Source organism: Pleurodeles waltl, chromosome 3_1 (assembly GCF_031143425.1).
Source record: "Pleurodeles waltl isolate 20211129_DDA chromosome 3_1, aPleWal1.hap1.20221129, whole genome shotgun sequence".
Classification (NCBI taxonomy): Eukaryota; Metazoa; Chordata; class Amphibia; order Caudata; family Salamandridae; genus Pleurodeles; species Pleurodeles waltl.
In genome coordinates, this window is record NC_090440.1 from 588,941,655 (window position 1) to 589,230,012 (window position 288,358).

Sequence of the window (288,358 nt, forward strand, 5' to 3'; positions counted from 1 at the left end):
AACAAGCCTTGCTAGCTGCAAATCATGCGGTTAGCGTTTTTGGACGCTGCTGTGGCCCTGGAAGGATCAGGAGGTCGCAAATTGGACCAGGAGAGAGAGGGGACATATAGCAAGACAAAGAGCCCTCTCAGCAGCAGGTAGCACCTGGAGAAGTGCCAGAAACAGGCACTACAAGGATGCGTGAAACGGTGCTCACCCAAAGTTACACAAAGGAGTCCCACGTCGCCGGAGACCAACTTAGAAAGTCGTGCAATGCAGGTTAGAGTGCCGTGGACCGAGGCTTGGCTGTGCACGAAGGATTTCCGCCGGAAGTGCACAGGGGCCGGAGTAGCTGCAAAAGTAGCGGTTCCCAGCAATGCAGCCCAGCGAGGTGAGGCAAGGACTTACCTCCTCCAAACTTGGACTGAAGAGTCACTGGACTGTGGGGGCCACTTGGACAGAGTTGCTGGATTCGAGGGACCTCGCTCGTCATGCTGAGAGGGGACCCAAGGGACCGGTAATGCAGCTTTTTGGTGCCTGCGGTTGCAGGGGGAAGATTCCGTCGACCCACGGGAGATTTCTTCGGAGCTTCTGGTGCAGAGAGGAGGCAGACTACCCCCACAGCATGCACAGACAGGAAAACAGTCGAGAAGGCGTCAGGATCAGCGTTACAGAGTTGCAGTAGTCGTCTTTGCTACTTTGTTGCAGGTTTGCAGGCTTCCAGCGCGGTCAGCAGTCGATTCCTTATCAGAAGGTGAAGAGAGAGATGCAGAGGAACTCGGCTGAGCTCTTGCATTCGTTATCTAAAGTTTCCCCAGAGACAGAGACCCTAAATAGCCAGAAAAGAGGGTTTGGCTACCTAGGAGAGAGGATAGGCTAGCAACACCTGAAGGAGCCTATCACAAGGAGTCTCTGACGTCACCTGGTGGCACTGGCCACTCAGAGCAGTCCAGTGTGCCAGCAGCACCTCTGTTTCCAAGATGGCAGAGGTCTGGAACACACTGGAGGAGCTCTGGACACCTCCCAGGGGAGGTGCAGGTCAGGGGAGTGGTCACTCCCCTTTCCTTTGTCCAGTTTCGCGCCTGAGCAGGGCTAAGGGGTCCCCTGAACCGGTGTAGACTGGCTTATGCAGAATTGGGCACATCTGTGCCCAACAAAGCATTTCCAGAGGCTGGGGGAGGCTACTCCTCCCCTGCCTTCACACCATTTTCCAAAGGGAGAGGGTGTCACACCCTCTCTCAGAGGAAGTTCTTTGTTCTGCCATCCTGGGCCAGGCCTGGCTGGACCCCAGGAGGGCAGATGCCTGTCTGAGGGGTTGGCAGCAGCAGCAGCTGCAGTGAAACCCCAGGAAGGGCAGTTTGGCAGTACCAGGGTCTGTGCTACAGACCACTGGGATCATGGGATTGTGCCAACTATGCCAGGATGGCATAGAGGGGGCAATTCCATGATCATAGACATGTTACATGGCCATATTCGGAGTTACCATTGTGAAGCTACATATAGGTAGTGACCTATATGTAGTGCACGCGTGTAATGGTGTCCCCGCACTCACAAAGTTCAGGGAATTGGTTCTGAACAATGTGGGGGCACCTTGGCTAGTGCCAGGGTGCCCTCACACTAAGTAACTTTGCACCTAACCTTTACCAGGTAAAGGTTAGACATATAGGTGACTTATAAGTTACTTAAGTGCAGTGTAAAATGGCTGTGAAATAACGTGGACGTTATTTCACTCAGGCTGCAGTGGCAGGCCTGTGTAAGAATTGTCAGAGCTCCCTATGGGTGGCAAAAGAAATGCTGCAGCCCATAGGGATCTCCTGGAGCCCCAATACCCTGGGTACCTCAGTACCATATACTAGGGAATTATAAGGGTGTTCCAGTAAGCCAATGTAAATTGGTAAAAATGGTCACTAGCCTGTTAGTGACAATTTGGACAGAAATGAGAGAGCATAACCACTGAGGTTCTGATTAGCAGAGCCTCAGTGAGACAGTTAGTCACTACACAGGTAACACATTCAGGCACAGTTATGAGCACTGGGGCCCTGGGTTACCAGGGTCCCAGTGACACATACAACTAAAACAACATATATACAGTGAAAAATGGGGGTAACATGCCAGGCAAGATGGTACTTTCCTACACAACCCCCCCCAAACGAAGGACAATAAGACTAGCCATGACCTGATGAGTCTTCATTGTCTAAGTGGAAATATCTGGAGAGTCCATCTGCATTGGAGTGGCTACTCCCAGGTCTATGTTCCACTGTATAGACATTCCCTGTAGGGATATGGACCACCTCAACAATTTAGGATTTTCACCTTTCATTTGTTTTAGCCAAAGTAGAGGTTTGTGGTCTGTCTGAACAATGAAGTGAGTGCCAAACAGGTATGGCCTCAACTTCTTCAGAGCCCAGATCACAGCAAAGGCCTCCCTCTCAATGGCAGACCAACGCTTTTCTCTAGGGGTCAACCTCCTACTAATAAAAGCAACAGGTTGATCCTGGCCCTCAGAATTAAGTTGTGATAGGACTGCCCCTACTCCTAATTCAGATGCATCAGTTTGGACATAGAATTTTTTAGAGTAACAAGGGCTTTTCAGGACAGGTGCAGAGCACATGGCCTGCTTCAGCTCCTTAAAAGCTTTCTGACAGTTAGCTGTCCACAATACCTTTTTAGGCATCTTTTTGGATGTGAGGTCATTAAGAGGGGCTGCAATGGAGCCATAGTTCTTAATGAACCTCCTGTAATACCCAGTGAGGCCTAGGAAGGCTCTCACCTGAGTCTGAGTGGTAGGGGAATCCAATCAATAATTGTTTGGATTTTCCCCTGAAGTGGTGCAATCTGTTCCCCACCAACAAGGTGTCCCAGATAAACCACCTTACCCTGCCCTATCTGGCACTTTGAAGCCTTGATAGTGAGGCCTGCCTTCTGCAGGGCCTCCAAAACTTTCCATAGGTGGACCAGGTGATCATCCCAGCTGGAGCTAAAGACAGCTATATCGTCCAAATATGCTGCACTGAAAGCTTCCAGCCCTTGCAGGACTGTGTTCACCAACCTCTGAAAAGTGGCAGGTGCATTTTTCAAACCAAAAGGCATTACAGTAAACTGGTAATGTCCTCCAATGGTTGAAAATGCAGTCTTAGGTTTAGCATCTTCTGACAATTTGATCTGCCAATACCCTGCAGTCAAATCAAAAGTGCTTAGATACTTGGCAGATGCCAGTGTATCTATGAGCTCATCTGCCCTGGGTATAGGGTGAGCATCAGTTTTGGTTACCAAGTTGAGACCTCTATAGTCTACACAAAACCGCATTTCCTTCTTTCCATCTTTGGAATGGGGTTTTGGTACAAGTACCACAGGAGAAGCCCATGGACTTTCAGAGTGCTCAACCACTCCTAGTTCTAACATTTTCTGGACCTCTTGCTTTATGCAGTCCCTGACATGGTCAGGTTGCCTATAGATCTTACTTTTGACAGGTAAACTGTCTCCAGTATCTATAGTGTGCTCACACCAAGAAGTGGTACCTGGCACAGTAGAGAAGAGTTCAGAGAATTGATCTAGGAGATTTATGCAATGGTCTTTCTGCTCAGCAGTAAGACAATCAGCCAAAACTACACCCTCCACAAGAGCATCTTGTTCTGTGGAAGAGAAGAGATCAGGTAGAGGATCACTGTCTTCTTCCTGTCCCTCATCAGTTGCCATGAGCAGGGTGAGATCAGCCCTGTCATAGTAGGGTTTCAGGCGGTTGACATGGAGCACCCTAAGGGGACTCCTGGCAGTGCCTAAGTCAACTAAATAGGTGACTTCTCCCTTCTTTTCAACAATTGTGTGGGGTCCACTCCATTTATCTTGGAGTGCTCTTGGGGCCACAGGCTCCAAGACCCACACTTTCTGCCCTGGTTGGTACTGAACCAAAACAGCCTTCTGATCATGCCATTGCTTCTGGAGCTCTTGGCTGGCCTGAAGGTTTTTACTGGCCTTTTTCATGTACTCAGCCATTCTTGATCTGAGGCCAAGTACATAATCCACAATATCCTGCTTAGGAGCTTTTAAAGGTTGTTCCCAACCCTCCTTTACAAGTGTGAGTGGACCCCTAACAGGGTGTCCAAAAAGAAGTTCAAAGGGGCTGAAGCCCACTCCTTTCTGGGGTACCTCCCTGTAGGCAAAAAGGAGGCATGGTAGAAGGATATCCCATCTCCTGCGGAGTTTTTCAGGGAGACCCATAATCATGCCTTTGAGAGTTTTATTAAACCAGTCCATTTGTTTGTGGATGATAGGGTGTTGTGAACTTGTACGTTACACCACACTCCTTCCACATGGCCTTTAAGTATGCAGACATGAAATTGCTTCCCCTGTCTGATACTACTTCCTTTGGGAAGCCCACCCTGGAAAATATTCCCAGGAGAGCCTTTGCCACTGCAGGTGCTGTAGTGGTCCTTAAAGGAATAGCTTCAGGATATCTTGTGGCATGGTCCACTACCACCAAGATAAACCTATTGCCTGAAGCAGTAGGAGGGTCAAGGGGGCCAACTATGTCAACCCTTACCCTTTCAAAGGGAACCCCAACCACAGGCAGTGGGATAAGGGGTGCCTTTGGGGTGCCACCTGTCTTGCCATTGGCTTGACAGGTTTCACAGGACTTACAAAATTCCTTTGTGTCCTCAGACATTCTAGGCCAATGAAACAGGGGAACAAGCCTGTCCCAAGTTTTCATTTGTCCTAGATGCCCAGCTAGGGGAATGTCATGTGCCAGGGTTAGGAGGAACTTTCTGTACTCCTGAGGAATCACTAATCTCCTGGCAGCTCCAGGTTTAGGATGCTTATGCTCAGTGTACAAGAGGTTGTCCTCGCAGTAAACTCTGTGAGAGTCACTGACATCCCCATTAGCCTGTTTGACAGCTTGCTGTCTGAGACCCTCTAATGTGGGACAGGTTTGCTGTGCCACACTCAGCTCCTCCCTGGCAGGCCCCCCTTCACCCAAAAGCTCAGCAGTGTCTGCTTGAAGCTCCTCTGGTGTAGGTTCTGCACAGGGAGGGAATTCTTCTTCCTCAGAAGTTGAATCCAATGTAGAGGGAGGGATAGTAGGAAGTGGTTTGCTTCTACTAGCCCTAGTTTTAGGGAGTACTTGGTCCATTGTTCCAGGATCTAAGCTTCCCTGTCCTTTTTGCTTTTTGGCCTGAGCCCTCGTCAAAGCAAAAATATGCCCTGGGATGCCCAGCATTGCTGCATGGGCCTCCAACTCCACATCTGACCAAGCTGATGTCTCCAAATAATTTCCTAGTAGACAGTCTACAGGTAAATCTGTGGCTACCACAACTTTCTTTGGACCAGTAACCCCCCCCCCCCAGTTGAGATTAACAACAGCCATGGGGTGGCTAAGTGTGTTGTTGTGAGCATTGGTTACTTGGTACTGGTGACCAAGTAGGTGTTGTTCAGGGTGGACCAGTTTCTCTATGACCATAGTCACACTGGCTCCAGTGTCCCTGTAGGCCTGAACCTCAACACCATTTATTAGGGGTAGCTGCCTGTACTTATCCATATTAAGGGGACAAGCAGCTAAGGTGGCTAAATCAATAGCCCCCTCAGAGACTAACACAGCATCTGTGGCCTCCCTAACAAGGCCAACCCCAACTAAGTTACCAATAGTGAGCCCAGCTACTCCCTTGGATTGGCTATTAGTAGGTTTGCTCCCACCACCACTGCTATTAGTAGGGACACTAGGGGTAGCAGTAGGGGTTGTAGTGGTAGGAGCATTGGTGCTTTTCTTTGGACAACTGGGATCTGTTGTCCAATGGCCTTTTATTTTACATAAATAGCACCATGGTTTCTTTTCCTTGTTCTGATTAAAAGAGGATTTGGGCCCACCACCCCCACCAGAGTGTTTTTGTGGGCCTGATGAAGACTCATTTTTAGATTTGTCCCCACCCTTGTCAGAAGACTTACCATCCTTCTTTTTGTTGCCATCTTTGTCACCCCCTGTATGAACTTTTCTGTTCACCCTTGTTCTGACCCATTTGTCTGCCTTCTTTCCCAATTCTTGGGGAGAGGTCAGATCAGAGTCCACCAAGTACTGGTGCAACAAATCAGACACACAATTATTAAGAATATGCTCTCTCAGGATCAAGTTATACAGGCTGTCATAATCAGTAACTTTACTGCCATGTAACCACCCCTCCAAGGCCTTCACTGAATGGTCAATGAAATCAACCCAGTCTTGTGAAGACTCCTTTTTGGTCTCTCTGAACTTTATCCTGTATTGTTCAGTGGTTAAGCCATAACCATCCAGGAGTGCATTCTTAAGAACTTGGAAATTATTAGCATCATTTTCTTTCACAGTAAGGAGCCTATCCCTACCTTTTCCACTAAATGATAGCCATAGGATAGCAGCCCACTGCCTTTGAGGGACATCCTGTACAACACAGGCCCTCTCAAGTGCAGCAAACCACTTGTTAATGTCATCCCCCTCCTTATAAGGGGGAACTATCTTGTGCTGATTCCTGGAATCATGCTCTTTTACAGGATGACTATGGGGAATACTGCTGCTGCCACCATGGGTATCTAAACCCAACTTCTGTCTTTCCTTCTCTAGTTCAAAAGACTGTCTATCCAAATCCAGCTGTTGCTTTTTAAGATTCAGTCTGGTTTGTTCCACCCTCAACTTATTGATTTCCCTCTCTAACATTCTGTCATCAGGGTTGGTGGGAGGGACATTCCTAGATACAGAGGTATGATGGGAATGAACAGAAGGAGACCTGTCCCTTACAGACGCCACCCTAACAGCTTGGCTAACAGAAACATTACTACCTGTATGGTGAGAATAAATGCTTTTGCTATGATGTGAGACAACACTATTTGTATGGTGTGGTTCATCATCATTACCAACTATGCTAGACTGTCTAGTAATGGGCAGGCTAGGAAGTTTCTTTCCTGAATCTTTTCCTGGGGGAGTCCCTGAATCAGATTGGGAACTATTAGGTACTTTTTCAACAGATGGGGCACCTATAGCCTTATCTTGTTCTCTAAGCATGTTAAGTAACAGTTCCAAAGAAGGATTCTTCCCTACACTCAAACCTCTCTCTATGCAGAGACTCCTTGCTCCATTCCAGCTAAGGTGATCATATGCAAGTTTGGACAGATCAACATTTTGGCCTGTGCCAGACATTTTTAGAGAGAGTTAAAGTGATAGAAAAAGAGAAAAAAGTTTTCAGAACTTTTTAGAAAGACAGAAAAAAAAAACTTTTAAAACTTTTAAGAACTTTTTGAAAGTTTAGAAGTACTTTTCAGCACTTAGATCAGAGTGAAAAGAGGAAATGCAAAACTTTTTGGCTATGTGTATATACACTGACCTTGTTTTGTATATTTTTCTCTTATGAAAAGTACAATGACAAGAGTGGTAAGTAGTTTCAAAGCACTTAACCCACCGCTGCACAACCAATGTAGGAGGCTGGACTGGCTTGTAGTGAGTACCAAGTTGGCCCTTGCACCAGGCCCAGTTTGAAAAAAAGCTCCATAGTGGGACCGACCCGCCGCGGCATCTCTAGCCGGCTTGCCTCAACCGCGACCCTGCCTGACTTGCAGGTTCGTCCCGGTGAAGAAAATCTCCAAAAAAGAGACTAAGTCCAAACGTAGGAAGTTGACCGGGACCTCCCAGCCAGCGTAATCGAGGAGGGCTCCAAGGAAGTCGGATCAAGTTCCAGGTTTTCCCCGGTTGAAGGATTTTCATCTAAAAAAAAATGACTAAGTCCGAAGGTAAAAATCTCCACTGAGGGCTCCCGCGACACGTATCTGTAGGAGGCTGGACTGGCTTGTAGTGAGTACCAAGGGGTACTTGCACCTTGCACCAGGCCCAGTTATCCCTTATTAGTGTATAGGGTGTCTAGCAGCTTAGGCTGATAGATAATGGTAGCTTAGCAGAGCAGCTTAGGCTGAACTAGGAGACGTGTGAAGCTACTACAGTACCACTTAGTGTCATATGCACAATATCATAAGAAAACACAATACACAGTTATACTAAAAATAAAGGTACTTTATTTTTATGACAATATGCCAAAGTATCTCAGAGTGTACCCTCAGTGAGAGGATAGGAAATATACACAAGATATATATACACAATAGCAAAAATATGCAGTATAGTCTTAGAAAACAGTGCAAACAATGTATAGTTACAATAGGATGCAATGGGGAAACATAGGGATAGGGGCAACACAAACCATGTACTCCAAAAGTGGAATGCGAACCACGAATGGACCCCAAACCTATGTGACCTTGTAGAGGGTCGCTGGGACTATTAGAAAATAGTGAGAGTTAGAAAAATAACCCTCCCCAAGACCCTGAAAAGTGAGTGCAAAGTGCACTAAAGTTCCCCTAAGGACAAAGAAGTCGTGTTAGAGGAATAATGCAGGAAAGACACAAACCAACAATGCAACAACTGTGGATTTCCAATCTAGGGTACCTGTGGAACAAGGGGACCAAGTCCAAAAGTCACAAGCAAGTCGGAGATGGGCAGATGCCCAGGAAATGCCAGTTGCGGGTGCAAAGAAGCTTCTACTGGACAGAAGAAGCTGCGGTTTCTGCAGGAACAAAAAGGGCTAGAGACTTCCCCTTTGGTGGACGGATCTCTCTTGCCGTGGCGAGTCGTGCAGAAGTGTTTTCCCGCCGAAAGAATGCCAACAAGCCTTGCTAGCTGCAAATCGTGCAGTTAGCGTTTTTGGATGCTGCTGTGGTCCTGGAGGGACCAGGAGGTCGCAAATTGGACCAGAAGAGAGAGGGGACGTCGAGCAAGACAAGGAACCCTCTCAACAGCAGGTAGCACCCGGAGAAGTGCCAGAAACAGGCACTACGAGGATGCGTGAAACGGTGCTCACCCAAAGTTACACAAAGGAGTCCCACGTCGCCGGAGACCAACTTCGAAAGTCGTGCAATGCAGGTTAGAGTGCCGTGGACCCAGGCTTGGCTGTGCATGAAGGATTTCCACCGGAAGTGCACAGGGGCCGGAGTAGCTGCAAAAGTCGCGGTTCCCAGCAATGCAGCCCAGCGAGGTGAGGCAAGGACTTACCTCCACCAAACTTGGACTGAAGAGTCACTGGACTGTGGGGGCCACTTGGACAGAGTTGCTGGATTCGAGGGACCTCGCTCGTCGTGCTGAGAGGGGACCCAAGGGACCGGTAATGCAGCTTTTTGGTGCCTGCGGTTGCAGGGGGAAGATTCCGTCGACCCACGGGAGATTTCTTCGGAGCTTCTGGTGCAGAGAGGAGGCAGACTACCCCCACAGCATGCACAGACAGGAAAACAGTCGAGAAGGCGGCAGGATCAGCGTTACAGAGTTGCAGTAGTCGTCTTTGCTACTTTGTTGCAGGTTTGCAGGCTTCCAGCGCGGTCAGCAGTCGATTCCTTATCAGAAGGTGAAGAGAGAGATGCAGAGGAACTCGGCTGAGCTCTTGCATTCGTTATCTAAAGTTTCCCCAGAGACAGAGACCCTAAATAGCCAGAAAAGAGGGTTTGGCTACCTAGGAGAGAGGATAGGCTAGCAACACCTGAAGGAGCCTATCACAAGGAGTCTCTGACGTCACCTGGTGGCACTGGCCACTCAGAGCAGTCCAGTGTGCCAGCAGCACCTCTGTTTCCAAGATGGCAGAGGTCTGGAGCACACTGGAGGAGCTCTGGACACCTCCCAGGGGAGGTGCAGGTCAGGGGAGTGGTCACTCCCCTTTCCTTTGTCCAGTTTCGCGCAAGAGCAGGGCTAAGGGGTCCCCTGAACCGGTGTAGACAGGCTTATGCAGAATTGGGCACATCTGTGCCCAACAAAGCATTTCCAGAGGCTGGGGGAGGCTACTCCTCCCCTGCATTCACACCATTTTCCAAAGGGAGAGGGTGTCACACCCTCTCTCAGAGGAAGTTCTTTGTTCTGCCATCCTGGGCCAGGCCTGGCTGGACCCCAGGAGGGCAGATGCCTGTCTGAGGGGTTGGCAGCAGCAGCAGCTGTAGTGAAACCCGATGAAGGGCAGTTTGGCAGTACCAGGGTCTGTGCTACAGACCACTGGGATCATGGGATTGTGCCAACTATGCCAGGATGGCATAGAGGGGGCAATTCCATGATCATAGACATGTTACATGGCCATATTCGGAGTTACCATTGTGAAGCTACATATAGGTAGTGACCTATATGTAGTGCATGCGTGTAATGGTGTCCCCGCACTCACAAAGTTCAGGGAATTGGTTCTGAACAATGTGGGGGCACCTTGGCTAGTGCCAGGGTGCCCTCACACTAAGTAACTTTGCACCTAACCTTTACCAGGTAAAGGTTAGACATATAGGTGACTTATAAGTTACTTAAGTGCAGTGTAAAATTGCTGTGAAATAACGTGGACGTTATTTCACTCAGGCTGCAGTGGCAGGCCTGTGTAAGAATTGTCAGAGCTCCCTATGGGTGGCAAAAGAAATGCTGCAGCCCATAGGGATCTCCTGGAACCCCAATACCCTGGGTACCTCAGTACCATATACTAGGGAATTATAAGGGTGTTCCAGTAAGCCAATGTAAATTGGTAAAAATGGTCACTAGCCTGTGAGTGACAATTTGGACAGAAATGAGAGAGCATAACCACTGAGGTTCTGATTAGCAGAGCCTCAGTGAGACAGTTAGTCACTACACAGGTAACACATTCAGGCACACTTATGAGCACTGGGGCCCTGGGTTACCAGGGTCCCAGTGACACATACAACTAAAACAACATATATACAGTGAAAAATGGGGGTAACATGCCAGGCAAGATGGTACTTTCCTACAGTATCCGAAGAAGAGTTCCTGGAGGCCGGATTGGACTGGCAGGTTCGTCAAGCTGAAGAAAATCTTCAGAAAAAGGACTAAGTCCTCAGGTAAACTTTTGACCGAGGCCTCCCGCGGGCTGTAGCCGAGCTGGGCTCCATCACGGTTGGCCTTAAACTTTGACTTTGCCCCGGTCGAAGTGCGACCAGATGACCAGATTGCCGCTTTTTGTTTCTAGGCGTTAGAAAACAATACTTCTTTAAAAATTCATATCTCTGGTTTCCCTTATCCGATTTTATTCATTTTTGTGTCATTTTAAAGATCAAAATATAATCTATTGTTATAAATTGGTTTCGGACTTTTAAACTGTTTCCTGTGTTTTATTTAATTACTGTTTTGTGATATTTGAATGCTTTACACTCTGTCTCCTAAGTCAAGCCTTGTCGTTCATTGTCAAGCTACCAAGGGTTGAGCTGGGTTTAATTTACTGAGACCTAACTGGACCTAAGTGGAGGTTAGTGGCCTATTGCTAAGTGTAGGTACCTACCTGCCCTTAACAATAACCCATTTTCCAACAGTTAGTTGTAGGGTTGATCTGTACTCAGCTAAAAAATTATTGATTATGCTAATTTGAATTGACCAATGGTTGTTAAATCAAAACAAAAACATATTTCTGTATTTCAGATATTCTTGTTGATGATATGTGTTATTCTTCTTGAATGCTTAGTTTTGGTAATGTTGGTTTGCCTGAACCTATTTTGTCACCTTGGGCAACCCTTGACCATTATGTATCTTTGTAATCTGATATTGCGAATAGTCTACATGACATTGAGTTTGTGCTTGCAATATATCCCTTAACTTTATTTCTGACTGGAGTTTCACTTTTGTGGCTACATTGGTCATGGTGTTTAATTTAATTGGGATTGGGAATTGAAATTTTGTTGATGGTTCTACCACACCACTTACTAGGTCCAAAGATTAATCAATCTCGAAGAGCATTGATTTCTGCAAAGGATTAAAATGCTACAACACAGGATAGTCAAGAGAGCCTATAGCTATATAGCAGATTATTGAGGGGGCAGAAGAAAGAGACAGTGGCAATACAACCATACATGTAAACAGACCAGATTCAGACAGGAGACTACTGATGTTTTTAAGAATAAGCCCAAAAGGGCATTGTTGTATCTGTCTCCTGCCTGAAAGTTCATCTTTTTAAATGTAAGTCAATGGGGACAATCAATTCCCAATGACTCTTTTTCAAAATCTCCCTCTTACCAAGTTTCAAATGTTGGCAAATATGGTACATTAGGCAGCAGGAGAAATGGGCTAGTGACATGGACTTTATAACAGAGGGCAGGAGGGAGACAGTCAGGGGCACCAAACTGGCCTAACAGGCCAGCTGTCAGGGGTTGCAGCAGCACAGTACACCATACAGGGCAAGTGAGATGGCAGTGCAGCACAAAACACAACAGACCATAGAAAGCAATAGGGATGGCAAAGGGCCATGCACATGGATATCAGAGAGCACAGGGGAAGTGCCAAGGTCAGTAAGCTGACCACACTGGACAGACAGGATGGACAGTTGCAGCATATCGGACTCTGAAGGGCAGGAGGGAGGGGGCAGGGCACGACAATGGACCAGACAAGGCAGGAGGTTGGGAAAGGGGCCTGCACATGTCACAGGAGCAGCAAGCTGACCATGGAGGGCAGCCAGGATGGGCACTGGAAGCACAACTCAAGTTGAAGGCAACAATGAGACTATGATGACATACACACAGACAACTGATGGAAGGTGGGAGGGATAGTGGCAGTGCAACGGCCATGGTGGGCAAGAGAGAGTGGATGGGGTCATGCACAAAGGACCATGGAGGACAGAAGGGAGGGTGTAGGTGCATCAATCGCAGACAGGCAGGGTAAAGGTGGCAGGGACAGGCACCAGCCATCTGACCATGTTTGGCAGGTGAGAGGGGCAGTGGCAGCTCAACAGAACCCCCTGAGTAGATAGGAGGAGCAGTGGCATGTCTATGGCACATTGTGGGCAAAAAGGAGGGAGCAGAGGCATGCACACAGACATCGGAGGGCAAGGGAAGGAGAGTAGGGGCAGCAAACAAACCCAGAGGCTATGCATAAGGGCAATGATAGGGCATAGAATTGGGCAACAAAGGGCAGCAGAAGTGGGCAGGGACATCAAGCTAAATGGAGGGCAGTCACAGCACATCAGACCAGGCAGGGCAGGAGGGCCAGGGCTAGTGCATGGACTTGAACAACAGATGGTAGGGAGAAGGTGGATAGGGCAGCAAGCTAACATTTCAGGGCAGGTGGGAAGGGCAGTGGCAGAACAATGGTCACACAAGGCTGTAATGAGGGAGCCGGGTCATGAACTTGGCCAATGGATGGTAAGGAGGAGTGTGGCCGGAGCATCAAGCTTGGGTGGGGGCAGCAGAATGCCAGGCCACGCCCTGAATCCAACCCTCAGCAACATGGATTGGGATGGCCATTTTACTTAACGTTAAATAATACCTAGAAATTCACTGCAAAAAAACAAAGGTAACAGGGAAGTTATAGCTAGTAAACAGAATAAAAAAAACTTAGGTGCTCACTAAAAAAACAAAGGTTGCAGGGTGTTATAGTAATGTTCAGATTTTACATGCACAAAACCATAGAAATTTTGCGGTTAGAGTTATTTTAAGTAACTATAACTCGTGCTCTAAGGTAACCGTAACTGGAGCCTTCGCCATAGACTTAGCTTAAATATACTTATCTTCATGGTAAAGGCTAAGGGCTAGATTTATGCTGGCCTTGCGTCGTTCCAACACCACTTTAGCATCATATTTTCTTATGCTAATGTGGTGCTCGAAAGTGAAAAACTGCAGCGTCATATTTTCAAAGTAGTGTCATGTTTGCATTGCGCCACCTTGTAATTCCTTGCGCCACATTATGCCTGCCAGGCATAATGTATGCAAGGAGGGCGTTACAGCACTAAGGGGAGGGCATAAAAATGGTGCAAAGGAATCTATAAGATTCCTTTGCACCATTTTTATCTGCATTTTTTAAAACCTGCTAAGTGCAGGAGTTAAACAGAGGCTCCCATTGATTACAATGGGCCTTTGAGTGCTTTGAAGGATTTCCGTTATAATTTTTTACGCTAATCCTGCAAAGCACTAGACTAGCATAAACAATTATGACATTAGTCACCCTAACTACCGCCATGGTGCGCCGTATTGTAAAAACGTCGTCACCATAGTGGCATTAGAGGGGCGCTAAGGGGCGCATGAAAAGTGGCGCTGCACTTGGTGCAGTGCCACTTTTCATAAATCTGCCCCTAAAGGCTTTTCGTTGTAAGGTCAATGAAGGGTAAAGGTATTGCGTGGTAAATGTAGCGTTGTAAAGACTGTCTCCCCTGAAAGTAGCTCAAAGGCAAGCACTTCTGATAAACTGGCACATGGTGTACTTTTGTCTGAAGTCATCAGTATTGTAACACTAATATTTGTTATAAGCTGAAGATGATTTTCTTTGATTAGAACTAGCTCTTATGGAAACGGTTGGAGACCAAGAATGGCAATTACCATCCTAACGATGACTCCCTTTTTGGTCTTTTACCCATAGTTTGGATGGTCTCAGTCCATGAATTTAAAGCTGTGAAATATGAATGAAGTGAAAACGTACTGCTGCATTTTCGAAGAAAATCATAGTCACGCAAGTTAAGCATCATACCACATTAGAAAAAATGAGTCATCATGCTGCAGCTGCTATTTTATTCATTTTTTCACTTGCCTGAAGAAAATTATTTTTTAAGCAAAATATTACAGTATGACATTACAGCAAAAATGAGGAGGCAAGTTTTCTGAGTGGAACTTAATATCGACATCATGTAAACATTAACCGTTTTCTTAGTATTGATCGCATTCATTCAAATATCTCTGTAAAAAGAGTTATCCTTTGAAAACAGAACTGTCTGTACATTGGTGTTGTATTTATTCATGGTTGATTTGTTTCCTCTGAGGACGACGGGGAAGGTAGATTATCAAATGCACCTGCGTCTGTAGGGAAAAACGAAGGAAACATATTATACACAAAAAACGTTAAACGGAAACATTCACTATAACCGAAATACCCATAATGTACGCTTTTCTGTAGTAGTATAGTTATTTCATATGCATAGAGAATCACAGAGAAGTCTAAATAGTGTTTTTAAAGTTCAAAATATTATGCATGTCATAAAATCACCGACTTTTCCGTTTGGCTAACGATGCCTTGTTTAAAATCTAAATTGCAGTCTTTACTTCCTGGTGAGCCAAAAATAACAGTGTGCAAAATATCAAAAATGTACACATGTATTAAAAAATCTGTGATTCACCCACTGATACCGATTCACGCACTCCACATACCACGTACTACAAAGGGCCTTTCACAAACCGTCAGCCAGATACCTCTGCTGTCCCCTCCCCGGTCTTTCCTGTGAGGAGATCTCGCCTGATAGCCTAGATCTCTGCACACATAGTAAACTAATTTATAGTAAACGTGGAAAGGACCATGAGAGTGGTAAAAAACACGGGGAATAATTATTCAAAAATGGTTGTGGTTTATGGAAATTTTACAGAGGCGTTTGGGATGAGCTTGGTAGTACAAAATACACATCCACAAAAGAGTAAAAACATAGGAATTCGCAAAATACACTTTTTCCATACTAACCTCAAAATAAGTTTAAATGTATTCCAGCCCAGTTTTGACGTAAATCAAGCATCGCACACAGCCTACTACTGCTGGTGTAAGACACTCCATCTAAATCACTGGTGGGAGGAAATGGATATAATGCCCTATAGGAATTATTTAGCATGTAATGTAATATATGTATATATAAAAATACAATTCTAGAAAAACCTTTAGCAATTCAGTTCATTAAGGAGATAAGCCCATAAAACATGTGTGTCCTGTTTTTAGTTTTTATATTTTGATAGGTCCTCTCAGCTGCTACCGATAGGCCTATTAAACAGTTGTTATACAAAGGGATCTCTATTTCCACCTACCATTCAGAGTTCCGTTTTCAATGTGAATCTGAAACATCCTCTAGAACTGAGGATCTCGATTATTTTAGGATTAAATGGTTCAATTTAACATAAATCTTAGACACCGAAATTGATATAACCATGTTGGCAATGATGACCTGGGGTCTAATTTGGGTCTGGCAGATCGTCCAATGGTCAGCTAGGGTGTCAGGTAGGGTGGGAGAGCTCATTGCTTCCACCACCTTGCTGGCACACCATTTGCCATATTTAAAAATCACTGCCTGCTTGGTGGGGATCTCTATGCTATTTAGAAAGCTTCCACAATGGAGGCTTCCTTCACAGCCTTGAAAGTTTTCAGAGTGGGCGTGACGTTTAAAGTACCCTCTCAGCAATCGTTGTTGCTAAGAGAACACAAATTCCCAATTTAGCATATGAAGCAAATGGAATCGAATGTTAATAAATGCAATTGTGACACTATTAGTGTGCTTTATTCACCTTATTTTGCTCTTAAGCACTTAGGCGTGCTGGAGTGTGTCTTTTAAAATTAATATTAATTACGTAATCTTGCAAATATATTGTGTGATAAAGCTGCATAGAAAATGTGTTAACATTGAAAATAATGCACGCGTTGAGATGTGCCCACGGGGAGTAGCTACCAATGTATACGAAGACTAATGAAAAGCTTATTAATCCTGAATTTATTCTGCAATAATGTTTTGAATTTGTATTAGTATACCATAATTAGAGTTATATGTTAAGCGTTTTTGCTTTATTAAATTAGAGGACCTTAGCTTAGCGAGGGTTTGGGCCTAGCTGTCTGACCTCATATTGAATAAAATTTTTCTAACGTGTAAATGCGCTGTTTCCTGAAGGACACAAAGCTGTATTTTTCCAGGGGCTATATGCGTGTAGCCGTAGTAAATTCTTTCTCATGATAACCGGTTTGCTCAAGGTGACATTCTTACTGGATGCAACAGTGTAATTCGCAACAGGTGCAAGGTTAACCGTACTAGGAGAAGACAATGAAGACACAGACTGGAGCATAAAAGTGCAACATTTTCTACCTGACATTCCAACCGTGAAGACGTCAATAACATGGCCCAATCCGCGACATGGGAACTGCAAACGAGGGAAAATTCTAGTAAGGTGCTTACCGAATTATTGGATAGAGATAACGATGCACCAAACTTTATCCAATGAGGAATTAGGGAACAATTAGACGGTTTTGATTTAACAGTGTAACCCAAGGGAAACATATTCTATTTTTCTTTTCCACTTTGACGGGGACACTTGCCGTTTCCTTTGCCATAAGACTTATGTCATTTGCCATTTTCAGGACACTTCAAACCCATACTTTAGAGTTAAATTGTCCTGTCACTTCAAATTATCCTCTACCCCATTCTTGTCTGATATTAACTTCTCCTCCATCTGAGGGAAGCAATTCGTTTTCTGAACTATGCTATCTTGAGATTTTACCCCGTCCTATCTCTGCCGATGGTGAATCGACTGATGTCCTGAGGACGAAGACTGGCGCTATTTGTTGATCTGTTGGATTGGTAACTATCCGATGCAAAATTTGTGATTGTCCGTTTGCCTTTTCTTTCTAGGTACCAACTGCTATTTTGATAGAGGCCTTAATTTAGATGTTTTCCAAATTTGTGTTTACTAAAGTGTTTTGCATGAGGCCCAACATGCTAATGCTAATTAGTGGTTAGTTAAGGCGTTCACAATTATCCTATGCAAATAGACAAATGACTGAGTTCTTGCTTTGTTGAATCAATGTACTAATGAGACTTTGCTGAGTTGATTCATATTAATGATATACCTAAATATTGAATGAATATATTCTACGCATTGATTAATTTGTGCTCAAATTGCTAATTAATATTGTTTCTGATGTGGTTTATTGATATTGAGATTAAGAGACATGATATTATATTGTTACTAATAGGGAAATAAATATCCTAACACAATTAAACTGGTGTGGTTCTTCATGACTGAAAGGTCATGGTGTGTTCAATTATTAATTCTTATTAATTGTCTATTGATTAGTGATTGTTATTATTGATTGCATATTGATCTATCAATTGATTATGACAAGAAAATATTTTGTACTGGGAAGTCCCCAAACGTGGTCCAAAGGTTTGTCGACCTAAGAGCGTCTCCTTGTAAGTTTACTTATTAGGGCTCCGGACGCCCTAACACCTGCCATAGATGTTATTCTTCCCTGCCATAGACAACTTGGGGTGAAGGGTTCAGCCCACAGACAGAGATGACACTGAATAATAGTGCAATGTGAATGGTGTGTATGGGACATGATGCCTGTGTGACCACTGGGACATTTACTAGTGCCGGAAATGCGTATGTTCTGCTTTTCATGACAGCCTTCGCAGCCATAAGTAGGCCTCAATAAAATATGTTTAAAAAATAACCTCCAAATACATTTATGAAGGACAGTTAATTCATGTAACAAATATTCCAGCTCAACTGGCTCTGAAGCCTCCAGACAAGTATTGGTTTGTTTGCAGTATGCACTATTTAAATTGTTTAATTCACTTTCCCTTTCAAATACTCACTTTAGCCAATAAATCACTCTAGTAGTAGTGTGAATGTCTCACAAATGTCAGGACCACCGGAATTATGCAGCAGGGGAGGACCAAAACCATGGGGAGAACAATGCTGACTAAATTATGTGGAATGAAAAGGCAAATTAGGCACAGTAACTCATTTTGTGCTAGTATTAATTATTATTTTATCATTGTTAGGTACACTGTTTGGGAAAAGGTTTCACCTCATTAGTACCAGTTTAATATCCAAATACAGCAATATTCAACAAAAAGTTTACCAGTCAATCTTTGTGAATGGTCTTCCACAGCACTGCAGAATGGGTGGCTGTGTTTGTGGTAATTGTTGATCAGTTTGAGCTACAACCATTTTTTGTTAATGCAGCAGATGACTGATTATGTGGTGAATGTGGAAAGTCTATAATTATGCTGAAAATGCCTGTGCTGGCAAAATTTATTAATTCTTGTGGCCCTGACAAATGTACAGTGAACTTAATTAGGCATGAGAATGCAGTTGTCCAGGAGTGACTACGTAACACCTAACAATATGAAATGTGCCTAATATCATGACACTTAGGGCCATGCAATTCTCATGCAAAGCAGCGTAGCAGCTAAAAATGCTGCAATGCATTGCGTGAGAAGGAGAGAACAGGAGACAGCCATATCTACAGGGATTTGGTCCTTTGCTCCCCTCTCTTCAGTGCCATAGCAGCATTTTGCTGCTGAGTGTCTTAAACACACGTTTGCACTATAGTGCAAGGGTGTGTGTGTGAAAGGTTCCCTTCCAGTACAAAATACTATCCCTAGACAACTTCTAAAACTTTTCCTATCGTGTACGTGTGCTGTACAGTGCAGCAGATATGCAAAGTCGGAAAAGAAAGGAGAAATGAAAATGTTTCTCCTTTTAACACTGCTTTCAAACGGCCTTATTTTTTGGTAGATAGGGTTTTGCGTCAAAAAACAATAGTGTTTGTAGGTGAATGCTGATAAATGCCCACTTCACATTATTTTGCTTTACTTTTAGGCAATTTTCAGGGCAAGACAAGTGTTGCCCTGGAAATTAAATAACAAAAAAAACATTTCTGCTGGTTTTCGTCAGTTTTGGTAAATCTGTTCCCATTTATTGCACAAAACCAGAGGCTACCAGCTATGCACAGTAAGTCAACAGAGATGGTTATGTAGATCAGTGCATATATCTACCTGTCATAGAAAACTGTGCAGAACAGTCAAATCACATAATCAGACATTTGCAAGGTCAACTAAGCCCTCATGCCTTTGAAGTGTGTAAGAGTCCCACTGAATTGGGTAATACAATCTTTTTCAGCGCTTTCGAAGTTCAGTGAATAAGTATTCTATAAACAGTGCTTTAAATGGAAATAAATAAGTGCAGGTAATCACCAAATGTAATAGGATTGGGTGTGGGGCTGGAGAGGCTACAAAGTGAACATTTGGTATCAAGAAGGTCTTGGTGTGTATGATGAAGGAGACATTTATGTAATCTTTAGAGTAGTCGTGTTGCCCTTACATACACAAAAGAACACATTTGCTCATTTGGAAATATGCAGATTGCGTCTGTACATTTAGCACATTAAAGCCACTTAGCCAGATCAAAATGAAATTTTGCATTTCCTAAGTAGCAACTCCATAGAGATCGCTATTTAGGAAGTGCAAAATGATATGTATGAATTTACTGATGTGCTAATAGGAATTCTTACAAAGTAGGGCTAAAATTAGGAAATCGCAATTAGGAAAGCCCACAGCATTTGCTCCAATGGGCCAGTTTAGCGTTTCCCAACTAGTAATTTCCTATTAGGAAATCGCTATTTGGGAAAGGCAAAACCAAGAATGGCTATAGGCTCTAGGCAATAGGCCCCGGTAATGCACCCCACAAATATTGGTGCACATGTAGAGCACACATATGCCCTAGAGGCATTTGTCTACTCTATTGCACTTTAAAAAAAAGCATTGTTGGGAGATTTTGAAATTGAACATGGTTAGCATTGACTTGGAGTCGATGGTAATTGCATTTCCTATATAGCCAATTTGCATTTCGGAAATGCTTTGTACATTTGCTTTGGAAATCGCAAATAGGAAATCCCTAATTGTGATTTCCTGTTTGGCAATCTCAAAATGTGGTTTCTGCTGGGTAGAAATCACATTTTTTGATTCCATAAAGGCCCTTGTACATCTCAAAAGGCCCTTTAGCATTTCTTAACAACCCAAAATAATGATTCAGACTATTAAGAAATGTTAAATGGCTTTGTACATCTGGCCCACTGTATGGTGATGTAGAGGCAGGCATACTAAACAGTACACTACTAATGCATTCAGGGGAAGCTACCGGTAACATCAGGCCATACGTCACCTTAGAGTGTGTTTAACAAGCTACACTGAGACAAAGAAGGCCTCATTCCAAAAACAAAAATACATCACCCTGTCAAGGAACAAAATAAAATTGTCACTTCCACTGCAATACATCCAAGCACACCACTCATCACAAAAACCCACTAACCGTGCTAGTATGGTTATGGTTTGGTGTTCAAGCACAAGATATGATCCTGGAGGAGACATTCATGGAGGCAAACTACAACTGGCAAACAGTAAGCAAGGGAATAGGCAGCACACTGAGAATGACCGTAGCGTGATATGGTCCCTTAAAAGAATGTGAAGGAAGAAAGCAAGAAAACACTTTCTGGGCTAATACTGACAGAAGGTGCTGAATTCGGAAAATTCAATGTGGCACCTAGATAGGAATCTGGAGGTATCAGGGTCATGAAACCCTTATCTACTGCCAAATGTGGCATAAATGGGGTGGGCTCGTACCAGAGGATGGCAAAATGGGCTTGAGCGCGTAGATAATACAATTCCATGTTTGGTGCCTTAAGCCCTCCTTTAGAGAAGGGGAGTGTAAAAATATCCCATTGAATGCAAGGCTGTTTGCCTGCCCATGCTAATTGTATCATCTGCACACAGAGAACATGAGAAAGAAGGGGCCCGGTGGTAACAGAATGTTTAAAAACAGGTATGAAAATGTAGGTAATATAATCATTTACATAAGCCCAGTTTGCCCTGCCTGGGATAGAGGCAATGAAATCCATCTACTAATCAGTAATTGCTGTAGTGCTTCACCATAATTCGCCCTCAGTGTTTCCTCCTTATTTCTACCTATTGCCAGCTCCAGATATTTAAAGTCCGTTGAGTACTACTGTACTGGGTAACAAGGGATGAAGGGTCGTGCAGTAGGAGTCAGTGGGAAAATATGGGATTTCCACCAGTTAATCTGTACACCTGATAGCTCTCTAAATCAACCAAACTCTCTCAATATCCCATTTAGGCTGTCTTATGGATTTTTGAGAAAAAGGATGATGTCATCACCATATAGCGACACAAGTGTATGTCTAGGTATCCAATAGAATATTCGAGGTGCCATTGGTGTAATTTAGCAGCCAGGGGCTCCACTGCCAGAGCAAACGAGAGCTGCGAGAGTGGGCAGCCCTGTCTCATGCCTCTGGATATATATAGCGGAGCAGACACCAGACCATTAACCCACACTCTTGCCTCTGGTTGAGAGTATAATAGGGCCACCCATGACAAGTAGGAATGGGTAATCGCCGGAGTATAGTCACTAAGAAGTGCCATTCTATGGAGTCAAATGCTTTGGTGGCATCAAGAAAGACTGCCACCACAGCTAGATTTAGGTCAATATCCTGCATTTAAGCAAATAATGCTCTCAAATTGTGCAATGTAAATCTCCCTGGAATAAAACCAGATTGATCAGGTCTCACAAGAACTGGCATGAGCAGCGATAGTCTATTGGCCAGAATTTTAGCCAATATTTTAACATCTCAATTAATCAGCAATAAAGGTCTATATGAATTGCACTCATCAGGGGCCTTGCCGGGTTCAGCTAGAGCCAGAATCATAGCTTAACGCAGTGGCCTCTTGATAGAAAGAACATTTTTAAGATTGGCAATAACAGTTCTGCATATGTTTTGTAAAAGTTAGCCGGAAGGCCATCTGGACTTGGGGCTTTTCCTGATTGAAGCTGCATGATCGTCTCTTGCGTTTCATCACCTGTGATGCACTCAGCGAGAAATTGCTGCTGAGCATCACTTATCCAACTCAATGCTACATCACCTAAAAATCCATTTATGTCCACCTGTGTCAACCTACGAGTGCTATAGAATTGTGCAAAGATGTGGAGTATGCTTGGCGTATTTCTTCATATGTGACCCTTCGTGTCCTTAGTTCTAGAATCTCATTAGCCAAGGGCAGTTTACTGGCCATGATAGCCAGAGTGTGACCTAGTTGTTCCCCTTTACCATACAATCAGGCCCTGGCATGTTTGCCATCACATAAGTATTCTCTTTCAGCTACATCCTGAAATTCCAACAGAGTTGTGCGAATTTTGTGGGGCACAGTAGGGTCACCAGTGGTACTCTAGAGATGCTTGAGTTTTTTAAGTTCTCATTTGAGTTTATTCATACTGAAGAGCAGTGCACATAGTACCCCACAGCTCTTCGCTATGCAGAACCCTCATATTGTGATATTCAGTGCTTCCCACACAGTATCTATCGATAGGACAGAGCCTGCATTGCACTCCAAAAATTCGGCAATCTCTTGTCACAGTTCCTCATTGAAAAGTAAATTTTTAAGTCTCAAAGACAAAAGTCACTGTGAAGTTCTATCAAGGACCTTAGTAGGCAAGTTAAGTACTGTTATAACTGGGGATTGGTCTGAGTAGGTTCTTGCAAGATGGAATTCTTCAAGTATCCAGCTACCCATACCCCTGGAAATAAGCCAATAATCTATTCTTGACCAAGTATTATGTACTTCAGAGAAATAGGTGCCTTCCCTGGTGCTGGAATGAACCTATCTCCAGGCATCTATTAAACTGTTTTCTTTCATGATGTCAGTGATGTGTCTGGCTGCTGCACTTCATGTTGTATGGCGACTGGGTGATCGGTCTATCTCAGCATTTAAAGTTATGATAAAATCTCCACCCCATAGTACTAATCTTGGTCTAATGTCCGCAATTAGTCCCCATAGTCTATCAAAGAAGGCATGGTTATCTACATTGGGGCCAAAGTAATTTGCAATAATGATGGCATGGGAGTGTAATCTGCCCCACATAATTGAGTACCTACCCTGATGACCGTTTATAAATCCTTGTGGTACATACGGCACCCCCTTACGCACTAGTGTTATAGTGCCTCTTGCATAGGAGGAATATTGTCTGTGGGATGCCCAGCGAGTTGCAAATGTTGCGCTTGTGGTTGCTGAAAAGTGGGTTTCTTATAAAAGCGCAATGTGTATATTGCGTCTGTTTAAGTATGCCAAAATGTGTCTACGCTTGTGCGGGTCACCCTGTCCTCTGACATTTCGAGTGATAGATCTGCACCTGACATATATGATTTGTGTACACCCAGTATTTTGGGACCGATCAGGGATGATCATTAAGTATGTGATCTATATCATGCTTGTATAAATATCTCAGAATTATATACTTTGTGTTCATTGCGACCATTGCAAAGAATATTGTGCACTTCGTAACAAGCATCCCACCTCCCACACTGGGGGCCTAAGTCTGCTAGGAAATTACAACCCTCTCAAACACTAGTGAACTGCCCTACATGACAGGTTGGCAACCATTGCCCGTAAGTAGTGTGTGACGTAGCATTGACATTTGGGGATACCGAGTCAGAGCAATGATGTACCACTCCAAATCCACAAGTAAGGCATTCACCAGCAGCCAAACAATAATCTTCTGGGGTTGCTCCAGGAGCCAAGCGGGTTCCCCCTTGATCTCACAAGGGTGTCTGTAGATTCTGAAAGAATGTTAACGCTCTCATAACAATTGCATAAAAAGAGAATATATCAATTGAACTGTATAGTGCTCAATCATTTATATAAGACCAAAGTGAGCTGCTTGGGATGGTAGGTTAAGACAACATCTTGTTGTAACAGTGAAGCGCAGTGTAAGAAATCAGTCTCAGGTATTGCACTGCTGCCTGGCAGAGCAGCTGTTAGACCACAGCGATTTTTTTGGAGCTTCTTGGACCGCGATGGTAAAGTCCGGATAGATAGAAATGGTATTTCCACTGAATTTCAATATTTTCTTTTCTATCGCCAGTCTGAGAGCCATGTCGCGTTCTTCATAATTCAGAATGTTGGCTATTATTAGGCTGGAGCACCCAAGGGGGAGGAGAGTCATTCATGAGCAATGAGTTCTCTCCACAATAGACACTTTAGAGAAGGTGTCTGCGGCAAATAGCATGGTTAGGAGTCTCTCTATATAGTCTCCTATCCTGCCTGTATTGGCATTTTCAGGCACTCCTAAGATGTGCAAATTGTGTGCCTTAAGTTCTTTGTTTTTTCCCACATTTACTCTCAAAATCTTCTCCATATCAAGGAGTTGCTGCCCACAGGAATTCACAGTGTCCTCCATGTTAGATAGGTGCTGCTCCACTTCTTGGAATAGCCTGTCATGTTTTTTGAGCTTGTGGGTTTTGGAGTTGATTCTTGTGATCATTGTGTACATTTTTGCCTCTATGGACGTTAAGCTTTCTTTCATTGCTAGTAAGAGTGTTTTCATGTCAGCTTCGCCATGAGAATGCTCTATTGGCCCATCGTTATCTGTAGAAGGTTCAGGCCATCACTTGGCATCTTCGCAGAGCAACGTGAGTCAAAAAGGAGTTTGGTTTGGCTGCCGTCTGTCCTGCCCATGTTGCTTTAGATATGTGGCAAGGTCAGGGAGTGAGGGTTGACACGCAATCAAGGCCTCTGTGTGCAGGTATGCGTAGCAGTCGGCTGACACATAAATCAGGTCAATCAAACCCCTCAGTGCAGTCCAGTTTGCAGTCGCGGCTGGGAAAAGTGGCGGGGCGGGGCGAGGCGGGGTCGAGCAAAACACAAAAAATAAATGTAAAAAATATTAAACTTACCTTAAGGTCGCCACTCTGCCATCGCTACACTCCAGGCACAGGCTCCCAGCATGCCCTGCGCCAATCATGAGGCTGCTCAGAGCAGCATTATGATTGGCTGGAGAGCCTTGGTTGCGCACTCCAATGCAGACTGGGAGCCTGGGCTTGCTCTCTCCAACCCAGCAACACATTGCCGGTTTGGAGAGTGCTGTTGTGCGCATGTGTGTTTGGCCAGCCTGAGACAGCCGGGCAAAAATACATGCGCACTGAGGGAAGTGCTCTCTGCACTCCCCTCACTGCTCATCACCCCATAGCCCAGCCCCTTTAAAAATAGAATGATAATAAACGCAGTTTATTATCATTTTAATTCTAAAGGTTTGCAGCTCCTGCCGCTGCTGGTGGGGGGATTGTGGGGGTGGGAGGAGTGGTGAAGGGCGACGCCCCTGCGTAGTTTGTGTGCTCATAATGTAGCAGGTGTTCATATGGCTGTAGCTGGCGATTATTTATTTTCCCTTATGTTTAAACACTGTAAAGAGAGAGTTTGGCTAATTATGTTAATCATTGCCCTGAGGCACCTTCACTTCCTGTAAGCGATCGGAGTTTCAGTTAGGTTACCGTTTCTCATGTATATTTTATGTATAACAGTCCTTTCCAGTCCCGCCACGCCCCACAGCCCCGCACCGGGGGGCCATGAGCAGACTGGACTATCCTAGAAGTAAAAGTATACCTCACGCAGTGTTCAGTTTAAGGAATTGATAATGTGGAATCCCCTGTGGCATTGATCTCTCCAAGCAATAGGAATCACCAGCAGTGGCGTGCTTATTGTATCACTCCTGCGTTACTTATTGCTGCAATATGTGTCAGGTGTCGTGCCTGTCCAGTAGAATTAGCGCACACAGGCCCCACGGTACACGCCCCACCATCTGCCGGTTATGATGGTGTAGTCCTTCTGTATTGCAAACTTGTCCACCATTAGTTAGACCACCAGCGCTCTGCATGGGCAGTCGTAATGTCACTAATAGCGTGTTTATGTCTCATTGCTGATTGTGGGCCTCTCACTGTATTTTGCTGATTCCATTTAGTGCACAGCAGCCCGCGCGTCTCTCGAGCGGTCTCATTTGATCCATTCTCACAGTCGCTGCCCAGGAGACTCCCTTTTTGCCTGCAATGCGCACATACAGTCCAATGTGCTCCTAGCCCGCACAGTCCTAGCCCTGAACTTACTACTGCAGTGGGGTCAGATCTCTTCTTCAGGTCAGAGATCTTCAGAAATGGGTGAAAATGCTACCATGAGAGTGTCTCTCATGTGGCAATTCAAGATGTAGGACCTTATTGTAAAATTTAACACAGCAAGACCCCTACGGAAAATAGTCATAGCTCCTGCCTGCCAGATCTACAGTTCTAACGCTTCAATTTGAGTTGGAAGAAAGGCTGTTTAACAACTGACTGAGCCTTTGGCGGCACTGCTGGCGGTCAATCAATGGCAGCACCCAACCGCGAAAGGGCCACAACCTTTGATGTATCAGGAGGTCAGCCCTATTTAGGTTACTTTTTTCAATGAAGATTTTGGGCCTGATTTAGAGTTTGGCAGGCAGGTTACTATGTCACAAACATGACAGATATCCCATCCACCACATTACGATTACCATAGGATATAATAAGATTGTAATACTGCAGGCAGGATATCCGTCACATTTGTGATGGAGTGACCCCAAACTCTAAATCAGGCCCTTTGTCTGTTTGGCTGACATGGACAGGGATAATTGGCCTTGCAGTTTTGTGTCTCAGAAAAAACAAAGGAAATGCTGGAGTGGACTGCCCATCATAGATCTCTGCCTAATGTAGCTTTCCTATGTCGAACCAATCATTTATGTAAGAAATGAACTCAAGCCGCCTGTTGGACCTGGCCCTTTTGGTGGGCTCATCCCCTCATTTTTAGCCTTCTTCCGCCTATTTTTTCTGACCTCCTGCTGTTGTCTCTAGGACTCTGAGCATTTTACCACTGCTGATCAGTGCTAGAGTGCAGGTGCTCTCCCTTCTAAAGTTGGTATGATTGGCTTATACCTAATTGGCATATTTAATTTACCTGTAAGACCCTTGCTCAGTGGTATCTCTATACCCAGGGCCTGTGAATTAAATGTTACTAGTGGACTTGCAGCACTGCTTGCACCACCCACTTGCAGCCTTTCAAACCTGTTTTAGGCCTGCTAGCGCAGGGCCTGCATGCACAGTTTTCTGCCACAGGGACCTGCAATCTAAATTTACTTGCAAAGGCCAGAACTCCCCTTTTACTACATATAAGCCACCCCTAAGGTAGGCCCTAGCTAGCCCTATGGGCAGGGTGCTATGTATGTAGAAGGAAGGAAAAGTGGCAAGTAGCGTGGTCTGTCCTAATAGTGACAAACAGCCTATTTGGTTTCTCACTGCTGTGAGTGCTGCCTTCTCATAGGATTGCATTGGAAATGCCTTGCCTTATGTCTAGGGGGTATTGTTTGATTTATGAGGGGTAGCGTAGGCATGTTTAGTATAGTTCTAATGGTAATAAGAAATGCTGCTTACTGGTGTGAGTGGATTTTTTTATTACTGTTACAAGAAATGCCACTTCTAAAAAGTGAGCATTTCTCTGTGATTATGACTCTGATGTTTTGCAGCTTGACTCCAATCCACGTCTGGGCAGAGTGACAGTTAGGCTTTGCGCATAGTTTTCAGACAGCCTGTACACAGGGAGGGTGGAGGTATCACAGAGGTGCATCTGCATTTTGAATAGTCTTTGTGGGCTGAGAAAAGAGGGAGGTGGGGCACACATGCATCTGTAAAGGCTGTGTTCCCTGGCCTCACACAAAAAGGTAATTTACCCACAACTGATGTTTGGAGCCTGTCCTGGAGGAGAGAGGGGGCACTCGCAGAACCAGTTGTAACTGGTTGGAACCTCCTCTCCCCTTCTTTGTTAAACGTTTGCAAAACTGACTATAAGTACAGGGGATTTTTCCCCACAATTGGGAGACATTTTGGAAGTGAAACTGACTTGTAACTGGACTCAGAATGCTGCTGGAGGGACTCCCCAGAAGCCGCCTTGGACTGCTTCTGCTGTGCTGACCTGTGACCTGCCTGGTCACTTGGATGATCTGCCAACAGCCTGCAACCCTTTGTGCTGGCCTGCTGCTGGGCCCTACAGCTCTGTGCTCCACCTGCTGTTGTCCCCCAGGGGCTAGGTGCTGTGGCCCCTGACCCCTGCCATCATCTGATAAAGCCCAGGAGGAGCAATTCGTTTGAGCACCTCGAAGTGCCTTAGAATCGCTTTCCTATTGATTTATCTTGCACTCTGGAAGCGCGGCATGGTGCCAGTAATTGCCCCCTGCGCTCATCAAGCGCTTTGCTGATGTCCGCATTACCGCTGCGAAACGGGCGTTATCTAGTTGAAGCGTGCAGGAGATGCACTGCCCATGGAACCCCCGGGGCACCACTTAAGCGAAAACAGGAGTGAGCGCACTCCTGGCGTGCCCCTAGGGTGAAGCATGCTCCGAGGACCACCCCAGGGGCACAGGCAGGCATCCACTTTAGTGCCTGATGACTGATGTAGCCAAGGAAGGCTGCAGCTGACTCATGCACCAGGCCCGGTGCGGGCGAGTCAGCCCTGTGTTGGATTGGGAGGGGGAGGAAGCCTCATCACTTTACACATTGCCTCTGGGATAAGCCTGACTGCTTGTGTCAAGCTACCAAGGGGTGAGCAGTGGGTGGGTTCTGCCTGGCTTAGGTGCATACCCCAGCCAACCAGAAACCCAATTTCTAACACCACACCTCTGGTGGTGAACTTTAATTAGGATGGGGAATGTGTTGCAAGGTATGCGGAAGCAGAGTGTCCATTGCTCCTTTGGCCTCAAGGACCTCCTGCTGGGGTTTAATGACTTCCTTAGTCCATTAGTTTTCTACAGTAGTTTGTGGCACAGAAAACACAAAATATTGCAGTTCCTCTGTGTCATTCTAAATCTCAGCTTCTGTGATTGTGTTTGTCAAGGTCTTTTTCAGTTGTCGCTTTCACTGAATATTTGTTTGATTCATCTCATCAATAATGACCACGGTTTGGGGTCCTCTGATCTGAATACTCAGTAGATATAATATTTTAACTTAGGCAGAGGCTTAGGGTAAACTTCTTTAGCTCTGCCACCTCAAGAAATGATCTAGATTACATGTGTTCAAACCCTGTTAGGTTAAACTCTACACCAAAAGGGAAATATTGGTGGTAGGAGTGGCCCTGTGACTTATTAATAATATCACAGATGGTCTTCCAGGAAATCTACGACATCTGCAGAAATGTCACCAAGCAGCCTCTCAACCTCTAACGAGTTTTAAATGCTCCAACTACGTTACAAAAGACTGTCTATTTGCAAAGTTTATTACACACAATGCTGGAATTTGAAAACAGTTACTCCAGGAAACCATATATTGGGGGTCAGGGTGTGACAGAGAAAAGGGAGTGGAGTCACGAGGAGTGGAGCTTAAAAATTAGACTCTAACAGTCAATTTGTTACTTCAAGTTCATACATTGCAAGCCTTCTAATATAACACAATGTTCTATAGGAACTGAACGCAAACTATTAATCATGTGTTTAGATCCTTAATGTGTTTTTTTCTCAATCTGTTATTCTAAGATAGGAGAGAAGAGCTCTTCTTGGCATTATTACAGACTTGTTAGTAAAGGCAACTTCAATCACTGTTCTACATTTTATATCCTCACTTTGTCTTTCTCTTCACCCTTCCACTAAATATATAGGCCCTCATTATGACACTGATGATAAATCCTACTTACCGCCATGCTGACGGCCAACTTACCACCGCAATGGCAGATATTCGTTCAGCATATTAGGACACACACACCAATCTTACGGAATTCAGCCACATACACAAATCCGCCAGACCAAAGGTCAGTGATAAAGTGACGGTTCCAAAACCCATACTGTTACGCCAACAAAACAACACCCATCACATTATGACCCACGATTCACCACGGCGGACATTCAAAGGCGGTAAACCATTGGCGGTACATACCACCGCTCTCAGAATAGACACCCACATACAAAACCACACTACATTGGCCAATACGAAAAATACACAACTGACAACCATGCACACACCACCCATCCTCACCCACAGCACTATAAAACATACACCCACATTACCCACAGCCTTTTACAAACAACAATTACTGCCAGGAGACTGAGAAGAAGATCACAGAGACAACTAGACACACACACCACATACAGCCATACATCCCTCACGCACTCCACATCACACACCCCACCGCATTACTCAACACACCCTCACCAACACACATCACACAACACCTATGGCACCACAAAGGCACCCCCGTTTCACTGAGGAGGAGTTAAGGCTCATGGTGGAGGAAGTTGTCAGGATAAAGCCACAGCTCTTTGGAGCACAGGTACAGCAGATATCTATAGCAAGGAAGATGGCGCTATGGTGGAGAATCGTGGACAGGGTCAATGGCGTGGGACAGCACCCAAGAACAAGGGACGACATCAGGAAAAGGTGGAACGACCTACGGGGAAAGGTTCGTTCCATAGCAGCAAGACACCAGCTCGCTATACAAAGGACTGGCAGTGGACCCCTACCTCCTCCCCCACAGCTCACAGCATGGGAGGAGCAGGTACTGGCAATACTGCATCCTGAGAAACTCGCTGGAGTAGCCGGAGGACTGGACACTGGTAAGTCAACATTTACCACTTATCACCCCCCATATCTGCAAGCCATAACACACCCTCACTCCCATCACTCCACACCATCCCACACACTGCACCTACACATATGACTAACCACAATGCCCAGCCCTGCATGCCATACCAATGCATGGACACCCATCACTAAAGTATATATAGCACAGGAAAACTAACATAACCACAATACACCACCATACACAAGCAAAAGCTGGCAGTGCAACAACAACCATCGAAGGGAAGCTACAGAAGTACAAATGTCATACACTTGAAGCATAATACATCATTTACATCCCCACAGGTACCCTAGCCAATGTCAGTGAAGAGGAGGTGCCACCACTATCCAGTCCCCCAACAGAAGAGGCTCCCAGTGATGACAGTAACTCTGGACTTCTGGATCTGGAGGTCCTACCTGGCCCATCAGGGACCACTGGACAGCCGGTCACCCAAGCCCACTCATAGACCACCACAGATCCTACCTCATCAGGAACCAACGCCACAGCACCCACCCAGCGTACCCACACCTCTGTCCCCAGGACACGTCAAACAGCAGTGTGCCCACCTGTACAGGAACCCCAGGCCACACCTTGCCCACAAGACAGTCAGTGGCAGTGGGCACACCGTTCAGGGGACAGGGGCACAGGCCAACAGGGACACTGGGAGGACTGCTGTCCACCAGAGGGGGGACAGGAGCAGGAAACCGAATCTCCAAAAGGCACTCTGAGATCCTGGGAGCCTACAAACATTCCCAGGACACGATGGGCCAGATCCTTGACAACGTGCAGGAGAACAGGTGGCTGCAGGAGGGACAGTATCAGGGGATCAGGGAGGACTTTCAGGCCATTAACATCACCCTGATCTCTATTGCAGGGGTGCTGGCAGACATGGCCAACATCATGAGGGAGGCAACAGCACACCAGTGGGCCCCTACCACTAGCCAGTCAACTGAACAGCCCTCCACTTCCGCAGCCACTAGTGGCCAGGAGGCCCCGCCACAGGACCCACAGGCCACCAGCACCCCTCCCTTTGGAGGAGGTGAACCACCCCGCAAAGTTCCCTGCAAACCCAGACAGAAGCCAGAGACACTTGCCAAGACCACCACCAGGACATGAGACTCTCCTGATTGTCCACCTTGTGTCCCACTCAGTCACCTTGTCCACCATGAACTGCCATTGCTCCCCCTCCTATGTCCACATGGACACTGCACCTGTGCTACAAACAGACTGGGACAATACCCTGGACTTTCCTCCATCATCACCCCGTTCCATTGCACTTTCCCCTCAATTTTGTAGCACTACAATAAACACCCCTTGGATAAAACTTGACTAGTAGTATTTCATGTTTTGCAAATTTGTATTGATTCAAACAGCTACATCCACTGCAAATGAACTGTACATAGTGAGAACATAGAATGAATGACCTGTTGCTGGATGTTGTGATCACATCACAACATTGTTGTCATATCACCAACATCTGTAAAATGATAATCCATAGGTGACAGTAAGTAGAGGAAACAAGTGGGTAATGCCAGCATGCCAATGCCACACAGAATACAATAGTCATAGAAATGTGAAGTTTCACTGTCTCACCTGTGTGTCATTGGAAGTACTGACGGATCACTAATATTTTGTTGTCCACATCCTCATCCTGTGCCTTCTCATCCTCACTGTCCTCAGGGTCCACTGCTGCCACCGGGGCATCTCAAGTCTCCTCCTCCTGCTGCAGAAAAGGTACATGACATCTGAGGGCCAGATTGTGCAACATGCAGCATGCCACTACTATCTGGCAGACCTTTTTGGATGAGTAGCACAGGGATCCACCTGTCAGATGAAGGCACCTGAACCTGGCCTTCAGAAGGCCGAAGGTCCCCTCAATTATCCTTCTGGTTCGCCCATGTGCCTCATTATAACATTCTTAGGCCCTTGTCCTGGCATTCCTCACAGGGGTCAGCAGCCACAATAGGTTTGGGTAGCCAAAGTCACCTGCAAGTATTGAGGGACAACATTTAGCCTATTTGGCTAACAGTAGAGGCATAAACCAACATACACTGGGTGGGACCAAGACTCACCTAGAAGCCACACCCTGTGCCTCTGTAGTTGGGACATCACATTTGAGATCCTGCTATTCCTCAGGACAAAGACATCATGCACCGGCCCTGGATATTTAGCATTGACGTGGGAGATGTACTGGTCCGTCAGGCACACCATCTGCCTATCTGCACATTCATGGAGTGGAAGCTCTTATGATTCCTGAGCACCTGTTCATTCTGCCGGGGGGGGACAAACGCAATATGTGTACCGTCAATCACCCCCATAATATTGGGGATGTGTCCCACTGCATAAAATCCGACCTTTACAGTGGCCAAATCTTCCACTTTGGGGGAAAGCAATGTAGCTGCACATGTGTTTTACCAAGGCGGACAAGACTCTTGCCAGCACGATTGAGAACACTGGCTGTGACATTCCTGCTGCCAAGACCACTGTCAATTGGAAAGAACCTGTTGCCAGGAAATGGAGCACTGATAGAACCTGCACAAGAGGTGGAATCCCAGTGGGATGACGGATAGCTGAGATCAGGTCAGGCTCCAACTGGGCACACAGCTCTGTGATTGTGGCCCTGTCCAGTCTAAAGGTGACTATTATGTGCCTGTCCTCCAGTGTAGCTACGTCCACCAGGGGTCTGTACACAGGGGTATATCTCCATCTCCTATTCATCCATAGCAGTATGAATCTAAGGGACACAAGAGTGAGTAGGCTGTCACAATTTGAACAACTATACCACAACAGCAGTCCACATCGTGCAATCATGTTTTGGGACAATGTAATTTAAAAGTATGTGCCTATTTATCCTGTGATGCAGAAATTATCGATAGGCCTGTTCACCCACCCTGAAATTGCTACTGCCTGTCCTGTGTGGAGAGACAGGTGGAAGTGAGGTAATTTCCCCGACGCTATGCACTGTGGCATAGGTGGTCGTGAGCCACCGTGCAATTCCTCATTGGATTATTTTGGGCCGTATGGGGTACAGTGGCCAATAGGGATGTACGCCGGTGTTGACAGTGTACACCGCCGCGGACGTGACCGCCATTTTCTATCACAATCCTCACTTGTTTCCTGAACTTCCACAGGAGAAGACCCACACTGCATGTGCTGCTGTGACCTGTGTCTGGAACCTACCATGGCCTGTGTGACTGGGGAAAGAGCCCCAGCCTTCACTTCGGAGGAATTAGAGTGACTGGTGGATGGGGTCCTACCCGAGTATGGACTGCTGTATGGGCCTCCAGACCAACAAGTGGGTACACTGTGGGCACTATGTATGTAGCATGAATGCATGGAGATGTGTGTGAAGGCATTGTGTAAGGGTGGGAGGGTGGTGGGGGGATTGTCTGTTGGCGGTGTACATGTTGTGAGCTGGCCTATTGGTGTTGCAATGGTGATGGGATCGGGTATGGAGGGCCATGTGTGTGACAGGCTGTACTGTTTTTTTAATGGAGTTCTCCTGTATGTATTACCTCTGCAGGTCAGCACACATCAAAAGAAGGGATTATTGTGTGCCATCGCCAAGGACGTGCAGACCCTGGGGGGTCTATGGAAGGCGGAGCACCCACTGTCAAAAACGGTAGGAGGTACTGAGATGCTGGGCATGGAAGACCGCAGAAGCCCAGCTGGGGATGGCCTCCCAATGAGGAAGGGGTGCCCGTCGGACCCTGACCCCCCTGATGGCCTGCATACTGGCAGACATCCCTGAGCTGATGGGCGCTTGAGGGAATCACAGCAGCCACAAGGGGGTGAGTACAGCGGGTATCATTACAACTTATGGCTGGCGGGGTGGTATCCGGGTGGTGGTTGTGTGTTAGTGGTTGACCCTAAGGCCAGGCCAGACATAGCAGTGTAGGTCTGCAGAAGGGTAATAGTTGCCTGGCAAATACAGGTAACCTAGCTTGTTAATATTCACTTTTAGGCTGGGCTGCGTGGGTCCCAGGTGTGCTGTAGTTGGCCATGTGTGCTCCTGCTCATGCCTTGGTGACTAGCCATTTCATTGGTAGTGCAATGCATAGTGCGTAGGCCTGTTCCCTGTGTGTGAGGGTGCTGTGTACACCAACGGTGGTGCTGGTGCAGCCATTGACCCAGTGTATCCTTTGTCTCTCTCCCCCCTTCCTTGTTTTGTCATCCTGTCCTTGTGTGCATTAGCGTCATCTGGCAGAGGAGCAGAGGCACTGGCAACAGAGTGGAGCTGCATCCCAAAGTACCCTGGTGGCAGAGTCCACAGACGCTGAGGGAACAAGTGGGATGGAGGACGAGGGGAGCACCACGGCGGAGACTGGAGGGGACAACACAGACTCTGATACCTCCTCTGATGGGAGCTCCCTGGTGGTTGTGGACACCTCTGTGACCACCCCATCTGCAGGTGCAGCCACCACTCCCATACCAGCACCGCCCTCCCAGTAGCCCCTCAGAGAGTTGCCATTGTTCACCCACGAGGGTGGGCATCTCCTTCTCCCCAGGCACCTCAGGCCCTGCCACAGTGAGTCATGCTGCCCTGAGTGAGGAGGCTATTGACCTCCTGAGATCCATCTCTGTAGGGCAATCAACCATTGTGAATGCCATACAGGGGCTGGCATCCCAGATGCAGCAATGCAATGTATTCCTGGAGAGCATTCATGGTGGTTTGGCAGCCCAACGGACATCGATGAAGGCTCTGGCCTTCTCTCTGATGGCAGCCATTGTCCCTGTTTCTACCATCCCCCCTCCAACTTCCACTTCCCAGTCCCATTCTCCTCAACCCTAACCCATCCCAAGCACACAGACAGATGAGCATGAACACAAGGCAACACACAAGAGTGGCACAGGCAAACACAAGCACCATACTTCATCCCACAGACACTCACACAAACACCATACTGTTGCAGACACAACAACATACACAGCCTCCACTGTTTCCCCCTCCTCCTCCTCCAACTCCCTCCCAGGCACGTCCCCACTCACACCTGCATGCACTACATCTACATCTACTATCAGCATCATCACACCAAATAGAACACACACTACACTGGCAGACACCTCTACAACATCCATGCGCACGTCCTCTGTGTCCTCTTCCACCGTGTCTGTCCCCCCTCCTAAAGGACACAAACGCAGCCACTCAGACACCCAACAGCCATCCACATCACATCAGCATTCAGCCCATGCATCTGCACCCAACTCCAGCAGACACATACCTCCAACAACCAATCCCCCATCCTCCACTTCCATTACTCCTCCTTCCTCCCACCCTAATGTCCATAAAAAGCTTTTCCTTGCCCAACTTGACCTCTTCCCTACCCCTCCCCCATCCTCCATGTATTGGCAGGGTTCCAAGGACACAGCCCAGCACCTCAGCCAAACAGCCCACGGGACAGTGGTAGCACCACCTACTCATGCTGGTAAGGATACCAGACCTACGACACTGAGAGGGAAAGAGCCAGCATCACCAGGGATGAAAGGGAAGAGTCCTACACCAGCTCTGAGGAAGGGGAAGGGGCCTGCACCAGCTGTGAGGAAGGGGAAGGAGCCAGCACCAGCTGTGAGGTAGGGGAAGGAGCCTGCACCAGCTGTGAAGAAGGGGAAGGAGCCTGCACCACCGGGTAGAGGGGAAGAGCCCATCCACCCCTGCCTGGAAGGGTAAGGGATCCTGACCCACGAACAGGAGGAGACGAGGCACTCTACGCCAGCGAAAGCTGTCAGGCAAACATCGCCACCACTACCAGCTGTCACGGGCCCCCACCGCCAGCTGTGGATGTGCAGCCATCAGTGAGTGCAGGGGCTGCCTATAAGCCTCCTCCAACAATGACCACCATGCAGCCATAAGCGAGTGCAGGGACTGCCCAGGTGCCTCCTCCAACCACCACCACAGTGCAGCCATCACTGCCGGTGGACGCCATGTACTCCACCCTCCAGGGACTACTGTGCAGGCTGCCCCCTCCAAAACCAGTGGGCGTCACCCACTTGAGAGACTGTGGCCTTGCACTCCCCAGGACAAAGCAATGATCATGTTGCCCCCTCCAGAACCAGTGGGCAAGTCACCCACTTGAGAGACTGTGGCCTTGCCCTCCCCAGGACAAAGCAATGGGCATGTTACCCCCTCCAGAACCAGTGGGAAAGTCACCCACTAGAGAGACTGCGCCCTTGCACTCCCCATGACAAAGCAATGGGCAGGTTGCCCCCTCCAGAACCAGTGGGCAAGTCACCCACTTGAGAGACTGTGGCCTTGAATTCCCCAGGGCAAAGCAACTAGCATGTTGCCCCCTCCAGAACCAGTGGGCTTGTTCCTGCATCCGGCTGAGGTGCTCCCCCTCCCCCTGAGGTGCCTGCCTATTTGCTAACTGATGCCCCTGCAATGTAGTATCACTGGACTGGGACTTTGAACATTGGACTGGGCAGTGTCAACTGTTTCATAGACAAATTGAATTATTAATTTTGATGTTGATCTGATTACAATCACTTTCATCAATTCCTGTTGTCCTTGCATTATTCTACTGTTTTTCAGGGACAAATTGATTTTCGTGTGCAGCTGGTTGTGTGTATGGTGTGTGTGTGTCGGGTGTGTGTGTGTGTCACTCTTGTTTTCCTCCCACCATCCCATGTGTGCTAGGTGGCTGTACTCGTCTTCGTCCGCGTTGGTGTTCCAGGTGGAGCATAACATAGAAGATCATCTGGAAAACATGCAATTCGGGTTCCATGGCAGCGTGGTTCTTCCCTGTGTCTCCAGTGTTGAGTCCTTTCACTTCGGAGCTCTGTTTCTGCCAGGCTTTTGTTGGCATTGGTACCACCCCGGAAAAAGTGAAGGTTTAGTGTGTCTTAATATGGTGGGCAGTACTTTGTCTTCCACCTGGCTGCTGGCGACTACCACCGTGGTTGCTGTTGTTTCCGCCTTGGCGGTTGAGGTGGTACATTGGCTGTCTATGGGAGTTATCACCGCCATGGTCATAATTTGGCGGTACATACAGCCAGCCTATTGGCAGTATTACTGCAACTTTATCACCCACCTCCAGGGTTGTAATGAAGGTCATAATGTCTTCAAATATGGGTGATATGTGATTCCTACACCGTATAACCCTCATTAACTTAAGTAACATTTCCTTACACTGATTTACATAATTATATGATTTATTGTGTCTCTGTGTGTGATGTAAAGCCCCCTGACACCTTACACTGGGAAACGTAGTGTTATAAAAGGACTAAATAAAAAATAAATTAGTAGGTGCAATTTAAATCATTAATAGTTTAATTACTCATACACACAGAGGAAACTTGTATTCCTCCAGTATGTTGGACATGGGCCTTTTTCCCTGAAATGTTTTGCTTTTTTTTCTCAGTCTTTTGCTGACTCTCTGTGTGTGGCCTTAAGACTCTGGGCACTTTCCTGCTGTACTGTAAGGGGAAAGTGCATGCGCGCTTCCTGCTCATGCCAGGAAGTTGGGCGTATGTGATTGGTTGAGGTGCCACACCCATGCGTGCCCTGTAAAAAGGTACTCCACATACCTGGGGCAGGTACAGCACTGGCCACTAGTGGGACTTTGAACTAGGTATGCCACCCACCAGAGTTTCCTGACCTACATGTATAAGGCCTGGTATTGCCAGCTGTGGAGGCGCAGGGGCACTTACACATAGGTTGGCCTTTTCATTTCAAACTTCATTTCTCTGGGGGCTGGGGGAAAACACATCTGTACATTCCAAAGAGACAGCTATAAAAGTTGCACACCAAAACGACAGACCTCAGCCATCAGAGGGCCTGGCTGGATAGACTGGAGGGAGAGGTTTTGACCTTGGCCTCTGGGAGCCAGATCATGGCACCACTACAGGATAGACTGGAGGGAGAGGTCTTGACCTTGGCCTCTGGGAGCCAGATCATGGCACCACTACAGATAAGGATCCACATTCCAGGGGAACCCTTTGAACCACCCTCAACTTTAAAGGCCCAAATCTCTATAATTAGGAGAGGCACACTTTAGCAATTCAAAGATACACTCGCAATTGTGCAGGATGGAGTACTCGTACTGTGTAGTGCACACTGCCAGGTTATGCTCCACCTGTGCTTTGCAGACTGGGGCTTGCCCCAGAAGGCCGGTGTGGAAACCCTTGAGTGAAATTCCGAAGAGGGAACCATAACCACTATTTGCATATTGTTGCCTGCTCAGCCAATCCCTCCTTTTTCCCCCTTATCTTTGCCCCCGGATTTTGTTGAATGGTAACCACAGGCTGTGAGCTGCCTAGTATGTGGTTGGCATTGACGTTTACCAGTGTGGTCTCTGTCGTGGAGCTATTTTAAAACTGCCATTGTTCTCTGGATATATACATTGCTATGGCGATTTTAGATTGAACTAGATTGATGTTTGGGTGAGTCTTGTACTGACAACGCAGTAGCACCGCATTTGGGCGTGGGGAGGGAAAGTATTTGTTTTCTCATGTGTACATGCTGTTGATTTCATGTTAACGCTGTTTGGCCTCAAACTATTAGTGATATTTTTGAATGTGATTTATGCCCAGTTTACATGATGTTCATGTACTGGTAATTCATGTGTGTAGTGAATATAAACTTGATTTACATACACCTTGTGTAAAGTCTTGTTTGTGATGCTCGGTGTACTTATTGTGTGGCCGTGCTGTGCTGATGCTTTACACATTGCTTCTGTGATAGGCCTGACTGCCTTGTGCAAAGCTGCCCAAGGGTGAGCGCAGGTTATACAGTAATTGTAAGCATCCACCCCTGATTGGAGTGGTACGTTCTGCCTGGCTATGGCCTTGTCTCAGCCAACCAGAACATGGCGCCTCCAACACAGTGCATGTACATCTCTTACATGGGGGGTTGAACTAAGTCAAAAACTTCCCCAGTTTCGGATTCTCTAAAGTACTTGTGAAGTAATAAGCTATGTGCCTTTCTTTCCTTCCACTAAGTTTCCATCTAGGTGTTAGGCTCCAAAAGAGCTGATGGTCCTTTAAATCAGGCCTCCAGATAGAAGGGAAAATAAGAAAGCCCCCTTGCAGGCTGCAGGTTGCTGCACGGAGAGGAATGCTGGAAATTGTATTACAAGGTAATCAGGCTCATATTATACATTTCTTCTTTCTGCTTTTAATTACAGCCATTAAGAGGAATCCAATAACCATAATGCAGGAAGTGATGTAACAAAATGAATGTATGGAAGAGCCTTTGAACACCGCCTACACATCTTTGCTAACTGACTGCCAAGGTAAGTGCCATTCATGTTTGTTACAAACATTTGCTGTATTTTATTTCTTCTTTGCCTAAGAGCTGCTTTTTATATGGTATTGTCTCTTTGCTGGGTGCACTTTCGTTTGCACATTGACGCCCCATTAGCAAGTTCAGTTTCTCTTTTGTTTAACTCCGAATGCATTAAATCTCCAATAGCAAGTTCAGTTTCTCTTTTGTTTGACTTGGTAGGGGAGAGTTAATCCCTTTATTGTTCCCTTCACTCTCGGGTAGAGATCAGCTCCCACCGAGCAAGTGTACCCTCTGTTTTGATTGTTAACATTCTAGCTTCTCCTTCACTCGGCAGGCATTGTCTTTTTTCCTTGACCTCGGATTATATTTTAGTTTTATGAGCAAAAAATATTTTGCAAATGTAAATAGGTTTTGTTTTATTTGTGTTTCTCAATATTAACAACAAAAAGGGAAATACAAGGAAGGGGATTTGTTCCCCGATAGACATTTGTATAAATAAGTGTACATAAAAAAGAGAGACAAAAGAGAAAAGAATGAGGACTAAAAAGAGATGGTCTTCAAAGAAAACCAAATGGATAATGAAAATCCCTCAGAAAAGGTTTTTTTTAAACAAAACCATTACGACGTTTTGGACTCTTTAGACTCTCAATCCGTCTCTAAAGAGGCCACCGGCTCTTTCAAGGCAGTGGCCGATGATATTGGACAACCAGTGGTTACAGCCATTTCTTCTTCTCTTTCTAACCCTGGGGGAAGAAACATGCCAGAAGTAAACACTGTGGTAAGATTGCCTGAAGCACTCCTGGTGTTTGCTGTTCTGTTACACTGGGAGAGGCCTATATTTGTCCAAACTGGACAGATCCTCTTTTCGAATCCGGCTTTGAAAAGAACATATGCCATGTCGTAAGATCATGTTAGTGATGACATGTTTTATATCGATGAAGATTGCTTGCCTCCACCTACAAAGGCTAAAGCTGAACAGCAAAACATATTTTTTGATGTTGACGGGAATGTTCTCTTTGATCCAGGGTTAATACAACACCCAAACACGCCAGAATGCTTACTCACTCCCTTCTTTGATAAATATGTTAGAGCCCATATCACATCCCCTATAGACATGGCGATTAGATTGAAACTGAATGCCCAAGTTTCACAGTCCCTGGAAAAGCCTCTGTGACTCTTGCGGTGGACCCAAAAAGCAACTTACATAGCTAAAAAGGGTAAGAGCCCTGCAAGGGGTGTTCATAAGGCATGGTTTTCATGCCAAGATAAAATGCTTGATGTACTTGGGCGAGTAGTCAAAATTATGTGCATAGTGGAGGAAGCTAAGGCATCAAGTGAAGCCTTAGACCCTGTTATTTCTAATTGGGCACAAAGAGCAGCTTGCCTGCTGGGAAACCCTAACGGAGGACTCTTTTTCAAGAAAAGAAAAATCCTTATCCTTAACTAGGGTATCTGGCAGAGTCAGAAACAGGAGGTTCATCTCAGGGCACTCTGTTTGGTAATAAATACATCGAGAAAATCAACAAATTTGTTCAAACATTGCATCACTAGACAAAACACATGCTTCTCTTATGAATGTTTTTGGGTACGTTTTTCCCAGGGCTGATTGCTTCCTGCGCCAATTCACTGGCCATACACGGTACTACAGGCCCTATCTGTACCAACAAGTATGTTTTACAAGGTAACCATCATCCACAAGTGGAGGACAGAAGGACACTTTGGTCCATTCTGTTGACAGAGGAGAATAAAACACAAGTGAAACCCACCTAATTTCCCCTGGTGAACGTTGAAAGGATGTGCTCTGTTCCTCCTCAAATGGAAACATATTTTACAGGCTCACTGGTTTTTAGAGAGAGTAGGGATTCAGGATAGGCTTTATTGTGACCCCACATCAGAACAGAAGACCACATCTCATGTATGTTTGCCAGGATGGTGGTGCACATCTGATATATATAGAGGTGAAAGATCTCCTACAGAAAGGAACAATAAATAGAAAGATGCTCTCTCCATCCCAAAGGGTTCATAAGCAATGTTTTGGTAGTTTAAAAGAAAAACAAAAAATTCAGGTGATAAATTTGAAGGAGCTAAATCATGTTTTTACTTACAGATACATGAAAATGACGACTATACAGGTGCTAAGGGATATTCCTTTGGGACTAGATGAGATTAGATCTCAAAGATGCCTATCTAATAGTCCCCATTTGGCAACACCAGAGAAAATACAGTTTCTTTTGAAAGACCAGGCTTGGTCCTTCATCAGCCCTGTGATGCTTTACAAAAATCAGAAAGCTAATTGTGGTGTGATCCTCTATTTAAATATTATCTTTGTGTCAGAACGTGCTCCTGCTAATATAACCAGTACATGAGGCAGTGGATCTGATTCCAGAGTTAGCGTTTATCGTAATCAGGGAAAAGTCAGATTTAAAGGGTTAAACAAAGCATGGACTTATAGGTTTTTCAGAAGTCTTAGTCTCAGAAGAGAGTGTAATTCGACTCCCACCATCGAAGATGAAAGCCATCAAGAAGGAACTAAGAAACACTTTAATTCATTCTCCTATATCACTCAGATGCTGGTGAGGATAGTGGGGCTGGTATCATCCTCTTCAGCCCATTTCTCTGGGGCTCCTCCATTACAGAGTTATACAGAGGTTGAAAATAAAATATTTAGGATTGCGACTAAGTTACTATCACCTACACCCACTCAACAGTGAGGCAAAGAGCTGGAGGGGTGACTAGATTGTGTAGAGGCTTTAGAATCAGAAGCAAGTCAGATTTGCTGGGGAGCAAGGTGTGGTACAACTTGGACTGGGGAAGATGGTCAGAGAAGGATTCCAGACTGCAGTTCAACTGTTTAGGGATTCTCATAGGCTACTTTGCCATCCAAAGTTTGAGAAAAAAGAAAGAGCAAAATATGCAATACTCTTACGGACGGGCAATGTAATAGAAGCAAAGGACATCAACAAGTTAGGGGTCACAAAGTCAAAACCCCTGATAAAGGCAAAGAGCATTGTGGGACTACTGCCTGCATCACAGAGTGTTAGTAGCAAAGTATTTGCTAAGTCACCTCAAAGTAGTAGCAGAATGGTATTCGAAAAGGCTACAGACTCCAGTGACCATGTTCAGTCATCTTCAAGGGATATGGGGTTCCTTGTAACAGATCTCTTCGCTTCCAGACTTACAAGACAGTTATACAGATATTTCAGTTAGGGACTGGATCTGGAAGCATAGGCTATGGATGTCTTTCTTCAGGACTGGTCGCAGAGGGCCCACTACACTATCCCCCTTCTGCATGATCTGAAGGTGCTTAGCCCACATTCACAAGCAGTCGGCAAGGGCAATAGTAAAATCTCTGCTCTTTTGTGAGACCAGCCTTGGTGCCCACCTCTATTACAGATACCTGTGAAATGTTCAACCTGTCTTCCTCTGTTTCTTCAGATGCTAATTAACGTGTTAGGCTGTTACCCTGCACTAGCAACTCACTGCACTTTCCAGCTGGTGACGTAGAGCCTTTTGGGGCAGACGCAGGTACACATGAACTTTCAGAATCGAAGATGGGCTATATCAGGGTGCCTTTGTCAATGGTACCGGCAAATCTTATAAATCATCCAGGGAGTGTGTTGTAGCTGTTGCTTGGAAAGGGGTAATGATCCAGTTTCAGCAGTTGTGGTGGCGCTGCTCAAATTTCTGGAGCTGTGGCAGCCGATAATAAGTTGCATAGGACTATTAATGGAGTTAGGACAAGTACATCAGCAAATCATGATAGAGTGGGCGGCAGAGCATCCATTAGTATGTAAGCTAATAAAGGGAATAAGATATGCAAACCAATCCAAGCCTAAGTATGTGGTATGTTAACAAGGTGCTGGAAATGTTTGAATCATGGAAGATAATGAACATTTAGCAACTAAGCTTCTGTCTGCTCAATAGAGGATGCTCATATGCCTTGTATCTTTTAGGAGGGTCAACAGTGATGGCCGACAAATATTCTCTTTCTAAGTTTTCCACTCCATCCTAAATTATGTGTGGTAAGATGTCTCAAAAGATACCTGAAGGTAACAAAGAATCTTAGCTCACCGGGGTCTAAACTCCTGATTACCTTGCTGAGAACCTTTGCTCTTGTATTAGCTACATCTCTGAGTATGTGTTAAATTTATCATTTTTTTAGTGGGGTAGGCACTGACCAGTTTGCAGGCCAGTTCGCAAAAGGAAGAGATGGCTTCTAAGCCTTTGTGGGAAGATAACAGATTGGCCCATTGGCCTAGGACTTCAACGTTCAAATCGTTTTACTGTAAGCCAATTCAACATGCGGCCGTGCCTTGTTCTTAAAGCTTTAAACATGCTCAACATGTACCAGGTTGGCTTCTGTGAAATTGTAGGTTCTCCTAACTTTCCTTGAAGGAGACTACAGATAATTTTTAAGTAAGCGCTAACTGTGAACTGCATTTACCAGGATGCAAAGGGGTGATCTGTGCTGGGATGTGAGGCAGTGTGCTCCCAACCCCCTTTCCTGTTTAAAAGGCTCCCTTGAGCCAGTGAGCTGACAAGCTTTGGAGATGCACCTGTGTGCCTCTGAGTGGTACTTGACCTGAGAGGATTTTGGCAGCATTTCCAGCAACCTCAGATTAATTTTTATTGTTCTCTACTCTTTACTGATGAAGGGCTAAACCCAGAAACACATGCCTAGAGATATACAGCAATGTCTGCACCAACTTTGGTGAAAAACTACAGATAATTTTCAGGTAAGCGCTAACTGTGAACTGCATTCACCAGGATGTAAAGGGGCAATCTGTGCTGGGATGTGAGGCAGTGTGCTCCCAACCTCCATTCTTTGAAGGAGAATCCTGATTGTTTAAAGACAGAGAGGCAATATTATCCCACCACTATGTTCCCACCCTAATCTTTTTTTCTGTGTCTCTAGTGCCTTCAACAACCCAGACCTCGAGCTGATATCTTCTACCTGGATCTTATTTTTTTATTATGTTTTGGACCTTTGCTCCTTTTCGTGTTGCTGAGACTCATGCATGGTTTATAACAAGATGGACATCATGAAAGGGGGCGGAGCCAGTGTTCAGAGGCATTTGTACACCTTTATTTGATGTCACTCCCTAAACCAGAATGGTGTTCTATGGTTATTTTTCTTTAACTGGCTGTGAAAGAAAGGAAAAATGAAAAATATTCGCTGCCTTGTCTTTAATACAATGAAGACTCTCCTTGACGGAATGTTAGGAGAAAATTCAATTGCCTCCCGGTGTCAGAAAAACAACACCAGAACAAACTCAGCTTTTCCGTGAGTCAGCCAGATCACAAACTTTCTAACACTAATTGCACAGGAGCACTATATAATCAATATACCATGCTGGTCTCAGCTTATTTTCCTATCTGCTATGCCGCCAGTATATCCATCCTCATGTTGCTTTTGATATGTGGGGCAGAGACGTTACAAAATTTGGGGACAGTGCCAGGTTGAAACAACATGCACTCTGATTGGCCAAACCATCTTAGCAATTGAAACAAACCTCCAGAGCAGCACGATGGTAGCGTATGTATTGGGTACAAATTCCGATGCCTTTGTGCTGGTTGGCCAGCTAGAAAGCGATAGAAATCTCTGCAGATTGCTCTGCTGAATGGAGCACTATTTTGGTAAGGTAAGTCGGTTTTGTTGCAGTTTGGATATACCATGTGCACACGTAGCTTAGCTCAGATTCATGCCAAACAACACTAATACCAATGTGGAGCAAAGAGCAAAATGTACCTTTGGCCAAGAGACATTTTAGAACCAATAGAAAGGAGACATTATTAGACATTTTTATGTAAAATAATGGCACCTGACAACGCATTCAATGGATGAGGTTTTCTACATTTCTCCACTGATTCTGCAATTTCTCAGGAGGATAATTACAGAACACAAACTGATCACACACACCGCTTGTGACAACTATTATCCCCCTCTCTCCAATATTCTTAATAATGATCACTCAGGGGGCTAAGGGCCTGATTTAAATCTCGGTAGAAGGATATCTCATCTGTTGTATTACGATTCTTATAGGATATAATGGCCTAAGATGGATATAAGGGCCTGACTTAGAACTTGGCAGATTCGTGTTACTCCGTCACATTTGTGACAGAGTAACCCCATCAGCTAAACTGTAAATCAGGCCCAAAGGGACTGATTTAGAACTTGGTGGATGGAATACTCTGTCACAAATGTAATGGATATCCTGTCTGCCAGATTATTATCCCCATAGGGTATAAAGGCATCATAATATGGCGGAGTAAAGACATCATAATATGGCAGATAGGATAGCCGCCACATTTGTGACAGACTATTCCCCACTGCCAAGTTCTAAATTAGGCCCTAAGTGTACTCTGTGCACAGACATAGAGGCATTCCTATCACTCAACAAAGACAAAAGCGTCCAATATTGTTTTAAACACACAAAGACCAATGATTCAGGTGATATGCCTTAGCCATTTAATAGTTTCTTTCCTTCACTGGAGAAAGATAATATATTTTCCTAAAATGTAGAGCTCCTTGAACCACTCTTTAGATACAATGTCGTTTCTTTACATGCTGTCACACTTGAGGTTCAGGTAAAGCTTTAACAGATATTGTCCATGTAATGGCAACTGATTAGAAATTTGGGCGACTAAATGAATAGATACATTGGGCGAAAGGAGAGGATAAAAACACTTCAGTTTTTCATGCTGTTCAGCCATAAGCCTACACTCTCATGGAAATGTTGGGAACATTGGTAGCTTACTTAAATCTTTAATTCTCTCTGCTGAAAATGTCAAAGATAATTTGGTGGATAGAGAAAACTAGAAATTGAGTGAAATAAAAGCTTGTGACCAAAATGGTTTGGGGACGAATGTGGCAAAAGAAGGAACTCTTGCTGTTATCTCTAACTTACCAAAGAACAACAGGGAAAGCTGACGAAAAAAGAAAAATGCATATTATGGGAGGATAAAAACCGGTCATCTTTTAAATAGCTATTCACAGTTTTTGTTTCCACAAAAACGAGATCTCCCTCAGTAGAGCTCTTAGTGATACGCCTTGCTGGAAAGCATAGGGTAGCAGATGTATAATTAAGAGTCAAATCAAGTATAATCAAGTGTAAAAAATTCTTCTGGAGTTCAGGAATCATAGGCAAATATATTTTTGACAAATTTAGACCCAGTAAGACAGTGAAGAATATTAATTGCATCTCCTTGTGACAAAATATGTCACTTGAACCTTTTGGGAGGTGTGCTGTTCTAGTGTTCAGCAGCGCATCAGCTGCACCTGACGTCACACGCATCCGGAGGCCGGGCAACGTTCCAGGTATAATTGAGATGACGTCCAGAGGAGGCGATAAGTAATCTTGTGTCCCGAGTCTTTGTGATGCACTGCAGCCACTGGGGCCTGGCCCAGCACAGGACAGCAGTCGCCCTGATGTAACAAGGGGAACTGATCAACTAGCTGTGATATAGTAAAAGGGCGCAGAAGTATGTTTAATCACACCCCTGGACACCTTGAACATAGCTTGACATAGCTAGCTGGCTCATTAGGTACTTTGCTGTAATACTCTGGAAACAATTAGTGGCTCGTCTGAGAGAAAGCCGTCTGGCAGATATTCCTTAACCATCAGTTCTTGGAATATTAGTGGAACTCAGATATCATACTGATCTGCTGAGGCACATTTATTTCCACTGGTATTATATGTTTACAATAAACTCAGGTAACTAGTTTTAGTGATTTTTCTTATCTCAGTAAGTAAATTTCAAAAGAAAGGTCACTCACCTGAGGGTTCTCCATTAATACCTTTAATTACCTTAATTATAGTCCTCTACACTTGGATATCGATGTTTGTTATTTATGTGGTAAAACTGGAACTCTTTTCTATGAATAGTCGAGATAAAGAGTTTTTTAGGTCTGGCCTAAAGACAGCTTAGTTGTCTGCCAGCCTCATGATTTTTAAAAAACAAACACAAAAAAAAGAACATAGTGAAAATGGGTCTTAGGTCAGCCTTCTTAAGCAAATGGTCTGCTTGGATGTCATTGAAGAGTTGGGCCAGCATACAGTTAACATACATAGAGTACTCAACGGCTCAGTCCTTATTTGCCAATGCCTCTGCTGGATGAGGGTTTTTTTCTTTTTATCACCCCTTAACACTGTCATTCGGGTGCACCAAGGATGGTGAGTGATGGCAATTTTCCTACTCGCTTTCCTTCCTTGAGAAGGGACTATATTGACAAACAAGCCCATCCCATCTTCCCCTTTTTCATTACAAGTTCCAAAGGCAGCTGTGGCACAGTCCTTCTTTGGTAGCACAACCAGGATCTGGAACTCATTACGCCAAGACACTGAAATCAACTATTGGCACAAGCATCTACATTATCTCAACGTTTTCATGGCTTTATATACCTAATGTAAATTCAGTTTTATGTAATGATCTACCACTTTGTAGTCTCAACCTCTGTAATTATTTAGTTGTATTTGTTCATCTTAACCCAATCTGTAACTTCCATGTAACAAGCTGTTTCTCTTCTAATGTGCTGTAGAACCTTTGGGTAAACTCTGAGCTTTAGAAATATACATAAATAAATAAACTAACCCCTACCCCAAAGATTCTTCTTCCCTGTTCTCAGGAGTCGCAAGTTCTCAGTAGTTGACAGTGCACATCAGCAATGGGCAGATCTTCTGCAAGCATTGCTTTTTTTCTGATCACGGAGCTGCACATAGTTCACCAGTGATTGTTCGGTACAGTGACTGTTATTTTTGCATGTGCATTAAAACACACTTCTCAGTCCTGTATACAAAATGTGTTTTCTATTTTGTCTTTTATGGAGGAGAGTCCCACATGCCAAAGTCACTTCCTCACTGTCACCCTGCTGAAGCAGGAATAGAGCTGAACACTTGTTTGCTCTGGCCCACTCTGCAAGGGCATCCCCAAACATTTTGCCTTCTACTCTTGATACTTTGCTGAGTGCTTTTTTTGTTGGTCTTAGGACTTTGTGCACATTACCACTGCTAACCAGTGCTAAAGTGCTCATGCTTACTCCCCTGAACATGGCTTGATTGGTTTACACCAGATTGGTATATTTCATTTACTTCTAAGTCCCTTGTAGAGTGGTATATCATGTATCCTGGGTCTGTTAATCAAAAGCTACCAGTGGGACTGCAACACATGTTCCAGGACAGCAGCCTTAATACAGTTTTAAACTGCCATGTCAATGTAGCATTTAAACCCCCTTGCCAAGCCTAAAACTCCCCTTTTACTATATAAGTCACTCCTAAAATAGGCCCTATGTAGCCCATAGGGCAGGGTGCTTTGTAATTAAAAGGTCAAACATGTACTTTTAAGTTGTATATGTCCTGGTAGTGAAAAACCCCAAATTAAGTTTTCACTACTGTGAGACCTACCCCTCCCATATAACACCCTTTGGGATTCTTTATTCCATTTAATAAGCTGCACGTTCCAATTGAGAGCAGGTAGCTCTGCAAGTTTGGTCTCTATGGAAGTGCAATGATAAATCCTCTTTAAAATCTGATCTTTCATTACAATTTTGAAAATGCCACTGTTAGAAAGTTGACATTTTCCTGCCCTTTGCCATTTGTGCCTGCAGCCTGTCTTGAGTCACATTACTGGGTGTTGCTGACAGACTTTATGGATTCTTCCCAGACAGTCAGACAATAGACAGGTTAAGTGTGTTTCAGTGGACCACACGCTGGCAGGATGGATAGCCGGAGCTGATGACAGCCCCACTTACAAGTGAATAGCCTGTGCTCTGCCTTCACATAAAGGGCCTAACTACCCTACATTGTCACTGCAGCCATCTTGGAGCCAGAGCAGGAAAGTCAGGAAATTCCATGCACTTCAAAGGACCTTTCCAAAGCTTCTCCAGCCATCCAGAAGAATGCACCATGGTATAACAATTGGACCATCAGACTCGCTCTTCAGTTCCTTACTGGGCCTGTGGAAGGACTCTGAGGACTGCCTATGCTGTGACCTACTGTGCAGTCTGCCAGACTGCTGTTGTACCTGGAAGGACTACTTTGCTGCCTGGAGCCTTTCTTGAACCTTCAGAGGCCAGCCTTGCTTTTGAGTCCTATATTTTCTCCTGCAAGCAGGACTACCTTGAATGAGTCCAAGGGCTAGTTTACTGGCCTCCTGCACAGACAAACAGGGATATAAAAGGCTCCCACCATCTTCAACCTGGACCGAGCCTTAGGGAGATCTGAACCCCCAGGAGATGCCCCACTAGTCCTAGACCCCTGGTTGTGGTGCGGCAGGTTCCTAGTAGGCCATTTCCCAAAACTGACAACTTAAAATCTGCTCTGAGAACCAGGAGGAGACAGGGATTAACCTGCTTGTGTATCTGCCCGAGGTGCATCGCTGGTCGGATTGACATCACAGCTTCTCCCACTATGTTCTTCTCCGCAGCAGCCAATCTGTTTCAGGGGTCCTTCGCCAAAGGGGTATCCGAACTCATGGAACCTTCTTTGGCTACACCCCTCTGCTTCGTCCCACTGGCGATTTTCAACTTCCAATTCAGTGACTGAGTCCGAACGTGGAAATCTTAACCATGACTATGACCCAAGGCCATATGACAACTCTCCCTCCTCGGACAACTACTGCAGCACTGCGGAACTTCAGCTTCTCAGCACTTTTTCTTGGAATTTTTTCTAAGTTAGAAGGTAAGCACTGGCCAGGCCCAATCCACTTCTTGTACCCAAAGTGTGCTCCATCGCAGTTGGGCATATTTTTCGATTTTGACCCAGTCTCGCACGACTAGGTGCCCATGGTTGGGGCTTTGATCTTCTAGGAGCTGGTTTTTAATAAAAACTTTACAACTCATAATTATGGTTCTACTGGTTGGAGTTTTGTCATTTTAGTGTCAAATACTTTACTAAAATTTACTCTATATTACTAAATTGGTTTGGGATTTTCCTAGTGTTGTGCTTTCACTTTATGACTGTATGTGTGCTGCCTAAATACTTTACACCTTGCCTCTAAGTTTAGCCTGACTTCTTTTTGTGCCTTTTTGTACTCAGGGGTAAGCACAGGTTTTTTGTTGTTCAACCTGCAAGGTTTTCTAGCTCACACCCCCACCAACCAAAAACCCAATTTCTCACAGTACTGAAGAGATATCTAAGTCACAGTCCAGTGTTGGGCCCCAAACGGCTGTACTTGCATCGTTGCACAAGCAAGCCTTCGTTATTATGTTAAAACAGCATCCTTCTTAATATGGTGACACTGAACTGCATGCTCTTTATTCATTTTTTGCAATTTTATGTAAAGTGAACCTGGCTCGAGGGCATTAGCGCACTTTCTATGAGCGCCAGAAAATCTTACACTTTTTCTTACTCACGTTTGGAGATCAAGTGAATTACCCAGAATCACAGGATGTTGATCAGGGCCTGGACTTAAACCTGGTTCTCCAGATGCAAACTCTGTAGCTCTAGCATGAAGACCACATTTTCTTCTCTTTGATGCCTGAACTGGTTTTGGCTTCTTGTGAAGACTATTTTTACCTGTATCTGCTGTGGGCCTCCGCAGTGTCTACTAAACATAACTGATATGAAGATGACTGTGAATGTTTGGGTGGCATTTAAAATACTGGGCTTTGTAACATTACATTTACTGACAAGCCCGACATTAATATAAAAACAGTGAAGTAGAAACTGAGTGTTTCTGGAGCGTGAGCATTCTCATCTTCTCAGCATTTGGTATTGTAAGTACGCACATCTCCTGCATAGTATTTTTTGCTTTCATTGTGCAGGCCCTGGCAGTAAAATGAAACGAGGATGTGTTTTTAGCCGTTTTTTAATTGTTTAAATAATATTGAAAGAAGAGCCTTTCTCCTTTATTTATAGACCATCCTTACAGATAAAGGTTTTATCTTTGCATTATAGGCGAGCCTAACATTAAAAACATTCATTCAGATAGATGTCCTGTTTTGTGAAAATACAGTTTTGTTAAATAGTAGGTAGTGGGATTTGCCTGTTAAGTTTGAAAAGTCCGGTTTCTCTTTAAAACAAGAAGGAAGCACTTTGAGAGATTTAAGGGTTCAGAGCCAGATGTACGACGCAATCACCTTTGGTGACTGCAAAATAGCATTGTTGGATGTATCATCCCCATTTTGCGAGTCGGTATCCTGTTACCGACTCGCAGAACAGAGATTGTGACTTGCAATTAGGAAGGGGCATTCCAAAGGCGTTCCTTCCTAATTGCGACTGTATGATTGTTTTGTTACCATGAATGCGGTCACAAAACAATCACAGTGACTACCAATTTCAAATTATTGGTAACCCATTCACAAAAGGGAAGAAGTCCCTAAGGGACAAGTGTTTTGACCTTCTCCGATTGGGTACTTGTTTTTTAAGTGTTTCTTGTGCCGCTCTCATGTCTGTACTCTCTCAGATAGTGTTTTCTCCTTAATTGTAAATAGATTTTCATTATTGGGGTTGTTTTGTTCCTTGATGGCTCTTGCTCTAGCATTGCACTACTTCCCATTTCCAAAGTTTTCTTTTTCTATTTACCTTTCATTACGGTTGAAATCGGAGTGACCTCTTCCCATTCATCTCCTTTTATCCACTGAGGGACTAATCTGACTCTCCTTTTTCAATTCCTTTCCTTTCTTTTGTTATTTTCATCTATTTCTGTCTTCTCCTTTCTATTACCTCAGCCCTATAAATAGGATTTAGTAAATGATTATCCATTTTATTGCCTATTTCTACCATGTTCTTGTGCTTTTATCATACACTTTTTCAGGTTTAATTGTTTATTGCATATCAGCTTTATATCACTATATTTATGCATTATCCTTCATTTAATTTCTTACAGTGTTAGGTGTTTTTGTAACCCAGTTAAGATGCAAGGATTCCCACTCATTATGTGATTTAAATATCATATTGCTCTTTTACAACAAAATCACTTATCAGATAAAGACATCCAGTCACTAAAACACCAGGTTGGTCAATCTTTCTGATCCCCAGCCAGGATTAATAAAAACAGGGTTATACTTTTATTTCATAAATCCTTCTCAGGCACTGAAGAACGCCAAGAAAATGGTGATGAATGCCTATGGTTACTAATGAACCAAAAAATTATTGAGTGCCTCAGAGGCGGTCCCTCTGCTCTGGTGAAAGTGTCGCCCTGCTGCTGAAAGCAGAAAAAATATAGTGATGATAAAAGTATTTTATTATCACTTTATTTTTCCCCTTAATTAGGGCAGGGTTAGGCCAGCCACCCCCATGTCAACAGGGAGGAGGAGTGGTATGTGCACTTCTATATGTGTATGTCAATTTGGCCGGTCGTCTGAGCCTGGTCAAACTGACTTGCGCACTTAGAACTCTCCGCCCAGCTGTGTTGCACAGCCGGGTGGAGACCAAGCGCAGTCTCCCACTCCCTTCCTGAGGGGCATTTCCGCTGGTTACAGCATGAGAGAAGTGTCCGGATTGGGTGGGCAGGGGAGGAAAAAGACAAGGAGAACTGAGGAAGAAGGTATGTTTTTTTTTTTTTTTTTTTTATTGGGTCCCTCTCCCCAACTCCCCACTCTGTGTGCTGCCCCCCACTTCCCACCTCTTCCTGGCAGCAGCCACTACTGGACAGCCTACTCTCTATATTCATTGTATATGGTCCTAATGGGGTTGATTTGGATTTCTGGAAAAAAAAATCTTTGACGCTAATGTCCAGTCCCAAAGCAACCCTTGTGGTTGGAGGACTGCGACTGCAAGAAACTTATGGACCCCTTATAAACAGACATTCCACATCAAGATATATCCCTAACAAAACACAGATAAAACATTTAGGCATTCACTTTCTTCAAGTGGTTTAGTTGCTACATGGCGTATTTATAATCCCCACTTTACAGATTACACTTTTATTCGCCTGTTAGTCAATCTAGATCCATGATAGATTATATCCTTTTCGGTCACAATATGCTGGGACCTTTATAATGATTAAATACATGCTGTTTGTATCTCCGATCCCGCTCTGGTTATTGTAGATCTAGTTTGGTTCTTGAAAACAAGTGATCAAGCAGATGGAAATTCAATAACTAATTATTGAAAGATAAACATTTTTTTGATGAATTTGAGCAATCTTTAATTCCACAATAATAATGTTCAACAAGATTCTTCCTTTGACACAGTGTGGGGTGCCTTCAAAGTGACTGTCAGGGGTTTTGTTACCAGTTTTGTACTGGGCAAAAATGTAGAACACCTCTTCTCAATTGTTTGTTAAAATTACGTAAAGACTTAGAACATGAATATTTTTCTCCTGCTCAAAATAACACTCTAGGCCATTTGACTCAAGCTTAACTCAAATGTAATAAAAATCAGTGCAAGTGGTACCCTACTAAAGGTTAAAGCACGATATTACGGTGTTCCTAATAAAGCTGGTATAATGTGAGCTAATTATTTAAAAACTAAAAAAGAAAAGGTAAAAATTTATAAAATCCTGGTTGAGAACGGTAAAAAACTCTATAAAGACTTTGAGATGGTTGGCTGTTTCTCAGATTGTTATAAGCAACTAAATATTCCTGAGATTGCCTCACCTGACACCAAATTAGATGAATTTTTAACTTTTGCGCACAAGTGCTAAGAACAGAAAGGCAGCTCTTTCTCCCCTAGAGATAAAAGATATCAATGTCTCTGAAATATTTGCAGCCATTAATAACATGCCCCCTGACAAAGCACTTGATGGTTCAGAGTCTACTTTTGTTCCTGTTTCTCCCACATTTTAGTACTGAGATAGTTCTCACTCTTTACATTCTTTCTTTTATTAAATGGTGCACCTGGTTCTTTTCTTGAAGCCATGTTATGTTTGATCCCTAAGAAAGACCAAAACTCATCTTCTTGTAAAAAATTATAGACCCATTTCTGTAATTGACACTAAATGTAAAATTATTGTGAACATCTTCACCTTCAAAATCAATCAATTCATCCCAAATTTAATAGGCCTACAATAGACTAACTTTGTTAAAAGCAGATACATTACTGATTGGTCTACAACCTTTCTCAATATCATACATGCTCCATCACACAGTTCCTTACCAATCGCTATGGCAGTTACACTTGCTGCTGAAAAAAGCTCTTTTGAATGAGTGGACTGGAGTTGTACGAAGGAGGGCTTTACAATGGCAGGGATCTGACCTTAATACCTTGAAATATATTAGCCTGCTTTATTGAACACCAAAAACACCTCTTTGTTAATGACCTGCAATCAGCAAACGTTGATTTGAAAAGCAGTACAATATTGTCCTCTTTTATTTTACTCTTCATCTTAGCTACAGAGCCTCTTTTAGAGCATCTATTTTTTTGTTGGTTAAAAAAATAAAGACTCAGAGTTAAATAAGTTCATAGCTTATCCAGATATTATTATTCACATCAAATACTGACATAACTGTTCCAACATTTTTTCACTTATTATAGGACTGCTCCCATGTGTCAGGTTTCAAAGTAAATATTGATATATCGGAAGTCATGGCAGTTAGTACATTTTTTTTAAGGACCTGTTTAAAACCTCTGGTTTTACATGGGATTGAAAATGTATGAAATTTCTAGGTGTCAAATATCCTAATTTAATTAAAGGTACCATTTCAATCAACCTTGACCACGTTAAACACAAACATCTTTCACTAACTGAAAGATAGCCTCCGTTATTTCTCTTTTGGTGGGGCAGATTAGACACTAAAATGATCCTGTTATCTATTATTAATTTTTTGTTTGTCAATGCTTCCTGTGAAAATTCCTCAGAATGTTTTTAAATCAATTGGAAAGAAATAAAGAAAAATTTTAGGGAAGGGTAAAAGGATTGGGATACATTTATAGATATATGTTCCATTTAGCTTGCCATGGCGTTATATATTTTCCTGGTAGGCTCCTCCAATGTGTCGAAAATGGTGGATCTTCTCATTGTTTTACACATAATTATTGCAAATTGGAAAGGTACCACGCAGATCCCTTTTGCTAGATTGTGGAATACAACATGTCATAATCACAGATTAGGCTCAGCATATTTGTCTTTTGATTGAAAGAGAATTGCATCTAAGGCCATTCAGCTCCTTTCCATGCAACGATATAACCAGGCTTCTAAAGGAGATGTAGTCTTTGATCCACCTTGATGATTTGGTATTATATTGCTTATAATGCATTATTTTTATATATTTTATTGGTTGTTAAATCTGTTTTATCTATTACGTAATGTAATGTAATACCTAATGTAAGACTCCAGCTTCTTGCTCTACTCTTTTTCTCTCCTTCCTTCCGCTGTTTTATTCTAAAAACTGTGAAAATGCCTTATATTTTGCTATTTGCAATCTATATTAGTAGTTTGCAATTTATTGCTACCAGGGTCCCCATTATGAGTTTGGAGGACGAAAAACTCCATCTGCCAAACTCCCAACAGGGTGGCCACCGCCTACACGGTGACCTCCCCGTCAGTGCTTTTATACGTTTCCTTCTAGGTCGGTCGGTGGAAACCTAAGTTTCCACCTGCTGGCCTAGTGGGAAACAGGCTACAGCATTGTCTCCGGCTCCTAATCGAGCCAACGGCAATGCTGTTGCTTGCAGGGTGCACATTGGGAGGGTGCGGGCCAGGGAGGCCCCACATTGCATATGCCAAGTGCATGAGCAGTGCAGGGTTCCCCCTGAATCTGTTCTCCGTCAGTCTTTTCATGGCTGTTCTACCGCAATGAAACCGCTGGCAGAGAATGTGGTCGTAATCCCCAGGGCAGTGCTGTTTGCTGCGCTGCCCTGGTGGATTATGGTCACCGCCAGACTGTGAGGATCCAAGATCCTGGTGGAGCTGTTGGCTCTTTATAAAATTTCTTGTGTGCCAGTTCTCCTATGGTTGTATTTTCTTTTTAACTCTTGATTCAATAAAGCCTTCTTAAATTAAAACAAGGGTTAAAAAAAATGGCTCCGCTATCTCAAGGCATTCCCTCAGCCTCTTCTGAAGCAGCTGCTGATTAGCGGGAGGCTGTCCAGGTTCATCAACTTGTTTTTGCTGATAGGAATCCCAATCAGCCACAAAAGTTGAACAATGTTTGTTTTTGTTTTTAGGGTTGAGTCTGCGTTTGCGTATCGCAGCGAGACGCTTTAGTTATTAGAAAAGGGCTCGGAGCCCTGTCGACGTCACGTCAGTGTGTTTCATTGGTTTGTGGGCTTGCCTAGTAAAATCTGCTTGCTTTCATTAGTGGAAGGCATACACACCTCATGCCTTTTCCGGTGGTTAGCCCTCCTCGAGCGCAGCGACCAAGTACAGAAAACATGCGAGGCTCGCTGTTTTCTGTCAGATCGTGGACTACTTTTTCTCTATTTTCCTAGCGCAATTTCACTTGGAAGAAGTTGAGCGCTTTACACAGTTAATTTCACTTTTTCGGGTTACGTACATAAAAGCACTTTTGCCGATAGATGAAAAGTCGGGTTAGAAGTTTACAACGCGATCAGCTTCAACATGAGCAAACGCGAGACCCATTGCATTGCAAATGCTTGTTCTTCTTCTTCTGGCTGCACCTTCGACCGGTAATTGCCAAAAGGGAAATTAGCCACAGATATTACCCGCAGTTGAATCCAATAACGTTTACGTAAACAATAAGTGTATATGGGATAATATCATGTTAGATTATGTGTGCTGGGGTTAGGAACAGATCTTATATGAAACAGTAGAAACTTTGCCTTCCATGGTACTGCTGTGAGCTCCCACATATGGCCACGACTGGCAGATGCCTGGAAGAGGTTTCCGGACGAAACACAGAAGATAATTCCCACAAGAAACGAATCACAATTTAACTTCATGAACCATGGGGTCACTTTAGCACAGTTGTGATTTTATACAGTTTGCCCCCAGTATCTCTGACCTACAAACTACATTCTGTAGAGGACCGAACACGGGAATAATAGTTTGCATGTTTAAAGAGGGCGTTGAAATAGACATGCTTTGCATACATTCACTCTGAAAAGTTGATAAAATCCACATGCAACAAAAACCTTTAAAACAGAATTATCTTACCTTTGAGATGCAAGTAGGTTAAAAATTCAATCACTGTACGTACTACATTGTCGTCCGTTAATGTTCGCACCAGGTTACCTAGGAAACCAAAATGTTTTATTTTCAATGTCAAGACAATATTAACGTGTTGATAACCATATACATAATAAATGATTGTTGATTAACAATGTTACTACGGCTAGCTCGTTCATAGGTTAAACCCGCATTAAATTTACTCTCTAGAGAATCTTTGCAAAAAACACGATTTGACAGTTTATTAGCTAACGTAAAGGTGGGACGGAATGCACAATAGTATATTATGCCATTAGGTTTTTCAAATGAACAATTGTAAATTTACAGGTCGAGGATAGAAAAACTGGAAAACCCAGACCATATCCTAAAATGTAATATGTCCAATTCCTATAACAGTGGAATAATGCTATTATGTTTATGAAAGTCTGAATTTATATGAATTTGTCCCATATTAGAGCAGTAACTACAATTTCAAAGAACAGGGAAAGCATAATCAGACATTTTCTATGGCAATACACTGCATGCATTCTGCAACCAAGTAGCGACAGGCTTGTACCTAAGGCAGTCGGTTTGCGAGTGAGCGGAGAAGGCTCATAGCTCTGCTTAGTGTCCCATTTCGACTTACAGCACTATTCAATATACCATCACAGAAGGCTCCCAGCTCTGCTTAGTGTCCCATTTCGGCTGTTAGCCCTACTCAGAATACCAAGCCATACTTGTCACATAAGCCTCATAGCTCTGCTAAGTGTCCCACTCGATATTCATCACCGAAGGCTCATATTCCTGCTCAATGTCCTATTCCATACCCATTACAGAAGGCTCATAGCCCTGCTCAATGTCCTATTCTATTCTCATTGCAGAAGGGTCATATCCCAGCTCAACATCCCATTGCATACTCATTACAGAAGGCTCATAGCCCTGCTCAATGTCCTATTCTATTCTCATTGCAGAAGGGTCATATCCCAGCTCAACATCCCATTGCATACTCATTACAGAAGGCTCATAGCCCTGTTGAATGTCCCCATTCTGCTCTTATCCAATCCTGACTTCCATTCCATACCTATTACAGAAGGCTCATAGCCCTGCTCAATATCCCCTTTCAGCTCATATCCCATCTAAAAGTCCCATTACATAATCATCGGAGAAGGCTCATGTCCTTCTTAATGTCCCATTCCATACTCATCACAGAAGGCTTAAAGCCCTGCTCAATATCCCCTTCCAGCTCATATCCCATCTATATGTCCCATTACATCGTCATTGGAGAAGGCACATATCCCTGCCTAATGTCTCATTACATACTCATCACGTAATGCCCATAGCCCTGCTCAATGTCCCCCTTTTACTCATATCCCTTAATAATTTCACATTTCAATCTCTTCCTAGAAGGCTCATATCCTGTTGCACGTCCCATTTCACACTCAGCACAGAAGGCTGATAGTCCTGCTCAATGTCCCATGTCTCTCTCAGCACAGAAGGCACATAGCAGGCTTCAGAGGTGCAACCGATAGTGGCACATCTAAAGAAATCCCATCCAAGAGGGAGAGGCACCAACAATAGGGGGAGGCACATAGCAGAGGAGTTTTAAATCCCCTGTGTCCAGTCGTTTCCCTTATTGCAACGTATGGTTAAGGACCAAGGTAATGTACACTTCCAAGCCCTTGTGCCTCTCCAGCATGTTACCCATCCCACAACATGCTATGCCATGGAAATGTAATGAGATTGTATTTTAATTGCTTCTGAATAGAGTGATTGAGCTTTTTTTGACTGACTTGTTCAGGGTGACAATAATAGCCTCTTTGGGTCAGCTGGTACGTGAATGATCTCCGACCAGATTAGCTCTTAATTTGGACAAGGTCTGCTGCCTATTTCAGAGAGCACAGAAGGCTCCTAGCCCTGTTGCACGTTCCATTTCACAGAACAAAGAATGCTGTTCACACTCAGCACAGAAAACTGACAGCCCTGCTCGATGTCCCATTCCACAATCAGCATCGAATGCTCATCACCCTGTTGCACGTCCAATTTCACACACAGCAAAGAAGGCTAATAGCGCTGCTCACCATCCCATTTTACATTCAGTCAGAATCGCTCAGAGCGGTGCTCAACCTTCAGTGACAGAGTCAGAGCAAAAGGCTCACAGGATCTGCTGTACGTCCCATTCCAGAGACAACAGGAGGCTCATGGCCCTGCTGCATGTTCCTTTTCACGCGCAGCACAGGAGGCTGTCAGCCCTGCTCAGTGTCCCATTTCACATTCAGCACAGAAGACTTATCGCCCTGCTGCACATCCTTATCGCATTCAGCAAAGAAGGCTGATAGCCCTGATCAATGTCTCATTTCACAAACAGCACCGAATGCTCAGAGCAGTACTCAACGTTCACTGACACATTCAGAGCAAAAGACTGATAGCCCTGCTGTGCGTCCCTTTTCAGAGACCACAAAAGGTGCATAGCCCTGTGCACATCCCCTTTCACACACAGCACAGAATTCTGATAGCCCTGCTCAATGCCCCATCTCACACACAGCACAGAAGGCTCAGAGCCACGCTCAATGTCCTGTGACAGTCAGAGCAGAAGGCTCATATCGCACTGTGTGTCCCACTTCATACTCAGCACAGAAGGCTGGTAGCCCGACCGGATGTCCCATTTCAGAGTGCACGGAAGGCGCATAGCCCTGCTCAATGTCCCATTTCACACTCAGCACAGAAGGCTCATAGGCCGGCTGTACGTCCCATTTCAGAGAGCACAGACGGCTCATAGATTTGATGATGTCCCATTCTATACTCATCATAGAAGGTTCGTATCCCTGCTCAATGTCCCATTTCATACTCCGCTTAGAAGGCTCACAGCCTAGCTTAATCCCCCATTCCAGAGAGAGTAGAGAAGACTAGTACCCCTGCCCAATCCTCCATTTCACAGTCAACGGAGGATATTCATAGGCCAATTTCAGAAAGCACAGAAGGCTAATGGCCTTGCTTAATATCTTATTTCAAACTCAACACAGAAGGATCTTAGCCCTTCTCAGTGCCCAGTTTCAGATTCACCAGAGAAAGTTTGTGCCTCTGGTGCGCCTCTGAAGGCTTATAGGCCTGATGAACAACCCATTTTGAACTCAGTACAGAAGGCTCATAGTACTATTCTACCTCCGTTTTCAGAATCAGTGCATAAAGCTCAAGTTCTGCTTACCATTTACTTGAGTGGCAATTACGTGCACTCCTATGAATGTGCAGATATTTACACTCTGCCTGACAATTTAGGAGTGAGCCAGTGTACATAGGTGCCAGGGTTCTTTTGCCCCCACCACGTGTGCCACCTTGCAGGTTTTCCTTCTATTGCATATATGTTCCTGGAACTTCTTGGCCATTTAGCTGTAAATCTTCTTAGAGGTGGATCAGGTCACACCACACCCTTCCACAAAGTGTGTTGGAGGAATTTGTCAAACTGCCCCTTGAAATAAAGCAACCATTTGCTGCACTTCTATTTTCTCCTTTTTTCTAGAACTCACGAAAACTCAATACAGATAAGTCTCAGCCCTGCACAACATCTTCCACTGGGCCAGTGGTTCCCCCATATCATTCTATTCCTAACTTCCAGCTCCCATTTCGTGTGTGATAATGCCTTCTATTGAATGAACATCTGAGGATATGTATGATGTTTCCTTTCCCTTGCCTGCCCTCCTTCAACGTGTATTGATTGGTCTGGCTTTGTCAGTGGACAAGGCGTGCTTTTGAAATTGAACTGTGTTGTTGTGTTTGTGCAATAAGATAACATGCATGCATCTTAGTTCTGTCTTGAATAGACACTCCCATCACCTCCTGGTCATTTATCTATTGGAAGCTTTAGCACAATGTATAAACATGATTCATTTTTTGCAACCACGTGTAATTGAGACCCCCCTATTCCACGAATCCCTTATAAAGCCAGAATGCGGTTAATGTCTACACATTTGTAGGCAGCTGTTGTGTCACTGAACGAGTATTGATAAGGAAGCTGCATTCAAGCAAAGTCGCTCTTTTCAATGATCTTTCTCATTATCCTCTTCCGCAATGATACAAATTGGAAGAACATTCAAACAAATGTTGTCCTAATCCAATAATTGCAAGGACATTACTTAGCTCTTTAGAGCAGTGCGTTGTGTGCTGCTGCATGGAACTGGTAAGAGTGTAAAATCTTACAAAGGTCCTACAGAGGAATTTTAAGGCATGGGCAAAGTGGGCATTTTCCCTGGGCCAAGTCCTTCCAAGGGATTCACTGGGAAAGTGAATGTTCTCTTTATTTGAACTCTGTCTATTCTGTCCATTTATCTAGCTAAACCTCTCTGCCTACCTCTACCTCTGACTTTGTCCCTCCCTACCCAGTGTCATTCTTTTTAAATGACACATTTCATTGCTGTAAATTATATACCAAACACCATTTTGTGTATCTTAGACAGGAATTCGATATACAGCTATACTAACTGGCGGCCCTCACAAGGCAGCACCTGCAGCCTGTGCGGCACTTGTTTAAGTCAGGGCACATCACAGCACGTTGTGAGCATGCCACCTAAATCATAGGAACGCCCGAGGATGGGCTGGAGAAGCGGAAGTTAAAGCTCATTACTTTTCTATTCTCTGTATTTCTAGAAACAGCTAAGTTGTGGATGCCAGCATTGTTCTGGTAAATAGGTTATTTTAGCAAGCTGGCTTTCCAAGGAGTGTTAATGTTAGCCCATTAGCAGAAGTGTCTGGCATTTGCATCTGAAAGGCTACACCTGCCCTCTCACCCAATAGGCTGCTTAACCTGCGAATGCCTACAAGAAAAATAGGCAAAAAGCCAGAAACTACATCTTATTTTCAGTCGGGGCTCATAGTGTCAGAGGGGGCGGGGCGGTGCACAGGGTAGGAAAATTGTTAACATAAAAAAAAAAAAAAAACTTACCTGGGTCGCCGCCTGGGGAACCACGCTGCTCCTCTGTCTCTGCTACCGGCTGCAGGCACAGGCTCCCAGCCTGCCCTGCGGCCAAACTTGACGCTGTTCAAAGCAGCGTCAGGATTGTCTGGGAGTGCCCAGCCAGGGTGCTTCCAGGCAGACTGGGAGCCTGTGCAGGCTTTCTTCAGCCCAGCAAAGTTGCTAGGCTGGAGAGAGCCCTGTGAGCATGTGTTTGGCCACCTGTCTCGGACAGGCCAAACACACATGCGCTCTGAAGGGAGTGCACAGAGCACTCCCCTCTGCTCGTCACAGCCTGTGGCCCGCCCCTTTCACAAGGAAGGGACAATAAACACAGTTTATAATCCCTTCCTTGTGAAAGGATTTGCAGCGGTTGCTGCTGGTGGGGGGGAGGGGGGCGACGCTCCTCCGTCCTCATGGAGTAGCTGCCCCTACTTAGTTTATATTGTCCAACACTGCGCTTTGGCACTACGACATACGTATCACTATCTATTTGTATTTTCCCCCAACATGTTTTGTGAGGCTTGTAGTTTTGCTTTTAAGAGTTTAGTTATGGATCAAACTACCCATGCAAAGTGTTGTTGGCTAAACGCGACATAAATGTTATACATAACATGGAGCCACTTGCCAGCTATCTTTTAACATTTTACAAAGTCCCGTACTCCATTTTAAAGAACTGCATGTATCACAAGTAAAAACAAAGGTAAACTCAGCTCACGTATGCATTGGCAGCATGATTTTTTTTATTATGTAGAGAGATAAGTTGTATACCGAGCTTCACAAACAATTGAGTTACACAGCAGAAAGAACGTCACATGATTCTCTCTTACATACTGGACAGGTGAAACTTTGCTAAGGCACTAATGAGTTGAGTGAGAGGCATTGAAGGACTGCCGCACAACTAAAGTAAACAGAAATAAACATACAGAAAGAACAGAACTAATTCATGAGATAGAATTACAGTACATTCATATACATATATAGGATGCTATATGCTCACCGACCTAATGTGGTATGCTTTAATTAGTGGTTTCCATATCTTGCACTGGGAAGCATTCAAGATTACTAGTGTCCAATAGTTGTACAGTCTCCCAGTTATGTGTTCGGTTCTATCACTTATGTACTGCATTTGTTGAAATTAAAATTTATATGTGAGCGAGCTAGAAATGTTTTTTTTTACTGAGGTCTGCCTATTACACGATTAAAAACAGGAGGGCTGAGCAACAGACCCTACTTCCCGTTTCCATCAACATGTTTGTGGTACTTCAACATTGCCCCTTGGGACATTATCTCCAGGAACACAGTATATCACATTAACTATTGTGAACCATCCCCTGCATCATAGGGGATATTAGCCGGCCTCTGATGGGGTAGGGACGATGGGGCAGGGTCACAACAGGCTATTGGTGTGATTATCAGTATGAAGCATGTTTCCCTCAGATGACTCACTGTAATCAGCCTACACTATGAAACAGCGCATGCACATGCTGTCAAGTCACACTTGCAATTGACTGGGTGTGGCCGTGGGAGTGCATAGGCCTTGAGACAGGCACAATATGTCCAACACCAAAGTGTCTTCTGCCTTTCTGCAAGCACCAATAGGGCTGTGATAGCCATGACCATCGGGTCCCTTCATTCTACCCATCCCCATCTGTGTTGCATAATGTTTGGAAAAGTAGTGCAGTCGAGGTTTAAGGGAACAGCTATCAGTTCAGACCTCCTGCTCTTCTGCAAAAGTTGGTGATTGCCACTTTATTTATAGCTGAGGTAGGAACTTTTACATACAATGCGTATTTTGGATTGTTTCATTTTAGCACCTAGATTGTACCACTGGTCTGAGCAGCCTTTATTAAAATTAGTGAACCCCACTCTTTCTGCTTTGACAATTTTATTATTCACTCAAGAAGAGATTCAGTTGGCTTGTTTCCTCCTGAATAATACTTTTATTTTTATAGCTGGAACAACATATGGCCTAAACAAGAGATATTGTTGTACTGTATGCAACACAAACTTCTTCAAGGTGCTCTTAAATGTGGTGATCATGGAAAAGGAGGCACAGTGGAAAACATAATTGCCTAGGGTTATGCTGTTTGGTCAAGCTTGGAACCTGGGATTGAAACTAGGTTTCCTGATTAGACATTGTACAATTCAGATCCTCAATGGATATCACATTCCTTCTACCCTGATGAAAACTCTACAAGTGACTAAAAAGGAAAGTTAGTTGCCTTATGCCTGCTATCCAAGGTCTTTACTGTTGTCATAAATGGAGCAAAATTATGGTCTATTGAAGCACATACCAGAGAGGTACAGCACATGTCCTGAACTAAATTATTTCAAGTTGCTCTCAAATGTGATGATCACTGAAAAGGAATCGGAGGGAAGAAAATTGCCCTGTGTCACATGGTTTAGTCATACTGGGAATCTGTGATTGAAAACAGGTTCTCTGGGTCACGCCCCCACAACTAGGTTTGCTCTGGGTCAAAGAAAATATTCTGACTGGTCTAGGAATGTCATGCTAAGACATGCAAATTATCTTTTGGTATCTTTGTTTTATAAGATATGGCAACAACATTGGAAACGCCCCTCTTCATTCAACAGCGACACCTTGGGCAGAAAAAGCGCAAGCATCCCTAATTCAGAGGACAGGTTCCGCTAGGGTAGCATCAGCACAAGTAGGTACCAATAGGGCAATAGCAGTGCACTATTTAGTTCCTCACAAAATGGGGACTGCATGGCAATAACCACCTCTCACATAAGGTAAAAAGTGCAATCCTCCATCCCTCAAAACAGATCCATCATCTCAGAGTTGTGAAAGTTTTCATTGCTCACAATACTTGAACCGCTAAGGTATGAGTGACATGAAGGATACATACAAATATTTCAAACAGGTATATAACTTACTGACAGGAATGTATAGATGGGTGGGTGAATATATGAATTCTGATAATACTCTCATCTGGGTAATATACCATGTCAGCACACAGAGATCGAGCTGCTGTCACGCTAAGACCTGCTTTAATTGATTCTTTGATTTTACACATATTGAGAAATTTAGGCAACCTAGTAGGTCATTGTTATTTGGAACTGCCTCGCCATAGTCTAAGTAACTACTCTCTATACAGGCACACCTGTTCTAAAAGGTTTTGCATGCACATGCATCAGGGTGTGTGCAATCCCAGTCTCGGTGCTGCACCTGTTCAAAATGCTGGGGGCCGCCAGTGAACATACCTAGTATCATTTTTTGGGTTCCCTGGAAAGACATTGCCCATCTGTTTTTGCTTGACACTGTTTTCTGAAAATGTAACCTATAATTTAGTGGTGTTGACACAATAGAGACATGAATTAGCAGGACATGTTTATTAAACTTCAAAGTTGCTCTGAACTGGGCCCCCAAAGTATGTTGTGGCCACAATCATTAACATGATATGGCACAACACTAGTCGTGTCAATAGGAACAACTTCAGTGCCTTTTGTAATACTAAAAGAAGCAGCTGAAACAGTGCCAGTATGCTTGGTTTTTGGTTTCCTTGAGAATGTGTTTCACTGCATGGTTTCTAGGGGCCTCGATGCCTGACAGGACATAAGAGAGTGAGGGTTGTTATGACAGTTGAGCCTGACTGAAGTAGTTTGCAGAAATATAGGTTGTTGCTGTGTGGTCCTGCCACTTGCTCAAGTTGTGTGGTGCTTTCATTGCTTTGGTAGGTAGATGGCACTCCAACACTATGTACATAAGCCAAACTGAAAAAAATAATCTGGTGGGTGTAGTGAGGTCTTTTTTTAGGGTCGAGCTTGCAAGAGCATGCACTAGCACATGCGTCTCATTTGTGAGCCTCTGTTGTTAACTAAAAAGGTCTTGGAGCCCACACGTTGCTTACCATTTGTTGGCTTGCATGGCCCTCCTCTTTAAAGCCTCGTAATTCATCACCGCAGGCCAAGTATCATTTCCATTTTTATCTGGAGAAAGGGCCAAGCACTGATTGATTCAACTTAATCACATTGCTCCCGACGTGATTGAGGTACTTCTTACTTCTAAGGACCTGCATACAGAAGGCCCGTGACTAGCAAAAACGGGTCCAGCAGGACAAACAAAATTGCAAAGTTTTATTCTCTATAGTTAATTCTGTTATTTTGCCAATACTTTTTTCTCACTTTGCACTGATGTTTTGTTTTTGCTCCTGGGCAGTGTTCTCAAAAGATGACAATTATCTTGTTCTAAATATTGCACAGCAACATGGGGCACATTTACAATGCCCCTGTGGCACAATAACGCTGCTGAACCATTACGTTTCTGACACTCTGGCGGCACAGTGCGCCCACACATATTCACAAGGCCACGTAAAGCCACCTTGTCTGGCTTTTCATGGCCTTGTAAATATGGCCCCCTTTCACGCATTCTCCACGTGAAAGGGGCATTCCATGGGTGTTGCTGTTGGTGTTCCCACGCAACACCCATGGAATCTGATGCATTCCCAGATTTATAAGTTTTTGGAAACCTGGGAATGTGTCAAATTCCTACGCCACTCCGGAGGTGGCGTAAAAGTGGCGCAACAAGAAGAAATACCTTAACTTCTCTTCGTTTTTGGCTCTTTCTAGGTGTGCTGCATTGTGTGATTATATGCAGGAAGGTGTCCCTTTGTGCACATAAACAATCATCCCTGCAATGCATGATCGCTTGCATTGGCACTAGGCAGCCAATTATGCACCAGCAAGTACAGGGATGCATCCATGCATTTTCCTAATGGCGCAGCCAGCTCGCGGCGCCACACTGCATCATTGGCTTCTGAATATGGGCCATAGTTTCTTTCTAAAGTGTTCTTTTCAAAATTGTACTTTAACACATAATTGTGAAGTACACCACAATTCACCCCACTCCAATCAAATCTACCCGTCTCCATTAAATGCCAACCCACCCCACTTCACCCAATGCCAAATCACCTCACTCAATCCAATCCACCCCACTCAATCCAATTGACCCCATACCAATCCAGTCCACCCCACTCCAATCCCCCTCAATCCAATCCTCCCAACCCACCTAACTCCAATCTACCCCACTTTCCCCACTCCAATCTAAAATAATCTGCCCCACTCCAATCCGAAACAATCTGTCCCACTGCAATGCAAAACAATCTGCCCTGCTCCAATCTGCCCCTCTCTAGTCCAAAACAATCAGCCCCACTCCAAACCCAAACAATCTGCCCCACTCCAAATTGCCCCATGCCAATCCAAAACAATCTGCCTCACTCCAATCTGCTCCACTCCAATCCGCAACAATCTGTCCCACTGCAATGCAAAACAATCTGCCCTGCTCCAATCTGCCCCTCTCTAGTCCAAAACAATCAGCCCCACTCCAATCCCAAACAATCTGCCCCACTCCAAATTGCCCCATGCCAATCCAAAACAATCTGCCTCACTCCAATCTGCTCCACTCCAGTCTATCCTACCCCAGTCTAAAGCAATATGCCCCACTCCAATCCAAAACAATCTGCCCCACCCCAATCCAAAACAATCTGCCCTACTGCAATCTGCCCCATGCCAATCCAAAACAATCTGCCTCACTCCAATCTAAAGCAATCTGCCCTACTCCAATCTTCACCACTCCAATCTAAAATAGTCTGCTCCAGTCCAAAACAATCCACCACACTCAAATCTGCTCCACTCTAATTCGGAACAATCTGCTTCACTCCAATCCAAAACAATCTGACCAGCTCCAGACCCAAACAATTTGCCCCACTCCATTGAGCCCTACTCCAGTCCAAAGCAATCTGTCCCACTCCCATCCAAAACAATCTAGACAACTCCCATCCAAAACAATCTGCCCTACTCCAAACCTAAATATTCTGCCCCACTCCAATCCAAAACAATCTGACCCACTCCAAATCTAAAAACAAATCTGTCCCACTCCAATCCAAAACAATTTACCTCGCTCCTGTCTGCCGCACTCAATCCACAACAATCTCCCCACTTCAATCTGCCCACTCCAATCTAACAGTACATCTCTCTCCAATCTGGCCCATGCCAATCCAAAACAATCTGCCCCACTCCAATCTAAAGCAATCTGCCCCAATCAATCTAAAATAATCTGCTCTATTCCACTCTGCCCCACTGTAATCCCAACAATCTACCCCACTCCAATCAGCTTCACTCCAATCCAGAACAATCTGCCCTACTCCAGTCTTTTCCACTTCAATCCAAAACAGTCTACCTTGCTCCAAACCAAAACAATCTGCCCGCTTCAATCTGCCCCACTCCAATCCAAAAAAAATGACGCACTCCAGTTATCCCACTCCAATCCCATCAATCCTCCCCACTCCAATCTACCCACTCTAATCTAAAACAATCTGCCTCACTCCATTCTGCCCCACTCCAATCCATCCCAATTCACCCCATACCAGTTCAACCCACACCAGTCCAACCCAGCCCAATCCAATCTACTCCACTCCAGTCCAATCCACCTAATACCAGTCCAAGCCACCCCAGCCCAATCCACCCCAACCCTATCCCATTCCACCCCATTCCAATCCAGTCTACCCACTGCAGTCCAATTCCAGTTGAATCTACTGCACTCCAATTCACTCCAGTCCACCCCATCTAATTCACGCCATTCAATACAATTCATCCCACTCCAATTCCAACCACCCCACCGCAATGCAATCCACCCCACTCCAATCCACTGCACCCCATTCCAAACCACACTAATCAACCACACCCCAATTAACCCTACCCCACTCTAATCCAGTCCACCCCACCCCAATCCAATCAACCCAATCCACCAACCCAACGCACCCCATTGCAATCCAGCCCACCCCATTTCAAACCACCTCACTCTAATCCAATCCATCCTATCCAGTCCCCCCACTCCAGTCTACTCCACTCCAATCCAATCCACTCCAATTCACCCCACTCTACTCCAGTCCAATCCACCCCATCACAATCCAGTCCAGCCTATCACAGTTGTCCACCCCACTTCAATCTAATCCATCCAACCCACCCTGTCAAGTCTAATCAAATCCAGCCCAATCCACCCTCTCTAATCCACACCACTCTAGTTCATGCCACCCCACTCTAGTTCAGTCCAACTCACTGTAGTTAAATCCATCCCACTACAATCCAATGAATCCAAACCATTAACCCCACTCCAATCCAATGAACCACACTCCAATCCAATCCACCCCACTCCAGTCCATCCCACCCCACTCCACTTCACCCCACTCTAATATAATCCACCCCACCCCAAATTAATCCACCCCAACCCAATCCAACCCACCTCACCCCAGTCCTATCACTCAAATTCAGTCCACCCACCCATTCCAATGTAGTCAACCCCATTCCAATCCAGCCCACTCCAATCCACCCCATCCAATCCACCTCACCCTATTTCAATCCACTCCAATCCACTCTACTCCACCCAATCCAGTTCACCAGACTACCTCAAACCACTCCAACCCACTCCACCCTACTTCCCTCTACGACACTCTAGTCCCCAATCCACTCTACAACACTCTACTCCAACAAATCCACCCTGCAACACTACTCCTCCACTCCATGAATCTCCACGCTGCTAACTTTGAGCTATGCTAAACAGCAGTCACACTGGAGTACAACATGGCAAAAACACATTGCCAAGCCAATAGCTCTTGTATAAGCTTTGTCATTGCATCTTTTAACTGCTAGGCCTGCTGGGGAGCTGTTAAACTGTGTGTGTGTTATTTTTGTAATGAAGGGTTTGGGTTCAGAGATTTACCTTACATACGTCCGCTCAGTAAGAAAGTGTAGAAGGTTTTTGCTACTGTCCAAGCTTCGTAGTGGCAAGACATTACAACCTCATCCATTTAGTTTTTCCAGTGTGAGGCTTTCTTGCAAGAAGACTTACGAGTGTCTCATTGAAGCCCCGCCCTGCCTTTTGGAGATTTTGGTTCTAGTTTCTTATTGTAACCCAACACTCATAAATGAAGCCCTATTTTTTTGGGGGGGTTTAGTTCAGGTTTGTCATTGAAGCCCAGCACTTTGCAATGAAGCCCAGTCTTTTGGAGTTTTTGGCTCAAATTTCTCATTGAAGCCCTTCGCTCAGGAATTAAGTCTGGTGTTTTGGTGGTTTGGAAGTTTCAGTCCCTGACCTGAGGGACTAGTTATAAATCCTTTTAACTACAGGTAGGTATTGGCCATCCAGTATAGGATGTACAACCTCAAACACTCCCCATGCAAATCTTTTAAAGTCAACCTAAATCTTAAGCCAGAGACTATATAGAATTTTCTCTGATTCAACATCTGCCAATCTATATCAAGCAAAGTAGAACAGTTATGCCCATAACCCCAAAGCATTCAGTGCACTCCAAAACAATGATGGTCTATTACTACTTTAGTGGCCTCATTCCACAATCTCTGTTATTTCTGTAGAGAGTACCAGGGCCAGAGCTAATGATACCAGTTGATATGAATCCGTGAGATAATGGGGATTACAACTTTTTCCCCAGGAACAGGGATTAACATGTGGACCTGGTAATGCTGAGTCTGACACTGAATGTTTTCCCTCCTTTCAGGAGAAATAATGGGCACAAACCTTCAAACATTCACCAGCTGCTTGAATCAGGTGGTAAATATTGCAGAGGTGTTTCTTTCTTAGCTATGGATGTGGTCTGGGGTGGGGGGACAGCGTTGTGGCAGACAGCCTTTCACTTCAGCTGGATAAGGGCCTTTTTTTCCCTCCTCCCCAACTGAAGTATCAGGGCATGAGGGTACCAGAGGCCTTAGCTGCCAGCAACCCCCACAGTTCCTTAGAGGTCTCAAGGTCCGTTGTCTTCAGGACCAGAATACAGTATCTGAAGTCTGAAGACACAATCCAGCCCCAGATGCACCCAAAAACTTGTAGTTACCCACAGCTGATGGAAAATGGATTATTGGTAAGGGCAGGTAAGTACCTATACTTAGCAATAGACCACTAACAACCCCTAGGTCGAGTCAGGTGTCAATAAATTAATCCCCGCTCAAACCTTGGTAGCTTGGCAATGTGCGACAAAGCTTAACTTAGGAGACAAGTGTGCAATGCATTTAAAAATCACAAAACAGTAAATAAGTAAAACACAAAGCACAATAAAACCCCAACACCAATTTATAAAAATACATTGTATTTTTATCTTTAAAATGACACGAAAATGATTAAAATCATATATGGGAACTGGAGGTATGAATTTTTAAAGAATTAATGCTTTTTAGCGCATAGAAGCAACTAGTGCTCAAAGGGTTGAAAAAGGTCACGCTGGAAAGGAACAAAGTCCAGAGTTCAGGCCACCCACGAGGTAACACTGTCACATTTACTTTCAGAAGTGTTACTTGATTCAGGAAAGTGGTCCACAGCACCAGCCAGGGGTTCATGCACCTCTCTAACTTATGGAGTTGCTTCAAACGTCTCCAAACTTCTGGATCTTCTTCCAGAGGTCCTTTTTGGGACATTGAAGTGTCCACAACTTGATCCAAGGTTCCAGAAGCTCTGAGTTTCTCCTTGGGAGTTGGGACTACAATTCCCAAAATGCAACTGGTCAGAATCCTCAAATGACCACTGGACACTGGTCAACTGGGCTCTGCTTGCAGGACTTAATGTAGTGGACTCTGGGCAACTCCTTTGTACCTGTAGCAAACAGGGAGTCACTTCTTGAAGATGTAGAAGACAGGCAACGTCCTTTTAGTGGTAAAGTCCAAGTGTGCAGCTGGTGCAGTCCTTCAGAGTGCAGTGTCCAATTGCAGGTCAGGAGTGCAGCAGGGCAGTCCTTCTTCTTCTGATGTTGTTCCTTGTAGGGATCTGAGGTGTGGGTGCAGCTCTGCCTATTGTATCCTTGCTCCTGGGGTGGAAAGCAGGGGGGGCTCTTGACCAATTACATGCAGGCCCCCCACCCTCTTGGAAGACCACTTCCTGGGAAGTGTGGCAAAAATCAATCCCAAGGAGCAACATTCCTTCAAAATCAAAAAGGCACATTCTGAATTTTGGAGGTTAGGTCTGGCTGAGTCCACCCACTGGTGTGGCCAAGTTCCCTTAACACATCCCTCTCCAGCCCTATCCTAATCTAATCAGAGGGGGGCACCTGGTTGTCTGGGGTTGCATGAAATGTGGGAGGTCCTGAGCTACTCCAAATGTCCTTCCCTCCTTCTTCTGAAGACCAGTTTGGCTGCGCTCCCTCCATCCTGTTTCACCATCTGCTGAGGCAGACCTCCTCCCCAAGTACTTCCTTTATGTTCAGTCTAGGCCAATTCACACCTCATCAAAGTACCCTGGTCAGGCGGCAAGAGGCTTGCCAATCAGAGAAAGGTACTATAGAGCTGAAGTTGGCAACTTTCATGTAGACTTTAAAACTCTTTACCTGAACTAGTTATCTTAAGTTCAACATTGGCAAGTTGTGGGATTTATTATAATAATTAATTTGATGCTAAGCTCAAGATATCTGTCTCTTATGGGGATTAAAATAAAGGCACCCTATTTTAGCCTATGGAGGCCATTCACTACAGTGAGGGAAAAATGAATTTGGCTATTTTACCTCACCAGGGCTTATAAACATTTTTTTATAAGGTCCCTGCTTATGGTTACATGGCACCCAACCGTAGGAACACTTAGGGCACACCTTAGGGGTGATTTGTATGTAAAAATAAGGTATCTTAAGACTTTTGAAGTACCTTTAATTACAAAGTCGAATTTGCATATAACTTTAGTTTAAAAGCAGTCAGCAAGGCAGGCATGCCTTTCAAATAACGCTACACTGGGCACCTCGGCAGTGCACCTATGGGTGCACCACATATGCTGAGGGTACCTAAACCTTCATGCTCTATCACATACTAGGGACTCACATGTAGGATGATACTGCTAATTATAATTAGCCTAATTTGCATACTCATTCTACACAGAGCACAGGCCCTGGGACTGGTTAGCAGTACCCAGGGCACCATTGGAGTCAGGAAAACAGTAGCAAAAAGTGAAAAATGGGGGCAAAAAGTTAGGGAGCCTCTACAATCAGCCCGGTTTTCTCACACAAGCAGTATACCAATTCAGGCAACGGGCAAAGAGGGTCTAATTCTTTTGATCATTGCCTTTTCTGGAATTTACACCAAATCTTTGGAAGGAGTTTACATATCCATGCTGAGATAACTAAGTCTAGTGGCCAGTGCAGAGAGATGGAAGTCTCCGCTTGCCTTTTGTAAATTTTGCATGTACTGGCAGAGTTACTCATATGAGCCTTTGAACATGTGAAACACAGTTTACTGCCTTCCTCATCCTTGAGTATCGCCATCGTCTTCAAAGACTCCATCAGCGTCACCACCTCCACCGAAGACACCCCTCTCGCTGCTGAACATCTGCATTTTCAGATTCGCACCGACCCCAGGACCACCCTCAGAGGATCCCTCGTCTACCGTCCCCCCGGACCGCGCGCCCCTTTCAGCGACTCCATTGGCGACTTCATCTCCCCGCACGCCGTCGCCTCGCCGGACTACATCCTCCTAGGCGACCTCAACTTCCATCTGGAACAAAACAACGACCCCAACACCACCGCCCTGCTCGACAACCTCGCCAACCTCGGCCTCAAGCAACTGGTGAACACCGCCACCCACATCGCCGGACACACGCTTGACCCTATCTTCTCCGCCGGCAAACACGTCTTCTTTAGCCACACCTCCACTCTACACTGGACCGACCACAGCTGTATCCATTTCACATTCCGACGCGAGACCCGCCACCTCCGCACTCAACCCATCCCTCGTCGACAGTGGAACAAAATCCCCAAAGAGCAACTCTTCTCAGCACTCGCCGTCAACCAACCCACCCTCACCACCGACCCCAACGACGCAGCCCTCAGCCTCTCGAACTGGATCTCCAACTGCGCAGACAACCTTGCTCCCCTCAGACGCACGCATCAACAGGCCATCACCAAAAAACCTCTCTGGTTCTCTGACACCCTCAAAGAATCGAAGAAAACTTGTTGCGCCCTCGAGAAGGCCCGGCGCAAGGACCACACCGCCGACAACATGACCGCCCTCAAAAACGCAACCCGCGAACACCACCACCTGATCCGCGCTGCCAAATGGAACTTTTTTACCGACAGACTGGACAAAAACAGCCACAACAGCAGAGAACTTTTTAGCATCGTCAAAGAGTTCTCCAACCCCAACGCCAACGCCGTCAAACGCTCACAAGACTTGTGCAACTCCCTCGCCATCTTCTTCCATCGCAAGATCTGCGACCTCCACGACAGCTTCGGACACCAGACCCAACCAAGCATCACCGAACCCACACCCCCGACCATCACCCTCAACGACTGGACCCACATCAACACTGAAGAAACAAAAACCACCATGAACTCTATCCACTCCGGTGCCCCATCGGACCCTTGCCCTCACTTCATCTTCAATAAAGCCGACGACATCATCGCCCGCACCTCCAGGCCATCATCAACTCCTCGTTTTCTTCTGCTACCTTCCCCTAATGCTGGAAACACACCAAAGTCAACGCCCTACTAAAGAAACCTACGGCTGACCCGAGCGACCTGAAAAACTTCTGCCCCATCTCGCTCCTCCCCTTCCCCGCCAAGGTAATAGAGAAGACCGTCAACAAACAGCTGACCACCTTCCTGGAAGACAACAACCTGCTCGACCCTTCACAAACCGGATTCCGAACCAACCACAGCACTGAAACCGCCCTCATCTCAGTCACAGACGACATCAGAACCCTGATGGACAACGGTGAGACAGTCACCCTCATCCTCCTCGACCTCTCGGCTGCCTTCGACACCGTCTGTCACCGCACCCTAATTACCCGCCTCCACTCCACCGGGATCCAAGGCCAGGCCCTGGACTGGATCGTCTCCTTCCTCTCAAACCGATCTCAAAGAGTTTACCTCCCACCGTTTCGCTCAGACCCCACCGAGATCATCTGCGGCGTACCTCAAGGCTCATCGCTCAGCCCGACACTCTTCAATGTCTACATGAGCCCCCTCGCGACATCGTACGCAAGCACGACATCATCATCACCTCCTACGCCGACGACACCCAACTTATACTCTCCCTCACCAAGGACCCCGCCAGCGCCAAGACCAACCTACAAGAGGGCATGAAGGACGTTGCAGATTGGATGAGGCTCAGCCGCCTAAAGCTGAAAACGGCCGCTTGGGACGACTCCTGGTGGCCCACAGCCCTTGGCACCGCACCGACCCCCACAGACGACGCCCGCAACCTCGGCTTCATCTTGGACCCTCTTCTCACCATGTCCAAGCAAGTCAATGCCGTGTCCTCCGCCTGCTTCCTCACCCTCCGCATGCTCCGCAAGATCTTCCGCTGGATCCCCGCCAACACTAGAAAAACCGTGACCCACGCCCTCGTCACGAGCCGCCTGGACTACGGCAACACCCTCTATGCTGGGACCACCGCCAAACTCCAAAAACACCTGCAAAGTATTCAAAACGCCTTGGCCCGCCTCATCCTCGACGTACCCCGCAACAGCCACATCTCCGCACACCTGAGACACCTGCATTGGCTCCCAGTCAGCAAAAGGATCACCTTCCGACTTCTCACCCACGCACACAAAGCCCTCCACAACAAGGGACCGGATTACCTCAACCGTCGACTCAGCTTCTACGCCCCCACCCGTCTCCTCCGTTCCTCTGGCCTCGCGCTCGCTGCCGTCCCTCGCATCCGCCGCTCCACGGCGGGTGGGAGGTCCTTCTCCTTCCTGGCAGCCAAGACCTGGAACACCCTCCCCGCCAGCCTCAGGACCACCCAGGACCACTCCGCATTCCGGAGACTCCTCAAAACCTGGCTTTTCGAGCAGCAGTAACCCCCCCTTCCCCCTAGCGCCTTGAGACCCGCACGGGTGAGTAGCGCGCTTTATAAATGTTAATGATTTGATTTGATTTGATCCTTAATTACCTCATCCTACCTGTTGTCCAAACACCTTGTGGACTGGAAAGTTGAACAAACCCCTCCTCCAGGTGCAATCTTTTGCTTGTTGCTGGGCAACCACTTGGCTGGGTCTGCAAGTGAGTCTAAGAGAGTTATGTTACTTTGTCACCATCCTTTACAACCCCTTTGTTAGACCTGACATGCCTTAGGGTGGTCACCCTTAACTTTTTGCCTGCCTCCCTCCACTTTTTGGACCCTGTTTTGCTGGCTTTTAGACTCTGCGCACTTTACCACTGCTAATCAGTGCTAAAGTGCATATGCTCTCTCCCTTTTTTTAAACCTGGTATCTTTGGATCATACCTGATTGGACTATTTAATTTACTTATAAGTCCCTAGTAATGTGCACTATATGTGCCTAGGGCCTGTAGATTAAATGTTACTAGTGGACCTGCAGCACTGGTTGTGCCACCCACTTAAGTAGCCCCCTTAACCTTGTCTCAGGCTTGCCATTGTAAGGCCTGTGTGTGCAGTTTCACTGCCACTTCGACTTGGCATTTAAAAGTACTTGCCAAGCCTAGAACTCCCCTTTTTCTACATATAAGTCACCCCTAATGTGTGCCCTAGGTAACCCCTAGAGCAGGGTGCTGTGTAGGTAAAAGGCAGGGCATGTACCTGTGTAGTTATATGTCCTGGTAGTGTAAAACTCCTAAATTCGTTTTTACACTACTGTGAGGCCTGCTCCCTTCATAGGCTAACATTGGGGCTGCCCTCATACATTGTTGAAGTGGCAGCTGCTGATCTGAAAGGAGCAGAAAGGTCATATTTAGTATGGCCAGAATGGTAATACAAAATCCTGCTGACTGATGAAGTCGGATTTAATATTACTATTCTAGAAATGCCACTTTTAGAAAGTGAGCATTTCTTTGCACGTAAATGTTTCTGTGCCTTACAATCCACGTCTGGCTGGGCTTGGTTGACAGCTCCCTGTGCATTCACTCAGACACACCCCAAACACAGGGTACTCAGCCTCACTTGCATACATCTGCATTTTGAATGGATCTTCCTGGGCTGGGAGGGTGGAGGGCCTGCTCTCACACAAAGGACTGCCACACCCCCTACTGGGACCCTGGCAGACAGGGTCGAACTGAAAGGGGACCTGGTGCACTTCTTAGCCACTCTTTGAAGTCTCCCCCACTTCAAAGGCACATTTGGGTATAAAACAGGGCCTCTGCCCTACCTCATCAGACACTTGCTGGAGAAGAAACCTGAACCAGAAGCTACATCCTGCCAAGAAGAACTGCCTGGCTGCTCAAAGGACTCACCTGTCTGCTTTCTACAAAGGACTGCTGCCTTCCTGTTGGCCTGCTGCCTTGCTGAACTCTTGTCTGGCTGTGAAAGTGCTCTCCAAGGGCTTGGATAGAGCTTGCCTCCTGTTCCCTGAAGTCTCAGGACCAAAAAGACTTCTCTTTTTCACTTGGACGCTCCGGGCGTCGAAATTTTTGACGCGCAGCTAGTTCCGTGGCGAGAAAAAAGCCGCACACCGACGCTGATCGACGCAACGCCTTTGGGACGACCGGAACTTCCACACACGGCTTCGCAAGGACAACGCCGCCCGACCTCCAGAAGAGAAATCGACGCGACGCCTGCCGTGAGAACGAAATTTCAACACGCAGCCCCGCAGAATGACGCGCAGCCGGAAAACAAGCATGAAAATCCACGCACAGACCTGGGACATCTGGTAATCCACGCGATCCACAGAAAGAGACTGTCCGCGCGCCGGAAAACGACGCACGACTTCCCCGCATGGAAAATAACGACGCAAGTCCGTGTGTGCTAGGGAGAAATCGACGCACACACCATTTTTCCACGTATCTCTTCTTCTGTGGACCTCTGAGGAGATTTTCCACTCCAAACCAGGTACCTTGTGCTTGAAAGAGACTTTGGCGGTCATTCCAACCGCCGCCCGCCATGCGGTTACCGCCGAATGACCGATCCGCGGTCAAAAGACCGCGGCGGCCATTCCGGCTTTCCCGCTGGGCCGGCGGGTGACCGCCAAAAGGCCGCCCGCCGGCCCAGCGGGAAAACCCCCTCAACAATGAAGCCGGCTCCGAATGGAGCCGGCGGAGTTGTAGGGGTGCGACGGGTGCAGTGGCACCCGTCGCGATTTTCACTGTCTGCATAGCAGGGGCCCCACGACACCCGTTCCCGCCATCCTGTTCCTGACGGTAAAAACCACCAGAAACAGGGTGGCGGGAAGGGGGTCGGAATCCTCATGGCGGCGCTGCTTGGAGGATTCCCTGGGCCAGGGGAAAACCGGCGGGAAACCGCCGGTTCCCCTTTTCTGACCGCGGCTTTACCGCCGCGTTCAGAATCGCCCGGGAAGCACCGCCAGCCTGTTGGCGGTGCTTCCGCTGCCCTCCGCCCTGGCGGTCATCGACCGCCAGGGTCGGAATGACCCCCTTTGTTTGCTTTTTAAAGACTTAAGACACTTCATATCACTTTTCAGTGATATCTCTACAAATTCACATTGCAACTTTATTCGTTTTGACCTACAATTATCCTGATAAATATTATATATTTTTCTAAACACTGTGTGGTGTATTTTTGTGGTGCTATATGGTGGTATTGTATGATTTATTGCACAAATACTTTACACATTGCCATCTAAGTTAAGCCTGACTGCTCGTGCCAAGCTACCAGAGGGTGGGCACAGGCTAATTTTGGATTGTGTGTGACTTACCCTGACTAGAGTGAGGGTTCTTGTTTGGACAGAGAGTAACCTGATTGCCAACCATAAACCCCATTTCTAACACCCTTCCACCAGGGCATCTCAGCCAGACGTCAAGGTTAAGGGCAGAGAGGACAAGGGCAATTGCCTGTTTAGGCCTGCTTGCTCCGGGTCAGGCCAAGGGCAAGAAATGCTAACCAATATGCAAATTAACAAACTCCACCATATCCCATCCGCAGCCACAAACATACACAGATACTCATCACAAATACATGCTAGTCATAGTCATTCACACCAAACAAACCTAACTCACACTTCTTTCACTCACCAAACACTACACAACTCCACAAAACAATTGTATACACCCTGCTACCTTGACATCCACACATGGACACCTTTACTCACACACAAACCACAACTTTGCACTAAATCACTACCAAACCCACACCTCAACAATACACTGCTAACCCACCATGTGCATATCCTTAATCACCTCAAACACCCTTTCCCTTTTCAAACAAATATCACCCCTACCCTCTACTTATGCCTTACACAGCCCATTCCATCTCTATCACCCCTTCAACCAACCCTCTCTCGTACCATTAATCCACAACACCTCTTTTCTTTTTCCACACAAAACACACAACTACCCACTCCCTACAATCCACTCCATCACAAAGACCTACAAAATCTAATACCAACTCTCATAAATCCCAGATACACACTACTCCAACACACATCCCTGCTCCCTTTCCCCTTCAAAATCAACTCCCCATCAGTTCTTTCCAGAAAAACCCTGCAACTGAACTCAGTACACCAATATCACACATCACTACTGTAGGAGGCTGGACTGGCTTGTAGTGGGAACCAAGGGGTACTTACACCTTGCACCAGGCCCAGGTATCCCTTATTAGTGTAGAGGGGTGTCTAGCAGCTTAGGCTGATAGAAAAGGTAGCTTAGCAGAGCAGCTTAGGCTGAACTAGGAGACGAGTGAAGCTCCTACAGTACCACTAGTGTCATATACACAATATCATAAGAAAACACAATACACAGATATACTAAAAATAAAGGTACTTTATTTTTATGACAATATGCCAAAGTATCTCAGTGAGTACCCTCAGTATGAGAATAGTAAATTACACAAGATATATGTACACAATACCAAAATATGCAGTAATAGCAATAGAAAACAGTGCAAACAATGTATAGTCACAATAGAATGCAATGGGGGCACATAGGGGTAGGGGCAACACAAACCATATATTGTAGAAGTGGAATGCGAACCACGAATGGACCCCAAACCTATGTGACCTTGTAGAGGGTCACTGGGACTGTAAGAAAACAGTCAGGGTTATTAAAATAGCCCACCCCAAGACCCTGAAAAGTGGGTGCAAAGTGCACCTAAGTTCCCCAAAGAGCACAGAAGTCGTGATAGGGGAATTCTGCAAGGAAGACCAACACCAGCAATGCAATAACGATGGATTTCCTGACGAGAGTACCTGTGGACAAGGGGACCAAGTCCAAAAGTCACGATCAAGTCGGGAGTGGGCAGATGCCTAGGAAATGCCAGCCGTGGGTGCAAAGAAGCTGCCACCGGATGGTAGAAGCTGTGGATTCTGCAAGAACGACAAGGGCTAGAAACTTCCCCTTTGGAGGATGGATGTCCCACGTCGTGAAGAGTCGAGCAGGGGTGTTTCCGTGCAGAAAGACCACAAACAAGTCTTGCTAGCTGCAAGGGTTGCGGTTAGGGTTTTTGGATGCTTCTGTGGCCCAGGAGGGATCAGGATGTCGCCAATTGCGTGAGGGGACAGAGGGGGTATCCAGCAAGACAAGGAGCCCTCTCAGAAGCAAGCAGCACCCGCAGAAGTGCCAGAACAGGCACTACGAAGTGGAGTGAACCGGAGCTCACCCGAAATCACAAAAGAGGGTCCCACGACGCCGGAGGACAACTCAGGAGGTCGTGCACTGCAGGTTAGAGTGCTGGGGAACCAGGCTTGGCTGTGCACAAAAGAAATCCTGGAAGAGTGCACAGGAACCGGAGTATCTGCAAAACAGGCAGTTCCCAGCAATGCAGTCTAGCGTGGGGAGGTAAGGACTTACCTCCACCAAACTTGGACTGAAGAGTCACTGGACTATGGGAGTCACTTGGACAGAGTTGCTGAGCTCAAAGGACCTCGCTCGTCATGCTGAGAGGAGACCCAGAGGACTAGTGATGCAGTTCTTTGGTGCCTGCGGTTGCAGGGGGAAGATTCCGTCGACCCACGGGAGATTTCTTCTGAGCTTCTAGTGCAGAGAGGAGGCAGACTACCCCCACAGCATTCACCACCAGGAAAACAGTCGAGAAGGCGGCAGGATCAGCGTTACAAGGTCGCAGTAGTCGTCTTTGCTACTTTGTTGCAGTTTTGCAGGCTTCCAGCGCGGTCAGCAGTCGATTCCTTGGCAGAAGGTGAAGAGAGAGATGCAGAGGAACTCTGATGAGCTCTTGCATTCGTTATCTAAAGAATTCCCCAAAGCAGAGACCCTAAATAGCCAGAAATGGAGGTTTGGCTACCTAGGAGAGAGGATAGGCTAGCAACACCTGAAGGAGCCTATCAGAAGGAGTCTCTGAGGTCACCTGCTGGCACTGGCAACTCAGAGCAGTCCAGTGTGCCAGCAGCACCTCTGTTTCCAAGATGGCAGAGGTCTGGAGCACACTGGAGGACCTCTGGGCACCTCCCAGGGGAGATGCAGGTCAGGGGAGTGGTCACTCCCCTTTCCTTTGTCCAGTTTCACGCCAGAGCAGGGCTGAGGGATCCCTGAACCGGTGTAGACTGGCTTATGCAGAGATGGGCACCATCTGTACCCATCAAAGCATTTCCAGAGGCTGGGGGAGGCTACTCCTCCCCAGCCCTGACACCTTTTTCCAAAGGGAGAGGGTGTAACACCCTCTCTCTGAGGAAGTCCTTTGTTCTGCCTTCCTGGGCCAAGCCTGGCTGGACCCCAGGAGGGCAGAAACCTGTCTGAGGGGTTGGCAGCAGCAGCTGCAGTGAAGCCCCGGGAAAGGTAGTTTGGCAGCACCCGGGTCTGAGCTAGAGACTCGGGGGATCATGGAATTGTCTCCCCAATGCCATAATGGCATTGGGGTGACAATTCCATGATCTTAGACATGTTACATGGCCATGTTCGGAGTTACCATTGTGACGCTATACATATGTCGTGACATATGTATAGTGCACGCGTGTTATGGTGTCCCCGCACTCACAAAGTCCGGGGAATTTGCCCTGAACCATGTGGGAGCACCTTGGCTAGTGCCAGGGTGCTCACACACTAAGTAACTTAGCACCCAACCTTTACCAGGTAAAGGTTAGACATATAGGTGACTTATAAGTTACTTAAGTGCAGTGGTAAATGGCTGTGAAATAACGTGGACGTTATTTCACTCAGGCTGCAAAGACAGGCCTGTGTAAGAATTGTCAGATCTCCCCATGGTGGCACAAGAAATGCTGCAGCCCATAGGGATCTCCTGGAACCCCAATACCCTGGGTACCTCAGTACCATATACTAGGGAATTATAAGGGTGTTCCAGTATGCCAATGTAAATTGGTGAAATTGGTCACTAGCCTGTTAGTGACAATTTGGAAAGAAAATGAGAGAGCATAACCACTGAGGTTCTGGATAGCAGAGCCTCAGTGAGACAGTCATAACACAGGTAACACATACAGAGCACACGTATGAGCACTAGGGCCCTGACTGGCAGGGTCCCGGTGACACATACAACTAAAACAGCATATATACAGTGAAATATGGGGGTAACATGCCAGACAAGATGGTACTTTCCTACAACTACTCTACAAAAACAAAATATAAAATACACACAAGCATATCAAAATCTCATTCACAGACAATAAACTACTACACTCCCTCACAAAATACAAACACATACCCACTCTGATCATCATGCCAACACAAATAATACACATCCTAACCTACATCTACCACACAATTTTCAATCAATAAAAACACCAAAACAAAGTCTGCTAACAAACAATGCTCACACACCTGCATTTCATAGATTGCACAATTTAAAGCCTTAATGCATGACGCTTATGATCCATCTCCAATTCTAACTGATACACATTCCACCCTTAACATATGCAAAAGACAGACAGCACACAACTCTTCATAATGCCACATCTTATTGTCTATTACACAACAAGACTACACTATAAAATCAAACTCCACAGTACATCACTTCCCTCTCGACCATTGTCATCACCACCCCCACACACAGACCCAACAAAATGCCTTCTGTACATGTTGGGTAAGGGTAACGATATAAACAAACAAGACTATTACTGTAATGCTATTAACGATAGTGCGTCTACTACAAATTCAAAGGACAATGCTCACTCTTTCAGTAAACAGTCATACCATCCCAAAAACACTGCCTACTAATAAATGTTTGATCCCTTTCTTAGAGCAAGTACCATATCTTTGACCTACTTACAGACACACAACTTTACTTATTCTTCATAGCCAAATCATGGTTGGGGAATGACATGTCCAGTACTTCCATGCTATCAAACCATCACAAAAAATTGCATAGGCAAAAGAGGAGGCAGACTAGCTGTTATATTTAAGGCAATGATCGATCTCTTCAAACTTGAGGATGTTTTCATACAAGGATGTGAAGACTGTTTGCCAGATGCAACCCTATAACAACTTTCTCCTGTAACTTCCTCCTTCTTTACAGACCACCACCTAGCAATGGAACATTCCCAGGCAGATTTCTAGGCACAGTTACAAACCTTCTCACACTATATTGAAACCCATGCATTATTGGAGATCATCCCCAAACGCACACATCGCTGGACACATCCTAAATGTCATTTTTGCCAATCCAGACCTAATTATCTCCCAACAGATTACTTCAGTCATTTGGTTAGACTACCACCTGGTAGCCTTTCAGTACAAGACACCACAGCTGCCCACCACTCCTAAGCCCTCATAACCTGCAACTACATATGAGCCTTGGAACAAGCTGAATTTTGAGGACTTAGAAACACAACTAACATTCATCACAGACCTGGCCACAATAAATTCAGTTACAAAAATTGATACCACTAAAATCAACAAAACATAACAAAAGAAAACAAGCCCATTGAATGAATGGCGAACTAAAATAGATAACACAACAAAATGCAAAGCTTCACCACACCTGGCTCAAAACAAACAACACTCGATACAAACTAGCCTACATAAACATAACAGAATGTAGAAGTCAACTTGAAAACAAACTACTATTCAAGTAGAATTCACCGTTCAAAATAATTTCAAAAACCTAAATTCACAGAAGGAAGGCATCCAGTTTCTCAAGAATTTTGATGACAAACTGGTAGATCATTAGCCAACCAATGCAGACATGTTGGACCACCAATGCAAACCACCAGTACCAACCCAATTCCAAAAATCCCCTCTAAGGGTAGATTAACACAGCCTCTCCATTCTGTCAAAAAACTATCAGTAAAAGAAGTTCTTGGTCTTGCCAATGTGAGCAGACCAACTGCTTGCCCCTTAGACCCTTGTCCACCACACATTTTCAAGAATATCCTTTTAGCAGCATCTGCCACCAAATACATTAGAGCACTCATCAATAATTCCTTAACAACATGATTGTTTTCAAGAATGCTCAAAAAGGCATATATATACTTATTATTTTAGGAAACAAACCTGGAACCTCAAGACCCTAACAAACTATAGACCTACTTCAAATGGACCATTCCTTTGCAAAATGATAGAAAGTGGAACCTTCTCCCAGATGTCACAGTTCATTGAAGAGAACTCCATACTTTATGACTTCCAAAAGAGGCAACAAATCTGTCCTAATCACCATCTGGGATGACCTTTAGAGAATAGTAGACCACAATGGGGTAGCTGCATTGCTTCTCTTGGACCTTCCAGCTGCTTTCAACTCACTTGATCATGACGCTCTAATCCTAAAACTCCACTAATCCAGCATAGAGGGTACAGCTCTCGACTGGATTACATTCTTCATACAAAATGGAACAAATGTCATTGATACTCCTTCTTTCCTATCCGAACCCTGTATTTTAAAAACAGGAGTTCCTCAAGGCTCTATCGTTTAACATATGCTTTTCAACATCTACATGAAGTCAGAACTGGCAATTATAAATGATTTATAGCTCATCTGATATAACGAAGGTGATGACACAAAAATACTTCTGAAACTGGAAATCCCCAAAGACCTTGGAAACTCCAAACTCTTCACTTGCCTCCGAACCGTTGTCAGTGGATAACATGGAGCCAACTCAAACTGAATGGGTCCAAAACTGAAATAGTTACCTGTGGCAACGGGAAAATGATGATCTACTGTTATAATATTGGAACCTGTAAGGCTATTTTGAGCCTAGGTTCAGAGGAAGAATTTAGGGGGTCATTATGACCCCGGCAGTCGGTGTAAATGTGGTGGAAGTACCGTCTACAGGCTGGCGGTACATACTGCCACATTATGACATTGGCGGGTTGGCTTCTGCCTACCCGCCAATGTCATAATCACACCGACTGCCATGACAGTGGCAGCCGCCGGGTCTGAGATAACAATCTCCAACCCGGCGGCTGCTACAGTACCCGCAGCAGCATTTTAACCCTGCCTACCACCATGGTTTTCTTGGTGTTCGTAACGCCACGAAAACCATGGTGGTAGGCCCTACCAGTGACAGGGAATTCCTTCCCTGTCACTGGTAAGAGGCCCACCCACCCCTCCTAACACTCCCCAGACAACCCCCACCCCCTTACCCCCTTCCAATCCTCTCCCATACACACACACTCGCAGGCACACACCACGCATTCACACACTCACTCACACAGGCATACATGCATTTATACATGCATGCATCCATTCATTCACGCACACATCCGTAAACACATTCACACTGACACACAGACATGCATTCACATTTCCATTCATACACGCATTCTCACACATGCAAACACACCCAAACAACACTACATACACATTCGCATTCAGGCACACACTTAAACATTCATGCACACAACCCCCCCCACACACACACACAACACCTGCCACCCCCTCCCCTGTCGGAAACACGACTTACCTGCATACAGGGGATCTTCTGGCAATGGACGGGACTGTGCACTGCTACCGCCAGCTGCACCCGCCAGCAGAACACTGCCAGGCCGTATTTGACATAATACGACTGGAGGTGGTCTACTGGCATGGCGCTGCTGGTGGTAGCTGCGTCACATTAACACCATCCGCCAGCATGGTCACAGATGGATTTCCACCCTTCTTGTGGCGGAAATCCAGCTGTGGTCATATTTTGGCAGACGGATGTTAGCTGCGGCAACAGTCTTTTGGTAGCCGTCGCTGTGGGGGTGGGTGGCATTTACTGCCATTCTCAAAATGAAGGCCTTGGTCTTTCAATCAACATTTTATATATATATATATATAAATATTATATATAATATAATATTATTATTTAGATATGTATATTTATGTATAGATGTATGTATATGTGTGTGTATATGCATGTATATGCATGTATTTGTATGTGTGCATATATATGTATGCATCTACATGTACTTATGTATGTATATATGTGGATATATATAATTATTTATATATTGTTCACTATATATATGTGTGTATTTACAACCACTAAACAACTGGTTTTCTAAATGATCAACCAGATTATTTATTATTTCTCATTGCTACCTAGGAAGCACTGGCTTAGATCTTTCTACGAAGGCACCATTGTTCATTACATTACATTGTATTGTATACTCTTAGTCTCACCTGATGATCTGGGACCACCACCTAAAGTAAAGGGGTAAGAAACATCAGAATTACCATGGGCTCCAGGTTATCAAGGAATGCCCAAGTAGATAAGATTGCAGGATCAAGCACTATTACTATGAAAACTGTGTGACACATCTTCCTCCACCTAGGATTTCCACATATGGTCAAATCCACTGTCTCTCTTATACTATCTAACTTGATTATGCTAATGGCCTTTACTATGAAAAGACTACAAAGAATTAAGAACTCTACAACCATACTACTCTTATATGTACAGCCACAAGTGAAAATCTCCCCTGCCTCGAGAGTCCTACATTGGCAACCTTCAAGCTCCTTTATATCACCCACAGAAAATACATGTCAAAGGACCAACTTTCATCAGGAGAAAATCTCCCAATAGATACAACATTGGCACCCTGCTTCGAAATCCCCACAAGCAAGACAAGAAACATGGGTAGAACATCCTTCTCTGGCCAAGCAGCCAAGTTATGGAATTCATTATCCCCAAACATGAGATCCACAGACAACCCATCTCACCTTCAGAAAATTACTCTAGAGATGGCTCTTTCTACATGACTGCCAACACAAAATGTGCAGCAATAGTTCACACAACAAAACAAATCTTTGTCCATATTCTATATATCCAAATGTAGTTGTATGCGTATCAATGTACATAACTATTCACTTTTGTACAGTAAACATGTGTTAAGGAGTGTCCAAAAGTGTGGTTCTCCCTATGACAATTCGTGCCTTGGTAAGTAATTATGAAATAATGAAGATACCTCTAAGTATGTAACAATATATTTTAAAGATCTAAAAAAGAATGTAACAACATATTTTAAAGAGTTACTAAACAATTAAAGCATACTATCTATAATTATGCACCTCAGACATGTGCATGTTTGACCATTCATATATTATTACATATAAATACACATGGGTATGGATACACAGGGATCAATTCAAAGTACTTAGAATATTACTAATTGTAGTGCATATATGTGTATAAATAAATATATATAATTATATTAATAATGCATATGTGTTTAGATGTGTGCTTTTCTCTGTGCATACATTAAATGTTTGTGTGTGTGTGTGTGTATATATATATATATACATATATATATATGTGTGTGTGTATATATATATATATATATATATATATATATATATATATGGAGGAACTAAAAGAATTCCTCCTCAACCAACCAACATCTCAGAAAAGAGTCATTGCTCACTCTAATTACTATCCCCCCACCACTGCCCGCACTCCATCTTCTATGTCCATGTGAAATGTTCCTGTATAATTTTTCTTTGAACATGTTCTTTTGATTGCCTGTACTGTTGTAAAGTCCTCTGATATCATTGGGTCCTGCCAGAGCTATAGAAATCTCTCTAAATAAAATAAAATATATATATTAGTCTAAATCACCAAAAACTCTCATCTGTGACACAGTAACCTTTCACAAGCCACTTAGAGGTCATAGATGATGGGAGCACACTCTGGTTCATTTCACCATTTTATTTTCTTATGTGCTCAACAAGTTTTCATGCCATGGCGACGCGTTTTGGCCGTAGCCTTTGACCCTTCCCTGAAAATAGACTAAGTGCAAATGCAGTTTAAAAAAATGGGGAGGCACATCGTGTAGGAAAGTACCATCTTGCCTGGCATGTTACCCCCATTTTTCACTGTATATATGTTGTTTTAGTTGTATGTGTCACTGGGACCCTGTTCACCAGGGCCCCAGTGCTCATAAGTGTGCCTGAATGTGTTACCTGTGTAGTAACTAACTGTCTCACTGAGGCTCTGCTAACCAGAACCTCAGTGTTTATGCTCTCTCATTTCTTTCCAAATTGTCACTAACAGGCTAGTGACCAATTTTACCAATTTACATTGGCTTTCTGGAACACCCTTATAATTCCCTAGTATATGGTACTGAGGTACCCAGGGTATTGGGGTTCCAGGAGATCCCTATGGGCTGCAGCATTTCTTTTGCCACCCATAGGGAGCTCTGACAATTCTTACACAGGCCTGCTACTGCAGCCTGAGTGAAATAACGTCGACGTTATTTCACAGCCATTTTACACTGCATTTAAGTAACTTATAAGTCACCTATATGTCTAACCTTTACCTGGTAAAGGTTAGGTGCAAAGTTACTTAGTGTGAGGGCACCCTGGCACTAGCCAAGGTGCCCCAGGTGCCCCCACATTGTTCAGGGCCAATTCCCCGGACTTTGTGAGTGCGGGGACACCATTACACGCGTGCACTACATATAGGTCACTACCTATATGTAGCTTCACAATGGTAACTCCGAATATGGCCATGTAACATGTCTATGATCATGGAATTGCCCCCTCTATGCCAAATCCCATGATCGCAGTGGTCTGTAGCACAGACCCTGGTACTGCCAAACTGCCTTTCCTGGGGTTTCACTGCAGCTGCTGCTGCTGCCAACCCCTCAGACAGGCATCTGCCCTCCTGGGGTCCAGCCAGGCCTGGCCCAGGATGGCAGAACAAAGAACTTCCTCTGAGAGAGGGTGTTACACCCTCTCCCTTTGGAAAATGGTGTGAAGGCAGGGGAGGAGTAGCCTCCCCCAGCCTCTGGAAATGCTTTCTTGGGCACAGATGTGCCCAATTCTGCATAAGCCAGTCTACACCGGTTCAGGGGACTCCTTAGCCCTGCTCTGGCGCGAAACTGGACAAAGGAAAGGGGAGTGACCACTCCCCTGACCTGCACCTCCCCTGGGAGGTGTCCAGTGCTCCTCCAGTGTGCTCCAGACCTCTGCCATCTTGGAAACAGAGGTGCTGCTGGCACACTGGACTGCTCTGAGTGGCCAGTGCCACCAGGTGACGTCAGAGACTCCTTCTGATAGGCTCCTTCAGGTGTTGCTAGCCTATCCTCTCTCCTAGGTAGCCAAACCCTCTTTTCTGGCTATTAAGGGTCTCTGTCTCTGGGGAAACTTTAGATAACGAATGCAAGAGCTCATCCGAGTTCCTCTGCATCTCTCTCTTCACCTTCTGCCAAGGAATCGACTGCTGACCGCGCTGGAAGCCTGCAAAACTGCAACATAGTAGCAACGACGACTACTGCAACTCTGTAACGCTGATCCTGCCGCCTTCTCGACTGTTTTCCTGGTGGTGCATGCTGTGGGGGTAGTCTGCCTCCTCTCTGCACTAGAAGCTCCGAAGAAATCTCCCGTGGGTCGACGGAATCTTCCCCCTGCAACCGCAGGCACCAAAAAGCTGCATTACCAGTCCCTTGGGTCTCCTCTCAGCACGACGAGCGAGGTCCCTCGAATCCATCAACTCTGTCCAAGTGACTCCCACAGTCCAGTGACTCTTCAGTCCAAGTTTGGTGGAGGTAAGTCCTTGCCTCACCTCGCTAGACTGCATTGCTGGGAACCGCAACTTTTGCAGCTACTCCGGCCCCTGTGCACTTTCGGCGGAAATCCTTTGTGCACAGCCAAGCCTGGGTCCACGGCACTCTAACCTGCATTGCACGACTTTCTAAGTTGGTCTCCGGCGATGTGGGACTCCTTTGTGTAACTTCGGGTGAGCACCGTTTCACACATCTTTGTAGTGCCTGTTTCTGGCACTTCTGCAGATGCTACCTGCTACTAAGAGGGCTCCTTGTCTTGCTCGACGTCCCCTCTACCTTCTGGTCCAATTTGCGACCTCCTGGTCCCTCCTGGGCTACAGCAGTATCCAAAAACGCTAACCGCACGATTTGCAACTAGAAAGGCTTGTTGGCGTTCTTTCGGCAGGAAAACACTTTTGCACAACTCTCCACGGCGAGAGGGATCCGTCCACCAAAGGGGAAGTCTCTAGCCCTTTTTGTTCCTGCAGAAACCTCAGCTTCTTCTGTCCAGTAGAAGCTTCTTTGCACCCACAGCTGGCATTTCCTGGGCATATGCCCATCTCCGACTAGCTTGTGACTTTTGGACTTGGTCCCCTTGTTCCACAGGTACCCTAGACTGGAAATCCATCATTGTTGCATTGTTGGTTTGTGTCTTTCCTGCATTATTCCTCTATCACGACTTCTTTGTCCTTGGGGGAACTTTAGTGCACTTTGCACTCACTTTTCAGGGTCTTGGGGAGGGTTATTTTTCTAACTCTCACTATTTTCTAATAGTCCCAGCGACCCTCTACAAGGTCACATAGGTTTGGGGTCCATTCGTGGTTCGCATTCCACTTTTGGAGTATATGGTTTGTGTTGCCCCTATCCCTATGTGTCCCCATTGCATCCTATTGTAACTATACATTGTTTGCACTGTTTTCTAAGACTATACTGCATATTTTTGGTATTGTGTATATATATCTTGTGTATATTTCCTATCCTCTCACTGAGGGTACACTCTGAGATACTTTGGCATATTTTCATAAAAATAAAGTACCTTTATTTTTAATATAACTGTGTGTTGTGTTTTCTTATGATATTGTTCATATGACACTAAGTGGTACTGTAGGAGCTTCACTCGTCTCCTAGTTCAGCCTAAGCTGCTCTGCTAAGCTACCATTATCTATCAGCCTATGCTGCTAGACACCCTATACACTAATAAGGGATAACTGGGCCTAGTGCAAGGTGCAAGTACCCCTTGGTACTCACTACAAGCCAGTCCAGCCTCCTACATTGGTTGTGCAGCGGTGGGATAAGTGCTTTGAGACTACTTACCACTCTTGTCATTGTACTTTTCATAAGAGAAAAATATACAAAACAAGTTCAGTGTATATACACATAACCAAAAAGTTTTGCATTTCGTCTTTTCACTCTTTTCTAAGTGCTGAAAAGTACTTCTAACTTTCTAAAAAGTTCTTAAAAGTTTAAAAAGTTTTTTTTCTCTGTCTTTCTAAAAAGCTCTGACAAACTTTTTATCCTTTTCTATCACTTTAACTCTTTCTAAAAATGTCTGGCACAGGCCAAAATGTTGATCTGTCCAAACTTGCATATGACCACCTTAGCTGGAAAGGAGCAAGGAGTCTCTTTGTAGAAAGAGGTTTGAGTGTAGGGAAGAATCCTTCCTTGGAATTGTTACTTAACATGCTTAGAGAACAAGATAAGGCTATAGGTGCCCCATCTGTTGAAAAAGTAGGCAATGGTTCCCAATCTGATCCAGGGACTCCCCCAGGAAAAGATTCAGGAAAGAAACTTCCAAGCCTGCCCATTACTAGACAGTCTAGCATAGTTGGTACTGATGTTGAGTCACACCATACAGATAGTGTTGTCTCACATCATAGCAAAAGCATTCATTCTCATCACAGTAGAAATGATGTTTCTGTTAGCCAAGCTGTTAGGGTGCCCTCTGTAAGGGACAGGTCTCCTTCTGTCCATTCTCATCATACTTCTGTTTCAAGACATATCCCTCCCACCCACCCTGATGACAGATTGTTAGAAAGGGAGCTCAATAGATTGAGAGTGGAACAAACCAGACTGAAGCTCAAGAAGCAACAGCTGGATTTGGATAGACAGACTTTAGAAGTAGAGAAGGAGAGACAGAAACTGGGTTTAGAAACCCATGGTGGCAGCAGCAGTATTCCCCATAGTCATCCTGCAAAAGAGCATGATTCCAGGAATCTGCATAAGATAGTTCCCCCTTATAAGGAGGGGGATGACATTAACAAGTGGTTTGTTGCACTTGAGAGGGCCTGTGTTGTACAGGATGTCCCTCAAAGGCAGTGGGCTGCTATCCTATGGCTATCATTTAGTGGAAAAGGTAGGGATAGGCTCCTTACTGTGAAAGAAAGTGATGCCAATAATTTTACAGTTCTTAAGAATGCACTCCTGGATGGTTATGGCTTAACCACTGAACAATACAGGATAAAGTTCAGAGAGACCAAAAAGGAGTCTTCACAAGACTGGGTTGATTTCATTGACCATTCAGTGAAGGCCTTGGCGGGGTGGTTACATGGCAGTAAAGTTACTGTATAACTTGATCCTGAGAGAGCATATTCTTAATAATTGTGTGTCTGATTTGTTGCACCAGTACTTGGTGGACTCTGATCTGACCTCTCCCCAAGAATTGGGAAAGAAGGCAGACAAATGGGTCAGAACAAGGGTGAACAGAAAAGTTCATACAGGGGGTGACAAAGATGGCAACAAAAAGAAGGATGGTAAGTCTTCTGACAAGGGTGGGGACAAATCTAAAAATGAGTCTTCATCAGGCCCACAAAAACACTCTGGTGGGGGTGGTGGGCCCAAATCCTCTTTTAATCAAAACAAAGAAAAGAAACCATGGTGCTATTTATGTAAAGTAAAAGGCCATTGGACAACAGATCCCAGTTGTCCGAAGAAAAGCACCAAGCCTCCTACCACTACAACCCCTACTGCTACACCTAGTGTCCCTACTAATAGCAGTGGTGGTGGGAGCAAACCTACTAATAGCCAATCCAAGGGAGTAGCTGGGCTCACTATTGGTAACTTAGTTGGGGTTGGTCTGGTTAGGGAGACCACAGAGGCTATATTAGTCTCTGAGGGGGCTATTGATTTAGCCACCTTAGTTGCTTGTCCCCTTAATATGGATAAGTATAAGCAGCTACCCCTAATAAATGGTGTTGAGGTTCAGGCCTACAGGGACACTGGTGCCAGTGTGACTATGGTCATAGAGAAACTGGTCCACCCTGAACAACACCTACTTGGTCACCAGTACCAAGTAACCGATGCTCACAACAACACACTTAGCCACCCCATGGCTGTTGTTAATCTCAACTGAGGGGGGGTTACTGGTCCAAAGCAAGTTGTGGTAGCCACAGATTTACCTGTAGACTGTCTACTAGGAAATGATTTGGAGACATCAGCTTGGTCAGATGTGGAGTTGGAGGACCATGCAGCAAGGGCTCAGGCCAAAAAGCAAAAAGGACAGGGAAGCTTGGATCCTGGAACAATGGACCAAGTGCTCTCTAAAGCTAGGGCTAGTAGAAGCAAACCACTTCCTACTATCCCTCCCTCTACAGTGGATTCAACTTCTGAGGAAGAAGAATTCCCTCCCTGTGCAGAACCTACACCAGAGGAGCTTGAAGCAGATACTGCTGAGCTTTTGGGTGAAGGGGGGCCTGCAAGCGAGGAGCTGAGTGTGGCACAGCAAACCTGTCCCACATTAGAGGGTCTAAGACAGCAAGCTGTCAAACAGGCTAATGGGGATGTCAGTGACTCTCACAGAGTTTACTGGGAGGACAACCTCTTGTACACTGAGGCAAGGGATCCTAAACCTGGAGCTGCCAGGAGATTAGTGATTCCTCAGGAGTACAGAAAGTTCCTCCTAACTCTTGCCCACGACATTCCCTTAGCTGGGCGTCTAGGACAAATGAAAACTTGGGACAGACTGGTTCCCTTGTTTCATTGGCCTAGAATGTCTGAGGACACAAAAGATTTTTGTTAGTCCTGTGAAACCTGTCAAGCCAGTGGCAAGACAGGTGGCACTCCAAAGGCACCCCTTATTCCACTGCCTGTGGTTGGGGTTCCCTTTGAAAGGGTAGGGGTTGACATAGTTGGCCCCCTTGACCCTCCTACTGCTTCAGGCAATAGGTTTATCTTGGTGGTAGTGGACCATGCCACAAGATATCCTGAAGCAATTCCTTTAAGGACCACTACAGCACCTGCAGTGGCAAAGGCCCTCCTAGGAATATTTTCTAGGGTGGGCTTCCCAAAGGAAGTAGTATCAGACAGGGGAAGCAATTTAATGTCTGCATACTTAAAGGCCATGTGGAAGGAGTGTGGTGTAACTTACAAGTTCACTACACCCTATCATCCACAAACAAATGGACTGGTGGAGAGATTTAACAAAACTCTCAAAGGCATGATTATGGGTCTCCCTGAAAAACTCTGCAGGAGATGGGATATCCTGTTACCATGATTCCTTTTTGCCTACAGGGAGATACCCCAGAAAGGAGTGGGCCTCAGCCCCTTTGAACTCCTCTTTGGTCACCCTGTTAGGGGTCCACTAACACTTGTCAAGGAGGGTTGGGAACAACCTTTAAAAGCTCCAAAGAAAGATATTGTGGATTATGTACTTGGCCTCAGATCAAGAATGGCTGAGTATATGAAAAAGGCCAGTAAAAACCTTCAGGCCAGCCAAGAGCTCCAGAAGCAATGGCATGATCAGAAGGCTGTTTTGGTTCAGTACAAACCAGGGCAGAAAGTGTGGGTCTTGGAGCCTGTGGCCCCAAGAGCACTCCAAGATAAATGGAGTGGTCCCCACACAATTGTTGAGAAAAAGGGTGAAGTCACCTATTTAGTTGACTTAGGCACTGCAAGGAGTCCCCTTAGGGTACTCCATGTAAACTGCCTGAAACCCTACTATGACAGGGCTGATCTCACCCTGCTCATGGCAACTGATGAGGGACAGGAAGAAGACAGTGATCCTCTACCTGATCTCTTCTCTTCCACAGAACAAGATGCTCTTGTGGAAGGTGTAGTTTTGGCTGATTGTCTTACTGCTGAGCAGAAAGACCATTGCATAAATCTCCTAGATCAATTCTCTGAACTCTTCTCTACTGTGCCAGGTACCACTTCTTGGTGTGAGTACACTATAGACACTGGAGACAGTTTACCTGTCAAAAGTAAGATCTATAGGCAGCCTGACCATGTCAGGGACTGCATAAAGCAAGAGGTGCAGAAAATGCTAGAACTAGGAGTGGTTGAGCACTCTGAAAGTCCATGGGCCTCTCCTGTGGTACTTGTACCAAAACCCCATTCCAAAGATGGAAAGAAGGAAATGCGGTTTTGTGTAGACTATAGAGGTCTCAACCTGGTAACCAAAACTGATGCTCACCCTATACCCAGGGCAGATGAGCTCATAGATACACTGGCAAGTGCCAAGTATCTAAGCACTTTTGATTTGACTGCAGGGTATTGGCAGATCAAATTATCAGAAGATGCTAAACCTAAAACTGCATTTTCAACCATTGGAGGAAATTACCAGTTCACTGTAATGCCTTTTGGTTTGAAAAATGCACCTGCCACTTTTCAAAGGTTGGTGAACACAGTCCTGCAAGGGCTGGAGGCTTTCAGTGCAGCATATTTGGACGATATAGCTGTCTTTAGCTCCAGCTGGGATGATCACCTGGTCCACCTATGGAAAGTTTTGGAGGCCCTGCAAAAGGCAGGCCTCACTATCAAGGCTTCAAAGTGCCAGATAGGGCAGGGTAAGGTGGTTTATCTGGGACACCTTGTTGGTGGGGAACAGATTGCATCACTGTGAGAAAGTAGCCTCTTTCTAGCCTTGTTACCCCCACTTTTGGCCTGTTTGTGAGTGTATGTCAGGGTGTTTTCACTGTCTCACTGGGATCCTGCTAGCCAGGGCCCAGTGCTCATAGTGAAAACCCTATGATTTCAGTATGTTTGTTATGTGTCACTGGGACCCTGCTAGTCAGGACCCCAGTGCTCATAAGTTTGTGGCCTATATGTATGTGTTCCCTGTGTAGTGCCTAACTGTCTCACTGAGGCTCTGCTAACCAGAACCTCAGTGGTTATGCTCTCTCATTTCTTTCAAAATTGTCACTAACAGGCTAGTGACCAATTTTACCAATTTACATTGGCTTACTGGAACACCCTTATAATTCCCTAGTATATGGTACTGAGGTACCCAGGGTATTGGGGTTCCAGGAGATCCCCATGGGCTGCAGCATTTCTTTTGCCACCCATAGGGAGCTCTGACAATTCTTACACAGGCCTGCCACTGCAGCCTGAGTGAAATAACGTCCACGTTATTTCACAGCCATTTTACACTGCACTTAAGTAACTTATATGTCACCTATATGTCTAACCTTTACCTGGTAAAGGTTAGGTGCAAAGTTACTTAGTGTGAGGGCACCCTGGCACTAGCCAAGGTGCCCCCACATTGTTCAGAGTCAATTCCCTGAACTTTGTGAGTGCGGGGACACCATTACACGCGTGCACTACATATAGGTCACTACCTATATGTGGCTTCACAATGGTAACTCCGAATATGGCCATGTAACATGTCTATGATCATGGAATTGCCCCCTCTATGCCATCCTGGCATAGTTGGCACAATCCCATGATCCCAGTGGTCTGTAGCACAGACCCTGGTACTGCCAAACTGCCCTTCCTGGGGTTTCACTGCAGCTGCTGCTGCCAACCCCTCAGACAGGCATCTGCCCTCCTGGGGTCCAGCCAGGCCTGGCCCAGGATGGCAGAACAAAGAACTTCCTCTGAGAGAGGGTGTGACACCCTCTCCCTTTGGAAAATGGTGTGAAGGCAGGGGAGGAGTAGCCTCCCCCAGCCTCTGGAAATGCTTTGTTGGGCACAGATGTGCCCAATTCTGCATAAGCCAGTCTACACCGGTTCAGGGACCCCTTAGCCCCTGCTCTGGCGCGAAACTGGACAAAGGAAAGGGGAGTGACCACTCCCCTGACCTGCACCTCCCCTGGGAGGTGTCCAGAGCTCCTCCAGTGTGCTCCAGACCTCTGCCATCTTGGAAACAGAGGTGCTGCTGGCACACTGGACTGCTCTAAGTGGCCAGTGCCACCAGGTGACGTCAGAGACTCCTTGTGATAGGCTCCTTCAGGTGTTGCTAGCCTATCCTCTCTCCTAGGTAGCCAAACCCTCTTTTCTGGCTATTAAGGGTCTCTGTCTCTGGGGAAACTTTAGATAACGAATGCAAGAGCTCATCCGAGTTCCTCTGCATCTCTCTCTTCATCTTCTGATAAGGAATCGACTGCTGACCGCGCTGGAAGCCTGCAAACCTGCAACATAGTAGCAAAGACGACTACTGCAACTCTGTAACGCTGATCCTGCCGCCTTCTCGACTGTTTTCCTGCTTGTGCATGCTGTGGGGGTAGTCTGCCTCCTCTCTGCACCGGAAGCTCCGAAGAAATCTCCCGTGGGTCGACGGAATCTTCCCCCTGCAACCGCAGGCACCAAAAAGCTGCATTACCAGTCCCTTGGGTCTCCTCTCAGCACGACGAGCGAGGACCCTCGAATCCAGCAACTCTGTCCAAGTGACCCCCACAGTCCAGTGACTCTTCAGTCCAAGTTTGGTGGAGGTAAGTCCTTGCCTCACCTCGCTGGGCTGCATTGCTGGGAACCGCGACTTTGCAGCTACTCCGGCCCCTGTGCACTTCCGGCGGAAATCCTCCATGCACAGCCAAGCCTGGGTCCACGGCACTCTAACCTGCATTGCACGACTTTCTAAGTTGGTCTCCGGCGACGTGGGACTCCTTTGTGCAACTTCGGCGAGCACCGTTTCACGCATCCTTGTAGTGCCTGTTTCTGGCACTTCTCCGGGTGCTACCGGCTTTAGAGAGGGCTCCTTGTCTTGCTCGACGTCCCCTCTCTCGGCTGGTCCAATTTGCGACCTCCTGGTCCCTCCTGGGCCTCAGCAGCGTGCAAAAACACTGACCGCACGATTTGCAGCTAGCAAGGCTTTTTGGTGTTCTTTCGGCGGTAAAACACTTATGCACGACTCTCCACGGCGAGAGGGATTTGTCCACCAAAGGGGAAGTCTCTAGCCATTTTCGTTCCTGCAGAAACCTCAGCTTCTTCCGTCCAGTAGAAGCTTCTTTGCACCCGCAGCTGGCATTTCCTGGGCATTTGCCCATCTCCGACTTGCTTGTGACTTTTGGACTTGGTCCCCTTGTTCCACAGGTACCCTAGATTGGAAATCCACAGTTGTTGCATTGCTGGTTTGTGTCTTTCCTGCATTATTCCTCTAACACGACTTCTTTGTCCTTAGGGGAACTTTAGTGCATTTTGCACTCACTTTTCAGGGTCTTGGGGAGGGTTATTTTTCTAACTCTCACTATTTTCTAATAGTCTCAGCGACCCTCTACAAGGTCACATAGGTTTGGGGTCCATTCGTGGTTCGCATTCCACTTTTGGAGTATATGGTTTGTGTTGCCCCTATCCCTATGTTTCCCCATTGCATCCTATTGTAACTATACATTGTTTGCACTGTTTTCTAAGACTATACTGCATATTTTTGCTATTGTGTATATATATCTTGTGTATATTTCCTATCCTCTCACTGAGGGTACACTCTAAGATACTTTGGCATATTCTCATAAAAATAAAGTACCTTTATTTTTAGTATAACTGTGTATTGTGTTTTCTTATGATATTGTGCATATGACACTAAGTGGTACTGTAGTAGCTTCACACGTCTCCTAGTTCAGCCTAAGCTGCTCTGCTAAGCTACCATTATCTATCAGCCTAAGCTGCTAGACACCCTATACACTAATAAGGGATAACTGGGCCTGGTGCAAGGTGCAAGTACCCCTTGGTACTCACTACAAGACAGCCCAGCCTCCTACATTGGTTGTGCAGTGGTGGGATAAGTGCTTTGAGACTACTTACCACTCTTGTCATTGTACTTTTCATAAGAGAAAAATATACAAAACAAGGTCAGTGTATACACACAGAGCCAAAAAGTTTTGCATTTCCTCTTTTCACTCTTTTCTAAGTGCTGAAAAGTACTTCTAACTTTCTAAAAAGTTGTAAAAAGTTTAAAAAGGTTTTTTTTTCTGTCTTTCTAAAAGCTCTGACTAACTTTTTATCTTTTACTATCACTTTAACTCTCTCTAAAAATGTCTGGCACAGGCCAAAATGTTGATCTGTCCAAACTTGCATATGACAACCTTAGCTGGAAAAGAGCAAGGAGTCTCTGTATAGAGAGAGGTTTGAGTGTAGGGAAGAATCCTTCCTTGGAACTGTTACTTAACATGCTTAGAGAACAGGATAAGGCCATAGGTGCCTCATCTGTTGAAAAAGTACCTAATAGTTCCCAATCTGATTCAGGGACTCCCCCAGGAAAAGATTCAGGAAAGAAACTTCCTAGCCTGCCCATTACTAGACAGTCTAGAATAGTTGGTAATGATGATGAGCCACACCATACAAATAGTGTTGTCTCACATCATAGCAAAAGCATTTATTCTCACCATACTGGTAGTGATGTTTCTGTTAGCCAAGCTGTTAGGGTGGCTTCTGTAAGGGACAGGTCTCCTTCCGTCCATTCTCACCATACTTCTGTTTCAAGGCATGTCCCTCCCACCCACCCTGATGACAGATTGTTAGAAAGGGAGCTCAATAGATTGAGAGTGGAACAAACCAGACTGAAGCTTAAAAAGCAACAGCTGGATTTGGATAGACAGTCTTTAGAATTAGAGAAGGAAAGACAGAAGTTGGGTTTAGAAACCCATGGTGGCAGCAGCAGTATTCCCCATAGTCATCCTGCAAAAGAGCATGATTCCAGGAATCTGCATAAGATAGTTCCCCCTTATAAGGAGGGGGATGACATTAACAAGTGGTTTGCTGCACTTGAGAGGGCCTGTGTTGTACAGGATGTCCCTCAAAGGCAGTGGGCTGCTATCCTATGGCTATCATTTAGTGGAAAAGGTAGGGATAGGCTCCTTACTGTGAAAGAAAGTGATGCCAATAATTTTACAGTTCTTAAGAATGCACTCCTGGATGGTTATGGCTTAACCACTGAACAATACAGGATAAAGTTCAGAGAGACCAAAAAGGAGTCTTCACAAGACTGGGTTGATTTCATTGACCATTCAGTGAAGGCCTTGGAGGGGTGGTTACATGGCAGTAAAGTTACTGATTATGAAAGCCTGTATAACACAATCCTGAGAGAGCATATACTTAATAATTGTGTGTCTGATTTGTTGCACCAGTACCTGGTAGACTCTGATCTGACCTCTCCCCAAGAATTGGGAAAGAAGGCAGACAAATGGGTCAGAACAAGGGTGAACAGAAAAGTTCATACAGGGGGTGACAAAGATGGCAATAAGAAGAAAGATGGTGACAAATCTCAAGATAAGCATGGGGATAAGGGTAAAACCAAAGATCCCACTTCAAATCTTAAACACTCTTCAGAGGGTGGGGATAAAACAAATTCTTCCTCTTCTTCCCAACCTGCACACATTAAAAAGCCTTGGTGCTTTGTGTGTAAAAACAGAGGCCATAAGCCAGGGGATAAGTCCTGTCCAGGTAAACCCCCTGAGCCTACCACCACTAATACATCAAGCTCTAGTGCCCCTAGCAGTAGTGGTACTAGTGGTGGGACTGCTGGCAACAGTCAAGTTAAGGGTGTAGTTGGGTTCACTTTTGGGTCCATAGTAGAAACTGGGGTAGTCAGTCCCAAGACAGTTTCTGTCACACCTAGTGGCATTGGCCTTGCCACACTGGCTGCTTGTCCCCTTACAATGGATAAGTACAGGCAGACAGTTTCAATAAATGGTGTTGAGGCCTTGGCCTACAGGGACACAGGTGCCAGTATCACTTTGGTGACTGAAAACCTAGTGCACCCTGATCAACACATCATTGGACAACAGTATAAGATTATTGATGTCCATAACTCCACTAAGTTTCTTCCCTTAGCTATAATTCAGTTTAGTTGGGGTGGAGTTACTGGCCCTAAGCAGGTGGTGGTATCACCTAGCTTACCTGTAGACTGTCTCTTAGGTAATGACCTAGAGGCCTCAGGTTGGGCTGATGTAGAGTTGTATGCCCATGCAGCCATGCTGGGCATCCCTGAGGAATTGTTCCCTCTCATTTCTACTGAAATGAAAAAGCAAAGGAGAGAAGGCCTGAAAACTCAGGATCCCTCTCCATCAACAGGTAAAAAGGGTATCACAGTATCCCCTAACCACCCTACCATTCAGGATACCATTCCTGTGGTGGGAGAAACCTCTCCTGGGGTGGCACCTGTTCCAAGGGAATCATCAGCTGGCAAAGCTGGACTCCCTGAGGTAGAAGTACCTCTCTGTGGGATAACTAACATTGGTGACAAAAAGAGCACCATTTTAGTTAACATGGAGCATCCCTCCAACCCTCCCAGAGAAACTTTAGTGCAGAAACCCTGCACTGCCTCACAACACTTAGGACAGCATCCCTGCCCTAGTGTGGAGCTCATAGGACAGCATCCCTGCCCTGCTCCAACTAAAGAGAAACAGCATCCCTGTTCTCTCTTCCAGCCATATGGACAAAGTTTTTGCCCAGCTATGGCTTTATTGAGACAGCATCCCTGTCTGGCATTTCCATCATTACAAATAGGTTCAGTGGACAATTCCCACTGCTCTAAACTAAAACTTACTGATAGAAACTCTGAAAATACATCTTCACATTGTTGCTTAGCTAAAAAACTTCAAACAGGGTGGTTTACATCCCCACAGGGAAGTAACCATATAGTGGATGATAAAGGGAGTAACCAGTCTATTGCAGAGCTACTCTCTACTTATCACCACTTAGACAATAAAGTCTCAACTGGCCAAGGTTAGCCTTATTGTCCTTCGTTTGGGGGGGGGGTTGTGTGAGAAAGTAGCCTCTTTCTAGCCTTGTTACCCCCACTTTTGGCCTGTTTGTGAGTGTATGTCAGGGTGTTTTCACTGTCTCACTGGGATCCTGCTAGCCAGGGCCCAGTGCTCATAGTGAAAACCCTATGTTTTCAGTATGTTTGTTATGTGTCACTGGGACCCTGCTAGTCAGGACCCCAGTGCTCATAAGTTTGTGGCCTATATGTATGTGTTCCCTGTGTAGTGCTTAACTGTCTCACTGAGGCTCTGCTAACCAGAACCTCAGTGGTTATGTTCTCTCATTTCTTTCAAAATTGTCACTAACAGGCTAGTGACCAATTTTACCAATTTACATTGGCTTACTGGAACACCCTTATAATTCCCTAGTATATGGTACTGAGGTACCCAGGGTATTGGGGTTCCAGGAGATCCCTATGGGCTTCAGCATTTCTTTTGCCACCCATAGGGAGCTCTGACAATTCTTACACAGGCCTGCCACTGCAGCCTGAGTGAAATAACGTCCACGTTATTTCACAGCCATTTTACACTGCACTTAAGTAACTTGTAAGTCACCTATATGTCTAACCTTTACCTGGTAAAGGTTAGGTGCAAAGTTACTTAGTGTGAGGGCACCCTGGCACTAGCCAAGGTGCCCCCACATTGTTCAGAGTCAATTCCCTGAACTTTGTGAGTGCGGGGACACCATTACACGCGTGCACTACATATAGGTCACTACCTATATGTGGCTTCACAATGGTAACTCCGAATATGGCCATGTAACATGTCTATGATCATGGAATTGCCCCCTCTATGCCATCCTGGCATAGTTGGCACAATCCCATGATCCCAGTGGTCTGTAGCACAGACCCTGGTACTGCCAAACTGCCCTTCCTGGGGTTTCACTGCAGCTGCTGCTGCCAACCCCTCAGACAGGCATCTGCCCTCCTGGGGTCCAGCCAGGCCTGGCCCAGGATGGCAGAACAAAGAACTTCCTCTGAGAGAGGGTGTGACACCCTCTCCCTTTGGAAAATGGTGTGAAGGCAGGGGAGGAGTAGCCTCCCCCAGCCTCTGGAAATGCTTTGTTGGGCACAGATGTGCCCAATTCTGCATAAGCCAGTCTACACCGGTTCAGGGACCCCTTAGCCCCTGCTCTGGCGCGAAACTGGACAAAGGAAAGGGGAGTGACCACTCCCCTGACCTGCACCTCCCCTGGGAGGTGTCCAGAGCTCCTCCAGTGTGCTCCAGACCTCTGCCATCTTGGAAACAGAGGTGCTGCTGGCACACTGGACTGCTCTGAGTGGCCAGTGCCACCAGGTGACGTCAGAGACTCCTTGTGATAGGCTCCTTCAGGTGTTGCTAGCCTTTCCTCTCTCCTAGGTAGCCAAACCCTCTTTTCTGGCTATTTAGGGTCTCTGTCTCTGGGGAAACTTTAGATAACGAATGCAAGAGCTCATCCGAGTTCCTCTGCATCTCTCTCTTCACCTTCTGATAAGGAATCGACTGCTGACCGCGCTGGAAGCCTGCAAACCTGCAACATAGTAGCAAAGACGACTACTGCAACTCTGTAACGCTGATCCTGCCGCCTTCTCGACTGTTTTCCTGCTTGTGCATGCTGTGGGGGTAGTCTGCCTCCTCTCTGCACCGGAAGCTTCGAAGAAATCTCCCGTGGGTTGACGGAATCTTCCCCCTGCAACCGCAGGCACCAAAAAGCTGCATTACAGGTCCCTTGGGTCTCCTCTCAGCACGACGAGCGAGGACCCTCGAATCCAGCAACTCTGTCCAAGTGACCCCCACAGTCCAGTGACTCTTCAGTCCAAGTTTGGTGGAGGTAAGTCCTTGCCTCACCTCGCTGGGCTGCATTGCTGGGAACCGCGACTTTGCAGCTACTCCGGCCCCTGTGCACTTCCGGCGGAAATCCTCCGTGCACAGCCAAGCCTGGGTCCACTGCACTCTAACCTGCATTGCACGACTTTCTAAGTTGGTCTCCGGCGACGTGGGACTCCTTTGTGCAACTTCGGCGAGCACCATTTCACGCATCCTTGTAGTGCCTGTTTCTGGCACTTCTCCGGGTGCTACTGGCTTCGGAGAGGGCTCCTTGTCTTGCTCGACGTCCCCTCTCTCGGCTGGTCCAATTTGCGACCTCCTGGTCCCTCCTGGGCCTCAGCAGCCTCCAAAAACGATAACCGCATGATTTGCAGCTAGCAAGGCTTGTTGGCGTTTTTTCGGCGGGAAAACACTTCTGCACGATTTTCCACGGCGAGTGGGATCCGTCCAACAAAGGGGAAGTCTCTAGCCCTTTTTGTTCCTGCAGAAACCTCAGCTTCTTCCGTCCAGTAGAAGCATCTTTGCACCCGCAGCTGGCATTTCCTGGGCATTTGCCCATCTCCGACTTGCTTGTGACTTTTGGACTTGGTCCCCTTGTTCCAGAGGTACCCTAGATTGGAAATCCACAGTTGTTGCATTGCTGGTTAGTGTCTTTCCTGCATTATTCCTCTAACACGACTTCTTTGTCCTTAGGGGAACTTTAGTGCACTTTGCACTCACTTTTCAGGGTCTTGGGGAGGGTTATTTTTCTAACTCTCACTATTTTCTAATAGTCCCAGCGACCCTCTAAAAGGTCACATAGGTTTGGGGTCCATTCGTGGTTCGCATTCCACTTTTGGAGTATATGGTTTGTGTTGCCCCTATCCCTATGTTTCCCCATTGCATCCTATTGTAACTATACATTGTTTTCACTGTTTTCTAAGACTATACTGCATATTTTTGCTATTGTGTATATATATCTTGTGTATATTTCCTATCCTCTCACTGAGGGTACACTCTAAGATACTGTGGCATATTGTCATAAAAATAAAGTACCTTTATTTTTAGTATAACTGTGTATTGTGTTTTCTTATGATATTGTGCATATGACACTAAGTGGTACTGTAGTAGCTTCACACGTCTCCTAGTTCAGCCTAAGCTGCTCTGCTAAGCTGCCATTATCTATCAGCCTAAGCTGCTAGACACCCTATACACTAATAAGGGATAACTGGGCCTGGTGCAAGGTGCAAGTACCCCTTGGTACTCACTACAAGCCAGCCCAGCCTCCTACAACCACTTCAGGGGAAAATCCAAACAATTATTGATTGGATTCCCCCTACCACTCAGACTCAGGTGAGAGCCTTCCTAGGCCTCACTGGGTATTACAGGAGGTTCATTAAGAACTATGGCTCCATTGCAGCCCCTCTTAATGACCTCACATCCAAGAAAATGCCTAAAAAGGTATTATGGACAGCAAACTGTCAGAAAGCTTTTGAGGAGCTGAAGCAGGCCATGTGCTCTGCACCTGTCCTGAAAAGCCCTTGTTACTCTAAAAAATTATATGTCCAAACTGATGCATCTGAATTAGGTGTAGGGGCAGTCCTATCACAACTTAATTCTGAGGGCCAGGATCAACCTGTTGCTTTTATTAGTAGGAGGTTGACCCCTAGAGAAAAGTGTTGGTCTGCCATAGAGAGGGAGGCCTTTGCTGTGGTCTGGGCTCTGAAGAAGTTGAGGCCATACCTGTTTGGCACTCACTTCATTGTTCAGACAGACCACAAACCTCTACTTTGGCTAAAACAAATGAAAGGTGAAAACCCTAAATTGCTGAGGTGGTCCATATCCCTACAGGGAATGGACTATACAGTGGAACATAGACCTGGGAGTAGCCACTCCAATGCAGATGGACTCTCCAGATATTTCCACTTAGACAATGAAGACTCATCAGGTCATGGCTAGTCTTATTGTCCTTCGTTTGGGGGGGGGGTTGTGTAGGAAAGTACCATCTTGCCTGGCATGTTACCCCCATTTTTCACTATATATATGTTGTTTTAGTTGTATGTGTCACTGGGACCCTGTTCACCAGGGCCCCAGTGCTCATAAGTGTGCCTGAATGTGTTACCTGTGTAGTGCCTAACTGTCTCACTGAGGCTCTGCTAACCAGAACCTCAGTGGTTATGCTCTCTCATTTCTTTCAAAATTGTCACTAACAGGCTAGTGACCAATTTTACCAATTTACATTGGCTTACTGGAACACCCTTATAATTCCCTAGTATATGGTACTGAGGTACCCAGGGTATTGGGGTTCCAGGAGATCCCTATGGGCTGCAGCATTTCTTTTGCCACCCATAGGGAGCTCTGACAATTCTTCCACAGGCCTGCCACTGCAGCCTGAGTGAAATAACGTCCACGTTATTTCACAGCCATTTTACACTGCACTTAAGTAACTTATAAGTCACCTATATGTCTAACCTTTACCTGGTAAAGGTTAGGTGCAAAGTTACTTAGTGTGAGGGCACCCTGGCACTAGCCAAGGTGCCCCCACATTGTTCAGAGTCAATTCCCTGAACTTTGTGAGTGCGGGGACACCATTACACGTGTGCACTACATATAGGTCACTACCTATATGTGGCTTCACAATGGTAACTCCGAATATGGCCATGTAACATGTCTATGATCATGGAATTGCCCCCTCTATGCCATCCTGGCATAGTTGGCACAATCCCATGATCGCAGTGGTCTGTAGCACAGACCCTGGTACTGCCAAACTGCCCTTCCTGGGGTTTCACTGCAGCTGCTGCTGCCAACCCCTCAGACAGGCATCTGCCCTCCTGGGGTCCAGCCAGGCTTTTCCCAGGATGGCAGAACAAAGAACTTCCTCTGAGAGAGGGTGTGACACCCTCTCCCTTTGGAAAATGGTGTGAAGGCAGGGGAGGAGTAGCCTTCCCCAGCCTCTGGAAATGCTTTGATGGGCACAGATGGTGCCCATCTCTGCATAAGCCAGTCTACACCGGTTCAGGGATCCCCCAGCCCTGCTATGGCGCGAAACTGGACAAAGGAAAGGGGAGTGACCACTCCCCTGACCTGCACCTCCCAGAGGAGGTGCCCATAGCTCCTCCAGTGTGTCCCAGACCTCTGCCATCTTGGAAACAGAGGTGTTTGTGGCACACTGGACTACTCTGAGTGGCCAGTGCCAACAGGTGACGTCAGAGGCTCCTTCTGATAGACTCTTACCTCTCTTGGTTGCCAATCCTCCTTCCTAGGTAGCCAAACCTCCTTTTTCTGGCTATTTAGGGTCTCTGCTTTGGGGATCTCACCAGATAACGAATGCAAGAGCTCACCAGAGTTCCTCTGCATCTCCCTCTTCAACTTATGCCAAAGGATCGACCGCTGACTGCTCAGGACGCCTGCAAAACCGCAACAAAGTAGCAAGACGACTACTAGCAACCTTGTATCGCTTCATCCTGCCGGCTTTCTCGACTGTTTCTAGGTGGTGCATGCCCTGGGGCTAGCCTCCCTCCTTTCTGCACCAGGCACTCTGAAGAAATCTCCTGTGGGTCGACGGAATCTTCCCCCTGCAACCGCAGGCAACAAAAGACTGCATCACCGGTTCTCTGGGTCCCCTCTCAGCATGATTAGCGGGGTCCCTGGACCTCAGCAACTCTGTCCAAGTGACTCCCACAGTCCAGTGACTCTTCAGTCCAAGTTTGGTGGAGGTAAGTCCTTGCCTCCCCACACTAGACTGCATTGCTGGGTACCGCATGATTTGCAGCTGCTCCGGCTCCTGTGCACTCTTCCAGGATTGCCTTCATGCACAGCCAAGCCTGGGTCCCGACACTCTAAACTGCAGTGCACAACCTTCTGAGTTGTCCTCCGGCGTCGTGGGACTCCCTTTTGTGACTTCGGGTGGACTTCGGTTCACTTTTCTTCTAAGTGCCTGTTCAGATACTTCTGCGGGTGCTGCTTGCTTCTGTGAGGGCTCCCTGAGTTGCTGGGCGCACCCCCTGTCTCTTCATCCAAGTGGCGACATCCTGGTCCCTCCTGGGCCGCAGCAGCATCCAAAAACCCTAACCGCGACCCTTGCAGCTAGCAAGGCTTGTTTGCGGTCTTCCTGCATGGGAACACCTCTGAAAGCTTCTTCACAACGTGGGACATCCATCCTCCAAAGGGGAAGTTCCTAGTCCTCTTTGTTCTTGCAGAACACCAAGCTTCTTCCAACAGGTGGCAGCTTCCTTGCACCCTCAGCTGGCATTTCCTGGGCTCATGCCCACTTGCAACTCTTGGACTTGGTCCCCTTGTCTTACAGGTACTCAGGTCCGGAAATCCACTGTTGTTGCATTGCTGGTGTTTGTTCTTCCTGCAGAATCCCCCTATCACGACTTCTGTGCTCTCTGGGGGTTGTAGGTGCACTTTACACCTACCTATCAGGGTCTTGGGGTGGGCTATTTTTCTAACCCTCACTTTTTTCTTACAGTCCCAGCGACCCTCTACAAGTTCACATAGGTTTGGGGTCCATTCGTGGCTCGCATTCCACTTTTGGAGTGTATGGTTTGTGTTGCCCCTATACCTATGTGCTCCTATTGCAATCTACTGTAACTTTACATTGCTTGCATTACTTCCTTTTGCTATTATCTGCATAATTTTGGTTTGTGTACATATATCTTGTGTATATAACTTATCCTCATACTGAGGTTACTCACTGAGATACTTTTGGCATATTGTCATAAAAATAAAGTACCTTTATTTTTAGTTTATCTCTGTTTTGTGTTTTCTTATGGTATTGCGCATATGATACCAGTGGTATAGTAGGAGCTTTACATGTCTCCTAGTTCAGCCTAAGCTGCTTTGCCATAGCTACCTTCTATCAGTCTAAGCTGCTAGAAACACCTCTTCTACACTAATAAGGGATAACTGGACGTGGCACAAGGCGTAAGTACCTCTGGTACCCACTACAAGCCATGCCAGCCTCCTACACTACCTACATATTATTTACCACACCTGCATTCCAGAACATATGGAGTATCACAGTTAATCCATTGATTGATCTTAAAACTTCTCCCATTCTGTGATTTAAACATGTGAATGTTGTGTGCGAGTTGAAATGCCTTGCATTTATGATAGCGCCAAAACCTTTTTGCTGACGTTGCAGCCAATTTGTTGTCTCTTTACTTGTGCATCTTTTCAAGAAGCTACTTGTCACATACTGTCCCAGTGATCTAGTTTTCTGATAAGTTATCATGGGGTAATTGGGTAATATCTTTTACGTTAGTATACAGTGTAAGGATCTTCCATTATTGTTGCAACACGTGTTTCACTGAATCACTTGAGGCATCACACTCCATAATGTACCTGTTGGAAAATGGATTATTGTTAAGGGCAGGTAAGTATGTACACTTAGTAATAGGCTACTAACCTCCACTTAGGTCCAGTTAGGTCTCAATCAATTGAACCCAGCTCCACCCTTGGTAGCTTGGCAATGAGCGACAAGGCTTAACTTAGGAGGCAAATGTGTAAAGCATTTAAAAATCCCAAAACAGTAAATAAGTAAACACAAAACACAATAAAAAGCCAAAACCAATCTATGGAAATGGATTATGTTTGTATCTTTAAAATGACACCAAAACTATCAAAATCAGATAAGTGGAACCACAGATATGTATTTTTAAAGAATTAATGCTTTTGAGCACATAGAAGCATCTAGTGCTCAGAGTTAAAAAGGTCACACTGGAAAGGAATAAAGTCCAGAGTTCAGGCCACCCACAAGGTAACACTGTCACACTTACTTTCAGAAGTGTTACTTGATTCAGGAAAGTGGTTCATTGTACCAGCCAAGGGTTCAGAGACTCTGGTTTGCCTCTTGGGCTCTGGGACTACAACTCCCACAATGCACCTCTTCAATTTATGGAGTTGCTCCAAACATCTCTAAACTTCTGGATCTTCTTCCAGAGGTCCTTTTTGGGTCCTTGAAGTGTCCACAACTTGATCCAAGGTTCCAGAAGCTCTGAGTTGCTTCTTGGGAGGTGGGACTACAATTCCCAGAATGCCCCAGGTCAGAATCCTCAAATGGTCACTGGACACAGGTCAGCTGGGCTCTGCTTGCAGGACTTGATGCAGGGGACTCTGGGCAGATCCTTTGTACCTGTAGCAAACAGGGAGTCCCTTCTTGAAGCAGTAGAAGACAGGCAAAGTCCTTTTAGTGGTAAAGCCCAAGTGTGCAACTGGTGCAGTCCTTCAGAGTACTGTGTCCAGGTGCAGGTCAGGGTCCAGCTGGACAGTCCTTTTTCTTCTAATGTTCTTTCTTGTTGGCATCTGGTAGGGAACTGAGGTGTGGGTCCAGCTCTGCCAGTTTTATCCTTGCTCCTTGGTGAAAAACAGGGGGGGGAGTTCAGGTTCGCCAATCAGACGCAGGGTCCTTCCTCCTGTGATGATCACTTCCTGGGAAGTGTGGCAAAAATCATTCCCAGGGAGCGCCATTCTTCAAAAATCCATCATGGCTGAAACTGATTTTTGGAGGTTACATCTGTCTGAGCCCACCTACTGGTGTGACTAAACATCCCCTCTCCTGCCTTCTCCTAATTTAATCAAGATGGAACCTAATTGTAGGGGGTTGCAGGATGCAAAGGAGGTGCTGGGCTACCCAGAATGTCCTTCCCTGCCTTTGAAGACCAGTTTGGCAGCTCTAACCCTTCCTGCTTCCCCATCTGCTGAGGAGAGTTCTTTTCCCCCATGCACATCTCTTTGTGGTCAGTCCAGGCCTCTTCACACCTCATCAAGGCAGCCTGGCCAGGCTTCCAGAGGCTGGCCGAACAGAGCACTTCAGGGCTGAAGTTGGCAACTTTTTAGGTAGAGTTTAAAACTCTTTACCTGAACAAGTTATATTAAATCCAACAATTGTAAGTTGTAGGATTTATTATAACAAATAATTTGATACCAAACGTGAAGTATCTTACACTTAAGTGGACTTTATAAATTAAAATAAAGTCTTCCCACTCTAGCCTATGGAGGCAATTCTCTACAATGACAGATTTGGCTGTTTTACCTCACCAGGGCTTTTAAAACTATGTTTATAAGTCCCAGCTTATAGCTACATGGCACTCAACCCTAGGGGCACATACGGCACACCTTAGGGGTGACTCATATGTAAAAATAGGGTAGTTTAAGACTTTGGAAGTACTTTTAATTCCAAAGTCGAGTTTGAATATAACATTAATTTAAAAGCAGCCAGCAAGGCAGGCCAGCCTTTAAAATGACACTGGGCACCTCAGCAGGGCACCTATGGGTGCACTACCTATGCTGAGGTCCCTAAACCTACATGCCCTACCATATACTAGGGACTAATAGGTAGGTTGACATAGCCGATTTTAATTAGCCTAATTTGTATACTCGTTTTACACAGAGCACAGGCCCTGAGACTGGTTAGCAGTATCCAGGGCACTATCAGTGTCAGGAAAACACCAACAAGTGAAAAATGGGGGCAACTTGCTCAATCGTACAACTCGCTCCTACCCATCCTGAATCGCCCTTCCAACATCCAGGTCATCACTGGCCTAGGTCGACATCACATACAGCCTTCTTCACCCAGACCCCCAGCTCACCTCGTCAACATCCCCCTGAACCCTCCCATGCCTGACCCCAAAATCTATCAGCATACAAACTGCATGCTCATTAACTGAAGATCAGCAGTCAAACATGCTACGGATCTTGCTGATGCCATCCTAAATCATAACATTGACATTGCCTTCGTCACAGAAACCTGGCTGACTGAACTCTCACAACCGATCATGGACATCCTTTTCCCTCCCGGCTACTCGATTTCAGCAAAGATAGAAAAGACCCTCTGGGGGGAGGCATTGCCATCATTAACAAAAATGACATAGTAATAGAGTTAAAACACTCATTCAACTATAGCTCCTGTGAACACCTTAATGCCTCCATAAAGACAGGTGACAATTCCAAGGTGACCTTCCACCTTCTCTACCACCCCCCTGGCAACACCCTACCTTTTGCTGACCACCTAGTTGACCTAATAACGCAATGCTCCCTATCCTGCCCCAACTCCATCATCTTGGGTGACCTCAACCTCCACTCGAATGACAAGAACAATGCTCTCATCCAAGCCCTAAATGACCTTCTTCACAGCAAAAACCTTTCCCAACATTGCAAGAGCCGAACCCACATCAGAGGAGCTACACTAGACGCGACATTATCCCATTCCATCTTAACTATACCCCCCAACAAACTACCCAATCCCAAAAGACATTTAAATGGAAAAGGAACATCAGCCAAATCCGTTTATCTACTCTTGAAGAAACAATTTCCTCCCTACTACCACCCCCTGCGACCAACCTCTCAACCACGGAGTTAACCACCTATTACAACTCGACTATAACTACCATACTTGATCAATTAGCCCCTTTAAAACTGAAAAGAGTGAGAAACACACCATCCAGAGCATTGTTCAACAATCTCAATTTAGAAAGGAGAGAACTGAGAGCAGCCGAAAGACTCTTCCCCCACCCACCTGGAGCAATTCAGAAGAGTATGGAGGAGCTACAAAAAACACATACCCAATGAAAAAATGCTCTAGACAGAGCCAAAAACCGACCTAAGGAACTCTTCAACATCATCAAACAACAAACTACTAAATCTCCCCTAAACCCCCTACCTGCAACCATAGACACCTGTGTCAATTTTGCTAATTTCTTCAACGAGAAAATCACTGAGATTGAGCTTTCCCTAGTACTAGATACCCCTCCTATCACAGAGCCTCCCCCCCCCCCACTAACAATCTGATCCCTGTCCCATCCCTGTCTGACAAACCACCCCTCAAAACTGAATTCTATCTCCCCAACCAGATTCAGCTATCGACCCCTGCCAGCTGGATACCCTTACACCCCCTCCTGACATCGGACATCTCCAAACTCAACAGCTCCCTTCAAACCGGCGTGATTCCTGACCAGGCCAAATCACTCCGATTCTAAATAAATCAGGAGCTGACCCTAACATCCTCCATAACTACAGACCAGTCTCCAACCTTCCCTTCCTTGCCAAAACTCTAGAGAAATGTGTTCCCCAACAACTAACCTATCACATTGACAACAACAACCTCCTCAACCCTCTACAATCAGGTTTCCGAAAAGGTTGTAGCACAGAATCAGCCATCCTCAACATAGTAGATGACCTCCGCAACTCCCTTGACTACGACCAATGCTGCCTTCTTATTCTTCTAGACCTAACAGCAGCCTTCGACACTGTCGACCATAAGCTTCTTTTGGACTCTCTCCAGAAGAGACTCGCCATTGAAGGTACAGTCCTCGGCTGGTTTTCCTCTTTTCTACAAAACCGAACGCAACAAGTAAAAATACTCAACTCGACTTCGCCCCCCTCATTAATCACCAGAGGAGTCCCCCAAGGATCTGTCGTCTCTCCCACACTCTTTAACATCTACATGGACCCTCTTACCACCATTCTCGCTCAAGCCAATATCTGTACACATCAGGGCAGTGCGCACTCTACGGGCAACTAAAATGCAAAAACCCAGTCTTTATGCAAGAGCATAATTCACACATTGTGTTTATTTGCAGTTTGTTAACCTTTTGCATTGCAGAGTTTTACCTTGAAACCACTATTAATGGTGTTTGCAAAATAATGTTCATTTGCAAAGTATTGCTGCAGGCTTACAGAGTGTATCAGGGTGTGGTCCCTTTCTAGGACCTTCTAGAAGCTTTCCCTGCAGCATGACTGTGTGTGGTTTGTGGGCTGGGCCAGACTCTATATAAGGGAGCCATCCCAACTCCATGTGCTCACTATTCAGAGGTCCTGGTGCAGAGCAGCAGAATTTCCTGAGCTCCTGTTCTGGAGGCCTACCTTGATCTTCCAGGCCTTTGCCCTTCATTGCATTGGTGATCCTTGATCAGGGCGGTAAGACGGAGGTCGGGCTGCGCCCCAATCCCGTTTTCGAAGGCATTCAAGTTTTTGGGCCTAGTTTTCATGTTAGAAGAATTTTCCTTGTGCGTGTGAATGTGCTCTTGGTTTCATGGCATTTACATGGTGGTATTCGAATTGGCAAGACACGCGATTCATTCCTTGCATTTAACTCTTGATATTCATTATGTGCAACCATTTCCTGGCATTTGCATGGTGGCATTCAAATCGATAAGACGCGCAATTCATTCCTTGCATTTAACTCTTGATATTCATTGTGCGCAACCATTTCTTGGCATTTGCATGGTGACATTCGAATCGGCAAGACACGCGATTCATTTACCGCGTTTTCCAGGGAATGTTTGGATTGCCTTTTGTCTTCACGTAATGAGGCAGTGTTTGTTCTGAGACATTGTTCTAGAAGGTTCATGTATTCCTAGACAGTATGTAACAACTCATGAAAAGTCCATATGAAACATTGTATTAACCATTCTTGGTTCCTTTCCAGGTACCTAGATTTCTTGAGGCCTAGTTAGAGTCTAGTGCTAGGCCATTCATGTTCCTTTAGTCTGAGTGTTACGTCATGTTCCGAGTATCATTGAACTCTAGATTCAACAGAGTGTTATTTCATGTTCCGAGTATCACTGAACTCTAGATTCAACAGAGTGTTATTTCATGTTCCGAGTATCACTGAACTCTAGATTCAACAGAGTGTTATTTCATGTTCCGAGTATCATTGAACTCTAGATTCAACAGAGTGTTATTTCATGTTCCGAGTATCATTGAACTCTAGATTTAACAGAGTGTTATTATTTCATGTTCCGAGTATCACTGAACTCTAGATTGAACAGAGTGTTATTTCATGTTCCAAATATCATTGAACCCTAGATTTCAACAGAGAGTTTTTATGAACCTCACTGCGATTATATCTTGATATTGTGTTGTTTAACCTTTGCTTTCTACAGGTCTTCTTCCCAGCTGTTCCCTTCCTAATTCCCTTTTCCCCACTTGGACTCTCTTAGGCTCTGTGATACTTCTATCAGAGTTTTGGAGCTGTCTTGTGGTGGACATGTTGGGAATGTGCGCAGACCCCGAGGATCTGGTCTCCCTGACAATATCCCCTTCCATCTCTATGCTGACAACACGCAACTTTATATGGAAATATCCTCTTTAGAAGATATCCACCAAGAAGTCCACTGTTGTCTATCCCATAACCATCTCAAACTAAACCTTGATAAGACGGAAATACTCCTCCTTTCGAAATTGAACCAGCTCCCTCAGTTGCAAGAATGGCTAAAGTCCATCAACGCTCTCAAATGTATTCTCACCCCTTCAAGCACGGTCAGGTCACTGGGAATCACTCTGGACTCCAACCTGAATATGCAGGACCACATCAAGAAGAACGCTAATGATGTTTCCCACAGCCTTCAACTTCTGAACAAAATCAAATACTTCATTCCCCATGATGATCTCAAACAGGCCACACAAGCACTGGTACTTTCGAGACTAGATTATGGGATCTCCAGCCTTACTGGCATGGCCAAATCCCAACTTGCCCCTATGAGGTCCACTCTTCACACAGCTGCCAGACTGGTGACAGGAATGAAGAAATATGACCACATCTCCCCGGCCTTGAAGAGTCTGATATGGCTCCCAATTGAGGCCCGTTGCTCGTTCCGTACTGCCTGCCAAACACACAAAGCCCTTCACACTTGGAAACCAGAATACCTCGCAAAAAAACTCTTGAAAGCAGGTCAAACAAGACCACTAAGAAGCTCACTACTTCCTCCTCCTCCTGCCAAAAACTAGGAGGCAAAAAATGTAGACATGCTCCTTCTCAAACAACGTACAGAGAATCTGGAACCTCATACCTATTCACATCAGATCTAACCCTTCCCATCTTATCTTCAAGAAGCTACTCAAAGAATGCCTCCTCAACCAACCTACACCCCAAAAAGAATCTCTCACCCCACCACTGCCGGATCGCTATCTTCCTGTCCTTGAGAACCCCACTGTATAACCGGTCTGCAATGGGATCCTTCTGCTTTTCTTGTGTTTTTAATGTGTTTATTATCTATACTGTTGTAAAGCGCTCTGATACCCTTGGGGTCTTGCCAGCGCTATAGAAAACTTTCTAAATAAAAAAAATTTAAATATATATATCTATATATATATATATATATATTTATATATATAAATGTTGTGCTCTGGAGTAGATGTCCTGCTGGCTACTTTTCTCAATTAACTATAATTTGTGCTCTAAAGTAACTATGACTTGTGTACTCGACATGCACTGCTATTTGCATCCCATATTACATCACTCATGACATGCTCAATGAAATTATTGATAACATCAATGCTACACCTGAAATGATATTCTTGATAAAAACACTGCATGACGGGGGCACAAGACATCGTTTTAGGTGTGAAGATCTCCGGACCTACTGTGGAGTCTCTACAGTTGTAAACATACTATTAACTTGTAGTTTTTGAATACCAAAAAAAGTACATTTACACAAAGTGTAAGTTTATATACCTTTGTCAATTAGGCCCTATGAGTCTGATGGGTGGGTCACTGGCCTGCCAGGTCAGCACCCCTGGCCAAGGACTGCTGGTCACTTAGGTGGGGATCTCAGTATTTGCATTGTAGCCATCGCTGCAACAGCTCCATTAATGCTACTGATTTATTGCCAAATGGGTGCATTAATTAATGGATATACTCAGCAAAGATTTTTTTTCTAATGAGAAGATCACAAAGTTGGAGCTTTGGAGTGTTTTTTCTTTTTTTAAACGAAAACAATCTACCCGAGGCTTTGGTAGTTTTCTTCCTGCTTGTGAGGGACATTATGATTTTGTGTGCTAGGTGTAAACCCAGTGCTGGCCACTGACATTTTTACCTAACTATAACATCTCTTTAACTTTTGTTAACTTTTAGGTAAGTAGATATATGGATAAACATTTAAGTTGATGAGTGTATGTTTATGGGTTTATTTTTCAACAATAAAATCTATGTGTTTGCATATGATTATATGAAATCTATGTATAAGTGCTGAACTACCAAAAATGTTGGGGAAGCAGGCCTATGTTTTTATGTGCTGTATTCTCCGCCCTGATTGTGCAGACTCCGCAGTTGTAAACTTTCTATTAACTTGTAGTTTGTGAATACTAAAGAACATAAACTTACACAAAGGTGTTTACGATTGCCTTTGTGAATTCGGCCCTAAATGAGGGGTTTGTGTTCAGAAAACAGAAAACAGCAGCTTGATACTGATAGTTTTCTCCTTGCGGTGGTCAGGCATTGTCCATTCTCCAAATCCATGACTGTCACGCCTCCCATGGTGGCCCCAGGTTCAGAATAAAAATGATTGTGGCCCCACCCTGGTGAAGACTATTGTATCCTGGCAGCTGTGAGGCAGAAGGACATCAAGGTAAAGGGTTAATGCTAGTGAAGCTGTGGCTTCAATGGCTTAAATACACTGTTTCCCCTTACTCTAAATAGAGTGGGGGAACTGCCAATTTTATGGTACAGAAGCAAGCTCAGACAGACTCCAAATGACCGCCTTAGTACTTATGTACAGTCTCTCTGAGTAGTTAGGTCATTGGTTGAGGGGCGTGTGAAACCTCTTCAAACTGCCTCAACAATCCCATCAGGGAGAACCACTAAATTCAGTCAATTAACCTGTGATTAATCCTCTGGTAGCTTGGCATAAAGGCAGTCACACTTAGCTTAGAGGCAATGAGTAAAGTATTTATGCAGCATGTTAGACTTTTCATCCTTGGCGTGGTCTCCCTTAACTTTTTACCTCTGTTCCCCAGGTTGTTGATGTGTGCTGGACTCTGATTTTGCTGTTTTTGTTACTCTGGGCACTTTGCCGCAGCTAACCAGTGCTAAAGTTCAAGTGCTCCTTTACAAAATGCGTATGTAATTGGCTTATCCATGATTGGCATATTTGGTTTACTAGTAAGTCCCTAGTAAAGTGCACTAGAGGTGCCAGGGCCTGTAAGTCAAATGCTACTAGTGGGCCTGCAGCACTGGTTGTGCCACCCACATAAGTAGCTCTGTAATCATGTCTCAGACCTGCCATTGCAGTGTCTGTGTGTGCAGTTTTATCTGTAAATTCGACTTGGCAAGTATACCCACTTGCCAGGCCTAAACCTTCCCTTTTCTTACCTGTCAGATACCTCGAAGGTAGGCCCTAGGTAGCCCCAAGGGCAGGGTGCAGTGTATGGTTAAGGTAGGACATATATTAATGTGTTTTATATGTCCTGACAGTGAAATATTGCTAAATTCGTTTTTCACAGTTGCAAAGCCTGTCCCTCTGATAGGTTAACATGGGGGCTACCTTTAAATCTGATTAAAGTGGAGATTCCCTTTGGGAGCGGATGGACATGTGGAGTTTGGGGTCTCTGAGCTCACAATTTAAAAATACATCTTTTAGTAAAGTTGATTTTAAGATTGCGTGTTTGAAAATGCCACTTTTAGAAAGTGAGCATTTTCTTGTTTATACCATTTCTGTGACTCTGCTTGTTTGTGGATTCCCTGTCTGGGTCAGTTTGACAGTTGGGCTGGTTGCACCTCACACTAGACAGTGACACAAAGGGAGCTGGTGTGTAGCCTGCATATCCTGATGAGCCATCTGTGCTAGGAGAGAGAGGGGGAGTGGTCACTCACACATGAAAGGGCTGTGCCTGCCCTCACACAATGCAGTCTCCAACTCCCTGGTGAGTGTCTGGGGCCTGGCCTGGGCAAGGCAGGATTTCACATTCCAAAGAGACTTTACTTTGAAGTAGGCCTACGTCAAAGGAGAATTTGGGTATAAGAAGGGCACCCAAAACCACAGACTTTAGAACACTTCTGGAAACAAGAGGAACCTCTGCCTGGAGAAGAGCTAAAGAGCTGAGGAGAAGTGCTGCCCTGTCTGTGACTGCTTTGTGGAGCTATCCTGCAGTTGCTGCTTCTGCCAGAGTAAGAGGGCAAAGACTGGACTTTTTGTGCCTTCCATCTTGTGAAGAAATCTCCAAAGGCTTGATTTAGAGCTTGCCTCCTGTTGTTTGAAGTCTCCGGGACAGCAAAGACTTCTCTCTGCCAGCACCTGGAGTCTGTGGACAGACTCCTGCTCTGACAAGTGGTGCCCTATCCAGTCCCTGGGCACTTGAAAGGAAATCTGGTGGAAATCCAAGGAAATCGACTTCGGATGACTTCGGACCGACACCGCTGCTGAATCCGTTGACGCCACCTGCAACCGATTCCGTGATCTTCACTGGAATGCAACGACCTTCGCAGGCCTGACGCCGCTGCAGCCCTGCTGAAGTCCATGACTCCGTGGAAGTCACTGCACCACGTCGAGACTGACGCCGCTCGAAGTGCGCAGATTCAATGTTCGGCACAGACGCCACGATCCCCGACTTCGCGCATTGGCTTGTTTTCACTCTTCACCAAAGGTACTGTACTTGGGGGTCTACACAACTCTGTGTCCGGCGCTGCTGGTGTCAGCTTGTTGGGAATGACTCTGTCACGATGCCATGTTAACACCTCATCAAAGCATTTTGTGTTTCTAAGTGCTATTTTTGAGTTTAATCTTTAAAAATTCATAACTTGACTTGTGTGTGTCAGATTTTTGTCGTTTTGGTCTTGTTTTGTTTAGATACATATTTCATATTTTTCTAAGCTGGTGTTGTGTCATTTTATAGTGTTTTCATTAAGTTACTGTGTGTGCTGGTACAAATACTTTACACCTAGCACTCTGAAGTTAAGCCTACTGCTCTGCCAAGCTACTAAGGGGGTAAGCAGGGGATAGCTGAGGGTGATTCTCTTTTACCCTGACTAGAGTGAGAGTCCTTGCTTGAACAGGGGGTAACCTGACTGTCAACCAAAGACCCCATTTCTAACACATCACACATACAACAGTAATGTGAAAACACAACATAGGCAAAACATTTTAGGAACTTGTGTGACACCAAAATGACAATAATTCACTTAGAAGATACGCAGTTTTAAAGGTTTCATAGAAATCACGAGCTAAGAAGCAAAAAAACGCCCACTACAGTTATCTGGTCTGGTAGACCAAGTCCAAGTCACAAGTTCAGACCAGTTGCAATGGAGCGAAGGCTGAATAAAGGACTGAGTTACGTTTGCTGACAAAATACTTTGAGGCTTGGGCATCCAGATGCGAAGTACTTTGGTTGAGCAGTGCGGGCTGCGGCTGAGGGTTCGTCGATGAGAAGCTGTGATGTGAAGCCGGGTGTCAAATGTGTCATGCAGTAGGAGAATATTTTAAGCCATCAACAAGAACTTGTGATGCAATGTCCTTTGTCATTGTCGAGGACTCCACTGAGGCTGTGAAAACTTGCGCTGCAATGTGTAGGTGCTGAGGATGAGTTGAATTGCACTAGGCTGTGTCAGCATTGTGCTGTGTTGGTGCCAAAGGAACCGCCGGGGCTTGCAACGATTTGTGCTGTGATGTGTTAGAGCTGAAGATGAGATAGGTCAAGGTGGACTAGTGCTCAAGTCAAGCTGTGTTGTACTGTCTTGAGATGCACTAGAGTTGCATCGACATTGAATGAGCTTATTATGTCCCTGGGGCTTGAGCATGGGGCCAGCCTACTGACCCCTGAATATTTATTTTTAGTCCTGGGTCCCCACAGCCAATCTGAGTTCAGCAGGGTAGCTCACTGCAGCAGAAGGCTGCTTAGGCAGCACAGCAAGCTTGGGTAGCAGCAGCTAGGCCGTCCTTCTTGCTGCTAGAGACCGCAAGTCCAGGAGGGATCTGAAGAGTTGGGTCTAAGGGTCCAATTTTTATACCTGGTGCCTTCTTTGAAGTGGGAGTTTCTGGAGTTTTCTCCTACAGAGGTTCGTGGTCTTTTCTGCCTCCCTGCCCTGGTCCCAGACTGTCTGGGGGCACCATATGCTAGTGTAAAGTCCTTTGGGTGTAAGTTGAACCTGTGCACAGTCAGATGGCCTATCCTGCCAACACTCAGACCCTTGTTTGTGATACTGTCTAGGAGAAATACACAAAAAAAAATACACCTAGCCATGTGACTCAGGAACAGGCTGCAGGCACCCAATAGTTAGGACAGAAAGATACCAACTTTCTGAAAGTGGCATTTTCAAAATTGTGACTTAAAATCCAACTTTATTATTAGAGTGGGTTTTAAAATTACGACTACTTGGAAACCAAACATGACTTTCCTACATGTTCCCAATCAAAAGATAGCAATTAATGATGTAATAAGGTAACCCAATGTATTTCCATGGGGAGGTAGGCCTCACAGTAGTAGAAAATAAAGTTAGAAGATTTTCACTATCAGAACATGAAAATGTTCAAAGTACATGTCCATCTCTTTAAATACACTACATCCTGCCCTCTGGGCTGTGTTGGGCTTACCCCAGGGGGGCCTTATATGTATTAAAAAGGACAACTTGGGCCTGACAAAATGCTTATTTTGCCAGGTTCGAATGGCAATTTAAAACTGCACACACAGAATGCGATGGCAGGCATGAAGCATGTCCAAATGGCTACTTAAGTGGGTGCACATAAAGTGCTGCAGGTCCTCAAGCAGCATTTATATTACCAGCCCTGGTACTTGGTATACCACTTTACTAGGGACTTATAAGTAAATTAGGTACACCATTCAGGTGTGAGCCAGTGTTACCGTGTTTTAGGGAGTGAGTACAAGCACTTCAGCACTGGTTAGCAGTGGTGAAGTACACAGAGTGCTAAGGCCACAAACAAAGAATTCACCAAAAATGGGAGTATGAAGGCAAAAAATTTGAGGGAAGACCAGCAAAGATTGACAGGCCTAGCATGTCTATGTCCCTCTCTTGTAAAAGGTTGTTCCTTTTCTAGTCAGTAACTCAGGGTAGATGAACCAGAATCCAGGATGTGTACTAAAACTTCCTGGCCACACCTTTGATACATCTGTCCTTAGAAAATAGAAAAGAATGTAATAGCAGTATAAAAAAGCTAAAACTTTCTACTGGCTGGTGTACAATTATTTCTTAGAAGACCTGCTCTGAGATGGTTTCAATGTTGATGGTTACAAACATGAACATTATTTCATGAATAAATGAATTAATTTGGTGTGTGCTGCAACAAATTGAAATGAATTACCAAATGTGCATATTTCTTGTGTTGCACTTTATTGTAGTAGTGATGAGTTGTTTTGTACTATTGTGTTTTTTGTGCTGTTTTAATCACTTGTAATGTTGTGTTGGGCAGCGATTGTTGTGTTGCATTCAGTATCGACTGTTCTGTTGCGATGTGCTCTGTTATGCAGTGTGTTGGTATTTGATTTGACTTATGACATTGTGCTGTGTTAGTTGCTTGCATTAGGTCTGCTACTCTTCTGGTCAAAAGCAAGCCTTTCCTTTCATGTTCTGGTGACAACCATTTACCAAGGCGGTGAAATACTGCTGTTCAACTTTTTAATACACCATTCATCTCGCAACTGTGGCAGAAAACTGTCTTAAAAGATCACTTCCAAGGCTCTCTTCTGCCCGCATTATGAGTGGCACGTAATTCTGATTGGAGCGGAGACAACAAGTCCCACCCCATCAGAATTTCTAGATTTTCACTTTCATCCAGAGTTTTTGGCCTTGAACTAAGCTAAAAATCAGGTCCAGAATTTATTGTGCAATGAACGTTAACTTTTTATATTCCTGTTCCGACAATTAAATACCTGGATTGGAACCCTGCATCTAGAAAGTCAGAAAGCAATGCATTAATCAACTGTGGGGAGCACACATCTGTGGCAAAGTGGGAACAATTAATATCAAAGCAGCTATAAATCTACTTGGAGGGAGATTTAATTTGAAGATACTAGATGTTTCCCAGTGTCAGAGGACTGAAAGTTATGGCAATCTAAAAAAGCAAATTTTCAGTAAGAAAGGCCCCGACTCCAAGTGGGTATTGTGTTTCACATTTGGATGGCCTGACCACAAGATAGCCAGTTTAAGTCTTATGAGAATGTGGCTTTTGTTATTGATCTTTCAAGACTTTGGGGTGGCAAGGCACTGCTGGTCACATCCAAACCTCTCTTTGTGGTGGAACGCACAGATACTCAAAATGCATATGATAACCAGACTGAACTATGTGTTCACCATGATTCCTCTCCCCATCACTGAACGCCTGATAAAAGCACTCAAGAAAATCCTGAAAACATTCCTCTGGGGAGGCTGGAAACCACGACCGAAATTTGGGAAACTGCACACAACTATAGAGAAGGAAGGCATACGACTGTTGTTAGTGGTTAGTTTCGCCAATCGCACCCCTCAGGTACGTCATGCACTTTACATATGATACACCCAGATGGGCGCAGTTAGAGACACCCTTTTAAGGGTGCAACAGTGGTGTTACAGGGAACCAGGACAACCAGATCAAATCACACCACTTCGCTACCACTGCCTGCATATGGCGTACAGCCTACAAACTGCTAAAGTTGCACCCTGCCATATATGCACAAACTCCTCCATGGGGCAATGCTTCATTACTGATAGGGGGCAAGGAACCAAGTTGGAGAACATTTGGGTCTAATCATATCCATAAAAAATCTGTAAAAGATAATACATCTTTTGCAGATGCCTAAACCAGATGCAAATTTTGGGGCCACCAACACTTATTGTGTTGCCTGAGACTAGCTTTGGGTTCCCCCCTCTGGATTTGCAAACCTCATTGCTGATGGAATAACTCCAGAAAGTGGGCACCCCAAAAAGAGTACTATCAGGTCTGCACCAGATATTGATAGATCAACAATAATCCACCCCAACATCACTTTCTCTGTGGGAGTGATGGACATATAAATTACACATCACGTACCTGGAGGAAGACTGCGCAGACCTTTCAGAAACACCTATGACAAGCACCTCAGGAAGGTATGACTTAAATTCAGCTATTTCAAGGTGCTCCATAGGTGGCACTGGACACCTCTAAGATTCCGTAAATGTACCATACTATGAGCTCCAACATGCTGGACGTGTGGCTCACCAGAAAGAGCACTGTCCACCTGCTTTGGGATTGCCCCACACAGACGATTTACTGGTCCTCTGTCACAAATGCACTCCAAAGGGCAATACTTCTCAGGGAGCCCTGAGAGTACACACAGCCCTCACCCATGACTTTGCCCAATGCCCAGCGATCACCAACCAACAATCCAGATGGCCAGCCATAGCACTAACAATGGCCACATTCTACATCTGGAGACTCTGGCGACTGACCGCATGCCCAATGCCTGACATGTGGCTTCAGGAAACGTACAAATTGGCCGCTGACCACAGGATAATAGCCAGACTGCAAGTTGACTTTTATAAATTCCAGGAAACTTGGAGAGACTTTTTCTTGGACATTTGACCCGTTTCTTTCCCTGTCTGACCCCCTGACCTCTACCCATGGACTAAGCACCTTGGCTGGAAGGCTCAGTCAGGGGCGTAGCTTAGCCAATAAATTGGGTGGGGTAAGCGTCAGATTTTACAACAATTATGCTGGAATATAATAGTAAACTACATTACATGACAGGCAGAGCGCAGAAGAGGGGCTAAAGGGGCAATGGACAGGGAGATGAATGCGGGTTGGTAGGGGTACGAAGAGAGCAAAAATGCGCTATTGTGTAAAATAACCAACATTTTTGATGATTTTTAAAATAGAGGGAGAGAGTGTGTGCTTTTTTCTGTCTGTGTGCGTGTAAAGATGTCTGAAGTTCGACAGACAACTCACCATGCCAGACTGAAAGCAAATCTACCCAACTCTTTAATAGACAATATATTTATTGGAGTGGGTGTAACACCTTAAACACTCCATTGAAGCTACGCCCCTGGGCTCAATGACCTCACTCCTGCTCATAATAGTGAGCCGATCCCCAGCTCTTCTCTTGGGTAAAGCTTTATCTGTGATCAAGTCTGAGCACACTCCAAGTGAACTGCTGGTGCACTCCTCCTGTTCGCCACACAACAAGAAGATCCTGTGAAGTATTCTTTTAGAAAAGTAATGGAAATAGCCGTGGCAAGAAGACCTAAAAATACACATCCCTATAGAATAAAACACTAGACTCAGTCTGATGCTAGAATAGCTTTTAGCTACGGCTTTATCTGCTCACAAGTGCATTCAGTGTTAACTAATGCAGTTTAACCTTTTCATGCAGTATACCATGATGATGAAACTAGTCGTATTTTAAAAACATATTTCAATGCTGTTAAGTGAATAACATTTACATTTTCTTCTATACATACTGTTTACTTATAACTTGCAATCTGATATATTATTCTTTGGAAAGATGTAGGGTATTGTGCGTTCCAGTCCCTTGCCTTATGGATCTACAATTGCATATTTTTCAGGAGCGGCACCACATTCAGTGGAGGACCCAATAGAAGATGGCTAATCACATTAGTGATTTCTGTAGCCCAGGGCTCCTCTGATAAGGGCATAGATTTGGGGCAGCAAACATGATCCACCAGTGGGAGCGGAAGCCCTCCTGGCTCACCAAGTGGTGTCCCTGGCAGCAATGTGGTCCAGAGGCAGAGGAATCATTCATAGTCATTTTCTGCCCCACCCCAGTTACGAATAGAGACTCATTCCATTAGATGATGTATTAATAATAATGCAATGTACAAATGCATGTACTTATGAGTTTTTGATAGAGCTAAATAAACGCCAAGTTACTTAGCGCAACGTCAAGACTATTTCCTACAGTGTCAGAGAACAACCATTCTGAAATTCTTTTTTACAATAAAACACTCAGGACAAAGAACGCCAGAGTCAATTTACCAGGATCGGAAATGTTGGTCGTCCCTACATTTTAATCTGATTTACCACTACGTAGGTGGTCGGGGGGAACAGTTCAGGACTGGATGCTATCTGGTTTTATGGAGGAACAAATGTTGGCACAGACTAACACTATTTCACAATACAAATCCCATAATGAGCAAAACAAACCGGCGACGTTTTTTGTGCAATCTCTGGGAAACGAGGAGGTGGTTTAGCTACGTTGTCCATCATCCTCGGACTGGCCATTTTCCCAAGTGGACAAAATAACGAGAGGCTAGTGGCCCTGGAAGCTATTTACAGGTCCTGGGGAACATTTTCAGCCCTAAGAGACCACAGAATCAAACAGCGATCATTAAAATAGTGCAGCACTGCCTTGCTTGTTGTTATCAGCACAGCAGCTTTTACTTGCACGTGCTTTGTAACAACAACTATTTTATAGGGCCAAAAGGAAGAGGTTAGAGACAAGGACTCGGGCCTTAATGGCGGGTGGTGCTCTTGGAACAGGGCCTGAGAGCAAGGCTCCCAACTTATGGTGGTATTTTTTTTTTAAATACATGTTAAGGGCTAGAGTGACAACAATTTCCAGGGCAGAGGCTACTAAGTTCCCTGAGGCTCTTGCATTCCATGGTATACCACCAATGTGGATGTCTTAGTACATTGGCATTCATACTTATCTGATGCAATACTCAGCTGGAGTTGACCTGCTCTTTAGAAAGTATAGTTACTCCACCGTGACATGGAAAATCATACACTCAATTTATTTATCCATATGTAATTTAATTTATTAATGATCTGAAATGAGTGAAACACGTGTCGGTTGTTCTCGCTAGAAGGTACAAAATCAGTCGCCACTCTGGCTGTGAAAAAATAAATAGTTGATAAAAAATAAATGAAACAATTTCTGGTATGAAGTAGGAAATTACGTTTCTTGGAAAGCAACCACATATGAATGGATGTTTCTGCGGAGATGCCATGATGCTAGCAAACTAATCCGGATGGCTACTTCAATTAGCCTCTTCCTCCACTTGCGCGTATTTAATGCAACTTGGCTGGAGACACTTGTGGATGCAGGCGCTGCAATGGAGAATGTCAGCTTTCATTGCTGGATCTCTGGCGTCTTGACAGGCCCTGAATTTAACATCCTGGAACTCACACGAGCGCATGGACCTGATTTAGTTAGCAAGAGGCCTGGCTCCAGGATTCTGTATCTGGTGGAACCAGGCATTATTATACGTGACGTGGAGAGCAAACGGCACTGTCACCTGGTATGAACCCTTTAAGATGCTTGGAACCATTCTGTGCTCGGCATGTTCGCCTTACGGAAGTATATTGAAAATAATATAAAATGCACCGAAAATAAAGCTGCGTTTTCGAAAAAAATCTCATGAGGAATAGTTTCCGTTCTACTTATTGTGCAGAAAGTCATTCATCTGAACCAGTGGATAAAGCAGCACACTGTGAAGGAAAATGCGGTAGGGCGACTAACATAATATGAGTAGAATAAGCAGAAATCGCAGTAAAAAGAACACACGAGGCCAGTGAATGTGGCATCCCGAGGAGTAATTGAAGATGGGAGGCCTGAAAAGAAGGCAAAGTGACCAGGAAATGAGAGAAGGTGACCAGAGAACGCACAGCATCCCACATATATTGGCTGGGTGACAAGTAAATGAGTCAGATTGAGGAGCGAATAGAGCAGGGTGACCCGTTAATGGAATCAGGACAGTGAGTGACTCGTGAATAAGGTAGGAAGACAAGTCAAAGGACAGAGTGGCCAATGACTAAGGCAGAGGAATGTCTGTATGCACTGAAGAGCATACACCTGACAGTAATCCTCATTGTTTAATATGTGAAAACTCAAGTAAATAATTATTACCTCCAGATCCGAGGTCCACTGCACAAGTGCATTACGGGCAAATATGAGACTTGCAGTAATAGTGGATCACCAATAGATCCAACCCTCACTGTGTAGCTGCATTGCTGACAGACCTGAGTGTAGTTTCATAAGTGCGTCACCTGCAGAATCGAGTATCATTGAAGAGTGTTGTATGAGGCTGGCCCTCTATGTAGTGTGCAAAATCGAGTACACCATGCAGAGGGTCCGGGCAACCACACACTGGTTTCCAGTGGTAAAAATTAGACCACCTAATGCTCCAATTTTTAAGGTAGCTAGTCGAGCAGTTAGGCTCATCCAGGAGATGTGCTAAGTATTTGCTGTACTCACAAATCCGATCATGCACCCCACACACTCAATGAATAACTCAAGACCAGATTTTATTAAAAAAATACTTCAGACTTTTAAATACATTTTAAGACCAAGATCTTTATAATACGTTAAGTACTTTTCAAGTTATAGTTTTTCAAAATTTTGGCAAAGTTAGTCTTTCTGTTCGTAATTACGCACCATTGGATTCAATGCAGTCACCGTTAAAAATGCTTTAAAAATCACACAGTCGGGTTACCAGTCTCTTCTCTTGCAGGGTGGCCAGAGTGGTCGGTGGGCAACTTATACCAACTGGAGAGTCTCAGGTGGCTCCCAGTACCAGAGGGAGCAGTGTTGGAGAGGTTCTTGGCACAGGGCTACCTGGAGGGGCCACTTAGAAAAGGAGCTGGTTTGCAGATTTAAAGATGGTGCCTTGGGGTCCCCTTGGGCTGTTGAGGTCGCAAGCGGTTGGGGAGCCGGAGCACACAGCAGATCTCACGATGCAAGGCTCAGGGCAGCCAGGTGCAGGGCGAGTTGGAGATCCAGGAGCTGTGGGCAACAGAGTCCTTTCGAGCTGGAGGTAAGTCTCTTTGAGAGCTTCTTACAAGAGCATCTTCTGATCTTTTTTCAGCTCTGAGGGAACTGTTTTTTTGGTTGTCCGACATCAGCTGACCAGTACCCAGGTTTTTGGTATAACTCAGCCACTGGAGAGCACAGTACCACCAAACTTGGTACACTTGTAGGTCACATCCTGGTAGTCGCTGGTGTGTTGTCGGATTTGGCTATGACTTTTGGTTTCAGATATATCAGCCGTTAAGTGAAGTGACCCTCACCAGTTTGTTGGTTCTTGCTTGGTTTTTGAGTGGTGGCTACACTCAGAAGGGATATCTGGGGTGATTCTTGAAGCCTGTAGACCCCCTGGGATTCTTGATGTCTGTCCAGTTTCTCCTCAGCTGTGATTTTCGGGTCCTAGGTGCATCAGGCAGGGTTTGGCGCCTTTTCTCGTGCAGCAGGTCCACAGTTCTCTTGCTTTGGTGCTGGTTTTCTTTGTCTTTTTCAAGCTCTTTCAAATCTGATTTCTTGGTCTAGGGGAGCCCATTAAATGCTGAATTTAGTGGGCGTTTTAGGGGGAACCTGGTAGTGTCCAATGGGACACTTACCCTTCGGTGGCTATACCCACTACAGTGACCACTTCCTGTGGGAGGGGTCACTTCCCTAAGCCTTATTGGCTACTTTCCTGCCATCCAACATGGAGGAAAATGAAATGAAGGGTCCACTTCACCTGCAAGCCCCTAGGTGTGGTGCATGCTCAGTAAGGCCACTCCTCCTACCCTTTGTGTGGTTTCCCACTTTTGCTCCCTCCAAAAGTGGGGGTAAACAAAGGGAGAAGCCATCTGCTGCTAGCAGCAAGCCTGGAGGTTCGAGTTTCAAGGGTGGTATCCCTTTGAAGCTCATTTCCAGGGCAGTGCACATTCCTGAGGGAGGGGGTGTTAGCTCCTCCACCCAGGATGGGCATTGTTTCACAAACCAGAGAGACAGGGCTCTCCGCCAGGGTTTGTATATTGGCTGCCTGGATGTGGCAGGCTTGCTGGAACCAGTCAGCAACCATGCCAGGTTAGGTAGTTTTTGCAGGGGGCACCTCTAAGGTGACTCCTAGGTACATATTATAATAAATCCAGTACTGGTACCAGTTTGGGTTTTTCATTCTGAGTTGTTTGATACCAAACAACCTAGGGTTCAGAGTAGCCATTATGTAGCTGGGAAACTCCTATTGACCAGTGTCCAGCACATATATTAAAATGGGGGCTCTGTTCACTCACTATGTCCCAGGTTTGGCAGGGACACAGTGGGGGCATATTGCTCATGTAATTTTGTCCTCACATATAGTATGGTGCACCCTGCCTTAGGGCTGGAAGGCCTGCTAGTGGGATGACTTACCCATAACATATGCAGTGTAGGGTGGACAGGGTCTACAGGGAGTGTGCCATGTTGTCTTTTTATTTTAGGTTTGCACCAGGACACTCAGCCTGCTATGGCAGTGCTGGGTGCATCTGGATGCATGGCCCTTGAGGGTGTCACAATCAGTGCTGCTCCCCGTAGGGGCCTACCCATAGTACCCCATGCCCTAGGTACCTAAGTATCTTTTACTAGTGGCTCATAGTGGTAGCTAATGGTTTATCGAATTAATTTTACTATGTTTTAGGAAAAGAACACTGGCACTGGGAATCTGGTTAGCAGGATCCCAGTGCACTCCAGTCCAAGTTGCATTCAGAAACCAGCCAGAAAGTGTTGGGGGGCACTGCAACAAGATGTCAGTTTCTCACATGTCAGCTACATCCTGAGGTTTGCTGCACTTTCATGTCAACTGCAGATCTGAGGTACGGAGTACAAGCACATGCCATGCAGAAATGAAGCTTAATGATCAATTCAATTGCCTGCAGATCTGAGAGTAGCTCTGCAGGTAGATCATTTAGAGATTTGAAGATTATTGCAACAGTACAGACTGGCAGAGGGGAGCTTCTACACACTGGCAGAGTGTAGCTTCACTGGTGTGCCTCAACTATAGATTTCAAGATTATTCCAAAATTACATCACTGACAGGTCTGAGGATAGCCTCGCTTGTGAATACCTACAGATTTGAAGATTATTCTGAAAGTATATCACTGACATACCTGAGGGTAGGTTACATGTGTAACATCTACAGATTTCAAGATTATTTCAAAAATACATTACTGGCCGACCTGAGGTTACCTTCACAGGTGTAACAGATATAGATTTGAAGATTATCCCAAAAGTGCCAACTAACAGATCTAATGGTCACTTCACTGGCGTCTCAACTACAGCTTTGAAGATCATTCCAAAAGTACATAACTAGCATATATCAAGGTGGCTACTCTGGTGCATCACGTAGAGAATTGAAGTGCATTCAAAAAGTATGTCACTGGCAGATCTGAGGGTGGCTTTTCTGGTGCATCACCTACAGATTTGAAGATTATTCTAAAAGTACATCACTGACAGATCTGAAGGTAGCGAACACGTGTATCCAGAGACATTATAAGCATGGATAAAGTTGTCTCTGGCTAAGGGCCCCACCTTTCTAGTGGCCCTGTGTAGGAGGCTGGACTGGCTTGTAGTGAGTACCAAGGGGTACTTGCACCTTGCACCAGGCCCAGTTATCCCTTATTAGTGTATGGGGTGTCTAGCAGCATAGGCTGATCGATAATGGTAGCTTAGCAGAGCAGCTTAGGCTGAACTAGGAGATGAGTGAAGCTCCTACAGTACCACTAGTGTCATATGCACAATATTATAAGAAAACACAATACACAGATATACTAAAAATAAAGGTACTTTATTTTTATGACAATATGCCAAAGTATCTCAGAGTGTACCCTCAGTATGAGGATAGCAAATATACACAAGATATATGTACACAATACCAAAATATGCAGTAATAGTATTAGAAAACAGTGCAAACAATGTATAGTTACAATAGGATGCAATGGGGACACATAGGGATAGGGGCAACACAAACCATATACTCCAAAAGTGGAATGCGAACCACGAATGGACCCCAAACCTATGTGACCTTGTAGAGGGTCGCTGGGACCATTAGAAAATAGTAAGGGTTAGAAAAATAGCCCACCCCAAGACCCTGAAAAGTGAGTGCAAAGTGCACTAAAGTTCCCCAAAGGACATAGAAGTCGTGATAGGGGAATTCTGCAGGAAAGACACAAACCAGCAATGCAACAACGCTGGATTTCCAGTCGAGGGTACCTGTGGAACAAGGGGACCAAGTCCAAAAGTCACAAGCAAGTCGGAGATGGGCAGATGCCCAGGAAATGCCAGCTGTGGGTGCAAAGAAGCTGCTACTGGACAGTAGAAGCTGAAGGTTCTTCAGGAACGACAAAGGCTAGAGACTTCCCCTTTGGAGGATGGATCCCTGTAGGAGGCTGGACTGGCTTGTAGTGAGTACCTAGGGGTACTTGCACCTTGCACCAGGCCCAGTTATCCCTTATTAGTGTATAGGGTGTCTAGCAGCTTAGGCTGATGGATAATGGTAGCTTAGCAGAGCAGCTTAGGCTGAACTAGGAGACGTGTGAAGCTATTACAGAACCACTTAGGGGGTTATTCTAACTTTGGAGGAGTGATAATCCGTCCCAAAAGTGACGGTAAAGTGACGGATATACCACCAGCCGTATTACGAGTTCCATAGGATATAATGGACTCGTAATACGGCTGGTGGTAAATCCGTCACTTTTCCGTCACTTTTGGGACGGATTAACACCTCCTCCAAAGTTAGAATAACCCCCTTAGTGTCATATGCACAATATCATAAGAAAACACAATACACAGTTATACTAAAAATAAAGGTACTTTATTTTTATGACAATATGCCAAAGTATCTCAGAGTGTACCCTCAGTGAGAGGATAGGAAATATACACAAGATATATATACACAATACCAGAAATATGCAGTATAGTCTTAGAAAACAGTGCAAACAATGTATAGTTACAATAGGATGCAATGGGGACACATAGGGATAGGGGCAACACAAACCATATACTCCAAAAGTGGAATGCGAACCACGAATGGACCCCAAACCTATGTGACTTTGTAGAGGGTCGCTGGGACTATTAGAAAATAGTGAGGGTTAGAAAAATAGCCCACCCCAAGACCCTGAAAAGTGAGTGCAAAGTGCACTAAAGTTCCCCAAAGGACAAAGAAGTCGTGATAGGGGAATAAGGCAGGAAAGACACAAACCACCAATGCAACAACGCTGGATTTCCAATCTGGGGTACCTGTGGAACAAGGGGACCAAGTCCAAAAGTCACAAGCACGTCGGAAATGGGCAGATGCCCAGGAAATGCCAGCTGCGGGTGCAAAGAAGCTTCGACTGGACTGAAGAAGCTGCGGTTTCTGCAAGAACGCAAAGGGATAGAGACTTCCCCTTTGGAGGACGGATCCCTCTCGCATTGTAGAGTCGTGCAGAAGTGTTTTCCCGCCGAAAAAAAACGCCAACAAGCCTTGCTAGCTGCAAATCATGCAGTTAGCGTTTTTGGACGCTGCTGTGGCCCGGGAGGGACCAGGAGGTCGCAAATTAGACCAGGGGGTAGAGGGGACGTCGAGCAAGACAAAGAGCCCTCTTAGCAGCAGGTAGCACCCGGAGAAGTGCCAGAAACAGGCACTACGAGGATGCGTGAAACGGTGCTCACCCGAAGTGGCACCAAGGAGTCCCACGTCGCCGGAGACCAACTTAGAAAGTCGTGCAATGCAGGTTAGAGTGCCGTGGACCCAGGCTGGACTGTGCACAAAGGATTTCCGCCGGAAGTGCACAGGGGCCAGAGTAGCTGCAAAAGTCGCGGTTCCCAGCAATGCAGTCCAGCGAGGTGAGGCAAGGACTTACCTCCACCAAACTTGGACTGAAGAGTCACTGGACTGTGGGAGCCACTTGGACAGAGTTGCTGGATTCGAGGGACCTCGCTCGTTGTGCTGAGAGGAGACCCAAGGGACCGGTAATTCAGCTTTTTGGTGCCTGCGGTTGCAGGGGGAAGATTCCGTCGACCCACGGGAGATTTCTTCGGAGCTTCTAGTGCAGAGAGGAGGCAGACTACCCCCACAGCATGCACCACCAGGAAAACAGTCGAGAAGGCGGCAGGATCAGCGTTACAGAGTTGCAGTAGTCGTCTTTGCTACTATGTTGCAGTTTTGCAGGCTTCCAGCGCGGTCAGCAGTCGATTCCTTGGCAGAAGGTGAAGACAGAGATGCAGAGGAACTCGGATGAGCTCTTGCATTCGTTATCTAAGGAATCCCAAGAGACAGAGACCCTAAATAGCCAGAAAAGAGGGTTTGGCTATCTAGGAGAGAGGATAGGCTAGCAACACCTGAAGGAGCCTATCACAAGGAGTCTCTGACGTCACCTGGTGGCACTGGCCACTCAGAGCAGTCCAGTGTGCCAGCAGCACCTCTGTTTCCAAGATGGCAGAGGTCTGGAGCACACTGGAGGAGCTCTGGGCACCTCCCAGGGGAGGTACAGGTCAGGGGAGTGGTCACTCCCCTTTCCTTTGTCCAGTTTCGCGCCAGAGCAGGGCTAAGGGGTCCCCTGAACCGGTGTAGACTGGCTTATGCAGAATTGGGCACATCTGTGCCCAAGAAAGCATTTCCAGAGGCTGGGGGAGGCTACTCCTCCCCTGCCTTCACACCATTTTCCAAAGGGAGAGGGTGTAACACCCTCTCTCAGAGGAAGTCCTTTGTTCTGCCATCCTGGGCCAGGCCTGGCTGGACCCCAGGAGGGCAGATGCCTGTCTGAGGGGTTGGCAGCAGCAGCAGCTGCAGTGAAACCCCGGGAAAGGCAGTTTGGCAGTACCAGGGTCTGTGCTACAGACCACTGGGATAATGGGATTGTGCCAACTATGCCAGGATGGCATAGAGGGGGCAATTCCATGATCATAGACATGTTACATGGCCATATTCGGAGTTACCATTGTGAAGCTACATATAGGTAGTGACCTATATGTAGTGCACGCGTGTAATGGTGTCCCCGCACTCACAAAGTCCGGGGAATTGGCCCTGAACAATGTGGGGGCACCTTGGCTAGTGCCAGGGTGCCCTCACACTAAGTAACTTAGCACCCAACCTTTACCAGGTAAAGTTTAGACATATAGGTGACTTATAAGTTACTTAAGTGCAGTGTAAAATGGCTGTGAAATAACGTGGACGTTATTTCACTCAGGCTGCAGTGGCAGGCCTGTGTAAGAATTGTCAGAGCTCCCTATGGGTGGCAAAAGAAATGCTGCAGCCCATAGGGATCTCCTGGAACCCCAATACCCTGGGTACCTCAGTACCATATACTAGGGAATTATAAGGGTGTTCCAGTAAGCCAAGGTAAATTGGTAAAATTGATCACTAGCCTGTTAGTGACAATTTGGAAAGAAATGAGAGAGCATAACCACTGAGGTTCTGATTAGCAGAGCCTCAGTGAGACAGTTAGTCACTGCACAGGTAACACATTCAGGCACACTTATGAGCACTGGGGCCCTGGGTTCCCAGGGTCCCAGTGACACATACAACTAAAACAACATATATACAGTGAAAAATGGGGGTAACATGCCAGGCAAGATGTTACTTTCCTACACAACCCCCCCCCAAACGAAGGACAATAAGACTAGCCATGACCTGATGAGTCTTCATTGTCTAAGTGGAAATATCTGGAGAGTCCATCTGCATTGGAGTGGCTACTCCCAGGTCTATGTTCCACTGTATAGTCCATTCCGTGTAGGGATATGAACCACCTCAATAATTTAGGATTTTCACCTTTCATTTGTTTTAGCCAAAGTAGAGGTTTGTGGTCTGTCTGAACAATGAAGTGAGTGCCAAACAGGTATGGCCTCAACTTCTTCAGAGCCCAGACCACAGCAAAGGCCTCCCTCTCTATGGCAGACCAACGCTTTTCTCTAGGGGTCAACCTCCTACTAATAAAAGCAACAGGTTGATCCTGGCCCTCAGAATTAAGTTGTGATAGGACTGCCCCTACTCCTAATTCAGATGCATCAGTTTGGACATAGAATTTTTTAGAGTAACAAGGGCTTTTCAGGACAGGTGCAGAGCACATAGCCTGCTTCAGCTCCTCAAAAGCTTTCTGACAGTTTGCTGTCCATAATACCTTTTTAGGCATTTTCTTGGATGTGAGGTCATTAAGAGGGGCTGCAATGGAGCCATAGTTCTTAATGAACCTCCTGTAATACCCAGTGAGGCCTAGGAAGGCTCTCACCTGAGTCTGAGTGGTAGGGGGAATCCAATCAATAATTGTTTGGATTTTCCCCTGAAGTGGTGCAATCTGTTCCCCACCAACAAGGTGTCCCAGATAAACCACCTTCCCCTGCCCTATCTGGCACTTTGAAGCCTTGATAGTGAGGCCTGCCTTTTGCAGGGCCTCCAAAACTTTCCATAGGTGGACCAGGTGATCATCCCAGCTGGAGCTAAAGACAGCTATATCGTCCAAATATGCTGCACTGAAAGCTTCCAGCCCTTGCAGGACTGTGTTCACCAACCTTTGAAAAGTGGCAGGTGCATTTTTCAAACCAAAAGGCATTACAGTAAACTGGTAATGTCCTCCAATGGTTGAAAATGCAGTTTTAGGTTTAGCATCTTCTGACAATTTGATCTGCCAATACCCTGCAGTCAAATCAAAAGTGCTTAGATACTTGGCAGATGCCAGTGTATCTATGAGCTCATCTGCCCTGGGTATAGGGTGAGCATCAGTTTTGGTTACCAAGTTGAGACCTCTATAGTCTACACAAAACCGCATTTCCTTCTTTCCATCTTTGGAATGGGGTTTTGGTACAAGTACCACAGGAGAAGCCCATGGACTTTCAGAGTGCTCAACCACTCCTAGTTCTAACATTTTCTGGACCTCTTGCTTTATGCAGTCCCTGACATGGTCAGGCTGCCTATAGATCTTACTTTTGACAGGTAAACTGTCTCCAGTATCTATAGTGTGCTCACACCAAGAAGTGGTACCTGGCACAGTAGAGAAGAGTTCTGAGAATTGATCTAGGAGATTTATGCAATGGTCTTTCTGCTCAGCAGTAAGACAATCAGCCAAAACTACACCTTCCACAAGAGCATCTTGTTCTGTGGAAGAGAAGAGATCAGGTAGAGGATCCCTGTCTTCTTCCTGTCCCTCATCAGTTGCCATGAGCAGGGTGAGATCAGCCCTGTCATAGTAGGGTTTTAGGCGGTTGACATGGAGCACCCTAAGGGGACTCCTGGCAGTGCCTAAGTCAACTAAATAGGTGACTTCTCCCTTCTTTTCAACAATTGTGTGGGGTCCACTCCATTTATCTTGGAGTGCTCTTGGGGCCACAGGCTCCAAGACCCACACTTTCTGCCCTGGTTGGTACTGAACCAAAACAGCCTTCTGATCATGCCATTGCTTCTGGAGCTCTTGGCTGGCCTGAAGGTTTTTGCTGGCCTTTTTCATGTACTCAGCCATCCTTGATCTGAGGCCAAGTACATAATCCACAATATCCTGCTTAGGAGCTTTTAAAGGTTGTTCCCAACCCTCCTTTACAAGTGTGAGTGGACCTCTAACAGGGTGTCCAAAAAGAAGTTCAAAGGGGCTGAAGCCCACTCCTTTCTGGGGTACCTCCCTGTAGGCAAAAAGGAGGCATGGTAAGAGGATATCCCATCTCCTGCGGAGTTTTTCAGGGAGACCCATAATCATGCCTTTGAGAGTTTTATTAAATCTCTCCACCAGTCCATTTGTTTGTGGATGATAGGGTGTAGTGAACTTGTAAGTCACACCACACTCCTTCCACATGGCCTTTAAGTATGCAGACATGAAATTGCTTCCCCTGTCTGATACTACTTCCTTTGGGAAGCCCACCCTAGAAAATATTCCTAGGAGGGCCTTTGCCACTGCAGGTGCTGTAGTGGTCCTTAAAGGAATTGCTTCAGGATATCTTGTGGCATGGTCCACTACCACCAAGATAAACCTATTGCCTGAAGCAGTAGGAGGGTCAAGGGGGCCAACTATGTCAACCCCTACCCTTTCAAAGGGTACCCCAACCACAGGCAGTGGAATAAGGGGTGCCTTTGGAGTGCCACCTGTCTTGCCACTGGCTTGACAGGTTTCACAGGACTTACAAAAATCTTTTGTGTCCTCAGACATCCTAGGCCAATGAAACAAGGGAACCACTCTGTCCCAAGTTTTCATTTGTCCCAGGTGCCCAGCTAGGGGAATGTCGTGTGCAAGAGTTAGGAGGAACTTTCTGTACTCCTGAGGGATCACTAATCTCCTGGCAGTTCCAGGTTTAGGATCCCTTGCCTCAGTGTACAAGAGGTTGTCCTCCCAGTAAACTCTGTGAGAGCCACTGACATCCCCATTAGCTTGTTTGACAGCTTGCTGTCTTAGACCCTCTAATGTGGGACAGGTTTGCTGTGCCACACTCAGCTCCTCCCTGGCAGGCCCCCCTTCACCCAAAAGCTCAGCAGCGTCTGCTTGAAGCTCCTCTGGTGTAGGTTCTGCACAGGGAGGGAATTCTTCTTCCTCAGAAGTAGAATCCACTGTAGAGGGAGGGATAGTAGGAAGTGGTTTGCTTCTACTAGCCCTAGCTTTAGGGAGCACTTGGTCCATTGTTCCAGGATCCAAGCTTCCCTGTCCTTTTTGCTTTTTGGCCTGAGCCCTTGTCAAAGCAAAAATATGCCCTGGGATGCCCAACATTGCTGCATGGGCCTCCAACTCCACATCTGACCAAGCTGATGTCTCCAAATCATTTCCTAGAAGACAGTCTACAGGTAAATCTGTGGCTACCACAACTTTCTTTGGACTAGTAACCCCCCCCCCCAGTTGAGATTTACAACAGCCATGGGGTGGCTAAGTGTGTTGTTGTGAGCATTGGTTACTTGGTACTGGTGACCAAGTAGGTGTTGTTCAGGGTGGACCAGTTTCTCTATGACCATAGTCACACTGGCTCCAGTGTCCCTGTAGGCCTGAACCTCAACACCATTTATTAGGGGTAGCTGCTTGTACTTATCCATATTAAGGGGACAAGCAACTAAGGTGGCTAAATCAATAGCCCCCTCAGAGACTAACACAGCCTCTGTGGCCTCCCTAACTAGGCCAACCCCAACTAAGTTACCAATAGTGAGCCCAGCTACTCCCTTGGATTGGCTATTAGTAGGTTTGCTCCCACCACCACTGCTATTAGTAGGGACACTAGGTGTAGCAGTAGGGGTTGTAGTGGTAGGAGGCTTGGTGCTTTTCTTTGGACAACTGGGATCTGTTGTCCAATGGCCTTTTATTTTACATAAATAGCACCATGGTTTCTTTTCCTTGTTTTGATTAGAAGAGGATTTGGGCCCACCACCCCCACCAGAGTGTTTTTGTGGGCCTGATGAAGACTCATTTTTAGATTTGTCCCCACCCTTGTCAGAGGACTTACCATCCTTCTTCTTGTTGCCATCTTTGTCACCCCCTGTATGAACTTTTCTGTTCACCCTTGTTCTGACCCATTTGTCTGCCTTCTTTCCCAATTCTTGGGAAGAGGTCAGATCAGAGTCCACCAAGTACTGGTGCAACAAATCAGACACACAATTATTAAGAATATGCTCTCTCAGGATCAAGTTATACAGGCTGTCATAATCAGTAACTTTACTGCCATGTAACCACCCCTCCAAGGCCTTCACTGAATGGTCAATGAAATCAACCCAGTCTTGTGAAGACTCCTTTTTGGTCTCTCTGAACTTTATCCTGTATTGTTCAGTGGTTAAGCCATAACCATCCAAGAGTGCATTCTTAAGAACTTTGTAATCATTAGCTTCATTTTCTTTTACAGTAAGGAGCCTATCCCTACCTTTTCCACTAAATGATAGCCATAGGATAGCAGCCCACTGCCTTTGAGGGACATCCTGTACAACACAGGCCCTCTCAAGTGCAGCAAACCACTTGTTAATGTCATCCCCCTCCTTGTAAGGGGGAACTATCTTATGCAGATTCCTGGAATCATGCTCTTTTGCAGGATGACTATGGGGAATACTGCTGCTGCCACCATGGGTTTCTAAACCCAGTTTCTGTCTCTCCTTCTCTACTTCTAAAGTCTGTCTATCCAAATCCAGCTGATGCTTCTTGAGCTTCAGTCTGGTTTGTTCCACTCTCAATCTATTGAGTTCCCTTTCTAACAGTCTGTCATCAGGGTGGGTGGGAGGGACATGCCTTGAAACAGAAGTATGGTGAGAATGGACAGAAGGAGACCTGTCCCTTATAGAGGGCACCCTAACAGCTTGGCTAACAGTATAATGTGAAAGCACACCATCAGTATGGTGTGATTCAACCTCTGTACCAACTATGCTAGACTGTCTAGTAATGGGCAGGCTGAGAAGTTTATTTCCTGAATCTTTTCCTGGGGGAGTCCCTGGATCAGATTGGGAACCATTAGCTACTTTTTCAACAGATGGGGCACTTTTAGCCTTATCTTGTTCTCTAAGCGTGTTAAGTAACAATTCCAAGGAAGGATTCTTCCCTACACTAAAACCTCTCTCTATACAGAGACTCCTTGCTCCTTTCCAGCTAAGGTGGTCATATGCAATCTTAGACAGGTCAACATTTTGGCCTGTGCCAGACATTTTTAGAGAGAGTTAAAGTGATTGAAAAAGAGAAAAAAGTTTGTCAGAGCTTTTAGAAAGACAGAGAAAAAAAACTTTTTAAACTTTTTTGAACTTTTTAGAAAGTTAGAAGTACTTTTCAGCACTTAGAAAAGAGTGAAAAGAGGAAATGCAAAACATTTTGGCAATGTGTATATACACTGAACTTGTTTTGTATATTTTTCTCTTATGAAAAGTACAATGACAAGAGTGGTAAGTAGTATCAAAGCACTTATCCCACCACTGCACAACCAATGTAGGAGGCTGGACTGGCTTGTAGTGAGTACCTAGGGGTACTTGCACCTTGCACCAGGCCCAGGTATCCCTTATTAGTGTATAGGGTGTCTAGCAGCTTAGGCTGATAGATAATGGTAGCTTAGCAGAGCAGCTTAGGCTGAACTAGGAGACGTGTGAAGCTACTACAGAACCACTTAGTTTCATATGCACAATATCATAAGAAAACACAATACACAGTTATACTAAAAATAAAGGTACTTTATTTTTATGACAATATGCCAAAGTATCTCAGAGTGTACCCTCAGTGAGAGGATAGGAAATATACACAAGATATATATACACAATACCAGAAATATGCAGTATAGTCTTAGAAAATAGTGCAAACAATGTATAGTTACAATAGGATGCAATGGGGACACATAGGGATAGGGGCAACACAAACCATATACTCCAAAAGTGGAATGCGAACCACGAATGGACCCCAAACCTATGTGACCTTGTAGAGGGTCGCTGGGACTATTAGAAAATAGTGAGGGTTAGAAAAATAGCCCACCCCAAGACCCTGAAAAGTGAGTGCAAAGTGCACTAAAGTTCCCCAAAGGACAAAGAAGTCGTGATAGGGGAATAAGGCAGGCAAGACACAAACCACCAATGCAACAACGCTGGATTTCCAATCTGGGGTACCTGTGGAACAAGGGGACCAAGTCCAAAAGTCAACAAGCAAGTCGGAGATGGGCAGATGCCCAGGAAATGCCAGCTGCGGGTGCAAAGAAGATTCGACTGGACTGAAGAAGCTGCGGTTTCTGCAGGAACGCAAAGGGCTAGAGACTTCCCCTTTGGAGGACGGATCCCTCTCGCCTTGTAGAGTCGTGCAGAAGTGTTTTCCCGCCGAAAAAAACCCACCAACAAGCCTTGCTAGCTGCAAATCATTCGGTTAGCGTTTTTGGACGCTGCTGTGGCCCGGGAGGGACCAGGAGGTCGCAAATTAGACCAGGGGGTAGAGGGGACATCGAGCAAGACAAGGAGCCCTCTTAGCAGCAGGTAGCCCCCAGAGAAGTGCCAGAAACAGGCACTACGAGGATGCGTGAAACGGTGCTCACCCGAAGTCGCACCAAGGAGTCCCACGTCGCCGGAGACCAACTTAGAAAGTCGTGCAATGCAGGTTAGAGTGCCGTGGACCCAGGCTGGACTGTGCACAAAGGATTTCTGCCGGAAGTGCACAGGGGCCGGAGTAGCTGCAAAAGTCGCGGTTCCCAGCAATGCAGTCCAGCGAGGTGAGGCAAGGACTTACCTCCACCAAACTTGGACTGAAGAGTCACTGGACTGTGCGAGCCACTAGGACAGAGTTGCTGGATTCGAGGGACCTCGCTCGTCGTGCTGAGAGGAGACCCAAGGGACCGGTAATGCAGCTTTTTGGTGCCTGCGGTTGCAGGGGGAAGATTCCGTCGACCCACGGGAGATTTCTTCGGAGCTTCTAGTGCAGAGAGGAGGCAGACTACCCCCACAGCATGCACCACCAGGAAAACAGTCGAGAAGGCAGCAGGATCAGCGTTACAGAGTTGCAGTAGTCGTCTTTGCTACTATGTTGCAGTTTTGCAGGCTTCCAGCACGGTCAGCAGTCGATTCCTTGGCAGAAGGTGAAGAGAGAGATGCAGAGGAACTCGGATGAGCTCTTGCATTCGTTATCTAAGGAATCCCAAGAGACAGAGACCCTAAATAGCCAGAAAAGAGGGTTTGGCTACCTAGGAGAGAGGATAGGCTAGCAACACCTGAAGGAGCCTATCACAAGGAGTCTCTGACATCACCTGGTGGCACTGGCCACTCAGAGCAGTCCAGTGTGCCAGCAGCACCTCTGTTTCCAAGATGGCAGAGGTCTGGAGCACACTGGAGGAGCTCTGGGCACCTCCCAGGGGAGGTACAGGTCAGGGGAGTGGTCACTCCCCTTTCCTTTGTCCAGTTTTGCGCCAGAGCAGGGCTAAGGGGTCCCCTGAACCGGTGTAGACTGGCTTATGCAGAATTGGGCACCATGTGTGCCCAAGAAAGCATTTCCAGAGGCTGGGGGAGGCTACTCCTCCCCTGCCTTCACACCATTTTCCAAAGGGAGAGGGTGTAACACCCTCTCTCAGAAGAAGTCCTTTGTTCTGCCATCCTGGGCCAAGCGTGGCTGGACCCCAGGAGGGCAGAAACCTGTCTGAGGGGTTGGCAGCAGCTGCAGTGAAACCCCGGGAAAGGCAGATTGGCAGTACCAGGGTCTGTGCTACAGACCACTGGGATCATGGGATTGTGCCAACTATGCCAGGATGGCATAGAGGGGGCAATTCCATCATCATAGACATGTTACATGGCCATATTCGGAGTTACCATTGTGAAGCTACATATAGGTAGTGACCTATATGTAGTGCACGCGTGTAATGGTGTCCCCGCACTCACAAAGTCCGGGGAATTGGCCCTGAACAATGTGGGGGCACCTTGGCTAGTGCCAGGGTGCCCTCACACCAAGTAACTTTGCACCTAACCTTTACCAGGTAAAGGTTAGACATATAGGTGACTTATAAGTTACTTAAGTGCAGTGTAAAATGGCTGTGAAATAACGTGGACGTTATTTCACTCAGGCTGCAGTGGCAGCCCTGTGTAACAATTGCCAGAGCTCTCTATGGGTGGCAAAAGAAATGCTGCAGCCCATAAGGATCTCCTGGAACCCCAATACCCTGGGTACCTCAGTACCATATACTAGGGAATTATAAGGGTGTTCCAGTATGCCAATGTAAATTGGTAAAATTTGTCACTAGCCTGTTAGTGACAAGTTGTATAGACAGAGCATAACCACTGAGGTTCTGGTTAGCAGAGCCTCAGTGAGACAGTTAGGCATCACACAGGGAACACATACCTATAGGCCACAAACTTATGAGCACTGGGGTCCTGGCAAGCAGGGTCCCAGTGACACATAACAAACATACTGAAAACATAGGGTTTTCACTATGAGCACTGGGCCCTGGCTAGCAGGATCCCAGTGAGACAGTGAAAACACCCTGACATACACTCACAAACAGGCCAAAAGTGGGGGTAACAAGGCTAGAAAGAGGCTACTTTCTTACACCCTGGACCATAATACAAAAATGATGGAGCCCCTGCACAATATGAGAAAAGGACTTCCATGTTGCCAGTATCTCATAAATATTCAAAGGCTTTGCACTGAATGGGGAGCCCCTGAAGGGCTGAGGTCCCCCTAACGGTATAGGGGCAACAAAGAGGGTTGTCAAGGATGAGGGCATAGTTGCTGAGGGCTTGAGAGAGCTGAAAATGGATAATAATTTCAGAGTTGTTCCGAGCAAGAGGCCCTGAAATGAGGTTTGGCCCGGCTCCCCAAAATTCTTAAGATGTCTCTGCGTGCATCACCTACAGATTTGAAGATTATTCTAAAAGTACATAATCAACAGCTTCACTGGTGCCTCAGCTACAGAGTTGAAGATTATCACAAAAGTATATTACTGGCAGATCTGAGGTTAGATTTACTGGTGCCACAACTACAGATATGAGAATCTTAGCACATATCAGTTATCAAAAAACTTGCTGCCCAAGGAATAGACTTCAGATCTGGGGACGATGGGAAGCTTCTTGGAATGTCACTATCGAGAACCTTGACTCAATGCTTTTGGAAGAGTGGGAGAGTTAAACTGAACATCATAATTGTATCTGTACCATTCACTTAGTAAAGCCATAGATGGGTATCTAACTCCTTGTTTTGTAAGTATGTTACAATTCAGGTATTTGAAATGAAATATCTTGCTTCTTAGTGCTGAATAAATGGTTTAATTCTTCCTACGAATATTATTGCACATAAGGTTATTTGAAGGGAAGCGAATAGCTTCGTGGCACTTAACTGTTCCACTTCACTACCACATAAATCGGAACCCTAAGACTTTATTGTGGTGCCAGAAATTTGCTTCAGAGAGTCCTTTGACTGTTTGTACAAGAGGTACTGTATTTTGAAAAAAAACAGTTATGGGTTAATTATGGTTCAGCAAACACAAACCTCAAATTCTATCAGTTAATGCTCAATACTAATGTAACTCACACAGCCTATCAAGCTTTGTGCATCCCTTTCACAATGGACATGGAAAAAAGCTGACTAGCAAATGCAAGTGCATGACTCATAGCATGAGTGATGGTGTTTTGTAATGCTTTCTATAACTTACGATTTCAAGGCTTTTTTGGGTTTGTTTGTTATCCATGAACCAAACTAACCTTTCTAGGATTTTGTATGATGCACTGCATTCACTTGCCATGTACCTCTTCCGGGCTGCCAAAGGCATTTGGCCATCTGCATTGGGGTTTGCCCAGGGCCTGGTCCCTGCATCCCATTTCCCAGCAGAGAGACAACAACCTCAGGAGTTTGGACGCCGGACCAAAAGGCTACGTCCCATGCCTAACATCAATGTGCAACTAACCCCTGCTGGGCAAGGCTTTCCATTATGCACAGCAGAGATTGGCTGCAGGGCCTGCCACTCAGCAGTAATTGCACCCAAACCTCCATAGAGAAAGGGCTTGACCCTTTGTTTTTATTGTCATGTTAATTTTGTTTTTGTTTTTTGGAGGTTTGCGGACCCTGAAGCTGGAATTTGAGTACGCCAAAGGGTTTCCAATTTTGTGAACTCAGTCTAGGGATGATGTGAGAAAAAGCTCACTTGTCCAATATCTTTTATATATTTTGTTTTTTACTTGGATTCTCAAACTGTACCAGAACTCAGGTTGGAGGCCATTTTGAACACTCTGGGCCCTCAGTCCGTCCTCAAACCCTGGTTTGGACAGTTTGAGAACTCTGGGTTCACAAACTTGGTCATCTGATTCACGAGCCCCTTGTTAAAGAAGATTAAAAAAAAAAAAAAATCACAAGGGGGTTCCTTTGAGCCCTGCACATGACCCTGCAACTAGGCACATACTCCCCATGCCCTTTATGGCTCTTTACCTTTTTTTGGGATACAATATAATGTCAACCACAAGAAAACACATTTTCTTGCAGTCAGCCGATCAGAGACTTCAGGTTTCTGGACCCAGGTTTAGGTCTACGGACCTAAAGTGGACGATTGGAATACAAGAACACTTGTTTAATCACATATAGTTGTATTTTTCCAATTTGGGTCTTTAAACTGTCCTCAAATTATAGAGCATAGGGGTAATGATGGAACCTCATCAAAGAACAATAATAGTCCTTGTCAGAATGTACCCTCAAAGTAGCTAAATTAGAAGGAGTTCAAATCTCTGGCAACTAATGGACAAAGAAGGCAGACGTAACTTAGGGCTGTGTGTAAAGTATTTATGAGGTACCAAAACAGTAACACAGTGGAAACACGAAGCAACAATAGTTCCAAACTGAACTAAAACAAAAATAGGAAAATAGAGTAAAATGTAAGAAACAAAGTGACATCAAAACAACAAACATCCTCTAAGTAAAAATAGCACCAAAATGCATAATGCACAAATTATAGTCTATGGAAGCAGTAGACCAGAACATAGGCATGTTTTCAGGCTGACTGTGAGGTAGCCCAGGTTAGATACACAAAGTGGATTGGTGCCAGTGAACGTGCGGAAGTCCAACAGTTTGAAAAAGTTTCTAAGCCCCACTACAGAAATGGACTTTGTCACTTTTTATAAGACAACTGTTGAGATTTCTTCTATGTACCACTGCAAAATGGGATTTTGTCACTTTTTGAGAAGAAAAACCTTTCTCAAGTGGGAAGCTGCTGAAACTGTGGCTGCTGCCATGGAACTGAAGGCTGCATACCTGAAGTTGGTTGGTCCTGCTTGTGCTTTGGAGTTCGAGAGATTTTTAACTGAAATCTTTCTAAGACCCAATGCAGAATGGGATTCGGTCTTTTTTTACGAGGTGCAGAAATCTTTGATTGGGAAAAGATAAAATAGAATCCAATGCTGTGGAACTGCCGGTTGGACACTTTTTAGAGCTGGTCCCACTGAAAATCTGTAAGAAAAGTTTTCAAAAGATTCTAAACTTTCCTCTGGTGCCAAACAACCACTGGAGTACATTTCTAAGGCCCACAAGACCTCAGGGTGTCAGGAGAGGCCTTCAGGCAAGTCCAGTCCAGGTACAAATGCCATTGGTCAGCTGGGAACTTCAGGGGAAAGGCCTCTTGCAGCTTTGTTGTGTTCCTGTTGCGTGACAGGAAGCCAGTCAGTTGACCCTTGGAGTCCATTTCTTTGTCCTTCAGGGCTCCTCACAAGTCCCAAACAAAATCTCCCATTCTCTTTGCATCATCTGCAGATACAGAAAGTGTTCTAAGGAGGGTGACTTCAGGTGTCACACGTATGTCTGTCACCAGCTAGTGGTTGGGTGTGACTCCAGGCTCCTCCCTGATCAATGGGGTAAGAGTTCCCACAGACAACTCTACCTATCTTCAAGGCAGTTCCTGTTTACCCTACAGCAAACAATCCCACAGTGCACCTTATTCCCAAAATTCAAGTGGGAAACCATGTTCCCCTTGTGCAGAGATGTGCTCAGTGTAATAAGTAGACCCCTCCTCTATAGTCACTAAAAACTGGTTCTTGGTGTAGCTTTCATCCCACTGTGTTTAGTGCCAGCCCGACTAGGGAAACAGAGGTTGGGATCTTTCTAGGTGTCACCTGACATTTTTCTTGACAGAGTAATTTGAAATTAATTAAGTTCCTGAGCCCACCCCAAATAGTCTTTATTCTCAGGGAAGAAAACACCTAGCCAATCCCAGGCCATTGTCCCTGCTCTGAGACCAGATTTACAACCTGATTATGGTCAAGTACTTTATTGACAGCTGCAGGAGAGCTAATGTAAATAGGCCTCCAGGCACTTCAGGCAGGGAAAAGGCAACTTTAACTTTCTAGGAGTTACTCTTCCGAAATATTTATTAAAAATCCAACTTCATCATCGAATTGAGCTTTTAATACATTTTTAAAAGAGTAGCTGAAATGATCCCAAACCTGAATTACAGTGTTAGTATTTTAATTTGTACTCTGATTTTCTACGGCTGCCACCATTTATAGGTATATAGGTAAGTAGTGTGAATGAAACAAACATTTTACCAAAAAGTTAATAATTGAAATATCATTTCTTATAAACTACGTACAAGTGAGCTAATCTCAAATGTAGCACACACACTTTACCATGGGGAGGCTGAATCTGGGACAAGTTGGTATGCCCATAATGAGGAGGCTAAATCTGGGAGCAGTTGGTCCAGCCATTTATGAGGAGCCCTTTTTAATGAGAATAGTGGTGGGAGTTGAATTTTGGAAAAGATAGGACGGATTAAATAAATGGATCTTAGTTTTCTTACTGGTCCTCCTGGGATCACCTTTGATAAACTTAGTCTCCCCTTTTGCACTGTCAACTATATTTGAATCTGAGATTGTTCAAGTTTCTCTTTGGGACAAGGTAACATAAGAATGCACTCATCCTTTCGTTATTAGCTGCTGGAGCGGTTGTCTGCACCAAATGCAAATGTTTGAAAGACACTTATCTTGTATTTTAAGGCTGCTCATATGACCTATGACTGTAATGGTACATTTTTAATGTAATAATGCTTTGGAAGCCACCTCACTTGGAAATTTACTAATGTTTATGCTATTATTGATTGTGATGGTTTTAAATACCCATACAATAAACGTATTATTTATATTATTATTATTATTAGTAGTAGTAGTGGTAGTAGTAGTAGCTGTAGTAATAGTAGTAGTATCACTCATGCATGAAAAAACATGGTTATTATTAAAATATGAGGAAAGTACTTGAAAAAGCTTACTTGCTGGAATCAGCATGGGCTCACAAGAGAGAAAAAGGAGAGGAATGTATATTTATATAATTGTTACTTATCAGTTGCATACTAATTGATTTGGAGGGGCAGGTGTTCAGTCAGAATCCCTCCATTCAACTCCAGAATGAAGCACAGGTTTTACTTTTATTTTAATTGAACCTATTTTTTTATTTCTAAAAATGCTCACAGAAACGTTTAATCATGCTTCTACAAATTACCTACTTTTATCCTCAGGGAATTCTCAAATAACCTAATAATAAATTAGTGAACTACAACTAGAGAAGTGGCAGGAAACCGAGCAGAGATGACAGAGAAGCAGACCAATTCTTCCTTGTTTGATAATGACATACTAGATATGTGTGTGAGAGTTGACAGGGAGCGAAGGGGTATTATTTATAAAATAATTTCCTGATATTACACTGAACACACCCTTTCCAAATGTGCTGGATGAGTTTTGAAAGGAGTCTAAAGCAAACATCAATGTAGGAACAACATTAAGTGGAGTGTTAATATACAGACATTACTCAATTTTTTTCTCCCAGCATAAAGGGGTGAACAGAAGAAAAAGGAAAGTCCCAAGACATTGGAGGCATGAAGCAACTACCCTAATTCCACCAAAACTAAAATATAGCAGTAGGGGAAGCAAGACTTTAGAACAAGTGTTGACTGCTACCAGTAGTCTGAAATGTCCTTGTAATGAGAGATATTAAAGAATGGGAAAACCACTGTGTGAAAAACTGGGTTGTTAGTTGACTGGGATGTGAGCCGTGGTCAAGCAGCAAAACTACTGCTTGTCAAAGTGAGGCAAAGCCAACCCTAAATTAACCTATGCTCAGCCCTCTGGTAGCTTGCCACAGAGTAGTCAAGCTTAGCTTAGAGGTAATGTGTAAAGTATCTGTGCAACACTTCAAACATCACTGGCCTGAAAATGAAGATAGATGAGACAGACTAGGCAATATTCAAGAGGCATGGCCAACCATCATGGCTGAGCGGAGGTAAACTGCTCGAGCCCCAATGCATGCAAGCCGCAAGTTGAAGCAGCAGGAGCCCTGGTCTGGTTCTCTTGCCCCATATGCCATGCTTTGTAGGCTGCGAGGCTCGTTAAATGGCGGGAGATCCCAGAGGTTCACTGGAGGTTGATATTCTTGGAGGCCTTACAAGGGAGTGGCCATTCCTGAAGTTGCAACCTACTTGGCAGGGAGCAGCAATATGAGCATGTAGCCTGACTGCGGGACCGACATGAATCAACATACGAATAGAAGCCTCAGTCTGCTGTCCTAGCAAAAGAACGAACAAAAATTTCAGCTAGTGTAGGAGGCTGGACTGGCTTGTAGTGGGTACCAAGGGGTACTTAGACTTTGCACCAGGCCCAGGTATCCCTTATTAGTGTAGAGGGGTGTCTAGCAGCTAAGGCTGATAGAAAAGGTAGCTTAGCAGAGCAGCTTAGGCTGAACTAGGAGACGAGTGAAGCTCGTACAGTACCACTAGTGTCATATGCACAATATCATAAGAAAACACAATACACAGATGTACTAAAAATAAAGGTACTTTATTTTTATGACAATATGCCAAAGTATCTCAGTGAGTACCCTCAGTATGAGGATAGCAAATATACACAAGATATATGTACACAAGACCAAAATATGCAGTAATAGCAATAGAAAACAGTGCAAACAATGTATAGTCACAATAGAATGCAATGGGGGCACATAGGGATAGGGGCAACACAAACCATATACTCTAGAAGTGGAATGCGAACCACGAATGGACCCCAAATCTATGTGACCTTGTAGAGGGTCGCTTGGACTGTAAGAAAACAGTGAGGGTTAGACAAATAGCCCACCACAAGACCCTGAAAAGTGGGTGCAAAGTGCACCTAAGTTCCCCAGAGAGCACAGAAGTCGTGATAGGGAAATTCTGCAAGGAAGACCAACACCAGCAATGCAACAATGATGGATTTCCTGACGAGAGTACCTGTGGAACAAGGGGACCAAGTCCAAGAGTCACGATCAAGTCGGGAGTGGGCAGATGCCCAGGAAATGCCAGCTGTGGGTGCAAAGAAGCTGCCACCGGATGGTAGAAACTGTGGATTCTGCAAGAACGACAGGGGCTAGAAACCTCCCCTTTGGAGGATGGATGTCCCACATCGTGAAGAGCCTTGCAGAGGTGTTTCCATGCAGAAAGACCGCAAACAAGCCTTGCTAGCTGCAAAGGTCGCAGTTAGGGTTTTTGGATGCTGCTGTGGCCCAGGAGGGACCAGGATGTCGCCAATTGCGTGAGGAGACAGAGGGGGCATCTAGCAAGACAAAGAGCCCACTCAGAAGCAAGCAGCACCCGCAGAAGTGCCGGCACAAGCACTACGCGGTGGAGTGAACCGGAGCTCACCCGATGTCACAAAGGAAGGTCCCACGACGCCGGAGGACAACTCAGGAGGTCGTGCACTGCAGGTTAGAGTGCTGGGGACCCAGGCTTGGCTGTGCGCAAAGGAAATCCTGGAAGACTGCACAGGACCCGGAGCAGCTGCAAATCACACGGTACCCAGCAATGCAGTCTAGCGTGAGGAGGCAAGAACTTACCTCCACCAAACGTGGACTGAAGAGTCACTGGACTGTGGGAGTCACTTGGACAGAGTTGCTGAGTTCAAGGGATCTCGCTCATCGTGCTGAGAGAAGACCCAGAGGACCAGTGAAGCAGTCTTTTGGTGCCTGCGGTTGCAGGGGGAAGATTCCGTCGACCCACAGGAGATTTCTTCGGAGCTTCTAGTGCAGAGAGGAGACAGACTACCCCCACAGCATGCACCACCAGGAAAACAGTCGAGAAGGCGGCCAGATTAGCGTTACAAGGTCGCAGTAGTCGTCTTTGCTACTTTGTTGCAGTTTTGCAGGCTTCCAGAGCAGTCAGCGGTCGATTCCTTAGCAGAAGGTGAAGAGAGAGATGCAGAGGAACTCTGATGAGCTCTTACATTCGTTATCTAAAGAATTCACCCAAAGCAGAGACCCTAAATAGCCAGAAAAGGAGGTTTGGCTACTTAGGAAGGAGGATAGGCTAGCAACACAGGTAAGAGCCTATCAGAAGGAGTCTCTGATGTCACCTGCTGGCACTGGCCACTCAGAGCAGTCCAGTGTGCCAGCAGCACCTCTGTTTCCAAGATGGCAGAGGTCTGGAGCACAGTGGAGGAGCTCTGGGCGACTCCCAGGGGAGGTGCAGGTCAGGGGAGTGGTCACTCCCCTTTCCTTTGTCCAGTTTTGCTCAGAGCAGGGCTGGGGGATCCCTGAACCAGTGTAGACTGGCTTACGCAGACATGGGCACCATCTGTGCCCATGAAAGCATTTCCAGAGGTTGGGGGAGGCTACTCCTCCACAGCCCTAACACCTTTTTCCAAAGGGAGAGGGTGTAACACCCTCTATCTGAGGAAGTCCTTTGTTCTGCCTTCCTGGGCCAAGCCTAGCTGGACCCCACAAGGGCAGAAACCTGTCTGAGGGGTTGGCAGCAGCAGCTGCAGTGAAACCCTGGGAAAGGTAGTTTGGCAATACCCGGGTCTGAGCTAGAGACTCGGGGGATCATGGAATTGCCTCCCCAATGCCAGAATGGCATTGGGGTGACAAATCCATGATCTTAGACATGTTACATGGCCATGTTCGGAGTTACCATTGTGACACTATACATATGTCGTGACATATGTATAGTGCACGCGTGTAATGGTGTCCCCGCACTCACAAAGTCCGGGGAATTTGCCCTGAACAATATGGGGGCACTTTGGCTAGTGCCAGGGTGCCCACACACTAAGTAACTTAGCACCCAACCTTTACCAGGTAAAGGTTAGACATATAGGTGACTTATAAGTTACTTAAGTGCAGTGGTAAATGGCTGTGAAATAACGTGGACGTTATTTCACTCAGGCTGCAAGGGCAGGCCTGTGTAAGAATTGTCAGAGCTCCCTATGGGTGGCAAAAGAAATGCTGCAGCCCATAGGGATCTCCTGGAACCCCAATACCCTGGGTACCTCAGTACCATATACTGGTGAATTATAAGGGTGTTCCGGTATGCCAATGTAAATTGGTGAAATTGGTCACTAGCCTGTTAGTGACAATTTGGAAAGAAATGAGAGAGCATAACCACTGAGGTTCTGGATAGCAGAGCCTCAGTGAGACAGTTAGTCATAACACAGGTAACACATACAGGGCACACTTATGAGCACTGGGGTCCTGGCTGGCAGGGTCCCAGTGACACATACAACTAAAAGAACATATATACAGTGAAATATGGGGGTAACATGCCAGGCAAGATGGTACTTTCCTACACCTAGCATCTGGCCCTGATGATTCCTCAGAAGGGCATTGAATAGAGAGCTTCATTAAGCAGGCCCCAAGCCCAATGCCAGTCCAGCATGGCACTGCTTATATCAGACTGTTTTGAACTGGGTCAACCTTAGAGGTTGTTACTTTTAGTAATTTACTGAAGGAAGCTTTGTTTCACTTCTCTCTCTGAGTTCCCATCTCAAGCCTTTGACTATAGCCTACATGCCTTTAAAAAAGACACAGCTGTCTAGAGTGTTCAGATAATTCCAACTGTCAGAGTCTAGGGAAGCACACTATGTTTCTGCTAAAAATGACACAATGGCATTGACCAAGGAAAATCTCTTGTCTTCGCTGCAAGATTTTTTTAAAGATTTGAGAGAGGAATTAAAAGCAGACCTAACTACCTTGCTAGACACTCTTCACTCCGACCATAAAAAAAATCTTTGAACACTGAGACAAGATATAGACTCTGTGAGCGCACACACTCTTAATTTGGAGAATAAATGTCAGACTCTGGAACAGCATGTGTGTAGGAAGCTGGCCTGGTGTGTGGTGAGCACCTATGGTGTTATCACCTTATACCAGTTCCAGGTATCCCCTATTAGTGAAGTGTACGCAGTGTCAAGGAAGCCAGGGCTTCCTAGAGGTAGCTGTGGATGAGCAGCCAAGACTTATCTAGGAGACATGAAAAGCTTATGCAATACCACTACAGTCACAAAGTACTTACACACATGAAAGAACCACACAGTGTTACAAAATAAAGGTACTTTACTATAGTAACACAAATATTAGAATACTGATTATGCACTCCCCCAACTGGAGGTAAGTAAACACACTATTATATACACATTAGAATCAGTAAATAGCATAGAAACCAATAGGCATTGGTAAAAGCAATAGCTAATAGTGAGGGCCCTAGGGGAGGGACAAACCCTATACTAAAAAAGTGGAATGTGAAAGGTAGTCCCCCACCCAAGGAAGTGGATTCAGTAGAGGGGAGCTGGAGGAACTAGGAACCCCAAGAGGTGAGTACCAGAGTGACCCCCAGCAACCGGCAGAGCAGAGGTAGGTACCTATTTTTCCCCCAAACCACCAGGAGGATTTTGGGAAAGCATTATGCAAGACCCAACCACTGGTAGAACCCAAAGGTTGATCCTGAAAGAAGAGGACCTGCAGAAGAAAGGGACCATGTTCAGTTCAAGTTGGAGTGCCCGGTTGTGGCAGGATTCACCAACCACCATTCTGTGGATGCAGGACCAGGTCGACGGTGGATTATGAAGGTCAGCAGTGCAGCACAGAAGCTGAAGAGTAGTTCCAGAAGTGAAGCAAGTGATGTCCCACATCGGTGGTCGAGATGCAGTTGGTTAGTGGGGCTGGAAAATCAAACAAGCCTTGGAAAATGCAAGAGTCAGATAAGACGTTTTGCAAGGCTTAAGAGGACCAACAAGGTCTAGGGGACTCAACCCAAGGAGGGGAGTCCAAGATGACCCTCAGCAGTTGGAAGAGTCACAAGAAAAGGAAGCAGCCCCACAGGAAACCCACTGGCAGCAGGCACAGGGGTCGCAGTGAGGCCCACTCAACACATCTGAAGAGTGCCCCACGTCGCTGGAGCAGCAGGCAGGAGACTGTGCTTTGCAGTAAGGAGTGCTGGGGTCTGGGTCTACATGACTCCTGAAGGTCCCTTGGAGGAGGAACAAACAAGCCTTGGTAGTTGCAAGAGTAATGATGCACAGGGGTACTGTCCTGCAAGGAGAGACAAGGGCTTACCATCTCTCAAGTTAGACAGTTGATTGAGAGGACAAAGGGGACCACTCCAGATTACCACCTTGGATGCACAGCTGTGGAAATGTTGCAGTTGCTGGAATGAGTCAGAGAAACAATGTTGCAGAGTCATTGCTGAAGTTGCAGACTGTTGGATCCTGGAGAGTCCAGTTGCAGTCCCAGTGGCCAGAAGATGAAGTAAACAATGCAGAGGAGTCCTGCTGGAAACTTGCTTGTCGAATCTGAGGCCCCACCCATGACAAAGACCCTAAATGGCCCAGGAAGGGGGTTTGGTCACCTAGCAGGGTGACCACCTATCAGGAGGGGGCTGTGACATCACCTACCACTCAGATGCTACCAGGGTCCTCTGCCCACCTTGGATTCAAGTTGGCAGAACTGAGTGGCCACCTGGAGGAGCTCTGGGCATCACCCCTGGGGTGGTGGTGGACAGGGGAGTGGTCACTTCCCTTTCCTTTGTCCATATTTGCAGCAGAGCAAGGAAAGGGGTCCCTGGACTGGTGCATACCAGTTTATACAAGGAGGGCACCAAATCTGCCCTTCAAAACCTACTGGAGGGTTTGGGAGGCTACTCCTCCCACGTCATGTAACATCTATTTCCAAGGGAGAGGGCGTTACCTCCCTCTCCCGCAGGAAATCCTTTGTTCTGCCAGAACTGGTCAAGTAGCAGGAGGGCAGAAACCTGTCTGAGAGGTGGTAGCATTGCTGCCTGCCTGAAAAACTCTAGAAGACTAGTAGGAGCAATGTTGGGGGTCATCTAAGGAGCCCCCTAAATGCATGGAATCATACAACCAATACTGGCAAAAATGTTGGTGTATGATTCAGACATGTTTGATACTAAACATGCCCTGGTTCGGAGTTACTATTAGGTAGATGGACACAGGTAGTGACCTATGTCCAGTACACGGGTAAAATGGCTTCCCCGCGCTTACAAAGTCCAGTGTAATGGAGCTGGAGTTCTTAGGGGCACCTTAGGCAGGGGTGCACTCACACTATGGTACCTGCACCCTTCCCTCTGTGCCACGCAGGTTGCAATGACAGGCCTGCAGACATATTTTGCATGGCTCCCATTGGTGGCAAAATACACGCTGCAGCCCATGGGGAACCCCTGGTGCCCCAATGCCTTGGGTACCTAAGTACCATATACTAGGGACTTGCATGGGGGCATCAATATGCCAATTATAGGGTATGCAAAGTCCTAAGCAACCAAATTTAGAGGGATAGAGCACAATCACTTTTCACTTTCCCAGTGAAAATAGTCAAAACACACTTACAGCAGGCAAAAAGTAGAGGTAATCAAGCCAAAAAGAGGGCACTTTCCTACAATGTGGGCCAAATAAAGGGCTTAACTAAACAACTTCAGAACCACTTACAGGTTACGATCCTCAAATGTGAAGACGTGGAGACCTGCTCCCAAAGGAACAATATCCATCTACAGAATCTGGAAGAAGGAGTGGAGTGGCCAGAACTGTAGGCATTTTTGGTAGGCATGCTTTCTGAGCTCCTGGGGGACAAGGAGACCAAGGTTAAGCTGTAGCAGGTCCTCCAAGTAGGACCTCCACAAACTGGGGAAGGCAAACAACCCCTAGGTGTATTAGCAAAGTTACACTCCATTAAAGTGAAGGAAGCTATCCTGTAGGCCTCGAGAAAGGTGGAGTCGGTCTAATTCCAGAGTGCGTCATGCTACGTGTTTCAAAATATTGCACCGGCCATGTTGGCCTGAAGACTTCAATTTCGCCCAGTCACTGACCAACTGTTCAATGAACACATCAAATATAGGTGGACTTATACCCTTGGCCTTGCCTTTGAATATCAAAATAAGACACATCACTTCACGGATATATTTAAGGGGGCGAAGCTTCTAGGTATACCATCTCCAGACTGTGGAGCCTCTGAAGAACACAAAGAGCAATCATCCACAAATTCATTGAAAGGAGCAGATAGAGGACCATGGCTCTTGCAGAGGTGAATGAAATGGCACAGAAAATGTGAGGGGTTGACATGAACATGTTGTTCTGCTCACCAAATCTTTCTACGGGGGCTCTGACCCTGGTGTCATTTGACTATAGAGCTTATTGGATCACCCCACATGATGAAACTCTTCTTTAAACTGGTATTCATAATTTTGTTACAACTTTCATTGGCTCTTTCCGGGAACAGTAGACTGCCAATTGGTGAACTCTGTACCTGTATTAGAGACTTCTTTCACACAAAAGATCCCCAAAATACTAACCTGTCCAATACCTGGGCCACACTTAGGGCCTTTATTAGGGGGAAATGCATCACACTCCTATCTGCTTTAAAAAGCAGAAAACCAGAAAAGGTTCATGCTGGAAGCGGGACTACAACTAGCAGAAAGGGCCTACAAGGACTCTCCCTCTTTATCACAACAATATAGGTCACCTCACTTAGTGGAACACTAAACGCAATTTACAGGAACATGGTTGAGTATACTCTGGTACGTCTTAAATATGGAACATATGACTAGGGAAACCAGGTGGGAGCCCCATTAGCACAAACACTATGGGTTAAACATGAAAAAGAATACGTCAGCCACATCAAGTTAAATGATGGAGTGGTAGCAACAGCGGAGACTGATATGCTTTTAGGGATTTCTATACATCCTTATGTACGGCGGAGCCATCCAAGATACAACAGCACACCCAGTACCTTTCCAATATAAACCTTCCCCAGGTGACCAAAGATCAAGATGAGATTTTGGGTAGTCCGATCATGGAGGATGAGGTCCAGTCAGCAATTTCCACCCTAAACTCCACAATTCACCCGGCCCAATGGCTTTATGGTCCAATTCTATAAAACTTTCAGTTCTAATCTGGTACCCTATTGGACAACACTGTTCAATCATATGGCTACCTCTTGCAGGGTTATATGATCTGTGAGCGAGGCACTAATCTTGGTTCTTCCAAAATCAGGGAAAGATCCCCATTATTGCACCTCATACAGAAATATAGGTCTATTGAATTTGGATGACAAATGACATACTATGTTCTTAGCAACATGACTAATAGAAATTCTGCTGGATCTAATTCATCCAGAGCAGTCAGGATTTATCAAGGGAAGACAAACTCATGGTATTCTGAGGAGGGTGATCCACTTGGTTGAAAAAGCAACTAAAAAACACATACTGGCGGTGCTCTTGGCTCTAGATACCAAAAATGCTTTTGACTGGGTAGAGTGGTTCTCCCTTTTCCACACACTCCATCGGTTCAGTCTGTGTGAACAATTTATCGCCATGGTCCAGGCTAATTATGCTAACAGGCTTTCATATGTGCTAGTCACCGTAGTGGGCTCTGACTTCTTCAGAGTGGAACAGGGTACCTGACAGGGATGCCCCCTCTCACCTCTTTTATTCACCCTTAGTATAGAACCTCCTGCTGCAAATGTTAGAGAGAAGGAATTAATTCATGGTCTTCCCTTTGGGTCTGTAAATCATTAAATCTCACTATTTGCAGATTATGGCCCTCATTACGAGCCTGGTAGTCTTAAAACCACCAGACTCGCGGTGGAGATCGGACCGCCGCAGTTGTGGCGGTCCGACCTCCACATTACGACCACGGCAGAGCCGCTACGGTCTGACCGCCAACAATGCCAGGTTGCTGCCAGTTGCCACCCTGGAAGTTTAGGCTGTTGTAATCCACCAGCGTGGTGCTGCATGCAGAGATGCACTGGGAATTACGACTCCCCAAAGCGCCAGCCTTTTCATGGCGGTTGGAAAACCCCATCGTATTTTCCATTGCTTGACTTACAGGTAGTGGAAAGTGTGACGGGTACTGCTGCACCCGCCCCATCATCACATTGCCGCCGGCATCAATGTTGCGGCCCTCTTTTCCCCTGGGCTGATGGGTGGAAACAGCAGCCCAGTGGGAAACTTGTAATAGGGCCGGCAGTGTGGTGGCCTTACTGGCAGTCAGATGGCGGTACGGGTTTGGCAGGCAGCCTCCGCCGCCTGCCAAACTCATAATGAGGGCCTGTGTCCTGCTGTTCTTAATGAGGCCCTCAAATTCACTGAACACTTCACAGCAGGAACTAGCACTTTTTGAAAGGTTTGCCGGTTACCACATTACCACATTAACCTACTGTACATAAATCCTTTCACCTGAACCTAACTCTCCCAAGATCTCTGACTTATAAAAGGCTAAATTCCCTCACTCCTTCAAAAAACTTAAAGCCAATCTCAAAAGATGGGCTCCCATCTACTTATCACGGATTGGTCATATCCATGCAATTAAAATTACTGGTTTACTGCATTTCCTATATCTATTTCAGGGATGCCCAATCGAAATAGACCAAGAGGTTTTTTTTTCAATGCTACACTCACTGGTGACCCGCTGTAATTGGCAGGATCGTATAGCTAATCTCCCATATAAATTGCTGCAGTTACCTAAAGAGGCAGGCGGGTTAGCTCTTCCTGACTTTATCTGTTACCATAAGGCAGCACAGCTAAGAATGATATCCAAATGGTTCTTAAGGGAATCATATAAACACTGGATCCACATGGAACGGGCAGTGTCGGGCCACTGCATCTGGGATGTCCTATGGAAGCTGAAAGCAGACCGGCCTCTTAATCCTTATATTAGTACACCTACAAAAATGACCCTTAATTTCTGGTATGAAGTGAACCAGTCAGCTAAATGTGATATATTCCCTTCCCCATTCGCCCGTATTCATTTTAATCCTATCTTTACCCCTGCACTTACACCGGGTCCATTAAATCCATGGAGGGAGCGAGGGAGGGTATCTTAATATTTCGGATCTGTTTCATGGATGGGACATTCTTACCTTCGAAAACTGCCAATGTCATTTTGGCTTATCAAATTTCTGAAAGGTATCAATATACTCAAGTGAAACATTGAGTACTTCACCAGAAGTATTAGAGGCAGCCACTAGGGACCTATCTCCAATTGAAAAATGTGTCCACTGATGAGCTAAAGGCAAGATTTCTTTCCTTTATTCCCTTTTATTGGGGGGCTTGTTTTTTGTTGAGCAATTGTTAAGATTCAATTGGGTGGATCATTTGATGAAAGCACTTTCATTACAACAGTTGTTTACAAGGGGAATATCATTATTCTGTTTGTAATTCTAGCTCTCGGAGGTTTGCGTTGACAGCCTCGTTGTGTTTCAATATCTTTATATAATGATGTGCTCTATGGAGATAACTAAATAAAGAAAGTTTGACACAGAATGGGTAAAATTCATCAAATCAAATACTATTTGCTGCTTCTAGGAAGCTTGAGCTCTGGATGAGTTTACTGTGGATGGGTTCACAGCGGTATTGATGAAAACCACAAGTGAAACAAAAGCGTGACTAAGAGGTGGTCTCATTATTGGGATTTCCACTTCACTGAATACAGACAGCCAAGTGTTCACCCAAATAATAAGAACATTCCAATGCTGGTGATTTCTTGCGAATGTTGGGTGTTAACCATATTGAACGTTTAGTTATTGCCAGGCCTGCAATCAGACTTTCATAAGCAATTGAATGAGCTGGAGAAGTACATTGATATTCCTCATCAAAATATATCACCACCTTCATGCTTCAACCATTCACAAGCAAAGCAGCATGGCATTCTGGTTTGTGGGGATTTTAACAGCAAACCTGATGATATAGTGGCCAATTTAGATGTGTTGCACAATCACGTTATCTGCAAACCATCCTTCCCACCTTTTCTAACCTACCGCTCAAGGAGAGGTGCCCCCTTACATCCCTTGGGCTTACAAATGATCTTTATCCTCTAAACGGTTCTGTGCCCTTAGATTTGCCAGCTCACCACGCCTTCCAATCAGATGGTCATACAAGCTTGATCAGGTGGTCATGTAAGCCTGATAGATTATGTTTTAATCAATGACTACAACTTCGTAATAGAGCATCAAGTTGAGAGTGAGCACTACCCGTACATAGCTTGTTTAAATGTTCCTGCATGGAATTAATCGAACACTACTTGTTTACCCAAACTTAGGAAAAGCGCACTACAATTAACAGCAAATTGGAAGTTCATTGCATGGCATAAGTACAGTGGCACAGAATTGCACCCTGCCAGAGCCCAAAACCTCCCGCAAAAATCATTCAGGGAGAGAACATGCAAGGAATTTAGTAACCTAAAAGACCCAGAGATTATTCTCAAATTCAAGACTTTCATTAATTTGTCTTGGAGGCACAGTGGTCCACAACTTGACAGTGGAAGTAGGAACACTGGTAATTGTAACTTCTTGCATATAGAATGGTTTGACAAAAAGTGCGGCAAACTGAAATCTGCACAAGCATCTCATTAACTCCAAAAAAGCCAAGTCCAAGTAAAGGCTTTGAAGGCACTCATGGAAGCAAGAACTCCAGGCACTTCTAGGAGTTAGTTCGGTGGAGATCAGGAGGTACCCCAAGACAGTTGGAAAATATTATTATGCCTTTTTCCTGGTACAACCATTTTTCTACACTAAGGGGGTCGGCCGCCGTCCCATGGGCCCCATTACGAGATCCCCGCTGGGTAAGCGGGCGGAAACACTGTTTCTGTCAGCTGGCCCAGTGGGGAACAGCCCACAACATTAATACCAGCAACGGCAATGTTGTGATGCGTAAGGTTCAACAGCACCTGTTGCGCTTAAAAGAAGGACAGGGCTGCCCATGTGGGCCGCTGCACTGCCCATGCCAAGTCCATGGGGCCCCCTGCACCCTGTCTCAGCCAGCTTTACATAGTGGTGCAACCAAATGTAAAAGCTGGTGGAGAGGGGGGGTCGTAATCCCCAGGGTGGGGCTGCATGTAGCGCTGCCCTGGCAGATTAGGACCGCCAGCACCGCTAGTCCCTCCAGTTGAGAGAAACTGGTGGTGCTGGCAGTCTTACCGTGACCCAATCGCCACTGTCATAATGTGTCGGTCGTAATTAGAGCCTATACAGTCTTTCAAGTCAGAAACACCCTAGTATTGTGCGGTTAACACTGGGGAAGGAAAGACACCAGAAAAACAACTGACCTATGGAGGAGACTCGAAGCACTTCACTTTATTGATGTCAGAAGGCAAAACAACAAATAAGGAATTTTCTGAGAATGAAGTTTGATTGGCAATTCTCAGCCTGAAACAAAACAAGGCCCCAAGTCCTGATCGGATTCTTGTGGATAGGTATAGATCAAATCTTACTTCTTGGGTAACTATTCTGACTGCAGATAACAAGGTGGTTTAATTCCAGGAGAAGGCACCAGCATCCTGGAAATCTGCAATAATTGTTTCCAAAGACAAGATAGGTCCCTGAAACAACCCCTCTAATTACTGACCAAACTCTCTGCTCGAAACAGCATGGATAATACATGCTAAACTTTTGCATACCTGGCTAGATGACTGGCTAAGTAATGTAATGAAATGTATTGTGTAGATTTATATAGCAAAGTGATAATGAGATCATTAATGCTTCACAAACAGGCTTCCAGGAAAGACAAGGAACAATCAATCAAGCAATGTGATTAATTAATATCTGTCTGAAATAGACGTGCATCAAAAGTTCACAAACTATACCTGATTTTAATGGACTCAAAAAAGCTTTTGACATTGTAAGCTGTGACCTACTTTAGCAAACTTTATTAGTTCAGGTCTGTCCAACAAAATTAGTGTCACCTATTAAGGAAAAATACAGCACTAACACCTCATCAGTCATGTATGGTCCAAAGGGCGAAGTCAGCAAAAGCTTTAGAATAAACATTGGGGTCGGGCAAGGATGCGTATTGCCCCAGCCTTGTTTAATATTGTCATCAATGATGTTCAAAAGTACCTGGCGACCTTAAATCTTGGTGTACTGACTTGTGGTAGCCACAGAATGCCAATTCTGCTTTTTGCAGACAACGTTGTTCTCCTGTCTCAAACAGAATTAACCATGGACAAGCTCCTGTATGCATTCAAAAACTATTGCAACAATAAGGTACTCTGAATTAATACTGTGAAAACAAAATACATGATTATAAAAGGAGTACTAACCTGAGGAACTCTTTCAAAATGTATGGAACACGCTTGGATCGTGTTGATCACTACGATTACTTGAGAGTAAAGTTTGACTCTAAGTTAGCTTGGTCTGCCCAACTACTTAAGAGTGAGGCGACACTGAGTCAATATGCTAACGGGGTACTCTGTTTTGCCAGACATCAGGGGAGCAGACTGGTTGCCCCTGCCTTTAAGCCCATAGTACGCAAGCCCTTGATACAGGCCTATATGAGGCTGAGCTATGGGGCTATAAAAATGTGAAAGGGTTTGCTAAGGCCAAGAACCACTTCCTCTGTCACCTTCTTTTGCTTGGTCCTGAGACTTTTGTGGATGCATTAAGGTACAAGCTGGAAATTAAATCTATTGAGCTGCAGGCAGCACTATGTCCCATCCTATACCGGGTAAGGATATGGACAAAACCTCAGTTGGAACCCTACTTGAACATTTTGCGAGAGGTTTGGATGCAAGCCAAACAAGTCAAATTACCCTGGTTTAGGACCTTGGCTAGCACCCTACAAACCATAGGATGTGTTGACTGCTGGTCTGAACTGGGAAAAATGCTGAAAGACACTGGGCAGGATGCAAAGGAAAGGTTCTGGCAATATGTCTATAAATCTATTAGGACAAAAGTTAGAGCAGCTTTGGTCACTCAAGCCCTTTCCTATTTTTGAACCATATTTGGAAAAATGGAACCCACATTTAAAAACTCATTGTACATTAATTTTAGACTAGGTATTTTGCCATTGAAGCAATACACTAGGTCATGGCATAAGAGCAGGGGTAGCTCACCTATTTGTGGATGTGAATGTGGGGGGGAGTAGAGTCTATAATGCAATTTGTGCTATTTTGCAATTTTATGTTTGAAACCAGAAGAGAATACCTCTTTCCACTTTGTATAAAGCCCCTGCCACAATATATATGCCTGGAGCGTAGCTAAGCAGTTGCATTAGTCAGGCTACTTGGGAGCCTAGTATATACTATTGACAGTCCCACAACCATTGTTATTCATCTGCAGCAAGAGGTGGGCACATTTGATTGACTTGATTAACTTTGATTGTTTTATATGTATGTTGTTTTGGACATTTGTAACAACCCTGTAGCATTTGACCATTGTAAAATGTTTTTTATTAATGAGTCCTACTTGACACTGCCAACATCCTGCACTCTGTACACTCTAAATCTCACACAAACCCTGTCCACACCACATGTTCAACCTCTGGAAAAGAACCAACATTAGTAAGTTCACTGACATTTTCAACTTGTCAATTACCTCAGCAACCTACCCAGATGACTGGAAACATGTTAAAATTAAACCCCTCCTCAAGAAACCTTCTGCCAACTCCAGCGAGTTCAACAATTAATTACCTTTCCATCATATTTTTGACGCCAAAGTGACACAAACCTACAAAATGAGCCAACATTTTGGAAGTGCACACTGCTTTTGTTTAGTAAAATGATGCAAAGGCAGCACTAACTTTACATAGATCGGGCCCAAATTTCCTCATCATCTCTGTCTATTTCGAGCCATACATCACCAGTAACTTGGACATGTCATTAGGAGAATTGGATGCTGTTGTTTGCCATAAGGGGTCAGAGCTGATAGGTACACATGCAAGCCTGATCAATATGACTGTCACCTGCACTGTGAACATCACATCTACCTACAAATTAGGTATTTCTCTCCCCCTGAGCCTAAGGGGGGATTGGCCATGCTATACATCATCTCAATAGTCCTGGTCATCCACCAAGGCCTGACCACTCATACATGGAGTCAAGGAGTGGACCATATGTTAGGAGGGCTGCCAACTAGGAAGCTGTTATCCGTAGGTCAATCACATCTACATTCACCAATATCTTTACTCCCCTTTCCTGACAAAGTACTCCAAAAAGCCATCATCCAACATTTCAAGGAATATCTAGAGAACTCACGACCTACATGACCCCGTTAGCCAACATCATCGGAAAACAGGTTCTCCAGTGCAGGGGGATAGGACAGGAATGAACTTTCACATTGGCGTAGGACAGCGCAGCAAGAAGAAGATGGAGTAATTTTCGCACCCTTGAATTTCCTTTTGGGAATTCCAAGAAGTTGAACGTGTTGGACTCAATAGAATGCTATGCAAACATAAGAACGTTATTTTTTCGAAACTGCATCAGTTTTTGTCTGTGAGATAGTTCTAAATAGCCTTCTCTTCTATAGTTTAGTTACCTGAAAGGTGAGGTACCCCCACTACTGAACTTCACTATAGCGCATGCCCCTTGATAGCAGACCTTATGCCCACCCGGAAATAATTTTCTCGAGCCCACAGATACAGGCAATAAAATGGATTATATCACTACTGGGTAAGATGTTAACAATAACTGTTGGCTGGTAACCACTGAAGCCTTTAAATCATTGTGAAATTTTGCAGTAGTCGTATGCATCCACATCGTTGCCAATATCTTTCCGTTGCATATTTCCAGAAAACGCTGCGTTGTCCCATAAGAGTCCTACAAACGTTCTATGGAGCATGACATATTTAGCAAAGAGAATTTACAATCCCCATATGTTTTAAGGAGCCCATGTTTAATCCAGGTTGACGCAGTTGATAGCAGATTTAAGGTGAGTGATTGCTGAAACAGGTGCATTTTCGGACCCCTACACATTTATCGGCTTTAAATATAGGTTTAGGAACAGTATGAAAAGAGTCTGAGTCTCCTGTGATCCCACAGTGAACGCCAGAAATTACGCAATTAGCTTCTTCCCAAGGGTGCAGCTGTGTTAAGACGTTCCGAAATAATGTTGCAGTGATGTCAATCAATGAGAATGACGTTAACACTTCAAATATAGATTGATGTTAACACTTCAAATATAGCGTCGACTTGCTATTGTTAAATATTGATACAATGGTTGTCCATCTACTGAATTAGGTGATTATGCCAAAAGCACAAATCCCATTGTTCCCCTTCGTCAAGGGTGGACTCCTCAAGTCACCACAATATCTGAAAGGTTCTCCAGAGACTCAGACCTTGTTTGAGGTCCTTTTTTTTATTTGCACATTGAGGGCTTGTCACACCGACATTTCCCAGCTCAGCTCTGGGAGAACAATCAATCAATCAGATCATCAAGTATGTCATTAGTAAGAGAAGTGAAGTTACATGATGTGTGTCATCCCAGAGACATCTTAAGAATTTCTCGGGGTCCTGGGCCAAACATATTTTGGGGGGCCGTCTTTGCAACAGTTTTGAATTTATGAGCCAATTTCAGCTATTTCATGCTCTTTGGCCAGGTCACTGACAGTGCACAGGTACACAGGTCCAAATGTTAAATGTGTTTCCATCTAAGAATCAGGGACAGTGACGTGGCTTTTCAACATTGTATTACAGCAGCAACTCACTAATATTATTACAAATAACCTTTGTTTCCAACTCCCGTTTCTCATATTTGAGGTCCTGTTTTGATCTAAACGCACATTCTTATGGGTGGTCCATGTTGTTGAAAACATAAACAACATTTCAGTGCAAAATGTCTGTAACACATCACCAACTGCAAAAAAATATTAAAGGAAAACGTTCTTTATAACAATCTATATGAGTCATCAGGGCAAAACTCTCTGCAGGACAGAGATGGCTCTCTCGGGTGGTCCCATAAAAGAGTAGGGCACTGGGCCAGAGTCCACTTGCCCATCCCTTAAAACGTCTCTGCGTCACATAAATGGTGAGAAGTTTGCCTCTCAAATATATGAAAAAAATGAAGTTTTATAATCAAATCTGTATGATACCTTTAGATCAGGTCCACTGGAATTATGTGGCAAGGGAGGACAAATTATGCAGGGTTGACAACTATCTGGCCATAAAAGGCAAATTATGTAGTGTAATGTACCACATTTTGTAACACTATTACTTCTTTATTTTGTCATTTGACACATGTTAACGCTGTCTGGGCGAAGGTTTAATCTCCTTAGTACCAGTTTAACACATAAACATAGCAATTAGCAGAAAAATAACTATTTATCCTTTGCAAGGGGCCTTACACTGTGCAGCAATATGTGTTAATGCATTCTAAGTATCCGTTGGGATCCTTTTGAGTCAGAAACGTTTTTCTTTTTGCAAAATCTCCCGTTTGTAAAGAAGACGATGTATTATGTGGCAAATGCGGCAGATCTATACATATACGGAAAACGTTGCAGCCGCAAATCGCGTGATTCCATTTGTTCTGCCATAGACGTAGTATTCAGATGTCTGTTTTTTTTAGTTTTTTTTTTAGATAAGATTCATTTATCCGTTTATTTATTTACTTACTTGTTTTTTTAATTTATTTTTGCGCTGGCTTTAAGCGCGACCAATAATCTATTGATCAGAGCAGCTGCACATCAAGGTGGAATCATTTAGCAGGGAGAAGTGCAGACGTTTAACATACAGGATCTGACTGCGGAATGGAGATTGTGCTGTGAGGAGATGGGCGAGGTGCAATCAGAGGGCTAAGTCTGCACTTAAGAGCAACATATTTTGGTGCCAGCCTTTCAGCACGCAGAGAAGCGCAGGTTGTGCATAAACATGAGGTCATGCACTAGTTGTTCCTTCGAAGGGTCCCACACCCCCTCCCCACAGCACAGTAAAAAAGGCAGACCTTAAACGGGCTTCTTTCAATGGCCTAGCATTTTCTTACAAATTATGTTTTTTCAACTATGGGCACACGGGCAGCAGCTGCTCATGTTCCCTTAAGTGAACAATCCTTGTTTTGACTCAAATGGTCGAGCATTAAAGCAGCCAAGCTCGTGTACGTGACCCATGAAGGCACTGTGCTTCCATGTCAGGCTGGTGCTCCAAGTGTGTCGCAGATGGGCACTAAAATAACGCACTCCGGTACCAGAGACGCATCCAGGGTATGACGACAAAGCCGCAGGTCCGGGAAAACAGGTCCTGCGCTTTACGCGTTCCTTCCGCAGCACTATTCCCAGAATGTGACCCGCAGTGAGTATATAACTGGGGATTCTTGGCTGAGGTACACTACTTATGCAAAGGACAGCATTTTAGTACAGGTTGGGACTGCTGGTTGTGCAGAGTGCCACCGAAGCAAATGTACACACTCGCTTCGTTACTGAGGGCCTCTTGCTGACATAAAATAAAATAACCACAGCGAATCTGTAAAACATGGCATTCACGCAATGTCATTGTCACCTAACATGGGCAAGCGAGGTGCTGGTCTCTAAGGGTAGAGTTTGGTGGTCACGTTGACAGAGGAATGGTGCACTGGAAGCGTGCGCTTGCTTCGCCTCCCGTTGTAAAGGACCTGGAGAAAGTGCGAAGCTGTACGATATGGTTCCGCAGAAGAGTCACAAACAGCAGAGATAATGACTGGGCTGCTTGAGGCAGATAAGTTCCACAGAATATGAGTCACTGGAAATAATATATTTGCTAATGAGTAGATGTCATGCACCATTTGAAAGGCCTCATCAGATCTTGTCCTTGGAATGGATGTCAATAAACCATGGGATGCAATTGAGAGCTGAGTAAGATGTTTTTCTAAATGACTGGGGCTGGAATAGGTGTCAAACATTAATTACAAGAGATGGGTGATGGAAGGCCTGTAAGTAGCTCACACAATACGTGAGTGGTGTAAAGATGGCATTACCCATGTTGGCAATAGGAGTTTTGAGCGGAATAATGCCTTTGGAAGTGAAGGGTGCTTCAGCCTCATGATTGGCCACCATAAAATCCCCGCCACTCAAGTAGTTCTGTAAGGTCTGCAGTCATTGCCAGTCCATGAAAATGAGATGATTGAAGCAATTATAGCTGCCTATCTTATCCGCTCCTGCCATTTTATATAATTTAATGATCGATTCATAAACTATGGCTGTACTCATATGTTCAATCATATGGCATTAATAAATAGGCAAATCTATAAATCTGTAGGTGATTTAATGATGGGTTCGTAAGCTATGGCTGTCCACATATGGGATTATGGAACAGGTGAATCTCAATAAATCTATAGGTAATTTAATTATGGATTGGTAAACTAAGGCTGTCCATATATGGGATAATCACATAGGCTTATCTCTGTAAATCCGTCACATAGTAGTGCATTCATATTTTCTACTACGTATTTAAGAGCATCACACAGTTTGCTTTCTTGGCATCAATCTGCACATAGAGGTACTGTACGATCCCTCCCAACACCTGATGTTATTGAACACCTCAAAAAGGACATCCTGTCAGCACTTCATAGATGATTAACATTGGTAATACAATATAGTGTACAAGACAAAATAGGAATACTAGCAACATTGCTCGTCAGTACGTTTGGGTTTACTGCTATTTAAAGGAGGGTTTGGTTTAGTGTTTTGAAAGGACTGCATGTTATGAAGGGTGACACATTTTATTGGTCTACAAAAGAAGCGCATAGACAGTCTAGCAAACAATTCTTCAGTAACCTATAAACAGTTTCGCTTACTCCAAGGGACCCGAGGTGAGTCGAAAGTTTTTCTGTGTACCCCTTTGTACTTTCAATTAATTGACTTCTAGATAAGATGACTCTCTGAAAGAGGAGATGGACTTAGGTGACAGACCTGGATATCTACCTAAAGTGTTGTATCAAAGTAGAGATCTCCTTGCCCGTGCCTTACCTGACTTTACATCATCTTCGGGCTGCACTTCCCGCTTTCCAGCAAGTCCATGTTTGTCGTTGAAGGATCTGTGGTTGTCTACTGCATCTGTTTAATGCAACGCACACCAGAGGCATTAATTCACTTTCCCTGTTCAAATCTTGTTACTTTAATGCTATCACTGTGTCAGGTTCATTTACGGGCTTGAATTATGTTTCTAAATTGGATTGTGGTGATCTACGAACATACTGATGGACCTTTGTTTTAAATATGATGGTTCATAAATGAAAAAGAGAATAAATGTATTTAAAAACAGATGAAATAAAGGCGTAAGTCATGGGAACTGGGTGAACTTAGACTACATCTACGTAATGGTGATTTTGATGTGTGAGTTCAGTATTAGGGTGATTCTGCTTTTTTCACGAAGTGTACTTGCCATTCAAGGTAAAAAATAGACTGCTGTTATGTGAAATAACCTCCAAAAGCTATCTTACATTCCCCTGGTGTCTCTTCTCTCCCCCTTGCAATGGGAATGTCCTTTATCAGTAAAAGTTGATCAACTCGACCTGAAACAAAGGATGATTCCTATTACACAGTTTAGAGAACCGCCAGTGCCCAGTATAGTACAGCACACCCATTCCAGTACAGCTCTCAACACACATTAAGGGGGGAAGTGTTCTGTACAGCGACATTTTGACTTCAATGTCTATAAAGTGGACTTACATATGTCTACAGAACACAAGAAATGACCCCGCCAAGAAAAAGTCTGGATATTAGAATGAAGTTTGATGCCCTTTCAGTGAAAGCTGAGTAGACCAGTTGCTGGTAAATGCCAACTGCCCCATACGTTCAATCATGTTTTATTAAAACAATCTTTCTCAATAAATGAAATGTTCTAATAGCATCTCAGCTCTTCCATTTTTCTGGTCATTAGCTGCCACTCTCCATATTATAGAACAGGTCTCTGGTGGAGAGAAGGCAATAATAACTGGTTGCGGGATAAGTGCTGTCTTCTGCTCTATATTTTGTTATACTGGTACAGCGTTCTGTCTAGTCTTATATAATTTTACTTCTTACATTTTAAGAATACGTCTTTCGCTATATTAGACCATTTCAAGGGCTTGGAAAGAAAGCTTAAATATGTATGGTCCTTAAATGTCATATGGACAAAAATCCACACTTCGCCGAGTTGCATCAGGAACTCAAGGATAGTGTACATTCATAGCATGAACACATAGCTTATGATCATGAACCTACATAAGATGTATCACTCTCCATTTCAACCTAGCAGTGTATTTATTGTCAGTTTTAGTGGTGAGATCTTTTGTCAGGCGACACTGTGTAAGTGTTGGTCAAAACCCTAAGGTACAGTATAAAGATTTAGGTGCCACTGAACGCAGGAATTTGCATTCATTTAACATTTTGAAAATAATGAACATGATTAATGTAGCCAGCTGCTATGATTTTCAGGAATATTATTTGTACAGCAAGAAAATATCTATAAGTAGACTTTGAGGGCTGAGAAAAAAAAGAAATATGTTAGTGTACATTTTATTGATTTCAATGCCCATACTGACTAATTTTAAAAGGTTCGCTTCTTTGAATAGAGTGAGTGTATCAGTTAGTTATGGTTTGTGTGGTCACTGTATTTTAAGTTTTGGTTGTAATATGTGCACACCAGTGACTGGTTACACACCCTAAAAGTGTTGATATACCTTACATCCTAGTTACAGAAAGATTCTCTTTCAGACTCATGTGCTTTTTAAAAACTCATGATATATCCTAATCTTCAAAAAAAGATTGACCACAAGGAAAGGAATCGTCACTTTCACACCACAAATTGAGTATTCTTTTTTTCAGTTTAATAACTGTTCCTATTACCCAACTCGACGTGAGACGTATGCAGGTACAAATGGGTACTCGATGTTCTACTGCTAAAATGCCATCACAGGGCTCTTCTGACACAATAAACCATTCAGCCAGGTCTTTGTTTTAATATCACATTTGACTTCCCAATGCTTGCACATTTTGTAATATGAGAAATAACATAATTCCTTTGACTCAGTTGTAGGGAAAACAATTCAGATCTTGTTTTGGCATTTGTGATAAAAAATACACACTGCACATCTAAACTGGAATCCGGTTTGGCATTTGACAAGTTCTGTCTCTGAGGGACTGAACCACCAATTATAATTAAAATATTTAATGGGCAGACACACGCAGTGTATGGACTCTGCTTATCTGCTTCATCAAGTTTGCTCTCCCTTCAGGAGGAAAGTACCCTCTAAGCATGTGAGGTTCACATGCATAGCAAATACGAATCATCAGAGTGGGCGATGTACTATTCCACTTAGGAGGAGAAACCTTTAATGGAGTAACGTTATGTAAAGGAGTCTGCTTTCATTACGATGGGTATAAACATGGCCTGTCTCACCACCTGTAAATTTCAGTTACATTTTGGCGTCATTGGACGACTGGGTACAAGTGAGACTGGTGAGGGGCAGTATGGTTGCTTTCCCTTCCTCTGTGCATGGGGACGTTGATCCTCTCCCTCACACCGAGTGGGTGTTTGGAGTCCCCTGGGATATTCTGATAACCCCTCACTGTATTACCCTTATTAACCCTTGCAATGGCTCGTCTAAACCTTGAAGGTGTTTTTGCTTCCTCCACCAGCGCCTTGATACGAACTTGGTGCACAGCACCATGGCTGACAAAAAGACAGACAACAATTGGATGGGGTATGCCACAAAGCAAGCAATGCCCCCCTGCCTCAGAAGAGGGTTGGCAGTGACAGGCAGTGTGTGCTGCTTGTGGGGAATATTGCCATTGGTGCCTATTGTCTGTCACCTCAGACCACTGCATACTGGAGGACCAAAACTGCCACTGGTGACCACAATTACAACCTGGCAGAATTGTTCCACCCAAAGTGTAATAAAAAGTCAGGGGGTCTGAAATCGATTTTAATGTCATTCGATTCTTGCATACTCAAAATCCCTTTAAGCCATGTCCTGTGAGGAAAAGCTAATGCTCTGTGTTTTATCTTTCTTCGCTTCTAAGCCGGTTCTGAAGCCCAAATACATTCAATGCATTTTTGGGGACATAGGATACGATAAGAAACCATGACATAACATATGGTAAGATTAAAAAAAAAAAAAAAACCTAAAGTGAGATCATGATTTTAAAATCTTTTGTTTGTGACAATTTACACATGCAGTGATGCTGTGGTCATGTATAAAGCACATGAAATGAATACATCTATATACATTTAAAATAGTCTTGAACCAGTTTAATATTTTCAAAGAATGAAGTTAAACAAAGTAATTGAATTATACACATGTTATGATTTGATAGATCCCACTTGAAACACTGCATTCTGGTGACTGGTCAGTAGGCATATTTTAACAAGAATATTTCATGAGCACTTACGTGGTCCCAATAGATAGCCAGCACTATTCAACGTCCAGCCCCTCTTTTCCTTTGCCTGACAAAAAAGGGTGCCAGTTAGACAGTGTCAAATAGTAAAGAGCCCATGCCCACCCTGTACTAGTGACGGTGCCCAATCGTTGAACAAGATTAATCATTTCATGCATACATATAGTCACAAATGTTGGTTCATATGCATCAGTTCACCTGTAATCCACAGAAGACCTCCAATATTCAGAATTAGCCATGAGTGAAAGATTCGCGCGAAAACCGGAACAGACACATCTGAGTTATTCCACAAGAAACATTATCGCCAAAGCCCAGCGCAGATGCGTTCAGAATTTTTTTCAAGAGCTGGGCAGTGTACCTGCTTTATGGTAATTCGAAAAACGTAATGGCATTGCGGTCCCCTGCCAGTGCTCATGAACTCAACATCCGCAGCAGATGATCTAGTGTGGGGCGCCTGCATGCTGGAATGCCACACTGCTCGGAATAGTCTGGCATTCCCGCACGTAGGTGCCATCACACTAGCTCTCCTGCTGGGAAATTGCTTCCTGATCACTGTCAGAAGCAGAGCAATATCATTATTTTAATGCAATTACCTTTAAGATTATTATACTGCCAAGCCCCTACAGTGCTATACCACACACATAGTTCTTAGGTCGTGCAATGAGATCTGAGACATGCACTAGCAGTTGTCAGTTCTAACTATTTCTGCAGTCATGGAATTTTGTCAGCAATTTGCTTTTTAAACCCTGACAGGTGGATTCTAGGGAGAGGTTGTCTCATGATTTACATCTACCTACCAAGAAATAAAAGCTAAAGGGTTTGTGGTCCAGTCCTAAAAAGAAAGGCTTACCTAAACTTTGATCAACAAAAAGTTCGTAAATGGTCTATATTTGCCATGTGACATATATATTTTTTTTTAAGTCTAGTTTAGCTTTAATGTATACTACAAAGGTATTTAAAAATAACACTCACCAAGTGTTTTAGGGCATTTACATACTTATTTAGGTACACATTAGATTAAATTGCAGAACGTGATCCATTTAAAAGGAGAACCCTATTATACAAGGAAGCTTCTGAGTTCATGATGTATTTTATTGCCTGTCATGTGCTTAAAACAATGCAAGCCACGCAGAGCAGTGGAAACAGACCCTGCGAGGCAGATTACTACACCGAATAGCCAACAGCATGATAGTAAAACAGATCCTCAGAGCTCATCGAAGATTGATTGTCACCGTCTCAAATCACTGAGTAATGGAACGAACCTAAAGCCTGCTGTCTCTGTATTTTACACACCAAGTACGCTTTGCCAGACCTAACAAATGTTGTGTGTGTGTTTGTGTGTCTATAAGAAGCACCGTTCTAGTAATTTCTCCCACAAACTAGTATATAATACATGCAAAAGATGACAGTGAAAGAGGGCATGTGCCCTGAGTCCAGATGAAAAGTCCTGAATTCCTGACTATACACAACCCCCACTTTCTCTGCACCCCACTGACAAAGTGCGTAAGAGCTTAGAGTCTTTGATCGCCCAGATCCAAGTGACAATGATTTTGCCATTCACAAACCAAGACTGACACAGGACCGAGGACCACTATTGTACATTCTCCCGCCCTTGAGTTACCTGTTGCCCCTTTCACCTGACACTAGAACGACAGTAGGTACCACTCTCTGTTACAATCAAGCGTGTAGTCATATATGTTTAAATCATGGACAACCACGGATGACTAAAGCATGGGGAACTCTGAAAAAAACATAAAAGAGTGCTGCCCCCCCGGATTCTCTGCATCTCAGGTGTTGCAGTCACTAACAAGAGCTGAGACTGTGTTGATCCTCATTCCTGAAATTGTTCCTCCATGCTTTTTCCATGGAAAAATCTTCTGAAGCCTAGGAGCAGGGTAATGAACCTCTGAGGAAATGTGCCAGCTGTGATGAATTTCACTCGATACTCCTCTCAACGAAGTTTGCGAGCATCATTCAACACACATTAGCAGATGTTTCAACAGATGATGCAGTTCTCTCTAATATTGTACGACCCACTTACATCTGCTTGAACAAGATATTAGTTAGGCTGGTCTGCGGCTATATCGCGGAGAAAGTATACTGTTCAAATCCACACATTTGTAATCCTACCTCAGCAGTGCAAAGCGACTTAATTTTAATAATTAGATATGATCTGTGCTATTGCAGTGTTCGTTGTCCTTCGGGGCTTTCCTCATTACGCAGAGAATTTATTGCACAATTTACATGACCGGTATGTGTTGAACGCTGTTATTAGAAGGTTACCCACAAGTTCGGTTTGTTCATGAATCAGTTTTCGGAAACACCTGCAGATGCCTAGTAAAGAGAGCTTATCATTGCAGTCGTGTTTGGGACTTCCATGGGAAGAACCCACCGATATGTCACTCATTTTACTAATATTCCTTGCTTACATTTAGGTCGCTAGGTTACTCAGTTTGTACAATTGACTTTAAAATTGCCTCCAGGGGAGGCTCCTCTGCAATGATAGAGGAGCGTCACCCCATTGGCTAAGAGCCAGCAGCACAAAAATAAAACAATACTTGAATATCGTTTCATTTTTCTGCTGGTGGCTCAGCCAGCATGTAAAGGGAGGGGTGGGGCTGGGCCTTGGGAAGTAGGGAAGTAGGAGGTAGGGATGAGGAATTGAGTTCACTAAGTGCGCATGTGTGTTTGGATGGCCTAAGATGGTCGTCCAAACACACATGCGCACTTAAGTTTCTCCAGCCTGGCTATGTACACAGAAACTGCACAGGCTCTAGGGTTGTGTGTGAGTGGTAGTCACTGCCACTCAAATGAATCCTGGCGCTGCTGTCATGCTAGCTTTAGCATGAAAGAAGCACCAGGATTGCTGAGGAGCCTGTTCTAGTATCCTAGCAAACCAGAACAGGAAAGGAGGATAAGCAAAGTAGCAGTAGAGGATGGCGGCGGCAGCAAATGGTAACTCTTTTTTTAAAAAAAAATTATTCCTTCCCCCTCCCCTCTCATTGACATTTGTGGCAGCCGCCACTGATTGCCTTTGGGAAATAAAATACACCATTAGCAAAGCCGGGAAACCGGGAGGTCAATGTCCTTACTGTGAGAGTTGCCAAGATTATGAAAGTTTTAGTAGTACTTAACATCTCGAATCACAAACGCTAGGAGTTCCAGAGCTTAGTTATAAGAACCAAAAAGGCTTTTTTATCTTGCATCATGTAAAAAATATATTAATATGTTTCCATTTACGGCCTGAAGGAATAAGAATTATTGTAGCTGTTATTTTTTGGCAGGAGACAACGAGGGTCCGTGAATTAATAGCCATCTAGGATAGACCGACCACTTTGAACAATTGGCTGCTGATAGCCAGGAGAGGGCAAAGGAGCAAATAACCTTTGACCCTAACTGATTACATCACATCCAAGCAAGAAACCATGTTCTGGACATTGTGAAGGCACTTGATGAGAACGACTGCCATATGCAACTATGAGATGTTAGTATAGTCCAGCTGCAGTTACATGATTGCAAAGCCAGTTACAGCCCCATGAAGAAATCTAAAAAATGTAAAATTCTTCTCAAAGTATGGAGATGAAAAAGTTCACCATGACCACAGCAAAAAGCTTCATTTGTAACTGTAACTGCAAGAACACGGCACTCCTCAGCTATAATCTTAATTGAGCTAAATTTCAGTCTGCGAAATTGCATTCTGATTTAACAGTAATTAAACGTGATATAAATCTGGAATCTGAAAAAACAGATCCCCTGCCAGCCTAAGTGGGATGTCAATATCATGGCTACAAATCTAATAAGAAGATGCATAATTTAAGCAAACATTGAATATAACGAGTGACAAGAACTAGTGCCGGCCTTAGAGGTGTGCAAACCGTGCCGTCGCACAGGGCCCCCAACTTAGAGGGGGCCCGAAAATGTCAGAGAAAATTTCATAGAAATTTACCATCAACATCAGAATGCCTGCCCCTCAGCACCAGTGTTCAAGTCAACCATCGCTCTCTGCTGAAGAAGAGCTGGGCTCAGTCAGCTATGGAAGTAACAAAAGAACAACAGGGTGAAGAGCCCGAAGGGAGTGTGGGCATCGCAGAAGCTGAGTAAATGACATGTCCCACAGAAAGCGGGAGGCTTTTCATGGTTTCTGGCTATGCCACTGCTAGCTCCAAGATCACAGAACAGTAGCAGGTAACATAAGGGCATAGTGCCTCCATGTATTACTGCCAGAATGTACACTGCATGTAACATTATTGTCATAATATGCTGCACCGCAGGAAGGGTGGCAGTCTTCCCCAACATTGACCTGTGTGAGTTTTCAAACATGCACAGCAGGAGACAAAGCAGCTGTGTTCCCAGTGTGTTGTGTATGGCACTGATATCCAGTGAACATGAAGTTGAAAGAACTCTTGACTACAGTGAATCACTAAAAGAATGTGTAGGATAGAAAGCAGGGAAAGTTCTCTTTTGTGAAGAAGTAGCATTGTATATTATTCTATTACAGGTGCACTTGCATAGTTAAATTTTACTTGTTGTACTTGTTAACAATCTACTAAAATAAAATGGTTAACAATGAGAAACAATTTGACTTGTGTCATGGGGGGGCTCGTACAGCATACTCTGCACAGGGCCTGAAATATCCTAAGGCCGGCACTGAAGGACACACCTAAACAACGGAATGAGAAAGAGGGTACAAATGCTAGGCGAAAAACTGCACCAGGATGAACCAGAGCCATCCTAGAAAGTGGTGTCCAAAGTCAACCATAAGCATACAGTTCAAAAGGACCTCAAGATCAATTGCGAAACAGTTCAGAGAGGTAACGCAGTATCAAGGCACACACATCTGACCCCTAGTACAGGCTGTCCACTTAGGGCAGAAGGACTCAGTTCCACACGCTGGCAGATCTTTGAAGGCTAAAAGATTGGAACTGACTGCACTCTACAAGCATGTGAATCTGTAGAACAGCAACTCCTTCTAGCCTTTTAGATATTAATGGCAAGTTAGAAACAGGTCTGAAATGTCAAGGGTTTGTAGTATCTATTGCTTGCCTTTTCATAGAATCCAGTGACTTCCTTTTAAATTCAAAATGAAGGAGATGCCCACATCATGAAATGAGGGAATATACTATGCGGTGCAACTGTCTGAAGAGATTTATGTCTTCAAATACACCTCCAAGAAACCTTGAAATCTTTTGTCATATCTTGTTGCTGTAAGCATATAATGCTCTTGGAGGGTTCTGCTAATGACGTACCTAACCATAGTCTATCGTTTTGAATCCATTTACTCCACTATTCGGCAGTATAATCATCAGACTTAAAAAGATCTGGCTGGATTTAATGCTAGATCTGAATCTGGTCTTCTGTAAGCAGGTGACAGTGACACTGACCTACCACGACTCTGATGTAGGAATCTCTTGCTTTTTTAACTCTCTGAAGAGGCATTTATAAAGCATGGGTGCCTCCAGCTGAGCATGAATGGAAAAGCTATTGAAACAGCAGCTTCAATTGTTGGGAGGACACTTGATCAAAGGCTACCATGTGTAAAATGGCTCTCAGGCCAAAGATATTTCGAGTTTGCGAAATAATGCAGGTAAGTGATTCTTAAGGTAACATGAAGATGAGTATGTTTTAATCATGATTACCCACCCTGTGGTCTTTAAAGATCAAAAGCCAAAACTGTGAGCTCCATATTTACTACATTTCCATGCAGCGCAGCAGGCAATAAAACTGCCCTGTGTTGTGCGAGAAGGAAAAAGCAGGAGAGCCCCATATTTACAATAATATGTTACTCTCCTCCCCTCTCCCTAGCGCCCATGCAGAAATGTACTGCCGTGCACTATGCATACACCTTTTACAACATAGTGCAAGGGTGTCTGAATGACTAGTTTTGGTTTTGTACTGGAAGCATAGCTTTCCAGTATAAAATACTGTGCTTAGACTAACCTTAAAACTTTTCCCACCTTGTATGTGCGCTGTACAGTGAGGCACACAGGCAAAGTCGGAAAAGAAAGAAGAAATAAAAGCATTTGTCCATTATAGCGCCTATTTTAAATGGGCACCATGTTTTGATGCAAAACTTTGTCTACATTTTGTTACTAAATAGTGTTTTGCGTCAAAAACGTCAGGAGGTTGCATGGGAGCGCCCATGCACTACCCATGCAACGCCCCCTTGGCGCTAAGTAATGAAAGCAGCGCTGTGCACTGCATTGTGCTTTTTTCCAGTGATTTTGTAACAGAAACACAGTGAAAAATCGTAGTAAATATACCGCTAAGAGTGATTGGGTTGGCCACAAGCTTTATTTTTTAGTAGATGGAGGTAGAGCTCTATTTACATTTAAAGGAACTGAACATGTTCCCGTGGTGGAGCTCAAGCACCAAACCTAGCAGGGAAGGAGACTCTTTGTTCTTCCCGCGTAAAGTTGTGGACTCTAAAACCAGGGGAGAGGACAAGAATGGTATACATAGTTCTTCAGCAAAACTGTTCATAAGTTATGCAATTCTAGGACATCGATATAAGTGTCAATTTTTCAACACAATTAGCAGTTGTCACTAAACTGCTGGCTTGAAACCCCAACAAAACAGTAAACATGCAATGGTGAAGAATGTGGTAGAAGAATATATACAATAAACTTGCAATGTGCCCATGCACACTCCCATAACGCCCCCTTGATGTAAAGCAGCACAAAGTACTTTCTTGCTCAAAAAAAGCACCTTTTCAGCGTAAAATATCTTTTGCACTGAAAGTAAATGCCAATGTGTCATTTTATGCCACTTTAAGTTACTCTGCTACAGTTGCAAAGCCATATTGAATCTGGGCCAATCGGTTGAGTACAACTTGAAGCGATTTTGGACCAAAATGACTAAATTGTGATTTATTTTTGGTTCACTAACAGGCCTGATTATCCATCCATACAGGAGACTCAAGGAACTATGGCTGTTAATTCAAAGCTATTTATAGGATGGCTGGCAGTGTAAAATGATGACTTAAGAGTAGAAGCTTCATCCGTTGCCCTGTCACATAAGTGTCAGTTCGGGCAAATTCGATGCCTTTTGGACCTTTATTTTTATAATATTATTTTATCTCTTGATTTACCACGTGGGTACAGGCTTTATACTTTCTAATTTAAACCCAGTAGGTTATTAACTTACACATCCTTGCACCCTATTTTATTAACCTGCACCTCCTTGTGAGGTTTTCCATGCTTTCAATTCTTTCATATTAAGATGACCACTTACCTCCAGGTCATTATGGACATTGTTCCTAGCCTGGAGTTCTGTACAATAGCCTGTTGCATTTTGGATATCATAGTTTTACTCTGCTTCTATTGAACTAATTAGGCTAATGTGAAATCAGTGATTTGCAGGGGAAAAGTTCAGGACTGAAGACAGTGTCCATAGCAACCTGAAGTGAGATTGTCACCCTTAAACCTTCCAAATGACAGTCTTCCTTTGTTCATGCTTTCTTATGGATATGCATAGGTGTTAAGTGCTCAGTCCTTCAGGTCCTACACATCGTGCATAGCAGATGTTCCCGAGGGCCAGATTCCTCTGCTCCTACTTACTACTTAACCTACAGTATTCCTGTTTTTACCTAACTTTAAAAGGGTCAATACCTGCAATGGGAGTCATCACTCAGAACATGATTACACCCACTGCCTTCACACAGATCCCACCTGCCGGAGGCCAGGGGGGCACCGGAACTATTTTTTTTGGAACTGGCACTTATTTGTCTGCATTAGACATATACTGTAATGCAGAGAGGGAAAAATAAACGAAGTGGAAAGAATGGGGAAGAGAAAGATGGAGATACTGTCATAAAGGGAGGAATCAGGAACCTGCAAAAGTGAAATAAAGGGGCAAGAGTGCTTGGTAGAGTGAATTAAAGAGGTATGTGGTGAATTAAAAAATACACAGCTTTGGTATTCGGCATGCCGGCATTTAGCTGTACCAAACGTGGGCTGCTCAGCAGAGCTTTCAGCACCGACATTTAAGCACTTGGCTTCCCACCAATCTGTATTAAAAGATAAGCTTGTGCAGCTGATTCGTTTGTGTAATGATTGTTGCAACTTAAATTATAATATTAGGTCATTTTAAAGTATTGATCCGACCCTGATTTAATTATCAGCATGTTTTGCTCACAATGATAATATACACACCACACACAACTATTCCCAAGCGCCCTCTCTTAAAAGATAAAACACATTTTCTGACAAATAATGGAAAAAGTAGTCAAAGATATCACTGTTATTAAATGTGGACTAATACCTTCCATGACTGGCATGCTGAATTCGGGGCAACTGAATATTCTTATAGGGAAATTTATTTTTTTGGAGGCTCTAGCGGTGAGCGTTAAAGTGGCAATAGTACTGCCACATTATGAGAATGGCGGGTTGGATTCTCCACTCATAAAGCCAATGTCAAAATGACCACCTATGTCCAGAACTTCACTTGAAATAAAGATGGTTCTGCAAGAAGTAGCTAGAAATTGGGATTATTACCATGTCTCAACTGCTTTTGACTGAACCATCTTTCTTTAAAGTGAATTTCTGGACGTAAATAACCCACACTTCTTCTGATGTTACTGTACATTGTGGCACTCTATGAGTACGGCCCACCTATAGGTTATCATTCATAGTGTAAAAGAATGTTTTTTAAGCTGAGTAGTCCACTGGGGTTATTACCCATATCTGATTGGACTTGTAAAAAACAAAGTACGTTCAGCCCAAATCCTAACAGCAACATGAGTCAGCTGCATTTTAGGGATTACTGATAAGAGAGGCCAACATGACATTTCTCTGCATACTCAAAGCCTTATGCCTTTTCCAGCAATGCCTGCAAGTGACTGAGAGGCATAGCAAAGAGCTCTATGAAACCCTTTAATTATTGTGTGTCCCATATGGGGTGACTTTAGTATACTGTACTCTGTAGCACTGAGAACAGAGTGCATCAACTATAGTTAGGTTCATGAGGCAGTTTTCAGATAACATTAACACTCTGTGATACAGAGATGGACATGGTGTCCATCTGGGATGCTCAGAAACCAGCTACCTCTGTCCAATTTCCACCAATATTGCTGCTTGAGTTCCCTTGTGTGAAACAGAGTTCACTGTTAATAAGAGTCTGAGGCCCAAGTTTATGAAGCCAGTGCATTGTCCTTGCGTTGCCAAAGCAAAGGCTCCCGTAATATTTACAAGCCAGGCAAGTTGCGATTTGCGCTGTTTTGTGTGTCTTGGTAAAGAAATGTAATGCAATGCAGCTGCTTGTGCAGTGTTACATTTCAACTTGGGAGGCATTCCATGGGTTGAGCATGGGCGTTCCCATTCATCCACCTATTGATTTTGGTGCACTCTCAGATTTACTAAAGCTAGTAAACCTGGGAATGTATTAAAATCCTACTTCTTCCACAGTGAGGCGTAACAAGGGAAAATAGAAATATCTGTATTTCTCCTCAATACTTCCTCTTTCTATGCATGACGTATTCTTCATCACACATAGAAAGAGGAAAATGCCTCTAAGGACTGTTTTTGTGCTGGAAGGTGTCCTTTCCTACACAAAAACAATGCTGCCTGTAATGCAGGCACTCTTGCAGTATCCTGCATGGGTGGCTGTGTTGGTGCTAGGCAGCACACAGTGTGCCAGCACAAGGAGAGAACAGAGATGCTTCATATCTTTGCAAATATGGAGCATTTCTGCGCTTTTCTTTTCACGCAATGCAGCATAGCAGCTTTTCTTGCTGCCCTGTGTTGCGTGAAATATTAGTAAAAGTGCCTATACACGTATAACATAATTAAAAAATTGTTCAGGTCTGGCCATGATTAATGAATTGTTGAGTACTCTTCTGTTTCTCTATTAGGCTTGCCCGACATCTGCCATAAGATCAATGCTTAGTAATAAATGTTATGTTTTTTTCCCCTTCTTTCGTTCTCCTAATTTTGATTAAAATGGTTTGTTTGGGTTGAAATACATTATTGTTAGTAAAAGCAACTTCCAGACTAAACACTCCTAAAATATATTCTGCCTACTAGTATGAGTGATATTTGTTTCCTAAACTTGTAATCCTTATTGTTTTAGGTAACATTTCCTATAGATGGATTTAAACAATTGTGATTCACTCTCTGCATAGTGTGTCCGTGGTGTAAAATGCTCTGACACCCTACACTGGTATGCGTAGTGCTATAATACAAATGAAATATATTTGAGAGGGGCTAAGGAGACAGGAGGGGCACTGTGAGAGGGCAGTAGTGAGGGAACGCATGGAGAAAGGGGTCTTTGAGGGAGCGCCAAAAAAGATTTCAGAACTGGGTGACACCAGCGCTACACCCGGCCCGGTTCAGCAGTGTGGGCTTTCGGCAGGTCGAGCAACAGGCTCACGAGAACAACTTTGGGCCTCTACACACTTGTATTTTTTGTTTATAACAAAAGAAACGCCGCAGCAACACCAAGACCCCCTAAGCTCAGTTTTCCCACGTTATTGCATTGTCAGTTGAATAAAAAGAACTTACCGATAGCACAAGCCCAAACGTGTGTGAGATGCTTGCACAGAAAATTAGTGAGATGAACACGATGCTTGTACACCTTTGCATCTAGAAAAGACAAGAACAAAACAAGTCTCTTCCCTCTGCAAGTTTCTAACGTTTGCCAAATCAAAAATAAAAGTGAACCCAATGACTTAACATGCAAGTCCCAGAATATCGAAATGTATTCTTAAATGCCTTCGCCCCTTTTTAAGTTATGACACTTCTACTGTTGTGTCAGTGCCCACACCACTCTCTTTTAGGTGCAGAGAAGCATTACTTCGAACCAGACTGGGTTTAGTTATTTTTTGATCCACGATTCATACTTAGCCTAGTTACTCATTAGAAAGTTGGGATGTAAAGACAAAAGCTGACATACTTCATTATTTCGATTTTATCTAGTCTTTATCAAATTTTGCAAAAAAAACATGGCCAAGCAGCATGCATTATGCAATGTCCCTTCCATCATCGGGAGCAAAAATCTAACTAGACGTGCATATTTTACACAACATGCATGAATTTGCGAAAATTGAGGTTGGTGCTAAACTCACAGTAGCAGACAACAAAAATGTGCGGAAGATGATTCAACTCAAGCTGAAAACTGCGCTTACAAGATAAACTACATAAAATGAAGAGAGACGAGGCTGTGATGAAGAGAAAGGGAAGTGAGAGCAGGAATGTCACCTTGGCAGAGAATGAAGGTCTTTCCTTAGGCAATGGTGCTCTTCCGTCCTGTGGACAGCGGACAGCAGGCGCACTTGTACGTGCAGGCTGTGGGCATGCAGGGCGGTAAAGGGCTGCAGATCTCCCTGAATATCAAGATGAAACCTCAAAAATGGGAACAGCAGACCTCACTGCATAGTCGGAGCTGCACACCCAGCCTGAGCGATCTCTTTGTGGGAGAAGCCTTCTCCTCTCCCTCTATTTATTGTCCAGTGTGAAAAGATAAGGGCTTGTCTCTCCCGGGGGAGATGTTAGGGAGGCAGACGTCACAGAATCATTTCCCCTCCGCAAGTCACTGCATTAGGAAGGGCAAAAATTACAGCAATTCAGTTAGAGGTACTTTGAAGCAATATGGAGGTGGAAGATAGATAACAGCCAGGGTAATTACTTATGATTAGGGCCCGGGTCAGTGGACGCTCTGGCTACCAGCAAGAGTCGCCTAGTTCCGCCCGCCTCCCTGCTGCTCCACAGCCTGAAAGTTATTTTGTATGAGAATTGTAAGACAAAAAAAATCTGTTTATAGCCCAGTCTTTAATGCTGGGTTATAGAAAGACCCGAGTGGGCTCATGAAATGATTAGTCTGCCCTCATTGCTTTTGCAGACATGATTGCTGCCTTTGTCTACTATAGAACTAAAATATATCCCTATCTCAGGTGAAAAACGTAATATTTAGTCAAACATGTTTGTACTGACGTTGATTAACAGACTTTTACATCATTTGGTACGTATATCTGAGTCAAAGAACAATATTTGATGTCACCTTTAATGTACTTATTTAAGCTTTATGTTTTATTTAAATTAAAAATAATAATAAACATTACTCGCATCCTGTGCTTCACATATTCAGCTTTTCTTGTGTCTGCCATGCGATGCACACGTTATTATTAACTTGATAATGGTTTATATCAGAAAGAAAGAAATACGCTGTTATTACCAACGTGTATGTCCGTTCAAGACAGAGATCCTTCTCCTGTCAAGCGGCTAAATACTAAAATGCTAAAAAAAATACGAAATACTGAATGCCTTGAATGTACTCTTCGCAGACAGATCAGCTGTCTCATTTTGCACAAACAGTTCAAATCCAGTTTTTTTTAATTGTAGCAGCTCGATCCATTCATCCCTCTTCAAGTTAGAGCAGCGACAGAACACACATTGGGCAATTGCATTTTGTCCACAGCTAACTCATACACGAATTCTTTCTTTCGTTTATTTATTTGTGCCAGAATGGCACGAATAATACCGTAGCAGGTCTGAGACAAGGATTTTTTGGCTTTTACTTCCTCTGGAGATTTCGCTATTCAAGTGCATTCTGTACTCTTAGAAACGTCGGAACCTGTCCCTAGAATTGGCTACTTTTCACCCGAGTGCTATCCCGGGATATGTGCAAGTCTACAGTATCTGTTTTAGGTTTCGCCTCCTTGTGGAATCTTTTGCTGATAAACAAACTTAAAAGGGGCTAGGAACCAGCCCCTTACTTACCTGAACTTACCATTGGCTTACGCCAATGTCGGTCTGATTTACCTGCTTCGGATTGGCCAGAACATCATCTTCATGCCACTTCCTGTCGTCGTCTTTGACTTCTTTGCCAATTGTGCTGTCAAGTTGCCTGTAGACGTAGTACTCCTTCTAGTCACTTCCTATTGGACACTAGCCAGTGTCCTTCCCGCTGGCTGCGATGCTGAAGGCACTTCTTTTTCTTCTTGTGTGCCATCTTCTTTCTTCGCTGATGTCTTCCTTCTTCCCTGCCATCTCCTCTGTCTTCTTTCTTTGCTGCTTTCTTCTTTTTTCTTCATGCATGCAGCCTTCTTAATTCGCTGGTCTTCTTTCTTCAATGTCTTCTTCTCTGTCTTCTTTCTTCATTGCCGTCCGTCTTCTTTTTTCTTTCTGCATACCGTCTTCTGCCTTCGCTGTCTTCTTTACAGCAAGCCATCTTCTGTCTTTTCACGTCTACACTCTTCTCACGTCTTCTCTTGTCTTCTCTCTTCTTCCGTCTTCTCTCCTGTCTTCCTCTGTGTTCTGCCATCTTCTGTCTTCCTCTGCATTCTGCTGTCTTCTGTCTACCTCTGTGTTCTGCCGTTTTCTGTCTTCCTCCGTGTTTTGCTGTCTTCTTCCATCTTTCCTACATATCAATATGTTTCGCCTTTGTCTTTTTTTCTATGTAACTGTCTTACAAATATTAGAAAAATGTTATAATAATGTTTGTTTTAATTTAATAAAATAAACATCATTATTTTATTTTTCAAATATTTGTAAGCCAGTTACAAAGGAGAAAAAAAGACAAAGGCGAAACCTATTAGCTTTGCCAATGCTTGTTTATCCTGGGAGCCAACTGCATTGGACAAGTTTCAGCAGGGCAGCTGGTTCACTCTGAATCAGGATGTCAATATGAAAATACCTATGTACCCCTCAAGCCCTGAGTAACTGTCTCATTTTGCTGATGTGGGTCGCTGCAGAATTTGGGCACGGGATACCTGCCAAACATAGACATTTAACACTTATAAGAAATCAGAGTAATGTAACTTGAATGGATCCCACAAAGTTTTCTCGCCCAAAATGCCCAGCAAACTTCAACCTCTGGATTAAATCGCAGTTCCCTCCTAATTAATTGTTAGGAAGTTCAGAAATGTGTGTGGATCCACAAAACTCACACAATCCAGTGTTCCCACACTTTTGATGATAAGAATGGACATTACTTGTGTGCTGAGCCTATTGCCAGCAACAGGAGTGGATGAAAACTGTGACCATATGAAGTGAATGTGGTCTTTACATTGTCTCTGGTTTGGTCCATTCCAGTTTCTCCACCTGCACAGAGAGTGCTGTGAATGTAAACTTCTCATTCAAAGCACTGTAGCACATCACTTGTGATAAGACTATGTACAGCGATATGTGTTATAAACGCTAATTCCAGCTACTCAGAAACTCTGCATATATTTACTCCTAACACAAAATTGAGAGTTCGGTATTTTTAATTTTTCAGGAGCAAGAGGCATTTTGTATGTCATAGAGCTAAAATCAGTGATTAAAGTTTCCCGATGCCAATTTGCTTTAGCCTCCAGGTCCAGCCCTCTTTATTCTCAGCCCTGGGTGTTGGGAGTTTTTTTTCCCTCTGGTAGGATGATCACTTCAAAGAGGCCTCCCTGGTCACTGCCAGATGACACCTGCACAGTCCCCTCTTTTATTCCCCAGCCAGACAGGCTCTAATCCAATTAGAGATGGAGCTGCCCCAGGAATGGTTTCAAGTGATCACAGAGGAGGGGACGCACATTTCACTAGCCACACCACTTGGGGGTGGAGGGAAACAGAGGCTATATACAAGGGGACAAGGGGTTCATGGTTTTGAATTTAGGCAGATAGGGGACTTAAAATGTTTTGGACTAAAGACTGGAGGACTGGGACAAGCCAGGGGTTGAGCTCAAGTTTAAATCACTAAAATCTTTAACAAGACCAAATAAGATACTGAACGTATTACTTGAGGTGGGCTACCATCCACCCCAGTTTGTAATTTACTTTCTATCTATTAAAAATCTGACTTGACTAGTGAATTCAGCTTTAAGTAAAAATAGCCCAAGGATAACATTTCTAGCTGTTCCCTAACCATAGTTAGCATTATTAAATGGAATTGTGCATTCCATTGTTACTCAATGAATTAGCTAGACTTGCTACAGTAAAAAAATAGCATTTGGGTTTTAGCCATTATAAGTACATATTGACTTTAAATCTATACATGTCCAATGTTTAAATGCCATGCACCCTATCTTGTGAGCTACGAGGCCTATTCAAAGGTCACTTATAATTATGTAAAACACAAGTGTTCTCCTGTACAAATGGGTTTATTTTGACAAGTCAGGTTGCAGTTCAAATTGCAATAGCCAGGCTGCAGTGGTAGAACTGGAGTCATGTTTGCTGGTCATCTTAGTGGATGGCAATGTAGTGCATCAATCCATTTGTGATATTTTACTTTCTATGCCATAGATGTACTTTGGATACCATATCCTATAGACTTACAGGAAAGTTTAGTATGCCAGTTAGATATTAGACAACCCAACATGTTTTAGGAGTTGGAGCACATGCACTGAGTCAAAACACTGACAGCATTCCTCGTCAAAATAAGTAGTGACCATGCAAAAAGAGGCAATTTCCAACTTTCTGGGAACTCAAGATCCAAGTTAGTCAGTGAGTGATTCAGCTTGTTATTTGCACACATTTCCAAATTTTGCACCCAACAACTTCAGCTGGGAAAAGTGCACCAACTGCAGATGTTTATCTAGTGTTAGAGAACTGCATACTTGTCACCGTAGCACACAATTTATAACTCACCAGCTTCCTTGCGTGTTGCCATTTTTCTAAACACTATAGATGCTCCTTTTGATTGTTTTTATCTCAATGGATGATATAATGAATGAAGGCCAAGGGGAATTGAGTAACATGAGTTGAACTATTGAATAGGTGAATGAGTGTGTACTAGTGAATATGTGAATGTAATATTCTGTTAATACTATTCAGGAGTAAATAGTAAAATGTCCCAGGATGCTTGCTTCCGGTCCAGGGAGGACCTGTCTTGGCAGTTCGGGATGGACTGTTCCCATGAGGGAACAGGGTCAAGACTGATTTGCATGTGGCTGGGTCCAAACTGGGGTGGCATGGTGAGCAAAAGAACAATGGATTAAACCCAGATCTGTGACTGGGGGTGAGTGTTTGCATTGTTCAGCACTCCGTCCATCATCCTTTTGTGTAGCTAAAGTTGCCCTAATTGGGAAGGGTATGCCCAGACATGGGTCCCTTGCTCACTGTTCCACTGGATTCAAGCTACCCTGGCTGATGAAGGGTGAAACACTGAAACCGGTCCCAGGATGCTTGTTTCCGGTCCAGGGAGGACCTGGCTTGGCAGTTCGGGCTGGACTGTTCCCATGAGGGAACAGGGTCAAGACTGATTTGCATATGGCTGGGTCCAAACTGGGGTGGCATGGTGAGCAAAAGAACGATGGATTAAACCCAGATCTGTGACTGGGGGTGAGTGTTTGCATTGTTCAGCACTCCGTCCATCATTCTTTTGTGTTGCTATTTAATATCATAACCAATAGTGCAAACTAAAATAAAGATCTTGCATAAAAACTCTCATAAAATATCAGTTGATTGGAATTTCCTATACACGAAAGACATAAACTTAGCAGCTTCACATTGCATCTCAGTATTATTATTTAAAGAGAAAAATACAGGATCAGCTAAAGATTATGGCCCATATTTATACTTTTTGACGCAAAACTGCGCTAACGCAGTTTTGCGTCAAAAAAATTAGCGCCGGCTAACGCCATTCTGAAGCGCCATGCGGGCGCCGTATTTATTGAATGACGTTAGCCGCCGGCGCCGTCTGGTGTGCGTTAAAAAAAACGACGTACACCAGGCAGCGCCGGCGTAGGGGGATATGGGGCTTGGGCGTCAAGAAATGGGGCAAGTCAGGTTGAGGCAATTTTTTCGCCTCAACCCGATTTGCGCCATTTTTTTTTCACTCCCAACCCCCATAGAAATGACTCCTGTCTTAGCAAAGACAGGAGTCATGCCCCCTTGCCCAATGGCCATGCCCAGGGGACTTCTGTCCCCTGGGCATGGTCATTGGGCATAGTGGCATGTAGGGGGGCACAAATCAGGCCCCCCTATGCCACAAAAAAAAAAAAAAAAAACACTTACCTGAACTTACCTTAATGTCCCTGGGATGGGTCCCTCCAGCCTTGGGTGTCCTCCTGGGGTGGGCAAGGGTGACAGGGGGTGTCCCTGGGGGCATGGGAGGGCACCTCTGGGCTCCTTCAGAGCCCACAGGTCCCTTAACGCCTGCCTTTTGCAGGCGCTAAAAAACGGCGCAAAAGTGGCCGTACTTCATTTTTTTTGACCCGCCCACTCCCGGGCGTGATTTTTGCCCTGGAGTATAAATCCGACGCACATGCCTCAGAGTCGATTTTTTAGACGGGAACGCCTACCTTGTATATAATTAACGCAAAGTAGGTGTCCACGCTAAAAAATGACGCTAACTCCATGGACTTTGGCGCTAGACGCGTCTAACGCCAAAGTATAAATATGGAGTTAGATTTGCGTCGAAATTGCATTAAAAAAAACGACGCAATTCCGGCGCAAACGGAGTATCAATATGACTCTATATTTCGAGTCTCAAGGAGAGAGGGAGCAGGGACAGTCAACAATTCTCTAACACTCAGGGATATGCACAGATCATACATTCTTTGTATCTACATAGTCTATAAGCTCTTGTTTTACTAGGGAAAGGGACCCAGTTCTCCTAAATGTTAGCCTGCAAAAACCTGATTCGAGTTAAGGAAGTCACGGTATCAATTAAATAGGTTTGTATTCCCATCGTATTATGGCAGACTTAAACATGATGCACACATTTTATGACCCATATCCTTCTGAATAGATATCGTTGTTTCAGCCAGGAGTTTTCTCAAATCTGGATTTTTGAGTGTGTCCTTAAGCGCAGGTGACCAGGGATTCATTTTATAAGAGCTCACTACTGTTCCTGACCTATTTATCACTTCCGGTAAGAAAGAACATAGTGAGTTACTGCCTGAGGATCTCAATTCAAGGCATAAATTAACATATGAGAACTTAACAGTGAAGGATTGCTTTGTTAAATCAAATTCAAGCCTGGTCTGCAAGCTGCTTGTTGAGTCTGACCATCATTTCTAGTTTATCCACACAAGTGCCTATTTATCCCTGATATACCATCTGTCCATTTGAACAAGCTAGAAATAAATTAGCCCTATTAGCTCCAGTAGCAGGTGAGCTGTAAAGTTCCACAACAGGTTGCACAAGCATTGTAGTGCAAAGGTTATGATATGTTACATTCATTTGTATAGCACACTAATCCCTTGTGAGGGTATCCAGGTTCTTGGGCAAGTGTGTAGGTTTGTGGTGCTCATACGAAGAGCCAGGTCTTCCATTTCTTGTGGAATGCAAGAAGTGAGGAGGTTCTGATATGTTGAGGGAGGTCGTTTCATGTCTTGAGTGTAATGTAGGAGAATGAGTAACCACCAGTTTTACTTTTGCAGAAGCGGGGAATGTTTGGGAGTGAGAGTTAGGCAGAGCATAGATGTTTGGTGGGTTGGTAAAAGTGTATGTGGCTGCTCAGGTATTCTGGTAGTGTGTTGGTAAGGCTGTATATGTGTGTATGAGAAGATTGAATTGTCTGTGCTTGTGAATGGGGAGCCAGTGAAGCTTCCTGCGGTATGGTGTGATGTGGGTGTGGTGTGGGAGGTCAAGTATCAGTCTTGGAGCAGTGTTCTGGATGGTCTGGAGTCTGAGAATGAGTTGTCTGGAGATTCCAGCATAGAGAGTGTTGCCTTAGTCCAATCTGCTGATGAGTGCTTGCATGACAGTCTGTCTGGTGTTCTGAGGCAACAATTCTAAGATTGTTTGCAGTATGCATAGGATGTGGAAGCAGAAGGTGCACACTTTGTTGACTTGAGCCGTTATGTTGAGCTTGTCGTCTAGGATGACCCCTAGATTTCATGCTTGGTGTGTGGGTGTGGGTGTTGGGCCTAGCTCCAATGGCCACCACGAGGCGTTCCATGGGAGGTCTTGTTTCCAAAGATCAGTAATTACATTTTGTCAGAGTTGAGCTGGAGGTAGTTGGTTCATATCTAGTCCGCTACCATGGTCATGCAGTTGGTGTAGTTGGTTCTGGAGGTAGATGTTGTGTCCATCAGGGAGAGATTGAGTTGGGTGTCATCTGTGTAAGAGATGGTAGTGGTGTGTTGTAATCTTGTAATCCAATGATGTTGATGAGTAGTGTCATGTATATGTTAAAAAGGGTGGGGCTGAGGGACGATCCCTGTGGGACTCTGCATATCAATTAATCTGTAGCTGTAGTAATGGGTGGTAGCCTGACCTGACCAAAGGTAAGTGATATTGTTTAATTATTTAATGTAGAAAAGTAAAAATATGCAAATCCGTTGTCTATTTTGTTCAGTTAGTGGACAATGAGCCCTGAATCTTAGAAAAGGTAACTAAGACAAGGTCTCATCCTGATATTTTTAACTTTGTTAGCATGAACAAGTTGTTTAGAAGAAAAAATAACATTGTGCCTCTGCAGGGAATCAAAGGAGGATTTAAAGAACTCCTTATTACAGTTAGTAGGTTGATTAATCTCATAGTCTATTTTGAGTACTATTTTTTGAACACCAAAGAGACATGTAAATTAGCGCAATTCATAAAAGAAGCTTGAAAGAGCCAGAGGAATGAATAATCCTGGCTCTGCCCAGATTGGAAGGGTTCCCACTCTGTTCACCAAAGAGAGAAAAAGAAGAAACAATTGCAGAATCTATTTCTTTAGAGTGGATAAACTGGTGATTTTGTGAAGGAATGTCCCTCAAAACCAAGAATGCAACCTAAAACAGCATTGCCTTCTCAAGCATAAATGAGGAAAGATGTAATTTGGAAGTCATGGAACCAAAAAAAGTGTTCCTCTGAGTTTTGATTTAATTGGCTTCTTGCTACTCCTAAAAAGAATTGTGTCAAATATTGATATTAAGAGCCTTTACTTTCCAGGGCATTCAATTAACCATAACTGTTCAGACAGAACACATCAAGACACTCATCTTTAATCTGATATGTTGTTTTCAGGCAATTCTATGTATATACTCTGGTTGCAGCTTCACAATCCAGACACTGACTGAGAAAGGGCATTGTGAAGCTTTCGTCTTCAATAAAGTTCAAGCAAGGACTCTGAGACCCAGTAGTAGCTTTGATTGCTAAATCAATCTTCAGTCCAGGTCTAAAATATCTTCCAACAGAATCCACAATCTAACCGATGAAGAAAATGACCACCTCAAAAGCTATAACAAATAACATATTTGGCTCCAGGCTTCATCGGACACTGTCAAATTTTTCACACCCAAACAAGGGATTACTTGAGGATCTGCATTGATCACTGAGCCTGTTTTTGATCACCTTTAAAAACAGGTAACCTCTTCCTCAGATACCAGTGGTCCTGTGTCAAAAGAAGGATGCTGAAGAATACACAGGATTGGACCTGTGAGGGACATACCATTTGGTCAGAGGAAGAACTGATGTATGGAAAAGAGCCTTCAGGACCAAATCTTGACTTCAGGCTTTGCAGCATTCTTGCATTCTTCCAATTCTTCATCAACAGGTTGCTCAGGGATGTCTTAGATATGTGTGAAGTAGATTAAATTGATGACATCATGGTGTATTCTTGGACTATGGAGGTCCATATCAAACCTGTTCAAGCCATACTCCAAGAGCTCAGGGAATTCCATCTCCATGCCAAATTGGAGAAGTGTGCATTTCACACGTAGTTTAGGCCCTCAGATTGATATTTATTCAATCAGACATTGTAGGAAAGTACCATCTTGCCTGGCATGTTACCCCCATTTTTCACTGTATATATGTTGTTTTAGTTGTATGTGTCACTGGGAACCTGCCAGCCAGGGCCCCAGTGCTCATAAGTGTGCCTGAATGTGTTACCTGTGTTATGACTAACTGTCTCACTGAGGCTCTGCTAACCAGAGCCTCAGTGGTTATGCTCTCTCACATCTTTCAAATTGTCACTAACAGGCTAGTGACCAATTTTACCAATTTACATTGGCTTACTGGAACACCCTTATAATTCCCTAGTATATGGTACTGGGGTACCCAGGGTATTGGGGTTCCAGGAGATCCCTATGGGCTGCAGCATTTCTTTTGCCACCCATAGGGAGCTCTGACAATTCTTACACAGGCCTGCCACTGCAGCCTGAGTGAAATAACGTCCACGTTATTTCACAGCCATTTTACACTGCACTTAAGTAACTTATAAGTCACCTATATGTCTAACCTTTACCTGGTAAAGGTTAAGTGCAAAGTTACTTAGTGTGAGGGCACCCTGGCACTAGCCAAGGTGCCCCCACATTGTTCAGGGCCAATTCCCCGGACTTTGTGAGTGCGGGGACACCATTACACGCGTGCACTACATATAGGTCACTACCTATATGTAGCTTCAAAATGGTAACTCTGAATATGGCCATGTAACATGTCTATGATCATGGAATTGCCCTCTCTATGCCATCCTGGCATAGTTGGCACAATCCCATGATCCCAGTGGTCTGTACCACAGACCCTGGTACTGCCAAACTCCCTTTCCCAGGGTTTCACTGCAGCTGCTGCTGCTGCCAACCCCTCAGACAGGTTTCTTCCCTCCTGGGGTCCAGCCAGGCTTGGCCCAGGATGGCAGAACAAAGGACTTCCTCTGAGAGAGGGTGTTACACCCTCTCCCTTTGGAAAATGGTGTTAAGGCAGGGGAGGAGTAGCCTCCCCCAGCCTCTGGAAATGCTTTCATGGGAACACATGGTGCCCATTTCTGCATAAGCCAGTCTACACCGGTTCAGGGACCCCTTAGCCCTGCCCTGGCGCGAAACTGGACAAAGGAAAGGGGAGTGACCACTCCCCTGACCTGCACCTCCCCTGGGAGGTGTCCAGAGCTCGTCCAGAGTGCTCCAGACCTCTGCCATCTTGGAAACAGAGGTGCTGCTGGCACACTGGACTGCTCTGAGTGGCTAGTGCCACCAGCTGACGTCAGAGACTCCTTCTGATAGGCTCCTTCAGGTGTTGCTAGCCTATCCTCTCTCCTAAGTAGCCAAACCCTCTTTTCTGGCTATTTAGGGTCTCTGCTTTGGGGAATTCCTTAGATAACGAATGCAAGAGCTCATCCGAGTTCCTCTGCATCTCTCTCTTCACCTTCTGCCAAGGAATCGACTGCTGACCGCGCTGGAAGCCTGCAAAACTGCAACAAAGTAGCGAAGACGACTACTGCAACTCTGTAACGCTGATCCTGCCGCCTTCTCGACTGTTTTCCTGGTGCTGCATGCTGTGGGGGTAGTCTGCCTCCTCTCTGCACTAGAAGCTCCGAAGAAATCTCCCGTAGGTCGACGGAATCGTCCCCCTGCAACCGCAGGCACCAAAGAACTGCATCACCGGTCCCCTGGTTCTCCTCTCAGCACGACGAGCGAGGTCCCTTGAATCCAGCAACTGTGTCCAAGTGACTCCCACAGTCCAGTGACTCTTCAGTCCAAGTTTGGTGAAGGTAAGTCCTTGCCTCCCCAAGCCAGACTGCATTGCTGGGAACAGCGACTTTTGCAGCTACTCCAGCCTCTGTGCACTTCCGGTGGAAATCCTTTGTGCACAGCCAAGCCTGGGTCCACGGCACTCTAACCTGCATTGTACAACTTTCTAAGTTGGTCTCCGGCGACGTGGGACTCCTTTGTGCAACTTCGGGTGAGCACCGTTTCACTCTTCTTTGTAGTGCCTGTTCTGGCACTTCTGCAGGAGCTGCCTGCATCTGAGAGGGCTCCTTGTCTTGCTCGACGCCCCCTCTGTCCCCAGACGCAATTGGCGACATCCTGCTCCCTCCTGGGTCACAGCAGCATCCAAAAAACCCTAACCGCATGATTTGCAGCTAGCAAGGCTTGTTAGCAATCTTTCTTCAGGAAAACACTTCTGCACGACTCTCCCCGGCGTGTTGGATCCATCCTCCAAAGGGGAAGTCTCTAGCCCTTGTTGTTCCTGCAGAACCTTCAGCTTCTACTGTCCAGTAGCAGCTCCTTTGCATCCACAGCTGGCATTTCCTGGGCATCTGCCCATCTCCGACTTGCTTGTGACTTTTGGACTTGGTCCACTTGTTCCACAGGTACCCTCGACTGGAAATCCATCGTTGTTGCATTGCTGGTTTGTGTCTTTCCTGCAGAATTCCCCTATCACGACTTCTATGTCCTTTGGGGAACTTTAGTGCACTTTGCACTCACTTTTCAGGGTCTTGGGGTGGGCTATTTTTCTAACCCTTACTATTTTCTAATAGTCCCAGCGACCCTCTACAAGGTCACATAGGTTTGGGGTCCATTCGTGGTTCGCATTCCACTTTTGGAGTATATGGTTTGTGTTGCCCCTATCCCTATGTGTCCCCATTGCATCCTATTGTAACTATACATTGTTTGCACTGTTTTCTAATACTAGTGCTGCATATTTTGGTATTGTGTACATATATCTTGTGTATATTTGCTATCCTCATACTGAGGGTACTCACTGAGATACTTTTGGCATATTGTCATAAAAATAAAGTACCTTTATTTTTAGTATATCTGTGTATTGTGTTTTCTTATGATATTGTGCATATGACACTAGTGGTACTGTAGGAGCTTCACTCGTCTCCTAGTTCAGCCTAAGCTGCTCTGCTAAGCTACCATTATCTATCAGCCTAAGCTGCTAGACACCCTATACACTAATAAGGGATACCTGGGCCTGGTGCAAGGTGCAAGTACCCCTTGGTACTCACTACAAGCCAGTCCAGCCTCCTACATTGGTTGTGCAGCGGTGGGATAAGTGCTTTGAGACTACTTACCACTCTTGTCATTGTACTTTTCATAAGAGAAAAATATACAAAACAAGTTCAGTGTATGTACACCTAACCACAAAGTTTTGCATTTCTTTTCTCACCTCTTTTCTAAAGTGCTGAAAAGTACCTCTAAACTTTCTAAAAGTTCTTAAAAAGTTTTTTTTTAAAATTTCTGTCTTTCCAAAAGTTTTTCTTCACTTTTTCTATCACTTTAACTCTTTCTAAAATGTCTGGCACAGGCCAAAATGTTGATCTGTCCAAACTTGCATATGATCACCTTAGCTGGAAAGGAGCAAGGAGTCTCTGCATAGAAAGAGGTTTGAGTGTAGAGAAGAGTCCTTCTTTGGAATTATTGCTTAACATGCTTAGAGAACAAGATAAGGCCAAAAGGGCCCCATCTGTTGAAAAAGTAGCAAATGGTTCCCAATCTGATCCAGGGACTCCCCTAGGAAAAGATTCAGGAAAGAAACTTCATAGCCTGCCCATTACTAGACAGTCTAGCATAGTTGGTACTGATGTAGAGTCACACCATACAGATAGTGTTGTCTCACATCATAGCAAGAGTATTCCTTCTCACCACAGTAGAAGTGATGTTTCTGTTAACCAAGCTGTTGGGGTGCCTTCTGTAAGGGACAGGTCTCCTTCTGTCCATTCTCACCATACTTCTGTTTCAAGGCATGTCCCTCCCACCCACCCTGATGACAGATTGTTAGAAAGGGAGCTCAATAGATTGAGAGTGGAAGAAATCAGACTGAAGCTCAAGAAGCAACAGCTGGATTTGGATAGACAGACCTTAGAAGTAGAGAAGGAGAGACGGAAACTGGGTTTAGAAACCCATGGTGGCAGCAGCAGTATTCCCGATAGTCATCCTGCAAAAGAGCATGATTCCAGGAATCTGCACAAGATAGTTCTCCCTTATAAGGAGGGGGATGACATTAACAAGTGGTTTGCTGCACTTGAGAGGGCCTGTGCTGTACAGGATGTCCCTCAAAGGCAGTGGGCTGCTATCATATGGCTTTCATTTAGTGGAAAGGGTAGGGATAGGCTCCTTACTGTGAAAGAAAGTGAAGCCAATGATTACAAAGTTCTTAAGAATGCACTCCTGGATGGTTATGGCTTAACCACTGAACAGTACAGGATAAAGTTCAGAGAGACCAAAAAGGAGTCTTCACAAGACTGGGTTGATTTCATTGACCCTTCAGTGAAGGCCTTGGAGGGGTGGTTACATGGCAGTAAAGTTACTGATTATGACAGCCTGTATAACTTGATCCTGAGAGAGCATATTCTTAATAATTGTGTGTCTGATTTGTTGCACCAGTACTTGGTGGACTCTGATCTGACCTCTCCCCAAGAATTGGGAAAGAAGGCAGACAAATGGGTCAGAACAAGGGTGAACAGAAAAGTTCATACAGGGGGTGACAAAGATGGCAACAAGAAGAAGGATGGTAAGTCTTCTGACAAGGGTGGGGACAAATCTAAAAATGAGTCTTCATCAGGCCCACAAAAACACTCTGGTGGGGGTGGTGGGCCCAAATCCTCTTCAAATCAAAACAAAGAAAAGAAACCATGGTGCTATTTATGTAAAATAAAAGGCCATTGGACAACAGATCCCAGTTGTCCAAAGAAAAGCACCAAGCCTTCTACCACCACAACCCCTACTGCTACACCTAGTATCCCTACTAATAGCAGTGGTGGTGGGAGCAAACCTACTAATAGCCAATCCAAGGGAGTAGCTGGGCTCACTTTTGGTAACTTAGTTGGGGTTGGTCTGATTAGGGAGACCACAGAGGCTGTGTCAGTCTCTGAGGGGGCTATTGATTTAGCCACCTTGGTTGCTTGTCTCCTTAACATGGATAAGTACAAGCAACTACCCCTAATAAATGGTGTTGAGGTTCAGGCCTACAGGGACACAGGTGCCAGTGTCACAATGGTGATAGAGAAACTGGTCCACCCTGAACAACACCTACTTGGTCACCAGTACCAAGTAACCGATGCTCACAACAACACACTTAGCCACCCCATGGCTGTTATAAATCTCAACTGGGGGGGGGGGTTACTGGTCCAAAGAAAGTTGTGGTAGTCTCAGAGTTACCTGTAGACTGTCTACTAGGAAATAATTTGGAGACATCAGCTTGGTCAGATGTGGAGTTGGAGGCCCATGCAGCAATGCTGGGCATCCCAGGGCATATTTTTGCTTTAACCAGGGCTCAGGCCAAAAAGCAAAAAGGACAGGGTGACTTGGATCCTGGAATAATGGACAAAGTGCTCCCTAAAGCTAGGGCTAGTAGAAGTAAAGCACTTCCTACTATCCCTCCCTCTACAGTGGATTCTAATTCTGAGGAAGAAGAATTTCCACCCTGTGCAGAACCTACACCAGAGGAGCTGGAAGCAGACACTGCTGAGCTTTTGGGTGAAGGGGGGCCTGCCGGGGAGGAGCTGAGTGTGGCACAGCCGACCTGTCCCACACTAGAGGGTCTAAGACAGCAAGCTGTCAAACAGGCTAATGGGGATGTCAGTGACTCTCACAGAGTTTACTGGGAGGACAACCTCTTGTACACTGAAGCAAGGGATCCTAAACCTGGAACTGCCAGGAGGTTAGTGATTCCTCAGGAATACAGAAAGTTCCTCCTAACTCTAGCCCACGACATTCCCCTAGCTGGACATTTAGGACAAATGAAAACTTGGGACAGACTTGTTCCCTTGTTTCATTGGCCTAGAATGTCTGAGGACACAAAATAATTTTGTAAGTCCTGTGAAACCTGTCAAGCCAGTGGCAAGACAGGTGGCACCCCAAAGGCACCCCTTATTCCACTGCCTGTGGTTGGGGTTCCCTTTGAAAGGGTAGGGGTTGACATAGTTGGCCCCCTTGACCCTCCTTCTGCTTCAGGCAATAGGTTTATCTTGGTGGTAGTAGACCATGCCACCAGATATCTTGAAGCAATTCCTCTAAGGACCACTACAGCACCTGCAGTGGCAAAGGCCCTCCTGGGAATATGTTCCAGGGTGGGCTTCTCAAAGGAAGTAGTATCAGACAGGGGAAGCAATTTCATGTCTGCTTACTTAAAGGCCATGTGGAAGGAGTGTGGTGTGACTTACAAGTTCACTACACCCTATCATCCACAAACAAATGGACTGGTGGAAAGATTTAAGAAAACTTTCAAAGGTATGATTATGGGTCTCCCTGAAAAACTCCGCAGGAGATGGCATATCCTGTTACCATGCCTCCTTTTTGCCTACAGGGAGATACCCCAGAAAGGACTGGGCTTCAGCCCCTTTGAACTCCTCTTTGGACACCTTGTTAGGGGTCCACTAACACTTGTCAAGGAGGGTTGGGAACAATCTTTAAAAACTCCAAAACAAGATATTGTGGATTATGTACTTGGCCTCAGATCAAGGATGGCTGAGTACATGAAAAAGGCCAGTAAAAACCTTCAGGCCAGCCAAGAGCTCCAGAAGCAATGGCATGACCAGAAGGCTGTTTTGGTTCAGTACCAACCAGGGCAGAAAGTGTGGGTCTTGGAGCCTGTGGCCCCAAGAGCACTCCAAGATAAATGGAGTGGACCCCACACAATTGTTGAGAAAAAGGGTGAAGTCACCTACTTAGTTGACTTAGGCACTGCCAGGAGTCCCCTTAGGGTGCTCCATGTCAATCGCCTAAAACCCTACTATGACAGGGCTGATCTCACCCTGCTCATGGCAACTGATGAGGGACAGGAAGAAGACAGTGATCCTCTACCTGATCTCTTCTCTTCCACAGAACAAGATGCTCTAGTGGAAGGTGTAGTTTTGGCTGATTGTCTTACTGCTGAGCAGAAAGACCATTGCATAAATCTCCTGGGTCAGTTTTCTGAACTCTTCTCTACTGTGCCAGGTACCACTTCTTGGTGTGAGCACACTATAGATACTGGAGAAAGTTTGCCTGTCAAAAGTAAGATCTATAGGCAGCCTGACCATGTCAGGGACTGCATAAAGCAAGAGGTGCAAAAAATGTTAGAACTGGGAGTGGTTGAGCACTCTGAAAGTCCATGGGCTTCTCCTGTGGTACTTGTACCAAAACCTCATTCCAAGGATGGAAAGAAGGAAATGCGGTTTTGTGTAGACTACAGAGGTCTCAACCAGGTAACCAAAACTGATGCTCACCCTATACCCAGGGCAGATGAGCTCATAGATACACTGGCATCTGCCAAGTATCTAAGCACTTGGCAGATCAAATTATCAGAAGATGCTAAACTTAAACTGCATTTTCAACCATTGGAGGCCATTACCAATTCACAGTAATGCCTTTTGGATTGAAAAATGCACCTGCCACTTTTCAGAGGTTGGGGAACACAGTCCTGCAAGGGCTGGAAGCTTTTAGTGCAGTATATTTGGACGATATAGCTGTCTTTAGCTCCAGCTGGGATGATCACCTGGTCCACCTATGGAAAGTTTTAGAGGCCCTGCAAAAGGCAGGCCTCACGATCAAGGCTTCAAAGTGCCAGATAGGGCAGGGGAAGGTGGTTTATCTGGGACACCTTGTTGGTGGGGAACAGATTGCACCACTTCAGGGGAAAATCCAAACTATTATAGATTGGGTTCCCCCTACTACTCAGACTCAGGTGAGAGCCTTCCTAGGCCTCACTGGGTATTACAGGAGGTTCATTAAGAACTATGGCTCCATTGCAGCCCCTCTTAATGACCTCACATCCAAGAAAATGCCTAAAAAGGTATTATGGACAGCAAACTGTCAGAAAGCTTTTGAGGAGCCGAAGCAGGCCATGTGCTCTGCACCTGTCATGAAAAGCCCTTGTTACTCTAAAAAATTCTATGTCCAAACTGATGCATCTGAATTAGGAATAGGGGCAGTCCTATCACAACTTAATTCTAAGGTCCAGGATCAACCTGTTGCTTTTATTAGTAGGAGGTTGACCCCTAGAGAAAAGCGTTGGTCTGCCATTGAGAGGGAGGCCTTTGCTGTGGTCTGGGCACTGAAGAAGTTGAGGCCATACCTGTTTGGCACTCACTTCATTGATCAGACAGACCACAAACCTCTACTTTGGCTAAAACAAATGAAAGGTGAAAATCCTAAATTGTTGAGGTGGTCCATATCCCTACAGGGAATGGACTATACAGTGGAACATAGACCTGGGAGTAGCCACTCCAATGCAGATGGACTCTCCAGATATTTCCAATTAGACAATGAAGACTCATCAGGTCATGGCTAGTCTTATTGTCCTTCGTTTGGGGGGGGGTTGTGTAGGAAAGTACCATCTTGCCTGGCATGTTACCCCCATTTTTCACTGTATATATGTTGTTTTAGTTGTATGTGTCACTGGGACCCTGCCAGCCAGGGCCCCAGTGCTCATAAGTGTGCCTGAATGTGTTACCTGTGTTATGATTAACTGTCTCACTGAGGCTCTGCTAACCAGAGCCTCAGTGGTTATGCTCTCTCACATCTTTCAAATTGTCACTAACAGGCTAGTGACCAATTTTACCAATTTGCATTGGCTTACTGGAACACCCTTATAATTCCCTAGTATATGGTACTGGGGTACCCAGGGTATTGCGGTTCCAGGAGATCCCTATGGGCTGCAGCATTTCTTTTGCCACCCATAGGGAGCTCTGACAATTCTTACACAGGCCTGCCACTGCAGCCTGAGTGAAATAACATCCACGTTATTTCACAGCCATTTTACACTGCACTTAAGTAACTTATAAGTCACCTATATGTCTAACCTTTACCTGGTAAAGGTTAGGTGCAAAGTTACTTAGTGTGAGGGCACCCTGGCACTAGCCAAGGTGCCCCCACATTGTTCAGGGCCAATTCCCCGGACTTTGCGAGTGCGGGGACACCATTACACGCGTGCACTACATATAGGTCACTACCTATATGTAGCTTCACAATGGTAACTCCGAATATGGCCATGTAACATGTCTATGATCATTGAATTGCCCCCTCTATGCCATCCTGGCATAGTTGGCACAATCCCATGATCCCAGTGGTCTGTAGCACAGACCCTGGTACTGCCAAACTGCCTTTCCCGGGGTTTCACTGCAGCTGCTGCTGCTGCCAACCCCTCAGACAGGTTTCTGCCCTCCTGGGGTCCAGCCAGGCTTGGCCCAGTATGGCAGAACAAAGGACTTCCTCTGAGAGAGGGTGTTACACCCTCTCCCTTTGGAAAATGGTGTGAAGGCAGGGGAGGAGTAGCCTCCCCCAGCCTCTGGAAATGCTTTCATGGGCACACATGGTGCCCATTTCTGCATAAGCCAGTCTACACCGGTTCAGGGACCCCTTAGCCCTGCTCTGGCGCGAAACTGGACAAAGGAAAGGGGAGTGACCACTCCCCTGACCTGCACCTCCCCTGGGAGGTGTCCAGAGCTCCTACAGTGTGCTTCAGACCTCTGCCATCTTGGAAACAGAGGTGCTGCTGGCACACTGGACTGCTCTGAGTGGCCAGTGCCACCAGGTGACATCAGAGACTCCTTCTGATAGGCTCCTTCAGGTGTTGCTAGCCTATCCTCTCTCCTAAGTAGCCAAACCCTCTTTTTTGGCTATTTAGGGTCTCTGCTTTGGGGAATTCCTTAGATAACGAATGCAAGAGCTCATCCGAGTTCCTCTGCATCTCTCTCTTCACCTTCTGCCAAGGAATCGACTGCTGACCGCGCTGGAAGCCTGCAAAACTGCAACAAAGTAGCGAAGACGACTACTGCAACTCTGTAACGCTGATCCTGCCGCCTTCTTGACTGTTTTCCTAGTGGTGCATGCTGTTTGGGTAGTGTGCCTCCTCTCTGCACTAGAAGCTCCGAAGAAATCTCCCGTGGGTCGACGGAATCGTCCCCCTGCAACCGCAGGCACCAAAGAACTGCATCACCGGTCCCCTGGGTCTCCTCTCAGCATGACGAGCGAGGTCCCTTGAATCCAGCAACTGTGTCCAAGTGACTTCCACAGTCCAGTGACTCTTCAGTCCAAGTTTGGTAGAGGTTAGTCCTTGCTTCCCCACGCCAGACTGCATTGCTGGGAACCGCAACTTTTGCAGCTACTCCGGCCTCTGTGCACTTCCGGCGGAAATCCTTTGTGCAGAGCCACGCCTGGGTCCACGGCACTCTAACCTGCATTGCACGACTTTCTAAGTTGGTCTCCGGCGACGTGGTACTCCTTTGTGCAACTTTGGGTGATCACTGTTTCACTCTTCTTTGTAGTGCCTTTTCCAGCACTTCTACGGGTGCTGCTTGCTTCTGAGAGGGCTCCTTGTCTTGCTCGATGCCCCCTCTGTCCGCAGACGCAATTGGCGACATCCTGGTCCCTCCTGGGCCACAGCAGCATCCAAAAACCTTAACCGCATGATTTGCAGCTAGCAAGGCTTGTTGGCGGTCTTTCTTCAGGAAAACACTTCTGTACGACTCTCCACGGCGTGGGGGATCCATCCTCCAAAGGGGAAGTCTCTTGCCCTTGTCGTTCCTGCAGAACCTTCAGTTTCTACTGTCCAGTAACAGCTCCTTTGCATCCACAGCTGGCATTTCCTGGGCATCTGCCCATCTCCGACTTGCTTGTGACTTTTGGACTTGGTCCCCTTGTTCCACAGGTACCCTCGACTGGAAATCCATCGTTGTTGCATTGCTGGTTTGTGTCTTTCCTGCAGAATTCCCCTATCACGACTTCTATGTCCTTTGGGGAACTTTAGTGCACTTTGCACTCACTTTTCAGGGTCTTGGGGTGGGCTATTTTTCTAACCCTTACTATTTTCTAATAGTCCCAGCGACCCTCTACAAGGTCACATAGGTTTGGGGTTCATTCGTGGTTCGCATTCCACTTTTGGAGTATATGGTTTGTGTTGCCCCTATCCCTATGTGTCCCCATTGCATCCTATTGTAACTATACATTGTTTGCACTGTTTTCTAATACTATTACTGCATATGTTAGTATTGTGTACATATATCTTGTGTATATTTGCTATCCTCATACTGAGGGTACTCACTGAGATACTTTTGGCATATTGTCATAAAAATAAAGTACCTTTATTTTTAGTATATCTGTGTATTGTGTTTTCTTATGATATTGTGCATATGACACTACAGGGAGTGCAGAATTATTATGCAAATGAGTATTTTGACCACATCATCCTCTTTATGCAAGTTGTCTTACTCCAAGCTGTATAGGCTCGAACGCCTACTACCAATTAAGCATATTAGGTGATGTGCATCTCTGTAATGAGAAGGGGTGTGGTCTAATGACATCAACACCCTATATCAGGTGTGCATAATTATTAGGCAACTTCCTTTCCTTTGGCAAAATGGGTCAAAAGAAGGACTTGACAGGCTCAGAAAAGTCAAAAATAGTGAGATATCTTGCAGAGGGATGCAGCACTCTTAAAATTGCAAAGCTTCTGAAGCGTGATCATCGAACAATCAAGCGTTTCATTCAAAATAGTCAACAGGGTCGCAAGAAGCGTGTGGAAAAACCAAGGCGCAAAATAACTGCCCATGAACTGAGAAAAGTCAAGCGTGCAGCTGCCACGATGCCACTTGCCACCAGTTTGGCCATATTTCAGAGCTGCAACATCACTGGAGTGCCCAAAAGCACAGACATGGCCAAGGTAAGAAAGGCTGAAAGACGACCACCACTGAACAAGACACACAAGCTGAAACGTCAAGACTGGGCCAAGAAATATCTCAAGACTGATTTTTCTAAGGTTTTATGGACTGATGAAATGAGAGTGAGTCTTGATGGGCCAGATGGATGGGCCCGTGGCTGGATTGGTAAAGGGCAGAGAGCTCCAGTCCGACTCAGACGCCAGCAAGGTGGAGGTGGAGTACTGGTTTGGGCTGGTATCATCAAAGATGAGCTTGTGGGGCCTTTTCGGGTTGAGGATGGAGTCAAGCTCAACTCCCAGTCCTACTGCCAGTTCCTGGAAGACACCTTCTTCAAGCAGTGGTACAGGAAGAAGTCTGCATCCTTCAAGAAAAACATGATTTTCATGCAGGACAATGCTCCATCACACGCGTCCAAGTACTCCACAGCGTGGCTGGCAAGAAAGGGTATAAAAGAAGGAAATCTAATGACATGGCCTCCTTGTTCACCTGATCTGAACCCCATTGAGAACCTGTGGTCCATCATCAAATTTGAGATTTACAAGGAGGGAAAACAGTACACCTCTCTGAACAGTGTCTGGGAGGCTGTGGTTGCTGCTGCACGCAATGTTGATGGTGAACAGATCAAAACACTGACAGAATCCATGGATGGCAGGCTTTTGAGTGTCCTTGCAAGGAAAGGTGGCTATATTGGTCACTGATTTGTTTTTGTTTTGTTTTTGAATGTCAGAAATGTATATTTGTGAATGTTGAGATGTTATATTGGTTTCACTGGTAATGATAAATAATTGAAATGGGTATATATTTTTTTTGTTAAGTTGCCTAATAATTATGCCCAGTGATAGTCACCTGCACACACAGATATCCCCCTAACATAGCTAAAACTAAAAACAAACTAAAAACTACTTCCAAAAATATTCAGTTTTGATATTAATGAGTTTTTTGGGTTCATTGAGAACATGGTTGTTGTTCAATAATAAAATTAATCCTCAAAAATACAACTTGCCTAATAATTCTGCACTCCCTGTAGTGGTACTGTAGGAGCTTGACTCGTCTCCTAGTTCAGCTTAAGCTGCTCTGCTAAGCTACCATTATCTACCAGCCTAATCTGCTAGACACCCTATACACTAATAAGGGATACCTGGGCCTGGTGCAAGGTGCAAGTATCCCTTGGTACTCACTACAAGCCAGTCCAGCCTCCTACAGACATAAAATTAGATCAGAACAAAATTAAGTTTAATCACCAGTTGGACCCTTCACAAACTGTGAGCGAAATCCAAAACTTTCTGAGATTGCTGACTTTTATCAACACTTTATCAACCACTTCTCTTGGTAACTGCCTCCAATTACTAGCCTGCTTTTTAAGGAATACTTATAAACCACAGAGGGTAACCCATAAACCCCAAAAGGGCTGGCTGAAAAGTAATCATTACGTACAACAATGCCGTAAGAGGGAAAACCAACAAATTATTTATACATCATAGAACAGCATAGGTGAAGATAGAAAAACTATGTATTCATATAAATATATGTTCATTCATCTACATATGCACCTAAAAATCATCTTAATATATTCATCCCATACGGACATCCTATCTAATAATCAACACACCGAAGGACAGGCAGTGTAGGAAAAAGTGCTCGTGATAATTGACAGAAAGAATAATAATAAATATCCAAATAGATCCAAAACCTATACAAAAAAACAGTAAAAACAGTCGGTTGGTTCTTTTTTGCTGCATTGACTCCATACCAAATCCTCAAAGAATCTAAATCACTTCCTTCAGTCCTCCAAAAATCCTATGCAGAAACCAATCCTAACTATGACATGTACGTCGACGTTTCGAGCCCTCAATATCTTGGGCCAAATCACAGCTCCACAATGGGTCTTCTTCAGGACTAACTAATGGGAGTCCCTTAATATAACCTCTGACTCTGTCACTTTTCTACTTGTCTACTTATCAGGAGATTAAATCTGATTTTAAATTACAATTTCTCACCATATACCGGGTCACTGATCAATTCCATGCAATCTTCATCCGTGTGAGAGCCCTGGTAAGACTGATCAATCAATCAATCAATCAATCATTAAATTTATAAAGCACGCTATGTACCCGTTAGGGTTTCGAGGCGCTGGGGGTGGGGGGGGGTAGCTGCTATCGGTCGAAGAGCCATGTCTTGAGGAGTCTCCTGAAGGTGAGGAGGTCCTGGGTCTGGCGAAGGGAGGTCGGGAGTGAGTTCCAGGTCTTGGCGGCGAGGTAGGAGAAGGATCTGCCGCCGGAGGTCTTGCGCTGGATTCGGGGAACGATGGCGAGGGATAGGTTGGCAGAGCGGAGTTGGCGGGAGGGAACGTAGAAGTTGAGTCTGCTGTTCAGGTAGGTGGGTCCGGCGTCGTGTAGTGCCTTGTGCACGTGGGTGAGGAGTTTAAAGGTGATCCTCTTGTCCACGTGGAGCCAGTGGAGTTCCTTCAGGTGGTGGGAGATGTGGCATCAGCGGGGTATGTCGAGGATCAGGCGGGCAGATGCATTCTGGATGCGTTGGAGTCATTGGATGTCCTTTGTTGGGATGCCTGTGTAGAGTGCGTTGCCGTAGTCAAGTCTGCTACTGACGAGGGCTTGGGTCACCGTCTTTCTGGTTTCCGTCGGGATCCACTAGAAGATTCTGCGGAGCATGCGGAGGGTGTTAAAACAGGAGGAGGAGACTGCGTTGACCTGTTTGGACATGGTGAGAGCGGAATCGAGAATGAAGCCAAGGTTGCGTGCGTGGTTGGCTGGAGTGGGTGGGGGTCCCAGAGCGGGGGGCCACCAAGAGTCGTCCCAGGCCAAGGGGGAGCGACCGAGGATGAGGACTTCCGTCTTGTCGGAGTTTAGTTTCAGGTGGCTGTTTCTCATCCATTCGGCGATGGATTTCAGTCCCTCGTGGAGGTTGGCTTTCGCGGTGTGTGGATCTTTAGTGAGGGAGAGGACGAGCTGGGTGTCGTCGGCGTAAGAGAGGATGCTGAGGCTGTGTTGGTGGGCCAGGTGTGCGAGGGGTGCCATGTATACGTTGAACAGCGTTGGGCTTAGTGAGGAGCCTTGGGGGATGCCGCAGATGAGGTTGGTAGCTTCCGAGCGGAAGGGTGAGAGTCGGACTCTCTGGGTTCTACCGGAGAGAAAAGAGGAGATCCAGTTGAGGGCTTTGTCTTGAATTCCGGCTTCGTGGAGGCGAGTTAGTAGGGTGCGGTGGCAGACCATATCGAAGGCGGCGGATAGGTCTAGGAGGATCAGGGCTAAAGTTTCGCCGTTGTCCATTTGTTGTCTGGAGGCGGGAGGGAGCGGCGAATGGGGGTGCGAGGGGGGTGGTGCCGCAGGGAGGCAGCGGCAGTGAGAAAACGGCAAGGGGGAGCGCACAGGTGGCGAAACCAGGAAAAACAAGGCAAAATGACAAAAGTAAGGCACAAAAGTCAGGCACAAGTCAAAACAGTCACAAAATACGATAAATGGCACAACAAAACAATCGGAATACAGCAATCAGAGGGGGCACAGGTGGGGGCAAGAGTGCAAGGAGGCAAGGCGCTGAGCAGTAGAAAAACACTTACATATACGGAGAAAAGCGGCAGAGAGCACACAGGTCTAGCAAAGCTTAGCAGAGCCCACTAGACACGCTCTCGGGGTTCAACATGCTAGCAGCAGCGTGGGCGGGGGTCAGGGGCACGAGACAGCAAGGTGGTGCTGCGGACGTGGGGGGCGAGCTCTAGACCTAAAACAGGTCAGAGGTCGCTCACTCGCGACGCGCAGCGCCAGCCATTAAGAAGGGAGGGGGAGGGAGGAGCAGCTGGGAGGTGGGAGGGAGCGGCGAATGGGGGCGCAAGAGGGGCGGGGCCACAGGGAGGCAGCGGCAGTGAGAAAACAGCAAGGGGGAGCGAACAGGCGGCGAAACCAGGAAAAACAAGGCAAAATGTCAAAAGTAAGGCACAAAAGTCAGGCCCAAGTCAAAACAGTCACAAAATACGATAAATGGTACAACAAAACAATCGGAATACAGCAATCAGAGGGGGCACAGATGGGGGCAAGAGCGCAAGGAGGCAAGGCGCTGAGCAGTAGAAAAACACTTACATATACGGCGAAAAGCGGCAGAGAGCACACGGGTCTAGCTAAGCTTAGCAGAGCCCACTAGACACGCTCTGGGGGCTCGAACACGCAAGCAGCAGCGTGGGCGGGGGTCAGGGGCACGGGACAGCAAGGTGGTGCTGCGGACGTGGGGGGCGAGCTCTAGACCTAAAACAGGTCAGAGGTCGCTCACTCGCGACGCACAGCGCCAGCCATTAAGAAGGGAGGGGGGAGGGAGGAGCAGCTTGGAGGCGGGAGGTGGGAGGGAGCGGCGAATGGGGGCGCGAGGGGGGCGGGCCGCAGGGAGGCAGCGGCAGTGAGAAAACAGCAAGGGGGAGGTCACAGGCGGCGAATCCAGGAAAAACAAGGCAAAATGGCAAAAGTAAGGCACAAAAGTCAGGCACAAGTCAAAACAGTCACAAAATACGATAAATGGCACAACAAAACAATCGGAATACAGCAATGAGATGGGGCACAGATGGGGGCAAGAGCGCAAGGAGGCAAGGCGCTGAGCAGTAGAAAAACACTTACATATACGTCGAAAAGCGGCAGAGAGCACACGGGTCTAGCGAAGCTTAGCGGAGCCCACTAGACACGCTCTGGGGGCTCGAACACGCTAGCAGCAGCGTGGGCGGGGGTCAGGGGCACGAGACAGCAAGGTGGTGCTGAGGACGTGGGGGGTCGAGCTCTAGACCTAAAACAGGTCAGAGGTCGCTCACTCGCGACGTGCAGCACCAGCCATTAAGAAAGGAGGGGGGAGGGAGGAGCAGTTGGGAGGCGGGAGGCGGGAGGGAGCGTCGAATGGGGGCGCGAGGGGGGCGGGGCCGCATGGAGGCAGCGGCAGTGAGAAAATGGCAAGGGGGAGCGCACAGGCGGCGAAACCAGGAAAAACAAGGCAAAATGGCAAAAGTAAGGCACAAAAGTCAGGCACAAGTCAAAACAGTCACAAAATACGATAAATGGCACAACAAAACAATCGGAATACAGCAATCAGGGGGGGCACAGATGGGGGCAAGAGCGCAAGGAGGTAAGGCGCTGAGCAGTAGAAAAACACTTACATATACGGCGAAAAGCGGCAGAGAGCACACGGGTCTAGCGAAGCTTAGCAGAGCCCACTAGACACGCTCTGGGGGCTCGAACACGCAAGCAGCAGCGTGGGCGGGGGTCAGGGGCATGAGACAGCAAGGTGGTGCTGCGGACGTGGGGGGCGAGCTCTAGACCTAAAACAGGTCAGAGGTCGCTCACTCGCGACGCACAGTGCCAGCCATTAAGAAGGGAGGGGGAGGGAGGAGCAGCTGGGAGGCGGGAGGTGGGAGGGAGCGGCGAATGGAGGCGCGAGGGGGGCGGGCCGCAGGGAGGCAGCGGCAGTGAGAAAGCGGCAAGGGGGAGCGCACAGGCGGCGAAACCAGGAAAAACAAGGCAAAATGGCAAAAGTAAGGCACAAAAGTCAGGCACAAGTCAAAACAGTCACAAAATACGATAAATGGCACAACAAAACAATCGGAATACAGCAATCAGATGGGGCACAGATGGGGGCAAGGAGGCAAGGCGCTGAGCAGTAGAAAAACACTTACATATATGGCGAAAAGCGGCAGAGAGCACACGGGTCTAGCAAAGCTTAGCAGAGCCCACTAGACACGATCTGGGGGCTCGAACACGCTAGCAGCCGGGTGGGCGGGGGTCAGGGGCACGAGACAGCAAGGTGGTGCTGCGGACGTGGGGGCGAGCTCTAGACCTAAAACAGGTCAGAGGTCGCTCACTCGCGACGCGCAGCACCAGCCATTAAGAAAGGAGGGGGGAGGGAGGAGCAGTTGGGAGGCGGGAGGCGGGAGGGAGCGGCGAATGGGGGCGCGAGGGGGGCGGGGCCGCATGGAGGCAGCGGCAGTGAGAAAATGGCAAGGGGGAGCGCACAGGCGGCGAAACCAGGAAAAACAAGGCAAAATGGCAAAAGTAAGGCACAAAAGTCAGGCACAAGTCAAAACAGTCACAAAATACGATAAATGGCACAACAAAACAATCGGAATACAGCAATCAGGGGGGGCACAGATGGGGGCAAGAGCGCAAGGAGGCAAGGCACTGAGCAGTAGAAAAACACTTACATATACGGCGAAAAGCGGCAGAGAGCACACGGGTCTAGCGAAGCCTAGCAGAGCCCACTAGACACGCTCTGGGGGCTCGAACACGCAAGCAGCAGCGTGGGCGGGGGTCAGGGGCATGAGACAGCAAGGTGGTGCTGCGGACGTGGGGGGCGAGCTCTAGACCTAAAACAGGTCAGAGGTCGCTCACTCGCGACGCACAGGGCCAGCCATTAAGAAGGGAGGGGGGAGGGAGGAGCAGCTGGGAGGCGGGAGGTGGGAGGGAGCGGCGAATGGGGGCGCGAGGGGGGCGGGCCGCAGGGAGGCAGCGGCAGTGAGAAAGCGGCAAGGGGGAGCGCACAGGCGGCGAAACCAGGAAAAACAAGGCAAAATGGCAAAAGTAAGGCACAAAAGTCAGGCACAAGTCAAAACAGTCACAAAATACGATAAATGGCACAACAAAACAATCGGAATACAGCAATCAGATGGGGCACAGATGGGGGCAAGGAGGCAAGGCGCTGAGCAGTAGAAAAACACTTACATATACGGCGAAAAGCGGCAGAGAGCACACAGGTCTAGCAAAGCTTAGCAGAGCCCACTAGACACGCTCTGGGGGCTCGAACACGCTAGCAGCCGGGTGGGCGGGGGTCAGGGGCACGAGACAGCAAGGTGGTGCTGCGGACGTGGGGGCGAGCTCTAGACCTAAAACAGGTCAGAGGTCGCTCACTCGCGAAGCGCAGCGCCAGCCATTAAGAAGGGAGGGAGGAGCAGCTGGGAGGCGGGAGGCGGGAGGGAGCGGCGAATGGGGGCGCGAGGGGGGCGGGGCCGCAGGGAGGCAGCGGCAGTAAGAAAATGGCAAGGGGGAGCGCACAGGCGGCGAAACCAGGAAAAACAAGGCAAAATGGCAAAAGTAAGGCACAAAAGTCAGGCACAAGTCAAAACAGTCACAAAATACGATAAATGGCACAACAAAACAATCGGAATACAGCAATCAGAGGGGGCACAGATGGGGGCAAGAGCGCAAGGAGGCAAGGCTCTGAGCAGTGGAAAAACACTTACATATACGGCGAAAAGCGGCAGAGAGCACATGGGTCTAGCGAAGCTTAGCAGAGCCCACTAGACACGCTCTGGGGGCTCGAACACGCTAGCAGCAGCGTGGGCGGGGGTCAGGGGCACGAGACAGCAAGGTGGTGCTGCGGACGTGGGGGGTGAGCTCTAGAGCTAAAACAGGTCAGAGGTCGCTCACTCGCGACGCGCAGCACCAGCCATTAAGAAAGGAGGGGGGAGGGAGGAGCAGTTGGGAGGCGGGAGGCGGGAGGGAGCGGCGAATGGGGGTGCGAGGGGGGCAGGGCCGCATGGAGGCAGCGGCAGTGAGAAAATGGCAAGGGGGAGCGCACAGGCGGCGAAACCAGGAAAAACAAGGCAAAATGGCAAAAGTAAGGCACAAAAGTCAGGCACAAGTCAAAACAGTCACAAAATACGATAAATGGCACAACAAAACAATCGGAATACAGCAATCAGGGGGGGCACAGATGGGGGCAAGAGCGCAAGGAGGCAAGGCGCTGAGCAGTAGAAAAACACTTACATATACGGCGAAAAGCGGCAGAGAGCACACGGGTCTAGCGAAGCTTAGCAGAGCCCACTAGACACGCTCTGGGGGCTCGAACACACAAGCAGCAGCGTGGGCGGGGGTCAGGGGCATGAGACAGCAAGGTGGTGCTGCGGACGTGGGGGGCGAGCTCTAGACCTAAAACAGGTCAAAGGTCGCTCACTCGCGACGCACAGCGCCAGCCATTAAGAAGGGAGGGGGGAGGGAGGAGCAGCTGGGAGGCGGGAGGTGGGAGGGAGCGGCGAATGGGGGCGCGAGGGGGGCGGGCCGCAGGGAGGCAGCGGCAGTGAGAAAGCGGCAAGGGGGAGCGCACAGGCGGCGAAACCAGGAAAAACAAGGCAAAATGGCAAAAGTAAGGCACAAAAGTCAGGCACAAGTCAAAACAGTCACAAAATACGATAAATGGCACAACAAAACAATCGGAATACAGCAATCAGATGGGGCACAGATGGGGGCAAGGAGGCAAGGCGCTGAGCAGTAGAAAAACACTTACATATACGGCGAAAAGCGGCAGAGAGCACACGGGTCTAGCAAAGCTTAGCAGAGCCCACTAGACACGCTCTGGGGGCTCGAACACGCTAGCAGCCGGGTGGGCGGGGGTCAGGGGCAGGAGACAGCAAGGTGGTGCTGCGGACGTGGGGGCGAGCTCTAGACCTAAAACAGGTCAGAGGTCGCTTACTCGCGAAGCGCAGCGCCTTCCATTAAGAAGGGAGGGGGGAGGGAGGAGCAGCTGGGAGGCGGGAGGCGGGAGGGAGCGGCGAATGGGGGCGCGAGGGGGGCGGGGCCGCAGGGAGGCAGCGGCAGTAAGAAAATGGCAAGGGGGAGCGCACAGGCGGCGAAACCAGGAAAAACAAGGCAAAATGGCAAAAGTAAGGCACAAAAGTCAGGCACAAGTCAAAACAGTCACAAAATACGATAAATGGCACAACAAAACAATCGGAATACAGCAATCAGGGGGGGCACAGATGGGGGCAAGAGCGCAAGGAGGCAAGGCGCTGAGCAGTAGAAAAACACTTACGTATACGGCGAAAAGCGGCAGAGAGCACACGGGTCTAGCGAAGCTTAGCAGAGACCACTAGACACGCTCTGGGGGCTCGAACACGCAAGCAGCAGCGTGGGCGGGGGTCAGGGGCATGAGACAGCAAGGTGGTGCTGCGGACGTGGGGGGCGAGCTCTAGACCTAAAACAGGTCAGAGGTCGCTCACTCGCGACGCACAGCGCCAGCCATTAAGAAGGGAGGGGGGAGGGAGGAGCAGCTGGGAGGCGGGAGGTGGGAGGGAGCGGCGAATGGGGGCGCGAGGGGGGCGGGCCGCAGGGAGGCAGCGGCAGTGAGAAAGCGGCAAGGGGGAGCGCACAGGCGGCGAAACCAGGAAAAACAAGGCAAAATGGCAAAAGTAAGGCACAAAAGTCAGGCACAAGTCAAAACAGTCACAAAATACGATAAATGGCACAACAAAACAATCGGAATACAGCAATCAGATGGGGCACAGATGGGGGCAAGGAGGCAAGGCGCTGAGCAGTAGAAAAACACTTACATATACGGCGAAAAGCGGCAGAGAGCACACGGGTCTAGCAAAGCTTAGCAGAGCCCACTAGACACGCTCTGGGGGCTCGAACACGCTAGCAGCCGGGTGGGCGGGGGTCAGGGGCACGAGACAGCAAGGTGGTGCTGCGGACGTGGGGGCGAGCTCTAGACCTAAAACAGGTCAGAGGTCGCTCACTCGCGAAGCGCATCGCCTTCCATTAAGAAGGGAGGGGGGAGGGAGGAGCAGCTGGGAGGCGGGAGGCGGGAGGGAGCGGCGAATGGGGGCGCGAGGGGGGCGGGGCCGCAGGGAGGCAGCGGCAGTAAGAAAATGGCAAGGGGGAGCGCACAGGCGGCGAAACCAGGAAAAACAAGGCAAAATGGCAAAAGTAAGGCACAAAAGTCAGGCACAAGTCAAAACAGTCACAAAATACGATAAATGGCACAACAAAACAATCGGAATACAGCAATCAGAGGGGGCACAGATGGGGGCAAGAGCGCAAGGAGGCAAGGCGCTGAGCAGTAGAAAAACACTTACATATACGGCGAAAAGCGGCAGAGAGCACATGGGTCTAGCGAAGCTTAGCAGAGCCCACTAGACACGCTCTGGGGGCTCGAACACGCTAGCAGCAGCGTGGGCGGGGGTCAGGGGCACGAGACAGCAAGGTGGTGCTGCGGACGTGGGGGGTGAGCTCTAGACCTAAAACAGGTCAGAGGTCGCTCACTCGCGACGCACCGCGCCAGCCATTAAGAAGGGAGGGGGAAGGAGGAGCAGCTGGGAGGCGGGAGGCAGGAGGGAGCGGCGAATGGGGGCGCAAGGAGGGCGGGGCCGCAGGGAGGCAGCGGCAGTGAGAAAACAGCAAGGGGGAGCGCACAGGCGGCGAAACCAGGAAAAACAAGGCAAAATGGCAAAAGTAAGGCACAAAAGTCAGGCACAAGTCAAAACAGTCACAAAATACGATAAATGGCACAACAAAACAATTGGAATACAGCAATCAGAGGGGGCACAGATGGGGGCAAGAGCACAAGGAGGCAAGGCGCTGAGCAGTAGAAAAACACTTACATATATGGCGAAAAGCGGCAGAGAGCACACGGGTCTAGCGAAGCTTAGCAGAGCCCACTAGACACGCTCTGGGGGCTCGAACACGCTAGCAGCAGCGTGGGCGGGGGTCAGGGGCACGAGACAGCAAGATGGTGCTGCGGACGTGTGGGGCGAGCTCTAGACCTAAAACAGGTCAGAGGTCACTCACTCGCGACGCGCAGCGCCAGCCATTAAGAAGGGAGGGGGGAGGGAGGAGCAGCTGGGAGGCGGGAGGCGGGAGGGAGCGGCGAATGGGGGCGCGAGGGGGGCGTGCCGCAGGGAGGCAGCGGCAGTGAGATAACGGCAAGGGGGAGCGCACAGGCGGCGAAACCAGGAAAAACAAGGCAAAATGGCAAAAATAAGGCACAAAAGTCAGGCACAAGTCAAAACAGTCACAAAATACGATAAATGGCACAACAAAACAATCGGAATACAACAATCAGAGGGGGCACAGATGGGGGCAAGAGCGCAAGGAGGCAAGGCGCTGAGCAGTAGAAAAACACTTACATATACGGCGAAAAGCGGCAGAGAGCACACGGGTCTAGCGAAGCTTAGCAGAGCCCTCTAGACATGCTCTGGGGGCTCGAACACGCTAGCAGCAGCGTGGGCGGGGGTCAGGGGCACGAGACAGCAAGGTGGTGCTGCGGACGTGGGGGGCGAGCTCTAGGGCTAAAACAGGGGGGCGGGTTTTTTGATTGTTGTCAAAAGCCCAAGATATTGAGGGGTCGAAACGTCGACGTACATGTCATAGTTCTGATTGGTTTCTGCATAGGATTTTTGGAGGACTGAAGGAAGTGATTTAGACTCTTTGATTATTTGGAATGGAGTCCAAGAACACGGGATGACATCAGGAAGAGGTGGAACGACCTACGGGGGAAGGTGCGTTCCGTGGTATCCAGAAACCATCCTTGCTGTACAGAGGACAGGCGGTGGACCCCCACCTCCTCCCCCACAACTAAGAACATGGGAGGAGCAAGTCTTGGCAATACTGCATCCTGAGGGCCTCGCAGGAGTAGCAGGAGGACTGGACTCTGGTAAGGCAAATCTTTACTTCTTTATCCCCCACACCCTACCTTCATGCCATCACATACTCCCACCCTTACCCTCACACCCATCACCCCAACAACCCACAGATACCCCACCAACACAACCCACACATCCCAACAACAAGCCCTGCATGTAACACCAAAGCATGGACACCCATCACCAACGCATGTCCAGTACAGTGACTCACTCATGCCCCAAAATCACCAATCACACAAGGACCAAGCTAACAATGCAAACACAGGAGTAGAGGGTCACTCACCCATTGCACAAGATTGCACACACATATACACAAGGGTCACTCACCGATTGCACAAGATGGCACACACAGATACAATATCTATGCATTTACACCCCAACATGACCCATAACCAACGTCACCGGACAGGAGGTACCAGACATATTCAGTCCCCCCACAGTGATGACAGCAGCTCTGCACACCTGGGTCAAGATGACCAGCCCGGCCCATCAGGGACCTCGGGACAGTCGGTTCCCCTGACACAGTCACAAACCACCACAGAGCCTCCCCCCTCAGGAAACACCACCAGAGCACCCACCCAGTGGGCCCATCCCTCTGTCCCCAGGACACGTCAATCAGCAGTGTGTCCACACTACAGGGAACCCAGGCAAACCCACTAACACAGGACGATCAGGGACCTGGGGGCGGTGGCAGTGGGCACACGGTTCAGGGGACAGAGGCACAGGATAACAGGGAAACTGGGAGGACTGCTGTACGACAGAGGGAGGACAGGCCCAGGGAACCAACACTCCACGAGGCACTCTCCAACATCATGGGAGCTTATCATCATTCGCAGGTGACCATGACAATGGTACTGGCCAAGTTTCAGGAGACCCAGCGGCTGCAGGAGGAACACTACCTGGGGATCAGGGATGACTTGAAGTCCATTAATACCACCCTGGTCATCATTGCAGGGGTGCTGGCAGACCTGCTCAACACCAGGAGGGACACAGTGGCACACCAACGGGCCCCTGACACTAGCCTGGATGATGAACAGCCCTCCTCCTCCGCCGGCGGTAGTGGACAGGAGGCACCGCCACAGGACCAACAGGACACCAGCACCCCACCCCGTGCAGATGGAGAACCACCCCGCAAACGGTCCCTGAGATCCAGGAACAAGACAGAGAACCTTGCCAGGACCCCCACCAGGAAATGAGACCCCCCTGAATGTCACCCTTCTGTCCCACTATGTCACCCTGTCCATCCTTAAACTGCCATTGCTCCACTTCCTATGCCCCTTTGGACAATGCACCTGTGAAACAAATAAACTGGACTCTTCCATGGACATACCTCCACCATCTCCCCATCCCATTTTACAACCCCCTCCACTTATTTGCACAGGAATAAACACACTGCAATCACAAAACAATCTGGAGTCAGTCTGTGCTTTCACAAATGTGTAATTGCAACATCTATGGAATATAGCAATGTCAATTTACTTGTTCACATACCAAAGTAACACAGCTGTAGGCCAGGACTAACCATAGCAGAGGGCACAAAGTGGGACACAGATCTCTGAAATGGAAAGTCAAAGTGACAAGTCAGGGTCCATACACTGAGTGAAAATGACATACATATGTTAGCCCCAACAATAGTATGAGATGTGGGAAGCAGTGACATCTTCTTACCTGTGTCTCACTGGAAGTATTGCATGATGATGTTGTTTCGGTTGTCGATATCCTCTTCTTCTGCCTCCTCTTCATCACTGTCCACAGGCTCCACAGCTGCCACAAGACCACCATCTGGCCCATCCTCCTGCAGAAAAGGCACCTGGCGTCGCAAAGCCAGGTTGTGCAGCATACAGCAGGCCATGATTATCTGACACACCTTCTTCGTTGAGTAGTATAGGGAATCACCTGTCAGATGGAGGCACCGGAATCTGTCCTTTAGGAGGCAGAAGGTGCGTTTGATTATCCTCCTACTTCGCCCATGTGCCTCATTGTAGCGTTTCTTTGCCCTTGTCCTGGGATTCCTCACTGGAGTCAGTAGACATGACAGGTTGGGGTAACCAGAGTCACCTGCAAATGTCGAGGGACAACTGTTAGACACACACCAACCCTTAGGGACAACCCCATACCCAGACATACCTTGGCCTCACCTATTAGCCACACACAGTGCCTCTGGAGTTGCCCCATCACATAAGGGATGCTGCTATTCCTCAAAATGTAAGCGTCATGCACAGAGCCAGGATACTTGGCATTCACATGGGAGATGTACTGGTCTGACAAACGCACCATCTGCACATTCATAGAATGGTAGCTCTTCCTGTTTCTGTACACCTGTTCATTCCTGCGGGGGGGTACAGATGCCACATGCGTACCATCAATGGCACCAATGATATTGGGGATATGTCCCAGGGCATAGAAACCACCTTTCACTGTGGGCAAATCCTCCACCTAAGGGAAAACGATGTAGCTATGCATGTGTTTCAGCAGGGCAGACAACACTCTGGACAACACGTTAGAGAACATTTGCTGGGACATCCCTGATGCCATGGCCACTGTTGTTTGAAAACACCCACTGGCCAGGAAATGGAGTACAGACAGGACCTGCACTAGAGGGGGTATCCCTGTGGGATGGCGGATGGCTGACATCAGGTGTGGCTCCAACTGGGCACACAGTTCCAGGATTGTAGCACAATCAAGTCTGTATGTGATTATGATGTGTCTCTCTTCCATTGTCGACAGGTCCACCAGCGGTCTGTACACCGGAGGATGCCGCCATCTCATCACCTGCCCCAGCAGACGTGCCCTATGGGGAAGAACAGCGAGCAGAGAGTCATCCAACACTGAGGAATCACAATGTGTTATTTGCAGAAACGTTAATAATCTGCAATGTGCCGGTATCTGTCTGTATTCCCGGCCTCGATAGGTGTGATGCAGTTATTATCCATCCCATGTGCCCCCCTGAAATGGCAGCTGCCTGTAAGGTGGGACAAGGGGATATGAGGTAACCGCACTGGAGTTGTACACCGTCGCGGTGGGCGGTCGAAGACTGCGGCGCAATTCTGCCTTGGTTAACATTGGGCCCTATGGGTCCCAGGAGCCAATGACGATGTACGCCGGCGGTGACGGTACGCACCGCCGCAGACGTGACCGCCATTTTCTGTCTGTTCACTCACTTGATACCTGACCTTCAACAGGAGAGGACCTACACTGCAAGTGCTGCTGTGGCCTGTGTCTGGAAGCGACTATGGCTACCGTGTCTGGGGAAAGGGCCCCTGCCTTCACTTCAGAGGAGTTGGAGAAACTAGTGGATGGGGTCCTCCCCCAGTACACGCAACTGTACGGTCCTCCAGACAAACAGGTGAGTACACTGTGAGCATGCTGCATGGGCAATGCCTGCTTTGAGTGATGTGGCTGGAAGATACATGGGGGGGCAGAGGCCTGCATGTGCGGATGCTGAGTGTATGTGCATCAGGGCATGGGTGGGATCTGGTGGGCAATGAGTATGACGGTCCAGACGGGTAAGTAACTTCCTTTCCCCCTATACCATTCCTCTAGGTCAGCGCCCACCAGAAGAAGGTTATTTGATGTGCCATCGCCAAGGACGTCCGGACCCTGGGGGTCTATCACAGACGGAGCACCCACTGCAGTAAAAGATGGGTGGACCTGCACCGCTGGAGCAAGAAGACAGCGGAGGCCCAGCTTGGGTTGGCCTCCCAACGTGGAAGGGGTGCCCGTCACACCATGACCCCCCTGATGTTCCAGATCCTGGTGGTGGCCTAATCAGAGTTGGATGGGTGCTTGAGGGCATCACAGCAGCCACAAGGGGGTGAATACACTCTCATTCAACTGACTCTGTGTGCATTACGAGGTGTCTGGGTGGGGGAGGTGGGCAGTGGGTTCCCCTAGGCCAGGGCAAACTTGGTAGGCAAGGTCCCTTGTGAGGCAGGCTATGTGGCACCCCAACCCCACTAGTGGTAAGAGCCATCTACACCTAGTCAGACTCCTGTGACTTTCAGGTGTGCAGCAATTGGGCTTAGGCCTCATACCCCATGGTCAGGTGGAATTTCTAGGAACTGTTAGTGCATGGCGTTGTGCAGAGGGCTGCTCCATGTGTGTTGTGTCCTCTAATGGTAGTGGTGTTGCATGCACTGAACATATTTTTCTTCTGTCTTTCCCTCCCCCCTTTTTGTGGTCTACCTGGTCTTGTGTGCAATAGCATCATCAGATGAAGCATTGGCACTGGCGCAGGAGGGAGCTGCAACCCACTTGGCCCTGGAGGGTGAAGCAATGGAGAAGGAAGCCACCAGTAGGACGGACGGCGAGGGGAGCTCCACAGTGGGGACAGGAGCAGACACCAGTGACAGCGACTCCTCTTCTGATTGGAGCTCCCTTGCGGTGGCGGGCACCGCCGTCACGGACACCGCGCAAGCACCGCCACCGGCCCTGCGACGTCTATGGACAGTGGCATCACCGCAGACATGGCTACCATCCCCAGTGGTGAGTCGTCCGAGGCTGGAGGGGAGTTCCTGGACCCTGGGCAGCTTTCATGAGCCATGATTTCCATCACTGTTTGCACCTGCAGGTGGAAGGCGAAGCTGCAGGAGTGTGGGGTATGTCGCTGCCTCCATGGCGTATCATGCTACCTGAACCTCGCCAATCTCGTGGCACGCACACCCAGATGAGGGAATTGTATCAGCCACACTGCACGTGGAGCACTCTGGGCACCATGCCCCCTCCAGAACCAGGGGAGTATCACATCCACTACCTCAGTCCTTGGTAGGATGAAGCACTCTGGGCACAAGGCCCCCTCCAGAACCAGTGGAGAATGACATCCACTACCTCAGTTCTTGGCAGGATGAAGCACTCTGGGCACAAGGCCCCCTCCAGAATCAGTGGAGTATCACGTCCACTACCTCAGTCCTTGGCAGGATGAAGCACTCTGGGCACCATGCCCCCTCCAGAACCAGTGGAGAATGACATCCACTACCTCAGTCCTTGGCAGGATGAAGCACTCTGGGCACAAGGCCCCCTCCAGAACCAGTGGAGACTGTTATCCACCTGAGAGACTGTGGCTTTCCACTCCCCAGGATAAAGCAGTGGGCAACCCACCCACTGGAAACACTTGAGAGACTGTGGCTTTGCTCCCCAGGATACAGCAGTGGGCAACCCACCTACTGGAGAGACTTGAGAGACTGTGGCTTTGCACTCCCCAGGATGCACAAGTGGGCAACCCACCCACTGGAGAGACTTGAGAGACTGTGGCTTTGCACTCCCCAGGATAAAGCAGTGGGCAACCCTCCCACTGGAGAGACTTGAGAGACTATGGCTTTGCACTCCCAAGGATAAAGCAGTGGGCATGGAGCCCCCTCGTGGAGCTGTGGCGTTGTGCGTTCATCTGGCTGAGGTGCCCCCCTCCCCCTTAGGTGCCTGTTTTATTTCAATCTGATGCCCCAGCAGTGTTCTCTCCATTTCCAGTCAGGTATCATGTGTGGGCTTCGTCCATGTATTTTGGGCCCAGTGGTCCACGGACAATGATTGGTACACTATCCGGACTTGTGTAGGTGGTGTACATATTTGTATTTACGGATTTTGTAACTTGCACTATCTGATTTTTATTGACTACAATTATTACAATAATTTAAGTTTGTCCTTGCTTTCTTCCAGGGGGTGAGGGGTGTATATGTAATGTTGCTGCATGTGTTTGTGTGTATGGTGTTGTGGGTGAGGGTGGGGGTGGGGGTGTTGCGTGTTGCGTGGGGGTGTGTCACTCTCTTTTCGCCCCTCCCCTGTGTTGTAGGTGCAGTACTCACCGTTGTCGTCGCCGCCGCCGTTCGTACTCCTGGTAGAAGAGGAGGTACACCAACATTGGTAACACCTGTAGTTCGGGCTCCATGGTGTCCTGGTTCCTCGTTAGGTGTCGAGAGGTGAGTGGTTTCCCTTCTGTGTACTGTTTCCACCGTGCTTTTGATGGCATTGCCCCCCCCCCAGAAAAGGTGGCGGATAGGCATCTTGAAATACAGTGTGCGGTACTTTGTCCTCCGCCTGTCTGTTGGCGGCTACCGCCGCGGTGTTTGTCTGTACCGCCGTGGCGGTCGGAGTGTTAAAATGGCTGTCGATGTTGGCGGTTTCCGCCATGCTCGTGATCACATTTTTTTTCCCGCCAGACTGTTTGCGGTATTACCGCCGCTTTAACACCGACCGCCAGGGTTGTAGTGAGGACCTAAATCATCAAAAGTCCAACATACACAAGTAAAGTAAAGAATTTTCAAAAGAATAGATTCTTACTCCACAGAAAGCAATGTAAACATTGTTGTTACACAAAGTACCTGGTTTACGTCAAACATAAAGCTGCACAGGCAAGCGTGCGTCAGAAAAGTCAGCGATGTGTTGTTTCCTTACTCACAAGTGAGGCCGTGTGCCGTTTCTTCCCCGGTCGGGTAGGCGATGTGTCACTTTTTCTCTCCCGCAAGAGAGTGGTGGGTCGATTTCTGGACAGGGCACCTCGGATCCGCACAGGTTCACAATGATTTTGACATCCAGCGATGTTGCATGAGAAATCTGGTCACACAGTGAAGGAAAAGCACCATGCATGGGGTTTGCATCATTTTCAGCAACGCAAGCGAGTGGTGCATCATTTCTCCAGTCGCGATGCTGGTGATGTGCCGATTTCCCAGCCACAATGCAGTTGGTGTGTCAAAATTAGCCATGAAGCAGGTGGCGCATCATTTTTACACCCACATTGCAGGAGGTGTGTAAAAATTTTCCCCACAAGGCTTCCCGTGCATGGATTCCCGTCCTTGTTCTACCAGCTTCACCTTTCAATGGACCAGGGACTGGATAGGGCATCACTTGGCAGGAGTCTCAGCAGAATGTGCTGATAGAGGAAGTCTTTGATGGCCCTGAGACTTCAAAACAGGAGGCAAGCTCAGTCCAAGCTCTTGGAGATTCTTCACAAGCAGGAATATAGCACAAAGTCCAGTCTTTGTCTCCTTCCTCGGGCAGAAGCAGCAACAGCAGGATAGTCTAACAAAGCACGGTCACAGGCAGGGGCAGCACTCAGATTTTCAGCTCTTCTCCTTGGTTCCGGAAGTAAATCTAAAAATCTGGGGGTTTGGGCCCACTACTTCTACCCCTTTCTGCTTTTGAAGTAGGCACACCTCAAAGGAAAGTCTCTATTGTTCACAAGATCCTGCCTTGCCCAGGCCTGGCCCCAGACACACACCAGGGGGTTGGAGACTGCATTGTGTGAGGGCAGGCACAGCCCAATCAGGAGTAAGTGGCCACTTTTCCTTCAACTGTAGCCCAGATGGCCCATCAGGATATGCAGACTACACCCCAGTTCCCTTTGTGTCACTGTCTAGAGAGGATTCACAAACAGCCCAACTGTCTTTCTGACCCAGACAGGGAATACACAAGCAGCCAGAGTCACAAATGGTTTAAGCAAGAAAAAAGCCCACTTTCTGGCATTTTCAAACTGCCAATTTAAAAAGCAACTTTACCAATAGATGTATTTTTACATAGTGAGTTCAGAGACTCCAAACTCCAAACCTCTATCTTCTTTCAAAGGGAAACTGCACTTTAAGGATAATTAAAGGCAACCCCCATATTAGCCAATGAGAGAGATAGGCCTTGCAACAATGAAACATTAATTTGGAGGTATTTCACAGTTAAAACGTGTAAAACACATCAGTACATGTCCCACCTTTAACATACACTGCACCCTGCCCATGCGACTACCTAGGGCCTACCTTAGGGTGCCTTACATGTTAAAGGAAGGTTTAGGCGTGGCAAGTGGGTACCCTTGCCAAGTCAAATTAGCAGTTTAAAACTGAACACACAGAGACTGCTTTGGCAGCTCTGAAACATGTTAACAGGGCTACTAATGTGGGTGGCACAACCAGTGCTGCAGGCTCACTAGTAGCATTTGATTTACAGGCCATAGGCACCTCTAGTGCACTTTACTAGGGTCTTACTAGTAAATCAAATAAGCCAATCAGGAAAAGCCAATTATACATGCACTTTACACCGGAGCACTTGCAATTTTGCACTGGGCAGCAGTGGTAAAGTGCCCAAAGTACTAAAAGCAGCAAAAACTGAGTCCAGCACACAATCAAAACATGAGAAGCAGAGGCAAACAGGGAAGATCATGCCAAGGATGCCATGTCTTACACGTGTCCCCCCTAGCTAAAAGTGGGGAGAACTACCCAACCTCATGGGAGTTCTCCTCACTAAGGGCTACATGTACGAAAGAATTCTTTTGCAACTCGCAAATTGCGAGTCAGAGCGTCTTGCAATTTGCGAGTCGCAAAACACTATGTTGAACAGTGTCAATGTTTGCGATTCGCAAGGGGGTCGCAAATGCCCTACCTCATGAATATTCATGAGGGAGGTCATAATTTGCGACCCCTTTGGGAATGGAGAAGGCAGACCACATGTCTGTGACTGCTTTTAAATAAAGCAGTTTTTTAAAAAATACAGCCCGTTTTCCTTAAAAGAAAACAAGATGCATTCCAAAAACAAAAATTGAAACGTTTTAATTTCATTTTTTCAGAGCAGGCAGTGGTCCGTATGACCACTACCTGCTCTGAAAAAATGTTTTTACTGCCATTCACAAAGGAGAAAAGGTCCCATGGGGACCCCTTCCCGATTACGAATGGGTTAGCACCAGTGTGGCATTGGTGCTAACTGTGATTGTTTTGTGACCCCATTCGCGGTCACAAGACAATCATACATGGGACTGCAACTTGTAATTAGGAAGGGAAAACCCCTTCCTAATTGCTACTCCCAATCCCTTTTTGCGATTCGGTAAATAGCTTACAGAATCGCAAAAATGGGTTTCAACATACTAAAGTGCATTTTGCACATCGCAAATGGCCCGATTCGCTGTTTGCCACGTACATGTAGCCCTAAGTATCTGGACAGACCATCAGCATTGGCGTGTTCTGTTCCAGGGCACTGTTCCACCGTAAAGTCCATCCCCTGTAGGGAAATGGACAGCCTCAACAGTTCTGGATTCTCTCCCCTAATCTGCAAGAACCATCTGTAGGAGGCTGGCCTGATTTGTAGTGGGTAACTTGGGTACTTACACCTTATACCAGGTCCAGTTATCCCTTATTAGTGAAATGTAGTAGTGTTCTAGCAGCTTAGGCTGATAGAGGTAGCTACAGCAGAGCAGATTAGGCTGAACTAGGAGACATGCAAAGCTCCTGCAATACCACTTATAGTTGCACAGTACTTATACACAAGTAAAGACAATACTCAGTGTTACCAAAAATAAAGGTAGTTTATTTGGGTGATACAGTACCAAAAATATCTCAGAGGCAATACTCCTTCTGGAGGTAAGTATTATATACAATATATACACTGGACACCTAAATAAGGTAAGTAATTAGACATAGGATAGGGCAAACAATAGGAACTGCTATAGAATGCAATGGGAGAAAATAGGTCTAGGGGCAACACAAACCATATACTAAGAAAGCGGAATGCGAATCACAAATTCCTCCCTAGATAAGTGTAGTGTGTGCAGAATCGCTGGGAGAGTAAGAATACAGTAAAGGTAAGTAAATTACCCCACCCCAGAGCCTAGAAAAGCAGGAGTAAAGTACTGCAAGTTTCCTTAGGACACCCTACACCTCGTTTTGGTGATTTTGCAGCAGCCAAAATAGTCTGCAAATAACAACTGCTGGATTATTGGACCTGAAGACCTGCAAAGGAAGGGGACAAAGTCCAGAAGTTGAAAGAAGTTCCAGGAAGGACAGGAGCCCCTGCCAATCCAGAAGAGGGTGTAAAATAAGAGTCCCTGGTTAATAGAAGACTGCAGAAATGCACCCTAGAAAGATGCCAGCAGGTTCCTGCATGATGCAAAAGATGATATACGGAGTGAAGATTGTTGTAGATGAGATTTCGTGTTGGATGGTGTCAACAAGCCTTGGCTACGACAAAAGTGCGTTTTTCATCAAAATGGTACTGGATGGACCTAGGAGGGACCTGTGGGCATCAACTCTGTGTGAGGAGCAAGAGGAGGCTATCAGCACTTTAGAGAGCCGTCAAGATGCCAGCCAGACCCCCCAGAAGCCACAAGATGTGGCTTCAAAGTAGGTGCAAAACACGGTTGATGCACCACAACAAAAGAAGGTCCCACGCCACCGAAGAACAACTCAGCAAGTTGAGCATAACAGGGTGGAGTGCTGGGGACCTGGGCCAGGCTGTGCATGAAGGAATTTTGCAAAGAGTGCACAGAGGCCTTAGGAGGCGAAGAAGACACAATACACATGGGTACTTTTGTTCTCGGGGAAGGCAAAGTCTTACCTCCTGCAAATTGCATTGTCAGGACTTCAGGACAGTCTATGTCGATGATGTCCACCCTCTGTGTCCTTAGGAGCATGCTCGTTGCCGTAAGAGGAGTCCCAGGGTACCAGTCGTGGCCTTGGAAGGTGCCTGCATGGAGCAGGGGAGTGGCTCCGTCACTCCACAGGAGATTTCTTCGGTCCTTCTGGTGCAGGATGAAGACAGGGAGTCCCCAGAGCATGCACACCATGGAAACTGTTGCAGTTGCTGACTTGAAGCTGAGATTGCTGAAGAAAAGTGTCTCTTGTAGACACTTTGTTGCAGTTACAGCCTTTCTTGGAGCAGGCTATGGTTGATCCGAGGTCAGAAGAGTCTGAAGTTGTTACAGAGGATTCCTCAAGGAAACTTACAAGCAGAATCTGAAGAGAACCCACAGGAGAGACCCTAAATAGCCCTGAGAGGGGGATTGGCTACCTTATCAGGTATGGACCCACCAGGAGGGGTCTCTGACGTCACCTGCTGGCACTGGCCACTCAGAGCCCTCCAGAGTGCCCCCACACCTTACAAAGCAAGATGGCTGAAGTCTGGGACACACTGGCGGAGCTCTGGGCACCACCCCTGGGGAGGTGACGGACAGGGGAATGGTCAATCCCCTTTCTTTTGTCCAGTTTCCCGCCAGACCAGGGGAGAAGGGGTCCCTGAACCGGTGTAGACGGGTTTATGCAAGGAGGGCACCATCTGCGCCCTTCAAAGCATTTCCAGAGACTGGGGGAGGCTACCCCTCCCCAGTCTGTAACACCTATTTCCAAAGGGAATGCTCTCAGAGGAAATGCTTTGTTCTGTCTTCTGGGACTGGGCTGCCCAGACCCCAGGAGGGCAGAACTCTGTCTGTGAGGTGGCAGCAGCTGTAGCTGCAGTGCAAGCCTCAGAGACCTGGTTTGACAGTACTGGGGGTCCATGGTGGAGCACCCAGGATGCATGGAATGGGCTCCCCAATACCAGATTTGGAGTGGGGGGACAATTCCATGATCTTAGACATGTTACAGGGCCATATTCGGAGTTACCATTGTGAAGCTACATATAGGTATTGACCTATATGTAGTGCACGCGTGTAATGGAGTCCCCGCACTCACAAAGTCCGGGGAAATGGCACTGAACTATGGGAGGGCACCTTTGCTAGTGCAAGGGTGCCCTCACACTTAGTAACTTTGCACCTAACCTTCAGCAAGTGAAGGTTAGACATATATGTGACTTATAAGTTACTTAAGTGCAGTGAAAATGGCTGTGAAATAACGTGTGCATTATTTCACGCAGGCCTGTGCAAGGGTTTGTCTGAGCTCCCTATGGGTGGCAAAAGAAATGCTGCAGCCCATATGGATCTCCTGGAACCCCAGTGCCCTGGGCCCCAGGTACCATGTACTAGGGACTTATAAGGGGTGTCCAGTATGCCAATTGAAATTGGTAAATGAAGTCACTGGCCTACAGTGACAAATTTAAAAGCAGAGAGAACATAAGCACTGAGGTTTTGGTTAGCAGAGCCCCAGTGACACAGTTAGGCACTACACAGGCATACACATTAGGCCACAAACTATGACCACTGGGGTCCTGGCTAGCAGGATCCCAATGAGATAGACTGCCATATAGGTTATTATCTATGAGCACTGGGGCCATGGCTAGGAGGATCCCAGTGACACAGTAAAAACACACTGACACACACTTACAAACAGGCCAAAAGTGGGGGTAACCATGCTAGAAAGAGGCTACTTTCCTACACCATCTAGGGCTAGAGTCTAACGGTCGTAAGTAGTGATACTTGATGTGAGAGTTGACAAGCTTGCAGCAACTTGTGCTGATTCTTCAGGTGAGCAGCATTGGTTAGGAGCGAATGGGCCCATTCACAGTCACAAAGAGCCCAAAAGTTTGATTTCAGGAGCCACAACACCACTTGCAAGGGCCCAGGTCCTGAGAGGTGCCTCTTGGGGGTCAGGAGCTTGTTGAAGATGGTTCCAGGAGCTGTGGGAGGCATGTTATGTCCCTGAGGCTCTAATTAGGAGGCCTACAGACTAGCCCTTTGAGTCACTCTGATGTCATGGGTTGAGGATTCAGGGTTGCAGGTTCAGTTCTCCTTCAAAAGGGCAGCATGCAGGGGGTCAGCTCTGCAAAGCAATAGTCTAGAGGTGTGCAGATCAGCAGAGTAGCAGTCCTTGCAGCAGCACAGCAGTCCTTGTTTCTGGCAGAATATCCACAGGTCCAGAAGGGTACTAAAGTGGTGGTGTCTAAGTTCCAATATTTATACTTGGGTGCCCTGGTTCTGGAAGGTGGGAGAAGCTTCTAGACAGTGGCTTTGAAGTGCATGGAATTCACTTTCTCTCCTGCCCTGACTGCCAGCAGGCTGGACTAACAATACAGGACCGTTAGGACAGGGAACAGTTCATTGAGGTGCAAGTTTGAGGCTGTGTCTAGCTCAGTCCCCCCATCAAGCTAGTTAATGGCCCATCAAGGCCCATCAAGTCACACCTAAGCGCCCTTTGTGTGGCTGTCTAAAGGGAATGCCCAAGCCCAGCGGTCACCCCAGACAAGTATTGGAAATATGCTGTAGGCACACAGGGTTTAAGAGCAGGAAATGCCAATTTCCTAAAATTGTAATTTTCAAAATTGTAATTGTATATCCGAATTTACCATTAAAGAGGGTTTAGCATTACAATTTCATAGGTACTAAACATGGCAGGCCTACCCCTTCCCATTCCGTAATTACATCCTATTAAATTTAATAAGTAATCCCCAATCCTAGCCTATGAGAGGGGTAGGCCTCACAAAAGTGAAAAACGTATTTGAGAGTTTTTTGTTAATAGGACATTTATAACTTAAAATGACATGTCCTACCTTTTTAATTATGCGCCACCCTGCTGTATGGACTACCTATTGCCTCTCTTAGGGGTGACATATGTAATAAATGGGGAGTTTAAGGCTTGGCAAGGGGTTCACATGGCAGTTTAAACTGAAATAGCAGGCCTGAGACATGTTTAAAGGGCTAATCAAGTGGCTGGCACAATCAGTGTTGCAGGCCCACTTATAACATTTAATTTACAGGCCCAGGGGACATGCAGTATACTTTACAAGGGACTTATAAGTAATTTAAATGTGCCAATTGAGTATACGCTGAATGAACTATGGAAAGAGCACAGGCACTGTAGCACCGGTTAGCAATGGTAAAGTGCACAGAGTCCCATGGCCAACAAAAAACAATTCAACAAAAAGTGGAGGGAAAAAGGCAAAATGTATGGGGGTGACTGCAGAGGGGGCTATTTCTAACAGGCAGCAGGTGAGGGAGGGAGGAGTGGATCCACATAGCTTCTGTATTAGCCACAAGAGCACTACAGAGTTTATTGCACATTGTCCCCTGATATCTTGAGTCCTCCAAGCTCCCTGCCTTGCCCAAGGTCCTGGAGAATCATTTAACATTGGACCTTACCCACGAGTAGGGGAGGGGGGTTATTTCATCACCTTTTTTTAATAGAGCAGAATAACAGCTGTCTTGACCTCCTGTGCTCTTCCTTGCGTTGTCTTTAGCCAATTGCAACTGATTCTTTGACTTCATTCCACAGGGAATTTAAAGCAAGCTTGTAATCCAATGATGCCCAGTTTGATACCATGACTGCACGGCTGGATGGCTGAACAGAACAAATGCATAGCTGTTTGGTCAGAATTGCTGGTGAAGAAAGGAGGATTTTGATGTAAGAAAACAGCCTCACTGACACTAAATCTAAGCTAGCCTGACAGGAGAATCGGACCATGGCTCTAGCAGTAAAAAAGGAGGACATAGATGCTAGATGAGGACAGAACAATGTTCGAATAGCCGGCATTGCAGAATCCACTAAAACTGGTAAAATGGCTATGTTTGTCAAAAAACAAATGGTCGAACTGTTTGGCCGCAACAGCCTGCTCCTATTGGACAGGACACACAAATCACTTGGCCCTAGGCCCCTGTGGGCTCCCGCAAGACCTATAATTGCATGGGTCCTGAATCTCTGAAATTGGGATACTATTCTGCAGCTTTCTAAGTAGTGCGGTCCACTGCGATGTCAAGGGGTACAAATAACTGTTTTCACGGCCTTCATGGTAACAGTATAGGAGACATGCTTAGAAATACATGGAAGTCAAATATGTAATGCATAACTGCAATATAAAATAACAATGCTTTACCCTGTTCTGCTCCATGTGGACATGGAAGGCAAAACCTATTTTTTCACATCCACAGAGGATGGTACCAAATTTTGTAACTCGCTTAAACACTGCCAGACCTCTCCAAGATCAACTTTCAACTCCCCACTACCGGGGCTCAGGCCGACCCTGGGGACATGAAGAGGTACATATTGCTGATAAGTGAATGTTCCTTCGATCACACTACCCCCACTCTACCTCCCTCCCTTTACTCCTCACTTTCTGATGCATAATGACATGATGTGTGGGGGGACTGATCGACTCCGGTATGGCTCTGGTTGCCTGTTCACTGATGGGTGATACAATGAACACTGATAATTGCGTGACTTGTTAGACCACTACGAATATTGTTATATCGCTTATATTGTTTCAATGTGGGTCGGACTGCCAACTCCATGGTGTGTACCACCACATTGTTTTTTTTCTTTTATTTATTTCATGTCACTTTAGATGGAGTTTTGGTTCTTGTATTTCTTGAAGTGACATGGGTTTGTTCTAGTCGGCTTGTATGGCTGATAGTTCCAGTAGTTAGTGTGAGTGGGGGGAGGGGGCGGTTTGGGATAGAATGCTTTAGTATATTGTTGCATATTCTATTGAATCTGATTGTACAATATCCCATTTCACTATAACACCTAGAATCCATGCTACATTTCACTATCATTATGCACAGCATTGGCACCAATAGAAAGGACATCTCCCTGATTTACTAGAATATTCAGGAATTGAATGACCACCATAAGGCACGGCGAGTGCTTGCTTGTCTGGACATGCACTCTATTGATATTCCTGCAGGAAATGCACCTTCCCCAAGGCCTACCCAGTACTTCGCTCAAAAATGAGGCTCCCAAAAGTTCTTCTCTTCGTAGCTGCCTCAAACTGAACTCTGACAAAACAGAGATTTTTTTTTTGGCATAGACAGTCACCCAGATGCCTACAACTGGCGGCCATCTGAGCTAACTCCCCCACTCATTCATCTGTGGTAAGAAATCTTGGCGCCAAATTTGACTCCAACTTATCTTTCGAACCTCAGGTTAGAGCTGTGTCAGGCAGTTGCTTCCTCACACTGAAATTGATCAGGAAAATGATCCACTTGATACCTGAGGAAAACCATAAATCTGTCATTCATGCCCTGGTAACATCAAAACTTGATCAGGTGAATAGCCTCTACTTAGGCCTACCATTGTATCTGCTTTACCACCTACAGATCATTCAGAACGCTGCAGCTCAGCTGATTCCGTCTTGCTCCTGTGTTGCAACCTCCACATCAAATTTATAGCCCAAACATTTGCCTACAGAGATTGCGAGCAAAAGGGTCCCTGCTTTTTGTGAAGAAGATTGCACCCCTACTACGTGCTCCTAGGGTCTGCAAGGCAAGAAGAGGTGGTTGCTCCTTTTCGGCTGGCAAACTCTGTAAACTATTTGCTTTCGATTCTTCACTTAGCGCCCACCGAACCATTTTTTTTTTCCGTGAACTTTTGAAGAACTTTCTGTTTGATATATATGTCTCCTGTTCTGGATTTCAGTGATTGCATGTTTACTTTTAGCCGCTAGAACCAGGACTCCTCTTCAGATGAGCACTTTAGAAGTTCTATTGTGTTGTATTACATTGTGCAAAACGTACTCATGAGGGATCTCCATCTTGCTGCATGCACATGTTGATTTTAAATGACATTACCTTCATGCAGAAATGGATGGTGTTAGACCTGACAGTCTTAGGGTGATCGTCCCCAAAATGTTTACCTGCCTTCCTCCACTTTTCTGACACTGTTTTTGCTGGTTTTAGGACACTGCGCAATTTACCACTGCTAACCAGTGCTAAAGTGCATATGCTCTCTCATTTAAACATAGTAACATTGGCTCAACCTCTATTGGCATATCTGACTGACTTATAATTCCCTAGTAAAGTGCACTACAGGTGCCCATGGCCTGTGAATTAAATGCTACTAGTGGGCCTGCAGCACTGATTGTGCGACCCGCATAAGTAGCCCCTTCACCATGTCTCATGCCTGCCATTGCAAGGCCAGTGTGTGCAGTTTCACTGCCACTTCGACTTGGCATTTAAAAGTACTTCCAATGCCCTAAACTCCCCCTTTTCTACATGCCAGTCAGCCCTAAGTTAGGCCTTAGGTAACTCATAGGGCAGGGTGCTCTGTAGGGAAAAGGCATGACATGTAGATATGTGTTTTATATGTCCTGGTAGTGGAAAACTCCTAAATTAGTTTTCCACTTCAGTGAGGCCTGCTCCTTTCATAGACTAGCATTAGGACTGCCCTCACTTTTGAGTGGTAGATTCTGAGCTGAAAGAGGTAACCAGGTCATATTTATTATGGCCAGAATAGTAATAAAAAATCCTGCTTATTTGGTGAGGTTGGATTTTATATTACTATTCTAGAAATGCCACTTTTAAAAAAGTGAGCATTTCTCTGCAGTTAAAACCATCTGTACCTTACAGCCTTTCTCCAATCAACGTCTGGTCTGTGCTGGTTGACAGCTCCCTTGTGCATTTCACCACAAACACAGGACACTCAGTCACATCTGCATTCATCTGCATACTGAAAGGGTCATCCTGGCTGGAAGGGTGAAGGGCCTGACACTTACTTTTCAAAGGCCAGTAGCCTTCCCTCACACAATAGATTGATCAACCCCCCACTGGGACCCTGGCAGACAGGACATCTCCCCTACTTCAAAGGCATCTTTGGGTATATAAACTGGGTCTCTGACCCCACTAACTTAGACACTTCCGGACCTACACCTGAATCCTGTCAAGAGGAACTACCTGGCTGCCCAAAGGACTCATCCGGACTGCTTTGCTGGGAAGGACTGCTGCCCTGCTATTGCCCTGCTGCCCTGCTGGCCTCTCACTTTGCTGCAAGGACTCTGCTTTTCTCCAAAAGTGCTCTCCAAGGGTTTGGATTGAGCTTGCCTCCTGTTTTGAAGTCTCAGAGCCCACAAAGACTTTGGCCCTCATTACAACCCTGGCGGTCGGTGATAAAGCGGCGGTAAAAAAATCGGAATCATTACCATGGCGGAAACCGCCAACCCAAACAGCCACTTTAACACACCGACCGCCACGGCGGTAGCAACAAACACTGCAGCGGTAACCAACAGCCTGGTGGAAGACAATCTACCGCCCACTGCATCACAACATGCCTCTCTGCCAACTTTTCTGGGGTGGAACCAATGCCATCAAAAGCACGGTGGAAACACTACTCTGAAGGGAAATTACTCACCTCTCGACACTCAAGGAAAAACGACGACGCCATGGAGCCCGAGTTTTCCCAATGCTGGTGTACCTTCTCATATACCAGGAACATGAAGGCCAGCGAAGACGACCACGGTGAGTGCTGCACCTAGCACACAAGGGAGGGGCGGAGGAAAAAGAGAGTGACACACATATGCAACACCCCCACCCCCACTCTCACCCCCAACACCATACACACAAACAGATGCAACAACGTTACATATACACCCTGTAACCCTCAGGAATAACGCAAGGACAAGAGGAATGGAGTCAAATTAGTGTAATAGTAAAGTCTTAGAAAAATACGTCCTTAAATCAAGAAACAGTATGTACAATATATACAATATATACAAAAGGAGGGACAATGCTGACTCTAAAATGTCCGTGGCCCACTGGCCCAAAACACGTAGGCCACGACCACACTTGACTCCTGCCTCAGTACGGAGAGAACACTGCAGGGGCATCAGGTCGAAAACACACAGGCACCTCAGGGGGATAGGTGGGCACCTCAGCCAGAAGATGGTACAATGCCACTGGCCTGGAGGGGGCTCCATGCCCACTGCTTGGTCCTGGGGAGTGCAAAGTCAGTCTCACTAGTGGGTGGTTTTCCCACTGCTTGGTCCTGGGGAGTGCAAAGCCACAGTCTCTCTAGTGGGTGGTTTGTCCACTGCTTGGCCCTAGGGAGGGCAAAGCCACAGCCTCTCAAGAGGGTGGTTTGCTCACTGCTTGCTCCTGGGGAGTGCCAAGCCACAGTCTCTCAAGTGGATGGCTTCTCCACTGGTTCTGGAGGGGGCCTTGTGCCCAGTGTGCTTCATCCTGGCAAGGATGGGCTGAGTGGATGCCTTCTACTGGAGGGGGCCTTGTGCCCAGTGTGCTTCATCCTGGCAAGGAGGGGTTGAGTGGATGTTCAGGAGGGGGCCTTTTGCCCAGTGTGCTTCATCCTGGCAAGGAGGGGCTGAGTGGATGCCTTCTTCCACTGGTTCAGGAGAGGGCCTTGTGCCAAGTGTGCTTCATCCTGGCAAGGAGGGGCTGAGTGGATGCCTTCTTCCACTGGTTCTGGAGGGGGCCTTGTGCCCAGTGTGCTTCATCCTGGATGGGGCAAGGTCACAGTCTGTTACCTGTGTGTCACACTGACAGGTGTTGCAAGGGCCAGGACGCACTGTAGCCAATGTAGTCACCACTACACACTGCTCACCGGCGGTGACGGGTGCTCAGTGGATGCCAGTTGCGCTGCAGGTGGCGGTGCTGGCAGTGGTGGTGGTAGCCTCCAGGCCTTCACCTGCAGCCTCGGACGGCTGCCCACTGGGGCTGCTGCTGCTGGCAGTGGTGCTGATGGCCGCGGTGCAGGTGGTGGTGCTGGCTGCGGTGCAGGTGGCAGAGCTGCCATTGGTGGTGGTAGCCTCCAGGCCTTCCCCTGCAGCCTCGGACAGCTGCCCACTGGGGCTGCTGCTGCTGGCAGTGGTGTTGCTGGCGGTGGTGCATGTGGCGGTGCTGGGCGCGTTGCAGATGGCGGTGCTGGCCGCGGTGCAGGTGGCGATGCTGCCAGTGGTGGTGGTAGCCTCCAGGCCTTCACCTGCAGCCTCGGACAGCTGAAGTGCCATGGCTGGTGTTGTGTGACCCTTCCTGCCCTTGGCAGATGGTGGTGCCTCCTTGCTTCTGCCAGCAGGTGTCTTTTTATTGCTAGCTGGTGGTGTCTCCTTCCCCTTGCTGGCTGGTGTCCCCTTCTTCCCATTGCTAGGTGGTGGACCCTTCTTGGCCTTGGCAGGTGGCGCTGGAACACTGGCTGGCCTGACGGGTGCCTCCTTGGAGCCTCTCACACCTGCAGTTGCTGCAGAAACCACAGTGGCCGTGGACTAGGTGGCTGAGGTGCTGGGCTGGGTTCTGGCCACCCTGGCCCGACGTGAAGGATGGGGGAGAGGTAGGGAATAGGTCAATGTTGGTGAGGAAAAGCTTCTTAGGGAAACTGGGGCGGGAAGAGGGTGAAGATTTAGAAGTGGAGGAAGAGGGAGTGGTTGTAGGAGGTGTCTGTCTGCTGTGTTTGGGTGCGGGTGCTGGATGCTGTTGTGAGGTGAATGGCTGTTTGGTGTCTGTGTGCTTGCGTTTGTGTACTTTGGGAGGAGGGGGAACAGAAACAGTGGGAGAGGACACAGGGGACATGTGCATGGACGTGGGGGTGGTGACTGCCAGTGTGGGGTGTGTAGTCATAGGTGTGCTGGTGATGGAGGTAGTGGATGAGGATGTAGTGCATGCAGGTGTGAGTGGAGACGCTACTGGGAGGGAGTTGGACGAGGAGGAGGAGGGGGACACAGTGGAGGCAGTGGATGTTGGTGTGTCTGCATGTGGATGGTGCTTGTGTGAGTGCTTGTGAGATTAAGTGTGTGCTTGTGTTTGCCTGAGCCACTTCTTTGTGTTGATCTGGGTGATTGCTGGTCTGAAGGTGTGCTTGGGATAGGCTGGGGTTGAGGGGATTGGGACTGGGTAGAGGAAGTTGGAGGGGGGAGGCTGTAGACAGGGACAATGGCTGCCTTCAGTGCGTTGGCCGGAGCCTGGAATGCTCTCTGTTGGGCCGCCAGGTCAGAGCGAATGCCCTCCAGGTATGCATTTGCTTGTTGTAAGTGCCCTGCTATACCCTGGATGGCATTCAGTATGGTTGACTGCCCAACAGAGAGGGATCTCAGGAGGTCAATAGCCTCCTCACTGAGGGCAGCAGGGCTCAATAGGGCAGGGCCTGATGTGCCTGGGACGAAGGAGATGCCCACCCTCCTGTGTGAGCGGGCACAGGAAACTCGCTGAAGGGCTGCTTGGAAGGCGGTGTTGGTACAGGGGTGTCGGCTGTACCTGTAGTTGGGGTGGGCACAGAGGTGTCCGCCACCACCAGGGAGCTTCCATCGGAGGAGGTATCACTTTCAGAACTGTCCCCTCCTGTCTCTGCCGTAGTGCTCCACTCGCCCTCCGTCCCACTGGTGCCCTCACGTCGGTGGATTCGACCTCCAGGCCCATGTGAGATGCAGTGCCCTCCATCACCGGTGCCTCTGCTCCTTGGCCAGATGATGCTAATGCACACAAGGACAGGGAGTCAAAACAAAAAGGGTGGGGAGAGACAGAGGATAAACACGGTCAATGCCAGCAACAACACTACCGTTGGCATACACAACTCACAGGGAACAGCCCTATGCACTAGGCCGTGCACTACTAGTTACAATGCTAGACACCAGACCATGGGGTACAATGCCTAACACTATTATCTGCATGCCTTAAACCCACAGGACCCTGCCCAGTAGTAGATGTCCACTAACATTATTGGGGTTGGAGTGCATTTGAGCTTGCCCATCATTGAACATACCATGCCATGTTTGCCCTGGCCTAAGGGCACCCACAGCCCACATCCCCACCCAAGTAATACCTTAACACGCACAAAGTAATGAATCTGAGTCTGTACTCACCCCCTTGTGCCTGCTGTGATGCCTTCAAGCGCCCATCCAACTCCAGATAAGCCACAGCCAAGATGCGGAACATCAGGGGGGTCAGGGTACGACGGGCACCCCTTCCTCGTTGGGAGGCCAGCTCCAGCTGGGCCTCCACTGTCTTCCTAGCCCAGCGGCGCAGGTCCTCCCACCATTTGCGGCAGTGGGTGCTCCGCCTGTCAAAGACCCCCAGGGTCCGCACCTCCTTGGCGATGGCATGCCAAATACCCTTTTTCTGAGGGCCGCTGACATGCAGAAAAAATACAGCAGAAAAGGTATTACTCATACCGTCCGGACTGTTATACTCATGGCCCAGCATATCCCCCCACCCCCTTACGCACATATATTGACTACCGTACATGCAGCACTCTGCCCAGGACCCCTCAGACCCCCCCACACAAGACTTACACACACACAGCAAACCATACATTCATGGCCCACACATCATGCTCACAGTGTACTCACCTGTTTGTCTGGAGGACCATAGAGTAAAGTGTACTGGGGTAGGGCCCCATCCACCAGTCTCTCCAACTCCTCTGAAGTAAAGGCAGAGGCCCTTTCCCCAGACACTCGAGCCATTGTCTCTTCCAGGCACAGGTCACAGCAGCACTTGCAGTGTAGGTCCTCTCCTGTTGAAGGTCAGGTAGCAAGTGAGTGCACAGATAGAAAATGGCAGTCATGTTCACGGAGGTGCATACCGTCACCGCTGGCGTACATCGCCATTGGCTCCTGGAACCCATAGGGCCCAACGATAACCAATGCAGTGTTGCACGGTGGTCATTGACTGCCGACCGCAACAGCGCACAACACCAGTGGAATTAACTCATTTCCACTTGTCCCTCCGCACAGGTCAGGCGGACGCCATTTCAGGGGGCACAGGCCATAGGACCTAACTGCGTCACAGCAGACATTGCCACATCAACTGACTTTAGGGTTCACATACTGTTTCTTTGAAGGAAAAAAAGCATATTACGGTTAAAATATGTTTGAATATGATCATCTGCTCATTGTTTTTCACTCTAGAGTTCAACCACTGAGGATGAATAAGAGATGGCGACATCCCCCGTGTACAGACCTCTGGTGGACCTTGCGACAATAGAGGACAGGCACATTATCCTGACCTACAGACTTGATAAGACCACAATCCAGGAACTGTGTGCCCAATTGGAGCCAGACCTGATCTCAGCTATACGCCATCCCAAAGGTATACCCCCTCTAGTGCAGGTCCTGTCAGTGCTCAATCTCCTGGCAAGTGGTTCCTTTCAAGAGACAGTGGCCATGGCATCAGGGATGTCTCAACCTATGTTCTCCAACGTGCTGACCAGAGTGTTGACTGCCCTGCTGAAACACATGCACAGCTACATCGTATGCCCCCAGGTGGAGGATTTGGCCACAGTGAAGGCTGACTTCTATGCACTGGGACATATCCCCAACATCATTGGTGCCATTGATGGTACACTTATTGCATTTGTCCCCCCCTGAGAAATGAACAAGTGTTCAGAAATAGAAAAAGCTTTCACTCTCTGAATGTGCATATGGTGTGTTTGGCGGACCAGTACATCTCCCACGTGAATGCCAAGTGTCCTGGCTCTGTGCATGATGCCTTTATCTTGAGGAATAGCAGCATCCCATATGTGATGGCTAATAGGTGAGCCCACGGTCCCCACCCAGTTGATGTAGGTATATGGGTGGGGGGTTGGCCCTAAGGGTGAGTGTGTGGCTAACAGGTATCCCTCGATTTTGCAGGTGACTCTGGTTACCCCAACCTCTCATGGCTAGTGACCCCAGTGAGGAATGCCAGGACAAGGGCAGAGGAATGTTACAATGAGGCACATGGGCGAACAAGGAGGATCATTGAGCGCACCTTTGGCCTCCTTAAGGCCAGATTTCGGTGCCTCCATCTGACTGGTGGATCCCTGTACTACTCACCCAAGAAGGTGTGCCAGATCATCGTTGCATGTTGTGTGTTGCACAACCTGGCCTTGAGACGCCAGGTGCCTTTTCTGCAGGAGGATGAGCCTGGGGATGGTGGTGTGGCAGCGGTTGAGCCTGTGAACAGTGACGAAGAGAAGGCAGAGGAAGAAGATGTGGACAACAGAACCACACTAATTCAGCAGTTCCTCCAGTGACACACAGGTAAGACACAGTAACTTCACCTTCTGTTGCAGTTTTGTGTTGGACATTAACATGGCAGCCTGAATTCCCTATTTCTATGGCCACTTACTGTACCCTTTGGCATCTCCATTTTCAGATCTCTGTGCCCCACTCTGGCTCCTGGTGTGTTTACTGCTGCCCACTAAGGGTCATACCTATGTAAATATTACAGTACATTTGAATTGCAATGTTTACAGTTCGTGTAGCTAATACATTTGTGACACAATTGACAGACTCCATATTTGATTTTGTTCCAAGGGTGTTTATTTATGTGCTGATAAGTAGAGGGGGCATTGCAATGGGCTGGGTTGATGATGGGGGAAAGTCCAGGGTAAAGTCCAGTCTATTTTTATCACAGGTGTCCAAGGGAGAATAGGAAGTGGAGCACTAGCAGTTCAAGGTGGACAGGGTAACAGAGTGAGGCACAAGGGTGACAAATAGGAGAGTCCTATTTCCTGGCGGGGTCTTGGCAATGTTCTCTGGCTTCTGCCTGGATCGCAGGGACCGTTTGCTTGGTGGTTCTCCTTCTGCAGGGGTTGGAGTGCTGGTGGCCTGTTGTTTCTGTGGTGGGGCCTACTGTCCACTAGCGGAGGTGGAGGGCTGTTCTTCGGTGTGGCTAGTGTCAGGGTGCCACTGCCTCCCTCATGGTGTTGGCCATGTCTGCCAGCATCCCTGTAATGGTGACCAGGGTGGTGTGGATGTCCCTCAGGTCTTCCCTGATCGCCAGGTACTGCCCCTCCTGCAGCTGCTGGGTCTCCTGCAACTTGGCCAGTATCTGGCCCTTGGTCTCCTGGGATTGGTGGTATGCTTTCAGAATGTTGGTGAGTGCCTCGTGGAGAGTGGGTTCCCTGGGCATGTGTGAGAAAGTAGCCTCTTTCTAGCCTTGTTACCCCCACTTTTGGCCTGTTTGTGAGTGTATGTCAGGGTGGTTTCACTGTCTCACTGGGATCCTGCTAGCCAGGGCCCAGTGCTCATAGTGAAAACCCTATGTTTTCAGTATGTTTGTTATGTGTCACTGGGACCCTGCTAGTCAGGACCCCAGTGCTCATAAGTTTGTGGCCTATATGTATGTGTTCCCTGTGTAGTGCCTAACTGTCTCACTGAGGCTCTGCTAACCAGAACCTCAGTGGTTATGCTCTCTCATTTCTTTCAAATTGTCACTAACAGGCTAGTGACCAATTTTACCAATTTACATTGGCTTACTGGAACACCCTTATAATTCCCTAGTATATGGTAATGAGGTACCCAGGGTATTGGGGTTCCAGGAGATCCCTATGGGCTGCAGCATTTCTTTTGCCACCCATAGGGAGCTCTGACAATTCTTACACAGGCCTGCCACTGCAGCCTGAGTGAAATAACGTCCACGTTATTTCACAGCCATTTTACACTGCACTTAAGTAACTTATAAGTCACCTATATGTCTAACCTTTACCTGGTAAAGGTTAGGTGCAAAGTTACTTAGTGTGAGGGCACCCTGGCACTAGCCAAGGTGCCCCCACATTGTTCAGGGCCAATTTCCCTGACTTTGTGAGTGCGGGGACACCATTACACGCGTGCACTACATATAGGTCACTACCTATATGTAGCTTCACAATGGTAACTCCGAATATGGCCATGTAACATGTCTATGATCATGGAATTGCCCCCTCTATGCCATCCTGGCATAGTTGGCACAATCCCATGATCCCAGTGGTCTGTAGCACAGACCCTGGTACTGCCAAACTGCCCTTCCTGGGGTTTCACTGCAGCTGCTGCTGCTGCCAACCCCTCAGACAGGCATCTGCCCTCCTGGGGTCCAGCCAGGCCTGGCCCAGGATGGCAGAACAAAGAACTTCCTCTGAGAGAGGGTGTGACACCCTCTCCCTTTGGAAAATGGTGTGAAGGCAGGGGAGGAGTAGCCTCCCCCAGCCTCTGGAAATGCTTTCTTCGGCACAGATGTGCCCAATTCTGCATAAGCCAGTCTACACCGGTTCAGGGGACCCCTTAGCCCTGCTCTGGTGCGAAACTGGACAAAGGAAAGGGGAGTGACCACTCCCCTGACCTGCACCTCCCCTGGGAGGTGTCCAGAGCTCTTCCAGTGTGCTCCAGACCTCTGCCATCTTGGAAACAGAGGTGCTGCTGGCACACTGGACTGCTCTGAGTGGCCAGTGCCACCAGGTGACGTCAGAGACTCCTTGTGATAGGCTCCTTCAGGTGTTGCTAGCCTATCCTCTCTCCTAGGTAGCCAAACCCTCTTCTCTGGCTATTTAGGGTCTCTGTCTCTGGGGAAACTTTTGATAACGAATGCAAGAGCTCATCCGAGTTCCTCTGCATCTCTCTCTTCACCTTCTGCCAAGGAATCGACTGCTGACCGCGCTGGAAGCCTGCAACACTGCAACAAAGTAGCAAAGACGACTACTGCAACTCTGTAACGCTGATCCTGCCGCCTTCTCAACTGTTTTCCTGGTGGTGCATGCTGTGGGGGTAGTCTGCCTCCTCTCTGCACTAGAAGCTCTGAAGAAATCTCCCGTGGGTCGACGGAATCTTCCCCCTGCAACCGCAGGCACCAAAAAGCTGCATTACCGGTCCCTTGGGTCTCCTCTCAGCACGACGAGCGAGGTCCCTCGAATCCAGCAACTCTGTCCAAGTGACTCCCACAGTCCAGTGACTCTTCAGTCCAAGTTTGGTGGAGGTAAGTCCTTGCCTCACCTCGCTAGACTGCATTGCTGGGAACCGTGACTTTTGCAGCTACTCCGGCCTCCGTGCACTTCCGGCGGAAATCCTTTGTGCACAGTCCAGCCTGGGTCCACGGCACTCTAACCTGCATTGCACGACCTACTAAGTTGTTCTCCGGCGACGTGGGACTTCTTTGTGCGACTTCGGGTGAGCACCATTTCATGCATCCTCGTAGTGCCCGTTTCTGGCACTTCTGTGGGTGCTACCTGCTGCTAAGAGGGCTCCTTGTCTTGCTCGACGTCCCCTCTACTTCCTGGTCTAATTTGCGACCTCCTGGTCCCTCCTGGGCCACAGCAGCACCCAAAAACGCTAACCGCACGATTTGCAGCTAGCAAGGCTTGTTGGTGTTCTTTCGGCGGGAAAATACTTCTTCACGACTCTACAAGGCGAGAGGGATCAGTCCTCCATAGGGGAAGTCTCTAGCCCTTTGCGTTCCTGCAGAAACCGCAGCTTCTTCTGTCCAGTAGAAGCTTCTTTGCACCCGCAGCTGGCATTTCATGGGCATCTGCCCATCTCCGACTTACTTGTGACTTTTGGACTTGGTCCCCTTGTTCCACAGGTACCCCAGATTGGAAATCCAGCGTTGTTGCATTGTTGGTTTGTGTCTTTCCTGCATTATTCCTCTAATACGACTTCTTTGTCCATAGGGGAACTTTAGTGCACTTTGCACTCACTTTTCAGGGTCTTGGGGAGGGTTACTTTTCTAACTCTCACTATTTTCTAATAGTCCCAGCGACCCTCTACAAGGTCACATAGGTTTGGGGTCCATTCGTGGTTCGCATTCCACTTTTGGAGTATATGGTTTGTGTTGCCCCTATCCCTATGTTTCCCCATTGCATCCTATTGTAACTGTACATTGTTTGCACTGTTTTCTAAGACTATACTGCATATTTTTGCTATTGTGTATATATATCTTGTGTATATTTCCTATCCTCTCACTGAGGGTACACTCTAAGATACTTTGGCATATTGTCATAAAAATAAAGTACCTTTATTTTTAGTATAACTGTGTGTTGTGTTTTCTTATGATATTGTGCATATGACACTAAGTGGTACTGTAGTAGCTTCACCCGTCTCCTAGTTCAGCCTAAGCTGCTCTGCTAAGCTACCATTATCTATCAGCCTAAGCTGCTAGACACCCTATACACTAATAAGGGATAACTGGGCCTGGTGCAAGGTGCAAGTACCCCTTGGTACTCACTACAAGCCAGTCCAGCCTCCTACATTGGTTGTGCAGTGGTGGGATAAGTGCTTTGAGACTACTTACCACTCTTGTCATTGTACTTTTCATAAGAGAAAAATATACAAAACAAGGTCAGTGTATATACACATAGCCAAAAAGTTTTGCATTTCCTCTTTTCACTCTTTTCTAAGTGCTGAAAAGTACTTCTAAACTTTCTAAAAAGTTCTAAAAAGTTTTTAAAGTTTTTTTTCTCTGTCTTTCTAAAAGCTCTGACAAACTTTTTCTCTTTTTCTATCACTTTAACTCTCTCTAAAAATGTCTGGCACAGGCCAAAATGTTGATCTGTCCAAACTTGCATATGATCACCTTAGCTGGAAAGGAGCAAGGAGTCTCTGCATAGAGAGAGGTTTGAGTGTAGGGAAGAATCCTTCCTTGGAACTGTTACTTAATATGCTTAGAGAACAGGATAAGGCTAAAAGTGCCCCATCTGTTGAAAAAGTAGCTAATGGTTCTCAATCTGATCCAGGGACTCCCCCAGGTAAAGGTTCAGGAAAGAAACTTCTTAGCCTTCCCATTACAAGACAGTCTAGCATAGTTGGTAATGATGAAGAGCCACACCACACAAATAGTGTTGTCTCACATCATAGCAAAAGCATTTATTCACATCACAGTGGTACTGATGTTTCTGTTAGCCAAGCTGTTAGGGTGCCCTCTGTAAGGGACAGGTCTCCTTCTGTTCATTCCCATCATACCTCTGTATCTAGAAATGTCCCTCCCACCAACCCTGATGACAGATTGTTAGAAAGGGAACTCAATAAGTTGAGGGTGGAACAAACCAGACTGAAGCTTAAAAAGCAACAGCTGGATTTGGATAGACAGTCTTTAGAATTAGAGAAGGAAAGACAGAAGTTGGGTTTAGAAACCCATGGTGGCAGCAGCAGTATTCCCCATAGTCATCCTGCAAAAGAGCATGATTCCAGGAATCTGCACAAGATAGTTCCCCCTTATAAGGAGGGGGATGACATTAACAAGTGGTTTGCTGCACTTGAGAGGGCCTGTGTTGTACAGGATGTTCCTCAAAGGCAGTGGGCTGCTATCCTATGGCTATCATTTAGTGGAAAAGGTAGGGATAGGCTCCTTACTGTGAAAGAAAGTGATGCCAATAATTTTACAGTACTTAAGAATGCACTCCTGGATGGTGATGGCTTAACCACTGAACAGTACAGGATAAAGTTTGAGAGACCAAAAAGGAGTCTTCACAAGACTGGGTTGATTTCATTGACCATTCAGTGAAGGCCTTGGAGGGGTGGTTACATGGCAGTAAAGTTACTGATTATGACAGCCTGTATAACTTGATCCTGAGAGAGCATATTCTTAATAATTGTGTGTCTGATTTGTTGCACCAGTACTTGGTGGACTCTGATCTGACCTCTCCCCAAGAATTGGGAAAGAAGGCAGACAAATGGGTCAGAACAAGGGTGAACAGAAAAGTTCATACAGGGGGTGACAAAGAGAACAACAAGAAGAAAGATGGTGAAAAATCTCAAGATAAGCATGGGGATAAGGGTAAAACCAAAGATCCCACTTCAAATCTTAAACACTCTTCAGGGGGTGGGGATAAAGCAAATTCTTCCTCTTCTTCTCAACCTACACAATTTAAAAAGCCTTGGTGCTTTGTGTGTAAAAATAGAGGCCATAGGCCAGGGGATAAGTCCTGTCCAGGTAAACCCCCTGAGCCTACCACCACTAATATATCAAGCTCTAGTGCCCCTAGCAGTAGTGGTACTAGTGGTGGGACTGCTGGCAACAGTCAAGCAAAGGGTGTAGTTGGGTTCACTTATGGGTCCATCATAGAAACTGGGGTAGTCAGTCCCAAGACAGTTTCTGTCACACCTAGTGGCATTGGCCTTGCCACACTGGCTGCTTGTCCCCTTACAATGGATAAGTACAGGCAGACAGTTTCAATAAATGGTGTTGAGGCCTTGGCCTACAGGGACACAGGTGCCAGTATCACTTTGGTGACTGAAAACCTAGTGCACCCTGATCAACACATCATTGGACAACAGTATAAGATTATTGATGTCCATAACTCCACTAAGTTTCTTCCTTTAGCTATAATTCAGTTTAGTTGGGGTGGAGTTACTGGCCCTAAGCAGGTGGTGGTATCACCTAGCTTACCTGTAGACTGTCTCTTAGGTAATGACCTAGAGGCCTCAGGTTGGGCTGATGTAGAGTTTTATGCCCATGCAGCCATGCTGGGCATCCCTGAGGAATTGTTCCCTCTCATTTCTACTGAAATGAAAAAGCAAAGGAGAGAAGGCCTGAAAACTCAGGATCCCTCTCCATCAACAGGTAAAAAGGGTATCACAGTATCCCCTAACCACCCTACCATTCAGGATACCATTCCTGTGGTGGGAGAAACCTCTCCTGGGGTGGCACCTGTTCCAAGGGAATCATCAGTTGGCAAAACTGTACTCCCTGAGGTAGAAGTACCTCTCTGTGGGATAACTAACATTGGTGAGAAAAATAGCACCATTTTAGTTAACATGGAGCATCCCTCCAACCCTCCCAGAGAAACTTTAGTGCAGAAACCCTGCACTGCCTCACAACACTTAGGACAGCATCCCTTCCCTAGTGTGGAGCTCATAGGACAGCATCCCTGCCCTGCTCCAACTCAAGAGAAACAGCATCCCTGTTCTCTCTTCCAGCCATATGGACAAAGTTTTTGCCCAGCTATGGCTTTTCTGAGACAGCATCCCTGTCTGGCATTTCCATCACTACAAATAGGTTCAGTGGACAATTCCCACTACTCTAAACTAAAACTTACTGATAGAAACTCTGAAAATACATCTTCACATTGTTGCTTAGCTAAAAAACTTCAAACAGGGTGGTTTACATCCCCACAGGGAAGTAACCATATAGTGGATGATACAGGGAGTAACCAGTCTATTGCAGAGCTACTCTCTACTTATCACCACTTAGACAATAAAGTCTCAACTGGCCAAGGTTAGCCTTATTGTCCTTCGTTTGGGGGGGGGGTTGTGTGAGAAAGTAGACTCTTTCTAGCCTTGTTACCCCCACTTTTGGCCTGTTTGTGAGTGTATGTCAGGGTGGTTTCACTGTCTCACTGGGATCCTGCTAGCCAGGGCCCAGTGCTCATAGTGAAAACCCTATGTTTTCAGTATGTTTGTTATGTGTCACTGGGACCCTGCTAGTCAGGACCCCAGTGCTCATAAGTCTGTGGCCTATGTGTATGTGTTCCCTGTGTAGTGCCTAACTGTCTCACTGAGGCTCTGCTAACCAGAACCTCAGTGGTTATGCTCTCTCATTTATTTCAAATTGTCACTAACAGGCTAGTGACCAATTTACCAATTTACATTGGCTTACTGGAACACCCTTATAATTCCCTAGTATATGGTACTGAGGTACCCAGGGTATTGGGGTTCCAGGAGATCCCTATGGGCTGCAGCATTTCTTTTGCCACCCATAGGGAGCTCTGACAATTCTTACACAGGCCTGCCACTGCAGCCTGAGTGAAATAACGTCCACGTTATTTCACAGCCATTTTACACTGCACTTAAGTAACTTATAAGTCACCTATATGTCTAACCTTTACCTGGTAAAGGTTAGGTGCAAAGTTACTTAGTGTGAGGGCACCCTGGCACTAGCCAAGGTGCCCCCACATTGTTCAGGGCCAATTTCCCTGACTTTGTGAGTGCGGGGACACCATTACACGCGTGCACTACATATAGGTCACTACCTATATGTAGCTTCACAATGGTAACTCCGAATATGGCCATGTAACATGTCTATGATCATGGAATTGCCCCCTCTATGCCATCCTGGCATAGTTGGCACAATCCCATGATCCCAGTGGTCTGTAGCACAGACCCTGGAACTACCAAACTGCCCTTCCTGGGGTTTCACTGCAGCTGCTGCCAACCCCTCAGACAGGCATCTGCCCTCCTGGGGTCCAGCCAGGCCTGGCCCGGATGGCAGAACAAAGAACTTCCTCTGAGAGAGGGTGTGACACCCTCTCCCTTTGGAAAATGGTGTGAAGGCAGGGGAGGAGTAGCCTCCCCCAGCCTCTGGAAATGCTTTCTTGGGCACAGATGTGCCCAATTCTGCATAAGCCAGTCTACACCGGTTCAGGGGACCCCTTAGCCCTGCTCTGGCGCGAAACTGCACAAAGGAAAGGGGAGTGACCACTCCCCTGACCTGCACCTCCCCTGGGAGGTGTCCAGAGCTCTTCCAGTGTGCTCCAGACCGCTGCCATCTTGGAAACAGAGGTGCTGCTGGCACACTGGACTGCTCTGAGTGGCCAGTGCCACCAGGTGACGTCAGAGACTCCTTCTGATAGGCTCCTTCAGGTGTTGCTAGCCTATCCTCTCTCCTAGGTAGCCAAACCCTCTTCTCTGGCTATTTAGGGTCTCTGTCTCTGGGGAATCTTTAGATAACGAATGCAAGAGCTCATGCGAGTTCCTCTGCATCTCTCTCTTCACCTTCTGCCAAGGAATCGACTGCTGACCGCGCTGGAAGCCTGCAACACTGCAACAAAGTAGCAAAGACGACTACTGCAACTCTGTAACGCTGATCCTGCCGCCTTCTCGACTGTTTTCCTGGTGGTGCATGCTGTGGGGGTAGTCTGCCTCCTCTCTGCACTAGAAGCTCCGAAGAAATCTCCCGTGGGTCGACGGAATCTTTCCCCTGCAACCGCAGGCACCAAAAAGCTGCATTACCGGTCCCTTGGTTCTCCTCTCAGCATGACGAGCGAGGTCCCTCGAATCCAGCAACTCTGTCCAAGTGACTCCCACAGTCCAGTGACTCTTCAGTCCAAGTTTGGTGGAGGTAAGTCCTTGCCTCACCTCGCTAGACTGCATTGCTGGGAACCGCAACTTTTGCAGCTACTCCGGCCTCCGTGCACTTCCGGCGGAAATCCTTTGTGCACCGTCCAGCCTGGGTCCACGGCACTCTAACCTGCATTGCACAAACTTCTAAGTTGTTCTCCGGCGACGTGGGACTTCTTTGTGCGACTTTGGGTGAGCACCGTTTCATGCATCCTCATAGTGCCTGTTTCTGGCACTTTTCTGGGTGCTACCTGCTGCTAAGAGGGCTCCTTGTCTTGCTCGACATTCCCTCTACCTCCTGGTCCAATTTACGACCTCCTGGTCCCTCCTGGGCCACAGCAGCACCCAAAAATGCTAACCGCACGATTTGCAGCTAGCAAGGCTTGTTGGCGTTCTTTCGTCGGGAAAACACTTCTGGACGACTCTACAAGGCGAGTGGGATCCGTCCTCCAAAGGGGAAGTCTCTAGCCATTTGCGTTCCTGCAGAAACTGCAGCTTCTTCTGTCCAGTTGAAGCTTCTTTGCTCCCGCAGCTGGCATTTCCTGGGCATCTGCCCATCTCCGACTTACTTGTGACTTTTGGACTTGGTCCCCTTGTTCCAAAAGTACCCCAGATTGGAAATCCAGCGTTGTTGCATTGTTGGTTTGTGTCTTTCCTGCATTATTCCTCTAACATGACTTATTTGTCCTTAGGGGAACTTTAGTGCACTTTGCACTCACTTTTCAGGGTCTTGGGGAGGGTTATTTTTCTAACTCTCACTATTTTCTAATAGTCCCAGCGACCCTCTACAAGGTCACATAGGTTTGGGGTCCATTCGTGGTTCGCATTCCACTTTTGGAGTATATGGTTTGTGTTGCCCCTATCCCTATGTTTCCCCATTGCATCCTATTGTAACTGTACATTGTTTGCACTGTTTTCTAAGACTATACTGCATATTTTTGCTATTGTGTATATATATCTTGTGTATATTTCCTATCCTCTCACTGAGGGTACACTCTAAGATACTTTGGCATATTGTCATAAAAATAAAGTACCTTTATTTTTAGTATAACTGTGTATTGTGTTTTCTTATGATATTGTGCATATGACACTAAGTGGTACTGTAGTAGCTTCACCCGTCTCCTAGTTCAGCCTAAGCTGCTCTGCTAAGCTACCATTATCTATTAGCCTAAGCTGCTAGACACCCTATACACTAATAAGGGATAACTGGGCCTGGTGCAAGGTGCAAGTACCCCTTGGTACTCACTACAAGCCAGTCCTGCCTCCTACAGCATGTCCTCCCCCTGTCGCACAGCAGTCCTCCTATCTTTCCTGTTGTCCTGTGCCTCTGTCCCCTGAACCATGTGCCCACTGCCACTGACCCCAGGTCCCTGATCGTTCTGTGTTTGTGGGGTTGCCTGGGGTCCTTGTAGTGGTGGATACATTGCTGATTGACGCGTCCTGGGGACAGAGGAACGGGCCCGCTGGGTGGGTGCTGTGCTGGTGATCCTGAGGGGGAGGCTTTGTGGTGGTTTGTGACTGTGGCTGGGTACCCGACTGTCCAGAGGTCCCTGATGGGCCAGGTTGGTCATCGTGATCCAGGCGTGCAGAGCTGCTGTCATCACTGTGGGCCTCTTCTGGGGGGGGAACTGGAAGTGGCTGGCACCTCCTCTCCAGTGAAGTTGAGTGGGGGTCCTGTGGGGATGTAAATGCACTTTTATTGTTTCTGTGTGTGCCTTCTTGTGCATGGATATGTTTCCCTCTATGGTTGTTATTAGCAAGGCACCTTTGGCTTGTGTGAGATGGTATAGGTTTGGCTAAGTGTTTGTCACTAGTGTGCATGCTGTGGTGATGTGTGGCCATGCAGGTCTATGATGGGGGTCCATGCATTGGTGTTGCATGCAGGGCTTGGTATTGGGATGGGTGGGTTGTGATAGTGGGGTATATGTGAGGTGGTGGAGTGATGGGGTGAGGGTAGGGGTAGGAGTTTGTGATGGCATGCAGGTAGGGGGGTGTTAGTAATAAATATTTGACTTACCAGAGTCCAGTCCTCCTGCTACTCCTGTGAGGCCCTCAGGATGCATGATCGCCAGGACTTGCTCCTCCCATGTTGTTAGTTGTGGGGGAGGAGGTGTACAGATATCTGGTGTCTTGCAAGCATGGAACGCACCTTCCCAGTAGGTCATTCCACCTCTTCCTGATGTCATCCCTTGTTTTAGGGTGCTGTCCCACGGCGTTGACCCTGTCCACGACTCTCCGCCATTGCTCCATCTTCCTTGCAAAGAACGTCTGCTGCACCTGTGATCCGAATAGCTGTGGCTCTACTCGGATGTTGTTGTGGTGCCATAGGTGTAGTGTGAGTGGTGTGTGTGAGGGTGTGTGGGGTGATGTGTTGTGGTGTGTGCTGTGAGGTGCGTGGATGGTGTATGAGTGATGGTGTTTTGTGGCTCAGATTCAGTGGGTGCTTCTGGCTTGTCTCTCTCTCTCAGTTGGTAATATTTTTTGTTGTTGTAAGGGGTTGTGGGTATTGTGGGTGTGTATTTTATAGTGTTGTCGGTGTGTGGGTGTGGTTTGGTGTGTGTATGTGTGTCAGGTGTGTTTAGTTTGAACTGTCCAATGTGGTGTAGTTTTGTTAGTGTGTGTGTATTTTGAGCACGGAGGTGTGTACCGCCAATGGTTGCCCGCGGTTCAATGAGCGCAGCGGTGATTCGTGGGTCATGATGCTGTGGGCGTATTTCTGTTGGCGTAACGGTGTGGGTTTTGGTACCACCATTTTATCACTGACCTTTGGGCTAGTGGACTTGTGTTTGTTTCTGTAACGTGGTGCATTTCTATGTGTGGGTCACAATACCCGTAGCAGTATACTGCCGCGGTATGTTGGTGGCAATCAGCATGGCGGTAAGCGGCACTTACCGCCAATGTTGTAATGAGGGCCTTTATCTCTTCAAAGAAACTCCTTGTTCGTTGAAAATCGACACAACTCCTGCCCAAAATCGACGCAAAGCCTGCATTGTGACGAAGAAATGAATGCGCAGCTGACCATAACAATGCAGCCCGACTTCCTGAGTGGAAATTTGACACAACACCTGCCTTGAGACGGAAAAATTTGACACAACGCCTACCGGATCTACGCAGCACCCTTGCCTTATTCCAGCTCATCAAGGATTTTCACACATCGTCCCTATGCGTCAACATATCCCTGCATCACAGTGAGGAACCAAGATTGTGTGCTGAAAAATGACACAATTCCCTTACAGAAGGAAAGAAACTGCGCATCGTCTGTGCCGCGTCCGAAAATCCAATGCAATACCTTATTTTTCCATACATCTGCCCCTCTGCGGTTCTCCGTGCGTTGTTATTTTTGACACATACCAGGTAATGTGTGTAACAAAGAGACACTTGTTTATTTCTAAGGATTGAGACTCTTTAAACCTTTTAAAAGTGATACTTCAACTAGTGCTTATTGGATCTATGTTGTTTTGACCTTATTTTATTCAGATAAATATTATCTATTTTTCTAAAACTGTGTGGTGTATTTCGGTGGTGTTTTCACTGTATTACTGTCTGATTTAGTGCACAAATACTTTACACATTGCCTTCTAAGTTAAGCCTGACTGCTCAGTGCCAAGCTACCGGAGGATGGGCACAGGATAATTTCAATTGTGTGTGACTTACCCTGACTAGGATTGTGGTCCCTACTTGGACAAGGGTGTATATCTCTGCCAACTAGAGACCTCATTTCTAACAGATGGGCAATACCTGGTCCTAATAAGATTCTTAGAAACGGGTAAATTGTCCCTAGTGAAAATAGATGTGCCAAAAACAGGCTCTCCAGTTTTCCTAGGTATTCTTGCCATACTACACTTGGTGGTGGTTGATACAATACTATGGAGTGGGGACTTTAACCTAGTGATAAATCCAGACCTGGATAGTGCAGGAGTGCAGCGCTCCCTCCACCCACAATCACTAAAAGTCCTTGGGTTGTTCTAGACCTCTTTGGGCTTTGCGATCTCTGGTGAAAGTCACACCCTTTCGTCAAGGACTACACACATTATTCCTATCCACACAACTCCTCCACTAGACTGGATTACTAGATATCTACACCTGACCTAGGATCATGGACATGGGCAACAGAAGTTATCTATTTGCTCTGCACTCTTTTAGATCATTCTCCAGTTAAATTACTGAAACTGAGGTTTCCGAGCTTCTGCACATGCTAGCGTTTCCCAACAGGCTCTTTTCTCAACCAAGTCTTTCATGCAGAACTGGACATAGCCATATTGCAATACTTACAGTTAAACTAAGGTATTATCAAGAAACATGCCACACTCTGGGAGGCCATCAAGTTTTTTAGGGGCGAGCTCAAAGCGCTCATTCCCCTGTTGTAATCTCTCTTTGGGCTTCTAACCACGCCAATGTCACGTCAGTCACATTTATTGGTTCGCGAGCTTGCCTTTTTTCAAATCCCCTTGCTTTCATTAGTGAAAGGCATGCATACGTCATGCCTTTTCTGGTGTTTAGCCCTCCTCTAGTGCATCGACCAGCTACTAAAAAAGTACGAGGCGCGATGTTTTCCATCTGTTCCGTCACTACTTTTTCTCTTTATTTCGCAGCACGATCTCGCTGGGCAGTAGTTGAGCGCTTTGCATGACATCAATCCTGTTATATAGGTAATTGTACTTTTGTCGGTTACATAGATAAGAGCACTTTTGCTGGTTACATGGGTAATTCCACTTTTGCCAATAGGTTTCACTGCAGGGGACTTTTATTTCCCTTTGTGTGTCTGCTTTGCGCTGATGGCGGCCCTCAGCTCGCTTACGTGTAACTTTTACTTTTCAGTTTATATGGCAAGAATAGTCCAGTTAGTTATGTTAAACTCTTTTACTTTTTATTTTCAATTTATGTGGCAAGAAAAGTCCGGTTAGGAGTTTACAATGCTAATAGCTCTTACTCAAGCAAACGCAAGACCCATTGCATTGAAAATGCTTGTTTTAAATGCGTTGTGATAGCCAAACATGCAGAAATTCTCCATGATCTTCATAGACAAGTTGCACTACTGGAGAGGAGGCTTAGGGCCTAGAGACTCAGGCTGCACCTACACCATCTTGGGACACTGAAAGAAGAACATCAGTTACTTCAAGAATTCTGGGACTTAGCATACCCAATACATCACTTATGCAAATACAGTATGCACCAGCCTGTCAGTATAGAGAGAGGGAGTGGCATGGTGGGTCTCTCTCCTGGCTCCTTCACTGCGATAGGCAGCAGGGGAGAGTCTGCCCCACCTTAAAGGCACCACCAACTCAGGCACTTCTGGACCTACACCTGCACCCTGTTAGAGGAGCTGCCTGTCTTCCCAAAGGGCTCATCTGGACTGCTTTTCTGCAAAGGACTGCTGCCTTGTTGTTGCCCTGCTGCCCTCTGACTTTGCTGGAAGGACTCTGCCTTCCCCTAAAGTGCTTTCCAAGGGCTTGTATTGAACTTGCCTCCTGTTTCTGAAGTCTTGGTGCCAATAAAGAGTTGGGGGATCATTACGACCCTGGCGGTCAGTGTAATAGTGGCGGAAGTACCGCCAACAGGCTGGCAGTACACACCGCCACTATTATGACATTGGTGGTTTGGCCAAAGCCAAACCGCCAATTTAACACACCGACCACCACAGTCTCCAGCCCGGCAGCCGCCACTAGTGCGCCCATGGCATTATGACCCAGCCCACCGCCATGGTTTCTGTGGCTTCTGTGCCGCCATGAAAACCATTTTCTTCCCTGGCACTGATAGGGGTCTCCCCTGCCCCTTCCCCTCCCCAGAGTCCTCCTCCACCCTCACACCCGACATACATACACCTACAGGCACATACATACACACTCATACACACACTCATACACACATTCACCCATGCATGCATACATTCATACACACACACAGCAACACTCACAAACATACATCCTAGCACACATGCAATCACATGACACAACATACATGTACATTCACACCCATTCATGCACACACACATTACACACGCTTCACACCCTCATGCACGCACACAAACACAGTCACACACACCCCACACACACAACACCCCCCAACCCTCTCCCCTATTGGAGAACCCGACTTACCTGCTTGCACGGGGTCCCCCGGCAGGAGACGGGAGGCGGCACTGCTGCCAGCAGCAGCATCCGCCAGCAGAACACCGCCAGGCCGTATCATGGCTCATAATACAGTCAGCGGCATTTTGCTGGCGTGGCACTGATGCTGGCAGCAGCGCCACCTTATCGCTGTCCTTCACAATGACCGTAGCTGGAATTCCACCTGCATTCTGGTGGAATTCCAGCTATGGTCATATTTTGGTGGACAGTTTGTAGCCACGGCGACGGTATGTTGGCGGCCGTCGCCGTGGCAGTGGGTGGAATTTCCCACCAGTGTTATAATGAGGGCCTTCATCTCTTCAAGAAACTCCTTGTGCGTCAAATCGATGTAAAGCCTGCAGAAATCAATGCAAAGCCTGCATTGCGGCTGAGAAATTGCTGCATAGGTGACCAGAACAACACAGCACTGGATTCCCGACTGGAAATTTGAACCCGCGCCTACCTTACAACAGAAAATTTGCTGCATCGCCTACCAGATTGACGCAGTGTCTACTTCTTCTTCCACACCATCAATGATTTTCAACGCATCATCTCTGGGTGTCAAAATATTCATACTTGGACAAGGGTAAATACCTCTGGCAAGTAGAGACCCAATGTTTAAAAGTGGCATAACATCGAGCAGTTGGGGTCATACTGTCCTGGCATGCATGGCATGAGGACCTAGGCATATCTTTATCTGATTTACAATAGTAAAATTGCAATGCCCAAATGGGTTGACTATTCCCAAACTATTGACACAAACCTTTGCTTACAAAGGGCTTACAATACACCAGTTTGCTAGCTTGGTATAAATCCATCCTGCCCTCATAATTATAAACTCTGTTTCACGGAACAAGCAGGCTTTCTTCATTTGACGTGGGAACGCCCTTCCATTTATTCCTATTGAGAGATGGTCTTAACGCAACTGCCTCAAATGACAGACAGTCGCATGTCATCCCACCCACTCTTCATGCTACTAGGATACATCAGAGACACTCCCAAAGGGATCAGGTGCTTTATAGCTATAGTCTCAGTGTATTGGGATAGCTGTAACACTTCCAAAGAGATGGACTGGCTAAAAGGCCTGACAGTCTGCAACAATCAAATAGAAAACTATGTATTGATGGTCTCGATAACCTCATGGTCCGAAGTCATATGCCCCCACTTCAAGCTAATTTAACTACACATGTTACAGGTGAATCGGAGACCCACCAAATGCAGGAGAATAAAACCTATTGTGGACACTGGCATATTCACTCCAAGTACTCCCTGAGAGAGACACTAGTACTTGTCCCGCTAGATCTGGGGCTGTTAAATTGGGACAAGGAAGCCTATGGGTCAGAGGACCTTATTGTGTTATGTGCTGTGTTGATTTGTGGGGAAAACAATGTCCCTCATTATGACATTGACGGTCTTATCAGAAGACTGTCATGGATGGCCGCCAACAGAGGGGGCAATCTGCCCACCAGATTATAACACACAAACGACAAAGCCACCAGAAAGCAGCCAAAACAACAATCACGCCAGACCTAACGGAGGTGAAAAACAGTTGATCAAGCCACCCTCCCCACCACTCCTGCAACACACCGCCCTCCAAATAATGACCCATGAATCACCACAGCAGTCACTTAGTGGCGGTCACCCATTGGCGGTGCGGACCGCCATGATCAATTTGGCCACTCCACACCGACAGAAGCCAACATTGGCCAGATTGAAAAGCCTACACCTGACACATATACACACACCATACACACACACCAACAGCACTATAAAACACACACCCACACAACCCACAATTCTTTCCAAACTCGAAAATACTGCTTCATGTTGCCAGCCCCCATATCCCTAGAACTGCACACACAAAGCACAGCCACCTATACACCCTTCACACATCAACACATCACACACCACACAACATACCTCAACACCCAACACCCTCTGCACAACACACATCCTACACAATAGGCATGTCCCCACAAAAGAACCCCCGTTTTACTGATGAGAAGCTGTGGGTGATGGTAGAAGAAATCATTAGGGTAGAGCCACAGCCGTTCGGTGCACAGGTCCAGCAGATATCCATTGCCAGAAATATGGAGCTATGGCGGAGGATCGTAGACAAGGTGAACTCCGTGGGAACCTATCCACGCACAGGGGATGACATTCGAAAGAGGTGGACTGACCTAAGGGGGAAGGTGCACGCAAAGGCCTCCAGGCACCACATGGCCATAATGAAGACTGGCAGTGGGCCCCCACCTCCTCCCCCACAGCTGACAGCATGGGAGGAGAAAGTCTTGGCAATCATGCATCCAGAGGGCCTCAATGGAATCACTGGAGGTCTGGACACTGGTAAGTCACCATTACCACCCCACCACCCCGATACCTGCATGGTATGTCACCCCCTCACCCTGACTCCCTTCATCCCACTCCTTCCCAAACAGAGAACCATCTCCATAACCATCCTCAACTGTGTACCCCTGCATGCCCTACCTACTGCAAGCACACCCCTCCAAGTTCTGCATGCCAACACAACAGCAATGCATGGGCAGCATGTAGCACTACCAATCCCAAAATCCATCACCATACACTTACCAAAGGAGGAAGGACAACACCCATTCCATAGGGAAGCCAGAAATGCTGAACATATGTAACCGACAATGACTGTAACAATTCTTATACATGTGCACGGGTATCCCAGCCAATGTCAGCGGCCAGCATGTGCCATGGCAACCCAGTCCTCCACCAGAAGAAGACTGTAGTGATGACAGCAACTCTGGATGTCTGGATCTGGATAATCTACCTGGCCCATCTGGGACCACTGGTCAGTCGGACACCACAGCCAACACCCAGTCTACCAAAGGGCACCCCACATTGGACTCCAATACCACAGCAGATACCCAACGTTCCCAAACCTCTATCCCCAGGACACAACAATCAACAGCGTGCCCACCTGTACAGGGACCGAGTCAACACCACACAGGCAAGACGAAGGTCCTGGTGTCAGTGGGAGTGGCCACACGGTTCAGGGTACACAGGCACAGGGGGCCAGGACCAGTGGAAGGATATCTGTGCACCAAGGAGACCAGTGGGTTGGAGGGCGAGGGGAGCACCAGAAGGGAGACAGGAGCAAAAACAATGAACTACGATTCCTCCTCTGATGGAGGTTCCCTGGTGGTGGCAGACCCCTCTGGGACCACCTCAGCTACATCATCTTCCGTCAACCCCCACACCAGCACTGCCATCCCAGTAGCCCCCTACCGAGTTGCCCATACCCGGTCACCCAGGAAGGTGGGCGTCTCCTTTGCCACAAGCACCTCAGCTCCTGCCCCAGTCAGCTCTGCTGCCCTAACTGAGGAGGCTATTGACCTCCTGAGATCCATCTCTGCAGGGCAGTCACCCATTGTGAATGCCATCAAGGAGCTGGCATCCCAGATGCAGCAATACAATGTTTACCTGGAGGGCATTCATGGTAGCTTGGCTGCCCTACAGAGATCATTTTAGGCTCTGGCCTCCTCTTTGACGGCAGCCAATGTCCCTGGTTCTTCCGTCCCCCCTCCAACTACCTGTTCCCAGCCCCAAAGCCCTCCCCACGCCCATCCCAAGTACACATTTAGAGCAGCATGCACCCAAGACCACAGACAGGACTTGCAAAGACAAGCACAGACACCACAGATCACACCACAAGCACTCACACAGCCAACACCTGCTATTGCCTCCACTTTCTCCCCTCCTCCTTTTCCCTCACAGTCACATCAGCACTCACACCTGCAAGCACTGCATCTTCAGTCCTAGATCGGACCACCTGTACAGCCTTGCCCACAGTCACCACAACAGTAGACACACAGACTAGCACCCCATTCACCACATGCGCAGTCATCACCATCACAACCACATGCAGCACACCCACCTCACTTGCAGACACCACCACAACATACATGCACATGACCTGTTTGTCCTCTCCCTCCCTGTCTGCCCCCTTCAAAAACTCAGAAACGCTCCACTCAGACACTCAACAGCCATCCACCCCACACATGCACACTGTACATGCACTTGCAACCCAGTCCAGCACACCTTCTCCTCCTACAGCCACTCCCTCTACCTCCATTCCCAAACCTCCTCCCATACTCGGCCACACTGTACTTCGCCGGTGTTGCTGCTTCTGGACTCCCATGTGTGTGTGGGTGTCTCACTCTCCCCTTTCTCTCTTCTGTGCCTGGTGGAGGTACTACCGCCAACGCCGGCGTAGCGGTCTGCTGACTACAAATGTCATAATGAAGGCCAATGTCTGTAGGTGTAACTATATTTAGATTTGTACTAATATTGGTCTTATATTGTGATGCAGATTACTATAGCTGACACTTTAGGAACACAGAATCAGATATTGATAATGTACTTGATGTACTACATTGATAACTTTAAACTTAATAAGGCAAGTCAATTGAGTCCACCAGGCATTTTCCCGGTGGGCTAGAGCCCTTAGAGCCTGGTTTTGAAAGACTTGGGCTGCTTCTGGAGTAGATGTCAATTCCCTCTGAGATTAATTGCAGTAAACACTTAGAGGCATAAAGACAGAGAGAAAGAACCAGAGGGATAGTGTAGGAAGAGAGAAAGTGATCAAGAAGTGAGAAGAGAGAGAGGAGGTAAGGAGAGAGAGAGAGAATGGATGTATGAACAGAGAGATAGTGTGAGGAGACGAAAGAGGTGGGAAGGGTTTGAACATTTTTACCAGGGCTGCTTTTGAATTTCCAGTCAGCCCTGCCCACGGGCTTAGGAAGTAGGAGGGCAGAAGGTTTGGGAAGTGCTGCATCACCCCCTCTATATATGCAAATGCTTAGTAGGTGAATGAGCATGAAAGATGTATTTTGTTTTTTATTTTGTCACATTGCATTCTGTTGTTATTTTGTCATGTTGCATTCACATTGTGCGTTCCAAGACAGAGCTCAAAGTCAGGATATGTCTTCTGACAAATTGCTGCCTATTGTTGTAATATGGAAATTGCAATTTACTTTTCTTCCTCCTCAATGTTAGAGGATTTTCTAAAGTGAACTACCTAACCCCATTGCTATAGTACAGGGAGTGTCAAAGGAAAAGCTATAGGATGTCAGTTATTTTCTGACAAGGCAATTGTGTTGTGGTGGTTGGATTAGCGTACAGTAATGAAAATAACTTTACGTAAAAAAAAGTGGAAATTCATTGAAAAAAACAAGGGACGATATAGTTAGGAAATAGAATTTATAAAAAAACTTAGAAATTCACTTAAAAAAACAAAGGTTACAGGGACGTTATAGTTAGATTCGGAATCTACTCATACAAAAACCATAGAAATTCAGCAGTCATAGTTAGAGTTCTTTCAAGTAACTAAAACTTGTGCCCCAGGGTATCTATAACTCGTGCCCTTGCCATGGACAGGTGTCTTATCAATAGGTTTATTGCAAATGATGTAGTGAGAGTATGAAAGATGCCATAGAATGTCATCAATGACATAATATGTGGAGTAATTAGCTGTGCATGACAATGTGCATATATATATATATATATATATATATATATATGTGTGTGTGTGTGTTTATATATGTATATATGTATACATATATGTATATTTGTGTATGTATCTGTATATATATATATATATATATATATATATATATATATATATATATATATGTGTATTTTTGTGTAACTTTGGTAGAAGGTACATGATGGAAGGTCTGGGCTGCTAACATTTAAGAAACAGAATTTCCTACCATTTCAATAGGCCTCTGTCTTTCTATTCACTCAGCATCTTCCAATACATTTTGTTTGCATTCATCTTTCACTCATATTAGATTGTATGTAACAAATGAGATCATTCAACTGCCTCAAAACCTCCGCCAGATATTTTATCCTTGGACATAACCACCACATTCCCGCCCTTCTTGGACTCCCTAACCACAACAGTGCGATCTTCTTCACTGAAAAAAAACAAAGGTTTCAGGCACCTTATAGTTCGGAATTAGAATTTTAAAAAAGATTTGCTTAAAAAAACAAAGGTCATAGTTAAGCTCACTTTTTAAAAATACCAAACCATAGAAATTCACCAGTTATGGTTTGAGTTATCTCAAGTAGCTATAACCCGTCTCCTAAGATAACTGTAGCTTGCACCCCCACCATGCACAGTTATATGATCAATAATTTTAGTGCAGATGTTACAGTGATGTTATCAATTATGTTATCAAAGATGTCATGAGCGCTGTAATTTGTGCAGTAATTAGCAGTGCATGCAAGGACATGAGTTATAGTTACTTTAGGGCTTGAGTTATAGTTACTTGAGATAACTCTAACTGTAACTGGTGAATTTCTATGGTTTGGTGAATTTAAAATGTGAGCATAACTCTAACACCCCTGCAACCTTTGGCTCCTTAAGTGAATTTCTATGTTTTTTTAATTCTATTTCCTTACTATAACCTGCCTGTAACCATTGTTTTTTCAGTGAATTTCTGTGTTTTCTTTTAACGGAAAGTAATTTGCATTACTGGTATACATATTGCTACACAACCCAAATTGCAAATAAGTGATAGAATTGTTAAATGCTATGTGCGAGTTAGACAAAAAAATGTGACTCCAGTTCCTGTTCCCTTTCTGAATTTAATTAACACAGGTATTAATATCGATCTCAGTTGCCCAAATGGGTTTAAGCCTAAATCTGTGTTTTATCACCTTTGAATAAAGATGCCATCAAAGTATTCGAAAAGTGTGTAATTAAAGAAAGGAGCAAATTGACATACAGAAACAGGGTGGGGTAAAATAATCTCTAGCTCGGCATAGAGATGCTATTTGATCCTTGCGGAATAATAAGGCAATTGTAATAAAAAAATCTGACAAAGGGGGTAATGTTGTGGTCTTAGCCCGAGATATAGATCAGAAGGAAGGTTTGAGATAACTACAAGACACCACTAGATATCAAGACTATAGTAAGGGTGAATGGAATCAGGCAAAAGTGAGGTACTTTGAAAAACTTGAAGAATGGTGAGACAGATTTACTCAAGAAGGAAGAATTCCCTAGGACATTTGCAGTGTATTTTTTACCCAAGCTACATAAAGGCACTCTGAATCCCCCAGGAAGGTCAATTGTCTCTTCTAGAGGTAGTCTTTTAGAGAATACTTTTAAATATGTAGACTTCTTTATGCGCCCATTTGTGGAAATTCTCCCTCCAGACATTAGAGACACAGGTGGCTTTTTATGGATCATCAATGGGATCAACTGGAAAGATGATTCTGTTTTGTAAGTCTTGATGTTAACAGCTTGTACACATGCATACCACATGATCAATTGATTCAGTCCATCAGGCACGTTTTGAGAGCTCAATCTCTCCTACTTTATTTTCAATACAGAAAAGATTCTTGATATGATTTATGTATGTCTTACAATACCTTTAAAATGTTTGATAACGTAATATATCAGCAGACCCAAAGAACCACAATGGGCACCTATTTCATCTCCAGCTATGCTGAGTTGTACCTTGGTTGCTGGGAGAAACAGGTGGTCGGGAACATCAGTAGTTTGAAGTGGTCCTCTGGGTACAATATATTGATGAAATGTTTTGTATCTATAAAGGGTACATAGTATCTGCATATTCATTTGTTAATATTCTGAATGACAATTCACTCAATCTGAGATTTACCTGTCAAATTGATTTTGAAACAATTGATTTGATGGAAGTGAGAATTTATATTAAGAACAGAAGGCTGAAAGTACCTCATTCAGGAAGAAATCAGCAGGGAATAGCTTACTGCACGTCGTAGCAATCATGTTCAGAATCTTATATACAGTTTCCCTTATGGGGAATTATTAAGAGGTAGAGGAAATTGCAGCTCTGATGTAGCATACCTTAAGGACTCTGAAATCAAGATGGAAAGATTCAGGGAAAGGGGATACTCCAAGTCCATTATATCAAAAAGTCTCGGATTAAAGTCGGTCAAAATAAAAAGGATGATCTTCTGATAGTCAAGGGGAAATCTAGTAAGGTGAGTGAACCCATTATATTCATCACAACCTACCACAGTAAGACTAAGGAGGTTAAAAAGATGTTTCAAAATATCTGACCTTCATTACAGATGGATGAAACATTGGCTGAAACGTTGGATGATTATCCTAGATTTACTTTTAGGAGAAGCATGTCCCTGAAAGATTCATTGAGCCAGTGTTTGATACCCCAACCGGAGATGAGTTGACCAATCCATGGGTTCTTCATCAGTGGGAAATGCAAGGCATGCAAATATAGCTTAAAAAGTAAACTGGTGAAGTTTCCCACTACATCTAAACCATATGTAAATAAAAATCATGCATTGTGTAATTCAGATTTTAGTGTGTACACCATTTGCTGCCCATGTAATAAGTTGTATGTAGGCAGCCCAATTCATGTAGAGAAAAAAACAAGTGTTGGAACACACAAGGGTGATTTTACATGATGACCAAGCTTACCCTGTAGCATGACATTTTAAAATGTATCATCATCAAAATGTAACATTGCAGAAATGTGTGGTTCTTTACAGAATCCCAATGAGAGAGAGAGAGGAGGTAACAGAACCTTAGAACTCAGGAAACTGGAGTCAAGATTTTTGGTCTTAATACTTTACATCCTGTTGAAAGGAATATGGGCAAGGAATTGGCTAATCATGTGGGCCAATAATGGTGGCAGTAAGGACATGATGAGAATTGAGTGTCTATGATTAATTATGCTAGTTTGTCTGGCCTAATTTGTTTTTTAAGCTAGTAAGAAACATTTAGGGGGTGATTCCAACCACGACGGTAAAAGGCGCTTACCGCCAGAGAGAAGACCGCCATAACACAGCCGCGGTAAACCGCCACGGTAATTCTGACCCACAACAGGCAAACCGCCAAAATACCGACATCCACAAAAGTCCGCCACACCAAAGGTCAGCGAGAAACTGGCGATGACCAAACCTCCACCATCACACCAACAGAAATACGCCCACACTATCACGACACACGAATCCACGCGGCGGTCTTTCAACCGCGGTATTTCATTGGCGGTACACACTGCTGCGTTCGAAATACACATACTTGTACAAAACACTACCACATTGGACAATTCAAAATACACACACCTGATACACATACACACACCACTCCCACACACACAATACAATATAAAACACACACCCACATCACCCACAAGCTTCCACTCCTAGAGATTCGTGAACACGCACCGAGAAAAGACATCCGAGCACCCAGACGCCCAATTCACTGTCACCCAGCAATATTAGCACGCACTTCACACAACACAACAATACACATCACCACACTCAGCACCACACAATCCACCCTACACATCACCCACACCACCCCATTGCACCTCAAAGACACCCCAGGTTCTCAGATGATGAACTCAGGGTCATGGTGGAGTAAATTGTACGAGTAGAGCCACAGCTCTTCGGGACAGAGGTGCAGCACACCACCATTGCCATGAAGATGGAGCAGAATAGTCGACAGGGTCAACGCTGTGGGACAGCACCCAAGAAATCAGGACGACATCAGGAAGCGGTGGAACGACCTACGGGGGAAGGTGCGTTCCATGGTATCCAGGCACAACATCGCGGTGCAGCGGACTGGCGGCGGACCCCCACCTCCTCCCCCAGAATTTACAACATGGGAGGAGCAGGTCTTGAACATCCTGCATCCTGAGGGCCTCGCAGGAGTAGCTGGAGGAATGGACTCTGGTAAGTCTCATCTTCACTACTTCATCCCCCCCACCCCACCAGCATGCCAAATCATACCCCCACCCTCACCCCACCCCCATCACACCTACTCCTTGCAAATGTCTCACCATCACAACCCACCCATCCCAAAACCTAGCCCTGCATGCGTCCACAACGCATGGACACCCATCACCAAAGCATGCCCACTGCACATCCCCATCCCCCCCAAACTACCGTCACAACAGCCCCCACAAAGGAATGCCAGCACTGGGGTACACGGGCACCCACCCATTGCACGCCATTGGCACACACAGAAGCAATAACCATACTTTTGTACCCCTGCAAGACCCAAACGCCAGGTCACCGCGCAGGAGGGTCCACAAATGTCCACTCCACCCCCAGAAGAGGCCCAAAGTGAGGACAGCAGCTCTGTCTCCCTGGATCTAGATGACCAGCCCGGTCCATCGGGGACCTCAGGACAGTCGGTTCCCCTCAGCCAGCCACAGGCCACAGCAGACCTTCCCCCCTCTGGGAACACCAGCACAGCACCCACCCAGCGGGCCCATACCTCTGTCCCCAGGACACGTCAATCAGCGGTGTGTCCACCACTACAGGGAACCCAGGCTAACCCACCACCCCAACAACAACAGGGACCTGGGGACAGTGGTAGTGGGCACACGGTCCAGGGGACAGAGGCCCAGGGAAACAGGGGAACTGGGAGGGCTGCTGTGCGACGGGGGGGGACAGGCCCAGGGAACCCACTCTCCACGAGGCCCTCTCCTCCATCATGGGAGCATACCACCACTCCCAGGAGACGATGGCGACGGTCCTGGCCAGGTTTCAGGAGATCCAGCTTCTGCAGGAGCAACAGTATATGGGGTTCAGGGAGGAACTAAGAAACATCAGTTCCGCCATGGGTACCATTGTAGTGGCCCTGAATCAGGTAGTCACCACATTGCGGGACACTGTGGCACCTCAAAGGGCCCCTGACACTAGCATGGACCAACAACTGCCTACCACCTCCGCCGGCGCTAGTGGACAGGAGGCCCCGACACAAGACTAACAGGCCACCAGAACCCCACCCCCTGCAGAAGGAGAACCACCCCGCAAGCGGGCCCTGAGATCCAGGAAGAAGACAGAGTAAGATGTCAAGACCCCCACCAGCAAAGGATACCACCCTGATTGTCATCCCACTAACCCACATTGTCACCCTGTCCAACTTTAAACTGCCCCTGCTCCACTTTACACAGGCATTTGGACAATGCACCTGTGATACTGATAGTCTGGACTCTGCCATGGACAATCCTCCACCATCACCCCTCACCGATTTGCAACCACACATCCAATTTAGAGCACTTGAATAAACACACTTATTGCACATAAACAATCTGGAGTCTGTCTGTGATTTTAACAAATGTATTAGACATGACCGTGCCAAAATGTTCATTCACATTGTGATGCCAACAAACCGCTGTCACACAGCTGTAGTCCATGGGGAAACAAAGCAGATGTCACGCAGTGGGGCCCACATCTCTGAAAACGGAAGGGAAAGTCACAACACAGTTACCATACACTGGGGGAAAAAGTCAGACAGTAGAGAGGTAGAAGTCTTTAAGTAAATGTAATAATCCGGTGTGGATCCTTACCTGTGTGTCATTGAAAATACTGCTGTATTACTGTGTTCCTGTTCTCTATGTCGTCCTCTTCGCCTTCCTCCTCTTCACTCTCCACAGGCTCCACAGCTGCTACAACACCACCGTCTGGACCATCCTCCTGCAGAAAAGGCACCTGGCGTCGCAAAGCCAGGTTGTGAAGCATACAGCAGGCCACGATGATCTGGCACACCTTCTTTGGTGAGTACATTAGGGATCCACCTGTCATATGGAGGCACCTAAACCTGGCCTTCAGGAGGCCAAAGGTTCGCTCAATCACCCTCCTAGTCCGCCCATGGGCCTCATTGTACCGTTCCTCTGCCCTTGTCCTGGGATTCCTCACTGGGGTCAGTAGCCATGACAGGTTGGGGTAACCGGAGTCCCCTAATAGCCACACACGGTGCCTCTGGAGTTGACCCATCACATACGGGATGCTGCTATTCCGCAGGATGTAGGCGTCATGCACTGACCCAGGGAACTTGGCATTAACATGGGAGATGTACTGGTCTGCCAAACACACCATCTGTACATTCATGGAATGATAACTCTTCCTGTTCCTGTACACCTGTTCACTCCTGCTGGGGGACACCAAAGCAACATGTGTCCCATCAATGGCACCTATGATGTTAGGAATGTGTCCAAGGACATAGAAATCACCCTTCACTGTAACCAAATCCCCCACCTCAGGGAAAATGATGTAGCTCCGCATGTGTTTGAGCAGGGCAGACAACACTCTGGACAACACCTTGGAAAACATGGGCTGGGACATCCCTGATGACATGGCCACTGCTGTTTGAAATGACCCACTTGCAAAGAAATGGAGTACTGACAGCACCTGCACTAGAGGGGGGATCCCTGTGGGTTGGCAGATGGGTGACATCAGGTCTGCCTCCAGCTGGGCACACAGTTCCTGTATAGTGGCTCGGTCAAGCCTGTATGTCAGTATGACACGTTCCTCCATTGTCGACAGGTCCACCAGCGGTCTGTACACGGGAAGATTCCTCCATCTCCTCGCATGTCCCAGCGGACGGTGCCTATGAAGGACAACAGTGAGCACAAAGTCAATCAACCCACAGGTACGTTCCCACAGCTTGCACATAACACGATTCACTATGCATTGAATGGCTTGTATGAGTGTTGATGCAAGGCCTAGGTATGTGTGACGCAGTAGTAATTAAGCCATGTGGGCCCTTGAAATGGCGGCTGCCTGACCTGTGCAGTGCGACAGTGGGATGTGAGGTCAATGCGCTGGCGTGGCACACCGTGGCGGTCGAAGACCGCGGCGCAAAGCCGCATTGGTTAACATTGAACCCTATGGGTTTTAGGAGCCAATGACGATGTGCGCAAGCGGTCGCGGTACGCACCGCCGCGGGCGTGACCGCCATTTTCTATCTGCTTAATCACTCGATACCTGATCTTCCACAGGAGAGGACCTACACTGCAAGTGCTGCTGTGACCTCGGTCTGGAAGAGACAATGGCTCATGCGACTGGGGAAAGGGCCCCTGCCTTCACTGCGGAGGAGTTGGAGAAACTTGTGGATGGGGTCCTCCCCCAGTATGCGCTACTCTACGGTCCTCCAGACCAACAGGTAAGTACACTGGGACCATGCTTTGCAGGCAATGCCTGTGTTGAGTGGGGTGGATGAAAGATGGTGGGGAGGGGAGCGATTGAGGCATGCATCAAACGACAGATGAGAGCATGTGCCACATGGCAAGGGTGGTGATGGGGTGCCACTCACATCGAGCATGCAGAAGGTGATGATTATTCTTCTCCCCCTGTACATGTCACATAGGTCAGCGCCCACCAGAAAGTCGCTATTGGGCATGCCATCGCCAAGGACTTCCGGACCCTGGGGGCCCACAACAGACGGGGCACCCACTGCTGGAAGAGGTGGGAGGACATCCGACGCTGGAGCAGGAAGACGGCGGAGGCTCAGCTGGGGATGGCCTCCCAACGTAGGAGGGGTGCCAGTCGTACTTTGACCCCCCTGATGTCCCGGATCCTGGCGGTGGCCTACCCCGATTTGGATGGGCGCGTGAGGACATCACAGCAGACACAAGGGGGTGAGTATAAACACATTCTGCTGACTTTGCGCGCAGTGGAGGTGTCTGGGTGGGGGAGGAGGGCTGTGGGTATCCCTAGGCCAGGGCGATTTCTGTAGGGTAGGCCCTCCGTAAGGCATGGCCCTGTGCCCCCGCCCCCCACCTCTGTAGGGTGCCAAGTACAGGTATCCATGGCCTGTGTCATCTATGTGTGCAGTTGTCGTCCATAGGCTTGTAGGCCATGTCCCACGGATTGAGTAGTAGACCCCAAGTGCGCGGCGTAGTGCAGGGGGCTTCTGTGTCTGTCCTCTCCGCCAACGGTGTCGCCTATGCATGCACTCAACATGTCTTTATTTCTCCCCCCCATCCTTTTTTGTGGTCTTCCTGTTCATGTGTGCATTAGCATCATCAGGCGGAGGAGAAGTGGCATCAGAGCACGAGGGAGCTGCATCCCACATGGCCCTGGAGGGCCATGCAACGGACTCTGAGTACACCAGTGGGACGGAGGGCGAGGGGAGCTCCACAGCGGGGACTCGTGCTGATGTCAGTGACAGCAACTCGTCCTCTGAAGGGAGCTCACTTGTGGTGGCGGCAACATCCGTGCCCCCCGCAACAACAGGTACAGCCGCCACCCAGTGCACCAGCACCGCCCTCCCAGCAGCCCCTCAGCGTTTGCCCCGTGCCCGCTCACCCAGGAAGGTGGGCATCTCCTTCGCCCCAGGCACCTCAGGCCCTGCCCCTGTCACCCCTGCTGCCCTCAGTGAGGAGGTCATTGACCTCCTGAGGACTATCATTGTTGGGCAGTCTACCCTTTTGAATGCCATCCAGGGTGTAGAAAGGGAGGTGCACGGAGTAATGCATACCTGGAGGGCATTCGTTCTGGTCAGGCTGCCCATCAGCGATCGTTCAACGCTCTGGCCTCAGCACTGACAGCAGCCATTGTCCCTGTCTCTAGCCTCCCCCTCCAACTTCCTCCACCCAGACCCAATCCCCTGTACCTCTGCCTATCCCAGACACACCATCAGACCAGCCTGCACACACCTCAACACCCAAGGGAAGCTCATCCAGACATAAGCACCACACATCACACAAGCATTCACACAAGCAACATCCACATGCAGACATACCAACAGCCACTGCCTCCTCTGTGTCCCCCTCCTCCTCGTCTCCCTCCTCCCTCCCTGTGACATCTCCACTCACACTTGCATGCACAACATCTTCAGCCACTACGTCCATCACCAGCACACCCACCAGAACACTCCGCACACGTGCAGTCACCACCCCCACTACCATTTACACGTCCCCTGTGTCCTCTCCCAGTGTGTCTGTCACCCCCTCTTCCAAACCACACAAACGCAGGCAGCCACCCACCCAACAGCCATCCACCTCACGACAGCCTCCAGCCCAAGCACCTGCACCCAAAGACACCAGACCTCACACTCCTACAACCACATCCTCTTCCTCCACTAACATACCCACTACACCTACCCGTCCCTCTCTTTCTAAATTGCTGTTCCTTTCCAAACTTGACCTCTTTCCAACAACTCCCCCACCCCGTCCATCTCATAAGACTCCAATCAGCACCTCAGCCACCACAAAACCAGGACCTATCAAGACTATTTGCCAAGGACTGTGGAGTCCCCCACCCTCAAGGGCAGCTAGTTCTGCTAGGAGCCAAGGCACGGCCAGCCCACCCCCGGAAAAGCACCCAAAGATTGCCAGTGCCCGGCGCGATAGGCCAAAGACACAAGGGACCAAAATCCCTACCCTGGCTCCGGCAGGAAGTGGGGTGCCACCTGGCACACCGCCAAAGGTGGGAAAGGGCCACAGACGACCAGGGAAGGGTGGGAAGGGCAGCACGCCCGACAAGTCCGGCAGCAGGCCAGCTGCCCAGGAGGGCCCCACCAGCCCCATCCCAGGTGTGCAGGAGGACACCCAGAGGCCCGGTACTGCAGCCCAGGAGGGCCCGCAAGGCAACAGACAGATGGGCAGGAAGGCCCCGCCAGCCACATGTCAGGTGGCGAGTAACATCCATGCCATGGCCGGATCCGCTAACCTGGACACTCATCTCAAGCACCGCTGCACTGGGCCCTTCCTCTCAAGCACCGCTGAACAGGGCCCATCATCTCAAGCACCGCTGCACTGGGCCGTTCCTCTCAAGCACCGCTGCACTGGGCCCTTCCTCTCAAGCACCGCTGCACTGGGCCCTTCATCTCAAGCACCGCTGAACAGGGCACCGCCGTCTCAAGCACCGCTGCACTGGGCCCTTCCTCTCAAGCACCGATGAACAGGGCACCGCCGTCTCAAGCACCACTGAACAGGGCCCTTCATCTCAAGCACCGCTGAAGTGGGCCCTTCCTCTCAAGCACCGCTGAACAGGGCACCGCCGTCTCAAGCACCGCTGAACAGGGCACCGCCGTCTCAAGCACCGCTGAACAGGGCACCGCCGTCTCAAGCACCGCTGAACAGGGCACCGCCATCTCAAGCACCGCTAAACAGGGCACCGCCGTCTCAAGCACTGCTGCACTGGGCCCTTCCTCTCAAGCACCGCTGCACTGGGCCCTTCCTCTCAAGCACCGCTGCACTGGGCCCTTCCTCTCAAGCACCGCTGAACAGGGCACCGCCGTCTCAAGCACCGCTGAACAGGGCACCGCCGTCTCAAGCACCGCTGAACAGAGCACCGCCGTCTCAAGCACCACTGAACAGGGCACCGCCGTCTCAAGCACCGCTGAACAGGGCCCTTCATCTCAAGCACTGCAGCACTGGGCCCTTCCTCTCAAGCACCGCTGCACTGGGCCCTTCCTCTCAAGCACCGCTGAACTGGGCCCTTCATCTCAAGCACCGCTGAAGTGGGCCCTTCCTCTCAAGCACCGCTGAACAGGGCACCGCCGTCTCAAGCACCGCTGAACAGGGCACCGCCGTCTCAAGCACTGCTGAACAGGGCACCGCCGTCTCAAGCATCGCTGAACAGGGCCCTTCCTCTCAAGCACCGCTGCACTGGGCCCTTCATCTCAAGCACCGCTGAACAGGGCACCGCTGAACAGGGCACCGCCGTCTCAAGCACTGCTGAACAGGGCACCGCCGTCTCAAGCATCGCTGAACAGGGCCCTTCCTCTCAAGCACCGCTGCACTGGGCCCTTCATCTCAAGCACCGCTGAACAGGGCACCGCCGTCTCAAGCACCGCTGAACAGGGCCCTTCATCTCAAGCACCGCTGAATTGGGCCCTTCCTCTCAAGCACCGCTGAACAGGGCACCACCGTCTCAAGCACCGCTGAACAGGGCACCGCCGTCTCAAGCACCGCTGAACAGGGCATCGCCGTCTCAAGCACCACTGAAAAGGGCACCGCCGTCTCAAGCACCGCTGCACTGGGCACCGCCGTCTCAAGCACCGCTGAACAGGGCCCTTCATCTCAAGCACCGCTGCACTGGGCCCTTACTCTCAAGCACCGCTGAACAGGGCACCGCCGTCTCAAGCACCGCTGAACAGGGCACCGCCGTTTCAAGCACCGCTGCACTGGCCACCGCCGTCTCAAGCACCGCTGAACAGGGCCCTTCATCTCAAGCACCGCTGCACTGGGCCCTTACTCTCAAGCACCGCTGCACTGGGCCCTTACTCTCAAGCACCGCTGAACAGGGCACCGCCGTCTCAAGCACCGCTGCACTGGGCACCGCCGTCTCAAGCACCGCTGCACTGGGCCCTTCCTCTCAAGCACCGCTGCACTGGGCCCTTCATCTCAAGCACCGCTGAACAGGGCACCGCCGTCCCAAGCACCGCTGAACAGGGCCCTTCATCTCAAGCACCGCTGAAGTGGGCCCTTCCTCTCAAGCACCGCTGAACAGGGCACCACCGTCTCAAGCACCACTGAACAGGGCACCGCCGTCTCAAGCACCGCTGAACAGGGCACCGCCGTCTCAAGCACCGCTGAACAGGGCACCGCCGTCTCAAGCACCGCTGCACTGGGCACCGCCGTCTCAAGCACCGCTGAACAGGGCCCTTCATCTCAAGCACCGCTGCACTGGGCCCTTACTCTCAAGCACCGCTGAACAGGGCACCACCGTCTCAAGCACCGCTGAACAGGGCACCGCCGTCTCAAGCACCGCTGCACTGGGCACCGCCATCTCAAGCACCGCTGAACAGGGCCCTTCATCTCAAGCACCGCTGCACTGGGCCCTTCCTCTCAAGCACCGCTGAACAGGGCACCGCCGTCTCAAGCACCGCTGAACAGGGCCCTTCATCTCAAGCACCGCTGCACTGGGCCCTTCCTCTCAAGCACCGCTGCACTGGGCCCTTCCTCTCAAGCACCGCTGCACTGGGCCCTTCATCTCAAACACCGCTGAACAGGGCACCGCCGTCTCAAGCACCGCTGCACTGGGCCCTTCCTCTCAAGCACCGCTGAACAGGGCACCTCCGTCTCAAGCACCGCTGAACAGGGCCCTTCATCTGAAGCACCGCTGAAGTGGGCCCTTCCTCTCAAGCACCGCTGAACAGGGCACCGCCGTCTCAAGCACCGCTGAACAGGGCACCACCGTCTCAAGCACCGCTGAACAGGGCACCGCCGTCTCAAGCACCGCTGAACAGGGCACCGCCGTCTCAAGCACCGCTGAACAGGGCACGCCGTCTCAAGCACCGCTGCACTGGGCACTGCCGTCTCAAGCACCGCTGAACAGGGCCCTTCATCTCAAGCACCGCTGCACTGGGCCCTTCCTCTCAAGCACCGCTGAACAGGGCACCGCCGTCTCAAGCACTGCTGAACAGGGCTCCGCCGTCTCAAGCACCGCTGAACAGGGCCCTTCATCTCAAGCACCGCTGCACTGGGCCCTTCCTCTCAAGCACCACTGAACTGGGCCCTTCATCTCAAGCACCGCTGGCCCATTGGCAGAAGGGGCAGGCCCTCATCTGTGTCGGGCAGGGCTGCACGAAGCACTCTGGGCACCAAGCCCCCTCCAGAACCAGTGGAGACTGTCATCCACTTGAGAGACTGTGGCTTTGCACTCCCCAGGATGGCACAGTGGGCAGCCCACCCACTGTAGAGACTTGTGAGACTGTGGCTTTGCACTCCCCAGGATGTGACAGTGGGCAAACCACCCACTGTATGGACTTGAGAGACTGTGGCTTTGCACTCCCCAGGATGCCACAGTGGGCAGCCCACCCACTGTATGGACTTGTGAGACTGTGGCTTTGCACTCCCCAGGATGTCACAGTGGGCAAACCACCCACTGTATGGACTTGAGAGACTGTGGCTTTGCACTCCCCATGATGTCACAGTGGGCAAACCACCCACTGTATGGACTTGAGAGACTGTGGCTTTGCACTCCCCAGGATGGCACAGTGGCCATGGAGGCCCCTTGTGGATCTGGCATTGTGTACTCATGTGGCTGAGGTGCCCCTCCTTCCCTTCCCCCTGAGGTGCCTGTAGTTTTGCTATCTGATGCCCCTGCAGTGTTCTCTCTGTTGGTGTCAGGTATCCTGTGTAGGCTTTGCCCATGTGATTTGGGCCCAGTGGTCCACGGACAATGCCTGCAAAAATTATCGGACTTTTAATATTTATGTATATAATAGTTTTAAATGTGTGATATTTTTATAAGCCAGTGATACAATATATTCAACTGTTTATGATCATTTCCTTTTGTCTTTGCATTCTTCCGGTGAGTTTGGGGGTTGTAACTGTGATGTATTGCTATGCATTGATGTGTATGTTGTAGTGGGTGAGGGTGGGGTTGGGTGTGTCGCGTATGTGTGTGCCCGTAATATTTTTTGCCTCCCCCCTCCCCTGTGTCGTAGGTGTAGTACTTACTGTTGTCTTCTGCGCTGGCGTTCGTGCTCCTGGTAGAGGAGCAGGAAGACAATAGCTGGGAGGATGTGTAGTTCGGGTTCCATGCTGTCCAGATTCCTCGTGGGGTGTATGGAGGTGAGCGTTTTCCGTTTGAAATGGCTGTTTCCGCCGTGTTTTTATCGGCGGGGCTACCGCCCCGGAAAAGGTGGCGGATTGGTGGGTTGTGATAGGGTGGGCGGTACATTGTCTCCCGCCTGTCTGTTGGCGGTGACCGCCGCGCTGTTTGTTTGTCCCGCCGAGGCGGTTGGAGTGTTAAAGTGGCGGTCTCTGTTGGCGGTTTCCGCCAGGGTCAGAATTCCATTTTTTTAACCGCCAGCCTGTTGGCGGGTTAGCCGATGCTTTAACGCCGACCGCCAGGGTTGGAATGACCCCCTTAGTTTTGTTTTATCTGTTTTTAACTTACTGGTGTGATGCACTGTTTATAACTTTGTTATACAACTGGACTACCATGGTGAAAACTAACACTATTCAACTTATTGTGGTAGATCGAGGCAGAAGAACAGAGACAAAAGAGCTGCTACATCCTTTTAGAATATGCCCATTCTTTTAGTATTACCCACTTGGGCTTGATTTATGTAATATTTACCCTAATGTATTTTGACTTGAACGTGCCAATCAGGAGTGATCCCAGGGTGTTGAAGTAACTGACATGAAATATCTTTTGAATAACCTACATGGGTGTAATGATTCTCTGCCTTTAATACATTTTGTGGGCAATGATAATGACACAGGAGTGGTTTTACTGTTTATTTAGGTTGACGAAATTGGTATGAGATTAATGTTTGACTTATTATTTTTGCCCACTAGGGCAGTACGTGAAAAAATTATGTAAAGGTTGTAGGCATTTGCTTTTTCATTTCTATTGTTAAATCAGAATACTTAGTGGTGTGGTACATGTGATTGATTATTTTTTTGAACAACTAAGGTGGATTAAGTGCATGCCTTTCATATTTGGACATTTAGAATTGTGTATATATTTGGTATAAGCCCTTTTAAATAGTGGATTCTGTTCCAAAATAGCCAATCCGTAAACAACAAACTGATATTTGAATACACTGAGTAGTCCTTTCTATATGTTGTGTGAAGAGCACATTGTTAGTGATTTAAAAATGGTGGTTGTGATTGAATGTTATTATCTGTGATCTTTCCAAAACGCATCAGGACTGTGCTGCCTTTTGTCAATAAATTCTTCACTTGCAGAAATGTAGTGACTGTGGCTGTTCTTCAATACTGGACTGCAGTGCTTAATTTGTGCCTGTTGTTTCTGGTGCGGACCACCAACACTTATTTTAAAGGGCAGGTGCTTATCCTTCTGCCCCATGCATTTGATGTGAGCAAATAACACATATGGGAAAGACGGAGGAAGAGAAAACGAAAAAGCGTCACAATGGGAGAAAGCAGAAAGCAGCAAAAGTGAGCTGAAGGGGCAGGGAGTGGCTTTAAATGGATTGAAGAGGCCCGAGGTGGCTTCAGAATTAGGCAGCCTCAGTATTCCGGGTTTCGACATTTAATTGCAGCAGCCGCATGTTTAAAAGGATGGCTTTCAGCACTGGCACGTTTTGATTTACAAATTAAGCACTGCTGGACTGGATAGGAAATAAGAAGATTTTTTATATATATATATATATATATATAAATATATATATATATATATATATATGGTGTCTCATGCTGCATTGTGTACACAAAGCCGTGATGCAGTGGCACCAAACTGGCAATAATGTTCCACAGCCGTCTTCTTTGTGCAAATTGATTTATCTGGTGCAACCAGCAAGAAACTTCACAAGAAAGTGCAGTAAAATACAAAATATATATAGTTCCAGGTCTTTTTCGTGCAAATTGATTTATTTGGTGCAAAGAGCAAGAAACTTCATAAGAAAGGGCAGGAAAACAAAAAATACATATAGTTCCAGGGCTAACTCATTTCGGCTTGCTACCTTCGACTTGGCCCCTAAGAACAACATAGACGTTACTCTGTTTTATAAAGTCCTTCCTCTATTTCATTGGCCAGTTGAGCACTAGAACGATAGATGTCTAACAACCAGCAAACAATGATCGCCCTAATGAATTTCATTTATTTCAATTATGTCATGATTATACATTAATTTTGTATTGCAAAAAACAGTGCCCTAAATTTAGCTTTAATTCTCTTCAAACCATGAGGTACTGATACTTTTGTGAGTTTGTTGTCAAATTGATATGTTGTTACTCATAAGTTTAATTTGTATACATATGACTCCTTTAATAGCATATTGATATTTATTGGTTTTTACCATCATGTGTGTTTAAAGATTTTTCAATCCAGCCGCTAATATGTATATCAATATCTTGATATCAACATGCAACATGGATTTAAAAGACATTTTTCATTCATGTTAGTTGATAATATTGGAATGGGATGTGTTACAGTACAAATCAATCACACACAAGGCATACAATTAATTGTGATTAATTATCACTTGGGAAGATGGTACTGAATTATTCCATACTTTATAAAGTGATATGTGCTAATATATAATTTTATCATTAAAGTGATGTGCTGAGATTCAACCATATTCTTTATCACTATAATATAGTAATGTTTGTTAGGGAAACTACTTTATAACCCTCCTCAGAGTGACACAAAGAAAACACAAACACCAGGTAAGGCTCCTGAACAGATTAAATGCTTTCATGATGTTCCAAGGTTTATTGGCATTCCAGTAAAGAAGGCAGACGCACATCCCAGTGTTACGTCTTACAAGCTGGCATCTTCTGCCCCAGTTATATATGTTAATAAGTGCTGTCACAGCGAAGTCCCAGAAGGGGGCACAGTCAAAACATTGGCACGCAGATACAAAAAGTAATGCTGCATATACAGAACTTCAAGACCACAGAGTAACAATATACATATCACAGTGCGAGCAGAGACAAGTGAACAGACAACAGGTCGACTGTAAGAAAAAGAGGGCTGGGTTGCTGACTGGCTGAACTTAAAGTGTGGGACCAAGCTAAACTTAACAACATAGTTTGGAGAGGTTTGTTTGCATGGCTGGCATATGTGTCAGAGATGTCAGCAGGGGAGTCTTACTGGGATTCAGATAATGGAGGAGAGAATTGGAACTAAAGTATCATATCTATAGGTACATACATGTGAATATATATTTTTCTCAACAATATCTCCTTTTTGATAGTAATATCATACTTGATTGCAAAAATATATTAATACATGGCAGAAGCATAGTAATGTATCAATAAAATACATATCTTCGGATAGCATTACACATTGTGTTTAGATGAATTACAGATATTGTCATCTAGATATACACCTATGATGTATTCATTATTTAAACATAGACCAAATGATATGTTAGTATCCTATGCATTCATGTGTTATGGGTCTATAGCCATTAAATCAAACATTTCTTTATGTGCTTCCTCTACATCTTGTTGTATTCTAAGATATCTGTAGGCTAGCTCCTGCTCTGTAGGAGGTATAACTTTAACTGCAGAAATCAAATAGATGCTCTTACTACAGAATTGCTAGAGCATGGCAAAAGTTATTGATATAAATATGAAGTCTTTCTGTTACTCAGTTCTAAGCCACTTTCTCAGTAAGGCAGTGGCATGCATCGTGCTGTCCTCTGCTTCTCCTACTGGTCTGCAGTCCTCTTGTTCAGCGGCCGCTTCATGGACCTGCCCTGCAGTGTCCTTTTCAGTCTTTTTTTCTGCAGGTGTGACCATCACCTTTCTTTGCGACTATGTTGTGTGCTTCACTCAACTGCATCAGTTGGTGTAACCTGACACTTGATGAGGAGTTCTCAGCGTGGCTCTTAGAAATGGTCTGGTCTGTCGCCCCCTTTCCTGGTATGTTGCGCTGCTCCACAGGTTGTAAGTGCTCATCTGTTACGGGCACCTCTGTCTCTGTTGTTGGTGCGGGTCTGCACCTTGTGGCGTAAATCCACTCAGGATGTCCCTGCACCTTCACCGCCGTCCGTGTCACCAGGAGTACGAGGTGTGGTTCAGTCCACCTAGAACTAAGCAAAGCATCTTTTATTTTTCTCACCATGACCATGTCTCCAGTTTTTAAAAGCTTCCTTCACCTGGAGATTGTGATGCCTCAAGACTGCTGACAACTTTATGGCATAATTGTTTCATTTGTCCACAGCAGTGCTGCTTCAGATGCTGGAAGAGGCAACTTCAACCCCACAGACATAGGCCACCCCATCAGTACCTTATGGTGGGACAAAAGGGTGGGCTGTCCTAGATGCCATCACCCTTATGGCTTGCATCATCAAAAGCAGTGAATCAGACCACTTCAGGCCTGTTGCATCAGTTGTCTTTACTAATCTCCACCTGTCCTGAACTTTGGGGATGTTAAGGGGCATGCAGTTTCCACTCCATTCCCAAACATTCACACATCTTTTGCACCACTGAAGCCACAAATTCACCCCCTCCGTCGCTATTAATGCCCTGGGGGACCCTAAATCGGGGTATGATATTTTTCATCAAGCATCGCACTACAGTTGCCGCATCATACTTCCTTGGGGGAAACGCGTCCACCCATTTTGAAAATTGATCCATACACACCAGCAAATATTTGAATCCATTCACTGGGGGCATATAGGTAAATTCTATTTGGACATTGGTAAATAGCCCCTGTGGTACTGGTAAGTGATCATGTGTAGCAGGGGACCGGCCTTTAGTATGTTGGCCACAGAGAGGAAATTGGGAGCTGAATTGTGAAGTAAAGGCTGTTATCCCTGGTGCAAACCATTCCTGTCTAAATAGCCCATTCATCCCCCCCTTGTGCCATGTGAGTGGGTCAATGAGCAAGCCTTGTAAGGGGAAGGAACATACTACGTGGAGCCACAGGTCTCCCATCCTGGGGACCCATAATCCCTCATCATTTTGCAAACAACCAGCATCAATCCACACTCTTTCCTCAGCTAGTGTTGCAGACCATTGTGCTTCCTTCACATCACCTAGCAACAATAGTCTCTGAATAAGCTGAATTTTTAGAATGCTTTATGCCATTAGGGGGACCATCTGTACTGGCTGTACAATGCTGTCTCTTGCTGCTGTGTCAGCCATGTTGTTTCCTCTGGCTATCTTGGTATTTGCTTCTGTATGGGCCTTGCATTAGAGCTGCACTTTCAATTATGATGTCTACTGTTGTTATAGCTTACCCTGCTCTGTAATCGGTGTCTGTTAGTCTGCTGGAGGAACCATCAGTGTACCACTCATAGTCTGCCTTTTCTAATGGTGTCTATTGTAAATCTGGTCTGTGGGTGGTGCATGTTTCTACAACCTCAACACAATCATGCTCAGGGGTCTCATCAGACTCACAAATTGCAGGTAATAATGTTGCCAAATTAACAGATGGGCATTTATTTTTAATGGTAATATTAGTGTTAGACAACAACATGACCTCATAACCTGTGCGCCTGGCTGCCGAAAAATGCTGTGTTGCTGCTGATGACAACAACAACTGTACCAAATGTGGCACATAAACAATACAAAGGTAGTCCATCACATGGGAGCCGCCCTCTCTACCATCACAGCGGCTGCCGCCACTGCTCTCAAACAGGCTGGATGCCCAATTACTGCCAAAGGCAAAGTCACAGAGTAATACGCCACAGGTCTTTTTCCAGAGCCATGCTGCTGTGTCAGTACACTATTTGCACTGCCATTTTGCGCTTGACACATAGAGATGGAATGGCAGTTTGTAATTAGGCAGCCCCAATGCTGGCGCAGTACACAATGTCCCTTTCCTTTTAGTTTCTTGAAACATTCTGCAAGTTCATTAGTCCATACACTGTTGTTGGGTGCATCTTGTAGTGTGCATTTCCTCACGAATGCATCATAGGGTCTATACTCAGGGATCCACTGGTGGCAGTAGTTCATCATCCCCAGTAAGGACATCATTCCTTTCTTGGTGGACGGTGCCTGCATGCTTTGAATCATTTCTATTGTCAGGAGATATGCAGCACGCACCTTGGGATACCACATAACCAAGGTAAGTCACCTCTTTTTGGCAGCACTGAAATTTTGACAATGAGGGTTTGTGTCCTGTCTCTTGGAGGTGGTTCAGCATATCTACAGTGTCTATTTCACAAGCCTCAAGTGATGGGGATGCCACAAGGAGATCATCAGCGTACTGCAAGATGGCACTGCTGCCTTCCAGGTGTAGGCTGTCCAGGTCTCTCTTTACTGCCTGTGCATAGACTGTGGTCCTCTCTGTGAAGCCTTGGGCCAGTCTTGTGAAAGTGTCCTGGATATCTTTTACTGTGAAGGCAAATAGGTACTCACTCTCTGGATGGCTCTAATACTGAAAAATGCACTTGAGAGATCTATAACTGAGGAGTACTCTGCTTCTGCAGGTATAGAAGATAATATAGTATTGGTGTCAGGCACAACAGGTGCTGAGGGAACCACAATGTTGTTTATCTGGCGTAAATCCTGTATGAATCTATACTGCCCAGTGTTGCCCTTGGGCAATGGAATTATTGGACTATTACAGGGGCTAGAGGTCTTTTTAATGATACCCTGTTGTAAAAGAGACTCAAGCACAGGTTTTATTCCCTCCTCTGCCTGAGGTGACAGTCTGTACTGATGCACGTTAGGTAGTTCTGCATTTTCCTTAAGCGTCACTTTATGGGGAGGGCATGTTTTTAACAATCCTGCCTCATTTTTGTGTTTTGCCCAAACCTCTGAGTTCACTTGTTCTAGGACCTTGTTTTTTGTCAGCTGTAAAGCCATATTCCCTTCAAGCTTGTCAAAAACTACAGTCCTGTCGTTTCTGAGCATGCACAACATTCAACACCATCCTTCTCCATCTCCCAACACAGTCACAGCTCCCAAAGGAAATGTAAAATTAGTCCCAGAGACATATGACCAGGGGAACCAAATTTGTAGGGTAGAATCCTGGTGTTACAGTTATAGACATATGTTGTTCTGAAGCTGGTCCTAAAAGAATTTCTCTTCCTGTGGTCCTAGGTCAATGCTCACTGCTGCAGTTAACGCTACGTTAATCAATTCTAACCTGCACTCAGGTGCCTGTAAGTAAATCCCATTTCTTGAAAGCATATACTGTTGCAGAAATTGTGGCAGATGAGGTATCTCCCCAGCAAATTGGTGAGGCACTTTCTTATTGAAATTAAGAAATCAACCATTTTATCTCCTACCTTAGTTGGAAACATTGTATTCTCTTCAGGTGTGTCAGATACCTTCATTATAAAGCACCGGGTTCATCGGTTTTCCGCTGCATGGGTCATCTCTCTCTCTCTGCGTCATCCTATGTTCCTACTTGTTTTCTCTGGAAAGCGTTCCTCGTGTAGTGCTTTTTTTGGTGTTGTGTCTTGGCATGGGCAAGAATAACACGGATCCCTACTCTTGTCTCCTTGCTGCTATCCTTGTTCTCCATCTTATCTACACTGTGCCCTTTGATAATGTTATTCAATAATGTAAGCCCTGCCTTGCATATCTCTCTCAAAGGTACTATTCCTCAAGAAAACTGCAAAAACTCTGCCCTGTCCCTAACAGAATCTGCAATTCTTCCTTTATCCAGTCTTGTTAGTTGCATAGTGACGGTCCCTCAAGCAAGTTACAATCCAGTGAGACACCAGCTCCTTCTTTTACTTACGTTTTTATTGACACTGCAAAATGCTGTGGCTTCACACTGTAATAAGTGTTTATTCAGGATTTACATTTTAGGTTGATCTCTTTCTTGCGGTGAACATGATCCTAGAAGTGCCAATCCTTAAAACTCCTTTTTTGCTACATATAAGTCACCCCTAAGGTAGGCGCTAGGTAGGTGGGGCATGTACTTTTAAGTTTACATGTCCTAGTGGTGTCATGCACAAATTCTTTTTTTTTTTTCTCTCTGTCACTTCTGTGAGGTCTACTCCTCTTAAATTGACTGCGCTTTTACCATTAAAGTTAGTTTTATCATCACTATGTTATAAATGTCACTTCTAAAATGTAGATATTTCTCTGCTGTTACAGTTGTGTGTGCATGTAGCCTGTCTTTAATACCCAGGCTATGTTACAGCTACACTCTGCGTTCCCTCTCTCTGTCCACATTAGCGCTCAAACTACTTTACATTTGTTAGACAGTCTGTGTCCTTCTTACCTTGCTCTATAGGGCTATCTGGTTAACACATTTCTCTTCTGTCATCTGTTTAAACAACTTTTTAGTCTTTTTCAGCATTCTAGGGCTCACCACCATTACGTTTCCTTCACCAAATAAGTCACTAATGCACCACTTGAACATGGCAAAATATCGGATGTTAAAGTGTAATGGCATGATAATGGATATGATTTTATTTGATAAGGTTATATCATTGGTTGTCATTTTTTAAAATAAAATGACATGTGCTAAACTGTAATTATATAATTCCATCATATCACCCATGGTAATAATTATAACAAGGTGTTTCAATTCAATATATCCCAAGATTGATGTTTCTTATCTTGATATTGCATTCATGCTAGTTAGACTAAAGTGGCATGTGTTAATGTTCAATTGTGTTATTCCATCATGCCAAAGCCAATTTGATTCTTCTTTCCTCCTTCTCTATGGCCAGTTACTTTTGTTTGTCCTCAAATTTGAGCTTGGTCAGTTCCAACCTGAACTTTCCCTCCTCCCTCCTGTCCTTCAGCTCCTCTGGGGACAGGCCTTCGGATGACACACTGCACCCCACTCTAGAAGGGACCCTCATTCCTGGAAGTAAGTTATTTGCCTCCCCCACAGACATCAGCCCAAGGCCTTCACTCAGATCCTGGTCCAGGTCATCCTTCACATCCACCTCATCCTCAGTCTTCTCTGAAGTCTCATTTGCTCCTGCATGGGCTTCCAAAAAGGGACTCAGTGCCTTTTGCAATTCTGCCTTTTCCTCCTTTCGGGCAGACCAAAACCCTTACAGAAATCCTTGAGCTGGGCACACTATACTTCTCAAGCTTGCTTAGCTCAAACTCCCTCCCTGCAGATGCAGAACCTCCAATCAGAGGCATGATTTAGAGTAAAAATAAAAATAACAATCAGGGAGAAATGAAAAATAAAAAATGCCAATTAAGAAGAGCAGATAAAAAATGCCAATGGGGATCAAAGAGAATTGATTCAAATAGGTCTAAGTGTGAGCAGTAGTGTACACCAAATTACTGTAAGGCACTTTACAAATACAAGTCCTATCCTCACCGCTGATGACCGATGTTAGAAATTGGGTCTCTAGTTGGCAGAGGTATGCTTCCTGTCCAAGTAGGAATCACAATCATAGTCAGGGTAAATCAGACACAGCCTAAATTAACCTGCTTCTCTTGCTATTTTAACACTCTGAACCCTCTGCCCTGGATTGGACTCGACTCAAGACTCTACTCTCTTTCCCTTGGACACTTTTATGATACAATTCATTGAATACAATTTTTAACACAATGTTGTCTGTCATGTAGCACATTCTCCTGAGAACAGAAGGAATCTAAATAGTAGTAACTTTCCTCAACAAAAGACAGCTGAACTCAACCATGGGATGGAAAAATAGGGACACTTCCCCATGCATGCTTCGCTTCTGTAAAACCAAATGCTTGCATAAATTCACTCTTGTCACATCCTTCACTTCCACACTGTAGGCCATTCATAAAAGAAGCAATTTTATAAATTAATTTAGCTAATCTGTGCATTCCACAGCAGTTTAATAAGACAGAAAAGAATAATAAATTACAGCCAAAGCAGAAGAAACGTTTTTATCACACATAGGCCATGCAAAAGTTAGAACAGAAACATTCATGTTGAGTCAAGTTTGAATGAATGTGTCAAAATATGTCATACAGAGTTTAAATATGAATGCGCATTTCAAAAAGGCAGCTTTGGTGAGGCCTAGTCGCACTCATTCAGATTAATTTAAGGTATTGAATTTTATATTTCATGAAAGCTTTCACAGAACAGAATGAGAAGAAAGGTAAAGGGGCAAGCAAGTGAACAGAAAGCCATTGACAGTTGTTACCTTTTTTTGATGCACACTTTTAATAAGACCACAATGGACAGAAACCAATCTGTTGAACCCTTTGTCCAAATCTGCAGATGCGCATGCTCAACTCTGTATTGCTATCTCTCTCTAAAGGCTAGTATGATAATCTACGCCACTCACTCCTCAAGTAATACAGGAAATAGATCACCTTTGAGAAAGACCTACTATTTTAACCTTTATTGGACAATGAAATAAAAAGTACATCCTTCTAGTCAGCTTAACCAACAGGACTTTTCCTCTGGTGCTTTTGCCTTGCTGAATGGCAGTAGTGCCTGTCGTGGTAATGGTTGTAGATAGATTGTTGTGTTGTGGTATGGGGGCACAGTTGTGATTTAAACTGTAATTGAGCTTTCACAAAGTGAGAAAAACAGGAGTACTTAGTTAAATATCACTTGTAGGAATGCGTATGTTGCCCTTGGTAATTTAAAGCAGCAATACAAAAAATACATTCAAATATAAGAAACTTAGGGGGTCATTACAACCCTGGCGGTTGGAGGAGAAGTGGCGGTCTTACCGCCAACAGGCTGGCGGTAACAAAATTGGAATTATGACCATGGCGGTTACCGCCATGGTCATCCGCCACTTCTTCGAACCGACCGCCAGGGCAGAGATGACCGCTGGGCTGGAGACTTGGGTCTCCAGCCCGGCAGCCGTCACAAGACCTCCAGCAATATCAGGACCTGGCTGACCACCATGGATTTCATGGGGTTGGGAACCGCCATGAAATCCATGGCGGTAAGCACTATCAGTGCCAGGGAATCCCTTCCCCGGCAGTGATAGGGGTCTCCGCCAATCCCCATCCACACCCCCGAGTCCTTCCCTGACACCCCCAACTCCCTGCCATCCCCCAAAGGTGGCAAGACTCCCCCTCCCCACCCCTACCCCAACATCACTACCCAGACACACACCGACACACATGCAGACACCACCAACACACATACCGCACACACACGAACAAACATGCCAACAGACACACACACAGTCATACACGCACACCCACATTCAGACATACACACACACATCCATACAGACATACATACAGGCAGACACGCACACATTTCCAAACACCCTACACCCCCGCATGCATACATGCACTCACAAACCCTCTCTTCATATTCACACGCACACCCCCATGCACGCACACAACACACAACACCCCACAACCCCCTCCCCTAACAGGCGATCAACTTACCTGGTCTGTTGATCCTCTGGGAGGCGACAGGATCCATGGGGGCTGCTCCGCCACCAGCACCCCGTCAACAGAACACCGCCACGCCGAATCACGTAACGTGATTCGGTGGGCGGTGTTCTGTTGACAGGCGGTGGAGGTAGAGCAACCTCCACTTCCCCACCGACCGCCAGTATGGCTGCTTGCGGCTCTTCGTCCGGAAAAGGACGGAGGGCTGCCAGCAGTCATAATTCACCGAGCAGAAAACCGCCAGCACTGGCGGTCTTCAGCGCGGCAGTCCCTCTGCGGTCTTGTGAATAGACTGCCGAGGTTGAAATGACCCCCTTAGTGATTAAAAGCAAATCAGTACGAAAGATACAAATATAAGAAAACAAGATGATTCACAGAAAAAAGAGGGAGATTATTTTTTGTAGTTTTATATAGGGGCGACCTGATCTGAAGGTATTGTAATGCTTTACATGAGCACTAGTGACATTGGGCATTGTCATATTCATTTTTCTGGCACAGGATGAATAGTGATTCTCCCAAAATCACAGTATGTTCATTCAACGCCGAGACTAGAAGCTGGATCCTCAGTTCCAAAGTCAGCACCTCCAGCCATAACATCATATGCTCTCCTCTATATATAAAACATGTGAAAAATACCCAAGAAATCAGGCATAGTCAAAACAGTCCAAAGGTAATTTACATTCAATTTCAGGTTGAATGTAGAGTTTGATTGAAATCAGTGTCACAGAGTGTAGTAAAGTGTAGTAAAGTGGAGTACTGTAGAGTGGAGTGGTGTAGTGCAGAGTAAAGTGTTGTAGAGTGTAGTATAGTGAAGTGGCATAGACTGTCATAGAATGGAGTGTCATACAGTATTGTAAAGTGGATTGTTGTAGTGTGTGTTATCGTAGAGCGGAGTGGCCTAGAGTGAACTGACATGGAGGGAATTTGCATAGAGTGTCGTAGTGGAGTGGCATAGAGTGGCGTACACGATCATGAAGTGAAGTGCCTTAGACTGGTGTAGAATGGAGTAGAGGAGAGTGAAGTAGGGTTTGTAGAGCTGAGTATAGTAGAGTGGATGGAGTATTGTAGAGTGGAGTGGAGTGGCATAGCAGAGAGGGGAGTGGAATATCATAGAGTGTCGTGCAGTGTTGTAGAGTTGACTGATGTTGAGAGTCATAGAGTGGAGTTGTGTAGAGTGAACTATGCATGGTGTGACAGTGCACATTATAGACAACACAGTTTCAATTAAAATGGCCATTACATCTGCACAGAAATACAGTTTTACTAATAAAACTATACAGCGCACAAACAATAATGTGTGGAAATGGCATCACCAGTGTATGGATTTGTTTTGATCGCATTAAAATATGTGTTTCCTCCACACTTCAGAAAAAGGAAAAAATGTGCTTCATGTGTGCTTTCCTAATTCTGATATATTCTGAAATATTTACAGCCTCTGGTCTCACATGGGTATCAGACAGGATTGTCACATAAATCCTTTCATTTTGAAGTCAGAGAAAGAAAGGTTAACACCAAGCTCCCTCAGAATACAGAGCCTGACATTTGACCTCTATCTTGGAATGCACAGCAAATGTGCAAAATAAAAACAAAATGTAAGGGTCTGTTTACAGAAATTACATTTGTGGAAGAATGCAGTAAATGTGTTATGTTCTACAGGAGGGGCAGCCTAAAACAAACAAAGCCAGCAAATAGAAAGAAAGCAAATATGACATACAAACCACAAAGCCAATGGCAAGTAGTGGGGCAATGCTTTCCCTGGGAAGCTTTCCAAATGCCCCCAAGATGTCTTCAGCAAAACAGACAGCTGCACAGTCTGGTGGTCTTCAACCGAAAAATAGGTTGGGCTTTCATTTACCATTATTTTTCCTGTTTATTTTAATGGCACTACGTACTTGAAAGTATTGACTTTTATACCTAGCATGTCCAAGCTTCCTTACGCTCTGTTTTCCTCTCTGGTCAGTCTTTTTTAAAGGGTCATATGGGTATGTCAGTCTATTTATATTCCACAGCGCTCATGGACAAAATACTCCTGAGTAGAATGGCATTTAGTTGCTACCAAAATGCATGGAAAGATGTTTATGTAAAAATCATTTTACACAAACACGTTACCACTTAGGACCCCCGTCTCTACCCTTTCATTTCCCTTAATAAATCATGACCACAATATCTTTATCAATGAGCTTGGAAACATTTCTAGCAGCAAAGTCACAGCAGTCAGATTTCGGTTTCTAAATATACAGAAAATCTGTCCAAACATCTCCTTCCACATTGCCAAGATGCTAATCTTCCACTACATTTCTGAAATCCTGAACCACTACATTACAATTCACAACCTTCGCGCTATCAAGAAAGGCGACCAACATGTGTAGAATCTAGATTAGGTTTGCTCATGATGTATACCAGGGCTACTAAAAGGGAATGCTCTTCCCACTGAAATTTGCTTAAACTCTTTACTCATCACTTAGAACTGTTCTTTAGGAACACTCCATTTTACAAGAATCACCATATATCTTACCTTAGTATATCATCACACTAATTTGCCGCATTAATTGTGGTTACATATATATTTGCAAATAATAAATGTATGTACTCTGCTGTTAATGTTCAACATTTACCTCTCGCCTAAACCACACGTCCTCTATGTATCCCCCCAAAACCTCCAATGTCCTATATACCTCAATATTATTGACGTTAAAAAAGGATCCCTGTTCACTTCAAATGAAAAAAAAATACATGTATTTTTCTTCATATCAAGACATTGAATACAAAATGAGATATTCTTTGCCAAAGCCTGGATGGTGGTCACTAAGTAATGAAACTAACAATATGAAAGCAATAAAAGCAAAATATGCCACGTAGCCGCAATACTTGTATATTTTAAAACTGAAAAACTATCTCTGCAAACCTAATAAATAGCATCTGTGGCACACATTACTAAACATTTGTCCATGTCTCAGCTCCATTAATACATTAAAACTTAAACTAAGCCATGCTATAAACATAACGATGTATTTTCAAAGAATACATTTTCCCTCATATTAATCTCAAGTGTTATGCAATTCCTCACATAGACCTTCATGAAAAAGAATTTTAAACTAAAGCTTATGCCCAAAAAAGCCATTCCTCCCATCTTGAACAAAAACATTATAATTTCAACAACAAATATCCTGAAGGAGGGTGAATAATATAAGCGATTATTAGGTGAATGAGCAGTTATTTAATTTGCAAAAACATTCTTTGAAAAACAATCTTTTATGTACTTATTGCATTTGCAGTTCAAACCGAATTGAACTGAAGTTGACCTGAGCAATTACTGTGCAAATGAAAGTCAATAACTCTGTGAATAACTATGCACATGCTAGTTCACCCAAGAACAGAAGGATCCCAAGAGGAGCCATGGAGACAAGAGCTTGGAAGTAAGGT

General features: G+C 46.2%; 1 protein-coding gene across 1 annotated transcript; it reads right to left on the reverse strand.

The window, feature by feature from the left end:
• Positions 1 to 14,482: 14,482 nt before the first annotated feature.
• GAL (galanin and GMAP prepropeptide) lies at positions 14,483 to 184,106 on the reverse strand. The gene is made up of 6 exons (XM_069221271.1): positions 183,905 to 184,106; positions 183,209 to 183,289; positions 172,707 to 172,761; positions 169,302 to 169,388; positions 58,177 to 58,254; positions 14,483 to 14,775 (listed from the first exon to the last, which is right to left on the reverse strand). Exons 2-6 carry the CDS (start codon positions 183,287 to 183,289, stop codon positions 14,714 to 14,716), a joined length of 363 nt encoding a protein of 120 aa, XP_069077372.1. The 5' UTR covers positions 183,905 to 184,106; the 3' UTR covers positions 14,483 to 14,713.
• Positions 184,107 to 288,358: the final 104,252 nt, after the last annotated feature.

Excerpts from the sequence above, each read along its gene's own strand:
- GAL (XM_069221271.1), bottom strand. The coding sequence starts at position 183,289 with ATGCAAAGGTGTACAAGCATCGTGTTCATCTCACTAATTTTCTGTGCA. Across the intron at positions 172,762-183,208 it reads CGTTTGGGCTTGTGCTATCG|GCAAAGGAAAAGAGGGGCTG; the intron begins GTAAGTTCTTTT and ends CTTTTTTGTCAG. Across the intron at positions 169,389-172,706 it reads TGGCTATCTATTGGGACCAC|ATGCAGTAGACAACCACAGA; the intron begins GTAAGTGCTCAT and ends TGCATTAAACAG.